Source organism: Mirounga angustirostris, unplaced genomic scaffold, assembly GCF_029215605.1.
Source record: "Mirounga angustirostris isolate CCGP_5_RB_7025 unplaced genomic scaffold, mMirAng1.0.hap1 SCAF_3, whole genome shotgun sequence".
In the NCBI taxonomy this organism is placed as follows: domain Eukaryota; kingdom Metazoa; phylum Chordata; class Mammalia; order Carnivora; family Phocidae; genus Mirounga; species Mirounga angustirostris.
In genome coordinates this window covers 140,377,880-140,622,852 of record NW_026991711.1, presented here as the reverse complement: position 1 = coordinate 140,622,852, position 244,973 = coordinate 140,377,880, and the positions used below count along the sequence as shown (strand labels likewise).

Here is a 244,973-nt window from a genome sequence, read left to right as displayed (position 1 = left end):
TCCCCCTGCTTGTGTTCACTCTCTCGCTGTGTCTCTCTGTCAAATAAATAAATAAAATCTTAAAATACATATATATATATCATGTTCCTTTGACTCCGAAAATTCCTTGATGAGTAATAAATGAATGTTACAAGTAGCTATGAAAAAAACATACAGAGCCTCCCCGTTTCAAAATAAATATCCAGGGTCTCTAGCCAAAGCAGCAGTTGCTATTTTTAATACATGTGCCTTATTACAACACAACAAAACAGTGTTTATACAATACACTCTCTTTCCTCTCTTCTTATAAAAGTAGTGTGTTGATGTTGGAAGAAACTTTAGAAATCAAGGTCACTCATGCAATCATTCATTCTTTTAACAAATACTTATCAAGTACACCCATGTAGGACAAAGTAAAAAGCAGTAGGATAAGAGGATGAGTAACACAGTTTCTGGCCCTTGAGAAACCTGCCTAAGCTTACTCCTTTATTTTTATTTTAAAGAATCTTAGGTCTCTTGAGTTCAGACCAGTACTTCTTTTGATTATGCCACACATTTAGTTATGAAAATAACTAAATCTAAGGAATGGCAATTGCCTATTATTACTTCAGTGTTTTTCACGTAGTAATTTTTTGGTTTTGGATTATCATTTCAGAGGATCTCACTGCTCTTCATCTTCACAAGTAACTTTACATACATTATGACAGCTTCACAAAACTTTGATTTCACAGATGAGGAAACTGATATCAATGAGATTAATCAACTTTCCCTGCATCACACAGCTAGTAAGTAAGTGAACCCAGTTCTGTCTGTTGCTAGTGCTTATATTCCTTCTACCATGGTACCCAGCGGAATTCGTCAAAATGTAAGCTTTAGAAGTTGTAATTAGTGTTACTACTTTAAGAGTACATGGTTGTCATTTTGATTGTTAAATATTCTGCAGCTTCACAGAGACTTTCTGAGAGAAAAGCACACTGTAACTGTAAACAATGTATTTCTGAGCACCTTAATGTCAGTTCAAGAAGACCATGAAATGACACTGGATAACTATTCATTTTGGTCACCTTAATACTCTGCATTAAAATGATCAATGATTAAATGAAGTTAGTGTTTTTTCCAAAATTATAGTCCTTTACCTTTTTATCCTCAAACCCTATAACCCTATCTTTTGTTTATTTGAACTGCTTTGCTCTATGTCTTTTGAATGTCCATATCAAATCTACTATATTTTAAAGTTACTATAATATTTTTATATTTATTATTATGATGTTTTTAAAAAGGTACCTGGTTTTTCTTCTTTTAGCCACATTAGTGTGACTCTCCTCCTAACATACACGCTCTTCTACTTTTAAGCCTTCCAAGGAGCAAGACAATCGCTTTACAGTGAATTATTGATGAATAGCTTCCTCGGAGCAGGGTTTGGATTTTTGCAATCATGAAGGTGATCTATAGTAAAAGATAATCTGGGGAAAGTCCTGTGATTGAATCTGCCACTGGTTGTCAGTTAGCTTTAAAGACCTTGGACCTTGGAATCAGACCATAAAATCTGAATTGTGTTCCTTAGAGTGATATTCTTCAAATTCACCTGTGAGCGACCAGCAATCACATACAAGTTTCTAGGGGCCCTTGTAATTTCTTTCTTTTTTTTAATGTATTTACAGATTTAGATCATTAGGAGAGGGTTGGTAAGCAGCAATCAAGAAAGACAAAAATGTGGAAATCTTGAATTTCAACATAAAAATTATAGTACAGCGTATATAGGTTTATTATATCCCAATAGCATGAAATTATGCTATACCCTTCGAAGTATATCATACACTTCCATGAGGTCCATGGCAAAAATTATGGTATAAATCACAGTCCCTATGTTGTTAATTTATTCACAAATACTTAATTTATTGTGAATAAATTATTGTAAATCATAATTGGGTGGTATCTTGGGACCTAGGTTGGCCTAGTGAAAAGCAAAGGTTTTGGAATGAGCTAAACCTAGGATTTCACATGAACTCTGCCATGGAAGCTTGACCAAGTTATTGAATCGAGTTGTGTGACCTTAGCCAAGTTACTATACCGGATTGAACGAAGCCTTATCACTTGTAAAATGATTGTTGTGAGGATTAGTAATGACTGTCAGTACAGGCTCTTACATAGTAGGTGCTCGATAAAGTCAAGTCTCACATGGGATACTTCACAAAGTATACACAATGATTTTTTATTAAATTGAATTGATTAAAAGGAAATTAAGTGTTGGTGTTATATGACCTTCCTCCTGGAATGGACAATTGAAAGGACATATTTCCTGCTGATAATACAGTACTTACTTCCCCAGGAGACTAAAACAGACCAACTTTAGGGCGCCTGGGTGGCTCAGTTGGTTAAGCGACTGCCTTCGGCTCAGGTCATGATCCTGGAGTCCCTGGATCGAGTCCCGCATCGGGCTCCCTGCTCGGCAGGGAGTCTGCTTCTCCCTCTCCCACTCCCCCTGCTTGTGTTCCCTCTCTCGCTGTGTCTTTCTCTGTCAAATAAATAAATAAAATCTTTAAAAAAAAAAAAATAAATAAAACAGACCAACTTTAGCAAGAAATGTCTCCATAGGGGGGCCCAGGTGGCTCAGATGGTTAAGCATCTGCCTTCGGCTCAGGTCATGATCTCAGGGTCCCGGGATCAAGTCCCGCAACGGGCTCCTTGCTTAGCAGGGAGCCTGCCACTCCTCCTGCTTGTACTCTCCCTCTCTGGCAAATAAATAAATAAAATCTTTAAAAAAAGAAAAGAAATGTCTCCATAATGTTCCTTTATGGAGAAGTCTATAGTACACACAAAAATGTCCTCTGTCTTATAAATAAGTATTGTCACAAAATATCTATTTATTCAGTGTTTAGGTCTTTGTTGTTATCGTTGTTAATAAATCTTCAGTGACCTTGTCAGGGTAGTTAATAGATGATTTTAACTAATTTGGTTTAAATTATTTATGGTAACAACTAGGGTTTCAAAGAGAAAGGAGTCAAGGAGGTAAAAGAAACAGGTAATAGTTGCTGCTTCTCAACACAGTTCAGGAAGCCTGAGTAAGTAGGTCCATCAATGCATGGTGCATGGAAGAAATTCTGAGATACCAGTAGAAAGTAAAAGCTTAGTATTTTGTAGTTTCTTTCTTTACAACCTCAAATTTGCATTAAGATGCATATTTTATATTTTCTGGAATTTTTATGCCATTTAAATCAATAGTTAATGTTATTTTCTTCCCAAAATTCCTCTTTGATTATCTAACAGCAAAGTTTCTTTATTTTTATTTTTTTCTAGAGGGAGGGGGGAGGGGCAGAAGGCGAGGGAGAAAGAGAAGTTTAAGCAGGCTCCACGCCCAGCATAGAGCTGGGTCCACACATGGTGTGACTCGATCTCACAACCTTGAGATCACGACCTGAGCCGAAACCAAGAGTCAGTTGCTCAACAGACTAAGCCATCCAGGCACCCCCTAAAGCTGTTTTAGGGGGGGGAAAAGTATTGTGTCAATTTTTCATAAGAACGAAGAGACAACCCTGACTCTGTGCCATTAGGCTAGCTAGACCCACTGCCTCTTTCTGCGGTATCCGCCACTTCCTGGCTGCGAGCAATGGTCATGTTTTCTTACTGGACCTTAAGGACCTTGAGGGTAGAATCCATGTTTAATTCATCTGGGTCTTCCCTCAACCCCCTGGCATGGTAACCCTCTCAATGGTTATATTTTAAATGAATAAATTGCCTGGATACCTTTTAGGAAAACATTTCAGAAAACAGTTCTACCCAAATTCCCTAATTAACAATTTTTTTTTTTACATCCAAGGGAAGCAGCAAATCTTCATGCTTAAGGACTTCAGTGCCAAAGTGACTTGCTCAGCTACTTACTGCTTGGCCAAAGATAAAAAATAGCCACTCCATGCTTCTGTTTCCTCATTTTTAGAGGAGGTAATAATATACCTATGTCGGGGCGCCTGGGTGGCTCAGTCAGTTTAGCGTCTGCCTTTGGCTCAGGTCATGGTCCTGGGGTCCTGGGATGGAGCCCCACATCGGGCTCCTTGTTCAGCAGGAAGCCTGCTTCTCCCTCTGCCTGCCACTCTGCCTACTTGTGTTCATGCTCTCTCTCTCTCTCTCTCTGTCAAATAAATAAATAAAATCTTTAAAAAAAAATAATATACCTATGTCATTGGTTTCTGAGAGGATTAAATAAAATGATCCATGTAAAGTGCATGGCCCATAGTCAAAACTCAACTTTATTTTATTCTCTTTTTAAGATTTCATTTATTTATTTGAGAGAGAGACAGAGAGAGCACAAGCTGGGGAGGGACAAAAGGAGAGGGACAAGCAGACTCACTGCTGAGCAGGAAGCCTGATGTAGGACTCAATCTCAGGACCCCAGGATCATGACCTGAGCTGAACTTAACTGACTGAGCCATCGAGAGGCCCCCCAAAACTCAGTATTTAAAAGGCAAGTGAATTCATACATTTACCATCACAAACGTTTTAAAGTTTATGAACCTCAAAGACTGAAATATTTTATCTTTCTATAGGAGAAAAAAATGTGATGGGGGCACCTGGATGGCTCAGTTGGTTAAGCATCTGACTCTTGATTTCAGCTCAGGTCATGATCTGAGGGTCATGGGAGTGAGCCCCACATCGGGCTCCATGCTCAGTGTGGAGTCTGCTTGAGAGTCTCTCTCTCCCTCTCCCTCTCTCCATCCCTCTGCTCTCTCTCTCTCTCTCTAATAAATAAATAAATAAATAAATAAGTAAATAAAATCTTTAAAACACAAACAACAACAAAAAGGAAGGAAGGAAGGAAAGAAGGAAGGAAGGAAGGAAGGAAGGGAAAAAGAAATGTGATGAACAGTTACTTAAACCTTACCAGGAAAGATAGCTTTAAACTGGCAGCAAAGTTACTGCATGTTAGGTTTTTCAGAAGCACACAACCAGAGGAATTTAATTTATTGGAAGAAGTGCAAGGATTATAATAGTTTATATTCTTGTCAGTACATTTTATACCAATGTTCTCAGACCTTTTCATTAAAACAGAAAAATAAAAACCCTACCATTAGGTAGAGGGGTTGAAGTTGCAAACAGTCCATTCAGTTTTCTCCTGCCCTTCACTTTGAGGTTCTTACATATAGAAATCCTGTTCTCATATTTGTTTGCAAGTTTTCTCTCTAGTGAAAAATACTTTATCATTCTGTCTATGGGGAATTAATTAAACAGAATGTGGAAAAATGTAATCTCCAAGGAGCCTTGCTGTCAGTACTCTCAGTAAATACAGCACAGCCAAGAGACTCTACAGAGACCTGACCTAGAGTGGACTGAGACTGGCTTTAGAATTGGCCAGCTTCATACCCTACGACCCAGCAATTGCACTACTGGATATTTACCCCAAAGATACAAATGTAGGGATCCGAAGGGGTACATGCACCCCGATGTTTATAGCAGCAATGTCCACAATAGCCAAACTGTGGAAAGAGCCAAGATGTCCATCGGCAGATGAATGGATAAAGAAGATGTGGTATATATATATATATATATATATATATATATATATATATACACACACACACACAATGGAATACTATGCAGCCATCAAAAGGAATGAGCTCTTGCTGTTTCGCAACGACATGGATGGAACTGAAGGGTGTTATGCTGAGAGAAATAAGTCAATCAGAGAAAGACATGTATCATATGACCTCGCTGATTTGAGGAATTCTTAATCTCAGGAAACAAACTGAGGGTTGCTGGAGTGGTGGGGGGTGGGAAGGATGGGGTGGCTGGGTGATAGACATTGGGGAGGGTATGTGCTATGGTGAGCACTGTGAATTGTGCAAGACTGTTGAATCACAGATCTGTACCTCTGAAACAAATAATACAACATATGTTAAAAAAAAAAAAAGAAGATAGCAGGAGGGGAAGAATGAAGGGGGGGAAATCGGAGGGGGAGACGAACCATGAGAGACGATGGACTGAAAAACAAACAGGGTTCTAGAGGGGAGGGGGGCGGGCGGATGGGTTAGCCTGGTGATGGGTATTAAAGAGGGCATGTTCTGCATGGAGCACTGGGTGTTATATGCAAACAATGAATCATGGAACACTACATCAAAAACTAATGATGTAATGTATGGTGATTAACATAACAATAAAAATTTAAAAAAAGAATTGGTCAGCTTCAGAGAATAATTTTCTTGAGTTTTGAGCAACTCACATCATTGTTTTGTAGCCCTCTGATTTGTAATATTGGGTCTAATCACGTCTCCATGATTTGTAGGGAATATTTTTTAAATACATGAAATAATTATCATCATTAATAAACTGAGTTATTAATCTCCTCCAAAAATAAGGTGCTGGCATGTAAATAAAATTTACCACTGACCCTTTAGGGCTGGTCCAGTATTAAATTGGCCTTCAAAAGTCCTAGTCAGGGGTACCTGGGTGGCTCGGTTGGTTAAGCATCTGCCTTCAGCTCAGGTCATGAACCCAGGGTCCTGGGATCAAGTCCCGCATTGGGCTCCCTGCTCAGTGGGGAGCCTGTTCTCCCTCTTCTGCTCCCCCCTATTTGTGCTCTCTATCAAATAAGTAAATAAAATCTTTTTTTAAATTAAAAAAAAAAGAAAAATAAATAAACAAATAAATAAAATCTTTAAAAAAAAAAAGGAAAAAAAGTCCTAGTCAATTTGTTGCATGGGAAGAACACACTACCAGGATCAGGAAATGTTATTCTACTCCTGGCTCTGCCAATAACTAGTTCTGTGATCACTGGTAACCACTTCACCCCTCAGTTTCCTCAAATGTAGAAGTAGAGAGTTGGACAAGATCAGGGAGGAAAAACACCTAATATGTGCCACTACTCCTGCAATTCTGTGTCCAGGGCAGACATTATTAATCAATCACTGAAATTTTTCTACCAAATTGGGAAGCTGCTTCTGAATTCTCAGCATTATAGAGTTGGCAGTCAAAGTAAACCGTACTTGCCACCTTTGGGCCAGAAGATCTTTAAAGTTTCTTTTAATTCTAATATTACTCAAAGGCCAAAATGAGAATCTATGAAATAGCAAATGCCAAAAGACAAATACCTAGGAAAATCTTACTTCTCTTTTTCACATTCCAATCTCTGAGAGTGTTAAAGACTTTGTCTGAAAGGCCTGTCCATGAGGATACTTTGCTCTTCCATGATTGCATTCAGCTTTTTGTTTGTCCAAAATGAACAGTTTCATTTTTTCCCCTAATTCTTAAAAATGCTTACTGTAAAAATTTGAACAGTGTAGAAAAGTACAAAATAAAAGTGAAAATTATCTGATACCCAACCCCCTTATTACTATTTGGTAACTGGTCTTGCAAACATAGCTCTAGGTATAAGTGTTTTTCTGTACTCCATTTATTTTTTTAATATGGCAATGTTATGTGTGAGGAACTTTGAGTATCATTCCAAAGCTATGGTTTTTAGTCTCAACTCAATGTACTCACAAAATTCTATCTTTGTCTGGGGGCTCCCCTTCTAAGTGAAACTTTGCAAATATAGCAGTAGACTGAAAGAGCAAGGGACCTTTAGACCCTTACCACAACCGCACTTAAAGATGTGGTCAAATTCTCCAGGCTCCACTCTAGTAGATACAGAAAGGAAAGATTTGCAAAGCTTGTGGTTAAAATTCAATTTGGAAATGAAATGGACCCAGTGGCTTGGGAGAAAAGCAAGTGTTCCTCCTTTACCCCATAACCCACCCCCACTTTTCCTGCTTATTATTGTAAAAGTAATATGTGTTTATTTAGGAAAATACAGACAGGCAAAAATGAAAAAAATAAAATCATAAGTAATCTAATCAGAATATTTATGATTGGGGCGCCTGGGTGGCTCAGTTGGGTAAGCATCTGCCTTTGGCTCAGGTCATGATCCCAGGGGCTCAACCTGATCCCAGGGTCCCGGGATAGAGCCCAAGCAGGGAGCCTGCTTCTCCCTCCCCCTTCGCCCTCCCCCATGCTCTCTCTCTCTCAAATAGATAAAATCTTTTTTTAAAAAAAAGAATATTATGACTAACATTTTGGAGCATATATGTTCAGTCTTTTTTTTTTCTATGCATATATATTTATATAAGTATCAATACATAATTCAAAAGCGCTCTTTAAGCTGGGGTTTTCTCTTCACTCACTGCACTGCCATTCTTGCACAGCACTGTTTCTATTATCAGCAGGAAACTATACAAGTTAAAACTGGCTTTGGAGATACAGAGTTCTTTGCATCAGTAGTTTGCATACCAGGTTATGCACACCAAGGAACCAAGGTTATGGGTATGTTTTGAAATTAATACACCAATTACTCTGAATACTGCTGTACGGGAGTTCAGTTTATCCACTGGGCAAGCTGCTCCTGAAGTTCAAATTCCCTCAGCCGATATTCAGCAAGTATCTTACATAACTGGTATAAACGAGGTCATGTCAGGGCCAGAATTTCTAGACGCATTTCTATCTCCATCTATTTAATTGATGAAATGTCTGTGGTCCTTAAGTGTTCTCGTAAGAATATCTCATCATCCACCATCATCTATCTAATGGTATGATACAGACATATGCTGTGAGAAGGGGACTTACTTTGTATGTAGCAACAAGTATACATTATAGGAAAGATCTCTTTCTCACTCACAGGGAAGTCAATTTGCTTCTAAGGGTTTGAGACTCTATTAAATTGCAAAATACCATCCCTATATGTGTTCCCAATGATGGTTAACAAAGAAAAAGCAGCCAGGAGAAACCTTGCCTTTGATATTTAATATATGCTGCTTTGTTATCTATTGCTGAGAAACAAGCCACCCCCAAAATTTAGTGGCTGAAAACAATTGATTATAATCTCTTGCAATTCTCTGGGCTGCTAAGGCACAGCCAGGCAGTCTTCTACGGGTCTTGCTTGGAGTCTCTCATTGACGATGTCAGATAGCAGCTGGGGCTGGAGTTCACTGGGGGCCTAAGTGGGCCGGAAGGTTCCAAGATGGTTTCTTCACTCACAGGTCTGGTGCTTTGGTTCACATAGCCTCCCTTTCCACCTGGAGTCTCAACCCCAGGGTTTTCTCCGTGGCCTCTCTTCCCACGAAGATAGACTTCTTCCATGATGTCTGACTTGTAAGTATAAAATTAAAAGCTTTCAGGAGTTTTTAAGGCTTGGGCAGAGACCTGGCATAGTATCAGTTTCAGCCTCTTTCCATAAGTTAAAGCAACTCAGGGCGCCTGGGTGGCTCAGATGGTTAAGCGTCTGCCTTCGGCTCAGGTCATGATCCCAGGGTCCTGAGATCGAGTCCCACATCGGGCTCCCGGCTCAGCGGGGAGCCTGCTTCTCCCTCTGACCCTCTCCCCTCTCATGCTATTTCTCTCTCGCTCGCTCTCTAAAAAATAAATTTAAAAAATCTTAAAAAAAAAAAAAGTTAAAGCAACTCAGAGCCAGCCTTGATTCAATGTTGCGGCGCGGGAGTGGGGGTGGGGGTGCTATACAAACACATCAGTATGAGGAGAGGTGGTTCACTGGGTGCCATTTTTGGGAAACTAGTTACCCAGTATTCTCCAACTGTACGCTGGACAAAGTTAGAATTTCGACTATAATTTCAAAAGAGTCTGGATATTTTCTGGCTCAAAGACAGAGTACAATTAAAAAGAAAGTGACTAAAAAAAAAAAAAAAAAAAAAAACAACAGTGAAAAGAAGAGGGAAGGAGCCTCAAGGTGATGAAGGATTTTGAAGCAACAGGTGCTTTAATAACCTTGCAAACTTGGCAGATTAGATCACAGAGAAGAAGTTGAAATAAGTGGGTCATTGCATCGCCACTATCCAAACTTTGTGTACTCAGAAAACTTAACTGATGATGCTTATTTTTGATAACTCTAGAACAAAATATTATAATTCTGAAACATGTGAAGCATATATGGAGGGCTGTCTTTCCAAAGACAGCGGAGATTTCAGACATCAATGGAAATGTGCAAGGGTTAGTAGCATTTGAAACAAATTGGGGGAAAAAATTAGTAGTTAGGGGAGCAGGCAGTAAAGATTCCCACGGCACCAGGACAGGAGAAGAAAACCTGCATCCTCTTTCCTATTCCTCTGGAGCTTCTCAAAATGCATGCTAACCGTGTCCCCACAGCACAATAGGTAAGTTTACAGGGCAAGGAAGGGCCCAGGTTCTCACATAAAGACAGTGTCATTTCAGTGTCTGCAAAGACTGGGAACCTCTTTGACATGGATGGTCTGAGACTAGGATTCCCTTTTCTGGTGCGGAACAACCATTTAACACCAAGCAGCTTTTCATTAATGTTTATTTTCTTTAACATGTTTAGACTGTTATCATTCTCCTCCCTTTGAAAATATGTACTCTGGAGGTGCCTAAAATAATACTCTCCCAGCAGTGGCAGTTTTGAAAAATAAAGGTTATTTCATTCATTAAACTCAATGGAAATTTGTTGCTTAACAAGGAAATACCGAACACTTTATAAACTCCTTGAGGGCAGCAACCGTGTCATATATGACTTTGGTATCTCTTACCTCCTGGGTTCATTGTCTACTTTCTCCCATGTAGTAGTTTTAATAAGTAAACCAGAATTGTTAAACAATATACTCCTGTGCCCTTCTTTGACGCAGAAATGTCTTTTCATTATGTCTCTGCATGTTTTATGTCAGGCTCATTGTAAATAATTGCTCCTAAGCTTGTTTTCAGTGTGCAGATCATTTTGCAGGCTTTTCAAAGAACAGCTGAAAAGGTTTAATTCAAGTTGAAGAAGTTTGCCTCAATTACAAGCAATTAATTCAGGCTTCACTTACCTCAAGGAATATTTGAACCTATAAATTTACAGATAAATCCTGGGAGTGTCAAATTATGCAACCAAGAGCGGGTAACTTCTTTGCAGTTTTTCTGGGCGTTGATCTGCAATAATCAGGCTTTTTTTTTCCCGTCGGATTTTTGAATGAAATAGTAAAACTTCTGCCAACACTGTCTACTTCACCTGGCTTTGCATAATTCCAAGAAACTAGAAACTAAAAACAAGGATTCTTAAAGAGTCAGAAAGATTGTCAATGCATAAGAGAAAACAAAACAGAACAAAACCATTTATCTCTTCTCTCTTAAGAAAGATTTCACAATATTCCTGTTTTCAAGTACTTGAAGTTTTTTGTGGACACTTTTTAAATAATCGCTTTTAATGTAAAACGTAATACATGTTCATTGTAGATTTAAAATTTACTTAAAGTAACAACGAGAAAGATAAAAATCATTCGTGATGTTACAACTACGATTTTGGGTAACAACTTTTCATTTTTTCCCCTAGACACCACATGTTTTTACAAGACGGGTCCATACAACTCAAACTATTTTATAATTTGGTCTTTTTTATCCTTAATTTTTAAAATTATACGCGTGGTACGTGAAAAGAAACTTGTACAGATTATGGCATGTTGTAGTACTGCAGTGTTAAAAGACGCCCTCTGTGGTGTGGTGTGTGCGCTCTGGTGGGAAGAGAAAACTCTTGCTGGGCCAGCCTGACCACTCCCCGACCAGAAGAGACCTCCGCGTTCGCCCTTGGCGATCTGGGCCTAGCGGGAGCGCCAGCGCGGGGGAGTAAGCGCAGGGCGTTCAGGGTGACTGCGAGCACGAGCTCCCCGCGCGGTCCACATCTGCCCTGGGCAAGTCCCGCTGGCCCCGGCCCCGGAGGGGACGCAGGGCGAGAGGGCAGTTCGCGTTGCGCAGGGCCTGGGTCCAAACCTTTAGCCCCCGCCCCCAGGGCTGGCGCCACTCTCGACCGGTGGAGTGAGATAAAGCCGGGCAAGGTTCTGCAACTCCAAATCAGGGAGGCGCAGCTCCGATACCCGGTCTCCAGACGTGTTTGTTCCAACTGTTTAAACTGTTTCAAAGCGCCCGAACCCCAGCGACCTTCGGCAAACAACTCTTAATCTCGCGGGCCGAGAGCGTAGGTTTTATTTGCCGGGGGAGGGGGGGGGCGGTGAGCGCCGGGAGCAGGGAGCTAATGCAGCCCTCTTCCGGGCACCCCGCCCGCCCGCTCGCGGCCACCCACGGCCGCCCACAGGGACCCCCGCCCGCGGCCAGCGAGCTTCTTGCGTCAGCTGGAGCGGGGGTGGGGGATTTTCAGAAGCTCGGCCCGCGCCGCCAGCCCGGGAAGGAAGGCCCCGGCGCTTGCCCCGCCCTCGGGGGGCGGGAGGCGGAGTGGGGCAGGAGCCCGGCTGGCCACTCGGGCCGTGTCGCGGCGTAGCGAGTGCCGGGGAGTCTCGTGGAGCCGCCGCTGCCGCCGGGTCCGCGCCGCGCCTCGGCAGCTGGGACAGGGCCGCCGTCGGGGAGCGCCAGAGCACGGTCCCCAGCTCATCATGATGGACTTGGAGCTGCCGCCGCCCGGACAGCCGTCCCAGCAGGTGCTGCCCGCGACCCTTGGAGCCCCGCGGTGGTGCCCGGACTGGGGCAGGGGCGCGAGGGAGCCGCGGACCCGGCGGGGACAGCCGCAGCCGACTTCTCCCGTCTACGGCCGGAGTCCGGACTGCAGCGGCCGCACACTGGAGCCGCTGCGCTTGCGCCGGGCCCGGGCGGGAAGGGGGAGCGAGAACTCCGTGGGCCGCGAGGACCCAAGGGGCAGCGAGGGGCGTGGGGGGTGCGGCCCCCGAGGGCGATTGGGTGGAGGTCTGGAGGCTACGTTCGCGTGCGTGGGGCGAAGGGGCCTCTCTAGCCGCGTCCCCAGCTTCCGGAGCTGGGACTCGGGAGCCCCAGCTGGCCCCCGGAGTTTGAGCTGCCCAGAGGTGGCAGGGCTGAAGGAGGGGGCGGACGCTGCCGGTCTGGGGCGGACGCTGGCGGTCTGAGCCGGCGCGGCCCGGCCCTTCCGGGGCTGCGCTGCTCCTCCGCCTCGGAGCCGGCAAAAATGTGCCTAGTCACGGGGCCGCTCTCGGGGGAGTTGAGGTCTCCTCCGGACTGGGACCCGGCGCCCCTGCTCTGCCACCGCCCCCATCCACGGCCTCCGTGGGCGCGGACTGTGGCGCTATGCGCCCACGCCGCTGGGCCGTCTAAGGGCGCTCCCTTGCAAAGTAATCAGTCCATCCGTCGATCGCTGGTAGGCAGCTCGGCGAGAAAGCCCAGCCCCCAGGGTGGGGGAGGGACGAGGTCACGAAGTGCCCAGCGCGCTCCGATGCCCCGACGTGCGGCGGCCGAAGCGGGCTTGCGCGCTCGCTCGCGTAGTGGGAAAGGCTCGGAGATCCGAGGTCAGCCTCTGGCAACCCGCAGGTAAGTGCGGGCGAGCCAGCGGACTGAAGTCGGACGCCGCCGTGCCCCGGTCGGTCCCCGCGCGGTGCCTCTCAGTGGCGCACGCCGCGTGCGTGGATTCGGCCTCCATGACAGTGGCCGGTTGGCTGTCACGGCGGCCCTTGCTTGGCCCTTTCCGGCTTTATAGCGTGCAAACCTTGCCGCGCCGGGGCCAAGGGACAAGTTGGAGCTGTTGGTCTGTTGCGCAATTGTTATTTTCCCCAGGGCGGCTTTGTCTTTGGATTTAACGTTTCAGAATTGCAGTTCCAAAATGTGTAAAGCAGGGTACTCCGTTCTGTGCTGTCAAGGGTAAGAGTTTCTCGAGTGTAGATTAGAATTTCTATTGATTTTAGGCTGTTGCCGAATTTTCTGCCATCATACACTATTTCTTCCTTGGATGCTTTATACAGTTTTTCTCTTCTATTTAAGAATTTGCCTCGATTTCTTAGCATGTTGCTTCTTTCGCTAGGGCAGAGGGAGGGACACTTGTGTTTCATAACGCTTTGCAAACAAGTTTTGTAAGTTGTTATAAAAGTGAAAACAGGTTTCTATTCATAGTTTGTAGGGATTTTTAAAGGAGTAGATACTTGTATTTCCAACTTTTTTGGTAATTGGGTTCTTAGGAAAAAATATTTGGTTCAAGGAAATGTGTAACGTAATAGATACAGTAAGAGCATATGTTTATATTCTTAAATGTGAAGTTTTAGACTAATCTTCAAGATTTAAAGTAAGATTTTAAGTTATTGATAATTTATTAATTGCGCTTTTTTGTTTTTTAAAGCTGTTTGCCTGGAACTTTCTCCCAGTTATGATTAGGATCGTATTCTCCCAGTTCGCACTGGTATGAAGTAAATTGTGCTTTCCAATTTAGCCGCTATTCAACAGTAACTCATATAGCCATTTATATAGTAATCTTTGTGATCAAAGGCTATGAGGCTAATGGACTTTTGCTTTTCTAAATTGTAGCCTAGAGCCCTCTCTCATTTTTAAATAATAAGGGCAAAGAACTGTAATTTAATATTCCATACATACAAAAGCTCATAAAACAGGTGTACTGCTTTCTCTTTTAAAAGTGAATTTTCAGTTTCATTTGATAAGGTAACTACTTTTCCACCTTTAATCAGACACAATTTCATATCTGAAGACTATGCAGAAAGAAAATGGAGTAAAATTTGGAATCCGTTTCATGTCTGTAACTGTGATTCATCCTAAATAATTGTTGGTATTCTGGAAAGATTTCATCAGAGTCAAAAATGGATTCTGACCTCTGTCAAAGAAATTCCAGGTGTGAGGTGGTACTAGGATACAGTTTTTCATCCTGTGTGTGGAGGGGATGTTGATAAACAGGGTAGCAAGGAGAGCCTTAGGTTCTGTATTTCCGTTAAGTGGAAGAAACCAACCATTACCCTTTCCAAGGGTGTCTTGGAGAGATAAAGTACTTTTATATAAGAAGGGATGAAGTTGATCTTGGACTAGACTGATAAGATTATTTTTAAAAAGAAAAATAGGACAGGCCTCTCATCTGAATGAATGTTGAGCAAAGAACAACTTGACTTTTTAGATACGACTTTTTAGACTTTTGAGAGATTGTGGAAGCTGCATGTCAGAGAATAAATTCACAATTCACAATAGTCTTTCTGCATTAAAAATAACTTGGACCATTTTGGACTCTTTCTTTCTCATTAATTTGTGTTTTTATAAGCAATGCCAGAAAAAAGAACTGTCTTTCTTTAAGACTACCAGAATGAATTGAAAGCCAAATACACTATTTTTCTTAATATTTCTTTTTATTCAGGATGAAATATCCTTCAGAGCTACATAGAAAAGGAACCCTCTTTGGACTGTAAGCACATTTTTCTGGGAATTGCCTACCTACTGGCTGAACATAATTTAAAGGGGGTTTTGCATAAATAATATTTTCTCTTTAATTTTTCCTTGATCTGGGGTTAATTTTTCAGGCGAACTCTTGGGTGCAGGAAGAATTTGGCACTAAGATGATAATAGATGAGTTATTGGGCACTTCTTGCGTGCCGGGCACTGCAATAATTGCTTCACATGCATAATTGCACACCAGCCCCATGGGAAGTACTATTCTCTTAAGTTTCCGGGGGGGGGGGTCGGGAGAAAAGAGGCCAAGAGTCCTGCTTAAACTGCCCCAACTAGTTTTTTAATTAATTCATCTATTTATCTAAATAATCCCTGCACCCAATGTGGGGCTCAAACTCATGATCCCGAAATCAAGAGTTACAAGAGCCAGCCAGGCACCTGAGATGCCCCAGCTGTTGAGTGGTAGAAATGGGAATCAAACCACCGTAGTCAGACTCCAGTGGCTTTTACTCGCCACTTCCAAGCTAGCCCAGGACTACTTAAACTTTAAACAGAAGGAAAAGCTCATACTTTATTTAAAAAGTGGATTAACTGAGAAAAACTCAGGGAAGGAGAGGCAGGAGTTAAAAAGATTGATCTCTTCACCTTTTCCATTTAACAAGAAGTTCACTAACTATGTGTGTATTGGGGGAGGTGGACCTTCTTAAATACAGTGAGAGTAAATACAACCTGTCAAAGGGGCCTTTTAAGGAAGACACAGATCTGGAAGGGTTTAATTGAGAGAGGCAGGACCTTTTTTTAATATTTTATTTTTAAGTAATCACACTCACTCAGCGTGGGGTCAAACTCACAACCCTGAGATTGAGAGTCGCATGCTCTACTGACTTGACTGAACCAGCCAGGCACCCCGGGACCATTTCTTAATATCATAGTACTTTAAAAAATCCCTGGGATTTCAGCAGTGTTCCAGATTAGGGTTAGAGTTAGGTTAGGGTTGGGGTTAGGGCATCACATTTTTCAGGGACCATTTTCCTTTTTCTTAACTAAATCTGTTAGCTACTGGAATCTTTGTTTACCTTTATTTGCCTTGTTAGTTGGTACATTCTCCTGTTCCATTGGCTTTTTTTTTGTTTTGAAGTAGTAGTCAAAAATAAATTTGATTGTGAAGATACATAATATGGCAAAGAGTGGGAGAGACTGGGTTAAGCCACGTTGAAGGTCAGTGGGTAGAATGGGGAGAATTTGAGTGGAAAATGGCTAGGAGAAACCTGTTGGCTCAAATTAAACACTAATCTCTTGTTTGGGGCATTTCTGAATTGAAGCAAGTGTAAGAGCTCAAATCAATCTCGGTGAAGCCTACTTAGGGTTTTGAGCACAGTACATTTCAAAATTAAATATATTATTTCTTAGTCTTTATTGTTAAACAAGTCACTTTCAGAATTGTCTTATTTGTCTGATTAAGGCTGCTGCCATCCAGTGGATGATTTGCCTGAAAGTTAGTCTGGGTAAACCCAGGGCATTTAAATGCCTGGTCCAGCCACTTTGAAAGTTTGCTGGAATCTGTTGCACACCAAGGTATAGGAAGATAGGTTTACTAAATGCAGTATTTGGCCTGCCTCCGTTACCTTTGGCTGTATGTCTGTTTTAAATTTACTGTAACATGGAGAAAAGAATTTATATTTGGTAATACAATTTCTGGGAGTTACTAAAATTTCATTGCCACCTGCTTTTAAATATGCTTCAAGAAACGTTTATTTAAAAGGCTCTAAGATGGGGCGACTGGGTGGCTCAGCCAGTTGTGTCTGCCTCTGGCTCAGGTCATGATCCCAGAGTCCTGGGATCGAGCCCCACGTCGGGCTCCCTGCTCAGTGTGGAGCCTGCTTCTCCCTCTCCCACTCCCCCTGCTTGTGTTCCCTCTCTTGCTGTGTCTTTCTCTGTCAAATAAATAAAATCTTCAAAAATAAAAAATAAAAGGCTCTAAGATACAGGCCAAGGCTTTTTCAATTGCTCAGTTGATAATGGTGGGTTTTCTAGAAGCAAAAGCAAAAATACACTCAAGTTTACAATATTTACATTCCCAAACAGTATTAGGGGGAAAAAAATGGTGTTCTTACACTAACCTCCCACACACACAGACACCCCCCTCAAAAACCAAGACTGCTAAACAAAATTCTGTTCTGCCTAAAGTTGGGAGTTTTCTGTGTGTCAGCCCCTGCCACAATAAACACTTTTCAGCTATTAAGAATTTTAGGAATAGGGCACCCGGCTGGCTCAGTTGGTAGAGCATACAACTCTGGATCTCAGGGTCATGCGTTTGAGCCCCATGTTGGGTATAGAGATTACTTTAAAAAAAGATTAAGAATTTTAGGAACTCTGGCGTAGGACATACTTTTAACCAATCATCTTCACTGCACATGGCCTAAAATACCTGGGTGTCATAAAGCCTCATATATGAGAGTTCTTTTGTGTGTAAGCACGTACATTTATTTGGCCTAAACTCTGGTGGTAAAGACAAATCCAGGATATAAGAAGAATTAGAGCACCAAGTCCATCTTTCAATGGCCCTGTTAACTGACTCTTGCGACTCATTATAATCCCATCAAGAGCCTGTGTTCTGGAGGATTAAAAAAAAATTCCTTGGCAATGCTAAGTTGTCATTCCTTTCTCACAAGCTCGGAAATTGAGACTTTGGGGTCTGTAGTAACAGCATACCAGCCAGATCTGAGCTCTCCATAGCTTTTTAAATAAAAGAAGAACAGTTGTGTAAGAAAGAAAATCGGATCATTGAAGTCTTCTTTTGAACTTAAAAGAGTTTTTGTTTTCCATATTAGCAAGTCTATTAAATCGCCTTTTAAAATCTCTGATAATTTGTCTTGACTGTGTATCTTTTTTTCCCTGTACAACTAGATTGTAAATTTGTTGAAAGCTGGACATAAAATTTATATTTCTGTCCTTTTTTTAAAAGCTTTATGAGATGGAATTCACATACCGTATATTCCACCCATTTAAGACAGAAGTTCAGTGACTTAGTGTATTCAGAGTTGTGCAGCCATCACCACAATCCATTTTAAAACATTTTCATTACCCCAAAAAGTACTTATTAGCAGTAACTCCCCATTTCCCTTCAGCTCCCTTAGTCCCTAGTAACCACTTAACCATTCTCAGTCTCTGTGGAGTTGTCTGTTCTGGATATTTCATATAAGTGAAATCATGCCATATGCGATTTTGTGTGATTGGCTTCTCTCATTTGATGTAGTGTTTATAAGGTTTAAACTTGGGGTGGCACATTCTACCGTATGGATATACACCCCATTTAATTTATCTTCTCATCAGTTGATGGGCATTTGGGTGGTTTCTACTTTACATATTTCTTTTTTGTTCCCTGCAGCAAAGGTTCTTAAACTTTGTTGTCTAGTAGAATCACCATTAGTATTTTAAAATCCTGACATCCAGGCCATATCCCTCATTAAATCAAAGTCTGTGGTGGTGGGACCCAGGCATCAGTATTTTTTTTTTAAGGCATCTGAAAAGGCACTCCAGTTTGCAGTCATGTTTATGAACAAGTGCCCTAGAGCACCTGGCTCAGTGCTTGGTACCCATCGAAGGTATGGTATTAGGATGTCTGTCTTAAATAATGAAGAGAAGTGTTTTTGTGTTTGGTCACTGACCTTCATAACCTAAGGTTGACACAAATCTGGGAACTGTTTTAAGGTCCTGGCACAATGTTTGAAATTCAGTACATATAACTTGAGCTCTTTAAGCTCTTTAAGTTGATTTGGGTGATAATTTTGTTATCAAAACATTTTGTCCAAGTGGGTCAGAATTTTTCTGTTTGGTCAGGAACGTGACCTGTGAGAACGTGCAGTCTGGATTCTTTGAGACTAGCATAGAAGAGGCCTTGAGGACAAAGTGCTTGGGCTAGGTGTTGGAGAGCCTGGAGCCCAGGACAGACTTTGCCTTACTCTAGGAAGTGCTCTGCATTCCTTGGCCTCATTATCCTATTTAAAAAGAACAAAAACCTTAAATCTACAAGGCAACTTTTAGCAGTTCATTTTTTGACTGCCTGTAATCTGCCTGGTGAAGTCTACTTTATATTCTGACCTCAGTGGCTGCCATTTGTACTTAGCTGAGTGGCTTTCTGGTGTACATCTTTGGAAACTGAGGCTAATTTCTGAATCATTGGCGAGCGTGGTACAGCACAGCAGTACCCTCAGGAGACCTGAAGGTGTGGTTCAGGGCTCCTGAAGCTGGCTTAGCCCCACCTTGCGGACAGGGTGGGAACAGGCCCAGAGGGGAGCAGGCACCCCGCTCCTGCCTCGGCCTCTCTACAGTGTGGCCTGGCCGAGCCGAACTTTTGCAGCCCATCTCCAGCCCTTCCCCACCATCTGTCATTGGAGGGGTACCGTTGAAGTCACCTCTTGGGAAGCTGCTGCTTTTTTCACTCTAGTCAGTAGTTCAGAATTTTTTTAACCCGTTCTTCCTCTTAAGATTTAAAAAACAGTATCTTACTCTTTCATTTGTTCTTAAGAGTTTTGTGCTAAGTGGTGGATGTAATATATGTTTAAAGTACCTTAAAACAGAAGGATTTCAGCGTTAATATTTAGGGTTATATGCAACGCATACTTGTACTTCAGAGAATTACTTCTCCCATTAAATGTCCTTTTCCATCTTTGCAGGAATGTAGCTGTCATTCAGGGTAGGGTAGTTCCCATCTACCCCCGCCCCCATGTCTGTGTAAGAGGTGGGGACAGACTGTCCGTGTGGGTGGCCTAGTGAGAATGGGGATGGAATTTTGCTTTACTCCAGACTTGACAGCCTTTTGTCTGCTCTGCTTCAGCACAAAATAATAATGCACATGCATGTAGAACCCAGCCTTTTCCAGTCTGAGGGATTAGAATCCAGGGGAAAATGATTATGGTGTTCTGTTGCTTTCTGTGAACAGAATTGAAACAGAGGTATGACAAACGGAACTACGCTGTTGCTTCTTTAGGAGCTTGAGGGTTGACTAAAGAACCTGTCCTTTTTGCCGCTTTGTTTTATAGTATTGGACCTGGGGAGTCTTCTGCTATGTCTAGAGAGTGTTGAAGAGCCCTGACTTTTTTGATACCGCAAAAAAAATAAAAAAATTTATTAACATTAAAATCCTGGTAATGAAAACCACCAAAAATAAAACCTGTATTTTTTAATTGCAGTAGGAAAAATTGCCAATTTTTGAAGAAGTTGTTTTGTTCTTGGTAATTCTCAGTGAAACTTAATTAAAATATACATTGAGAAAACAGCCCCAAAGGACAGGAACAGGGCTGGTTCACTTTGTGCCAGCTGTGGTCCCTGGCCTGTATGTTCTTCTGCTGGTTCCCAGGCTGAGACCAGGACCAAGAATAAGAACCATTCTGTGAATTCAGGCTCTTTTCTTCTCCAGAGACAGAGGCTCACCCTCTGCTGGAAAATTCTTTACCAGGCTGCATGTTTGGGAGAATTCTTGGGGCAGTGGATTGAGAGTAGGATGATGAATGACTCTGTGAAGGAAAATTCCAGGTTCTATTTGACTTGGGAAAAAGGTTCTATCATGAAAGGGAGAGAGATTGGGAGGAAAAAGAAAACTAGCTTAAGGGATTTTTTTAAATGAACCCAGGAGGAATACAGACCTTTTGGACTCTTCCTGAGGAAAGCTTCAGATGGACCTGGAATTTTTACCTGAAGATCTCCTAAATCTTTAATCCTTAGATTTACTCTTCAGCATGCAGCTTGCACTTAGATTCTCCATGTGAGGAAAGGGAAAGCGTTTTCAAGTACTTACTTGTGCTGTTTATACTCATTACCTTTATTTATTTATTTTTTATTCTTATGTTAATCCCCATACATTACATCATTAGTTCTAGATGAAGTGTTCCATGATTCATTGTGCATAACACCCAGTGCTCCATGCAGAATGTGCCCTCCTCAATACCCACCACCAGGCTAACCCATCCTCCCACCCCCCTCCCCTCTAGAACCCTCAGTTTGTTTTTCAGAGTCCATCGTCTCTCATGGTTCGTCCACCCCTCCGATTTCCCCCGCTTCATTCTTCCCCTCCCGCTACCTTCTTCTTTTTTTTTTCTTAACATATATTGCATTATTTGTTTCAGAGGTACAGATCTGAGATTCAACAGTCTTGCACAATACACAGCGCTTACCAGAGCACATACCCTCCCCAGTGTCTATCACCCAGTCATCCCATCCCTCCCACCCCACCCCCCATACTCATTACCTTTAGTTCTTGTCACAACCCTGTTAATAGAGGTTTGGTCGTTCTTGAGAAAAGTCTTTGGAAAGCTTAAGAAAGAGTCCAGAGTTGAGTTTAGGAAACCAGAAACCGCAGGAGATATTTCAAGCAGGGAATTTAATATAGGAAATTAATTCTATAGGTGATGGACAGACAACCCAGAGATGAGCAGCCTCAGGAGGCCACTACCCTCTGGAAGCTGGTACTGCATCAGGAGCTGGCAACCCTGAAAGCAGGGCTCTCCCTCCCACCCTCCAGCACCCCTCCTGTGCCCCTTCTACTGCACTGAGTGCACATATGTGACCAGTGGGCAATTCAGTCATAATGTAATCTTAGAAACTCCTATGGGGACAGATGCAGTCTCCATTAGGGGAGTTCCCAGTTGGGGGGAGTATTCCCATTGTTGGTAGGTCGTGTGCCTCCCTTCCCCTGTGAGGTGTCCCTGGGATGCCAGGGCAGGATTGATTCCATGTAGGGATGTTTCTGGTGTTGCTGAAGGACTTGGGCCTCTGGGTCCTGAACTTGGGGAAAAGTTCAAAAGGAGGGAAAGTATCTTAAGAGCTGGGGAACCTCACATCTTTTCTCATTGATCCTGATAAATAAAGCCTTTTCTCAAACTCCAGAGGGATGGCAGTAGAAATGACTCCCCTGGATAGCTCATCCATCTCCCTTTCTTCAGCACTTGTGTGTGTGCTGATGAAGACAGTAATGGAGACCGGGGCGGGGGGGTGGGGGGAGGGAATTAGTCTTTCTGTGCAGTTCACCTTTTACCAACTCACTTCCAATTTGTGAAAAGAATCAGCCTTTTGATGTTACAAGGCATTTGAATACAGACAACTAGCAATTTCATAGGGAAGGAAAGGAAAAAAGCGAACAACACCTGCTAGTACTGTAGTATGTCTTGGACATGTTTTCTTACTTGATCTTGACAATAAATCTATGGTCATAAGGGTCATTACCTCCATTTTACAGACAAGGAAACCTGTTCAGAGAGGTTAAGTAACTTGTCCAGGGCCATGTCCCTCTCAAGGGCAGAACAGGGATTTAGAATGCCCATAATCCCTGTTCTCCCTTCCCTCTTTTCCTCCTTCCTTCCATTTCTTCTTTTCTTGTCTAATGAGCGACTCCTTTACAAAGAGTAATTAGGGCAGTGTCCCTACCTCACGGAGCTTGCTTCTTGTTTATCAGAAGGAGTGCTCCTGGGCTTCTCTTTGGGGTGGAGGATGTTCCCACATTCCAGGATATTCAGCACCATTGTGACCACTAGAAAATCCGTCCCCCGTCCCCATCCAATATCAGTTGCTCGTTGGTGGTGGTGCCAGCCCCAGCAGAACCACTGTGATCCACTGACTTCCAGAGGTAGTTTGAAGCTAGGACATTACCGTTTCCAGGAAATCACAGTAATCCCCCCATTATCCGTGGGGATCAGTTCTAAGACCCCCAGTGGAAGCCTGAAGCCAAGATAGTACTAAACCCTATATATGCTGTGTTTTTTCCTATACCTACACACCTAGGACAAAGTTTAATTCAGCAGTTAGGCACAGTAAGAGATTATAACAACAGCATGATAAAATAGAACAGTGATAACAATGTAATGTAGTAAAAGTTACGAACATGGTCTCTCAAAATACTATGCTGTACTCTTCTCGTGATGATGTGAGAAGATAAAGTGCCTGTGTGATGAGGTGATGTGAGTGACGTAGGCCTTGCTGTGGCTGCTGTTGAGCCTCTGATGATGCATCAAGAGAGGGTCGTCTGCTTCTGGACCTTGGTTGAGTGCAGGTCCCTGAAACTGGTGGAAGACAAAACCGCGGATCGGGGGTGCTCCGTGGGTACTTCCCTTGTTCTTCGTAGGGAAGCCCACCATCTCCTCAGATGGCAGCCTAGTCACACCTTTTATTCTAAACTAGAAGGGAGCGATAGAGAAAGATGAAAGCTCCAGAAACCAGAGGGGCCCAGTACATTTCATTTATTCCGGTAGTGTGTCTGGTCCAGTTCACTTAACTGATCCCTGGATCAGTGTCGTTTGATACGGTAATACTGTCACTGCTGGTATTTACCATTTCTCAGGCCTACAGCTGCAAGGAACCTGTCCTCCCAAGGCAAGCATCATTTTAAATTTTCAAGATGAAGTTAAAAGTCATATACCATATCTCTCTGAGTCTTTACTGCTTTTTCTACTGGGTACTTTGTGAAGAAGTCTGAGTACTGAGTATAGAATAGTTGAAGAGGTTAAGATATTGTGGTAATAGATTGATGCTTTGAAAAAAAGTCTAGAATATGGGGGCAAAGTGAGGTTGCCATGTTTGACCATCAGTCTGAGGGACATTAGTGTTGGCCTCTAAGAACATACACTTAGCATTTATGTTGACTGATTGATGTCTTACTCAGGTTCCAAGATTCTTTGATGGATATTTGAAGATACTGTCATGTTGATTCCCTCAAAAATTCAATTTTATTGTTAACCTGAAGGGGTAGGTGTTTATAGTTTTTAAGGTGTAATACGTTGTTTTTAGTAAAGCACCAAGGAATAATTTGAAGTATTGGTAACTATGAAATAAGTCTAATAATTAAATTTTGGGGCACCTGGGTGGCTCAGTCATTGAGCGTCTGCCTTCGGCTCAGGTCATGATCTCAGGGTCCTGGGATCGAGCTCTGCATCAGGCTCCCTGCTCAGCAGAAGCCTGCTTCTCCCTCTCCCACTCCCCCTGCTTGTGTTCCCTCTCTTGCTGTGTCTCTCTCTGTCAAATAAATAATAAATAAAATCTTTAAAAAAATAAATAAATTTTCTATGACTAGTAGGTCATAACTGATATCAAACATGGTATCTTTGTTATTTAAGTAATTAGAATTCTTTGATGCCAGATACCTTAGGTATACAATTAAAATACTGAATCCTGAGCCTAAATGTGTACTTACTCATTCCACAAATATTTATTAGGTGTTTACACTCCCTAGGAACTTTCAGGGCATGAAGTTGTTACTCTCCCAAGGTAATTCAGCAAATACATTGTCTTCCTTGAAGGACATTGGCTTTTCAAATGGCCCCTCCTCCTAATCAATCCCTTTGTTCTTTGTACACCTGGATTATATATGTTTCATATCAGTGAGCAAAAATTACTTTACATCTCTGTCCGCTCTGCTTAAGGTATGACTTCCTCTAGGGCAGGGATTAAAATGTATTTTATTCATTTTTATAACTCTGGTGTCCGGCATCGTGCCTAGTGTTTACGTAATAGTAGTCGTTCAGTAAAGTGAGGGTGGGCCTGTTACTGCCCTCTACGAGCTTGGTACTTCTACAAGCTCATGGGTGCTGTGTGACGGTCCAGAGGAGAAAATGTCATTTCCACCTGGGGTGCTCAGAGAGGACATCCTGGAGGAGGTAGCATTTTAACTAGATTTTTTTTTTTTTTTTTAAGTCAGTAAGATTTCTTTGGCTCAAGCTTCCGTTGGAAGCCTGAGGAAGGGTGCAGGCAGGAGCTGGGCTCTGGCAACAGATTGGGTCACTAGGGATGAAAAGGTTAATTTGGGGCTGACTGTAGAGAGCCCTGCAGTGCCCACGTGTGGCGTTTCAGGTTTTATGTATGTAGCTCAGAATCACAGAAGGCTTTGGAAAGGGCAAGACACATGAGCTGGACGTGGACAGGAAGTTATTGTGGCCCATGAATCAGAAGAGGGATGGGCTGGAGGCAGAGAGAAGGATGGCGGGGAAGAGGGGTCTGGGGGTGGCTTAGCTGACTTGGCCTCAGCACATGTACTGAGGATCTGTATTGGTAACTCGAATCTGTACCACCTTTGTTAGCCATTTAAGCGGACTTTCTTCAGCCCCCTTTTCAAAGGAGGGGAGATTTCCTCTTCCTGTTGGTCCTGTCATGATAGCACTGGTGCTCAAGCACCCTGCGGTTCCTGTGTGCTGAGAGAAAGCATCCGCCACTGTATTCGTGCCCCTGATGGAAGGGGAGGGAAAATGAGCCAGAAATTGCGCTTTGCTGGAGGGACGGATTGTTTTCTTGTCCAAGGTAGCACAGAGGGAGTTTGTCTCTTCGTGCCCTCTGAGATCAATTCACTCTTACTGCCTTTATTCGACTGTTAAATCTCATCCTTGGCTTCCAAGCCCAGTGATTAGCAGTATTCACCCCAGAGAAGAAAGCATAGACAATATCCTCTCTTTTTCTCTCCCCTGCGTGCTTTGCTTGTAAGCCCCAGGTGAACAGAGGTGGGCATCTGACGCTATCCCTGGTGGCCGCTGCGGTCTCTCGGGCTCTTCCCGGTGCTGGCCAGCATGCTCATGCTTCAGCATACTGATCTCGTCCTGTGCGCTCCTGATTCTGCCCTGTGAGGTGGACCTGATCCCTGTTTTGTAGGCAGAGAACCGAGGCCCAGAGAGGCTAAGCTGATTTATATTCCAGTGGGATGTGCTTCGTTTTCATCATCATTAGAATGTGGAGGACCCCACCATGGCGCTCTTGCAGTTAAGCCAGAAAAGAACTGGGCCCGAGACCGAGCAGACTGTGCACATTCAACAAACAGTGGCTGTGCTTATTGTTCTCATGATTGTGTCTCTTCTCCGTCAGGGATGTTTGATGTGGGGGGCTGAGATTTCTTTGGCACACTTGAAAAAAACCCCTCCTTGAATTCTAGCTGTGTAGTGGCATAAACATTCATGCCCTTTTTTGCTCTTTGCTGTAAACTTATTCTCCTGTGCTCTTCCCTATGCATGTCCCTCACATTGAGCGCTGAAGTTCCCAGAGACAGAAAACCAGTCTGTGGTGACCACAGAGGGGCTGCCTGCTGCCCCGGGTCTCCCCTTCGGGACCCTGCAGCCTATCTGCTGGATTCCCTGTACTGATGCGGATTGATAAGCCATCTCATTGAACTCCTTCCCAGACAGACTCCTTCACTCGTGGCAGAATTTCTTACTCTGGGGTTCTGGGCCTAGGAAAGGAGCAGTGTCCACAGGCAAGTTGAAGGAATAGAGTTTGGGGAATAGAAGTATATTAGTAGAAGGCCAAATCCAAATAGGAACTGAGCTGACTCTGCGACCTTGTCCTCTTCCCAATCGTACCCCTTCTTTTAGTCTTTCAGGACTGAAATGTTCCTTTTGTAACAGCTACCCCCGCGTTAACGCTGGCTTAAAAAAAAAGGGGGTGGGGGTTAGGGTGGTGAAGGGAAAGAAGACATCTAGAAAACCCTCAAGGGGAGATGACACAGCTGAAAACTTCTTATGTTCACTTACCCTTTGATGTTGCCATGCAGATGTCTGTACGTAAATAAATTATGACCTCACCTTCTATTTTTTATATAGTAGTTAGACCCAGAAGCCTAAAAATTAGATGCTTCTTGTGTTCGTTTGACATTGCAACAGAAGTTGAGTTTATTAGCAGTTTTAATACCTCACCCCTGATTGCCCTTTATATTTTTAAGGGGCATTACATACTTTTTTTTCCTATGGAAAACAGCTCTGTGAGGCTAGCCTTAGTGTCCTGGTTATTCCTGATAGGCGTGGCACAGTGAGGCCAGGTGGCAAGGTCCAAGCCTCACAGCAGAGGCCTAACTGGTACCACACTGGGCAGTCTCCCTGAAGAGATCCTAGGTTATTCTGAAGAAAAGCCTGTGTTTTTATTTTTATTTTTTTTTAAGATTTTATTTATTTATTTGAGACAGAGAGAATGAGATAGAGAGAGCACATGAGAGGGGGGAGGGTCAGAGGCAGAAGCAGGCACCCTGCCGAGCAGGGAGCCCGATGTGGGACTCGATCCAGGGACTCCAGGATCATGACCTGAGCCGAAGGCAGTCGCTTAACCAACTGAGCCACCCAGGCGCCCAGCCTGTGTTATTTTTGAGTGCTCCTGTGACATACACCTGCGTTGGATCTCATTGTCATTTAGTAGTGGGGGTCTTCAGGCAAAATGACTTAACCTCTTCGTGCTTTGGTTTCCTCGCCCCAAAGGGCGATGGTTATAATACTGCCTACCTTGCAGATTGGTGTGCGTAAATGAGATAAGAGACACAAGTACTTGTGGAAATGTTGAGCACATTGAAAGTGCACAATAAATGGTAGCCATCATCATTAGTATTACTTAAATTATGTCATACCTCTCTTTATCTGGATTCAGAATCCTGTGGCACTGTGATCTTTCATTCTCAAATCTTAATGTGAAGGCTCACCAGGTAACCCTTGTCTTTACATATTCATTTAGCAAGTTAATTGAAAAGATTTGCATTAAGGAAAATAAAAGATTTCTGTACTGGTCTTAAGAGCATGAAATACGGTAGATACACTAATTACAGTTCTTCTGTAAGAGGTCCAGATTGCTGCCTGGCGGTTGGCAACAACAGTGGGTATTGTGCATCTTCAAACCTATGCATCTGAAAGTAGCTCAAATATAATTTCCAAACTCAGCTTAATTCATATCCTTAGTTGAAACAGATAGTGCTTTCCCATCACCTAAGCCGCCTTTTCTCCCCATTCTTCAGATGACCTTTGCAATAGTCTGGTAATTGTGTGGTGTCTGGACTAGACAAGTGCTGAGTAAGGACCATCAAGGTCCCGTCAGTCATTAAGAGCCCCTTTAGGCATTCAGATTCACCCTAGCACTTGCTGGTCACTGTAGTAGCTTTTTACAAATAATTGCTAGCAGTGTAAATACTACCTAGTGAGGTTTGGAAGACTTGATGTTCCCAGTGTATCCTCAGGAAGTAATTTGCAAAACAGAAGAGATTGGTGCACTAGAATTCCCCCCATAGGAGTGCGGGGGGCTGACTTTGCAAGCTTCTGCCGGAGCTGCACTGTCATTAACCACCTTGTCACTTTTGAGCACTTGAAATGGGGCTAGTGCAGCTGAGAAACTGAATTTTTAATTTCAGTGAATTTTGATTTAAATTTAAAAACAGTAAAACAAAATTAAAAAGAGTGTTAAGATTTATTTTTTTGTTAAATATAATTTTATTCTGGGAGCACACTACATTTCATGTCATATCCATGAGATTTGTTGTAGTGTATATTAAGTGTATTCACCACTTCTGATACCTCATTGATAATTCTGAATTGTTGGTTACGTGTTAAAGTAATTTTTTGATATATTGGATTAAATATATTATTAGAATTAAATTCACTTGTTTATTTTTTGGTCTTATTACTAAGGCTACTAAAAATTTTTAAATGATACATGTGGCTTACATTATATTTCTATTGGACGGTACTGCTTTAGAGCATCTGTTACAGGTAGCTAAAATTAGCTTGTCGTCAAATTCAAAATTAGATGTCAGACTTACATTTTGGACATCGTAGAATCAGAGGTATTTAGAGGAAGGGATCTTAGGAGTTACCTAACCCAGCCGTGTCCTTTGGCAGAGGAAGAACCCGAGGCTGAAAAATACTGTAAGATGGCAAGACTAGATGGGGACTGGAAGCTGGTGTTCTTAATAGCCTACTGCCTTGGGTCTGAAGTTTGCTTGGCCTCGGAAAGTTGGTGGACCTCAGGGCTGCGAGGAACTTAAACTTCCCCCAGATCCAGACTGAAGAAAAGGCCTTTCGGAAGAAATTATTTTAGGTGGTAAGGAAAAATAATTTTTTTGCTTCACCTACCAGTGGACAGGATGGTGGATTCCGTGTTCGACACGTGTTTTTGTTGGGCTGTATAATGATACAATCACGGGGAATAGTAATAAGGTAATAAAAATAATTCCCATGCTTTGTGTGAACATTTACTTTGGGAACCTCCACACATCTGGTTTTCATACTTAAAAGTCATTTTCCCAAAGCCCGAAGATTTTAAACCAGACCCACAGCTTTTGTCCTTAAGAAAATGACTGAGAGCTTGACTTCATGTGTTTATTATTTAGGTAGGTTGTCTTAGGTCATTTGGTAAAAGTCTAGGCCTGTTTTATGGTTCTGTTTTCCTACAAGGGCAGCAAAACTGATTTAAAGAAAGAAGCCACCAGCAAACTACTAGGAACGCTCAGAGCAAACCCGAACTTTATTTGTATTTTGAGGTGTGGAAGAAGAAAGGGAGACATTACGATTTACCAAATGGTGATTTGATTTATGAGTATGTCCCTCAGATTAGAGGAGGCTACTTCTGCTTAAATTGCAGGTGACAAGTGTGTGACCTTTGACATTTAGCCTTTCTCAACTTCAGTTTCTTCATCCCACTGATCTTCGCACAGAGTAGTGTGAGGATTAAATGACGTAAGAATACACATGAGGGGCGCCTGGGTGACTCAGTTGGTTAAGTGTCCGACTCTTGATTTCCACTCTGGTCATGATCTCGGGGTTGTGAGATTGAGAGTCCCGCGTTGGGCTCTGCCCTGGCAGTGGAGTCGTTTAAGATTCTCTGTCTCCCTCTCCCTACCCCTCTGCCCCTCGCTGGTGTGCACGTGTGCTCGCTCGCTCTCTCCCTCTCTTAAGAAAAAAAAAAAAAAAAGCTTGTGAAAGTGTTTTCTGATCTTAAAGCACTATAAATGTATGGGCTGCAGTCTTCAAGGGCTTGCTTTCTCCAAGACAGTGTAGAACCATCTCTTGGATCACACTTGTTCTCAGCGAACCCTTGGATGATTCCGTCAAGTTTGGAATGTGCATTTAGTAGGTACTTGGCCTTGTCTCTGGGATTTGGGGATTTGGTGGGGGGGCCCACGTTGATTCTGAGTTGCTTTTGTTGTGGTAGCAGAGGTGATCTGTCTGAAGGGGTTTAGTTCTGTTGTGTTGAGCAGGGGCGCAGTCTTCAGGAAACTATTTAGAGCTTGGGGGTGGCAGAAGGAAAGTTCTGCACAGAAAAATGCATGTTAGACATTGATCAAATAACATGGTTTTATAGGCCACTAATTTGGCCGCAGGGTTCAGTGCCACACAGCAGTTTTGTGAAGGTCTGTTTTCAGAGTAATTCCCAATATTTCATGAGTCCTAAGTAATGGATGTTGTAATAGCAAGTCTACCTTAAAATCTTAATTTGTGTTAGGTTGAACCTCCTTGGTTCTGCTTCATCATAGGAGACCTAGGGACAGTTACTCATTTAGCATCTCGTGGCCTCAGGAACCTCATTTATAAACCTGGGGTTTGGACTGTGGTCTCCCACGATCACGGTCAGCTTTCCTTAGTCCGTTGTGTACTCTAAATGTAATTGAGTGACCAAGAAACATCTGTTCCTGAGAGACCCATCCCTAGAAAGAATGCTTTCTCCTGGTCTTTAAGAACTTGGGACAGGGGTCAGCTAGGCTGGACTAGCTATTTTCCTTTGGCATTTGCCTTGTCTATGAGAAAGGCAGAGGTTTCTGGTTCTCCCTGGCCTGCTGTGGTGTTTCCGCGGGTGAGACCTTGGCCAGCCTCTGTCCTACCTGTGGTACCACAGCCTCTCCGTTTGTCGCTCCAGCACGTGTGCCGCTAGCTCCAGAGGCACCAACCAAGGTCAAGTTGGCAGGAGCAAGGCTGGACGTAGGCTGGTGGTTGAAGAAGTGCTGCTTGCGAGCCAACCGACTGTAATGCTTATTCTCACCGTAGAGGGAAGGGCTGGTTTTGAAATGATTCTGGAATTAATAGAGGAGACCTCGTGCAGCTAATACGTGTTTATCGTACGGGGACCATGTGCCACTGTGATGCCAGCTGTGCAGGACACACGAGTGGGAAGCGGGCACGCACACACACTGCTGGTGGGGGGTAAAAGGCACAGCCACTGTGTAGAGCTGTTCAGCAGTATCTGTCACAAGTGCAAATGCAGGTGCAGTTAACCCTTGAACAACACAGGTTTGAACTGTACTGTCCGGGTCCGCTTACACACAGATGGTTTGGGCCACATGTATTTTCTCTTTCTTCTGATTTTTTTTTTTGTTAAGATTTTTATTTATTTAACAGAGAGCGAGAGCACAAGTAGGCAGAGCGGCAGGGAGAGGGAGAAGCAGGCTGTCCGCCGAGCAGGGAGCCCAATGCGGGGCTCGATCCCAGGACGCTGGGACCTGCCCTGAGCCGAAGGCAGCCGTCTAACCGACTGAGCCACCAGGCGCCCCTGTTTCTTCTGATTTTAATATTTTCTTTTCTCTAGCTTACTTTATTGCAAGAATGTAATATATAATGCATAGAACATACAAAATATGTGTTAATCTACTCTTTGTTACCGGTGAGGCTTCTGGTCAAAAGTTACGCCCAGGTTTTTGACCGTGTGGGGGGTTGGTGCCACAAAGCCCATGGCGTTCAAGGGTCAGCTGTACCGTTTGACCCAGAAGCTCCACTTATAATTCTTTATTCCACGGATGTCTTCACACACTTTTATGGAATGAAAGGATATTCATTATAGCATTATTTGTAATAGCAGAAGATCCAAAATAACTTAAAAACCCAAGGAGGGACTAATTAAATCGTTATGTTATCAAATAATATATTATTCTAGTGCATCTTTATGATGAAATACTGCTCAGCCATTAAAAATAATGTAACAGGAGCCTGGCCTCAGCGGTGAAGTGTGTGACTCGATCTCAAGGTTGTAAATTCGAGCTGCTCTTTGGGTGTAGAGATTACTTAAAAATAAAATCTTTAAAAATAATAATAATATTAGAACATCTCTATGCCCTGATTTAAAACTGTCTCTAAAATACATTAGTAAGTGTGGAACACAATGATGATATGCTATTTTGTTTGTATTTAATAGAATATCTTCCTAAGAAAACACAAAAATTTGATGCCGGCAGTTGCCTTGGGGAAGGGTAACTGGGAGGTTACTTTTGCATCTTTTCAATTCTGTACCACATATGCATGTGTTACCTATTTTAAAAAGACACTGGGGCGCCTGGGTGGCTCAGTCAGTTAAGCGTCTGCGTTCGGCTCAGGTCATGATCCCAGGTCCTGGGATCGAGCCCCACATCGGGCTCCCTGCTCAGCGGGGGGTCTGCTTCTCCCTCTCCCACTCCCCCTGCTTGTGTTCCCTCTCTTGCTGTTATCTCTCTTGGTCAAATAAATAAATAAAATCTTTAAAAAAAAAAAAAAGACATAACGAAGTATGGGGAAACTACTGGCCTTATGGGAAGGTAGATTGATTGATTGATTGATTTTTAAAGATTTTATTTATTTGACAGAGGGAACACAAGTGGGGGAGTGGGAGAGGGAGAAGCAGGCTTCCCGTGGAGCAGGGAGCTCAGTGCTTGGCTCAATCCCAGCGTCCCGGGATCATGACCTGAGCCGAAGGCAGACGCCCAATGAGCCACCCAGGCGCCCAGGAAGGTAGATTTAAATGCAAACGTCTCCTGGCGCAGCTAAGTGGACCTGACTTACCAGTAGTCATCAGGGCAGGCAGGCCCTCATGTAAAGAGGGACGGCTTCCAAGTCTGCCTGTCCTGCCTGGGGAGAGGGCATTGGGGCTAAAGCAGTTTCCAAGACCTTGTCCTGTTGGGGTGTGAGTGCTGGGGAGCGGCCCCACGGCTTGGGAAGAGCCTGGCAGGCCCAGAGGCCGTTCTGGGTTGGAGTCCTGGCTCTGCCACTTGCCAAACATGTGATTTGGGGCAGGGTTGCTCAGTGCCCAAAGCCGAAATGTGTTCATCCCTAAGTGAAGATAAAGCAGCTCCCTTGGGCACTGCAGTGAGACTGGAATGAGAACTGCCCGCGGATGCCCCTGTAAACCATGAGTGCTTGGCAGATGCCAGCCACAGCGCAAGCCTGAACGCTGGCAAGTTAGAGCCAGAGAGGGTCATTTAAAAATTAAGGTGGAGCAAAAATGTATCAGTGTATCTCTTCCTCTCTGCCAAATAACTTAGAAGAGTTGTAGAGAGGTTGGTGGTTTTGGAATCCTTGACCTCTGACCTTGGGGCAAGTCATTTCATCCTCCGGCCTGTTTCCTGTTTGAAAAATGAAAGGGGGGCGCCTGGGTGGCTCAGATGGTTAAGCGTCTGCCTTTGGCTCAGGTCATGATCCCAGGGTCCTGGGATTGAGCCCGCATCGGGCTCTCTGCTCAGCGGGGAGCCTGCTTCTCCTTCTCCCTCTGCCTCTCTCCCTGCTCATGCTTTCTCTCTCTCTCTCTCTCTCTGTATCTGTGTGTCTCAAATGAATAAATAAAATCTTTAAAAAAAAAAAAGAAAGGGGCCGTCTGTGTGAGTCCTGTGGTCCCTTCAATTGTAGCATTCCGGGACAGTGTGTCATTAGCCATAATACCCAGCTCAGCTGACGTGAGTCGTGCTGACGGAGAAGTCCATGTGTGTGGGGAGGAAGCCTCTGGGTCTGAGAATCGTCCTTGTGCTGGGGAGTCTGAGCCTCTGTGGGGAGAGGAGGTGACACAGTACTGCCTCGAAGAGGGGAGGCCAGGACTGCATAAAGTGAGTGGTCATGTGTTCATGGTTCGCTCGTCTCTCCACCTCCATAACCTCCTTTGCTTTCAAATGTTTCCTTGGATTAGACCTTTGGAAACCAGGTGTAACACCCTGGGTTATTAAGTGGACATTCACATTCACACAGTTGTGACTTGGTCGGTTGTGACCTCTGTGCAGTTTAGTGATACTTGCCTTGGGGCTGCCTTGGCTCCTATATGCTTCTCATCGTGTCCAAACTAAGATCAGAGACTGTCTCATTTTTTTCCCCGGGCACCTTGCACAGTTCCTGGCACCTGAGAGGTGATCTGTACATACGTATTAGATGGGGAGATGGAGTGATGATCCATTTAGGGTAGTTACATACACTAATCTTGTTGATCTTGACCCACCACCTTTATTATAACTACCACCATCCCAGTAAAATGAAGTTTTAGTGAGGAGTGGCTCATTATTTCAAGAAAGATTTCATACTCGGGGCGCCTGGGTGGCTTAATCATCAGGCGTCTGCCTTCGGCTCAGGTCATGATTCCGGGGTCCTGGGATCGAGCCCCGCATCGGGTTCCCTGCTCTGCGGGAAGCCTGCTTCTCCCTCCCCCACTCCTCTTGCTTGTGTTCCCTCTCTCGCTGTCTCTCTCCTCTGTGTCAAATAAATAAATAAAATCTTTAAAAAAAAAAAAATTTCATTCTCAAAAGAGAGCATGCTAAAAAAATAAAACAGGGCGCCTGGGTGGCTCAGTCGGTTAAGCGACTGCCTTCGGCTCAGGTCATGATCCTGGAGTCCCGGGATCGAGTCCCGCATCGGGCTCCCTGCTCGGCAGGGAGCCTGCTTCTCCCTCTGACCCTCCCCCCTCTCATGCTCTCTGTCTCTCATTCTCTCTCTCGCAAATAAATAAAATCTTAAAAAAAATAAAATAAATAAAATAAAATAAAAAAATAAAACAGACCCCTTAGAATGTATTTTAACAGTCTACAGTAAAAAAAACAAAAAACAGTGTTTTAGATAGTTTATATGTATTACCACATTTAATATATCTGTATCTAATATTCAGCACCCACCCCACTGTGGCAAACAAGGTCTCTGGCTAGCGGTGGTCAACCAGCATATAGTACTTACTGAGCCTCCAAGCCTGGGTGACTCTCCTGATTCTTTTTAAAGCTAATGGCGGGCAGTTAAATCTGAAAAGGAGCTTTAAGATTGAAATAAATAGAAAATAAAGAAAAGAAAATAATTTCTTCTTACAAATGCAGGACCTAGGGACGCCTGGGTGGCTCAGTCGGTTAAGCGTCTGCCTTCTGCTCAGGTCATGATCTCCAGGTCCTGAGATTGAGTTCTGCATCAGGCTCCCTGCTCAGTGGGGAACCTGCTTCTCCCTTTGCCTGCTGCTCCCCCTGCTTGTGCGCTGTCTGACAAAATCTTAAAAAAAAAAAAAAAAGCAGGACCCAAAGAGGCTAAAGATGACACAGGGTATTTAGAAGTAGCAGAAGTGGCTGTAAAGAGTGCCAGCAGTTGAGGTGTCCTGGAGCACTGCTCTCCCTCCTGGTAGCTGCCCCGTAAGAGGAAGGCACACCAGGATGGGCACACAGGGCTGTTTGACCTCAGTGTGGATAGCCGAGCCATGTGGTGAGTCCACGCCCAGTGAATTTCAGTGAACCTTAGGTAAAGTAGGTAGAAGGAGTTAGATCCAGTGCTCCTGAAGGTTCTTGGAGGGGTGGGGGGGTTATTTCCCAGTAGGATCATTCTTTTTTTTTTTTTTTTAAGATTTTCTTTATTTGTCAGAGAGCAGGGGAAGCGGCAGGCAGAGGGAGAAGCCATACACAGGACTTGATCCCAGGACCCCAGGATCATGACCTGAGCAGAAGACAGCCAGCCACTTAACTGACTGAGCCACCCAGGCGTCCCCCAGTAGAATCATTCTACTAGGGTTGGGAGACCTACTCACAGAATTCCTTTCGTGTGTGGAGGACAGTGTCCAGAACTGAATGTGATGTGAAAGAGATTAGAAAAACATATCCTGAAGTTTGCTTATCAAACCAAGCCATTCTCCTGCAAACTCAAGATAAACCTTCCCAGAAGCCCTCACAGGCCTGGCGGCAGCATCCACCCAAATACAAACCACCAAGTAAGGAGTCTGTTAGGGTGCAGGTGTGAGACTTCTTTAGATGGGCTGGATCCGTGTACTTTTTGTAGCAGGTGGGATCACCTACCTTTTTGGAAATTCAGTGTCCTTTCTGACTTCTTTTTGGCTAAACACATATGTACCTCCTGAGAAAACCAGCAATCCAAGTTCCTATTCTCTTCACTCTCCAGTTTTGCTTTATCTTTGCATCGTGTTTGCAGCTTGCAGACAAGCATAATGGGTGAGAGTTCCAGTAAACTGGCTGGATCATATTTCTTAGATTGAGTCATTGCTGAGAAACTTGTTTGTGAACAGGAAGCAGCCCATGAAAATGTCTGTACATAGTAACATGCCAGACTCAGGAAACTGGACTGTTTTCTAGTTGAAAGACAAAAGGGTGGAAGGATGATTGCACTCCTCAGGGAAGAACAAACTCATGATCTAGGGTTTTAACTTGTTGAATAATTGATCTCTCGGTGTATGTGTGAGAATTTTTATTGTTAGAAATCACTGGGGGCGCCTGGGTGGCTCAGTTGGTTAAGCGACTGCCTTCGGCTCAGGTCATGATCCTGGAGTCCGGGGATTGAGTCCCGCGTCGGGCTCGCTGCTCAGCGGGGAGTCTGCTTCTCCCTCTGACTCTCCTCCCTCTCATGCTCTCTGTCTCTCATTCTCTCGCAAATAAATAAAATCTTAAAAAAAAAAAAAAAGAAATCGCTGATTGTTGAAGATTGGAGAAATAATCCTTAGAAAGGTTTCTCTAAAAGGAAAACCTGGACTAGTGGTAACTATTACTACCTACTAGGAGTCTCTGCTGACAGAACATTTTGCTAGGCCAGTTATTTTTAAAAATGGAGCTGTAGTTACACAGAAGTTAACTCGGTGACATTTATACTTGGCCTAGACAGCTAAGAGGCCCTTTCCACGCCTAACATTCTGTGGTTTTACATATGTATATACATACACAAACTTTGTGACTCTTACTACTTCACAATTACTGTAGCAACTATATTTAGACATTAGCACATCAGTGCAGAACCAAAAGTGCAAGAATAACCTGTTATCTGCCTTCTCTAGAATGCTCACTGAAAAAACAATTGGCATTGTCTTGTGTATCTTCTTTTTTTTTTCCTTTTAATTTATTTGTCAGCACGAGCAGGGGAAGCTGCAGGCAGAGGGAGAGGGAGAAGCAGACTCCCTGCTGAGCAAGGAGCCCGATGTGGGGCTCGATCCCAGGACCCTGGGATCATGACCTGAGCTGAAGGCAGATGCTTAACGACTGAGCCACCCAGGCGTCCCTGTTGTGTATTTTCTTGTAATGACGCCATGGGAGAGAAGCTAAGGGAAGTAAATGGGCAGATAAATATTTATGAAATGTAATAGTCATCAGTGAGATGACTGCAGTTGCAGAACCTTCAGGAGCACTGGATATAACTCCTCTACCTACTTTACCTAAGGTTCACTGAAATTCACTGGGCGTGGACTCACCACATGGCTCGGCTATCCACACTGAGGTCAAACAGCCCTGTCTGCAGTCCCAAGGAGAGAATCAAGGAGAGATTTGTTGTTTTATCAGTTCTTCAGAATTTGAGCATGCCCTCGGTTCTGTTGTAGCCAGCTATGGCCCTTCGTGTCAGACGGCGGGGTAGGCTATCATGTTCCATTGGGCTTTGCTCAAAAATATTGGAGCAGCTTCTGTGGAAAAAAATATATATATTTTAAAGATTTTATTTATTTATTTGACAGCGAAGAGGGAACACAAGCAGGGGGAGTGGGAGAGGGACAAGCAGGCTCTCCGCTGAGCGGGGAGCCCGATGCGGGGCTCGATCCCAGGACCCTGGGACCATGACCTGAGCTGAAGGCAGCACTTAACAACTGAGCCACCCAGGCGCCCCTTCTATGGAAAAAATATTAAACCAGATTTCATTTTCAGGTGAATAATATAACCACCTGGGCATAATCTAAAGACTGACATGGATGGGGAAAAAAATTACTGAAAAAAATAACTTAAGACTCTGAATGCCAATAATTAATATTTGAATGAAGGAGAGATCTCAGAATAAACTTTAAAAGACTTATTCTTAATGGAAATACATGATTTTAAGGAGTAGCTGGAGACATGGTTTCATGCTTACACAGTAAAATTGAAAGTTAGTAGCAGTTTTCATTTTCTGTTTACAAGCTTAGTAATCTGTGCAGTTAATTTTTTTTTTTTTAAGTTTATTGGTGAAATTTATTTTTAGAAGCAAACCTCCCACCACCTTCCCATCCTCAAGACAAAATAAAGGATGGAAGGGGGGGGCAGGGCAGTGGGTTGAGAGGTGCAAGCCTCATTTACATGTGTTGGATATATTATAGAAGTCATTTTATCTTTCATTTCAGATACTTTCCCAAAGCCTCGGTTTACAGAATTACTTAATTTAAGAGGAGATGGTGCTATCTTGCCTTATCTTTTCTAATTTTTTTGGTTCATCTGAGTATGAAAAATGCTGATTTGTTCAAGGCCTTTCTCCTTTCTTTATCCTGGAACAAAAATGTTTGTTTCAAAGTGGTAGGAGTTAATAATCCAACTTCAGATTCCCCATAAAACATGTAATAGATTAAACAGAAGGCAAATGATGATATATACATTTTAAATATGAAGATTTCCTTTGGACCAGATGGTGATTTAATGCAAATTGCCAAACATTTATGTTTCTTATTAAATTGTCATCTTTTGTGTAAGCCAAGCTAGCAGCATAATCTGCAACACATTCAGGAATCACTAAAGGACAACAACAAAAAATGCAGATACCAGGTGGCTCCATATGGCATGTGAAGGCTCACAGTCAGCTTTTTCCCTAGTCCTAAAGAAATACCTGTTGGAATGCTGTAGAAACCATTCCCCTGCTTTCCTCTCCTTCCCCAGACTCTACTGACTTGCCAATTAACGTGGCGGCCTTCCTCTTTAGGGGCTTGGAGGGGTTAAGAAGCTATTCTTTCTCAGGGCCTGGGATTTATATGCCTTAGAGCAGTTTTAGCTTTTCCTTAGGCATTTCCCTTCCCCACTGTCTGGTGTCCTGTTTTTGTTTGTTGATGGGCTGCGCCCAGACTCCTTCCTCTTAGATGGTGCACGTGCGGGGATAGGTCATTTGTGGAAGAAGTCATGTGCCCCGTCACAGGGCCTCTTGCAGGAAGTGCCCCCTGCCTGGGAGGGTAGCACAGAACAGTCCCGAGGCCGTGGGGCTCGCCAACAGCAAGTCTTGGGTGGACACAGTTCTCATTTTCAGCATAAAGCTTTGAAGATTGCATACTACAGTATCAAATCCCTGAAGGTGTTTTCTTCTGAAAATGATGTGAAAATGTGGGTAAGACAGAGGATAATATATGAAGGCCATGACAAGAAACCCATTGTTGCTTCATTCTAAATTTGATCAGAACCTCTGTTTTAAGGAATTCAGGGTAGTTAAGACCACCCTTGCTTTTATTTTTAAGCAGAAGTTTTCTTTTAGAGACTTCCCATAGCAATAAACACTACATAAAAATAAACGTTAAAACACAGAGGAAAACCTTTGAGGACACTTTGAAACCTGTTTTGGTCCCACTATGATATGGAAGGCTGCCCAGTCTGCCTTAAGAACAAATAGATGTTGGGGCGCCTGGGTGGCTCAGATGGTTAAGCATCTGCCTTCGGCTCAGGTCATGATCCCAGGGTCCTGGGATCAAGTTCCATGTCAGGCTCCCTGCTCAGCGGGGATTCTGCTTCTCCCTCTCCCTCTACTGCTTCCCCTGCTTATGCCCTCTCACTCTTTTTGTCAAATAGATAAAATATTAAAAAAAAAACAAAAAACCAAGTAGATGTTGTCACTTGAAACATCTTTTGGTAGCATTCCTGGTGGAGACAGTAAGCTTGGGCTGTAGGAGATGATCCGCCTCCCTGGGCCCAGCTTTGTTTCAGATCACAGGAGAACAGGATGCTTAAGAGCTGATCCAAGTGATGCTTTGTAATCTCTTTTTCCTGTTTGTTGATAAAGATCCATCAAGGCGTTCTTTTCTGAGTATGTTAGGGGAAATTTTAAAAAATTGAATCAGTTTGGCTGTGCATTGAAGGGTAGTCCTATCAGGAATTGAACAACAGTTGAATGGGTGTATGTGTATACATAAAAGTAAACAGGAAAGTGTATGTTATGTGTTTTTGTTTTCAATACATGTTGCACAAGCCCAGTAGTCCATTTCAGACCCTCCCTGAGGAGCAACCAAGTAGCTTCATTGCTGAATGTTATTGCAGGCTCCCACTACACTTAGGTCCACAGCTTCATGATCATCCATTGGCCTTGCGTTTGATCTTGCTTATATTACAACAAGTTCTAGAACCATCACTGTCAGCATGCACAGCAACATTTGCATAGACTTTACATTTATGGAGAGATTTCTTTCACATCTCACTTGATCCACCAACATCTGTATGATAGGGGTGGGATAGAACAGTTATATACTGAATGTATAGCTAAACCATCTGAACCCACTCAAGACAGCTCATCTGGTGGGGGGAAAGGGGAGGAAAGGAAAGAATAGAGTTGTATCAACTCTTGGTGTGGCCGCCACTGATAATTTTAGAGTAAATTACAGTAGAAATTTTCTTCCAGCCCATAGAGCTGGTTTCTGGGGATACTCTGGAAGTCTGGTTTGTGAGCAGGTATTTGCAGCATAAACTGCTTCAGTGTTCTTTCAGTTCTTTTATGAAAAAATCAAAACTGGATGATGCTTTTTATCCTGGGATCTCTTAACAAGGAGAGAAGCCCCCGCCGAGGCATTCTGGGCAAGTGAGGAAGGGATGCACCAGAGGGACCCCAGGTGCCAGGACACGTGTTTGCATTTCTCTTCTGTTGATCTGAAGAGGTCAGCGCACTGTCTGCATCAGTTCTTGAGAGGGACTGGAGTTCAACTGAGACTATGTGATCATGCATTCTTTTAATTTTTAGTGCTGGCTTTCAGTGGATGTGAATAGTCTGAAGACCTCCTTAATACCTTGCTCCCTTTGCTCCAGCTTGGAGAACAGCCTAGTTAGGATTCTCTGCTGTATCTAAATTCACTAAGAAGATATGACCTACCAAATCAGAATTTTAAAGTAGGTTTCTCTCTGCCTTGGACCTTTGTCTTTCACATGACCTTTGGATAAATGTGTCCATTAAAATGGTGGAAACACATCATTTTTAAACTGGAAATGATTTTCATGCTCAGTGTTAGTGGGGAGCTGTCTGAGGAGAGAGCCATGTATGAATAAATGCTCTATGGTTGCTATGCTCTTGTGGCCAGGAAGACGATCTGTGAGGCTCAAGACAACCTTCTGTAAACTGGCCAGTTTTTCACACCACCAAGATGTGAAAGCAAAGTATATATATGACAGTGGATTTTATATCCTGCCCAATTTTTTTTTTTAAAGATTTTATTTATTTATTTGACAGAGAGATAGCACAAGTAGGCAGAGAGAGAGGGAGAAGCAGACTCCCTGCTGAGCAGGGAGCCTGACGCGGGGCTCGATCCCAGGACCCCGGGATCATGACCTGAGCCGAAGGCAGCCACTTAACTGACTGAGCCACCCAGGCGCCCCATATCCTGCCCAATTTAAGAACCACTGGTCAGTGATCAGATTTTATATTTTTTAGTGTAACTTGGGGTTTAAGACAGCACGAGTCCAAGATTGAGGCTGCCCAGGACATATCCCTGTACACTTTCCAGCAGTATCCCTTTTTTCTAAACCTCAGTATTTTCGTCTGTAAAATAAGAATGCTATCTTTATATGGTTGTCTTGTGGATTCATTTGTATATATGGGAAAGTACTTCGAACAATGTTTGGCATGTAGAAAGCCTGCAGTAGATGTCAGCTGTAGTTCTGAAGAGCTACAGATGCCGTCCTAACTATACCTACTGTGTGTGCCGGATACTCTTCAACCCTGCTCCGGGCGAGAATACTGATAAACAGCATTATGATTCTACCACCAGGGCTTAGAGGTGGCCTCTGCTACCCATGCAGCTGTGCTGCCCTTAGGCTGGGTGGCCTGCTCCTCCTCTGTTGGGTAGAAATAGCCTAACTGCTCAGTGAAGCAACAGCCATGTTATTTTTGTCCTTGGAGGCAGAAAGTAGTAGAGTCTCGACACACCAGGCCACCCAGTGCCGCCAGCCGTCATCAGAACCGAAATGCATCTGTGATGGTTGTGCGCACTGTGTCCACCTGCCTTCAGGCTCCAGCTCCCTTCCCCCCATGTCTTGATTTTTCTAGTCTCAGTTCATTATATTATTTTCAGAATAGATGATGTCTTAAGTGGAAAGTGATTTAAATTTCCTACCTGTGTGGACTTTTCCAAAAACTAAAGTTATAAATCAGAAAAACTGCTTTTAACACGTGGTTAGGAAAATCTGGACATGGTACCAAGGCCTAGCTTTGTTACAGAGATCAAAATAACCATTCCCTCATTGTAAGATTCTCCCCATATCTTAAAACTTCTAGTAACTTCCGGGACGCCTGGGTGGCTCAGTCGGTTAAGCATCTGTCTTGGGCTCTGGTAATGATCCCAGGGTCCTGGGATCAAGTCTCGCATCCGGCTCCTTGCTCAGCAGGGAATCTTCTCCCTCTGCCCCTCCCCCTGCTCGTGCTCTGACAAATAGACAAAATCTTAAAAAAAGGGGGGGGGGGGAAGAAAACTAGATGAATCAGACATTATAAAAAAAAAAATAGAAATAATAAACTTTTAGTAACTTCCTTCCTTCCCTGGAGCCATGTCTTTTGTTTCTTTGTTTTTAATTTTGTGCGTTTTTTTAAGAGGGTTATTTGTGATTTCTCAGAAGTGAAACTAGTGAGCACTACCTCTTTCTCAAGGCAGCCTCTTGCTGCATCCCTGGGTCACAAGATTAGGACTGTTCTTTACGGATTTGTTCATGCCTCAGGAGCTAAAACTCAAGTCAAGAGGAAATTGTTTCAATAAATGAGCCACGGGGACAAGAATAGCAAGAAATGATGGGGGAAGGTAATTCAGTGTAGGAAATACCAAAAGAATGGTGATATTTCACAATGGCTAGATTGACATTTAACAAGGGTTCTCCCCCTCTGTAAAATGGATATTTGCTGAGGTTTAGAAAAAATTCCACGTATTTGATTATGTTTTCCAAACTCCATTTGTCATAAGAAACCAGTGGCTTGGAGTGCCTGCTCTAATTTCTATATTCCATTAAACAAGTGTGGGATTTCTTTTAATTCAAGAGCTTTAATGTGCAGCATGTTACTTTGCTCTTTAGTGACCTCTACTATCACCCAGTTGTTAATAATCCAATAAGTGATTAGAATGGATGGCTGTGTTTGTAGGCTGTTGTTTCTTTTAATGAATAGATTCATTGAATGGAATTAACTATGCCCTTCCAGAACACTGGATCTGTGTTACCATTCAGATTGTCATCTCCCTACCCCCGACCATCAACAATGGCATAATGTAAATTATAGGATATCTGCCATTTAAAAAACCATATTAACCGTGGTCTCTTTCCTCTTTTTTTTTAAACACAGGACATGGATTTGATTGACATACTTTGGAGGCAAGATATAGATCTTGGGGTAAGTCGAGAAGTATTTGACTTCAGTCAACGACGGAAGGAGCATGAACTGGAAAAACAGAAAAAACTTGAAAAGGAAAGACAAGAACAACTCCAAAAGGAGCAAGAGAAAGCCTTTTTTGCTCAATTACAACTAGATGAAGAAACAGGTGAATTCCTCCCAATTCAGCCAGCCCAGCACGTCCCATCAGAAACCAGTGGATCTGCCAACTACTCCCAGGTACAGAAAACTCAGTTCTTGGGAAGGTGTCAGGGTTTAAGGAACAAATACTGGCCCAAGAGTTAAAACATCTGGATTTGAGTTCCAGCTTTGCCTTTTACTATGTCTTCATTTCCATATCAAGTCAACTTCCCAACCTCCTGATGAGTTCAACACCTAACTTACCTCACAGAGTTGTAAGGATTGCGAAGGGCATAAGTTACATGACAGTGCTTTGTAAGCTGTGGAAATATTACGTAAGGATCTAGCAGCAGTAAAACTAGTAGTACAGATTACTAGTGTTTTGTTCACAGATGAGCAGTTGAAGCTCAGAGACTCAGGAACTTGCCCAGAGCACTCAAGAAATTGGGGAAGCCAAGAATGGAACCCAGATAGTCTGGTTTGTTTGATTCTGTGCTCTATACTACACTAAACTGATTTCTGAAAGAAGATAAATGTTTGATTAACTAAATGATAAACCTTGTATGACACTGAACAATCTTTTTCTTCTTTTCTGTCTTTCCTTTTATCTAGGTTGCCCACATTCCCAAACCAGATGCTTTGTACTTTGATGACTGCATGCAGCTTTTGGCAGAGACATTCCCGTTTGTAGATGACAATGAGGTACAACATTTGGCTAACAGTGAAACTCCCCAGCTATATCTAATATATCCTATAAGTGTGTCTCTATTAAAAAAATATGTTAGGAGGAAATTTTGTCAAAAAAACCTTAGCCTGTAGATAACTTTACAATTAAAAAAAAAAAAGACCCTTACACAATACAAAACCAAAACCACTTATCCCTGCATACTCAGAAGCATGGATCTGCATAACCATGGAAACAAATAACTCATTGGTTATAGGTACTTAGAAATAAATTGGGCGGGGGGGGGCCTGGGTGGCTCAGTTGTTAAGCATGTCTGCCTTCAGCTCGGGTCATGATCCCAGGTCCTGAGATCGAGCCCTGCATCGAGCTCCCTGCTCGGCGGGAAGCCTGCTTCTCCTTCTCCCACTCCCCCTGCTTGTGTTCCCTCTCTCGCTGTGTCTCTCTCTGTCAAATAAATAAGTAAAATTTAAAAAAAAATTTTTTTGGTGAGTGAGAAGCAAGCTGGGTAATAAAAAGACTTGCTCAATTAACAATTTTAAATTTATTGTGTTTGAAGCACTATAATAGGTATTTTTACCAAGAGATACAAATTAAATCCTAAAGATTGTTACTTATTTTGAAATTCACCTTCAAATGCAAGGGATAGAACAATTAAGCTAGTAAATGAGTCAATTTAGAGTCAGTTGGGCAGGGGGAAAAAGATTTGTTTCATTATATAGAACTAGGGGTTATAAGTGGTTATAACTAGAGAAATACAGAACTGTTAGCCAGTTCCAGTTTAAGGTGGTGTGATGGTGCCTGGGAATGTACTTCCCCACTGTTGCTGGCAGACTCATGTAGAGAAATGCTGTCGATTTTAGGTTTCTTCAGCTGCGTTTCAGTCACTTGTTCCTGATATTCCCAGCCAAATCGAGAATCCAGTCTTCATTGCTCCTAATCAGGCTCAGTCACCTCAAACTCTCGTCGTTCAGTCAGTCATTGCTGATCTAGACAATATGCAGCAGGACATCGAGCAAGTTTGGGAGGAGCTGTTATCCATTCCAGAATTGCAGGTAACTAAGATCTAATATCAATAAATGCCAAAGATACTTTTATATTCAGTGCCTTTAAATTAATTACTCCAGTTATTTACATGCCACCTACTTAATGGAAGGATTGGAGGGTGCTTTTAAATTAGTCATGAGAGGGGCACCTGGGTGGCTCAGTCGTTAAGCGTCTGCCTTCAGCTGGGGTCATGATCCCAGGGTCTTGGGATGGAGTCCTGCATCGGGCTCCCTGCTCTGTGGGGAAGCCTGCTTCTCCCTCTCCCACTCCCCCTGCTTGTGTTCCCTCTCTCGCTGTGTCTCTGTCAAATGAATAAATAAAATCTTAAAAAGAAAAAAATTAGTCATGAGAGGGCTGCCAGGTGGCTCAGTCATAAGAGCATGCGACTCTTTCGGGGTTTTGAGTTTGAGCCCCACGTTGGCTGTAGAGATTACTTAAATAAATAAACTTCAGTCACGAGAGCTGCCTGTGCTCACTTTTATTAGTTAAATGGACTGGATGTCTTGAGGAAAGATCTGGTCTTTGTAGACCAGAAGTCTGATCTAGGAACTGTGAAAATAATACATATGCTTAGACCTAAATATCTGTTAGAAATGGGAATTATCTGAATTACAGAAGAGCCTGGAAAGAATTGGGGTGGGGAAAGAGTTTACCATCAGATACAGACTATCAGCTATTAAAAATATTTGCCATCAGGGGCACCTGGCTGGCTCATTCAGTGGAGCACGTGAATCTTTACCATGGGGTTGTGAGTTCAAGCCCCATATTGGGTGTAGAGATTACTTCAAAATCTTTAAAAATAAATATTTGCCATGAGATATATATATAATCAGCTATGAAAATATTTAACCTTGATTTACATTTAGTCAAAATTTCTTTTCCACACAGTGTCTTAATATTCAAAATGACAAGTTGGTTGAGACTAGCACGGTTCCAAGTCCAGAAACCAAAATGACAGAAATTGACAACAGTTACCATTTCTTCCCATCAATGCCCTCGTTGGAAAAAGAAGTAGGTAACTGCAGTCCACATTTTCTCAGTGCTTTCGAGGATTCCTTCAGCAGCATTCTCTCCACAGAAGATTCCAGCCAGCTGACCGTGAACTCATTAAATTCAGATGCCACAATTAACACAGATTTTGGTGATGAATTTTATTCTGCTTTCATAGCAGAACCCAGTAGTAGCAACAGCATGCCCTCCTCTGCTACTTTAAGCCAGTCACTCTCTGAACTTCTTAATGGGCCCATTGATGTTTCTGAGCTATCACTTTGTAAAGCCTTCAACCAAAATCATCCTGAAAGCACAGAATTCAATGATTCTGACTCTGGCATTTCACTCAACACAAGTCCTGGCATGGCATCACCAGAACACTCGGTGGAATCTTCTGTCTATGGAGACACACCACTTGGCTTCAGTGATTCTGAAATGGAAGAGATAGATAGTGCTCCTGGAAGTGTCAAACAGAATGGTCCTAAAACACCGCCAGTACAGTCTGCTGGAGATACAGTCCAACCCCTGTCACCATCTCCAGGGCACAGCGCTCCAGCGCGGGATGCCCAGTGCGAAAACACACCAAAGAAAGAATTGCCTGTAAGCCCTGGTCATCGAAAAACCCCATTCACAAAAGACAAACATTCAAGCCGCTTGGAGGCTCATCTCACAAGAGATGAGCTAAGGGCAAAAGCTCTCCATATCCCATTCCCTGTTGAAAAAATCATTAACCTCCCTGTTGATGACTTCAATGAAATGATGTCCAAGGAGCAGTTCAGTGAGGCTCAACTGGCATTAATTCGAGATATACGCAGGAGGGGTAAGAATAAAGTGGCTGCTCAGAATTGCAGAAAAAGAAAACTGGAAAATATAGTGGAACTGGAACAAGATTTGGATCATTTAAAAGATGAAAAAGAAAAATTGCTTAGAGAAAAAGGGGAGAATGACAAAAGCCTCCATCTACTGAAAAAACAACTCAGCACCTTGTATCTCGAAGTCTTCAGCATGCTCCGTGATGAAGATGGAAAACCTTACTCTCCTAGTGAATACTCCCTGCAGCAAACAAGAGATGGCAATGTATTCCTTGTGCCCAAAAGTAAGAAGCCAGATACTAAGAAAAACTAGATTTGGGAAGATCTGACCTTTTTCTGAGCTAGTGGGTTGTTTGTTTTGGGGATTGTTTTTTGTTTTTTTGTACTGTTATACTAAAAGCTCCTACTGTGATGTGAAATGCAAAAATATACTTTATAAGTAATTCTATGCAAAATTATAGTCAAAACTAGTATAGAAGATAATATAAACTTTAAAAAGCATTAAAATAAGTCATCAGTATGCTGAATCAGTAGTTTCACTTTAACTGCAAACTTAATTTCTTAGAACACCATTTGGGCTAGTTTCTGTATAAGTGTAAATACTACAAAAACTTATTTATACTGTTCTTATCTCATTTGTTACGTTCATTTATATGGTATCTGGCTAAGAGCAAATTGTTGCAAAACTAACCACTATGTACTTTTTTATAAATACTGTATGAACAAAAAAGGCATTTTTTTATATTAAATTGTTTAGCTCTGGCAAAAACCAATTTAGTTAAAAAGCTGGTACTAATAAAGGAGTATTATGATTGTTATTTCTTTGGAATTCATTTGAGTTTATTCACACTATCTTCCATAACAGTAACACACTTAACATATTTAAGTATTTTGCATTTTCAGAATGTTTGCATCCACTGAAAATATGAAAAGCATTTTGTACTAAACTTCTGGTCCCAGAGATACCAAGTATATCAAGAAGATATTCTCTCTCTTCAATAGCAAGTATATCTCAACCAAGGAAAATACTGTATGTTGACATGAAAACATTGATTCAGTTTACTCACATCAGTACATGTATGCCTACCATGTGCTAGATATTTTTTAAAGTACAAAGGACACAGTGGAAATCCCTGTCCTCCTGGAATTGAAGACACCAAACCTTACACATGCCAGGATTGGCAAGGCCAGTAGAAAGGAAGCATTGCAATTTAAAATAGGGTTCCCGGGGCACCTGGGTGGCTCAGTCGATAAGCGTCAGACGCTATTTTGGCTCAGGTCATGATCTCAGGGTCATGAGATAAAGCCCCATGTCAGGCTCTGCACTGGGCGTGGAGCCTACTTAAGATTCTCTCTCCCTCTGCCCCCATGCTATAATAAATAAGGTTGCAAATAGGAAAAGCCTTATTGAGATGGCAACATCTGAAGATGTGGGAGACCCATTCTATTACCTAAAAAGAGTATTGCAGACAAGACACAGAAGTCCAAAGGCTCTGAAGTCTATTTGAGACAGAACAAGAACTACATGGCTGAAAACGGAGGGGGGGAAACTGAGGGCAGGTAGAGTGGAACATGGCACAGAACCCTGTTACACATTCCTGACGGCTTTGGCTTTTACCTAGCAAAATGGGGAGCTATAGGTGTTAAGTAGTAACATCTGATTTTTAAATTTCCTTAGCCTTGTGTGTTGAAAATAGTCTAGAGGGTTAAGATGGGAGTGCAGTCAGACGAATGGGGAAGCTCTGAAATACATGGGAGGGATAGTGTTGTCTTGGTTTAGGGTGGTGATAGGAATAAGGCACTGGATTCTACAGGCTTCAAAGGTAAAACTAAAATAATTTTCTGACAGAATGGATGTTGGGTGAAGGTGGAGTCAAGGACTTAAACATCCATTAAGAATTGAGTTGCCCGGGCGCCTGGGTGGCTCAGATGGTTGGGCGTCTGCCTTCGGCTCAGGTCATGATCCCGGGGTCCTGGGATCGAGTCCCGCATCGGGCTCCCTGCTCCTTGGGAGCCTGCTTCTCCCTCTGCCTCTCTCTCTCTGTCTCTCATGAATAAATAAATAAAATCTTTAAAAAAAAAAAAAAAAAAAAAAAAAAAAAAAGAATTGAGTTGCCCTGAGATGAAGACTGGTGAGAAGGGAAGTCTAGGTGGGAAAGTCCGTTCACTTTAGGACACACTGAGAGATTAAACATAAAAAATTAAGGCCCCACAAAACTCTGAAAATCTGCAGGCTGTCCAATAGACCGCTCACAGCATTGATTCACTATTTCTTCATCTAATCAGTTTGTCTTTTAAAGTAGGGAAATGGAGATTTATCTTGAGAATTACATTTAGATTAATTTACATGTGGATTATTCACGGAGTCGTATTAATCCATTAAGAGCAATACAGTGCAAAGGTCCACAGGCCCTAAAACCAGATTGGCTGGGCTTGCTATTTTCCTAGAATGACCTCCAGTAACTCAAAGCACTCAGGCTCATTTCCTTCTCTGTAAGGCAAGAAGTTTTGAGTTACTACACAAAAAGTACTGTGCCTAGCTCATTAAGCACTCTATAAATGGGTGTTTTCTCATTGTCCTTATTAGCCTTGTTATTAGGATCACTTTTAGTTGCTAGTGAAAGACACTAAAGTCAGATAAAGAGAATTTGACTTGAATGACAAAGCTCAGGGTTGAAAATGAATTCAAGAACTAATGGGAGTAGGGGCGCCTGCCTTCGGCTCAGGTCATGATCCTGGGGTCCTGGGATCGAGCCCCGCATTGGGCTCCCTGCTCCACGGGAAGCCTGCTTCTCCCTCTCCCACTCCCCCTGCTTGTGTTCCCTCTCGCTGTCTCTGTCAAATAAAGTCTTTAAAAAAAAAAAAACTTTAATGGGTGTATGTTAATAGGCATTGAGATTCTGCCTCAGGCCTATTTCATGCAGTTCATGTATCTTCTCCTGTAAGTGGTTGATGGTGAGATCCCTAGAGACATTTTTCCAACCTCAAGGAAAAAAATCTCGGATCTTGACTGAAGTGCCCCACCCTTAGACAAAATTATAGGGGGGGGGGGTGTTGGGGGTGTGGCATGAATTTGAAACCAGCAGCACCACCTGGAATTGGCTGGCACTGGCAAGGGGTGAAAAACAATGCCGGCGGATTGGAACAGACTTCTAGCCGGCTAGCACGTGAGTTATTTAAGTAACCATAGTTCTTTACAGTACCTGAAAAAATTACTTTGGAGTACTAACCATACTGCACTATGCAGAATTAGAAACCAAATTTTCAAATATAGCAAATCCTAACCTCATGACAAAAAAACGAAGCCAAGTTTTCATCTCTTGATCTGGACTTCAGTTAGAGCTTTTTACTGTCCTCAGGTTAAATTTGGCTATCCAATTGTTAAACATCAAACTCAAGTTTCTAGTTTTAAAATGTGTACCTATGCCTTTTACACTAATGTATACCAAGCATTCTTAGAAATCTTAACGATACTGCATTTGTTAATGTAAAGAAACATTTTCTTGCTGAGATTTCTCAAGCCCAGGATTTTTAGGGAATGGGTGGCTGCTCAACTTACACTACTTCTCTTACCATACTTGTTTAAGCCTCAGAACACAGACAAAATACTTCTCATTCCTAGTTTAAAGATACTTATCAGGGGGCGCCTGGGTGGCTCAGTTGTTAAGTATCTGCCTTCGGCTCAGGTCATGATCCCAGGGTCCTGGGATCGAGTGCCGCATCGGGCTCCCTGCTCAGCGGGAAGCCTGCTTCTCCCTCTCCCACTCCCCCTGCTTGTGTTCCCTCTCTGTGTCTCTGTCAAATAAATAATAAAAATCTTAAAAAAATAAAAAAAGATACCAGGACAGGTTCAGTTTTCAGTTATTTTTTATACTTTTTGAGAGCTGGAGAAAAAACTTAAAAGACCTCACTTTCATTGTATGTGGAGAAGAAAACTCAAGACATTGGCATAAGGGGCCCCTGGGTGCCTCAGTCAAGGTTAAGCATCTGCCTTTGGCTCTGGTCATGATCCCAGGGTGCTGGGATGGAGCCCTGAGTGGGGCTCCCTGCTCAGTGGGGAGTCTGCTTCTCCCTCTCCTCCCCCACTTGTGTTCTCTCGCTATCTCGTGCTCTCTCAAATGAATCTTTTAAAAAAAGACCTTGGCATAATTACCTTGGTCACCCATTAAAATTTTAACTATGCCTGAAGATACTAAGATGGTACCCATAATTATTACCAAAAATATCTTTAGGGACCAGGCAACAGATTTAAGTTTGTCTTCTTTTTTAAGATTTTGACAGACACAGACATAGCAAGAGAGGGAATACAAGCAGGCGGAGCTGGAGAGGGAGAAGCAGGCTTCCCGCGGAGCAAGGAGCCGGATGTGGGGCTCAATCCCAGGACGCTAGGATCATAACCTGAGTCGAAGGCAGACGCTTAATGACTGAGCCACCCAGGCACCCCCAGATTAAGTTCTTTAAGCCCATTATCAGATTTAAACTTCAGACTTAATGAGGGTAGGTGTATCTCCATTTTACAAAAAAGGAATTAGGTAAAAACAGCTACTCTGGATAGAATTTCAGAATTTTGAACTGAGTTACTTAAAACATTTAATGAAACTTAACATTTCCTTCAATATTAGAGACAAATCACAATGGTATTCAGTGCTTAAACTATTAAAAATCCCTACAGATTCCTGTTATTTCAAAATACAATTTATGCATCACAACCTCAAAATCCGAAGTCAGACCCACTAGCCTCATTTAATACTTGAAGCATGTGTTATTAAACCAAACTTAATATATTTTGATTACTGTTTTTTGAGAAAAGGAGGGGGAGAGAATCTTAAGCAGGCTCCAAGCCCAGCACAGAGCCCAACATGGGGCTCTCACAACCGGGGCTTAAATCAGTCGGATGCCCAACCAACTGAGCCACCCAGGTGCCCCTTGATTACTATTTTCAATGTAATGCTTAATTCTACATATTTAATGTATATGAAACCAACATTCTTAGGAGCCTACTGGCACCACCAAACTGCCGAAGTGTAGCATGCATAAAAAAGAAACCCCAAGTAACTTGCCCAAGCTCACAAAACAACTTAAGTTCTGTATTTAAGTATTTTACTGATAAACTTGATACTAAGAAACAAAAACCTAATTGCATTTTCCAATACCTATTAAGGATGTAAGAGTAGGAGACAAATGAGAATAAATCCAAACAGACCACCTATCAGTTCTTTTCATAGGTACGTATTTTAAAGGACAAAAGTTTATTCAACATTTCTGTCAACGCACAGATTAACGATGTATTTTAACTTCAGGCGTAACTAGTTAACATGAGATTCATCTTTGTGATTACAGTAGGCCCTTGTAACCATTATAATGGCTATATACATGGATGTGGTGACACTTAACCATTTCATGTATTTTAAGATTTATTCGACAGAGACACAACAAGAGAGCGAACACAAGCAGGGGGAGTGGGAGAGGGAGAAGCAGGCATCCCACAGAGCAGGGAGCCCGACAGGGTACTCCATCCCAGGACCCTGGGATTATGATCTGAGCCGAAGGCAGACGCTTAACGACTGAGCCACCCAGGTGCCCTTAACCATTTCATGTCTTAAGTTAAGCTGCCAGCACCCTTGTACTTATATTTATCCACACTTACCAATAAATTGAGTATCTTGAGCAAATTCCTATTTCCTAGCTAGCTTTCAGTAGGATGTCCACTTAACCTTTATCACTTAAAAGGCAGTTCGACGACATCACCAATCTTTGAAAAAAATCAAGCAAAAATGGCGTATTTTACTTATTCTTTACCCCTTCTCAATCCTTGGTACTTTCTATACAATCCTAACTTAAATTAACCATAACAAGGTCCAATTTTTGTAAAACACTCATCTCCCAAGACTATGGTCTATGAACACATGGAAGATTCCAATCTTCCGGTGCCTGAACATTTTCATTCTGAAAAAAAGCAAATATACTCTTACCAACTTACTTTGGAACTCAAATATTAAACTAGGATTATAAGGTACTTAAAGCTGCACATGTGAAACCACTGCATATACTGTGCTGTAATCAAGCAAAATGTGTTGCAATCCTAACAGCTAAAATTCCTCACATGGCTTCAACTCCCAAGTATTTAACATGCTAACAGTTCTTAATGCCAAGAATCTGAATACTTGTATATTGTAAAGTCTTCCTAAAAACCACAATTTCTCAAAGCCCTACCTTACAAATTGATCACTTTGAAATTATCACATTTGGGCTAAAATGCAGCACTGCAGTTAGACTAAATTTCATGCTTTTTCCTCCCAGCCCACCCTCACCCCAGACTCAACCAATCCACTCTGGGGGGGAGGGGAATTCATCCACCACCCGAAGCCCTACTACTATCTTTCTTCCCAACTTTCACTGGCCTATCATAATCTTAACTGTATTTTCCCTCAAAAGCTCAGATTCCTCACTTGTCACCCAGCACCTCACCTATTGGTATTCAAGACTTCCATCCTTAACAGGCTTTCCCTTTATTTTTGTACCTAGTTCTAGTGCCATGTATTTGTTTTCCACTGAATAGAATCTATAATCTTTAAAATTAACTATGTAAAGGATCATTCCAATTTTCCCGTTATTTTACTAATGTAATATTCCCCTAGTGTTTAAATCACATGAACACTGTGAAGCAACAAACAACACACACATTTCTAAAAATATTTTAATGAAAAAGTTATCTTTCTGTAAACATTTCATTATACTACAAATGAAACATTTGAATCCATTACAGACCACCTCTTAAGTCTTAAAAATCAGGGTAGAACATCGAAATTTAAAGGTAATCTTGAATATTATATAGGCTAACAATCCTTAATACATCACCCCTGCATTAACTTGCGAATTATTCAACTACTTCAGACATCAATTATTGGAACTCCGAGATACTGTCCTTAACTAAGAAATGTTTCAAGTTGTGACTTCCATAGTGGAACTCTTCAAGACAAGCTTATTTCAGTTGTTCAGATCCTTAATAAATGATTATTACCCAATTTCCTTCAAGATTTCAATGTGTATCAGGTTTTTTTTGAAAAAATATGTAGCGTGGGAAGCGGTAACACGTGAGATGGCTTGACAAGATCAGTTGAAAAGTTTGCCTCAACCATTTCCCCCTCCTTAGAACTTTTTTTTTTTTTACTGGTGCTATGACTGAAGAGCACATTTTTCAGGAACGACAGTGGAACTACATTTAAATAAAATCACTTTATTTCTTAAGAAAGAAGATGGACTGTAAAGAACGCCTTTTAAAAAAGTTTCCTAATTTCACACTAAAACCACTTTTGTAAAGAAAATTAAAAGGCTATTACCTTCAACACTTCATTCTGTATAGAAATTCAGTCCTAATCTGATTAGGTACAGAAACAGAGCCAACCATTTTCTGAGAATAAACTCTGGCAAACTAAATCTATCGAATGAACTTTATCATTTAGACACTGTTTTAAGCCTGTCCAAGTGTTTGCCCAATGTGGTGCTTGAACTCATAAACCCCAGCAAGAGTTGCATGCTCTACCAACGGAGGCAGCCAGGTACCCCTCAAATCTCAATTTTTAATAGGCCCTTTTTGGGGCAGCAATAGCCCTTATGAATGATCACCAATGGATACTAAAAGCAACTGAGTATTATTTTAGTTATTCTTTGGGAAATCTTCTAAAAAGGGAACATTAGCATAATTAGGCCCCTACTACTTCTGGCTAACTGGTTAAAAAGAACCAAAAATGTATCCTATTAGTTCAAATTCTTCCCTGAATTTATATGCAAGAGAATTTATGAGGCCACTTGAATGAAGACCATTTTTTCTGTCTGTAACACCTGACAATTTTGAAGGTTCATCTAAGGTGTTTTCCAAAGAATGAATGGCAGCTTAATGCTTCTGTTACAAGTGTCATACTTACTACCTTACTCCTCTTATCAAAATTCAACTTTACCCTAAAGACACCAAGAATGAATTGTATACATGGAGCCACATCTGACTCAAGATCCTCATGGTTGTTGCAGGGCCTAAAACTGTTTAAAATGTGTTGGATGTGCTTCTCGAAGTGTTCAGCTGAATAATTTTGCCAATGTACCTAATAGTTTGAAAATATGTAATACGTATTTTGTAGGGAAACAAATGGTGTCATCAGCTTTTACTGTGAGCTACAAACCTTACCCAGCCAGAAACCTTCGTATTTAAGATGGTAGGAAAGACATTCCTCATTTAGGCAAGTAGGGTTCTCATTCAACCTGCAAATCAAAAAGATTACTCTTACCTTGCTTTACAAAAAATTACTCTTTAATTAGTGAAAAAATTCAAATTCAAGCCTTACCTAATGCTTATTGCCCTTCCTTGCAGGTCTAAATGCTAGACCTAGTGACTGTGGCAACTATCTCTCATTGATGTTCCAATAGGCGAAGAGCTCCTTCCTGCTAGACTTTCTTCGATATTTCAGTTGTAATAAGCAGATTTAACTAGCTTTTGGAAAGTTGCTCACTATCACCATAGTATCTTATGCCTTCACTTCTCTGTAGTTGAAGCTCTTGCTGCTGCCTTGTCATTCTTTATTTATGCTGACTTGTCCATACTCAAAAGGCTGCTGAAGTCCTGTCTTAGTGAGTCTCCTTTGATCCAGACTGTGCTTAAAATGCACATCTTAGGTCCTTTAAAGCTGGTTAAATCGCTCTCCTCATGGCTTACTTTTCCACACTGTTCACAAGAACTAAGCTAATACAACTTATAAACAGGTCACATACACAGATTTCACCTGCTTATAGGTTGCAAACATCAACTTACTGAAAATATTTTCACTATTAAACTAGTTCCAGAACATAAAAAGTTTGTTAACAGCACAATTAACCTCATATGCCATTAAAGGATACTGTCAAGGTTGTGTCAAACAATTCCACAAACATAGAAACAGGAAATGTTAATCTCCCCCATTCCTTCAACCTTTATTATATGAATAAAAGAACTTGAGACAATTTAGCTCAATTTTAATGTTTCCCAAGCAGTACTTTGACCAGGTACCCAGGTTTAAGTTATGAACATTGACAGTGTCCATTTATATAACCACATTTGAAGTTGTTAAAGACTTAACCATTTTCTAATTATTAGCCTATTTTCTATGCTGCTTATTCACATATGTCCATTAACAAATGGAATGTTGTCTGTTACATTTATTGGTTTGTGAGTGTTTTCTGGAAAACTGCAGTATCTGTGAAGACCGATTTCCATGCTGGCATTGCATGCATCCAGATATTAATAATGCACAGAGGCACAGAATTAGAGCAACAAGAGAGCATATTCAAACACTAGCACGCCCCATTCCCCTTTTTATTGCTTGTTTTGCTTAGTACTTCTGAAAACAAAAATAATCTCGAATTCAACGTTCAACTGCCAAAGAAAGAACAACAGCAGAGCACATAACTTAGGGCTTGAATGAAATTGTAAGCACTAGCTGGCGCAGAACAGTAGACATTGGTGTTTATATATATGACCTTATCTGAAACTCTTCTCAACCAAGTTCTTCCAAACCAAACTGTTAACTCATACCAACATGATTTAGGTTCAAGCATACACATGGAATCACAGTGTGTTCTCTTGGATTTTGAGTGAGCAAGAACTCAGACTATTCAAATTTGAGTTGAGGTCTCTGGGAAGTGAGAAGCTTGTACTAAGCAACTGTACTACACTTCTACTGCAGTAAGGTCATTTGGGATTTTATCTAGACTGTCCTTGGTTTTATCCAATAAAACAGAGAGGGTACAAAACAGGAAAGCATGCCAGCCAGTTAAGGGTTCAACAATGCATGATTTTTATTCTCTTGCTTCTGAAAGCTGGTATCAAAAAAATATATATATTAAACCAAGGAAAATAACTGAAGACTTATGGGCCTCTTGTGCTTTGTAAAGAAAAAAAAAAAAAAGGATAGCCACTAATTTGCTCAAACACAACAGGCTTAGTGGTCCTGTACTTTGAAGTTTTTAAGGAAAAGGGATAACATCCACTACCCCTTTCCAGAATTTAAACAGAGGGCAGTAGACATTTTTTACACCCAAATAAAACTATGGCAGTTCACATGTGACCAAGGTGAATGTAGAATGGAGATGTTCTAAACACGGCTAGGACTCTCAGCAAAACTAACACACTAAAATCATATGATTACATTTTGAAAGAAAATGCACAAAAACCAAATAGGAATTTTGAGATTTTTTCATTTGAAGGTAAATCTTAATGCTATTAAATTCACAAATATGCTAATTTAAATACCCAATTCTATTTATCTAAAACACACATTGCAAACATACAAGTATCTATTCTCTCCACATGTCAGAGCCCATTCATTTCATGGTTTGGAAATGCGGAGAATAGATTCCCCTTAAACTGCAAGTCAGCAGGTGTTTCTTTACAGTTAACTTTAGCAAAATTCATACAAAATAGTAATTAACAATGATCTTCTTTACTTGTTAACTCACAAGGAAACACCTTCAAAACTGCATTTTGTTAAAGTTTCTGTACTAAAATGTAGAAAAACTGAACTACACAAATATTGAAAAGTTAAAAATTCCTTAATTTTTTATTCCTGGTACCACTACCACAATTTACAGGGCAATATACCTGATGTAATGAAAAGAAAAAGAAAAAGACAAAGCTACAACAGATAAAAGACCTCAGGAATGTACATCTAATTGACACTACATTGCATTAATCAATAGCTGCACTTTTTGCAAACTGTGGCTATGACAGTCCTGAACAAGAAGGGTTTCCTGTTTAAGCTGCAGTAACTTTTCTGACTATGGATCATCGTTCCTTCTGTGGCAGATTTTTACAGTTCCTCTAATGCATTTGGGACGACTGTCTCAAAGTAACCTGCAGCTTTCCTGACAACTCCTCGCTCTCTCTCCTGCTAAGAACTGTAGCCTGTTGAATAATACAGGATAAAAAAATTATTACACTCAGTGAACAGTTCCACATATTCTTTATCATCACGATAAAATTTTAAAGATACCTACCCTTTTCTTCTGAATTTTTTTTAGAACCTTCTGCTACCATATCCACCACTTCCACCACCAGATCCATAACCACCTAGAAATACACAAGGTTTTTTTTTTAAGTATGTTTAAGTTTTTAAATTAAGAAACCCATGAAAATTTTTAACCAAAAGGGGGAAGGGGAGGAGTACTTACCACCATAGGGACTGCCCGAGCTTCTTCCACCAAAACTGCCCCCCTTCATGGGTCCATAATTTGATTGCTGTTGTCCACTATAATTTCCAAAATCATTATAGTTCCCACCACCACCATAGTTACCTGAAATTACAAGTTTTATTTGTGGTTAACCTACACAATTATTTTCCTCTTTTAATATATGTGACTATAATCTTTCCACAATCACGACAACACACTCTAGGAACACTTACACTGCAACCCTTCAAAAAACATATATAGCTACTGACTCCGCAAGAGGCCTACTAGCAGACTTCAGGCATTAAGAGAAGGAAAATAATGAAGATGGTCCAGAAGAGCATGTATTTAGATGTGGGCAAAAGATGGCACCTATCAGATGCCAACACCCTAGCACACATTTGCCTTCATATCACTATCAGCTGTGCTTGATTCACTCTAATTCGGACATAGCACAACTTTTAAGTCAATGACAAAGAAGGTATCTAAAGTGGCTGGTCAAAAAAATTTTCTAGGGGTGCCTGTCTGGTTCAGTGGGTAGAGCATGCAACTCTTGATTTTGGGGTTGCAAGTTTGATCCCCACGTTGGGCAGAGCTTAAAATAAATTTAAAAATAAAAAAAAAACCAAACCTAAAAACCGAAAGTTGAAACATTAATGCACCCCAACAAAATTCAGTGCATTTGTTTATAACAAAGCTCTTTATTTGTAGTTATCATGGAATAATGATGCAAACTTATTGTCTGAAATGTACCTAGGACATTAAAATTCCAAGTACTTCTGTCCCCTGAACTCCAGACCACACCCTATTCATTTCAATGTGTCTGCCTTCAATTTGCAGTTCCCATTTGTCCAATTTAAAAGTGCCCAGAATTAGCACTAAATACTAGCAAAATACATTACTGAAAAACGTCCATTTCAATTACATAAAAAGTGAACATGCTTTACCATTTGCTAAATAGCCAGCAAAGCAAGAAAATTCAGTTCAATCATTCATCATTTGAGTATTTTCTAATATTATTATTTGACCAAATGCTACATTTTAACATTTTTGAAGTTAAAACAATTTTGAATATTTAGAACAAGTGAAAGCTTACCACCTCCAAAATTTCCTCCTTCATTGTAACCATCATATCCTCCACCACCACCTCCATATCCGCCTCCTTGGTTTCCATATCCTGGTCCACCACCACCATAGCCTCCTCTACTACTATATCCAGGACCACCACCATAGTTGCCACCTTAAAAAAAAAAAAAAGGGGGGGGGAGTCACAAAAACATAAACGTATAAAGTCAAGTTATTGAACTCTATATTACAACTCGTCAACTTGAAAATAAACCAATGACTTAACATTCTAAAGACTGGCACTACCCTCATTAACAAAGCATCAAAAACCTGGGCTAGAGACACCTGGGTGGCTCAGTCGGTTAAGCGTCTGCCTTCCACTCAGGTAATGATCCCAGGGTCCTGGGACTGAGCCCTACATCAGGCTCCCTGCTCAGTGGGGAACCTGCTTCTCCTTCTCCCTCTGCCATTCCCTCCCAACCTGCCTGCCTTGTGTTCTGTCAAAATAATTAAAGTTAAAAAAACAAAAACAAAAATCCTGACCTAGTGAGGATTAAGATGAATGCTTAAATATCTTTTCATACTAAAAAAAATTGTTGTTTTTAGACATTAAAGTTCACTAAATAAAATAGTAAACAGTCTCCTGAGACAGACAATTCAGCTCAAATGCTAGCACAACGTTTCTGACCAAAAAAGGAACTAGCTAGGGGCCCCTGGGTGGCTCAATCGTTAAGCATCTGCCTTCGGCTCAGGTCATGATCCCAGGGTCCTGGGATCGTGCCCCGCATCAGGCTCCCTGCTCAGCCAGAGTCTGCTTCTCCCTTTCCCACTCCCCTGCTTGTGTTCTCTCTCTCGCTGTGTCTCTGTCAAATAAATAAAATGTTAAAAAAAAAAAAAAAGGGAACTAACTAATGTTACAAATTTATTGGGGGGGTGCGAGAGTCTAGTCTTCCATGGTATTAGTTCAGAATCAATTTGAATGTAGTCAAGCCATGCAAGTTATAACTAAAATTAAAAATATAAACAAATATGTAACTTTCCAAAAAGTATAGAAACAAAATTAAAATGTCAAACATCCGTTAAAAACTTACCATCACCTCCAAATCCATTATATCCACCATCACCTCCTCCATAACTACCTCTGCTGCCACCACCTCCGCCACCATAGCCTCCTGAGAAAAAGACAGGAATTAAAAATATACAACTTACCAATAAATTTCAGGAAAACAATCAAAGATAATCCTCTTACCTCTTCCACCGAAGTTTCCACCACGGCCAAAGTTACCACCACCTCCAAAGTTTCCTCCGCGACCCATGAAGTTGCCAGATCCACCTCCACGACCTTTAACATGGGCAAGGGAGAGCTTTAAAAACTTTACAAATGCCACTCACACCTATTTTATGTATATATATTGTACTACTCACCTCTTTGTGATCCAGCAGACTGCATTTCTTGTTTAGAAAGGGCTTTTTTCACTTCACAATTATGCCCATTAATAGTGTGGTATTTCTGAACTAAAAATTTTTTTTAATCAAACAAACAAACAAATTATTCGAGGTTTGGAAAAGCACATATAAACGATAACCTCTATCACTACATAACAAAGTATCATCAAGAAAGTAGTGACTTTGGGCGTCTGGGTGGCTCAGTTGGTTAAGCAACTGCCTTCAGCTCAGGTCATGATCCTGGAGTCACAGGAATGAGTCCCGCATCGGGCTCCCTGCTCGGCAAGGAGTCTGCTTCTCCCTTTGACCCTCCCCCCTCTCATGCTCGCTCTCTCTCAAATCAATAAATAAAATCTTAAAAAAAAAAAAAAAAAGTAGTGACTTTGAGTGGGAATCAGTGTTCTAAAATGTCATTTATGAAAACTGAACCACATGCTTTATAGGCTATTAAATGCAATACAAAATGAGCAATTTGGCAAATCTAACATAGCACAAAGGGACCTTTTCTTTTCTCATTCAAGTCCCAATAAATTTCTACTTACCAACAATTTTGTCAACTGTATCATGATCATCAAAAGTTACAAAAGCAAATCCTCTCTTTTTTCCACTCTGCCTGTCTTCCATAACTTCTATGGTTTCAATCTTGCCATACTTTTCAAAGTAGTCTCTCAAATTATATTCTTCTGTATCTTCTTTAATACCACCAACAAAAATTTTCTTCACTGTTAGATGGGCACCAGGCTTTACAGAATCCTACAAATAAAAAAAAAGTCAAAAACCAAATTCTCCAACAATCTCACATATTACACAGCATTAATATCATCAAAATACCTCTCTAGAAACAGCTCTCTTTGGTTCCACTACACGCCCATCAACCTTGTGTGGTCGGGCACACATTGCTGCATCCACCTCTTCAACACAAGAGTAAGTCACAAAACCAAAACCCCTGGAACGTTTTGTTTGGGGGTCTCTCATCACCTACAAAACAAAAATTTTTAAGTACTGAAATATATCTGTACAGGTCCTACACCCCTTAACAACCTTTTTTGTTCCATTAGTAACTCACCACACAATCTGTAAGTGTACCCCATTTTTCAAAATGTTCTCTTAAACTATCATCTGTAGTTTCAAAGCTCAAACCACCAATAAACAGTTTTCTCAACTGCTCTGGTTCCTTTGGATCATGGCCCTGAGGAAAGAAATACGTTTTAATTATTTCTTTTAGCAGGTGAATTGCTGAGAGGCACAAGTCTTTAATCTGCTACAAATAATAAACCCAGCATCAAATTCCTGTACCATTAACACTTTGTCCAATTAAAAACTGGAGTAAGATCACATGTCAACTGATTAAATCTATACAGCCTTTCAAATGCCAACATCACTTTAACTAAATGTCCCGAAAATTCCAGAATCAAAAGTCCTTTAACTTTAGACTACAACTAAAAGCATCTGGGGACAAATTATTTTACAAGTTGCTACTAACGAACTGCTCTTCAAGAAACCAAAGTGCTGTAAAAGTAGTGTTCCATCCATGCCATTTTTCACGTCTTCCCTCATCAGTCTACACTTCAAACATTTAATGTTGAACTACAAAACTGTTCAGTATGTAACTTAAAGGTTCTGAGGGCCAAAGTTTAAAAAACTCAACAGTTTCAAGCAAAGCAAGGTTAAAATAGGTATTCCTCAATTAAAGGCTGAACCATCACCCCCCCCCCCAAAATTACAAAAAGAAACCGACCATTACCTTGATAGCTTTCTGTAACCAATTTACGTTTTAGGTTATATACTGTAAAGTTACCTATTTGCACTTGTATCACAGGGCAGAAACTTCAAAAACATCTTATAGGGTCACAAAAAAGGCAAGTTGCACTTCTATTAAATGTAGTATATACTTTTTGACAATGGAGCACAACAGAAACAGATTTTAAAAAAATTAAGATACAGCCTGAATTGTTTCGCAATTCAACTAGCTCCTCAGTAAATTACATGAACTGCCATTTAATGCATGCATTAAGTATAGTTCATCCAAATTCCTTAAATAAAGGGGCTCACATTTACATTCTAATGTCTTCGTGTCTTCCAAAGTAGAGATGTTAAGGCATTTAATATGAAAAGACTGTCACATGCTAGAAAAAAATGTTAAATGATTAATAGCCTAAAGCATCAATTCAGTTGGTATCATCTTTTCAAATCGTGGTTAACTGTATTTAATCGATAGAACACAGATGGAAAAAACAATTATAATCCACATAAAATTATCTCAAACACATGAAAAATTCAACTGTGGTTGCAGTCCTCTCAAACAAAAATCCAAAAAAACTACAACGAGTCGACCCACATGGCGCTAAAATACGTATAAGTACTTTAGCAAGAATACCAGATCAGGGAGTATTTTAAAGCAGCAAACTTTTTAAAAAAAATTTCGTATTATCAACTGGGTACTGCGAAGAAAAAAACAGGAGAATTAAATTCTCGTCGCCTTAAGAGATCTGAAAGGACTAGAAACGCCCCGGCATTAACTTCAGCGAAAGCAGTAGGCCGCAAGATCCGAGGCCATTTGTGGCATTTTCTGCCGGGCCGCCTCCTCCCTCTTCCTTCCAATCCCGCGCTCTTTCCCGGCGGCGGAGCGAGCCGGCGGCCATTGCGGCTCAATGCGCCATTTCGTAACGCGGCAGCCGATCAATGTCAATGTGGCCGCCGCCCGCCTGCTCGCTCGCTCGCCCGGATGTGACTGCTCGTCCCCTCCCCCACCGTCTCCTCCCAACCGCTCCCGCCGGGGCCCGCCATGCCGCCCTCGGCCTCGAATCAGAGGCCGCGCGGCCGGCAGGCCGGGTCCCCTCCCGAGGTCTCCCCAGCCACGCAGCGCCTCCGAGGGGCCACTTGTGCAGCCGAAGGAGAAGGCGAGGAGGGCGAGGGGCCCCAAGAAAGCCTCTGAGGCCCGCTCCCCTCCCCCCCCCCACCGCCCGTCTCAACGCAGAGCGCGGGACGGCCGATCCGGTCCACCCGGCCTCCCCGCTCCCACCGAGCTAGGCCCCCCACGCCGGCCACTACCCATCAACCCCCCGCTCTCCCCCTAATACCTCCTCCCCCCGGCGGCGGCGGCGACGGCCGGAGTCGGGCTGGGGGCGACCGGGCGGCGGTTTTACCTCCATTTTGAGACCGGACTCGCCTCTTCCAACTCGAGTTCAATATGGGACCGAGAGGAAGAGGCGGGGCTAGTAATCACGTGACGCGCTTTCCGCGCGCCGCCGTGCTGGTGGGGGAGGGGCGAGTTGGGAAGGGGGCGTGGCCAACTGGGCGCGAAGAGAGAATGGACGAGCGGGTTGGCCGGCGGGGAGCGGGGGCGGGCCGGGCTGCGGGAGCGCGCGGGCCTAGCCAACTTCCAGTGCGGTGCCGCCCTTTCCGCCGTTCGCGCCTGGGTTGCTGCGGTGACGCCAGCTCGGACTCAGCCAATGGCGAGCGTCCACGTCGGGAGAACGCCTTGTGACCGCTCGTCACCGGAGGAAAAAAAGCCTTTCTCTTTCTTCTCGCGTTTCTTTCCCCTCCCCCACGTAGGCCTCCCGGTGTTCATTTACGAATTCATTTCTTTCCCGTGCCTGAATAAAACCCCACTTTTCTCTCTTGTACTTAAAGGTTGCAAGAAAGCCCTCTGGGCCCCTCGGCGTCTCCTCACACGTTTCCGGATGCCGGAGACCAAGTTCTGTGACTGCGACGCCCACTGTGAGGGCCCGCACAGAACATTTCTGCGACCCCGACTGACATGAATCATGGGCACCTTGGAAAGGCCTCAAAAATGCGCCTGATATAGTGAAATTTCACCCTTAATGAGCTGAGGCAGAACTGGTCGAGGTCAGTTCATTAAGTACTCACCGAACTCAAGAAATCTGTCGCCACTGTTTACTAACTTCTGGTTACTGTGGAAAGAGCTGAAGCAGCTGTTCTCGCGGATTTAATTTAAGAAATGATTTACAAGATTTCTAAAAGGATGGCCAGATAGGCTTCCTATGTGCGAGTGATTTTTACCTTAATGTTTCCAACTCGGTCTCGAAATAAAACGCACGAGATAAAAGAGTTAAAAACCAGAGATCTAATAATCCTTTCTTGATCTAGCCAAGTAATTTTAAATCATTCGACCTTACTGAGCTTTAGTTTTTTTAATGAAACTGGGGGTGTAATTAGGTGATCTCCAACACCTGTGAGAGCTGTACATAATCTACGGATCCATATTTAAACAGAGGTACTGATAAAAGTGACCACAATTTACGAGTCTCCCTGACCTGCTTAGAAATGCCCTGTATTTTAATGTAGCAGTCCTTAAGAGCAGCTCCTTTAGGAATTGATCAAGCCCTCCCTTGGAAAGATTAGAAATCAAAGCAAATATATTATAAATTGCTTGAAAAACAGTTTGTGTTAACAAATGGGGAATGGGGGCGCCTGGGTGGCTCAGTTGGTTGAGCGACTGCCTTCGGCTCAGGTCATGATCCTGGAGTCCCGGGATCGAGTCCCGCATCGGGCTCCCTGATGAGCAGGGAGTCTGCTTCTCCCTCTGACCCTCCCCCCTCTCATGTGCTCTCTCTCTCTCATTCTCTCTCTCAAATAAATAAATAAACAAATGGGGAATGGTCGGTTTGGAGTTTGGAAAAGGGAACACAGAGTAATAAGAATTTGTTGATATTTATCTACCACTGCCAAGCAGAACAGGTGTTTTATTTGGGAGACGTGAACAAGAAGTACTCTATTCTGCGGCAGAAACCAGTCACCAGGCCTTAATATAACTTGGATGAAATAACTCTCCAAACCAGCCTCCTCCTGTTACTATGATCGTATATCACAAGCAAACCATTACCTATTCTTATCAGGTACGCCTGATAGCCAACAATAGTAGTTAAGACGTTCAGAAAATGTATACCCTTAGTGTTTTGTTTATACATCAAGGCTTTGTGAGTTTGATTATTGTGATTACTGTGGAATAGTCATGCATAACTTCATCAATTCTGAGTACTTAGAAGAACACAAAGTTAAAGACCTTAGCAAGATGGTATCCACATCAAGGTACCTAAGAGGTGCTTCAAGGGTGATCAAGAAGACTGATCACTTGGCTTCACTATAGGGGATGTTTCCTAACCAAGTTATTTCTAATCAATAATAATCATAATTTGCTATTATTCTTTCTTTTTGAATTGTATTAAATTTATTTATTTATTTATTTATTTTTTTTATTAGAGAAAGAGCAGAAGGAGAAGCAGACTCTCCGCTGAGCAGGGATCCCGCTATGAGGTTCAATCCCAGGACCCTGGGATCATGACCTGAGCCGAAGGCAGACGCTTAACCGACTGAGCCACCCAGGCGTCCCTGAATTGTATTAAATTCTTATATTCATATGAGAAACGATGGGAGATGCGATACCAAGTACTTCATCCAGGAGCATGGTATGTCAGTCCATTTATTCTCATCTTTTGTCCTTCAGTAAATGTAGATTCCTCTCTTTGGATTTGTCAAGGTTTGTTGTTCATCCAGACTCTGTGATTTTTAGACATTAGCTATTTTTTATGCTTTTGTCTAAGCTTGCCCTCCAGCCCTGCAGCCACATGGTATCTCAAAGAAATATCCATGCTGGAGTTCTTGACCCTGTTGGATACAGACTTGAACCTTGGCCGCTATCTACCCCTGTAGCCCTGGCTCTCTTTGAAATGTGAGAGATAGGGGCGCCTGGGTGGCTCAGTCGTTAAGCATCTGCCTTTGGCTCAGGTCATGATCCAGGGTCCTGGTCTCGAGCCCCACATCGGGCTCCCTGCTTGGCCGGGAGCCTGCTTCTCCCTCTCCCACTCCCCCTGCTTGTTTCTGTCTCTCTCTCTGTCAAATAAATAAATAAAATCTTAAAAAAGAAAAAAAAATGTGAGAGATAGAGAAAGAGAGTATATGGGGTGGGAGGCAGGGGACAAGGGTCCTAGGGTGAGATGAGGTGGCAGACACACTTTATAAATAATATCAGGGCCTCTCAACTTCTTTCATATCACAGCACATACAGAAAATGATAATTTTTGCACAGCACACTAGGTTACATAAACAAGATTTGGAAGCATCGAAACTATGGTAAAAAAAATTCATAGCATTGTCTTTATGTAATGATAAAATAAATTACAATGTGTTAGAGAAGATATTAAAAATTGCATTTGAATAAATCAAATTTTTCCACATTTTTTAATGATCAACTTGGAACTTGTTTCTATGAATATATTTTGATACTAGGTTTTATAGTTGAAGTGACTTTATGCAGTTTCTGATCTAAATTTTTTTTTAAAGATTTTATTTATCTATTTGAGAGAGAGAGTGAGAGAGAGAATACAAGTGGGGGGGACGTGGTCGGGGGAGAGGCAGAAGGAGAAGCAGGCACCCTGCTGAGCAGGGAGCCCGATGTGGGGCTTGACCCCGGGACCCTGGGATCACCACCGAGCCAAAGGCAGAACCTCAACCAACTGAGCCACCCAGGCGCCCTGATCTAAATTTCTTAATGATAAACTTTTCATATTCCGAATAGTAATTATCAGTGAGGGACTCTGATCACATAAGTGGGTGATAAAATATTTAAAACCATTGTATACAACCATTCAGAATTTAGTTATACTTATATGTAAAGAGTAACTACTCTTCCTTTTCTTTTACTGACAGATGTAATATTGCAATTTCATAAGATAATGCAAATGGGTTTGGAACCCAATAGTATATTTTTATATCTGGATTTCCACATTGAAACTCTAGCTTTCAGAACATGCGTGCATTGTCAACAGCTAGCCTGGGCATCAAAAAAAGAGTGCATTGCTACAAAGGGTAGAAATAGCCACTACATGTTAAGAAAAATATTAAGGGCATTGCCTGGAGTTGAGCCCACCGGAAACCCCACTCTGCCCAGACTCCTCTTTCACCCTCTAACAGACTGCCCTTGAGACTGTGTGCTCTGTCCCTTGGATATCTGGATCACAAGCTTGAGCATTGGCTCCAACATCTCTCTGGTCCATTATGGACAGTGAAGTGCTTTGCATATGGATGCCCATGTGATAGGCATCTCCTTGGCCATGCATACTCAGCAGGACTGTAACTGCTGGTTATTGTCCACAGTGCTTGCTGCTGCTTTGGCATACATCCCAGACTGCTCTGCACAGGCTGCTCTAAGGAGACCTGAACAAGGTGGCTCGGGGCCAGAGGTACTGACCCAGGGAGCTCTGGCTCTCCCTGACCCCTCTCAACTGCCCCATTGCAGGAGAGGTCAGTTCCTTAATCCACATTCAGGACACCGGCAAGCCAAAGTTCAGTAGTTGTGAAGCACTACCTAGATTGTGTGCCTCATTTTATGAATGAGAAAGTTGTTCTGCAGATCAAGGAGTTAATTTTTTCTAAGATGAATAGCAAATTATGGCAGAGTCAGAACAAAAAGAGAATGGAAATAGATTGAAAATATTTTGGAAGAGGAAGGTAATTCTTTTTTTTTTTTTTTTTAAGATTTTATTTGTTTATTTGAGAGAGAGAGAATGAGAGAGAGCACATGAGAGGGAGGAGGGTCAGAGGGAGAAGCAGACTCCCTGCCGAGCAGGGAGCCCGATGCGGGACTCGATCCCATGACTCCAGGATCATGACCTGAGCCGAAGGCAGTCACTTAACCAACTGAGCCACCCAGGCGCCCGAGGAAGGTAATTCTTAGAAAGGAGGAATTGTAATATACTATAAGCTTTGTTACCCACCACTATATTCAGAATATAATAATAGCTTTATTTTCCTAAAATCTTGGTTTTTTTTTTTAATCGATTTTATTTATTTATTTGACAGACACAGCGAGAGAGGGAACACAAGCAGGGGGAGTGGGAGAGGGAGAAGCAGCCCCCCGCCACCACCACCAAGCAGGGATCCCGATGCGGGGCTCGATCCCAGGACCCAGGGATCATGACCTGAGCCAAAGACAGACGATTAACTGACTGAGCCACCCAGGTGCCCCTAAAATCTTGGTTTGTTTTTTTTTTAAATCTTAGTTTTTAAATAAGGAATGTATAAAGTAAAACAAAACAAAATTCCACTTATGTTTTCTTCTATACCTAATGAATACATTAAAAATACATGAATGTATATGGGATGCCCAGGTGGCTCAGTCAGTTAAATGCCTGCCTTCAGCTCAGGACACAGTTTCAGGGTCCTAGGATAGAGCCCCACTTGGGGCTCCCTGCTCAGCAGGAGTCTGCTTCTCCTTCTTCTTCTACCCTCCCCTTGCTCCTGTGTGTGCGCGCACTCTCTCTCAAATAAATAAATATATGAATATATATATGTAACCGTAACTGTTTCATTTATACAAAAATATTTCAAACTATCCAGATTGATCTGAAGTTTTCATTTTACCCCCACTTAATAAGCCAGTCATTTATTGAACTCTAACTATGTGCCAGGCACAGCTAAGTACTGGAAATTCATTATAGTCACATTTTTTTAAAAGATTTTATTTATTTATTAGAGTGGGTGTGCACATGCTTGCACAGGCAGGGGAGGGGCAGAGGGAGTGAGAGAAGCAGACTCCCTGCTGAGCAGGGATCTCACGCTGTCAGAGGCAGGGGCCTCATACCAGGACCCTGAGATCAGGATCTGAGCTGAAGGCAGAGGCTTAACCAGCTGAGCCACCCAGGCGCCCCTATAGTCACATTTTTGAACATGCACCATATACCGGGCACTGTTCTAAGCACCTTCTATTCCTGATCTCATTTAATTTGCTTAACAACCTTAGGAGTAGGTCCTATTATTGCCATTTTTTAGGTGAGTAAACTAGGACTTAGGAAGTTGAATAAATTGATCAGGGTCAAATAGGCCCTACAGCTGAGGAGTTGAGGTGGAATGTTATGTCATAGCTGTTTGTACATTTTAATATTCTTGAAAGTAACAACTTTTTCTTAAAAGATTTTCTGTCATGGGCGCCTGGGTGGCTCAGTTGGTTAAGTGACTGCCTTCGGCTCAGGTCATGATCCTGGAGTCCCTGGATCGAGTCCCGCATCGGGCTCCCTGCTCGGCGGGGAGTCTGCTTCTCCCTCTGACCCTCCCCCCTCTCATGTGCTCTCTCTCAAATAAATAAATAAAATCTTTAAAAAAAAAAAAAAAAAGGGCGCCTGGGTGGCTCAGTTGGTTAAGCGACTGCCTTCGGCTCAGGTCATGATCCTGGAGTCCCTGGATCGAGTCCCGCATCGGGCTCCCTCCTCGGCAGGGAGTCTGCTTCGTCCTCTGACCCTGTCCCCTCTCATGTGTTCTCTCTCTCTCATTCTCTCTCTCTCAAATAAATAAAATCTTTAAAAAAAAAAAAAAAGATTTTCTGTCATGTATCTGTCACGTTCACTACTTCTTTCATCATGTCACCAAAAACTACAAGAGTGGGTAACTCATAGTAGGCAATTCATTTGTTGTTGAATAAAAAAGTGAATGAGGGGTGCCCAGGTGGCTCAGTTTGGCATCTGCTTTTGGCTCAGGCCATGATCTCAGGGTCCTGGGATCGAGCCCCACATCGGGCTCCCTGCCCTGTGGGGAGCCTGCTTCTAACCTCTCCCTCTGCCTGCAGCTCCCCCTGCTTGTGCTCGCTCTCTTTCTCTGTCAAATAAATTAAAAAAAAAATCTTTAAAAATAAATAAGTGAATGGGGCGCCTGGGTGGCTCAGTTGGTTAAGTGACTGCCTTCGGCTCAGGTCATGATCCTGGAGTCACGGGATCGAGTCCCGCATCGGGCTCCCTGCTCAGCGGGGAGCCTGCTTCTCCCTCTGACCCTCCCCCCTCTCACGTGCTCTCTCATTCTCTCTCTCTCTCAAATAAATAAATAAAATCTTTAAAAATAAATAAATAAATAAATAAATAAGTGAATGAACAATGAATGAAATATTTTGGGTCCCTTTCAGGAGTACCTATTGCATAATTTGTGGGCCTAGTGCAAAATGAAAATGCAGGGCCCCTTGTTCAAAAATTAGTAAGAATTTCAAGACTGTGACATCAGAGCATCAAGCTAAACCAGGACTCTCCAGAGCCTAGCACCCTGTGTGGAATGTCCTGTCATACACCCATGAGGCTGACCCTGGTGCCTAGCCGTAGTGCTTCGTCTAGAGTAGGCTCTTAATCTCTTAAGCAATTTGTTCACTTTTCATTTTGTGATGTATTTACACTTCCTCATCAGCCACTCATTTCTTAAGTGTTCATAATCTAGTTTGTGCCTCAGGCTTTGGAAATTCTTTCTTCAAAGTCATAAATGATTATCTAATCATCAAATTAATTTTTCTATTCTCAGTGTTAATCCTTTTGACTTAGTTCAGGCTGCTTTAACAAAATACCACAGATTGGGTAAATTTAAAAACATTTATTTTTTTTACAGTTTTAGACTGGGAAGTCTATCAAGGGTGCCAGTATAGTTGGGTTCTCGTGAGAGCCCTCTTACTCACTGCAGATGGCTGCCTTCTTGCTGTGTCCTTACATGGAAGAGAGAGAGAAAGACAGAAAGCTAGTTCTTGTGTTTCTTCTTTATAAGGACACTAATCCCATCATGAGGACTCCACCTTAATGACTTGTCTCCTAAAGGCCTCATATCCAAGTACCAACATATTGGGGATTAGGGTTCCAACATGAATTTTGGGGCAACACAAATATTCAATCCATAGCATACCTCCCTAACCTGGGGATTGACAATACTGCCTATCCCTCCTTTTTGGTGTTCCCCTACCTTGTCTTTATTAAGGACATTGATTCTCCCCTTCACTGTTCTCTCTGCTCCCCTCTGGATCCTTCCCTCCATTTCCTTCTCCCTCTGTTTCCATGAGATTTGTAACACTGAGAATCCTCAGGGATCTGTACATGCTTCCCAGGAGGTTAAAGTAGTGGTCAGTTCTGGTAAGTGTGTTGAAATGATGGGATAGATCACAACATTCTCCTCCCCAACCCACACAACGCACACCCCACAGGTGGGTGATTTAAAGGATGAGGTAATTTGATACTAGAAGTATTGATGAATGCACACCGATTATGCTCTCTCAGACAGGTCCCAGCTTGGAAGTTTGAAAAGGCTAAAAATCTTTGTAATAAGTCTTTTACAAATGACTTCCCTGTGTTTCCTTTGTCATATCTTGTGGACTGAACATCTGTGATTTCACCTGTCTAGCATCTAGTTTCCTTCTAGTAATCACACTCTGGTTTTCTTATGGAACTACCCACTTCTCATTCTTAGACTATAGGGTTCAGGGGGAGCTAACTGATGCCACCCCTGACCACAGAAGCCCCATTTGACTTAGGCCTGGCCAGTTGGAACATTGTATCCCTTTGTAACTGAACTAAGGAGTTTGCTCCTTGGTGAGTTACAAGTAAAGGACTACACCAAATGGAATTATCACACAAAGGGACCTTTATTTGCAGCAAATAAGGAGATCACAAGAAATAACTTCTAAAGCTGTGACTCCCCAAGCAGGGGTGAGTGGGTTCTTTTTATTTAGGGTTAGGGTAAATATTCAGAAAGGGGAGTTTTATCATCATATGTAGAGGTAATAATAAGGTCATGCATGCATATTTAGGAACCATGCCTATACATGCAGTGTATGTTATGTTAATGACGTTTGTACTCCTCCTTGGGTGGAGATTTTAACATAATTAGGTAGAGGTAACTGTCCAACACTCCAGGGCCCACCTGCAGAGGTCCATTTGTGCAGGTGTGTGTCAGTGGTTGAGTTCAAACTGGTCTAGACCAGCAGGAGCTCTTCCTGTTGTTTGCCTCTAAAAGATAAGGTTAACATTCTTGTGAAGAAGGGGGTTGTTGGGGGTCTTGCTGGTGGCACCTCTAAGCTATAGTAATTGGTTCAAGATTGGGCAAGTGACTTATCATTCATTGATTCATTTATTCACTCAACAAATATTTATTGAGCACCAGCCATGTGCCTGAAAATGTTTTAGGTGCAAGGGATACATCACAGGAAAAAAAAAAAAGATAAAAGACAACATTCATGGAGCTTACATACAAACTGAGGGAGGCAGACAATAAACTAAATAAATTATATAGGAATAGAAAATAGCAAGTGCAGAGACCCTTGTTAAAAAGCAAAATTCAGGGCGCCTGGGTGGCTCAGTTGGTTAAGCGACTGCCTTCGGCTCAGGTCATGATCCTGGGGTCCCTGGATCGAGTCCCGCATCGGGCTCCCTGCTCGGCAGGGAGTCTGCTTCTCCCTCTGACCCTCCCCCCTCTCATGTGCTTGCTCTCTCTCATTCTCTCTCTCAAATAAATAAATAAAATCTTTAAAAAAAAAAAAAAAAAAAAAAAAAAAAAAAAAAAAAAAAAAAAAAAAAGCAAAATTCAACTGAGTAAATTTTAAAGGTCGAATTGGCTTTATTAAGCAATTCGTGAATTAGGGAACATCCCACCTAGCAAGTAGAGGGGCCTCCTGTGAGGAGTTGTACAAAATGGAAGGCTTTTATAGAAAGAAGGGTAGGACAAGAAGTTATTTGCAAAAGGAAAGAAAGGATTGTTTTAGGCAAGGTCTTTTCCCTAGGGGGAAGAATTCAGGGAAAGGTGTCTTATTAGGTAGATTACCTCATCTTCCTTTAGGGTGGGTGGAAAGGGCCTAGGTGACAGATTACCTCAGTGGTGCCTACCAGAAAATTCCAGATTTTGGCTTAAGATTCCACTCCTGTAGAAGTTTTGAAACTGCAATTAAGTCTTGATTTGCTGTGGTGGGGCAAGTGACTCCATCTTGGGCCTGTGGCTTTCTTTTTAACATCCTGAAGCTGGGTGTTGTCGGAACTATTTGAGCTGGGAAGCTCATTTGGTAGAAGCAGAGTGAGTGAGGGGGTAGAGAACTAGAGTAAGATCAAAGATAATAAGAGATGTGATCATGTAGGACTTGTAGGACATTGTAAGAATTTTGGTTTTTCCTGTGATAGGAGAAACCATTGGATAGTTTTGTTTTGTTTTTTTTTAAAGATTTTATTTATTTATTTGACAGAGAGAGACACAGTGAGAGAGGGAACACAAACAGGGGGAGTGGGAGAGGGAGAAGCAGGCCTCCCGCTGAGCAGGGAGCCCGATGCGGGGCTCGATCCCAGGACCCTGGGATCATGACCTGAGCTGAAGGCAGACGCTTAACGACTGAGCCACCCAGGCACCCCACCATTGGATAGTTTTGAGGCTTCAATTTTTACAGGATTGCTCTGAACTCTATCAGGTAAAGCACCTATCTTTGCTCATTAAGGTCTGTTTCTGGGGTTTTATCTTGTTCTCTTTTTTGGGGAACACATTTCTCTGTTTCTTCATTTTCTTTTTCCTTTTTTTTTTTAAAAGATTTTATTTATTGAGTGTGTGTGAGAGAGAGAGCGAGCAAGCATGAGCAGTGGGGGAGGGGCAGAGGGAGAAGGAGAAGCAGACTCCCCACTGAGCAGAGAGCCCCATGTGGGACTCGATCCCAGACCCCGGGATCATGACCTAAGCTGAAGGCAGATGCTTAACCAACTGAGCCACCCAGGCCACCTGTTTCTTCATTTTCCTTAAGTCTCTGTCACCTCTCCCAGTCTTGAGGGAATAGTCTTGTATAGGAGATGAACTTTATCGTTCCCTGCCCTGGCTCTTGATCGTCTTTCAAGTTTTTGTGATTGTCCAAATGGGAGCCAAATGTTAGAGTCAGGGAAATGTGAAACCAGAATGTTAGGTTAGTTAGACATGGACACTGGATTTATCCCTGATGACAATAGGACTGGAGTAGAGAAGGAAACTGTGCTAGAAACAAGAGCCAGGTGTTAGTGATATAGTTTTTGAATATAGGTGAACTTTGGTGGGGTCTGGAGCTGATGGCCAAGAAAGACTGAGATGTCTTCAGTGCATCTTAAATTAACATAGGGAAGTGAGAAAACATCTTGGCTAGAGATAAAAATATATGGAGAAAATAAGATGACTTTTTGTTGGAGTTGATGCTAGGTAGTTGAAAGAAGATGAAAGGTAAACTTTTGAGTCAGCAGAGCTAGCTTCTAATACTTAGTAGCTATGAAAATAGTGATATATTCTTTAAAGAGTTAACTGAGATAATCTGCACGAGTGTATCTACAATGCAACACAGTGCCTACTTGGTATTTCCTAGATGGGAGGGATTTGGAAAGCCTCAGGTCCTCAAAGGACACAACAACCCAGTACAGTGTTGGTATTAATCTTAGACCAATGCAATTCAAATCCCACTCAGCGTGCATGGTAGGTAGAACTGAAATGACTGGGGCTAGAGGGACTCAGAACTGGTGAAGTTGAGGGTGAACTGTCATCTCCAGCCCTCAGAGCCAAGGACAGACTTTTGAATGAGTCTGAGATGAGTTGAGCATGAAATAAGAGCCAGGTGTTAGTGATGTCGTTTTTGAATATAGGTGAGGTTTGGTGGGGTCCGGGAGCAGATGGCCAAGAAAGAATTCTTGAGACGTCTTTGGTGCAAAATGGTGTTTTTTTGTTTTTAAAGATTTTATTGGGTGCCTGGGTGGCTCAGATGGTTAAGCGTCTGCCTTCAGCTCAGGTCATGATCTCAGGGTCCTGGGATCGAGTCCCGCATCGGGCTTCCTGCTCCTTGGGAGCCTGCTTCCCCCTCTGCCTCTCTCTCTCTCTGTCTCTCATGAATAAATAAATAAAATCTTAAAAAAAAAAAAGATTTTATTTATTTGACAGAGAGAGACAAAGTGAGAGAAGGAACACAGCAGGGGGAGTGGGAGAGGGAGAAGCAGGCTTCCTGCCGAGCAGGGAACCCGACTCGGGGCTCGATCCCAGGACCCTGGGACCATGACCTGAGCCGAAATCAGATGCTTAATGACTGAGCCACCCAGGTGCCCCCAAAATGGTGGTTTTATTAAAGCACGGGGACAGGGCCCGTGGGCAGAATGAGCTGCTGCTGCCACCCCTGCTCCTGGCTGCCCCAGGATTGTGGGGAGCAACTGATTATTATACTTTGGGTGGGGAGGAAGTAAAGATGGGGGAAGTACCAAAAGGATTTTCATATGCTAAAAGAAGGCTCCTAAAGCCTAAAGCCTTGCTATTATTGTCAAGCCAAGGTTGTTTTTCCCTCTAGCAAAGCATTAACATTAAGACAGTTGGGAGCTTCTTGGAGGAACATTATATTGTTTTTTTTTTTTTAAGATTTTTATTTATTTATTTATGAGAGACAGAGAGAGAGGGAGGCAGAGGGAGAAGCAGGCTCCCAAGGAGCAGAGAGCCCGATGCGGGACTCGATCCCAGGACCCTGGGATCATGACCTGAGCCGAAGGCAGATGCTTAACCATCTGAGCCACCCAGGCGCCCAGGAACATTATATTCTGCCTGCTTCAGGTATTTGTCCATGGGCTGCAGGTTATAAGAACATTTAGTTTTAGGGCACCTGGGTGGCTCAGTGTTAAGCGTCTGCCTTCGGCTCAGGTCATAATCCCGGGTCCTGGGATCAAGCCCCGCATCGGACTCCATACTCCGCGGGAAGCCTTCTTCTCCCTCTCCCACTCCCCCTGCTTGTGTTCCTTCTCTCGCTGTGTCTCTTTCTGTCAAATAAGTAAAATCTTAAAAAAAAAAAAAAAAATTTACTTTTATCTACATTTCCTTCTGCCTTTGTTTCCCACTTCATTAGGAGGGAGCCAGGCAGATGAAGTAAGAGGAAGGAGATGAAGTCCTAGAAAGGGGATTGACTTAATTTTGGTGGACAGTTTCCCCAGCTCAGGATTACTTCCCTCCGACTGGGAGTACTTTATGTGACCACCTCGATGCGGCATTTCTTACTGTGGTATCTTGGTAGCTCTCCGTAGCCAGCCCTCAGTTTTATATTAATTTCTCAACTTCAGTTTTCTACCACCAGCACCACTACTGTTACCATCACCCTAATTTTGATTTACTTTTATTAATTTTAACATCATGTACCAACCTGGCTTCTTTGTGGATGAGAAATATCAGTGTACATACTGAATGAAAATAGTATGAAGTTTAAGACTGTGAAGAAAAATTTGGGTGGGAGTTGCTGTCAGTACAGTTGGTCTCAGCTATTGTTTGGAAGAAAGTAATCCGATTGAAAAAATGAGATTAACATCCAAATTGACTGACAGACCTTTAATTCTCTCAGGGCTAAGATTTTTTATTTACATTACTACGTGAATGTTTCACTTGTTTGTAAATTAAGAACTTCCTATATATCTGTGTAGGAAGAGTCAAGATAACATGGCCCACGAAAAGAGGGAGGTTCCTGATTGGCTTAGTCAGTAGAACATGCAACTCCTGAACTCGTTGGGGTGCTGCATTCGAGCCCCACACTGGATGTAGAGATTACTTAAATAAATAAATAAACACTAATTTAAAAAAATTTAAAGGGAAATACTCATCAGTAGCAATATGGGACCTTAAATGAGGAAAGCACATAGTTAAAAATAAGACAATAGGTCCAAAATGGATTCATTTAGGCTAAATCCTACATCACTAATCCAAGACTTAATCACAGTTTCACTCATTCAGAAGTGGACTCCTAAACCAGTCAGTCAGGAATCACCAGATCAGCACTATTTATAGGTCCTATGCCTGAGAGGCCCCAGCCATCCACTAAAGGAAAGTAATCTTGTGATAACCAACCGGCTCTTTTGCCCAGCATAACTTCCTCCTGTCTGCTCCCTCCTGTCTATAGAAGTCTTTGATTTTGTACAGCTCCTTGAAATGCTGTTCTGTCTGCTAGATCGGATGCTGCCCGATTTGAATCTATTTTGCTCAAATAAACTCAAAATTTTTAATATGCCTGTATATCTTTTAACACATGTTAATGTGTATAGTGATGAGAGACTTCTGACGGAGAGAGCACACCTTTGAGGCCGTCCACACACAGACACCTGGTTGCCCCACACTTTGCTCCTTCATGGCCTTCTGAGCTCACATGGACAACAAATCCCACAGCTTTGCATTATCTTAGCTATCCCAAGGGAGAGCCGTGCCTTAAGAAATTTTCTTGTGGGGCACCTGGGTGGCTCAGTTGTTGGGCATCTGCCTTAGGCTCAGGTCATGATCCCAGGGTCCTGGGATCGAGCCCCGTGTTGGGGCTTGATTTTTTATTTTTAAGTAATCTCCACATTCTCAGCCTGCTTCTCCCTCTCCCACTCCCCCTGCTCGTGTTCCCTCTCTCTCTCTCTGTCAAGTAAATAAATAAAATCTTTAAAAAAAAAAAAGAAAGAAAGAAAGAAAGAAAATTTCTTGTGACTGTAATACCTTAACCCAAAGCAAACATTTTCAAAGAGTGGGAATGGAGTCACTGAGACAAGTGAGTGGACAAGTTTGATTTTGGACAGAGGCTCTTTTCATAAGTCACACCATCATAGCTACTTCCTATTCTGCTACCTATCTTTGGCCCTGCCTACAATCTTATCACTATATGGCTGTGAACAGGCAGAAGGTAGAGAAGATTAAATTACCCTGAGTTATGCAGTCTCCTTTCTTATAGAAGGAAGGACAAATGCTTTCACGTTGCTGCGAATATAGTAATGCTCGAGACATATTTGATGTAGGAAATTTAAATAACTCTCTGTGAAGACTGGAAGAGACACTTAAGACTGCCAGTCTTTTCACTAATCCCCCAACCTCTTTTCATTCTATTTACTTAGATCCCCACATAGATTTTAAATACTTGTGCTTTATGTGCTGATTTTCATTTCCCTGTGTTTCCCTTCCTTCTGGTTCATCTGATCCTTTTACTGTCATTGCCTTAGTTAATATCCTGGGATCTAGTGTCATGTGCTTCCCATCAAGAATGTTTTTATACTTCAGTTTTCCTAACAAGGAGCTTTGGGATTTCTTGATTTAGTTAAATATTTCCTGGAAACAATATGAAGGGGATTCTGCTAATCCTACACACTATATAAAATTATGCACAATCTTAGAGGACAAGTAATTTGTAAGTTAAACAAGGATGTAGATTTGATAGGCTTACATGTAATTCAGGTGTCCCCTCTCTGCTTTGCTACATGGAGTAGCTAAACCATCTCAGGTTCTCTTTCACCCTAGAGCTCTGCTCAAAGTTTCTCTCTCAAAGGAATCCTGGTATGGGCTGCTAAGAAGTTACTTCTCCTGCCTCCGTATCATTAAATATATAAACCATGTACTAAGAAAAGTACTTTTATTTACAATTATTCACCTAAGCAAACAAAATATGCTGGTTACCATGGCAGCATATCTTATACACATTCCTTAGCCTCCAGAAGTGTACATAAAAATTAGAAAATAGAGGGGCACCTGGGTGATTGAGGGCCCAACTTTTGGTTTCAGCTCAGGTCCTGATCTCAGGGTGGTGAGATCAAGCCCCGTGTCGGGCTCCAAGCTCAGCGTGAAGTCTGCTTGAGAGGCTCTCTCCTTCTCCCTCTGCCTCTCCCACTTGTGCTCTCTCTCTCAAATAAATAAATGAATCTTTAAAAAAAATCAGAAAATAGAATAAAAAGAAGTAGGTGTAAGAAGAGGCAGATTATTATAAGGCTTGAAGGGTGGGCATCATTCTCTTTATTCCCTTAATAGACATTTTTCTCTGGCATTTTATTTATTTTCACTGTGGTAAAATATATATAACATAAAATATATCATTTTAGCCAATTTTTTTTTTAAAGATTTTATTTATTTATTTGAGAGTGAGAGAGAGAAAGAGCACAAGAGGGGGGAGCGGGAGAGGGAGAAGCAGACTCCCTGCTGAGCAGGGAGCCCGATGCGGGACTCGATCCCGGGACTCCAGGATCATGACCTGAGCCGAAGGCAGTCGCTTAACCAACTGAGCCACCCAGGCGCCCTCATTTTAGCCAATTTTAAGTGTACAATTCAGTGACATTACATTCACAATGTTGTGTAACGATCACTGCTGTTTACAAAATTTGTCTATTACTGCAACCAGACACTCTGTACCCACTAAGTCAAAACTTCCCATTCTCCCTTCCTCCCATCCCTGGTAACCTCAAATTTACTTTCTGTCTCTATGAACTTGTCTGTCATTTTTAAGGTTGTTTTTTTTGTTTTTTTTTGTTTTTTTAAGATTTTATTTATTTATATGAGAGAGAGAGGAATAGCAGGGGAAGGTGCAGAGGGAGAAGCAGACTCCCAGCTGAGCAGGGAGCCCTATCTGGGGCTTGATCCCAGGACCCCGGGATCACGACCTGAGCTGAAAACAGATGCTTTTTTTTTTTTTTTTTTGACAGAGAGAGACACAGTGAGAGAGGGAACACAAGCAGGGGGAGTGGGAGAGGGAGAAGCATGCTTCCCACAGATCAGGGAGCCCAACGAGGGGTTCAATCCCAGGACCCTGGGACCATGACCTGAGCCAAAGGCAGATGCTTAACAACTGAGCCACCCAGGCGCCCCGGGAAAGCAGATGCTTAACAAACTGAGCCACTCAGGCACTCCTTATCTGTCATTTTTAAAAGGTGAACTTTGGTGGCTATGTGGATAGGAAATGGCTTAAGGAATGCAGAGAAACAAGACTTAACTCTTTTCTTTCTGGTAACTCGAAGGGATTAACTTGGAAAACCATTATAGTGTCCTTCTCTTTTGCTTTTCTCAAAATGCAGTATTTGCTCTCATTAGCAGAAGTGTTGATCTAGGGGGCCGAACTGGGAAATTAGGATTTGAGATGGAAAGGACACAAAAAGAAAAATCTACATGATATTCAGCTTTGGAAAGCAAAATAATATTATGCATGTCAATAGGCTTGCAGGCTGAATTTTTATCTTGAGAGGATATTTTCTAAATCCTTTTATTATTCACTGGTTGAAGCAGGAGGGACCAGCTCATAAAATTCTGTGGTATAAAGAGAGGATACTCATCTGTTTATATTAATAAAACCACAAGTCTTGCTGCTCAATAGCAGAAAGGGGGAGTACTTAGGTTAAGGTTGCCTGCAAGTAACAAAAATACTCCAGGTAAGAGTAAACAAGGTAGAAGTTTGTTTCTCCATCATATTCCAGAAGTCTTTTTTTTAGTTCACAAGGTTGTACAAATCTGGCATGGCATTCAATAAGACTTGGAGACTTAGACTCCTTCAGTCTTCCTATCTACTATATTTCACACTAGAAATTTAATCTACATTGCAGCCAGTAAGCAGAATGAAACAGGGAATGAAGGGTACATCACCTTCCTTTAAGGACGTTTGCTGCAAACTGCATATACAATGTGTGTTCTTATCCCATTGGACAAAACTTTGTCACATGGCCATAACTGACTGCAAGGGAGCCCGGAAATAGGAGCTGTCATTATGGGAGAAGGGACGTACAGTTATTGGGGAATAACTAGCACTTTCTGCAACAAAAGAGAGGTAATCTGAAGAATGAGACTTCCAAGGTAGAGGGCAGTACTGAGTGGAAGGCCATGAGCAGGGCTCTGGGCAGCCCAAAGGCAACCCTGTAGGAGGGAATTGAGTGTCAGGAATAGGTTAGTTCTGAATATGTCAAGAGGCTGGGGAGTGGGTTTTGTTAGCTGAGAAAGTAGCAAATGTTCTTTATCTTATCATTTTGGCTACGACTAGTCCTGTTCTGTCTTTACTACAAATTGTGTGTGAAAAGACTGCTTAAGAAAATGAGTCCCAGGAGGGAAGGGAGCCTGATGGGTATCTCTCTTCATCAGCTGGGCCTAAAGAGCCTGAAGGTAGGGTTAAGGCTAGTAGGAAAGACCTTAACCAGAACCTCGAAGCCTGGGCCTGGACCTCTGGCCTGCTGCGGGAGCTGGCTCTGGTGAGCAACAGCAAGTGAAGGTGTATACTTTGGGATGCACACAGCTCGGATACCTTCAGTTTGAGAGGGGACTGCTTTGCTCTGGCATTTACTTTATGCCACATGGGCACAGAGGCCACATATACAGTGATTTACAGCAAGGATTTGGGAGCCAGACTGTGTAGTTTTGAACCCCAGCACTCCCCCTTGCTATCTGTAACTTCCCTACATGAAAGGAGGTACTAAATACAAACACCTTCCTCGTACTATATGATTACAGGATGTAAACAAGACCAAAGATATATTATCATTGTAAAGTTCCATATGGTTGGTCCTGCCAAATTGAGATTATTTACCTGTATCTATAAACAACATCATTTGAGATTCTACTTTGTTCTACAGCTCTGTTAGTGTCTCTCCTATTATGTCAGAGTTCTTACAAGTGGTACTATTTGGGTTTTTTACAAGGTTTTTGTAAGTTTCTTGTAAGGATTAATTTAATTAAAATATGATATATGGGGGGGGGGGAGCGCCTGGATGGCTCAGTCGTTAAGCGTCTGCCTTCAGCTCAGGTCATGATCCCAGGGTCCTGGGATCGAGCCCTGCATCAGGCTCCCTGCTCTGCAGGAAGCCTACATTTCCCTCTCCCACTCCCCCTGCTTGTGTTCCCTCTCTCGCTGTGTCTCTCTGTGCCAAATAAATAAATAAAATCTTAAAAAAAAACCAAAACATGATATATAGAAAAACTCAAAATAAAGTTAGCTATTGTGTATTAATATTATTATGTCTCAGAACAAAATGGAGAAAAATGGCTGAAAAAAATGGAAGTTTTTAATTTATTTTTTAAGATTTTATTTATTTATTTGTCAGAGAGAGAGAGAGAGCAGGGGGAGTGGCAGAGGGAGAGGGAGAAGCAGGCTCCCCGCTGAGCAGAGAGCCTGATGCAGGACTCCATCCCAGGACCCTGAGATCATGACCCAAGCCCAAGGCAGAGGCTTAACCAACTGAGCCTCCAGGCATCCCCAAAATGGAATTTTTTAAAAAAGGAGTTTACTTAGGCTCCGGATATAGGTATTTATTGATTTTCATCATATTGATGTAGGGTGATGTAGATGGTGATAACCTATAATCCTTGCAAAAGTTAGTGGATGAATAAATATGCTTTCAGTTGCATCATCAATTCATGCAACAGAAATTACCTTAAATCCATAAGATATGATAAACACAAGTGGGGTGAAGACTGCATTAATGAATTATTCTTACAGTTGAGCAACATAAAATCAATGTTATTCTGCTGTTTATATCACAGATGTGTGCTTTCAGTTGGTCCCTTGTAGCAATTATGACAATCCAAAACTGCAAGTAGAAAACAAAGTGCAGGGGCACCTGGGTGGCTCAGTTGGTTAAGCATCTGCCTTCTGCTCAGGTCATGATCCCAGGGTCCTGGAATCGATTCCTGCATCGGCTCCCTGCTCTGTGGGGAGCCTGCTTCTCCCCCTCCCTCTGCCTGCCGCCCCACTCCGCTTGTTCTCTCTCTCTCTAATAAATTAATAAAAATCTTAAAAAAAAAGAAAAGAAAAAGTGCAATTCAGATTGTTCTCAGGAGTAGATGTAAGAGAACAAAGCAGGACCCCTAGTACAAAATTGGACATTATAGGAAATACACTATAAAGTTTATAGGGACAAAGTAAATACAACCCTGAATGTCTTCTTTTTCCCCTCCTTTCCTTTTTACAAGATATAAGCAAACTCCATTTGGTAGGACTAACCATGTTGAACTTCTAATGATAATACATCTCTGGATTTGTTTATATCCTATAGCTTATTCACAGAGCATGCTGACCAGCATATTCTGTGTATTTACTTCAAGCTTACAATATCAATGGTGAATTCTGTTCCGTCCAAATACTACCATGGTTTTTTAAAGTTGTAGTTGTAGGGGTGCCTGGGTGGCTCAGTCGTTAAGCATCTGCCTTCGGCTCAGGTCATGATCCCAGGGTCCTGGGATCGAGCCCCACATCGGGCTCCCTGCTCGGCGGGAAGCCTGCTTCTCCCTCTCCCACTCCCCTGCTTGTGTTCCCTCTCTCACTGTGTCTCTCTCTGTCAAATAAATAAATAAAATCTTTAAAAAAAATAAATAAAGTTGTAGTTGTATTATTCTAAATACTATTAGATGTATTAGGAAAGCCAGATTATTTTCAGTCTATATCTCAGATTTCTTCAATTTTTATTATTTTAATTATCTGTATGTTGTAATTACATTTCGACTATACTTTTTTTTCAGTAGGTTAATTATGTCTTGGTGAAATGTCCCTTAAATCAGATGATATCATATGAACCATATAAAAAGAATAATTATAATATTCTAATATGCAGTGATTTAGATTTAAAGCAGTTTTAATAAGTTCTAGAAATAAAATTTATGTATCACTTCATTAATATTGTTTTAAATTTGGATTCCTCTTAAGCATTAACTACTTCTATTAGGAATAAGGCAATTTGAAAAGCAGAAACTTATTAAATAATAGAGCAATAAAAATGTGTTTTTTTTGTGGGGGGAGAGAAGGTTCAAAACACCTAAGCAGGGGCGCCTGGGTGGCTCAGTTGTTTAAGCGACTGCCTTCGGGGGCGCCTGGGGGGCTCAGTCATTAAGCATCTGCCTTCAGCTCGGGTCATGATCCTGGGGTCCTGGGATTGAGCCCTGCATTGGGCTTCCTCCTCGGCAGGAAGCCTGCTCTCCCTCTCCCACTCCCCCTGCTTGTGTTCCTGCTCTCGCTGTCTCTGTTTCTGTCAGATACATAAATAAATTCTTTATAACAACAACAAAAAAATAAGCGACTGCCTTCGGCTCAGGTCATGATTGTAGAGTCCTGGGATCGAGTCCCACGTCGGGCTCCCTGCTCAGCAAGGATTCTGCTTCTCCCTCTGACTCTCCCCCCTCTCATGCTCTCTCTCTATCATTCTCTCTCTCAATAAATTTTTAAAAAATCCAAAAACAACAAAACAAAAAGACATCTAGTAATGACCCAAACAGCTTAATAAATCATTTAGCATGAAGCACCTCAAAATGTGCTAACATGTTCAGAACACTTAATTCTGTGTATCTGAGGGGGAATTTCACATATTTTGATGCCCCGATTTGAAATGATTCTGAGTTTTTTCTCTTTTTGGCTAAAAAAATGACCTTGATTTCTCAATTTTGGAATTACACATTCCTTAGTCTAGACCTTATAATAAGTAATGTAGACAAACTGGTCACATATTGGTGTAACTGCTAAAGTTAAAACTGTCAGTAATCAAAGTTAAATCTCTAAGAAGTAGAAAACTGACTCCCCTTCAGTGAATACTGCTATTTACTGAAAGGTAGAATATTGTAACATGGTGTAGCTGATGGAGGTGGGTAAGCTCGCCTCCAGCTGGTTGGGTGCTCCTTGCTTCCCCAGTCTCCCTGGGTCTCCCAATCTGCCTTCAGGAAGCGCTTCGGGTAGGTTAATTCCAGGCCAGGCACTCATATCATTGTTCCCGGTAAACTAGCAGTATAAAACATTGTAAACCAAGACCTCAGATGGTCCATGAAGTCCTTTCAAGTGCTGCTTCCTATTTAAGTCTACCACAGGTCAAGCCAGCCCTACAGGCAGTCACTGGGGGTATATCCCCAGTTGTCTTAGCTTCTTCTCTTTTTGGAAGTAAGGAACAGAAATCTAATTAATTCAAATAAAAGGGGTGGGGACATGTGATAGCAAAGATCTCACAAAATCAAACATAGTCAGACGTCATGGGAAATAAGGCTGTAAACTGAAGCTATCAGGAACCAAGGAATCTATATTCTTCCTTTTTCTGTCTCACTGGGGCCAACTGGTGTCCCCTCTTCCTTTCTCTTAGCACATCTCTTCCACTTTCCTCTTTCATGTAGCTGACACATTAACGCACCTGTTCCCGAAATGGCAGGCAGTCTCCAAGTCTGACCTATCAGTATAGCTACCTTCAGGCTTTCCGTGTCTGTTCAAAATATTTGAAAGGGATAGCAGTGAGGGGAAAGAGACAGAATATGATCTGATTTGGGAAGCCAGTGGATGGACTAGTTTTACCTCAGATAGCTGTCTTTGAGCCACCAACCTTGGTTGTAGGACTCCTGGATGTTAAAGATCAGTCTTGGGGCGCCTGGGTGTCTCAGTCGTTAAGCGTCTGCCTTCGGCTCAGGTCATGATCCCAGGGTCCTGGGATCAAGCCCCGCATCGGGCTCCCTGCTCAGCTGGGAGTCTGCTTCTCCCTCTCCCTCTCCCCCTGCTTGTGTTCCCTCTTTCGCTGTGTCTCTCTCTGTCAAATAAATAAATTTAAAAAAATTAAAAAATATATATATATATATATATTAAAAAAAGATCAATCTTATCACAGCAAAAAAAATGGGAGATGAAATGCGAAGCCAACTGGAAGATCAATGACATTTGAGAATAGTAACAATTACTACATTTGCATCCTCCTTGATATTGTCTCTTAGTATGCTAGCTAGATTTTATGATATTCAGTTGGTTAGAGCTTAAACACTTTGTAGGAGCAATATTGACACAAGAGAGATGATCTCTATTTCTCTGCCAGGTGAGGATACAGCAATATTGCTGTCATCCGCAAACCAGGAAGAGGGCTCTCACCAGACACCAGATCTGCTGTACCTGGATCTTGGACTTCCTAGCCTCCAGAACCATAAGAAATGAATGTCTTTTGTTTAAGTCACCTACTCTGTAGTATTTGTTGTAGTAGCCCAAACTAAGATAGGCAAATAAGATCTAATAAAGTTATTTAAAGGTTTTTCTCTTGATACTTGATAATTTTAACAAACGTGCACTGGATTGACACGTTAACTGTGAGTGTGTTGCTTATGCTCTAGGGACTTCAGTTCTTCGGAGTTACTATAATTCACTTCATAATAATGAAGTTCCAGATATATTCAACACATCAAGAAAGCATTGCCTGATTGGATTGCAGAAAGGATTTTACACCTCAGGTATTTCAGTTCATTGTTTCTATGATGCTATTATTCACCTCTAACTTTCTTTATATTTATGAAATTTGATTATAATAAATCTTAGAATATTAGACCTGGAAGAAATATTAGAAATTATGGAGTCCAATTCCCTCATTAATTAATACCATATTTTATCCTTCTAATTATTGGTATACCATATTGAGGTAGCAAAAAGGAATAAGAAAAATCTGGAACTACATCAGATGAAGTGCTTTTTGGAAAGGAAACAAAACTCAAATGAGGCCTTATCTTTATCAATAAAGCTTTACTCATTTACCCCATAATTATTACCTGATAGATTTTTTTTTAAAAGATTTTATTTATTTATTCGACAGAGAGAGAGAGAACACAAGAAGGCAGAGTGGCAGGCAGAGGGAGAGGGAGAAGCAGGCTCTCCACTGAGCAGGGAGCCCGATGTGGGACTCGATCCCAGGACCCTGGGATCATGACCTGAGCTGAAGGCAGACGCTTAATGACTGAGCCACCCAGGCACCCCGACCTGATAGATTTTTAAAATTTGGAATAATCATAGTATTCACAGATATGAAATAAGGTGGCCATGTTTATGGTTTCTGTTACAGAAAAGAAAACCAAATTTTAGGTGATTCTCCTACATTCGTAATTAGTTGAGTCTCAAATATACACAGACGTTATATGAATCACTGATGTTGAGATTTTTCTATGTAGACAAATTTGAAAAACTTACTTTAGTCTTACAATAAGTTTTGAACAGTATGCTGTTTGATAAAGGAAAGCTTATTTCTATACTATTAATATTTGTAGTGCCCTGATGGACAAGGCACCATCTCAGCTGTAAGAAGTATGTGTTCTGAATTCCTCAAGCTAAAGTCGTCAGGCTCAAACATTTCAGTTTTGTTCGTGTTTTAGTGACCACACACCTTTGAGAACTGAAAGGAGTCTTTCAGCATAGCCATGGAAAGGACAGACAGCAGGCTATTTTTAGTTGCCAAGGACATCACATTCTAGCCAATACATTTTTTTACATGATAGTGTCAGCCAAGTCGAGGGTGTCATTAAAGTATCCCTTAAAGTGTGGAGCAAAGATTGTTTCTAAAAAGTGTTCATAAAGTCAAACTCCTAAGTAGTTAAAAAAAATTAAAAAGATATCTAAAATTTAAAAAAAATCTTGCTTATTCCTTTGAGAACTTTGCTTCGCTAGATTTAAATAAGTCTCAGGTAAGAACAGTACAGTCATTTCCCCCATCCCTGGCTCTCTGTCAATTTCGACACTAGATTTTGTGCTATTTCCTGCGCTGTGATCTTGACTTTCTAGGCAATAAAGATAACAAGGTAGGAACAGTGTGGCTCCTCCTTTCCACCTATATTTAAAAGATATGAGGTAGCTGGAAACTTACACATAAAGAGCCCACTAGTGGGGCGCCTGGGTAGCTCAGTCAATTAAGTCTGTCTTCAGCTCAGGTCATGATCCTGGAGTCCCAGGATCAGACCCCACATCAGGCTCCCCACTCAGTGGGGAGTCTGCTTCTCCCTCTTCCTCTGTCCCTCCCCCTGCTCCTCTCTCTTGCTCGTTTTCTCTCTCAAATAAATGAATAAAATCTTAAAAAAAAAAAAAAGAGCCCTCTAATTGCCAAAAGTGTGTGCAAATTGTTTCAATGAATCCTTTTATTGGCCATAGGTAGGTCAATTATCTCCCTTTTAGACAGTAGGACACTATAGGTCAGAGATGCTAAGTAATTTGCCTAAGGTCATATGGTGAATAGAAGTGACAGGGAGAGAACACTGTCTGAGCAGAAACAGAGATAGCGTGAGATGAACTTCTCACTTGGTAAGCCACGCACCCTCATCTCTCTTCACCGCCCTTCCACACGGACAGTAGAAGCAATAATAGCCTTGGCTGCCCTGGGCCTCTGAGCAGGATGAAGGCAACTGCCATCCCGTAGAAGCTTTAAGTTCTGAAATAAAGGCCATAACCTGCCAAGTATATTTGTAGTAAGATGCCATAAAAATGGAAGGTATAATATTGAATTGCTTCTTTTATTAACAGTTTTGTAGTGAAAATTCTCCATAAGGAGTCTGTATAGCTCATCATACAGGCTGACATACAGGTGTCCCAGAGCTTTCTCTTCTGACGACCTCAAATAAATTGTACAGGCTTGTTTTTGTGCTTTCAAATCTTTCCTCCTTTGAGTCTTTCAATTTATGGGCAATTCATTTCTTAAGACTCAGAATTGGCTTTCAGTAAAGGTCTTTTTTTCTTTCCAAAGTGGTGTGAGATATATTTGCTAATTGTTCTGTTCGTTTAATTAGATGTGTGAGGGGCGCCTGGGTGGCTCAGTCGTTAAGCATCTGCCTTGAGCTCAGGTCATGATTCCAGGGTCCTGGGATCGAGCCCCACGTCGGGCTCCCTGCTCGGCGGGAGGCCTGCTTCTCCCTCTCCCACTCTCACTGCTTGTATTCCCTCTCTCACTGTGTCTCTCTCTGTCAAATAAATAAAATAAAAATAAAATCTTAAAAAAAAATTAGATTTGTGAGTTAAGGGGTATAAAATAAGCAACTAACTACCTTCTCACCAGATACAATAAATTGCTCAGATTAAAGAACAAAATGGCATAAATTGTAATCAAAATAGTGTATGATATCGGGGTGCCTGGCTGCCTCAGTTGGTAGAGCATGAGACTCTTGATCTTGGGATCGTGAGTTTGAGCCCCATGTTGGGTGTAGAGTCACTTAAAAAATAATAGTGTATGATATCATTTCATGCAAGAAAAATGAATGATTTCCAAGAACTCTTCCCGAGAAATTAGGTTGAGAGACTGGCTAAATCCTCAAATCCTCCCTACCTCCTCATCCACAAGAGAAACAAAGCAGGTATTTTGCAACACACAATTTAAAGTGAAGCTATAATTATCACCTCCCTCGTAATCTCTCATCATCCAGTTCCTAACATCTTCACACCATTCTGCTTTAGCAATTCTCTGCTAAAAATAAACCCTGCAGTATAAACTGTTGAATGTCAATAATCAATTCCTTGGCTAGATTTACATAATAGAATAACAAAACAAAAAATTGCTGCATAACAAACAAAGCCTTCAATCTCTCCTAGCCACTCACACCAAAGGCCAGTATACCATCTGCAGATAACGAACAGTGCAGCCACCGCTGACATGAAGCACTTGGGAAGGCCTCCAGGCCTAAATCGAGCAGATCCAGTCTACTGCACTCAACTACCTACAAAAGACATGCTCTTTTGTGGTTTTCTTGGGACAGCCCCCCCTTCTGGAACATGCTTTGGCTTCCTGGGACCCCCAAATTCCTTGCCCAAACAGCCTGGAGCATGCATCAGAACCTGCAGTGTCCCCTCTAGGTTCTTTGGTTGGTCTAATAATTAAATTGAGGGGGGCCTGGGTGGCTCAGTCATTGGGCATCTGCCTTCGGCTCAGGTCATGATCCCAGGGTGCTGGGATTGAGCCCCGTGTCAGGCTCCCTGCTCCACGGGAAGCCTGCTTCTCCCTCTCCCACTCCCCCTGCTTGTGTTCCCCCTCTCTGTGTCTCTCTCTGTCAAATAAATAAATAAAAAATCTTAAAAAAAAATTAAATTGACATAAGACAGATAAACAGAAAACAAATTTAATTTCAAACATAAGGGAGCCAATAAAAATATGAGCCTCCCTGAAGTGACCAAAGCAGGCAGCCTTTATACCTTTTAAACAAATAAACAATTATTTGTGAAGAACTGACAAAAGGTTTTGGGTTTGGGGCAGCAAATAAATGAAGAAGTAACCAAGTTTGTTTATGTGGCCTTCTTGGCCCTGAATTCCCTATCTGTGGTGGTAAGGATGCTTTCTACCTTCCAGGTGCAGGGAAGGTAGCCTTCACATGGGGAATTTATTTCCTGCTTTCAGGGGGACAAAAGGGCCTTCTTGTACCAGCTGTTTCTTAGGTAACTTTAATTCAAAATAATCAATATGTCAAAGTGACATATTTTGGGGTGACCCGCCCTGAACCACATTGTTCCCTTTCATTGGCTGACTACCTTGTGGCACAGCTTTCCCATACAGCCTACCTGTGCATTGCTTCCCATTCTTCTCTGCTTCTCCTCCCTCTCACTGCCCTGGGTTTACACCTACCACATAAAAGCAAGAACACTCAATCTCCCCTACACTTTGTTGTTTAGTAAATTGGGCTAAAACATAGGCCCACTATATGAATTAGAAAAAATAAAATTCTGAGAGTATGTGCAAGCAAGTGGTCTTTTTTTTAAGATGTATTTTTTAAAAATATACTTCATTTATTCATTTGAGAGGGAGAGAGAGAGAGCACAAGCAGGGGGAGAGGCAGAGGGAGAGGGAGAAGCAGACTCCCCGCTGAGCAGGGAGCCTGCGCCTGGGGCTCCATCCCAGGACCTGGAGATCATGACCTGAACCGAAGGCAGATGCTTAACTATCTGAGCTACCCAGGCGCCCCGAGGTACATTCTTTTTTCTAAATTTTAATTACTTAATTAATTTTTAAAAAGATTTTATTTATTTGACAGAAACACAGCGAGAGAGGGAACACAAGCAGGGGGAGTGGGAGAGGGAGAAGCAGGCTTCCCGCCGAGCAGGGAGCCTGACATGGGGCTCGATCCCAGGACCCTGGGACCGTGACCTGAGCCAAAGGCAGATGCTTAACGACTGAGCCACCGAGGCGCCCCTCATTCTTTTTTTTTTTAAATATTTTATTTATTTATTTATTTTTAGAGAGAGAGAGGGAGAGGGAGAAAATCTTAAGCAGGCTTCAGGCTCAGCGCAGAGCCCAACGTGGTGCTGTCTAACAACCCTGACATCATGACCTGAGCTGAAATCTAGAGTCAGATGCTTAACCGACTGACCCACCCAGGTACCCCCAAAACAAGTGGTCTTAGGACTAACTGATAAAAACCTATTTTTATACCAATATCTTCAAATTGCATTCGTAATAAGTAATTGTTTCAGTATGAATTTGGAGACACTCTAGTGCTTGGATAGACACTCTAGTGCTCGTTTCTTTTCCCTCAGACTCCTAAGACTCTTATATTCTAATTAATCAATAATTTGGGGAATCAAGTAGCACTATGTAAATCCTTGGAAATGCTGAAAAGGGCTTCTTTGTCCTCATAATATAGGTAGACAATATAGACAATATAGAAATACTAACTTGTGGGGCGCCTGGGTGGCTTAGTCGTTAAGCATCTGCCTTCGGTTCAGGTCATGATCCCAGGGTCCTGGGATCGAGCCCCGCATCGGGCTCCCTGCTCCGCGGGAAGCCTGCTTCTCCCTCTCCCACTCCCCCTGCTTGTGTTTCCTCTCTCACTGTGTCTCTCTCTGTCAAATAAATAAAATCTTTAAAAAAAAAAAAAAAAAAAGAAATACTAACTTGTGTGGTCTACACTGAAGTGCCTCAGGGAAGTGGGGAAATTATTGATGGTCTCAAAGATCTTGGAAGGTTTCATGATGGAGAGATAGGAGTTCTGCCTCCAATTCCAACTTGGAATGGGGGGTTTCCCCCACACCAATCAGCGATTCTGGGGCACCAGCTGTCCTACAGTTCAACCCAGTGTTGACACTATCTGCCTTGAGATAGCATCAGATTCCACAGGTTAAAGGCTCAGTCCTGCAAGACTGCCTCCCACCCGCTTCAGACCCCAATTGCGGGCTGCAGTTATCAGCTGTGCTTCTGATAGACCGGCTATAGATCAGAGGTTCCAGAGCCCAGGGAAACATGTTGCTCACTAGATTACTGGTTTATTGTAAAATGCTGTAACTCAGGAGCAGCCGGATGGAAGAGATGCCTAGGGCAAGGTGTGGGGAGAGGGGAAAGGGCGCGGAGCTTCCATGCCCTCTCTGGGTATGCTGCTTTCCCAGCATCTCCATGTTTTCACCAACGTGAAGCTCTCTAAACCCCATCTTTTTGGGGTTTTATGGAGGCTTTATTAGGCATGATTGGTTATATCATTGGCCATCCACTCACTCTCCAGCCCCCCTCCCCTCCACAGAGGTGGGGTGGGGGGAGAAGTTCCAACACTGTAATCACAAGGTTGGTTCTCCTGGCAACCCGCCCCCACCCTTTGGTGCTTTCCAAAAGTCACCTCATTAACAGAAGAGAAGATATCATTATTGCTCTCATCACATAGGAAATTCCCAGGGTTTGGGGAGCTATGTGCCAGAAACAGGGATGAAGACCAAATATATGTCTCTAATGATAAATCACAACATCACAAAATGAAACTTTTTTTTTTTAAGATTTTATTTGTTTATTTAACAGAGAGACAGGGAGGGAACACAAGCAGGGGGAGTGGGAGAGGGAGAAGCAGGCTTCCCGGCGAGCAGGGAGCCCGATGCGGGCTCGATCCCAGGACCCTGGGATCATGACCTGAGCCGAAGGCAGATGCTTAACAACTGAGCCACCCAAGTGCCCCCAAAATGAAACTTTTGAATGGCATTTTTAAGGATGGATAAGAACTGAATTGATAGGAGACAGAACTGTGCTCCTGGTAAGAGTTTCAAACCCTGAATGAAGGCCTGGAGATTGGATTCAGTACTTTGGAAGGATTCACTATTCTTGTACTCCTTTTATTTTGTTTATTTTATTTTTTATTTTTTTGTGGAAATAATGCAAACATTTATTTTCTATATCAGACAAGAACACAGCTAAGTAATCCAATTCTACTGCAGCATTATAAAAATCATCGCTTCACCACAGTGTAAGATTTAAATGCATCTGCACAAGGGTGCACAATATATAAAAGGAGTAAGGTTGCTGCTGCCCTGCCAAGCACTTCCGGTCCCTACCCAGGTCCTACTCTTGCAGTCCTTTTTTTTTTTTTTTTTTTTTTTAAGATTTTATTTATTTATTTGAGAGAGAGAGAATGAGAGACAGAGAGCATGAGAGGGAGGAGGGTCAGAGGGAGAAGCAGACTCCCCGCTGAGCAGGGAGCCCAATGCGGGACTCGATCCTGGGACTCCAGGATCATGACCTGAGCCGAAGGCAGTCGCTTAACCAACTGAGCCACCCAGGCGCCCTAAACTTTTTCTTTTAAGATTTTATTTATGTATTTGACAGAGAGAGAGAGAGCACATGCAAGGGGAGCGGCAGGCAGAAGGAGAAGCAGAGGGAGCCTGATGCGGGACTCAATCCCAAGACCCTGGGATGATGACCTGAGCTGAAGGCTGCTGCTTAACTGACTGAGCCACCCAGGCACCCCTGAATCTAAACTTCAGATCTGGGTCTTCAAACAAATTGTCAAAAGGGCCCTCTCAATTTTGTTAATAAAAATAAACACTTCTGATGAAAGGTCCCTTATTGATAACTTAGATGCTTAACAGTAGTCACAGATAGTAACTATACTTATTGTGGTGAGCATGAGTCTTATATATGTATATAAAGGTTGAATCACTGTGTTGCATACCTGAATCTAACATATAGTATGTCAACTATACTTCAATTAAAAATTTAAAAGGGGGGCGCCTGGGTGTCTCAGTCGTTAAGCATCTGCCTTCGGCTCAGGTCATGATCCCAGAGTCCTGGGATCGAGCCCCGCATCGGGCTCCCTGCTCTGCGGGAGGCCTGCTTCTCCCTCTCCCACTCCCCCTGCTTGTGTTCCCTCTCTCGCTGTGTCTCTCTCTGTCAAATAAATAAATAAAATCTTAAAAAAAAAAAAAATTTAAAAGGGACGCCTGTGTGGCTCAGTTGGTTAAGCGACTGCCTTCGGCTCAGGTCATGATCCTGGAGTCCTGGGATTGAGTTCCGCCATCGGGCTCCCTGGTCAGTGGGGAGTCTGCTTTGCCCTCTGACCCTGCCCCCTCTCATTCTCTCTCTCTCACATAAATAAATAAATAAAATCTTTTAAAAATTTTTTAAAAATTAATGCATATTAAATAGAATCGTCAGAATATAGGATTATTTACATAAGAGTGAAAACATAATAATTCACTTTAGAATAATATTGAATCATGGAATGTCCTGGAAATGAGTGAATTAATCTCATTGACAAATGATCATCTAGGTCCTTATTTAACATTCAAGTATGTGACCTGTAAATTTTTGTTGATATGGGAGTAAAATTCAAGAATTTAATTTTACCTGAGGACAGTTTATTAGTTGAGAACTCACAGTTCAGCATAAAAACTCCTACTTGAATTTAAATAATTGAATTCAATACAACTGTTAAAGAGTAATTTATGAAGGAAAGGAAGATAGAAAATTAGGAAAAATTCCTAAAGACTATGAAAACCTCTTGTTAAGGGGGCAGAGTATGTTCTCAGACTATCAGCTACAAATTTCTTCTCTTTCTTTGAGTGAAACTAAAATTTCAAAAATTCAGTACATGAAGTATATACCGGTGAGCCAATAAGATGAAAGAATTTGCTTCAAAATATTCCAGGAGGAACAAAGTTGGGAGGGGAGCAGATAGGAGGAGCAGTGAGAGGTGATAGGTCATGAAGTTTCATTATTCCTTCTCTCTTGTACATATTTGAAATTTTTGTTTTGTTTTATTTATTTTCTTTCTTTTTAATTTTGTTGGTTTTTTCCTTCTTTTTATATATATATTTGAAATTGTTATAATATGAATTTTTTATAAAATCCCATGTATTTTCAGTAGATGACAATTGATGAATCAAATCTAAATTTTCTTCATTCTCTTCAAGGGGTTTATAAATATACATTTGTCAAAAAGAAAACCACAAGCCCAGAATGGAGTCATTTATACTAGGCCACATCAACAAACTGGGGATTGATATTTATCCTAATTGCAACCTTCCTCAGAAATGTATTCTTAACCAGTCAGTCAGGAATTTTCTGATCCGCACCAATGAGGTAATCTGTCACATGGGCCCTCTCCATTCCCCCACCCCCAAAGGAAGGTGAGGTAATCTGTATAAGACCCCCTGCCTTTCCCCCTCAGGAAAAGTGACCTTGCCTGAAACAATGTTTTCTTTTCTTTTGCTAATACTTCCTTGCCCCACCCTCCTTCCATTTTGTACAACTCTTCAGAGTTCCTTTCTTCTTTTTTTTTTTTTTAAGATTTTTATTTATTTATTTGACAGAGAGAGACAGAGCGAGAGAGGGAACACAAGCAGGGGGAGTGGGAGAGGGAGAAGTGGGCATCCCGCGGAGCAGGGAGCCAGATGCGGGGCTTGAACCCAGGACCCTGGGGTCATGACCTGAGCCAAAGGCAGACGCTTAATGACCGAGCCACCCAGGCACCCCCAGAGTTCCTTTCTTCTTGCTAGATGGGATGCTGCCTGATTCATGAATCACTTAAGAAAGCCACTTAGATCTTCAAATTTACTCAGTTGAATTTTTGTTTTTAATACATCGATTATTTCATCTAACTGTATTGTTATTGGGGTGAATGAGGCAGAGGAGGGGACAGACTAGTCAGGGGTTATGGGCCTGAGTTATTGGATGTATATAAGGAAAACAAACAGTTCTAAGGAAGTTTACAAGAGTTAGTAATTGCTTAAATAAAGTAGGAGTTGAAGTTTCTTCAACTGAGTGGATGATGGTCCAACTAACTCCTGAGACTTAAGGTAGGACTCAGGAGGGATGAAGAAAGACGTAAAGAGCATGGTTTGGCTGGGCTGATTTTGAGGCACATAAAAGATATTCCCCATCTCCTTTCCTTCTCCCTCCCTCCTTTCTTTCCTTCCTTCTTTCTTTCTTTCTCTTCTTTCTTTCTTTCTTTCCCTTTCCTTCCCTTCCCTTCCCTTTCCTTTCCTTTCTTTTCTTGTCTTTCCGTTTTATTTATTTATTCCAGAGAAAGAGAAGAGGACAAGAGGAGGAGCAGAGGGAGAGGGACAAGCATGGGGCTCCATCTCAGGGGCTTGATCTCAGGACCTTGAGATCATGACCTGAGCCAAAACCAAAAGTCAGATGCTTAACCGACTGAACCATCCAGGCTCCCCTCTTTTTTTTTTTAAGTATAGGCCCCACACCGAAGGTAGAGTCCAACACGGGGCTTGAACTCATGACCCTGAGATCAAGAGGCAGACACTTAACTGACTGAGCCATTCAGGCACCCCACCAGGAACATGTTTCAATTTTTTACCTTGAAATAAAATACCACAATCCTTTTTATAGGAACTATACGTTGATATTTTCAGAGGTGTTCTTCCTTTAAATGGGTTTGTCTGCATAGTCTCTATGGGCAGCTTCAGGAAGGTTCTGGAACCTCTCTGGCTAGCATCATGTCTCTGAAAAAATGTTTTCAGGATTGAGAAATTAAAGTTAGTTTACATTTAATTGCAAAAACAAACATAAGAACTACCAAATCTTGATCACACTGGTATTTAGTAGTGGGGTACTTTACAATGATTTATTATCATTTACTCCTGGCTCAGTCAAAATTGCTGTCTCCTCATTGTGAGTTGAGTGATTTGACCGAAGTCTAATTGCTAAACACAAGCAAAGTGCAAATAAAACTCCATGTTTTTATTCCTTGTTCTTTTGCTTTATCTTTAAAAAAAAATCTCCACAGCATTTATAAAATGGTAAAAACAGATTCATGAAAGAACCAGTAGCATGTTCTTGCAGGTAGTGTTTCTCAGCTGAGCTCCAACTAACAAACCTGAACCAGAGCGCCCTCCCTTTCCTATTGCACCTTCACGGCTTCTTCCAGTAACAGAGTATCTTCTCAGTTTATTTTCCTTCAGTTCATTGGCCCATTGCTTCCAGGTTAAACAGAAATTTCAGTAGATCCTTTTTATATTTGTATTTATGTATGGTAGCTTCCTCTTCACTGCATGCCAGGACAACTTTCCACCACTAACCAGGCAGATTTTTCTGGCTTGTTATTATTAGATAAAACACAAAATGTGTCTTCAGATTAATTTCCTTTTTTAGTCTTTATCCAGTTTTCCACAAACTACTTCACTCCTAACCTAAAGGGATCACTCCTCAAATAGTTTTCATTTTTTTTATTTTTTTAACTTTTGCATTTGTTTTGCCTCAGGTACTTTTGAGAATGCTGGCTAAGAGTTCAATTAAGGAAGATAAGATTCTTTTGAGGTTGGACAATTCTGTTCTCAAACTTGCTTTGAGATCTTATCATCTGATTGGCTACATGAAAGGATAGAATGAGAAAAGAGACAGCCAGGAATCTGAATCAGGCTACCAGTTGATCTAGTGTCACCTGAAAGAGAGAGGTGAGCATGACCTTTAACACACGGTAAATCTGCCCAAGGGTCAACTTGGCCTAATTTGATGTGTTGGGCTCAGACCAATCAACATTTCCCTTTGGGGACTGGTTTAGGCAAAAGTGAGAAAGGAAATTAGAAGAAAGGAGCAGAGACCTCAGCTTTCATAAACCTAAGGAAACAAAATTCGTGTGTGACTCTTGATCTAGGGATTGTGAGTTCAAGCCCCATGTTGGGTATAGAGATTACTAAAAAACAATGAATAGAAACTTAGTATTCACAATATGTGTGAAAGGACAGGTTTTACATTATAGTTATCTGCGTAAATATTTTCACTTTCCAAATTGTGAAAGGAAGGAGTTTCTTGTTTGTTCCATAGCTTATATTTTGAGAACTGCGTCTCTCCTGCTCTGAGTGATTATGATTGGCCATCACAACAACCCACTTCTCCGGAAATAGAGGCTGGTCTAAGATTGAGCTTGTGACCTGTCTAAGCAGGACCAACCCTGTTTTGGGAGATTGATATGAATTCTCAGAGAGGGAGAGGTATCTGAATTACCAGGGCCCATATTCCCCAGCACATGCAGAAACCCTACCTGAGAATAAACCTAGTAAGGAAAGGGACAGAAAGAGAGACAGAGACAGGGACAGAGGGAGACAAACCAGAGAATACCGTTTGAGTATCTGGATGTACTGAAGCCAGCCAAGAACTGGAACTTTATAGTTTTGTGAGCAAAAATATTCTCTTTATTTGTTTAAAATAAATGGAGTGGGGTTTCTATCACCATCAAAAAGTTCTGACAATATACATGTGAATACATAGTCTTAGCCGTCATAAAAAAATAACTGGTTTCGGGGCGCCTGGGTGGCTCAGTCGTTAAGTGTCTGCCTTCGGCTCGGGTCATGATCCCAGAGTCCTGGGATCGAGCCCCGCATCGGGCTCCCTGCTCCGCGGGAAGCCTGCTTCTCCCTCTCCCACTCCCCCTGCTTGTGTTCCCTCTCTCACTGTGTCTCTCTCTGTCAAATAAATAAATAAAATCTTAAAAAAAAAAAAAAAACTGGTTTCAATGCAAAGATCTATTTACAGCAAGAGTAATAAATGTTGTCAAAACAGAAGAGGTTCCATACTAGGATTTGTGAAATGCTCTTTATTTTACTCCCATATTTGCCTTTCCTCTCTCTCCCTTCCTTTTATTCTCCTTCCATGTTTATTCTCACTAAACAAACATTGATTGATCATCTACCATGTGCTCACCACAGAGCAAAGTGCTGAATATACGGTGGTGAATAAAACACACTGGGTCCCTGCCTTCTTGGAGCTGATGCCACAGACTTCCTTTTTCTTGCATTGTGTAACATTGTATAGGACAGCATTGGTGTTGTAGTGTTCTTCTATGTTCTGTTTTCAGGCATATATGGAATTAATATGCAAATACTATTAAAAAATCTTGTATGATCCTGAGATATTACAAAAATGACTATGTAGATATTGAACAGTCTAAATCCAATAATTAGAAGCCTTTGAAAGTGACAAATGCTCTATGACACAATATAACCTGTTGACTTGTTTGCTTTTGAAATATACATCACTTAAGTTGTCCTTGTTTATTTGTTTTTTTAGGTTTTATTTATTTAAGTAATCTCTACACCCAACATGGGGCTTGAATTCACCACACTGAGATCAAGAGTCACATGCTCTGCATACTGAGCCAGTTGGGTGCCCCAAGTTGTACTTGTTTTTTGACTAGACACCAAATATTTTCCATATATAAATCAGTACAATAGAAATACAATCAGTGCACAGGTACTGTATATCTGGTAAGTGGAAATAAGTAAAATAAATTTATTTTAATTAATTAATTAATTTTAGAGGGGTGGGGAGGGGGAGAGGGGGAGAGAGAATCTTAAGCAGGCTCCACACCCAGCTCAGAGCCCAATATGGGGCTCAGTCTCACAACCCTGAGATGATGATCTGAACTGAAATCAAGAGTCAGATGCTTAACCAGCTGAGCCACTCAGGCACCCCTAAAATAAATGTATTTATGGAAGAAGATTCTCCCAAGTTTTTTGTATTTGCCCCTAGCACAATGTAGAATTCTTTCAAAATGTTTTGACTAAAATAAAATAAAAGGTGTTGGGCGCCTGGGTGGCTCAGTTGGTTAAGCGACTGCCTTCGGCTCAGGTCATGATCCCAGGGTCCTGGGATCGAGTCCCGCATCGGGCTCTCTGCTCCTTGGGAGCCTGCTTCTCCCTCTGCCTCTCTCTCTCTGTCTCTCGTGAATAAATAAATAAAATCTTAAAAAAAATAAATAAATAAAATGAAAGGTGTTAACTTCCCCTATTAAAACTTATGTAATATTTTTAGAACGAAATATAAAAGCATAGGAATAAAATGATGATAAATATATTTGGAAGAAGCAAACTTTGGAACAAAATCCATCACAGAAAAGTTGTTTTCTCATGGGACGCCTGGGTGGCTCAGTCGTTAAGCGTCTGCCTTCGGCTCAGGTCATGATCCCAGGGTCCTAGGATCGAGTCCCGCATCGGGTTCCTTGCTCAGTGAGGAGCCTGCTTCTCTCTCTCCCTCTGCTGCTCCCCCAGCTTGTGCTCTCTCTCTCTCTCTGACAAATAAATAAATAAAAATTTTTTAAAAAAAGAAAAGTTTTCTCAGAAGTAAAGGTAGACGACTTCTCCTCCTATACAAGAGTGCGGCAGCATTTAGAGCAAGTTTGGCTTTCCTGCCAGGAATTTGGCCTTCCAAAAGTGCTAAGGGTTACAGCTTCTCGGCTTTTTCCAGGCAGGATCCATGTACAGTGATAGCAGACACACATGGGGAGGAGGGTTTGGGGGGTGGTTCTGCCTTCCTAGAAACTGACTTTCCTCATCATGTCAGGAGAAGAATGGTGGTTCTTATACCTGGGCTTAGCAGGGCAACAGAAGTGCATCACTCTGCTGTGTGCCCTGTTGCCATGTTCCCTCTGGAAGAGATGACCATAAAAGCTGTCCTCTAAAGGGTCAATGGGGTATAGTCTAGATTCTTATCCATGGGTGGCCAGGAATTCGGGGGCTGTCCTGTCTAGACACAACACACTATTTTTATTTTTTAATTATTTTTTAATTTTAATTTTTTTTTAAAGGTTTTATTGATCTATTTGACGGAGAGAGATAGCGAGAGCAGGAACACAAGCAGGGGAAGTAGGAGAGGAAGAAGCAGGCTTCCCTTGGAGCAGGGAGCCTGATGCGGGGCTTGATCCCAGAACCCTGAGATCACGACCTGAGCCGAAGGCAGAAGCTTAACGACTGAGCCACCCAGGTGCCACACTAATTATTTTTAAATAGTTAGATGAAAGCCAGTCACACCTTATGTTTCAAACCTCACAGTGATGATGATTTTCAACACTGACTGCACATTAGAATCAGATGGGAAACTTTGGAAAATTAAGTCTTGATGTCCAGGCTGTACTCCAGCCCAATTCTTTGGTGGTCGAACCTAGGCATCAAGAGTTTTAAAAATTCCCTAGATGATTCCAATCATCAAAGTGGTAACAGCTAACTCTTCTTTTTTAAGCCCATAGGCTTTGATTACTTTAGGAGATACTCTTGTGACCAATGAAATAAAGCCTGTTACAGAGTGGCACTTGCTTATAGGATCCCAGAGAGAAGGACAATCATGGGGATCCTCATGAAGATTTCATTATATCATTTTTATTCCTCTTTTCTTGTTACTACATTGGTCCTGTATTATTTTCCCTTTTCACTCTTAGGACATGCTTTCATAGGGCCGCTAGATCACTGTGTCTGTGTGTGTAAACAGAACAAATTAATTTTGAGGATGGTACTACCTTTACTTACTTACCTTGGGTTGCTTTGTATTTCTACCAAAACAGGAATAAATGGGGGGTCCAAAATTGAACTGGGACCACAGCTGTTTTCAATGAGTCAAGCTTTTCCACCACCCCCTGAGGGAAGAGAGTGTTTAGATCAGCTTGCCACCAGGAGCTTTCTAACAGAAATGCAGAGTAGTTTAAGTCACTAAAGGGACTTTATTCTACCCCCTACACTAGGAATTAGGTGAAGTTTCTCACCACATCTTAAGGCTGCCCTGAAAATGCCATTATCCTCAAACACCCTCAAAAGAGGAGCTAATTAAAGGCTAAGTATTTATCATCATTAAACTAAAGATATTTCCTATAAAATTTCTACTTCAGAACAAGCAGGCCTTTAATCCAACATTCCCCTGCTTTCAAATCCACTCCCTGTCCAATACACACGGGTTTTACAAAAAATCCACGTATTCAAACTAAACATTTGTGATTATGGTTTAGAAAGTTCACAGAGGTTCAGTTAACTATCACGGATTTTCATTCTTTTTTTTTTTTTTTAAAGATTTTATTTATTTATTTGACAGAGGGAGAGGGAGGTAGGGAGGGGGAGAGAGAAAGAGCACAAGCAGGGGGAGCAGCAGGCAGAGGGAGACAGAGGGAGAAACAGGCTCCCTGCTGAGCAGAGAGCCCGATGGGGTCGTGGGGCTCAATGCCAAGATCCTGGGATCATGACCTGAGCCGAAGGCAGATGCTTAACCGACTCAGCCACCCAGGCGTCCCACTAACTTTCATTCTTTTCATGGGACTTTTTTTTTAAGTTTATTTATTTCTTTTTAGTAATCTCAAACTCACAATCCCAGGGTCAAGAGACTGAGCTAGCCAGGCGTCCCTTCATGGGACTTCTTTATTTCAGTGTAGAGTCAAAGAGGGAACCTAGATTTTCGTATCAGAGAAGTTTAGATTTGAATCTCTGCCTCTTATTCTGTGACTATGGCCAATTTATTTAACTTTTCAGTGCCTCAGTTTCTTTGTATGATAGGTAGAGTTAATGTGGGAATAGAGCAATTATGTGTGAAGTTTTTGGTACATGATATGGAATCAGTATTTAATATTAAAGTTTTAATTATTATTATTATTTTTAAGATTTTATTTATTGACTTGACACAGAGAGACACAGCGAGAGAGGGGACACAAGCAGGGGGAGTGGGAGAGGGAGAAGCAGGCCTCTCGCGGAGCAGGGAGCCCGATGCGGGGCTCGAACCCAGGACCCTGGGATCATGACCTGAGTGGAAGGCAGACGCTTAACGACTGAGCCACCCAGGAGCCCTAAAGTTTTAATTATTTTTTAAGTGATCTCTGCACCCACTGTGGGGCTCAAACTCACCACCCTGAGATCAAGAGTCAGTTGCTCTACTTACTGAGCCAGCCAGGCACCCCCAATCCTTTTTTTTTTTAAAACCTTTTTCTCTATCTTGCTTTCTCCAGTAATAACCTATGACCACTGAGTTCCCACACTTGGCTGTAAACGCCACGAAAGCAGGAACTCCTATGATTTAGTCTATTGCCTGGGATAGAGGGGTGATCAGTAAATATTTGCTGAATGCATGTCTCTTGTACAATGTGCTCAGAACATCATGTGGACAAATACCTTTACTATGACATAAAAGAATTTTGGGACACAGTCTAGTGATGAATGAAGTTCTAAAAACCCCATTTCAAGGTTACTCATTTGAAAACATGAATTTGTTGTTCCCAGTTTTGTTCTGTTGCTCTTTTTTAGTGCTCTAGCATAGGATTGAGGGTGCGGGTTCTGCAACCACAGAACAACGCTACCTGTTTTTGAATCCAGACTATATTACTTATTAGCTATGCAGAAATAAACATTCTATTTCTCAATTTTTTCAGGTGTAGAATGGGTATAATAATAACACCGATCTCACAGAACTATTGTTGATGGTTAAATGAGCTAAAATATATGTAAGTGCTTAGAATGGTGCTTGGCACACACTATGAATGTTAGTTTGTCTAGCTCCTTCCCTGGGCCAGCCTATGCTGGTTATCCTATCATTCTTTTATTCCCAGGTTTAGGATGAATTGTCTCTTTCAGCCTTCTGGTTTCTGAAGAAGTGGGCTAAGTCCTGACTTTGCTCTCGTTCACCAGATTTGCCCTCCAGTATTGACTCTGTTCTTTCCGTAGCCATGTGACTGGCGCATGGGCTGCACATCCTGAACTCTGGGTGCTGGAATCTCTCCGGTATTTCCTGGTTATGAGGGTTTCCCCTCTGAGCAGTTTCCCCATAGTGAGCTTCCCATCAGGAGGTATTCTCTCTGTCTTCTGCCTTGCTCCTTCCTGGAGCTCTTCTCTCCTAAATTCGTATATTCTAGATCCTCTCCTGTGATTTCTCTTGAAAGTTTTTCGCCTTTCACAAACCTCTCTCCCCAAGTCCTCAAGCTGCCTAGCCTGATCCAGAGGACCTTCACTTTCCTTTCCCCAGTTACTGCCCCTCCCTCCCTGGCTTGGCCGCAGAAGTTCCTCTGGGAGCTGTTTGCTTAGAGTCTCAGATAAGTCTGTGGGTGTATGCAAGGCATTTAAATATCTCCTAGAATGAGAATAGATCACTCAGCTCCCTGACTCCACCAAAAAACAACGATAATAATAACATGAGGGCAACCTGGGGCTCTTGAATAGCAGAACTGATTTCCAGAGCTCCACACCTAGTAAGTGCGTAGCACATAGTAGGAGCTTCATAAACGTGTGTGGAATATTGAACTGACCCCCCCTTCCAGCCAAGCTACAGTCTGGGAAGGACAGTCTTCGAGGGCTCCTGACTTTACTTAATTCTGGGAATCAGGCTCCGCCCCTTTTTTTGTTTGGTTAACTTGACCTGCCTATGAAAAACTGCAAAGATTTCACTGTAGCTTCCTACCATATCTGAGGAAATGTTTATTTCTTGTTGGCTGATAGCATAAAACAACAGTATTTAAAAAAATAAGGTGGCCAGAGAGAGCCATGAAAAGAAGAAAAAATGGAGTTGGTTATTTGCTAACAAGAGAGCAAACACATCAAAAGAGGGGAGAAAAATGTAGGTATTGCTAAGAAGTGACACAAGCAGGGATCCCTAACCAGTTCCTCCTTTCATGCTTCTGTCCATAGGCCACTGTCTCTCCTGACATTCCCTAACTGGGCGTCTCTCTCATGTGACAATGGCTGATGGTTGTGACTCCCTGGGCTCTCAGAGACAGAATCACCAGGAGGGTTATTTGCTTCTGGCCTTCTCTCTAGACTCCCCCAAATCAAAAGACCCGCATTCTTCAGGGCTAAGGCTGGGAGGGTAGGGGATTGAAATGTGCTCTGCTTCTGTACGAATTCCTCATTCAACCAGGCCGACCAGCTCCACATGTACAACTTTTGGAAAGAGATAGTGAAGGAGAGGGAGGAGGGGGGCGGCTTGAGAGGCTTTGAGAGAAAAAGATAAGGAAAAGGAGAGAGAGGGAAAGTGGGAGGCAGATAACATCTGTCCCTCTGACTTTTAGAATTTTAAGAGCAAATTTTTGTGTGTCCTCTTTGAGACAAAACGCATATAAAGTGTATACTGGGAATATCCTACAATGAAGGTTAACGGTTATTAAAATGAGGGAGGGAGTTGTCTTTTGGGGGTTAGAAATCTCTACTGTGTATTTTTAGAGCTCTCATTGAATTGTAAGATAAGGCGAGGAAAACAGGATTTCTAAGTATTGCCAAGCAGCAATTTAGCAATCTTTGGGATAACCATCAAAAAGTTTCCTTTTTTTTTTTTTAAAGATTTTATTTATTTATTTGAAAGAGAGAGAGAGGGAGAGAGCACAGGGGGAGAGGGAGGAGCAGACTCCCCGCTGAGCAGGGAGCCCGATGTGGGGCTTGATCCCAGGAGCCTGAGATGATGACCTGAGCCGAAGGCAGACGCTTAACCGACTGAGCCACCCAGGCGCCCCAAAAAGTTTCCTTGTACAAAGTTATCTCACTAAGAGTTTTCAAACTGTGCCCTTGGGTGTTAAGGGAGAGGGGACTGAGTGGCGGGGGTGGGGGGCTGGCTCAGGGGTGTCTGAGGCGCCTAGGTGCAGATTCTGTATATCTCTTCCAAGTCTTCATTCGGTGATGGCCAAGGTGGGAGCATTTATACCACAGAAAGCAGCGAACCTCCAAATCAGGGTTTCTTAGAGAGCTCCTTGTTAAACATTTACCAGCACACCCCTGGAGCAGATCTGCTTTTATCTGTATTTATGTAGGTAATGTCTGTGTCAAATACAGCTTTTGAAAAAGTTTTGTGGCCATGAGGAACTTTGAACACCATGCCTCAGTTGGATTTTTTTTCTTCCTTTCTGAGTAAAATGCATAGTGAATATTATCCAGATCTTCCTCAACTTATGATGGGGTTAAGTCCTGATAAACCCATCAGAAGTGAAGAATGCATTTACTGCACTTTATCTACTGGGCATCACAGCTTAACCTCGCCTACCTTAAGCCTGCTCAGAACACTTAGACTGGCCTACAGTTGGGCAACATCCTCTAACACGAAGCCTATTTCATAAGAGTGTTGAATGTCTCGTGATTTATTGAATACTGTGCTGAAAGGAAAAACAGAATAGTTGTATGGGTACAGAAAGATTTTGTAAGGGTGTTTTCACCCCCCCCAACCCCCCACCGTGATGGCTGACCTGACTAGGGGCTGCTGCTGACTGGGAGCCAGGGCTGCCTGGGGGCTGGGGCTGCCCAGCATCGCAAGGGAGTATAGTACTGCATGTTACTAGCCCCAGAATAGATCAAAATCAAAATCGGAAGTTTGGTTTCTACTGAACGTGTATCACTTTTGCACCATTGTAAAGTAAAAAAAATAGTAAGTCAAACCACCGTAAGTCGAGGGCCATCTGTAATTTGAAGAACTATGAATCATTTTAATTTTATTATTTACTAAAACTATAGCAGTTACATTACATTTCATAAGCTTTCTAATAAATCTACATAAAATGCCTGCATCAAGTACTTTAAAATGCTTTAAAATACATCAAAAGAAAAAAAAAAACCCTTAGTTGTAGGCTTGGAGTTTAGTAAACGTAGACTTTATTGGATTAGTCACCTAAGTAATTACAGAAATGGATGCGTTCCAGGAAATTGCCACTCCTCTATGTTTTAATACTGCCAGGGAGCAGAATTAATATTTCTTTAAGTTCTGATTAACATTTTTGTTCTTTTTTGGATTATGGTATTGAAATACTGTATTGATTTTTCCCTCATTACTTTTGGCTTCCCAATTGTTTTCCTCACATTTTTTGTAGCAGCTCCTTAAACTTGCCCTTTGAGAACTATGATGGTCAAGCCCATGACCAGGAAGCATTGGTGATTTAAAGCCTTAGATCACTCTCCCCAGCTCTCCCCTGCCTCTCCTCTGACTGCTCCTTTCTCAGGCTTTGTTAGGTCAGATTTCAGGTCACCATTTGGGCTATTTTTTACTTTGGTCTCTTATCCCATGAGGCTAGCTGGCTTGAGGGATGGAAGATGCCAAGATGTAAGATGGGCTTGAGGGAAAGGAGAGAACTCATTTTGAGTTAGGCCTAAACCATGTGCTTGGCCTAGCATCAGAGAGCTCTGCATTGGGGTTTTAGGTGTATGGTTCTTTGATTTCCATTTCTCATTGCTTCTAAATATCTTTCCTGGGGCCTATGCGGAGGAGAGGAGGAGAGCTGGGTACTTTGGAGTCCTTTGGCTTAGTAGCATGCTCATCGTTCCCATCAGGGCCTCCATGTGTGGTTGTGGGGTTTTGAACTGCAGGTACCAGCCCCAGCCTCTCCCTTGGCCAGGTTCTGAGGCAGGGCATCTTTTTCTGATGAATACGAAGGCACCCATAAGCCTTGTTTTCTGATCTGATAGCAAATCCTGCTGAATCCTGCAACAGTGATATTCCCATTGGGTATACAAGATTCTGACCCTGTGTCCCAATTTCCTAGGACTCAAAAACAATCATCAGAGTTATTTTGAGGGCTCGTTTTGGCAGCACGCACACTAAAATTGGACTGATACAGAGAAGGTTAGCATGATTGGTGCCTGCCAGTGGCCAGGGTGGGGGTGGGTTTAATGGGTAAAGGGGGTCAAAAAGTATAAACTTCCAGTTATAAAATAAAAGTCATGGGGACATAATGTGTAGCATGGTGACTGTAGTTAATAATACTGTATTGCATATTTGAAAGTTGTTAACAGTAAACCTTAAAAAATTCTCATCATAAGAAAAAAAATCTATAAATCTATAACTATGTATGGTGATGGATGTCAACCAGACTTATTATGTGATCATTTTGCAGTATATACAAATATCCAATCATTATGTTGTACACTGGAAACTAATATAATGTTGAATGTCAATTATACCTTAATCATCATTAAAAAAAAAGAATTATTTTGAGAGGGGAAGATTAAGTCAGCCCTTGCTCATGCGAATAAGACTCGCTCTACCCTGAAAATGGAGTTTTTCTGTTGGGAAACTTGTGCATCTCACACAGACGCCCTTCTCCTACCCCTACTCATTTGCCAGACTTGTCTGGATGTGTTTGAATTTAAGTAGCAGACCCAGTTTGAGTTCATTGCCAGAGGCCCCTCAGGCTTCTCCAAGGCCTGCCCCACCAGTTTGACAAACATGCTCAGGCATACTGGAACTCCACCAGTTAACAGTAGATTTCCCACTGTACAAATAAGGCCAGGAAGCAGGAAGAGAAGTGGAGGTCAAGAAAGGAGAGTGAAAAGAAGGTGTGACTTGCCACACTTGGTGCCGTTGCCTGCCCCAGGCCCACTGTGGATTTGCATTTGGGTGACTAATTCAGCAGTACCCACCTGTCTGCCTTGCTTCTCTCCACATCTTAGACCATAAATCCTTTGGGGGTCAGGCTCCCCCCTGGCTGAGCTGTAGTGTTGATCAAAAATGCTTTGGAAACATTTTGGACAATTAAAAAAATTTTTTTGCCAGGGGCAGGGGGGCGCCTGGGTGGCTCAGTCGTTAGGCGTCTGCCTTGGGCTCAGGTCGTTATCCCAGGGTCCTGGGATCGAGCCCCGCATCGGGCTCCCTGCTCAGCGGGAAGCCTGCTTCTCCCTCTCCCACTCCCCCTGCTTGTGTTCCCTCTCTCACTATGTCTCTATCAAATAGATAAATAAAATCTTTAAAAATAAGTAAATAAATAAATAATTTTTTTCTACACAAGGAGGGGTGACCAAAAATGAACTTAGATGTGAAACTAAAGCTGACAAAAAGGCTTTTCACTTTGCTTTGAACTGAATACTTTGTTAAAAGAACAAGGCTTTTTCTGCATTGTGATATAGGTCCAATGTGGCCAGTTTCACCCGATCTGTCCAACGGGGGTTTTGGGGACTGGGTCAGTTGTGGTGTGCATATAAGATAGCATCACTAATTCCTGCTGCCAGCTTCAGCTCAGACACAATAGGGAAACAACTCCCTGACGTTGGAATTGATCACATTGATTTTTCTTTAGTTCTGGTCTTTGCAAAAAACAATGAAGGTACAGCCAAACTCACTATCCCTGTTTCTTGTATTTCTGGGACTGGTAGTGAGATATCATAGCAGATAATATAAACTTGATTTTTGTGATTTTTTTTTTAAAAATATTTTATTTTTAAGTAAACTCTACACTCAATGTGGGGCCTGAACTGGTACTGAGATTAAGAGTCGCATTCTCCACTGACTGAGCCAGCTAGGCACCCTTGGTGTTCTCTAAGTAAATAAATGAAATCTTTTTTTTTTTTTTAAGATTTTATTTATTTATTTGACAGAGAGAGAGAGATAGTGAGAGCAGGAACACAAGCAGGGGGAGTGGGAGAGGGAGAAGCAGGCTTCCTGCAGAGCGGAGAGCCCAATGCAGGGCACGATCCCAGGACGCTGGAATCATGACCTGAGCCGAAGGCAGACGCTTAACAACTGAGCCACCCAGGTACCCCCATAAATGAAATCTTTTAAAAATATATAAAATAAAAGTAGCCAGATGAACAAGTACATGGAATTAATACAAACAGTCTCATTTCAAATCCTGTTGAAGGTTATAAATGAGGATTCTTGTCTCAGAATTTCTTACCAACACAGATGTTGGGGAAGAAAAGAACCTCTCCCCAGCAACAAAATAAATTCAGGTGGCCTCAATCTCTCATCATCCATATTGACCAATATTCTAATTACTTCTGCATTTTTATAAAAGATGGTTGTGATGGGGGCTGTGCAATCCTACCACCAGCATCTATTTACAAAAGGACTTTTTTAGGGGCGCCTGAGTGGCTCAGTCATTAAGCGTCTGCCTTCGGTTCAGGTCATGATCCCAGGGTCCTGGGATCAAGCCCCCCATTGGGCTCCCTGCTTGGCGGGAAGCCTGCTTCTCCCTCTCCCACCCCCTCTGCTTGTGTTCCCTCTCTCCCTGTGTCTCTCTCTGTCAAATAAATAAATAAAATCTTAAAAAAAAAAAGACTTAAAAAAAGATTTTATTTATCTGTCAGAGAGAGAGCACAAGCAGGGGCAGCGGCAGAGGGAGAGGGAGAAGCAGACTCCCCGTTGAGCAGGGAACCCGATGCGGGACTGGATCCCAGGACCCTGGGATCATGACCTGAGCCCAAGGCAGACGCTCAACTGACAGAGCCACCCAGTGCCCAACAGAAGGACTTTTTGAGAGTCAGAGCAGAGTGGCAGCACCGTTCCTCTCACATAGTAAAACAGTCCACAAGTTTTGGCTGAGCCTCAGCTAGCTTTCATCTATCCCCCTTCCCTTGCAGCTCTAGAGGTAGCCATGCAACCAAGTCCTGGCCAGGGGCATCTGAGTGGAGCTTCCTGCTGCTTGGAATTTTAGAACAAGAGCACGTGGCTATGCTCCCCTGAACAGCCAGACAGAGGAGCTTGGGTTCCTAAAACCATGGATCACTATGTCAGTTCTGGCCCTTCCACCCCGACTGTTATGTGAGAATGAAATTTAATCTGTGGCTTAACACAACAAAAGTTTATTTCTTGATCCCACCATTTGTCCAGCGCTGGTCAGCAGGGGAATCTGCTCATCGAGGGAACTGAGAGACCTGGGCTGAAGCATTCTATCTCAATCAGTGCTCCCACTACTGTCCAGACAGGCAAAGGGAATGTAGTCAATCGTATACTCTTAAAGCTTCCGCCTGAAAGACCTGTGTTTTCACACATGTGAAAACACATGTGTCCCTTCATTGGCTAATGTAAATCACATCAAAATGCCTAACCTCAAAGAGGGTAGGGAAGTACATCCTTCCATGTGCCCCAATGGGAGAAGAACCAGAATATGTGAACTATCCTAATGAGTATGAGAATTTCTGTCTTGTTTAAGCCACTGTTATTTTGGGTTTTCCTCTACTTGAGCTTCACTGAATCCCAACCAATACAGGAATGATGGCATCAATGCTGTAATCAGTAGGAAGTGTTTGTTGAAATCTCGGGAATTCCCAGGATAACAATAGTAGATAAAAGCAAATCATAGGTTTAGAAAACACAGTAGAACCTTAGTATTTGAGTAGTTTAGGAATGTATTCTGATCTGCTATAGGTAAAATCAGGTCTGTCTGCCCCTGCCCCCCAACGTAGAAACCATCTGTGCGGAAGGCTGGCAGATATTTCTTTCTTTCAACCAGACCTGTTGTGCAACACATCCATTAAATCTGTAATCCAGAGCGTTTATTTACTGTGTGTAGGTGTCACCTAGAAGCAGGCACAGTTCATTAAAAAAACAAAGGAAAAAATCAGGTTAGTCTTATGGAAAAAATTCTGTAGACTATGGACAGAGGTCTTTTCTGTTAGTGGAGAGTGAGCTCATGCACAGAATGGACCACTCTTGCTCTCTTGTAGTCTCATTCTTGAGCAGGAAAGCAGAGCTGTATCAGATATGAATCTGAAGGACAGAAGCAGCTCTGGAGACACCAAGCAATAGTCTATGTTACAGGTTTAGCACACTCCTTTAATTTCATTGGAAAAAATAATGAAACTGGAGAAAAGTATTTATGGAACTGGAGGAGAGCATATTTTGCTGGTTTTACTTTATGTTTGAAGTTTTGGGTATAGCTCTGCCCATAAATACTGAAATGCCTAGCATAAAGAAAGCAGCCTGGGGCATACCCCATAAAACTTACAGTGCAATTAAATGAGCAATTTCCACTGGAAATAAAACGGGCATGTTGAGTGGAATATGAATTAAACTATGCATAAGACTCGGGCTTGCACTAGGAACCTGCTGGGTTCAGTAGCAACTGATGCAGTCCATCTATAGGTCAAGGCCAGTAAGTAACAAAAGACAACTGCAGTTAGCATGAAGATCAAGGCATTCCAAATTGTGGTTAATGTATTTCCCCTGTCATTATGTCTCCTGGAAAGGCCCAGCAAAATCAGGACTGATAACAAAAGAGTAAATCTGACCCTCCATGACACTGCAGACGCACTGAGCTGCTCCATTGTGTTTGCTCTGCAGAATTTTTTACAGTCTCAAAACTTTATTATCACCTTCTGAATATTCCCTCCTTCATCAAAGTCACCTAGGTGTCATTAGGTGTTTGTAAAGATTTCAAGGGGCATACTGAAAAGCCACCAAAACAAACATCAGTTGGTACAGCACCCCACACTCTGTCCCGGTTCATTTCTGGGACCTTATTTGGAGAGGAAAGGACATGACTCACTGATATGCCAAGGGAAAACTCAGCTCAGGAAAGGTTTAGAACTGCAAGTCTGAGGCACCACATGTATACTTTGGCTCAGAGAGGGACTGGCTTCTAAGTACAGAAAACACATTTATCTCATTTGTCCTGGAGGTGAAGCAAATCCGACCAAGATAAAGCTTAGCATTCATTCTTTGAGGAATTAGCGTAAGGGTGAGTGAAGGAAAGCTTGATGTTTTTCTGCCCCGAAAGCCAGGGGAAGGCTGGTTTCGAGAAACCAGTTCTTTCCTCCCCAGTCCCACGTGGTCCACCTTCACTGTCCTGGAGGACACGAGGGGGCAGAGTGGGTAATAGGTACGTGATTCGAATGGGTATTACCAGCCATTTAGACCATTCATAAGTTAAACTAAAAAGTATTGCTTCAGAAAATTATGATATTTCACTGTAGTTTTGTCTAAATTCTCCTCTTGCCAAAATAATCGGTGTCTGCCATTTTTCTAATTGTAAAAATGTATTACATATATATGAAGTTTGCTCAAATGAAAACCAGTATTTTTTTTTAATTTTATTTTATTATGTAATGTTAGTCACCATACATCATTAGTTTTTGATGTAGTGTTCCATGATTCATTGTTTGTATATAATACCCAGTGCTCCATTCAATACGTGCCCTCCTTAATACCCATCACCGGGCTAACCCATCCCCCCACCCCCCTCTAAAACCCTCAGTTTGTTTCTCAGAGTCCATAGTCTCTCATGGTTCATCTCCCTCTCCGATTCCCGGCTTCATTTTCCCCTTCCTACTATCTTCTTTTTTTTTTTTTTTTTTAAACATAAAATGTATTATTTGTTTCAGGGGTACAGGTCTGTGATTCATCAGTCTTACACAATTCACAGTGCTCTCCATAGCACATACCCTCCCCAGTGTCCATCACCCAGTCACCCCATCCCTCCCACCCCCCACCACTCCAGCAACCCTGTTTGTTTCCTGAGAATAAGGATTCCTCATATTAGTGAGATCATATGATACTTGTCTTTCTCTGATTGACTTATTTCGCTTAGCATAATACCCTCTAGTTCCATCCACGTCATTGCAAATGGCAAGATTTCGTTGTTTTTTTTTTTGATGGCTGCGTAATATTCCATTGTATGTGTATACACACATATACATACATATATATACACACATACACACATATATATATACACCACATCTTCTTTATCCATTCATCTGTTGATGGACATCTCTTGGCTCTTTCCATAGTTTGGCTATTGTGGACATTGCTGCTATAAACATTGCGGGGCACGTACCCCTTCGGATCACTATGTTGGTATCTTTGGGGTAAATATCCAGTAGTGCAATTGCTGGGTCGCACGGTAGCTCTATTTTCAACTTTTTGATGAACCTCCATACTGGAAAACCAGTATTTTCCGTGGCAGCAAAGGCTTTGAGTTTTTCGCATATGATTTTGTTCTAGTCACACCTCTATCTCAGTATATCTACTTGCATAACGATAATTTATGTCATGAACCAAAAGTGCTGTTTCCTCTCTTTTGTCCAGGAGCCATCTTTCCCTAAAATGAGCAATTATGTGCATTTGGCTGCCATTCCTGGCCACAGAGTTGCAGCCATGGTGGTGTCTGGAAGGGCGGTGTTCTGCTTACACGAGAGGAGGCAAGGGCAGGATGAGAGAAAGCTGGTCTTGCAGAGCAGGCATGCTAGCAAAGCTGAAGCTAGTTACAAGGAAGGAGGGTATAACAGTGAATTAGGAGTTAAGGCAGTAAAGTTGCTTTTCATGTGTGACCCTCCTATGTTGGACATTTCTGCCTTAGACAAAAGGCATAATAAAAAAAGGGCACTTTATTATTTAGGTTAACAGAGCATTATATAACCAGAATTTTTACAGTTTTATATGTATAGTGAATAGTTGGTGGAGGAAAAAAGGGCTTCTCCTAGGTTTATTATTTAGATAAGAAAAAAAACCCCTTCAGATTCTTTAATGATGCTTTTCTCTTCCTTCCTTCCGTCCGTCCTTCCTTTCCTTTCTTCTTTCCTTCGACAAAAGCTTGGAGGCATAAAATGGGGTTATTTTAATCGAAATGGCAGCCTCTGTGGTGCTGCTTTACTACGTGTTCACAGTGAAAATCATTTCATGTTTTCCTCGGATAACTGCGGTCAGTTTGAAAACAGCCTTGTTAATTAGCAGGCTGTGACGCAATATATCACTGCATCTTTAGAGCTCTGGCGCCAGCTAGTGGTAGGAGAGGGGAGCCGCGTGGTTGCTCTCAAATCCGGCGAGACGGCTCTCATCATGTTGCCTCCCCTTAGCCCTCGTCCTTCCCCATTTTTTCCCCCATCAGTATCATGGGGGATCATTGCCGCGTGCCTAGAGAGGGGCAGGCGGAATTGCAGGTCAAAGTAGAGAAAAATGGTGGGCAGGGGCGGACAGAGGAAAGGCCAGACAAATGCATTCCATTCTTCCAATGGATTTGAGAAGAGATCATTTATTTGAAATATTCCTGCCATGTTGATGGAGCAGCTCAATCTTTTGCGAGTGAATGCTTAACTTTTTGTTTTTCATTTGTAGAGATATTTGAATATATACTAGGACATGTAATAACTATGGAACTTCACCACAAACACAGCACTGAAGACAGGCATGTTGTAAGTCTAAATTTGTGTTCATTTTTAAGTAGCAAATATTTCTACTGTGAACAGGCTCTGCTACCTTCTCACTGGTACAACTCTAGATGAATAACTCTCAGATGGTTAATAAAACAGAAACCTCTTAAGATGATATTTGGAGCTGATACGTTCTGAAAAAACTATATAAAAATTTCGGGCAAAAGACACTTTGTTGGGGATGTATGAAGTAAATCTAGGCTTGGAGCCCAATCTGTCCTCAAGTTGAAATAGGTTATAAGGATTTGCAGGAAAACTTCAAACATACAGTATGTATTTTAAGAACAAAGAATTTTTGGCAGACCATTTTTCTCATTTAAGCTATAGCTGATCTTACTAGGGTTATGGAGGGACTTCAAATGCTAATAAATAAAACGTGAAGCTGAGACATTTCTTTCATTAAATAGCAGGAGTGTTTATAACTATTACTTATTGCTAAAATCAATTATTAGTACTAATATTCGATGTGGAATTTCTAATGAAAACAAGCTGAAGCTTGTAAAGAACTTTTTAAAAAAATGTCATTTGTTATTGAGCACTGGGTGTTATATGCAACTGACGAATCACTGAATTCTACACCTGAAACTAATAATACAGTATATGCTAACTAAATTGCATTTAAATAAAGAATTTATTATTAAAAGAAAGATCATTTGTATATCTCTATGTCAGTTCTAGAGAATAAGGATAATCTGAACTAAAATTCTTGTAATAATATTTTTAGAAGGCAGATCTAATTTAAGAGAAGGTTTCAGGCAGGAATTATTGTAACAGTCTTCCCGGGCAGCCTAAAGTGTTACTCTGCTGTTGAGGAAACACATTTAAAATCTCTATGGGAGACGTCAGATGGTAAAATAGCCAGCAGCTCCCGGGGCCGCTGTGTGAGATTTACGTAAACTGGAACTTTGAACTTACTTTGCACTTTTGCTAAAAGCTGCATATTTCATATTAAAAATTCACCTAACCTCCTTGTCAACCAACTGAGCCACCCAGGCACCCTGAATATGAGTTTTAAGGAGTATTTTTTTCTTTTTTGGAAAAAGAAAATTAATTTTAACAAGGCTCTTTCAATGACAGTAGATTAATTGAAACTGAAATGAATGATAGAGTGGAATTGTCATAAAATTTTGGGAATTACAGCAAGATAAAATAATTTATGCTCTTTTAAAACATTTTTGTAGTATGTAGCTACTTATTTTAAATGCTGAGTTTGTGATTAGGTCTATTTTTTTTTTTTAAAGATTTTATTTGACAGAGACACAGAGAGAGAGGGAATACAAGCAGGGGGAGTGGGAGAGGGGGAAGCAGGCTTCCTGCAGAGCAAGGAGCCCGATGTGGGGCTCGATGTGGGGCTCGATGTGGGGCTCGATGTGGGGCTCAATGTGGGGCTCAATGTGGGGCTCGATCCCAGGACCCTGGGATCATGACATCTGAGCCGAAGGCAGAGGCTTAACAACTGAGCCACCCAGGGGCCCCAATTAAGTCTTTCTTTAAAACTGTTTAGTGGTCGCCTTAAAATATTTTGATGCCTACTATAATCCTTATGTAATTTCCCATATGCTGCCAGGTAAATGCTTTGAAATGTCATTCCGTCATAATTTGAAATTTACTCATAAAGATTTTAAGATTTATCATTTGGGTTTGATTTCTTATTACTTTTTGATATTATAAAGTTAGAAATTAACTCTACATTGCAAAATAAACACATTTGAAGGAAGGAAGGAAAATACACCTGAGTGTCTCTCTATATATTTTTCCTTTTTGGCGATGTCTCTGATGACTTTGAAATAGTGATAGCAAATAACCGGTTTACTCAATTTGGATTCTCCTTTTATTTGAAATAGTCTATAACATTTTTACAAAAGAAATAAACATAGGATATAATTTTTACTCGTGGGTGTCCCTGAATTTGGCAGCATAAAAACAAACTTATAAATACAGTCACACATTACGGTGTTCACACTGGAAAAGACAAGGCAATCTAAAATGCATATGTACAAATAATCAAATACTGGTCTGGCCTCTAGATCACATGGTTCCTAAATAGCATAATCTTCCCTTGCAGAGTGATCCCGAAGCCCTCTACAGACCTCCTCATTAGGAGACTCTGGCACAGTATGAGGAGGGGACGCATCTGCCAATAAAGTGCTACAGATGGTTTCCCTCATTAGCCTACCGAACTCCAAGCAACCATCACGGAGGAGGCCTGGGATCTCACTTGGATAAGATGTTAAGCTAGCCTCCTGTTCACTGTCATTAGGACTTCTCCAAAATAATCTCCTTAGTGTACCCTGTTGGGCTTGGGCTTGTCTCCATGTCCTGCTTGTAGAGAGCCGAGATGGCGGCCCTGTGTCCAACTTGCCAAGGGGCATTAGATGATTTTCAGATTTGACGAAGTTCCCTAGCAAGTCAGACTTATAAACTTCTTTATCTAAATGCAGTGGCAGGACAGTCTTGATGCTCCCCAGAAGCTCATTAGCACAGCTTTTGGAATTCCAGGCAATGCTCACCTTCGTGTACGTGCTTCCTTATTACGACAATCTCATTTCTCCTTTCCCCCTCGACCTACTGATTTATTGATATAATGGCATTTTACTATTGTTTTGTTTACCCTTTGTTTATGAATCAACCTTAAAATCAGGGCACCAAGCCCTGGCAACCGGAAATGTTAGTTAAGTTTAGCAGTAGAGAGGCGCCTGGGTGGCTCAGTCGGTTAAGCGTCTGCCTTCGGCTCAGGTCATGACCCCAGGGTCCTGGGATCGAGCCCCGCATCGGGCTCCCTGCTCTGTGGGGAGCCTGCTTCTCCCTCTCCCTCTGCCTGCCTCTCTGCCTACTTGTACTCACTCTCTCTAATAAATAAATAAAAATCTTAAAAAAAAAAAAAAAAAGTTTAGCAGTAGAGACAGCAGGGGGAGCCCATACTGTTTTATGCTCTGCAGTTTCTCTGACTGGCTGATTATTATAGTAATTATTATAGTTGTTGTTTTACAGTTATAACAGAGATGTTTACAATCTATGTACATTTATAACATGGATGTTTAGAATTCAGATAATCCCCATGTGCTAGACTATTATAATTTTAAGTCACAGAGGGTCAATTTTTATTCTTTAATTATATGAAATTATTAGGATAGCACTAAGAATAATTGATAGGTAACAATTTGGCAGTAAGAATTTTCTTCCCTGTCTTTTAACCCAGGGAAAAACTTGTTCTGAATCTTATTTCTCAGAAAATGAAATCAGCTAAAATCCCTATATAATTTCTTGTGCCTGTTCTTTGGCATTTACACTTTATACCTTTTTTTCACCCCTTGAAATAAAGTGTAAAAATTAAAATATACCAACTGATGTATTTTTGAGACTGTGATAGTGAGGGGAGGTCCCACCACAATTGCTTGGTGTTCTAATATGACCCAGACTTAATTTTCCATTTTGAAGTTAATAAAATGCAAAAGCCCAGTGGCCTTTAATATTGTTTTCTTATTCTTGATGAGATCCTTGGGTCAGTAGGTTTTCACTACCATAAAATAATTCAGAATATCTGAATGACTTTTTGCTCTCTAAATAAGCCATTGTAATGTCTCTAGGCATACATTCTATATATTGGAGCCCATCCTAGATTATTCTGTTCTATTGGAGGGGAAGGAATTCTAGAGTGATACTCACATACCTGCATTGGTGATTTTGCCCATAATATCAGAAAAGCCACCTCACAGCGTGACGTTTCATTGTGATATTAAAAAGGGGTTTGTAAATTGAAACATTTCTATTGAATAATTTTTGAATTTCTTAAGAAATAGCTTAAAACAAAGCATCAACTGTATATTGACTGGGACACTGACTGTTGGTACAACACATGCAATTTTAACAAAATAAAGAATTAATATTTTTCTTTTTTGCCAAAAGACTGTAAGATTTAAAATTCTATGATGGATCCACAATTCTGTGGATCCGCTGGCTTCCTCCATGCTGAAACTAAAAAAAAGAAAAAGCAATCTCAGAGTGATCAGAAAAGTTTAGGAGGAGTAGCATTTGAGCAGAGCTTTGAAGGTTGGGAAGAACTTTATGGGGATGATGGTGGGGCTGTAGTATGTAGTTGTGGTGCGAGGGAAAGACACTCCAGGCAAAAAGAAGGTCATAAACAAAGGGTCACAGACCAGAGCATAGGAACCTTGGCTACCTACAAGGAGTGGGGCATTATCATGAAGTTTTGATGTGCAGCTAAGCAGTTAGAACTTTATTCTGGAGGCAGAGGGAGCCAGGGAGGATTTTAGAGGGAGACATACTCATAGGAATAATATTCCAGGGAGATTGATCTGGTGACAGGGAACAGGATCCTTGAAGATTTAATCAAATTGATATAGCATCAGCATTAGAAAGCAAAAATAAGTTATAATTTAAAGTCGTGGTTTTGGGCACCTGGGTGGCTCAGTCGGTTAAGCACCTGTTTTTGGCTCAGGTCATGATCCCAGGGTCCTGGGATGGAGCCCCGAGTTGGGCTCCCTGCCCAGCGGGGAGCCTGCTTCTCCCTCTCCCTTTGCCCCTCTCCCTGCTTGTGCTTGCTCACTCTCAAGTAAATAAAATCTTAAAAAAAAAAATAAAGTCGCTGTTCACATAATTTTAGAATATGATTTAAAGTGTTTTTATAAAAAAAAATAAAGTGTTTTTATATCATCTTCCTTGATTATTATAGTCAATGCTAAAATCCAGGAGAACAAGTCTGAGTAGAGCTGTGTGTGGATATTTTCTTCCCATGAATATTAATAATAGTACCTTGCATTTGGGGAGCATGTTTTATTATTCCAAATATCAACATATTGTTTTATTCTTTTATCAACCTGGTAAGGTTAATGGATACTTATAAAAATAACAGGTGTTACATGCCCAACCCTTCGCCCCCACATTATCTTTTGGTTGCATATGTAAATGTCGATCGAGAGATTAGAATGAAGCTTATGGTTGTGTCAGTTTCTCTGTGAAGAGTTGACAATATTATTCTATGGTTATTATTATTTTTTTAAATTTTTTTTTTTTTTTTGAGAGAGAGAGAATGAGCAGGGGGAGGGCAGAGGGAGAGGGAGAAGCAGACTCCCTCCTGTGACGGGAGCCCTACACAGGCTTGATCCCAGCACCCCGAGATCATGACCTGAGCTGAAATCAAAAGTTGGATGCTTAACCGACACTGAGCCACCCAGGTGCCCCTCTATGGCTATTTGTTTCAAAGAAGCTTTGAATTTCATTTTGTAGGTGTCTTACACTGTGGTACTATCATTGCTTCAATTATATACTCAAAGCAAACACGTTTTGGAGGGAAATAGAGTGTCATCCAGTTATATATGTTGTTTGGTATATCTTTTTTTTTCTCTGAAAAAATTTACAATTTATATATATATATACTATACTGGTATTGATATTAATACTGTCTTTTATTTGATCCAGAAAGAAAGAGAAAGGTACGGTAACATGAAAAAAGCAAAAGGGAGTCCTAACTATACACAGAGAAGAGATTTTTTTAAGATTTTTAAAATTTTAATAAAGTGTGATATTTTTTAAAAATTTGAAGCAAATACTGTTTATATAAAAATGTGAAGAAAGTACAGTTTTAAATAAATAAACAGTTTCAATAAATTTAAAAGCCATTTACTATACTTTTAAAAAATACCAGAATATATTGGCCGGGGGAGCCCAGTAAGACAATCATGTTTTTCTAAACTACCTGACCCAAAGTGGGAACTTAGATGAGATTGGGTGTGTTCAGGGTGGTAAAAAAGTGGAAACTTAGAATAGTTAGCTGCTCAGTGTTCAAACTCTTTTAATGCAGTGCATATGTTTGTCTGTTGAACTAATAGTTCCAGATTCCTGCAACACATCATTTGTGGCTTATGTGGCCGTAATTATTAACTTTGACTTCTATGTCAATGCTTGGTTCCATCTAACTTTATAAAAATACATAGGGCTCTTTAGACCCTGTGTTTGGCATTATCACAATTTTTGCTTGGCTCAGACAGGGCAGGTTGATTATCATTAAAGTGTTATTTATTTCTATTTTATTAAGCCCCTTTTACATTCATGTTACAGGTTAATTTATACTTTTATTTCATGCACTACTTGGCTTTACTGATTAATATGCCCCATGGCATTCAATAAAGTCAGGCAGTGGAGGAAATAAGAGTGGTATTAATTTCTAACATTGCTATAAATTTGCCTTAATAAAACTAGCTCAGTACCATTGCAGAATTAATACAATGGATGCTTCCAAATTGTTAACAAAGATGCAACTAAACAATTTTCCTTCCTGAATTTAACCTCCCCCAATTGCCTTTTCTTTCGAGTGTTGAAATGAAACCTGCCATATATTTTTTCCCTCTTTAAAAGGTAATCCGAGAGTTGGCATAATATGATAGTACACAGCCCTGCATTTGACTTATGCCAACACTTTACTCAGATTTAAGGTTATAAACTATGCAAATTAACACAGGCCTTGGGGGTGGGGGGGGATGACTTTGTTCATGTAAGAATTTTCATTAAGATTAAAATTATCTAAAAAAAAAAATGATGTCTCCAGCATCAGTTATTTGTCCTTCTTTAGTGTGTTAACGCTCAGTCCCAGTAATAAATATTATTACTGTGAAATCTGATAACATGAAGAGGCCGGTGAAAAATCTATGTGCTGGAATAATTTTTTTGTCAGATAACCCAACACTCCCACCTCAACTGCTTAACCAAATAAGGTTAGAATTAGGATTCATGGGGGGGTGCCTGGGTGGCTCATCATTAGGCGTCTGCCTTCGGCTCAGGTTATGGTTCCAGGGTCCTGGGATCCCCGAGCCCTGGATCGGGCTCCCTGCTCAACGGGAGGCCTGCTTCTCCCTCTCCCACTCCCCCTGCTTGTGTTCCCTCTCTTGCTGTGTCTCTCTCTGTCAAATAAATAAATAAAATCTTAAAAAAAAATAATTAGGATTCATAGGAATTTATGAAGATAAGGACACACTACCACCCACTGTTTTTTGGGTCACAAAATTTTGATGATAAGGAAAGTACTCCATTGATAAGCAACCAAATTCATATATTAAAAGACAACACATTCGGGAGCGCCTGGGTGGCTCAGTTGGTTAAGCGACTGCCTTCGGCTCAGGTCACGATCCTGGAGTCCCGGAATCGAGTCCCGCATCGGGCTCCCTGCTCGGCAGGGGGTCTGCTTCTCCCTCTGACCCTCTTCCCTCTCGTATCTCTGTCTCTCATTCTCTCTCTCTCAAATAAATAAATAAAATATTAAAAAAAAATAAAATAAAAGACAACACATTCTTTCCTTTTCATTTTATTAGACTGTAGCTAGGCTGGCCAAAAAAAAATTGTTAAAATCAGAAATTTGCCCTCGTTTCCATTATCCTGAAAGAATAAGTATACTTTATTCACTCTGAAGTTCCCCTTTTCTTGCCTTTCAACAATTTAAGTTCTAGCATTTATGGATTAGAAAGAAAATTGATTTAAAAAATACAGCAAATATTAAAAAATTCTCCATTGCATAAAAGTGTCAGGAAATGTGTTCATTCAACAGATAGATATTATTGATTAGCCTCTCTGCCAGGCACTAATCTCATCCTGGGGACAGAACTGAGATTATAGTCTCTGTCTCCTTAGAATATACAGACTTGCTCTTTTATTTACTTTAATAAAATGGTGGTGAAATTTCACACATTAGTAAGGAAGATATTTTGGGACAGAAAAAAATTCTTATTTGGGGTCTGTCTTTTGAATGGATGAGGAACTTCTAGATTCCTTAAAGTCCCCTCAAATCACACCAAAGTAACAGGCATCTTTGCTCATAAAACAGTTCAAGAAACAGTGGAAGAGTGAGTCATCCTACATCCATGCTGTGCTCAGGAGCATATTTCTTGGCTTTTACTAAATCAACCTAATGGAGTGATTCTGCCACCCCCTCCCCACCCCCCAGCTCAACTCCAGTGAATCCAAGTCTATTAGCAAGGCAGATTTGATCTTACTGTTTTCTCTTGCTTGTCTTTTGGTTAAAATCAACTTTCAGGTAATTCACATTTAAAAGATGTGTCTTTTCATGTTCGTGTATTTATGCAACCTCCAACTTTATGCAAAAATAAAAATCTCCTCTTTGCTGTTTCTATTACCAAGCGCAAAGTGATCCTCTTTGCTCATAAAAATGAGACTTTAAGAATAAGTATTTCGGGGCGCCTGGGTGGCTCAGTCGTTAAGCGTCTGCCTTCGGCGCAGGTCATGGTCCCAGGGTCCTGGGATCGAGCCCCGCATCGGGCTCTCTGCTCTGCCGGGAGCCTGCTTCTCCCTCTCCCACTCCCCCTGCTTGTGTTCCCTCTCTCGCTGTGTCTCTCTCTGTCAAATAAATAAATAAAATCTTAAAAAAAAAAAAAAAGAGTATTTCTTTTTTCTTTTTATTTATTTTCTTTCATTATTTTTAAAAGGTTTTATTTATTTCAGAGAGAGAGAGAGAGAGATTGTGTGTGCGCCGGAAGGGGTGCGGTGGGGTGGGGTGGTGGGAGAGGGGGCAAAGGGATAGGGAGAAGCAGACTCCTGCTGAGCAGGGAGCCCGATGCGGGGCTCGATCCCAGGGCCCTGGGAACATGACCTGAGCCGAAGGCAGACGCTTAACGACTGAACCACCCAGGCGCCCAAGAATAAGTATTTCTGGATTACTCCTCAAACCAGTTTTTAGTAAAAAGTTATTTTCAAGAGAATAATCTACATCTTGGATCCTGAGGAAGCTGATTCAAGAGCAAAGCAACAATTTTGGAGGCTCAGGAGTGTCCCATCGTAGAAAGTTAGTTTTAGCAAGTAAAGAACGGTTTGTTTCCAGAAACCAATGTATATCCAGACCCTGGAGAATAAGGGGCTTGCACTGGGTTAACAACCTTTCTGTAACCTTTACTCACAAACATGCTGACTCAATGAACTGCCTCAATCCACTGAGAGTCCCGTCCATTGGCTTCAGGAAATCTGGTTGTTAGCTACTTTGGGAAAACAGTTTAGAAAATTGACCCAAACTCATTAATTTTGATGTGTTTTGATGGATCTTATGAAGTGGACAGACACAGTCTAGTTTATTGTATTTCAGGATGGATTTAATAATGCCATTGACTGACCAGTAGCTGGTCAACACACAAAGGAACTTACACACACACACACACACACACCTAGCTATTAGGCTAAACTAAGACTAAAGTCTAGTTATTGTATTTCAGGATGGATTTAATAATGCCATTGATTGACCAGTAGCTGGTCAACACACAAAGGAACTTACACACACACACACACACACCCCTAGCTATTAGGCTAAACTAAGACTAAAGTTTTGCATTATAATCAAATGGAGAAATCTTATTTAGGTAAGAATAGGTAAATCTGACCTGTTGGTAAAATGAGTTAGGCAGAGGGGCTCAAGTCCGTTAAAGCGGCCGACTCTTGGTTTTGGCTCAGGTCATGATCTCCAGGTTGTGGGATTGAGACCCGCGTCGGGCTCCCCACTCAGTACAAGTCTGCTTGTCCCTCTCCCTCTGCTCCTCCCCACCACCCCCTCTAAAATAAATTTAAAATATCTTTCAAAAAAATGAGTTAGGCAGTGAATTGAAGCAGAATGTAAGGTTATGTTTTTAGCTAATAGGAAATTAAAATCTGTTTCCAACGCCTCAGGATTTTGAATCCATGTATAATTACATTTCTTGGAATTCCCCCCCCCATACTATCTAATTCAAAACAATAGTAAATAAAAACAAACAATGCCCCAAATGCTTTTTTTTTTTTAAAGATTTTATTTATTTATTTGACAGAGAGAGACACAGGGAGAGAGGGAATGGAAGCAGGGGGTGTGGGAGAGGGAGAAGCAGGCTTCCCGCCAAGCAGGGAGCCCGATGCGGGGCTCGAGCCCAGGACCCTGGGATCATGACCTGAGAGGAAGGCAGACGCTTAACGACTGAGCCACCCAGGCGCCCCGCCCCAAATGCTTTCATCTTAAATTCCTATTATATAAATTTAAAAGCTTTAGGAGTCTCTAAAAATGTATTTTAGTAAGTCATTCTTTGCAGAGCCTTCTGGGGTATAATGCTGAACAGAATGACCAATTGCAAAAATATTGGTGTAAAAATTGATGTATAAAGCAAAGAGAACTTATTTGGTGAGAACTAGAGAATATTGTTGCAACTTTAAATTTTAGATGGCCTCAACTGAAATCTTTAGTTAAGTCACATGATCAGAACTCAATAAAATATATACGAATGTGAGGTGAGGGGTGTCAAGATTTCCCCCTCTGTATTTATTTTTTAAACAAATCTGTTCAAGAATTACTACCCTTTGAGGATAAGGATATTATTTTCTTTTTGAAGGGCAACATTGTACTCTATAGTGTGACTGGTACTGTCTTTTGTGCCATTATTAATACATTTCCTGTTTAAGGAAATGACTTTTTTTTTTTAACATGATAGTTTAAACTTCAAAATAAGTGCTATTGAGTTTTAAAATGTCTTATCTTACCAATGTCATTCTGGGCATGAAGAATAAAGTATGGGAAATGCTTGTCATAATAATCCTATTGTCATGAGATTCTTCTTTTTGAATAAAGTGGCTCACGTTTGGTTTTCCTTTTTTGGGGGCAATTGGGAGAGAGAAAGTAAGTGTCATAGATAAAACAAACAGACCCTTCCCTTTTGGATGAGTGATTTTTAAAAATACAAATATATAATATCCCTCTAATATAAATAAAGATCAGGAATAAATTCCAAAGGTCTTGTCTTCATATTTCCAAAGGCCATGCAAGTCTCCTCATACGGTTCTAGCTAATGAATTTTGTTTCCCTTCATTTTTACTTTTCTTTTCTTACTGCATTCTTCAAAACCATCATTTAAAACGTAACCAGATTTGAATTGCAATATTAAGCACAGAAAAATAGCAATAGCAAAGGTTAAGTTTGTGGTATTGCATTTTTCATTTTATGTACTTAAAGCATATTTCGCCATTGAATAACATATGGTTAATGTGTATTTAATAAACGATGTTGATTCCACTGTGAAAATTCCAGCATTTACTGAATGGAATCTATTTATATTTTCATTGAACTTACCATAGTTCAGATATTTTTTCAGTTATAAAATAAGCAAGGTAGTAATATATATATATATCTCACATATATTAATTACTAATTATATTATATATATTATACAAGCATATGTTTTAGGGTTTTTTCATTTGATATGCATATATGTATATAACATTTTTCTTGTTATTAAGGCTTTCATCTTAAAACCAAGGTGACCCTCAGTTTTGAAAATACAGAGAGCACTATAATGAATGGTTAACAAATTATAGTTTGCAAAGGGCACAAGTGTCTTAATTGTGCATTAATAATAAAGATAATGCTTATTGCATACTTATTTGTTCTAAGCAATGTGCTAAGTGCTTTATGTGCAATGTAGTTCATTAGTCTCACAAGCCAGCAGGGGTGGGGTGGGGTGGGGGGAGATATTTTTACCCTCATTTTAGAGTGAAAAACAAACTTGGGATTGGATGACTTATTCAAGGTCCCACAGCTAGTTATTGGTAGAGCTAGGATTTTAACCCATGGCTATCCATTTATACCCACTGTACATTGAACAAGATCAGATAGCTTTAATTTACTTGTAAAGTTTTTGTTAAATATCAGGTGGAAAAATATAATAATTATGACAAGACCAAGAATGCTAGAAGGCAGGGTTTAAGGGCCAAGGTTATGGAACATTACCCTCTTCCCTTGTAGAAAGAGTGAGAGAGAGATTACAGTAGGCGCGATGGCAGAGCAGTCCTGTAACACTGTGAGGTGAGCATTGATTATTTGCCCAGTTCATTAATTCACTTAAGCAGGATTTTGTTGGTCACTCTGATGGGTGGTGGTGTACAAAGGTAAGAAACAGTGTCCACCTTTGAGGAGTGTACAGCCTTATGAGGATATAGACCATCACTCAAATAGTGCAGTAGCTTAAGAATGATTAGGAATTGTACTGACGACAAAAGAAGGTATGTAATCTAGAAAAGGTGGGTGGTAGGTAGACTTGCCCTGAGTTTTGAAGATTTACAAGTGAGGCAGACAATATGGTGAAGGGTGAGGCAGGAGGGTGGAGCTTTCCAGGCGGAGAGAGCAGGTGGAATAAAGGCCAGAAGGTCCAAAGGAGTTTGGGTGGGTTAGCATAGCAATAGATAAGCCTGAAGATGGACAGACAGACAGACCAGGTTCTCCAGGGCTGAGGATCATAGAGGTTCATATGAAGGCTCTAGGGGAGAGACATGATGAGATCTACTTGTTAGGATAAGCACTCTGGCTAAAGTGTGGGGAAAGGATTGGGGAGGGGTCACAATAGCGAGGACCATGTAGGCAGCTGGAGGAGGACAGGAGGGAAATGACAAGGGCCTGACAAGTGGCAGGGCTTCGGTGAGAAGAGGACAGCTCAGGGACAGTCCAACGATGTCAAGAAAATACATTTGTTGGGTTCCAAGAAGGTCCCTGGCGACTCTTCCTAGAGCCTCAGGTGAGCAGTTCTTGAAGCTGGTGGGGTTGAGGAGTCACCCAGGGATGAGTGGAAAGGAAATATAGTGAGTGCAGTCTCTGAGTTTTCTCCTTTTCTACTCCCTGTGGAGATTTCCTCTATCCCCAATCTCAGAGAAAGAAAGAAAGAAAGAAAAAAAAAACAAAACCACTTACCGGGCAATTAATGAAAACCAGTGCGTTGTAGGAGCCTCATAATGACCCTGTGATAGAGGCCCTACTGTGATTTTCATTTCATAGGTGAAGAGAGTGAAGAGTTTTGAGAGGCTTATACACCAGCCCAAGGCCCAGAGTTGGCAAGTAGCAGGCCTCTAGTTCAAATCCAAGTGTGTCTGCTTCTTGAGCTCACAATCCAACCACTGCCTTCTTCTAGAATTTAAAGTCTTCATGCCTGCTTTTTTCCCCTCTCCTTGCAAATCTGCATAAATGATGCATAAAGCTTAGTGTGTTCTTTTTCCTGATGCATTTTTGGACTGATCATTAGATGTGCTTATTCTACATTTTTTATTGTGAAATATAACTTTCAAATAGAAAAGTGAACATAACATGAGTGGACAGTTTGAGGAAGCATCACCAGACCTCCAGAAATTGCCTGTGTCTCCCTTCCTGTTTTTCCTTCTCCCCTGAGGCAGCCACTAGCCCAGCTTTGGTGGCATTATTACCTTATGTCTCTCCGTGGTTTCCCAATCTGAGTGATGCATCCCTAAACAATAGTTTAGTTTTGCCTGTTTGGGCACTTTATGTAGGTGGAATTGTGTGTATTTTTCTGTGTCTTGCTTCTTTTGCTCAAAATTATCTTTTGTGTTGGGGCACCTGACTGCCTCAGTTCGTAGAGCATGTGACTCTTAATCTTGGGGTCGTGAGTTCAAGCCCCATGTTGGGGATAGAGTTTACTTAAAAAAAAAACCCAGACTTTAAAAAATATAATTTTTTTTATTTTTTAAAAAGATTGTATTTATTTATTTGACAGAGAAAGACACAGCGAGAGAGGGAACACAGGCAGGGGGAGTGGGAGAGGGAGAAGCAGGCTTCCCGCCAAGCAGGGAGCCCGATGCGGGGCTTGATCCCAGGACCCTGGGATCAAGCTAAAGGCAGACACTTAACGACTGAGCCACTCAGGTGCCCCCCAAAATATAATGTGTATAAAAAATTATATTTTGTTTTTGTGTGGCATCAGTGCATTCATTTTCAATGCTGAATAATGTTTCATTGTATGAATTTACCATATTATCTGTTTTATTGTCTAGGGACATGTGGGTTATTTCCAGTTTTGAGCAATAATGACCAATGTTGTCCCTTTTTCGGTTAAGTCAAAGGCAGGATGCTCTAAGAATGCAATTTTAAATATCCTTAAACATTTTAGGGGGTGGGAGCTCTTTAATTTTCTTGAAATGAAAACCCACAGGTGGCTCCTGTTGGGTTCCTGATTTGCTTACTCATGAGGCCAAGCCTGAGGACTGTGAAGAGCATTTCTAAATTAAAATGTTTAAAGAGGTCAGGTGAACTGAAAAACAAAGAAAGAATTATTACCAGATCCCCCATTTCCCCTAGCTTTTCCACTTCATTGTTGCAATCTTAGCTAAATGCAGTCAGCTTGCATATTTTCCTACATCAGTCCTTTGATCAGCAAAGTAATTTCTTTTCCTTCCTCTGTACAAGTCTTTTAATTATAGTAGGCTCATTCTTTGAAGAACAAACATGGTAAAAAATATGAACAACTTGAATAATTTTAGCAGCTATCTAAAATAACTGGTTTTACATGGGATAAAATAATAACTATTTAGTTTGTGTAACATGAATCATTGAAATATAATACAACCAGTAATAAGATCAGAGTGTATCATATATTTAATAACAACATAGAAGGCAGACAAAGTGTAGCACGGTGGTTCTGAGTCCAGGCTCTGGAGACAGGCTGAAATCAGGTTCCTGCTCTACCTCTTACTACCCATGTCAGCTGGATGAATTTCTTAACCTTTCAGACTCGGCTCTCCTGAACTATACGATAAGGATGGTAGTAGTACTTATTTCATAAGGCTGTTGTGAGCACCCAATAAGAAAATTATGAGTACTTACAAGGCCTGCTTTAATAAGGCTCAATAAAGTTAGTTATTGTTGATATATTTAGCCCAACAGAAAGGGTAGAATAACGAGAGTATTTATTAACAGATCTGAACAGAGACAGTCATCTACTTAATGTCACGGCTATGTATTCAACATTTAATAGGCTCCTGGACTGTGGTAGAGTCTGTGGGTCATACAAAAGTACTGTTTGTGGAGATAAGCAATTAGGAAATCAAAGACAAGTGGCAACGGTTAAATAAGACGTGTTGGGAGGTCGTACACCTGAAACTAATGTAACATTGTATGTTAATTATGTTTCAATAAAAAAATTTAAAAAAGAACAGCGTAGGGAATGCAATCAATAATACTGTAATCACATATGGGGACAGATGGTGAGTACACTTACCGTGGTGAGCACCGCGTGATGTATAGAATTGTCTAATCACTATGTTGTACACCTAAAGCTAATATAACATTGTATGGCAATTATACTTCGATAAAAAAATAAAGACATGATTGGTAACATAAAGTAAAAAGTAATCGTGGATTAGCCAGGGGTACAGCTTTCCAGGAGTTGTATTTTGAATTTGATCTTGTACTGAGTAATTGACATAACGTGGCCAAGAAGAAAGTTGAAGTTCTTTCATCCAGAAGGTATGTGTATACAAAGAACAACTCTTTTGGGAGATGCTAGGAATAGATGGTATTCGGGTAAAGAAGGGAGAAATAGTTGGTGGAATATTTTATAAGCAGCATCTTTAAGCATATATTTATTAGATGTTAGGAAAAATAAGGATTCATTCCATTTGGATTGCCTTACTGAATCATAAACCCTTAAAGTTAACATGTAATCATACAGTATCCATTTTGGCAGATTATAGGAAAGAGAAAATGGTAATATTTTGGCAAAATAAACTTTTCATATTTTCCTTCTCATAATAAATATATAAATAATGAAGCACATTTGACATTTCAGAGACTTAAAAATTCATATTGAAAAACCAGTGGTGAAATTCCTTTAAGAGTCATTTGAGTTATATATATTCTTCTTTTCCTTTGTTTTTATTTATTTTTTTAAAGATTTTATTTATTTATTTATTTGGCAGAGAGACACAGCGAGAGAGGGAACACAAGCAGGGGGAGAGGGAGAGGGAGAAGCAGGCTTCCCGCCGAGCAGGGAGCCCAATGTGGGGCTCGATCCCAGGACCTGAGATCATGACCTGAGCCGAAGGCAGTCGCTTAACCAACTGAGCCACCCGGGCGCCCCTCTTTTTATTTTTTCAAAGATTTTATTTATTTGACAGAGTGAGAGAAAGCACAAGAGCAGAGGGAGAAGGAGAAGCAGGCTCCCCACTGAGCAGGGAGCCCAATGTGGGGCTCTATCCTAGGACCCTGGGGTCATGATCTGAGCCCAAGGCAGACCTCAACCGACTAAGCCACCCAGGTGCCCCTCCTTTGTTTTTAGATAAGCCTCCTTCCCCACTGCTTCGATCGTCGTTTGAGGCAAAACATTTTTTTACAAGTAGGCTGTAGGGATTATTCCCAGAATCTTAACACAACCCCCCAATCTCTTGCCCACTCCCCCAGATCCATGGTGTCCACTAGATGGCGCCCAGATCTACCGCGGCGTCTTGCCTCCGCGGGGCGCAGGTCCTGGGAACAGCGGTGGATTTTCTAAGAATGGCTGGAGAGATCAATAAGATCCGTGTGCAGCAGCTTCCTAAAGATCTGCTCCAAATGCTGTAAGCCAAAATGCTGTAAGCTCCTTCACACTGTTACTGTAATGGAATCACCAAATATGGGCAGCGATGTTGTGGTTTGAATCCGAGAATGCCTGCAATTTCGCCTCAAGAGACTTAGCCACAGGCAGCGGGCAGACAGGCATTTACTTAGCTGCAGTTCACAGCCTGTTCGCGGGCAAATTGCATGCTGGCGACTTAGAAGCTACATAGAAGCTACTCCTTAATGCCAAAATATTGATTTAGGCAACGACCCTGCTATTTGTGGAGAAGGGATAAAGGGACAAGAAGATGGACAAGAAAGAGGAAGAGATCTTAATATTAGCTTTTCATGTGTGCATAATCCTCTCATTCTGTCAGACAATTGAACACTGCTTGAGATGCAAAATCGAGGATATATTCTGATGTAGATTTCAGATAGTAGGGGATGAAGTGTTTTTTCTTTTGAATGGCACTGGGGAATTGCCTTTATTTCACAAATGAAACGCTGAAGGCTTTGTAAAATTATTTTATACTTTATTAATATTTTTCTAGAAAGGGACACATCTCTTCTTTCTAATTCAGAGTAGTGGATAATGACTTTGGCAGCATTTCCCTGCCTCTTTCAAGTTTATGGGAGCCCATTTCTCTTCATTAGGCTTAAGATGCAGATCAGAAAGAATGAACCTCATTCTGGAGCTTGTCACATTAGTGTTGCTTCTTAGGTGATTAAAAAGAAGCAGTGGAATCTTGGAGAAAACATCTGACAAAAGGTAATGGAAACACAATTCATAGATGAAAATCCGTGATGGGTTAGGCATAACCAGCTGGGAAAACCCTCTCTGCTACAGTACACGTGTGCATTTCCGCTCAAGAGCAGAAGTAAGACTTCTTCTGAGGCTCTTAAAAAACCTGACCTGCTCTGGCCCCACAAACTAAGGTTTATTTGAGCTCCTGAAGGTGATTATACTCAGAAGGAGGTGTTTTTTTCCTACAGTTAGTTTAGAAACTCAGCACCAGTCAAATGCTTCATGCAGCTGCTTGTTGGCAGGTTAAAAGTTTTGGAGCCTCTTTAGTTAAAAAATTGCAGGTTCATATTAATTTTGGTCAAAATAGATTTTGTTATTTTTAAAGTTCCTGTGGAACAAAACAGTACTCTTATTTCCTTTGCTGTACTTGCCCAGCTCTTATTCCGTCCCCACCTTCTGCTGCCATGATAATGCGAGGGTTCAGTAGAAAATTCTTAACATCTCCTCAGGCTTATAATTTGGGTTCAGGGCTATACAATAGTTCAAATAAACGTTTTTAGAAAAAAGGTAATATGGGGTATATGGAAATTGTGTAGCAGTCAACAGAACTATTTCTGAAAAAATGTTTTTGCTAATAATGTTGGTTAGGCTAGAAGTAGACGAGTGGGCTTTATATTCCATTCTGGAAAGTATTTTGCCTGGTGTTCAGTTGGTTTGCTTATTGTTTTTTTGGGGGGGCGGAATTGATATGCAATGTAATCCAGAAGGAAAGTACTTTTTCAAAACGAAGACATTTATTTTTCTTCATTAAATGATGGTATTTCAATATGTAACTGAGAAAAAATTATTTCTGGTACATTACTAGTAAAAAAAACCTGGAGGTGACAAAAAGGATGTCTGAAAACCAGACGATGGTTAACTATGTAAATCTCTGGAAGTAATATACTTTTCACCTCTGGGTGCCACTGTTCAACTGCTTCTTGTTTTTTATGACTGTTTGAAAGGCGGATGCTTCCTGTAGATGTATTCTTAAAAGAATCTGTTAAAGAGACATTTCCTCTGTCTCTAGTTATCTGCTAAATAACTTTTCAGCACATGGATGTAAATTGAGCATGGTTGTGATTTGCCATTTTAATTACCAAATGATGACCAAATAACATTGAAGGTTGTTTATATGGGCAATTGGCCAGGTTAAAAGCCTGATTTCATCTCCCGTGGAAATAAATCTTATACTTACCTTTTGGTAGGCATTTAACCAGAAAAAGCCATTAAGACAAAAGGGGGTTTTAGCTTAAATTTGTTGCCATCTGTAGACATTTTAATTCTGCGCAAATATTTCCATAGAAATCAATTTTATAAAGGGAAATACTTAGGTAGACATGAGGGGAATAATCAATTAAAATATAATTTTGAGAATCTAACATTGTTAACTGAGATATTATTTTTCCACTTACTTTTAAAGCTTAACTGCTTCAGTGTTTCCATTAAAAAAAAACCCTACAAAATATATTTCTGTATATTTTCAAAAGTCTTAATTCTCAGGCACGATTATTTTAATAACTAAAAATAAGAACCATATTTGTCATTTTGCAAAATGTATGAGTAATCTTTTCTTTTAACAAACCAAACAGTGAGTTAGTATTCTGTGCCAAGAGATGAATGCACGTTTGGTTGGTTTTTAAATCTCCAATTATTTATTTTAAACTTGGGGTTCATCTGAAATGCCAGAAGAAGGGGTTATAATGCCAAAGTTAATTTTGTTTTGTCATATACAAAGTAGTTAATCTAAAAATTATTGATTGATATTCTCCCTCTTTTAACTCTTTTAGGACTCAATATTTAAAGCAAAACTAATTTATCTAGGTGTTCTGCGGCACAAAATTAATTCTACTGGGACTGGGCCAGGCCAAGCCTCATTATGGAACCATTCCTCTTGCTGAACCAGCCTAAGCCTGGTTCTTACTAGAATACTTTCTCAAAATTATTCACAACACAGAACTTAACCCTTGAGATGCTATAGAATTGATCTTCAATATTACACTTATTAGGCCATTTGATGGCATCAGGGATCATTAAAATGAAAGTATGTTTTATCTCTGTTGGTGCTGAGACTGGGACTTTTAGATTAGGCAGCTGTATTTGAGTGTATTGGAGGGATTTTAGTTTTGTGATTCATATACCAGATTTGATGTATTCATTGAAAAAATTTACCCCTGCTCCTGTCTGTGTCCCCATGAACATATTGCTGACCCTGTCTTTTGTCATTTGTATGTAAAGTGGTGAGTTTCTCTGTCTGGGTGGCCAAATAGTTGTTTGGATCACCCAGATATTTGACTTTCTTTGCTCTGATCAAGTTGATTGGTTATTTTGGTGTTTTTTTTTTTTTTTTTTTTTTTTTTTTAAGATTTTATTGATTTATTTGACAGAGAGAGACACAGCGAGAGAGGGAACACAAGCAGGGGGAGTGGGAGAGGGAGAAGGAGAAGCAGGCTTCCCGCCGAACAGGGAGCCCGATGCGGGGCTCGATCCCAGGACCCTGGGATCATGACCTGAGCCGAAGGCAGACGCTTAACGACTGAGCCACCCAGGCGCCCCTATTTTGGTGTTTTTGTACATACATTGAGCCCAAGAGTGTAAACTGTTAAGCATCCGTTATTTGTTGCAGGTACGAAAGGAGTTTTCAGCATCATATACATTTTTTGTGTGTGTGTGTGGTTTTCATTTAATGTCTGTGCAAATATTATTGGCAAGTGGATTTTTTTTTTTTTTTAAGATTTTATTTATTTATCTGACAGAGACACAGCGAGAGAGGGAACACAAGCAGGGGGAGTGGGAGAGGGAGAAGCAGGCTTCCAGCTGAGCAGGGAGCCCGGTGCGGGGCTCGATCCCAGGAACCTGGGATCATGACCTGAGCCGAAGGCAGATGCTTAACGACTGAGCCACCCAGGTGCCCCGCAAGTGGATTTTTTTAAGTCAAAATTTTTATGTTGACTTTTTGCTTGTTGTGTAGTGGTTTGGGATGATTTTCCACTGGAGGATCTCTTGCATTTTAAGTTTCTCTGCTCAGTGTGGGATCTCACCACGTTTTTTCATAAAGTAGTTTTCCTCATTCAAATTGCCTCATTTTCCAATAGAATGTTACTAATTTGGCACGGTATATACATATATGTATATTTTTTTTATGTGTGTGTGTGTGTGTGTGTGGCTAGGAAGAAATATTTATTTGGTGGTAGTGATTTTGTGCCCAATCTACGAGTGGGGTCTCCCACAGAGAATCATATGGTGGTAACCTTGAGTGTGGTTAGATGTCTTTATGAAAGAAAAGCTATAATTTAGTCTTTAGGTGGTTTGCTTGATCTTTATGCTAATAACCGCCCCCCCCCCGCATGGATAAATTTCCATTAGATTAATAAATTGACTTTGTGCTTCAGTGTCACATAGAGACACCAACAGAAGTTGTTGCAGTTATGTTGTGAGGCCTAATTCATCTGCTTAAACTCATTTTATCTGAAATGCAGTTAACAATTGCTAAGTTTTCTAATGTAAAAATAGCCTAAGTCAATTATTCTAGGCTGTCATTAAACACTAACAGGATTAATAAGTAAACATTTAGGTAATTCAGTGGTGCTTGATAAGGAAACCCATTGGTTTACATAAAATTAAATTGTAAAAGTCCCCTATATAGGTCCTATTGTTTCAAATAAAGTAGGTTTTTTAAAAAAGCTTTGTAAAAACATAGACTGGCTAGTGAATTTAATTTCTCCATAAAATAGTAGTTTTAATAGAAACTGTTGCCTTGTGAAACCGAGTTCTCAATCTGTAACACACTTCTGTTATAAATCCATTATGAAAGGTATTTAAACTGCATAGAGTCCCCCCTCCTCCCTTATATTCTTGTTAGCTTAGATTCATTAAGAAAGAATAAGGCTCTAAGCTTTGTGGAAATTTAATAAACATTAATTTTTTATTAACAATTTAAATATAATCTCCAAATACATGCAGATCTATTTTAGTTCAAATCTGTTCACAATAAATAACAGGGTCCAGGAAACTTTGGTAAGGTTTATGATTCTCCATAAGAAAGTGTGCTTGGAGCTTGGCAGGGAATATTTTTCAATTTCTTTTTCCCTTGCACCTTCCCTCTGCGGAAATCAGTACTCCCAGTCAAAGGTGAAAGAAAAACTCCTCCCCCAAAAAGAACGCCCACTCCCCAGTTTCAATTTATTTTTTTATTTCAGTTGGAAAATCCCCACTGAATGAATTAAAAAAAAAATTGAATGTATCCTGGGAACATGCTGTTCAGGATTTTGGAATGGGAACTTCAAACGAAGTTGGTAAAGGAGTCAAATGCGTAAGTGGAAACTTTGAGGAAACTGGCAATGGGAGACTGGAAATCAGGCAGTCATTTACGTTTCACTCCGCCACCCTCGGCATGTGAGTACAAAGCAGGGAGCTGGCAGGGCTGTGAGTCAGAATTCTCCTCTCAGGAACTGAGCAGAGAGAGATTCCCAGCATCTGTTTCCTCCACTATCACCCAGAGGATACTGGTGGTAAATCACGGGGAATAAAAATAGCTTTGGAAGTCTAGTTCCAAACAAATGTTACACATGGTTGGCTATGTGATCGTGGCGTGGAGTCTCTTCTCTCCAAATTCTTCCTTAGCTAATTAACAGATACATTATTATTTTTACCTTGAGGAGTTATATTGCTTAAGTTGTTCATCAGAATGTTGAGCAAAATCTTGACATTTTTATTGATCTGAATTGAACTATTACCTAAATGACATGGTGTTTGGTATAAAAATCCGAACCACATAGTTATATGGAGGTTGGTCTATAATCAATAATCACAGATGTTAAAGCTTTGCTTCAGACAGCAGAAACATGTATTTCTGAAATAGAAACACTGCTGCACGCTTCTTACAATAGCGCCAATTGCCAGTAGACTCATAGGATCTCTCTGCATTTTGGCTGCAGGAAATTTTATGGCTAGAATCTTACAATTGAACACAACTTAAGATCCTTTAAGGTTATATTTCACATATAAAGAAATATTTCTTAGGTCTGGCTGGAATTGTTGTAATTTGATATTAAGTTACAGCTTCAGATTTTCAACAAAAACAGCAGCTTTAATAAATGAGATTAGCAAGTGGTGAAAAGTTCAAAGCATTTAATGGAATTGATCTACTAAATTAGCATTGACAATTTTTAGTGGCTATCTTAAATATACATTATTATCATGAAAGAATTAGTCCAATTAAGCCTTTACATTTGGAAGATGCCCAATCTGACCTTGTTCTACTCAATGTGAAAAGTGAGAGTGTCTCTGGGCTTATTTAAATTTGGTGCTAAATCAGTAGGTTTGGGGAACCCTTTCATTGTTATTTGGACAGGAGAAGAAATCCAAAGGTTCTTTATGGTGGCAGTTCTTTATGGTGGATTATTAGAACAGTTATGTATTGCAAATAAAAATAATGGCCAAAGAATAGAACAATATAATATTCAATAAATACATCAGATGAATCAACAAGAGTTAGGTTGTTTTCTCACAATTTCTCCCTACAACCATATATTACTGGGTATACTGAACACATTAGGTACAAAGGTCATGCATTTTAAAAAAAATTTTATTTATTTACTTATTTGAGAGAGAGAGAGAGAAACAGTATGAGAGGGGAGAGGGTCAGAGGGAGAAGCAGGCTCCCCGCCGAGCCGGGAGCCAGATGTGGGACTCGATCCCAGGACTCTGGGACCATGACCTGAGCCGAAGGCAGTCGCTTAACCAACTGAGCCACCCAGGCGCCCAGGTCATGCATTTTGAAACTGAAATAATTATATTCGATATCAGGTTTCATTTAGAGCATTCTGAATTACTAAATAACCAGCTAATTTTTAAAACAGAAATATATGCAAATATACATGAAGAGATAAGTATGGGGACTTTCCAGAAATCTACTTCCTGTCTACCCACAGTATATTTTATATTCTGTTGATATAGACCTCTATGATGCATTCAACATAAATATCATAAAAATAAAATTGGGTTTCGCATTTTCATGCAAGCCTTCTGATGATGTCTGATTATTCTTATTTATCATGAAATTGTGGGGCTCTGGCTCTGGAAGGGGCTTGCTTTTGAGAGGTTAGCTCCTTAATTGACAAGGGCTCACATACCACCCTCATCAGTGGAGCTGAGGAGCCGGCTCTTTTGTGAAAACATTTAGTAAAATGTATTTTAACTTTGTTGTTGTTGATGTTGTTAGTCTCCATTACAACATTTAATGGTCCATTTCTCTAATCTGGGCTTCTTACTCCTCCATTTGGGGACGTTTTTAGTAGAAAAAGATGTCTCCTTTGTCAGATTTCTTCAGAATTTGAGCATTGTAACTAATACAGTCCGGCTTTCTCTTCCATAAATTGAAGAATCCAGTTCTATAAACTGATAATCCTGTTCTCATTTACTGACCTCTCAGCATTTCTAAGTTCTCCCCTGAATGGTCAGAAAATTATTCATATCCATCTTTAAATATAGAGCCAAGAGTGAACTTAGTGCTTTATTGGGGTATCCTGAGGAAGATGGGAGGATGATCTCATTCATTCTTAAGGATTTATTGAAAGACTCCTCTTGCCAGGCTCTGCTAGGTACTGGGAATACAGCAAAGAAAAAAAAAAACAACTTGAGGGAGAGCAAGACTTGCCAACAAATAATGACAGCGCCGTGTGGTCAATGCTAATGTGGGTGTGTCCCACGTGCATTTGTATGTTACAGCCCTGATTCCATAGCCATGTCAGAACATTGTTCTCATGACTATTGCAATGCCTATTGGTAAGTCAGATTTCTATCCAAATCATTTCTAATTCTTTATCTCCCCCCATCAAGGTATGTTTCGAGCACATTTTTCTTACTAAGTTTAATTCTGAATTTTGTTTCTGGTGATTTATACTGTTTCATCTTAACTTGTCGTTTTCCCTTCTCAACACCCTTTTTGGCATATCTCTGTTGTTTGGTCTGATGTTACAAAACACTATTTGTGATCTCCTAAATTCGAGTGTTTTAGCTTACTGCTTCCCTATCAGGCTGTAGTTAGCTAGTGAAGAGTTGTCTGCTCCTGTTCATATTTTCCCAGCATGTCTTATAGGACGGGATCTAAAGCCTTCCTAAAGTCAGGCTAGGTTTTTATCAGCTTAAGTTCTGTGATCTACCAGGCCTGCTATTTTCCTGTGTTAGAAGCTGACTATATTGTCCCCAGACGCGACCAGTTCTTTGTGAAGTCCTACTGATGATTCATGGTCATATAATTGCGAACACACGAGTTCTGGTTATTTTGATCCTTTTTTCAGTTTGTAGACCTCTACTTAGTTCTCCGAATGTTACCCCAAAGTAGAGATGATAATTTTGTACCACTCATTCAATGTTGTCAGATGGAGAAAGTCAGAGCCCGGTATGTCAGAAAAGGCGGCAAGTCCTGTATCCTGGTCACAATCTATCACATGCCAACATTAGTTCCTTCATAGTCTGCCCTGATCATGGCATGATGCAAGCTTTTATTTGGTCACGATGGGCAGGTTTTCCCCATTTATTGATTGTAATACACCCTTTAGGTTTATTGTGGTAGGATAGGACATGATAGATAGCAAAATGATTGAAAAAAACAAACCTGTGGTTTCCCTATCTAGAGATACCATTTTAACATTTTGGCGTATACGTTTCTAAGGTATATGTGTTTATTAAACACACATATTATTTTGAAACTTGTTTTTTTTTGTTTTAAGGTTTTATTTGTTTATTTGACAGAGAAGGAGAGAGAGAGCACACGAGCAGAGGGAGAGGAAGAAGCAGACTCCCCACCGATCAGGGAGCCCAATGCGGAACTTGATCCCAGGACCCTGGGATCATGACCTGAGCTGAAGGCAGACGCCTAACGACTGAGCCACCCAGGTGCATCAAAACTTGTTTTTTTTTCACCTAAAACTGTACAGAGTTCATTTTCCTCAGGTAACACACATCATATAACCATACAAATTCAACTTTCCAATATCAAACCTCTGTTGTGTTTTTTTTGTTTGTTTGTTTAATGATACTTCCTTAACTCCCTGAGTAAAAAGAAAGCTTTCCTTCATACAAACCTTTCTGTGGCACTATCTCTTTTTTAATTCAAGTAGATTCTTTATTCTCTTAGTAACTGGTCTCTGAGAGTAGGATCTGTTTATGACTTATCCTTATGCTCCTTAAATTCTAGCTGCATAATAACTATTTATTGAATTAATGAACTTTAGTAATGGGAATTGAAATTCTGAACCTTTGTGTTTTGGTCTTAGTTCTGCTTCTGATTTTATTTTTTAAAAAGATTTTATTTATTTGTCAGAGAGAAAGAGAGAGAGCACAAGCAGGGGGAATGGGAGAGGGAGAAGCATGTTCCCCGCTGAGCCCAGAGCCCAGTGCAGGACTCAATCCCAGGACCCTGGGATCATGACCTGAGTCAAAGGCAGATGCTTAACCGACTGAGCCACCCAGGTGTCCCAAACTTTATTACTCTTTTTAGCAAGTGAAACATATTAAACAGTTAGAAAATATAAAAAAGAAAATAATTCTACTACCCAGAAATAAACCTTATTTTTATTTTGAGGTGTGTTTTTCCAACCTTTCCTTTTTATGTATTCCTATGCATATGATGTATGTTTTTCACTTAGATTTTTATCAAAATGGGACCATAACAAATTACTATTTATAACTGCTTTTTTCTCATTAATATAACATTTTTACATAATGGATATATGCCTTATCATCAGTGTTGATGGTTGTATAATATTCCATAATAGTGATATGCCATAATTTATTTACTGTCCTCCCCTTATGGGGTATTTAAATTATTGTCTACTTTATTTTTATTATTTTTTAATTATTTATTTGAGAGTGAGCAAGTGAGTGAGAGCGCGAGCATGAGTGGCAGGGAGGGGCAGGGGGAGAAGGAGAAGCAGACTCTCCACTGAGCAGGGAGCCTGATGTGGGGCTCAATCCCAGGACCCCGGGATCATGACCTGAGCTGAAGGTAGATGCTTAACGAAGGTAGATGCTTAACGACTGAGTCACCCAGGCACCCCTGTGGTCTATTTTACACATTATACAAATAACATTGTAACAGATACCCTGGTATCTGGATACTTGCCTATGAAAGGTTTTAAAATCCTCTTTTAAACTATTAAAAGTTGGGTGAGCTTATAATCCCTTTTCCTTTCATCCCCAAATTAAAACAAAATATAGCTTATTTGCATTTCTTTAGTGTATGAGATGGCCTAAGATTTAAAAAATTACTATTAAACCAGGGCATGTTACTCTGGTGGTGATAATGGAATTACTTTCTGTCTCAAATTTATTCTAGAAGACTTGTTTGGCTTCATTTGATCTTTTGTGACATACAAATTGGATTTTTTTTCCCTTGGAGTTAGTCCTATATATAGAAGAAATAAAAATTTAGATGTTTACATTTCCTGGAAGAAGTTGATAAATCTAGCTAAATCTTTGTGTCATTTCATAAAAGTGCAGGCTTATAGGGAGATTGGTTTCTGTGATCAGCTCTTCTCCAGCTTCCATTTTTGTAAGTAGGGATAGTACTAATCCTGCTTCTCACAGGACAGGAAGAGTAGCAACTAATGGGAACAACAGCAAAGTCACCATAAATTACTATGAAAATGTGGGCAGTATTACAGAAGTGCCTTCAATTAGAAAACTCTCTGCAAGTTGCATCCGTACCTGTGGAAGTCTCTCTTTTTCTTTTTTTATTAAAGATTTTATTTATTTGACAGAGAGAGAAACAGCGAGAGAGGGAACACAAGCAGGGGGAGCGGGAGAGGGAGAAGCAGGCTTCCTGTGGAGCAGGGAGCCGTATGTGGGGCTCGATCCCAGGACCCTGGGATCATGACCTGAGCCGAAGGCAGACGCTTAACTGACTGAGCCACTCAGGTGCCCCCTGGAAGTCTCTTTTTTTATTCTTGAGGAAAACACTTGCATTTGCCTCAGCTGTTGCTTTAATGCTAGGCAATGTTTATGGCAGATCGAAACATTTACTGGATCAAAACATTTGTAAGAAAGAAAATGGCAAAGTCAACTCACTGGTGTAGAGTAGGAAGACCAGGAATTCCAGCGCTCCCTGTGTTGTCATACCGGGTAAGTCACATAACCTCCCTGGCCTTAACTTCTTAATCTATATTTTTAAAAATCTAGTATTTGTCAAGCATTTACTAAAAGATAGGTTCTTCCTGAGTGTTCCTCCCAAATATATATCTATATAATTTTGTTTATTCTTCACAAAACGCATGAGGTAAATTTCATTATTACGCTGTTTTATAGAAGATAGAGTTATATAGAAGACAGTCTACTTGATCAACTTCATAGAATGGAAGATGACGGAGTCAAGATTTGAGCCCTGGCCATCAAAGTCCAAAACAAAGGTGCTTATCTTTTTTTTTTTTTTAAAGAAGGGTAGGACTATATGATCTTCATGGTCCGTTCTATCTGTAACTCATATAAAACTCTAGCTTCAAATATCTCTGTGAAAAATAAAAAACAAACCCATCTCTTGATGACTTATATACGCTCCCAAACATCGAGATATCTGATCTCTGCCGTTTTTTTTTAAATTTTGTTTTTTAAAGATTTATTTATTTATTTATCTGACAGAGAGAGACACAGCAGGAGAGGGAACACAAGCAGGGGGAGTGGGAGAGGGAGAAGCAGGCTTCCCGCTGAGCAGGGAGCCCGATGTGGGGCTTGATCCCAGGACCCTGGGATCATGACCTGAGCCGAAGGCAGACGCCTAGCGACTGAGCCACCCAGGTGCCCCTTTTTTTAAATCTTTTAAAGTAAGCTCTGGGGCGCCTGGGTGGCTCAGTTGGTTAAGCGACTGCCTTCGCTCAGGTCAGGATCCTGGAGTCCCTGGATCGAGTCCCGCATCGGGCTCCCTTCTCGGCAGGGAGTCTGCTTCGTCCTCTGACCCTGTCCCCTCTCATGTGTTCTCTCTCTCTCATTCTCTCTCTCTCAAATAAATAAATAAAATCTTAAAAAATAAATAAATAAATAAAGTAAGCTCTGTACCCAGTGTGGAGCCCAACCTGGAGCTTGAACTCATGACCCTGAGATCAAGATCTGAGCTGAGATCAAGAGGTGGACGCTTAACCGATTGAGTCACCCAGGTGCCCCAAGATGTCTGCCTTTTTACTTTTTAATCCTGATGCTTTACATTCTGTGTCCCCAACCTTTGAAGTCGGACTACCATGATTTTGTGTTTTAACACAAGTTAGGTCTAGGTGAAAAAATCGGAAACTGCAGGAGCTGACCACTTGGAAGTATCACAGTTCAAACTCTAGAAAGAAAATTAGTCATTACTAGAAAAGAACTTCGAAAATCAGGATTGCAGTGTTTACCCATTTTGATGGTATCTATCATGCTAGATTTTTAAAGAGCTTCAGCTATCTGATTTGGGGTAGCAGAAGCACTAAAGTAACATTTACAGTTTGGGAATGGGTGAGAAAATAAAAAGTTGCTACAGTTTTGCTTAAAATGAATCAGTGTTAATTGGAGATAGTGAGATTTTATAATTGGGAACTAGAGAATAAAGAGAGATTGCTATTTTTATTTTTAAATAAATCAATGCTATAAATTGAGATCTAGTCTTATTCAAAAACAGAGGGAAATAAGAGATTACTATTTAGTTTTGTCAAGTAACACCAAATAATATTAAATTTGGTTGATTAGAGATTTTTTCTCCCCTAAATAACCGACTAAGAGGAAGTGGCCCAGGTTGTAATGTCTTAGAATTAAAAAAAAAAAAAAAGAATTAAAAAACTTTACAAATCGGCAAAATTTCATCATGGTTTTAGTTAGTAAAATCGTTGTGTTAACAGAAATAAATCTACAAACACATCATGGACTTTCACACAGAAATTTGGAATATTCAGGTGAAAGTGGTCATCTGGCTGCCCAGCACTGCTCTCCAGCAGTTGAGCAGTTGTGTGCTTGTTGGCGTTAACCATCCCCGCATACCACAGAAGAATGATTTGCAAAGCCGATGCCGGAGAAGGGAAGAAAAGAACCATGGTTAACCATGGTTAACCATTGCAGCCTGAAGGGAAAGGTGAAAGACATCTGAGCCTTAGGCCAAAGAGTCAAGGTAAACTCAGCTCTTACAAAAAGGCATCGTGGGATCTTTAGGGCCCACAGAACTGACAGGACACTGCTTTATAGGTCTCACTGGGAGACGTTCATGTAGTAAGTGGTATGGGACTTGAATTTGAATTTACTTACTTTTTTTTTTAAAGATTTTATTTATTCATTTGACAGAGAGCGCACAAGCGCGGGGAGCAGTAGAGGGAGAGGGAGAAGCTGAGCAGGGAGCCTGATTCGGGGGCTTGATTCCAAGCCGCATGTGGGGCTCTATCCCAGGACTCCGGAATCATGACCTGAGCTGAAGGCAGACGCTTAATTGACTGAGCCACCCAGGTGCCCCTATTTTTTTTTTTCGTAAGTAGGTTCCATGTCCAGCATGGAGCCCAACATGGGGCCTGAACTCAGGACCCTGAGATCAAGACCTGAGCTAAGATCAAGAGTCCGGCACTTAACCGACTGAACCACCCAGGTGCCTCATGAATTTATCTATCTTAGAAGGAAGCTACTTGAGCCTTGCTTGCAAACCGATAGCTCCAGAGAGCCAGTGCCTAGCCGGATGAATTGTGGTGTACAGGAAGAAGCACAGGGTGGGGAATGGGTTGGCTGGATTCTAATGCTGGCTGTTTCGCCGGACAAGTCTCTTACCCAGTCTGTGCTCAGTTTACCCTTACATACAGCAAGAGTTTGATATTGGATCCTGGTACAATCATCACTCAGATCATTCCCAAGTTTTGGGCATCCTGGTCTCAGGGAGCCTGGGTCCTCAGGACTGGGAGTTTTGTGCTTTGGACGATTACAGTCACAGTGGCTAAAAGACAAACTTTGTCCTTTATGTCACCGTGATGCTCAAGGGGGATGCCTATTGACGTGAAGGTTGAGGTTTTTGTTTTGTTTTTAAAGATTTTATTTATTTATTTGACAGAGAGAGACACAGAGAGAGAGGGAACACAAGCAGGGGGAGTGGGAGAGGGAGAAGCAGCCTTCCCGCGGAGCAGGGAGCCCAATGTGGGGCTCTATCCCAGGACCCTGGGATCATGACCTGAGCCGAAGGCAGACGCTTAACGACTGAGCCACGCAGGCACCCCGGTTGAGGTTTTTTGTAAGCTTATTTTGATAAGTTGGTATATTCTTTCTCAAAGTCTTAAACTGGTCTCGTGTAGGTACAAGCAGCACATATTCCCTGTTTTGAAACTTCAGTAGAAAGAAATGCTGTCAGTCAATGTTAGGTCAATAAGGCATTTTGGTAAAAAGGAGTTACCTTTGTTCTTGATCTGACTCTAGAATTATCAAGAAACAAAGAAGGCTATGCCAACAGAATCGTCAGAAAACTACTTATAAATAAACTTCTTGAGAGATAATTTCATGAAATATGATTCCTAGCCACTTACCTTTATCCTCTACCTTTTCACCATTAGAATCCTCAAAAAATAGTATCCTTTCTATAATAAAATGATTAGTTATTTAAAATTTATTTAAATTTATTTATTTATTTATTTATTTATTTATTTATTTATTTATTTATTTATTTATCAGAGAGAGAGCACAAGCAGGGGGAGCAGCAGGCAGAGGGAGAAGCAGGATCTCCGCTGTGCAGGGAGGCCGATGCGAGACTTGATCCCAGGACCCCGAGATTATGACCTGAGCTGAAGGCAGACACTTAACGACTGAGCCACCCAGGTGCCCCCTATTCTTCCACTTTTGATTTCTTTTTCAAACATTAAACAAATGGAAAACTCATTCTTATCTTGTGAACCATGCAAAAACAGGCAGTGAGGTGGACTTGGCCTTCATGTGGTAACTTGCTGAACCTTGGTATAGAAAATTATTTGTGAGGAAATATTGGAAAGACACAACTGATAATTTGTGGCTGAGAGTGTTCTAAGTTCTAGCCAGTGGAATGTGAGCAGAAGTGATGTGTTGTTGCTTCCGGGCCTGGCCCATAAAAACCTCCCACGCATGCTCCTCTTTGTTCTTTTCCCATATGTTGGATATGGTGGGGACTCAAGATGGAAGGAGCCTGGTTCTCATTTTGGCTTTACATGAATAAGAAACAAATTTCTAGGGGCTCCTGGCTGGCTCAGTCAGTAGAGCATGTGACTCTTGATCTCAGGGTTGAGTTCAAGCCCCACTTTGGGCTTGGAGCCTACTTAAAAAGGAAATGAAAGGAAGGAAGGAAGGAAAAAAGAAAGAAACAAAGGAAGAAAGAAACTTCTATTCCCAAATTACCCCAATTCAGTTTTTTTTTTTTTTAAGATTTTATTTATTTATTTGAGAGAGAGAATGAGATAGAGAGAGACAGCATGAGAGGGGGGAGGGTCAGAGGGAGAAGCAGGGAGCCCGATGCGGGACTCGATCTCAGGACTCCAGGATCATGACCTGAGCTGAAGACAGTCACTTAACCGACTGAGCCACCCAGGCGCCCCTACCCCAATTCAGTGTTAAGCCGCTGAGATTTTCAGGGGTTTCTATGTCAGCAACTAGTGTTATCTTAACTAATATGTCGTTAATTCTTCCAGATGTTTTTGGTTTGACTCTTAAACTAAATTGAAGTCTCGAACGCTTTGCCCTTGGAAGGACTTCTTTTTTTGTTGTTGTTGTTAAAGATTTTATTTATTTATCTGACAGAGAGAGACACAGAGAGAGAGGGAACACAAGCAGGGGGAGTGGGAGAGGGAGGAGCAGGCTTCCCGCCGAGCAGGGAGCCCGATGTAGGGCTCAATCCCAGGACCCCGGGATCATGACCTGAGCCGAAGGCAGACGCTTAACAACTAAGCCACCCAGGCACCCCTTGGATAGACTTTTCTTTGGTATCTTCCTCTCTTCTTCATTTCCTCCTTCTCACATTTAACTGGCAGATCAGAGACAGGGTTACTTTCCATGTTTAAGAATAGTTTGGTGGCCATTAGCGTTTACAGAAATGTTACAAGAAATGAGACACATTGCTTTGAACACAGAAATGTCAGTGAAGGAACTGTCCCCTGTATGAAGCCCACCTGAGAAATTATTTTAGAACTCGGGGCCAGGAAAAGCTTATCTTCCCCTGAGGAACTTGTATGTTTTCTTATCAACAAAGAATATCGTTGACTGTGCCTGATTGTATTCCCTTTTCCCTTTTCCCTCTGGTTGCCAAGAAGCTCAGAGCCAAATTTTTGGCTCAACATTAATAATTTTATTGAACCCTGTGGCCTACATATCTGCATTCTTAGTTTCCTCCTGGTCTTGACCTTCTATTCTGCTGTGTGTTTTCCTTGTTCCTGATTTTTTGGTTATTTATATTTTTCGATTTTATTGCTTGTTTTCTTGTAAGCTTCCTCAGATCCTTTATGGAACAAGGTGGGGTAAATAAAAAATGGCTTCAGCTTATTAATAGAATATACCAAAAGCGTTCCTTAATCACCAATTTAGTTGTTTGGGAATTAGAATTTCAAATTTATTTATTTTCAGGTTCTCTCCTTAGTTATTGTGTCTCATAGTTTGAGGAAGGAATGATTTTACAATTATGAAAGCTGACGCCTTCACATTTCTCCATTCTACTTAAGGAAAAAAAAGAATGTTATTTTATCAAAAGTTCCTATTGTTTGCCATAGAAATTATAGAAAGGTCGTAGATACATTTGACTGACAGGTAATAGGCTGGGAAAAGATATTTTCAATGTTTAAAAGCAACAAAGAATTAATATAAAGAATTTGCAATGACCTACTGCAAATCAACATGAGGAAAATAAGAAACCCAATAGAGAAATGGTCAAAAGATATGAATAGATTATTTTCACAGGGGTATACTGGTAAATCTAGCAAAAATATATATGAACAGATGCTGGAACTTATCAGTAATCAGAGAACAGCAAATTTATACAAGTTACTGCTTCATACTCATCCAACTGGCAGAAATTAAAAGGTGGATAATAGCAAGTATTGGCAAGGATGTGGGCGGTGGGAGCCCCCAAGTACTGTTGATGGGAGTCTGGACTATATAGCCATTCTGGAAAGCAATGTGTCGGTATTTAGATAAAGTTTATACATAGCTTATGACCCCTCCTGCATATATATTCCAGATAAATTCTTCCATAAGTCCATTAGGGGATGCACAAAAAGTTCATCACAGTCTTGTTTGTGGTAGCAGGGTGTTTGAAGCATCCTATGTGTCCACCACAAAGAGCGAATGAATAAAGTGTAGTGGATGCATATCTTGCAGTAGTTAGTTGGGAACGATAGAGATTTACAGTAACATCTTATGATTTTAAAATATAGTGTTTAGTGGGGCGCCTGGGTGGCTCAGTTGGTTAAGCGACTGCCTTCGGCTCAGGTCATGATCCTGGAGTCCCGGGATCGAGTCCCACATCGGGCTCCCTGCTCAGCGGGGAGTCTGCTTCTCCCTCTGCCCCTCCCCCCCTCATGCTCTCTCTCTATCTCATTCTCTCTCTCAAATAAATAAATAAAATCTTTAAAAATATATATATAGTGTTTAGTGAAGAGTGTATGAGAGAGAGAGAAATTTAAAACAGCCACAAAGAAAATAACACAACACAATTTGAAAGGGCTCAGACTAACGTATCAAGCCCATTAGAGTATGTATGCATATAGTGGAGAGGAGTAGAAAGGACAGATGACCATCTACCCTCTCTGCGACAGCTTTGAATTTACCAGTGTTTTGCAGCAGCTAAAACATGAATACTTTGTAAAACTCATCGGAAAGATGGGGATAATCATGGTTCTTACTGCATAAGGTTGTTGTGAGGATTAAACAAGTTAATATTTTAAAGCCCTTGGAATGGTACTTGGTACATAGTAAGCATTATACAAGTACTTATTAAATAAATAAAGCCATTTAACAAATACTGGAGCACATAACATAGGCAAGCGCTATGCTGGATTCTGGGAATACATCTCAGAAAAGAGGACCTTTATTGCTGCTCTCATTCTATCCTGGACCTGGATTCCTGGATCTTAGTACTTGCTTCATGGCTTGTCCCCAGGCTCCATCTATTGCTGTGCCTGCGTCTTTGTTTTCTTCTCCCATGCTTGAATCTGTCTTTGTTCTCTGACAAATATCCTAATTACTGTAGGTTTGGGTACCTGGGGAGGTGCACTGGTGTTTGAGGACCCACTATAGGCACTAGACTCTTCTAGTGTTTAAATGCACACGTGATAACTACTCTTGCAGTTTCTACCTGGTGGTTCTACTTGCCTCTCCTCCTTTTGCTGAGTACTTGCCAGAACATCAGTAGGTCTGTCCAAAGAGTCTGTCTTTGTTGATCTTTCCATTAGAGTAAAAGTCCTTCCCAGAGGTTCCAGCCAGGTACCTAGGATTGATTCCTCCTTCTTTCTCTACCTAATCAAATCCATCAGCAAGTCTTGTTAATTCTACCTCTAAAATATCTCTTGAGGGCACCTGGGTGGCTCAGATGGTTAAGCGTCTGCCTTCGGCTCAGGTCATGATCCCAGGGTCCTGGGATCGAGTCCCGCATCGGGCTCTCTGCTCCTTGGGAGCCTGCTTCTCCCTCTGCCTCTCTCTCTCTCTCTCTCTGTCTCTCATGAATAAATAAATAAAATCTTTAAAAAAAAAATATCTCTTGAATCTGCTGTCATCACCCAAGTTCAACTTGTGACCTTCTTTTTTTTTTTTTTTTTTAAGATCTTATTTATTTGAGAGAGCGAGAATGAGAGAGAGCACATGATGGGGGGAGGGTCAGAGGGAGAAGCAGACTCCCCACTGAGCAGGGAGCCTGATGCGGGACTAGATCCCAGGACTCCAGGATCATGACCCGAGCCGAAGGCAGACGCCCAACCAACCGAGCCACCCAGGTGCCCCAACTTGTGACCTTGTTATGCTTGGACTCCTGCAGTAGCTTCTTAACTGATTTCTCTGCTTTCACTCCTTTTTTTTTTTTTTTAAGATTTTATTTATCTGTCAGAGAAAGAGAGAGAGAGAGAGATCACACAAGCAGGGGGAGAGGCAGGCAGGAGGGGAAGCAGGCTCCCTGCTGATATAAGTGATATCAAACAGTACTTGTCTTTCTCTATCTCAGTTAGCATAATGTACCCAAGGTCTATCCATGTTGTCACAAATGGGAGGGTATCTTCCTTTCTCATGGCTGAATAATATTCCATTGGGTATATATATCATATTTTTTTGTGGTAAGAGCAAGTTTTTTTATTAATTAAAAACATTTTTTTAAAGATTTTATTTATTTATTTGACAGAGAGAGACACACAGAGAGAGGGAACACAAGCAGGGGGAGTGGGGGAGGGAGAAGCAGGCTTCCCGCGGAGCAAGGAGCCTGATGCGGGGCTCGATCCCAGGACCCTGGGATCATGACCTGAGCTGAAGGCAGACACTTAAGACTGAGCCACCCAGGCGCCCCAAGTGCAAGTTTTAAATCAATGTTTTCTAACTCTTGGGTCAACCCCAGAGCTTTTAGCTATAAATTTTCAAAAGTAAAAAAAAGCACAGTCATAATATTTGTTTAATATTCTCTGTCATTAGGTATTTTGCTGACAGAATTAGTTGGCAAGGGAAGGGGGAGGCCTGAGGCATAGTTGCTGGCAGCCTCAGCTCCAAGAGGCTGGTTTCTACAATCTTTTTTTTTTTTAAGACTTTATTTTTAAGCAATCTCTATACCCAACGTGGGGCTTGAACTCACAACCCCAAGATTAAAAGCCGCATGCTCCACAGACTGAGCCAGCCAGCCACCCCTGGTTTCTGCAGTTTTTAAACAGGTTAGCATCCCTCTCTGGCTCCCCTAGTCTTCAGTTTTGGGGGGAAGGGTTTGTATTGTTTTTTCCTCAGAACCATGGCCCTGGGAAAGTCTCGTCTAGTTCTGATCAGAATCGGGATCCAGGACCAGCCTGGGGTCAGAAACAGGATGTGGGTGAACCAGCGGAAGGGCACTGAGCAGTCAGGGCAGGGCAGGAGACAGAGCCTGAAGCAAGGATAGATGGCGCTGGAATGAAGCCGACCGAGAGGGAGTGAAGGTGAAGGTCCCAGGCTAGAGTCCAGGCAGCTGGGTCAAGATCAGAGGAGTAGGAGTGAAGGACTGGTGTAGGCCCTCCCGGCTGAGGGGCGAACAGTGCAAGACCTAAAAACCTGATCGGGCTTCCTGGAATCCTTTCCTCAAGTTGCAGAGTAACTTCTTTTTTACTGACCCTGTTTCTTTTCCCGGTGAGCTGGGTCACCACACAGATCTTGTCCTAATTTAATGCTCTCTTTAAGCAGATGGGTCTCAATCTCATGAGAATTACCTGGGGAGATCTTGTAAAAAACTAGGATGCCAAGTTGTATCCACCTGAGACCAATAGAATAAGTCTCGGGGGGTGGGGCAGGGTGGCTTAGTGGGGGGTGGGCTGGGTTTAGGTGGGGTTGGGCCAGGCATGTGTGATTTTTTCTTAAAATTTTCCCTGGGATTCTGAGGCACAGTGAGGGTAGAGGATCACAGCTTTAAGCACTCTTGTTTTGAGCAAACAGGATCATTCACAACATTTGAAATAATTTTTTTTAAGTAATCTCTACACCCAACATGGGGCTCGAATCCACAACCCTGAGATCAGGTGGAGTGCTGAGTCTGTGCCAGGCCCCACGCTTAGTGCTCTGTAGTCACTGGATTCTCACAAGCCTGTGCCAGAGGTCCTGTTTTACAGATGGGAAGACTGAGCCCTGGCTAAGTTCAGCAACTTGCCCAGAATCGTCATGCTGGTAAGTAGCAGAACTGGAATCTGAATCTAAGCCGACAGTTTCGGAGGTGGTGAGCTTCACCACGGTGTAATACAATTTCAGTGGCAGGATGGGTCATTCAGGGACTTGGCCCCAAAGCTGTGTTTATAGAACATTATTGTTATAAGGTTGTGTATTTATTTGAGATGGTGCTGGAAGAGGGGGATAAAAATAGAGAGAGGCTAAAGACAGTATGACCAAACCTGTAAATACATCTATTCAGTTCTCCACTCAAATGGTTAGTAGTTCTCTACTCTCAGATGATGTGCTGGGGAAATGGAGATGAGTCAACAGGATTCCTCCCTCCCAGGAATTCACTTTCTTGTATCTGGGTGATAATAGTGCAATGTGTTGTGCTGGAATAGAGGTCTGCCCCAGGGAGCACAGGAGGGAAGAACTGTCAGGGAGGGCTTCACTAAGCTACACCCATGTCATACAGAACAATGGTGTCAGAGGGCAAGGGTAACATTTCAAATGGTACTGAAAGGACAGCTCTGGGCGCATGAGGTATGATGTGTTTGTGTATGGTTAAATCCATGAAGCATCATCCTGGAGTTTCACTAGAGACCCACTCTCAGGAAATCCCTAAAAGAAATAGTAAGTGGTATTTCAGAGGGTGTCTAACTGACAAACACATGGAAAAATCTGGTTTCATAGCTCTAAGTAACAGAAACAGTTTGCTATGCCAGCAGAGAGACCATGTTGGTTCTGGTTTGGTGTACTAGTCAGAATAGGCTAGTTGTGCTTGCAATAAAAATAACCCCAAACATCAGTGGCTAAGACAAGAAAGGTTTATTTCTTGATCACCCTTGATGTCCAGTGTGGATTGGTACATAGATGGGTGGCAAATTCTGCTACATTCTACATGTCCTAGAGAGATGGCAATTTCACCTTAAGATGTGACCTACCAGTACAATATTTCAGGGCTCCTCAAAGCAGGGAGGACAGGCATGGAGTCAAGAACTGCCAATTAACACTTTTTGCCTGGAAGTGATATATTCACTTCTGCCCTCATTTCATTGGTCACAAATAATTATGTGGCCATGTCTAAGTTCAAAGGGATGAGAGAGTTAGAATCTTTGTGTTTTCTGGATATCGGGGACTGTAACGATGTCTGCTAAAGCCAGCCTCCTCAGCTCCACCCATGTGTGTTGGAAATAGAAGGGTTGTGTTTTTCCCACATGAAGCACAAAATGACTTCATTACTATCAGTTATCATTCTTTTTATCTTTTAATATATGTGGGATTGTTGGCAATCAGATTTTTATTTAAAAGTAGTAGAAGATCAGTTTTCATCAATATTAAAACTGTTCTTTTAAATCTTTGAAATTAAACTACCACAGCTATTACTTGAGGCAACATGGATATGAATTCCAAATTCCAACCAGTATGAGGATTCTATGACAAAAATAATGCTAACATATAAAATATATTAATTTATATATAGAATAACATTAATAATATATAAAATAATAATAACTGAATAAATGTGCCCCTGCTGAACATCTAGGGGTTATAAGAGCAATGTCCATATGGAAGCTACCCCAGTGAGCTGCATACAAGAGGTATTCCCTGTTTTTGTTTTTTTTTAAAAGTTGCCTTCAAAAATCTCTCACACATTGCCACCTCTATCCTCCCCTGGGCTGAGGAAATATGGGAAAGATTTGAGGAGGAGGAAGGGTGGCACCTATGGGGGAAAAAGGGGGGGGCAATTTGGTGGGCCTAAACAAATGCTCTGAGAAATAGTGGATCGCCCTACGTCTTCCTTCTCTCCTTCTTGGTTGAAGGGAGCTGTTATTCCCCTCCTTAGCTCTGCCCTGTGGAGACTAGTGCTGTCCGACAGACCTTTCTATGTCTGTGCTGTCGAATGCGGTGGTCTCTAGGCACTGGGGGCTGCAGAGCGCTCTGAAGTGTGCCTAGTGCAAACAAGGAATGGAATTTGAATTTTATTGAATTTAACACATTTATTTATTTATTTTAAAGATTTTATTTATTTGTCAGAGAGTGAGAGAGAGCATGCATGGAGCAGCAGGCTTCCCGCCGAGCAGGGAGCCCGATGCGGGGCTCGATCCCAGGACCCTGGGATCATGACCTGAGCCGAAGGCAGATGCTCACCCGACTGAACCACCGAGGCGTCCGAATTTAACACATTTAAATAGCCACAAGAACCTGGGTGATAGGAGAGAGGGAGGTTGCTTTTATTCTTGCTTTCTTGGCATAGGCTTTTCTGCACATGCCAACTATTGAATCTCCCACACAAGGGATTGTTTTTTTTTTTTACTTTTTTTTTTTTTATTCTTATGTTAACCCCCATACATTACATCATTAGTTTTAGATGAAGTGTTCCATGATTCATTGTTTGTGCATAACACCCAGTGCTCCATGCAGAATGTGCCCTCCTCAATACCCACCACCAGGCTAACCCATCCTCCCACCCCCCTCCCCTCTAGAACCCTCAGTTTGTTTTTCAGAGTCCATCGTCTTTCATGGTTCGTCTACCCCTCCGATTTCCCCCGCTTCATTCTTCCCCTCCCGCTACCTTCTTCTTCTTTTTTTTTTTCTTAACATATATTGCATTATTTGTTTCAGAGGTACAGATCTGAGATTCAACAGTCTTGCACAATTCACAGCGCTTACCAGAGCACATACCCTCCCCAGTGTCTATCACCCAGCCACCCCATCCCTCCCACCCCACCCCCACTCCAGCAACCCTCAGTTTGTTTCCTGCAATTAAGAATTCCTCATATCAGTGAGATCATATGATACATGTCTTTCTCTATTTGACTTATTTCACTCAACATAGTACCCTCCAGTTCCATCCAGGTCGTTGCAAATAGCAAGATCTCCACACAAGGGATTGTTAAAGATGAGTTTGGCCAGTTTGAGAAAGGGTTGCAGAGACATGAGCCTGCAGCAATGCCTCCCTCCTTTGGCCCAGGCGGTCCAGGCTCCCGTCATGAACAACAGGGGCCAGGGGACTACATGATGCCCAAAGACTTGCAGACATAAAAACGGGGACTATCACATGCATCTCAGACTTTGTCCTTTTTATTTATTTAATTTATTTATTTAAAAAAGATTTTATATATTTATTTTAGGGGGTCGAGAGGGGCAGAGTAGGAGGGACAGGGACAAGCAGACTCCATGCTAAGCCCACGCTGGGCTCAATCTCACCACCCTGAGATCAGGACCCTGAGCCGAAACCAACAGTCAGGCCCTTAACCAGATGAACCACCCAGGTGCCCCATACCGTGTCCTTTTTAAAAGGAAGGCAATGGCTTTGGGCATGGGAAAAAGAGAAAGAGGCAAATGAAGTGATCGTTTACTGTAGCATTACATCTATTTCCTTATAATATATTTGGGTATAAAATCTTTATTGTGCTCAAAATTCTTATTAAAAATGCAATGAACTTCAGTTTGCACATTGGCAGCCTTTCATTCCTCAAAGCATTCTTTTGTAAGAAATGATTTTTTTTTAATTTTTTATTTGACAGAGAGAGACACAGCGAGAGAGGGAACACAAGCAGGGGGAGTGGGAGAGGGAGAAGCAGGCTTCCCACTGAGCAGGGAGCCTGATGTAGGGCTCGATCCCAGGACCCTGGGATCATGACCTGAGCCAAAGGCAGAGGCTTAACGACTGAGCCACCCAGGCGCCCCAAGAAATGATTTTTTTTTTTGATGGTAGGTGTTTAACGAATGACATGGGCAGTTACTGAAAGAAAGCTAATGCCATCAAGCACTCCCCAGGCGGCTCCTGTATGCTGATGCTTTGCTGAGAACGAATGGCACTTTGCAACACTATTTAATATGTTTTAGAAAAATGACTTCTTAGCTGTCAAGTCCCCATGAGTTGTTTTCTGGAATCCTATATACTTTTCTACTTTTGTCTACTGTCCGTTCTGGAAAACATTTGCTTTTATTACACAGTTGTAAAAGTTAGTGCTCATTCTAAACAATTTAATGAACTGAGATGCTTCAGACCTCACGTAGCCTGACTGGTCTCCCTTAGATCCTTGAGCAGAGGCCAATACAGAGTGTGTTGCCAAGATTTTATTCTTGGGACTTGATGTGAAGGCAAGAGAGTGAAGAGAGGTAGGAAAGCAAGTATGATTCTGAGACATTGTGATTGAAAGATAGAGGTGCCTGGCTGGCTCAGTCGGTAAAACGTGCAGCTCTTGAACTCAGGATCCTGAGTTCGAGCCCCATGTTGGGCATGGAGCCTACTTAAAAAAAAAAATAGAAATTCTTACTTTCTGAATTAAAACTATAATTCACCGTAAATAAACTTAGCGCAAAGGAAGTTCTTTTCAAAACATAATATCCAACTACATCAAATTTTTTTTTCCCACCAGAGCATATGTATAAACAGGAAAATTTTTTTTAGTGGAAGGTTAATTGTTGACATCACCATATTTACACTCAAGTGTAAGACCATTCCTAGTTCCATCCCCTGTAACATTCCAGAGCCTACCTGTATTTTACCTGACATTGTCCCAGCATAAAATTCTGATATGCTAATTACTTCTCCAGATCATACCCATGGTTCTGATGCTATAAGACAAGTGTTCAAGGTTTAGTTTTTGAGTTCAGAATAATTGGGTAATTGGCATCATCCTGTGACAAGTTTCCCCTTTTCCTGAGGTCTTTTGACTAATGGCTCTATTGTTATTGTTGGAGTGGGTTGAGTTCCATAGAGCCATGACGCAAAACTTGATCTTTGGTAGAAATACCTTACACATTTATTCCTTCCAGGAAACCAAAGGGCAACAAAGCCACATTCCATGTTGAGAACCTGGCCTTTTGCACCATGACCTAACCTGTTCCAGGTGAAAAATATTAGGTCAAAAATAGTTTCATAGGAAAACTTTTACCTGGGTTCTTGCAGTGGTCCTCATTCCTAGCTGCACATTAAACTTGGCTGGGGACTAAAAAAAGAAAAAAAGAAAAAAAATCGGCAGGGGAGATTAAAAAAATGACCATTTGGGCTGCATCGGAAACTTGTTAAAAAGACTGATTCAGGGGCCCCATCACATACCTACCTGAATTGAGACTCTTTGCAGGAGGGCCTTGGGTATCCGTATTTTAAACAAGACTCCCAGATGATCAGAGAAATTTGGCCGACCTGATTTAGGGTGTCAGTCTTGGGAAAGAGCACTTAATACCACATTTTTGAAATGAATTTAGTGGTCCTGAAGACAGTTCTCATGCCAGTGGCTTATTTGTCTTCCTTTACTTATTCACATATGAATACTATCAAAAAAGCGATATTTAACAGAAGAGGTTTACCATTTTAATCTCCAGTCAAACCAAGTCTCTGATCCTGGAGGGGAGATTGCAGGTAGTGAGGGGAAGATTTTCCTATGGCAGTTATCAGCAACACTGGTCAGTGTGCTATAGCTCAGAGCCCAGCGTAGTGGCTCTCAGCCTCTGCCCATTTTAAGAGGGAGCCTAATTTTTATTAATTTAAATTCAATTAATTAACATATAATGTATTATTAGTTTCAAAGGTAGAGGTCAGTAATTCAGCGGTCTTATATAAAACGCAGTGCTCATTACATCACGTAATGTCCATCCCCTAGGTCTCCCTTTCCCCCAACCCCCTGCCCTCCAGCAACCCTCAGTTTGTTTCCTATGGTTAAGAGTCTCTTATGATTTGTCGAGGGAGCTTAATATTAATGGGGGAGTGTCTTGGGTTCTTCTTATACTGTGAGATGAATATGTCAATCTCCAAATGAAATAGCAAGGAATTCATCAGTTCACCCATTGCTTCCATTCAGTAGATACTGTTTGAATGTCTACCATATGTCAGACTCTGTGTTAGGTGCTAGGGATAACCGAATACAAGAAATTGAGGCTCTTCTCGAGGAACTGGGAGACTAGAGTCGTGGTTCTCCAAGTGTGATCTTGGAGCAACAGCAGTAGCATTCCTGGGAACTTCTCAGGAAAGCAAATCCTCATGCCCCACCCCAGATGTACTGAATCAGAAAGTCTGGCGGTGGGGCTCAGCACTGTGTTTTAACAAGGCCTACGGTGACTTAGATAAAGTTTGATAACCACTGGTCTCTAGGAGGAACACCAGTTTAGCAGACTTTGGTAGGTACAGAGGGGATGGAGAGGGGGCTGGAGGCTTTAGGGCTGCTTCTAGGGGAAGGCAACTCTTAGAATATTTGGTGCAGAGTGAGAGGAGGTGCTCCTGCAGAGGTCAGCAGGGACCACACAAAGAAGTTGGCATTTTACTCTGAATGCAGCGTGGACTCTTCCTATATCTGTGTCATTTGTACTCGGTGTCATCTTTCGGCCCGTCTTTCAGCTGAGTGGTGCTGGGCTTGAGCCCTGTGCTTCACGTGCTCCCACAGAAATGAAAAGTTAGAGACATCTAGACATAAACAATTCCTCTTGCATTAAAACATTGAACACAGTAAGTGTTAAATAAACATTTGGTGAATGAACATGGAAAAATGGACGAAGCTAGGACTTTTGAACTCAAGGAAAATGTATAATGTGAACATAGCAGAGTAGGCATCGTTTCTGAGCTAATTGAAAACCCCATGGTTGGGCGCCTGGGTGGCTCAGTCGTTAAGTGTCGGCCTTCGGCTTGGGTCATGATCCCAGTGTCCTGGGATCCAGCCCCGCATCGGGCTCCCTGCTCCACGGGAAGCCTGCTTCTCCCTCTCCCACTCCCCCTGCTTGTGATCCCTCTCTCACTGTGTCTCTCTCTGTCAAATAAATAAATAAAAAATCTTAAAAAAAAAGAAAAGAAAGAAAAAGAAAATCCCATGGTTTTCAAAGATTACACAAAGCTTTACTGGTTTACTCGAAGGAGAGAGTATCTCTCCCATTCCTCAGAGGAAGCAGAATCACCATGTAGGAGGGAGATGGAGAGAGCAGCAAGCCTCACTGATTCTTTGCCTGCTCATCTCTAGTCCCCTGAGTTTGCCTCCAAATTCTCACAGTTCAGTGACGGAGCACCACCTTGTTCCGGGAAATGTACATGTATTTTTAACATATTCAACAATGCCTTCGGCCTGCATTTAGAAAGGAACTAAAAATCACAGGGTCCTGGAGTCCAAGGAAGAAAATGATTTATCCAGAGATCACTGGGAAGAACATTGCTCTGCACTCAGGATCAACTTGAGCTGAGGAAGCTGGGGTGGAAGGAGGGTAAGTGACTTGTTCAAAGTCAACGTGCTTGGAATGGAACAGCCGGGGATCCAAAACCAGGGCTGTGTAAAAGGGATTTGTCACACTGCTCCGTGGGACCAGAGGGAGACTGAGTGTCCTACTCCAGGAGATGGCCTGTTGAAGTCCAGACCTGCCAGGATGACTCATTGATTCTTCACTGGCTCTACAAGCCGCTTTCCTTTCCTGGCAAATTCAGTTTCCACAGCATGTGCCTCCCCATGACCACACATAGATCTAAACTCATGCAAAAGATACAAATTTTTTGTTTTCAAGTACAGTGAGTATTTGGATTTAACCTTTTACTGTATTATAGCTAGTGATTTATGGGATTTGTTTTTATAGTCTCTGTCCAAACAATAAATGATTGTTTTATATTTATAGCCACATAAGGAAAAATCTTCACAGATCTCAATTGCCAAATTTTTCATTTTATTGCCCCAGCATTATATGACTCTTTGTCTCTTCAAATGGCATGTAGCCTAGGCACAAAGTGGACTGACTTCTCATGACTAAGATATTTTTTTAAAGATTTTATTTTATTTATTTTTTTAAAGATTTTATTTATTTGACACAGAGAGAGAGCACAAGTAGGGGGGAGTGGCAGGCAGAGGGAGAAGCAGGATCCCGATGATGCGGGGCTCAATCCCAGGACCCTGAGATCATGACCTGAGCTGAAGGCAGACGCTTAACTGACTGAGCCACCCAGGTGTCCCTCATAACTAAGATTTTTATAAATTAAGTTCAGTGGTTGGGTTTAAGTCACTGCATAAATGCTGAAAAAGTATATACATACATATGTATGTACACACATGTATATGTGTGCATACCAAAAATCTATTTTACAGCATATTCTTGTACCTAGCATGAATAATGTACTGTATATTATAGGTTTTTGTCAAAACTGAAGAAGGGTAATAAATCACGTATTAAAAAAAAAGCCTCACCCATTCTGTGTTTTTTCCTTCCTATACTTACAATAGACAATGAAAGAGATTTTGGTTAAAAAAAAAAAGCTTTCTATAGTTTTGTTTCAAAGACTATTGGCAAAATTTTATAGAAGACACGTTTCCTAACTTCTCATTTCTGTGTTCTGGTTTATTAAAAAATATGACACGATACAACCTGAACAGTTAATCGTCACTTTCTATCATTTCAGTTGGACTGTAAGCTTCCCCCCCCAGACCATTGTAAATGTGTTTGTTTTTCTGTATTCTTCTACTACAGCAAATTGTGGGGGATATATTATATAATAAGAGACTCAGAGGAGGAGGAAATCAAGAAAAATAATACCTCTTCAAATATGGGAGCAGCCGTTTCTTGGATGTATGATGGAGTCTCCTGGGAACAAAGGAGAATTTGAGAAGGTCTGCCCCATCTCTACTGGCTCTTGTCATGATGGATAAACTAGAAATTGACTCAGTATAGCTTAAGAGAAGAGTTCCCTCTCCTTTCCTTATTTTCTTTGCCTTCTCTTAGTTAAAACCAGCAGATAGTAACTCAAATTAAAACCCACTATCTGGATATAAACAACAGTGCTGATTAAAAGGATCACTTTGCCAAGGGAGATTCGGCTGGAGTGCCCATTTTTCATTCAAATGTTCCAGCCTAGTAAAAGTAGCCTCCAGCTCTAAATATATTGAATCACTATTCTCCTACTGGAAAAATGGGAACACAAATACACACTTTCTTATTCGATGAACGTGGCAGGTTGTCTGATAATGCAAACAAACAGAAGAATTTATTTATAGCTCTCCAAGGGTCTTGACAGAATCCCTTCTGTCAGAGAAACACAATTCCCTTCTGTTTACAGCAGCCCACCTGGAATCTTGCGATGTGAATCCGTTGGAGTTTGGAGATGTGTGCTGATGTGTAATGGATATTGGTGAGTGCTCTATGAGGAGTAAATGTTCTAGGTCTTTGCCACCGACAGAATGGCCCAGGACCTGCAGCATCTAACATCTTTTGGGAGCTTGTTACAATCGCAGAATCTTGAGTTCCACTGTTCACCTTCTGAACTAGAATCTGAATTTTAAAAGCCCCCTGGGTGATTTGTATATATATTAAAATTTGATAAGCCCTGTTATAGCAATGGTTCTCAAACTTTAACCTGGATCAGAATCTTTTTGGAGGGTTTATTAAAACAAACTGTTGGGTTGTATCCCTAGAGATTCTGATTCAGTAAGTCTGGGGGGCTGAGAACTTAGATTTCTCGTGTTCGTTCCCAGGGTGCTGCCGATTGCTACTGATCCAGAGGCCACTCTGAGAACGTCCGCTCAAGGCAGTGCTGTCTGATAGAGTTATGATGTGGGCCACATATGTAATTTAAAATTTTCTAGTAGCCACATTTTAAGAGTAAAAAGTGAAATTATTATTATTATTATTATTTTTTAAAGATTTTATTTATTTATCTGAGACAGAGAGAATGAGAGAGACAGAGAGCACATGAGAGGGGGGAGGGTCAGAGGGAGAAGCAGGCTCCCCGCCGAGCAGGGAGCCCGATGCGGGACTCGATCCCGGGACTCCAGGATCATGACCTGAGCGGAAGGCAGTCGCTTAACCAACTGAGCCACCCAGGCGCCCAAAAGTGAAATTATTTTTAATATCTTTTATTTAAGGTAATGTATCCAAAATGTTGTCATTTCAACATCTGATCAATACAAAAAATTATTAACGAACTATTTTACATTCTTTTTTTGGTAGCAAGTCTTTAAAATCCAGTGTGTGTCTTATACTTACAGCACATCTAAATTCAGGGTAGCCATATTTCAAATGTTCACTAGCCACGTGTGGCTGCTTAGGCTACCTTACCAGACAGTGTACTAGGGCACTGGTTTTCCAATGTTACTTCAGGGACTGTCACTGTTTGTGAAACTTGCTTGGACCTTGGGAGAAATGAGAGACATAAGCTGAGTTTATGCCATTGATTGATTGATGTATTGATTTACTTTAGAGAGAGAGCATGTGCGAGCACACGCACGAGCAGGGGGAGGGGCAGAAGGAGAGGGAAAGGGAGAGAAGCAGACTCCCCACTGAGCTCAGAGCCCAGCACCAGCCGATCCCCCCCCACCGGGAGATCATGACTTCCGGTGAAATCAAGAGTCAGACACTCAACTCAACTGACTGAGCCACCCAGGTGCCCCTGAGTTTACTCAATTTAAATGATGCTCCTTTGGGGCGCCTGGGTGGCTCAGTCGGTTGAGCGGCTGCCTTCAGCTCGGGTCATGATCCTGGGGTCCTGGGATCGAACCCCGTGTCACGCTCCCTGATCAGCGGAGAGCCTACTTCTCCCTCTCCCTCTGCCTGCCCCTCCCCCTGCTTGTGCTCTCTCTCTGTTGAATAAATAAATAAAACCTTTAAAAAAAAAAAAGAGTAAATGATGCTCCTTTATCCTGAAACCTCAGGATATCCTGAAACCTCTTCCCTCATTTTGCTGTTGAAATGGCCTCTCTTTAATGCAGTACTTTTCAAAGTGTGGTTCCCCAGACCAGCAGTATCAGCATCACGTGGGAACTTGTTAGAAATGCAAATTCTTGGGCCCTATTTCAGTCCTATTGAACCCAACTCTGCAGGTGGTGCCCAGCAATCTATGTCTTCACAGCCCTCCAGGTGATTTGATGTATGCTGAAGTTTGAGAACCACTGCCTTAATGAAATGATGGTTATAAAATAAGGGGTAGGTTTTAATAATTTTTTTTTATAACCATAATTGGCAAAATAAGAAATTGGCAACATTACGCTAGTCCCTCAATTACTTGTACTTTTTGTTAGTTTATGAAATCTGAAAGTCAGAAAACCAATGTACTGGAGGTTTGTTAAATAATAATTTTGTGCTGCTGTGGATAATAAATAGTTCAAAAAATAGGAAAAGGCCAGGAAAATGAGTGTGTATATAAGCATACAAATGAATTCCAGAAAGTCAATGTTTGATTCTCATTAGCAACACCTTCATGCAATTACTGCTGGAAAATGAATATACTCACTAATCAACACTTACTAAGAAAATGCACATTTCCTATGCAAAATAGTGAAATTAGAAGAAAAATCCCATAAATATTGATGATCTCATTCCCTAGTTCTCTGGTAATTAGTCAGTATTTGGCTTTTATTGCTACAAAAGTTGTTCTACAAAAATTATAATATCTGATCCTTAAAAAATCAGGAAACAAAACCTTTTACGAATTGTATATTTCCTTTTAGAAACGTTACTAAATAAGGCATAGTGTTAGCATATTATATTTGGTTCCTGCAGCCAACTGAGGGCTGGAGTAATATTGAAATGGGATAGATTAGGTGAAATATGAAAGACAATAAAAGGAATTAAGCATGAAGGATTGACAAGTAGAACCAAAAGAAAATTTAAGAACCTTATGAAACAGGTAGGTATATATGCTCAGGAGACTCGTGAGACTCAGAATCTCAGTCCTGGGTTCAGTTTCTGTCTCCATATTTGATGTTAGCCATTCTATTCTAAGGCTCAATTTCCCTAAATATAAATGAATTGCAACGGCAGAATATGTCAAGACTGTTGATTAGTGAACCAATGTGTGTGTGTGTGTTTTTTTTTTTTTAGTGAACCAATGTTCTTAAAATTTTTTAGATCCCAGAGGAAAATAGGCTTAAGAAGTCCAAAGCATTATTATTTCCCTTTTACAAGAAGTTCCTGTTAGGCCCAATCCAGAGGAAATTCAGGGATATAAAGAGAAAAGATGTGATAAAAATGACCAGTTCTATTGTTCTTTGTGAATAAGGTACCTGCTTCTACTTAATGCCAAAATTAGAAATCTCCTTTGTAGTTTGGAGGTCTAATAGGCCTCTGGGTTTGGTGGTTGGGTCTCTATTTTTAATCTCTAAAGCTGAAGCCAAGTAGATCATTATTCCTTTGGAGACCAGAACACTGTGCTCTTGAATATGTAGTCATACGCCACGTGGGGCTGTCGAGCACTTGAAATGAGGCTAGTCCAGATGAGGACGTGCTGTTAAGTGTAAAATACACCCTGAATTTTGAAAATTTAGTATGAAAAAGAATGTAAAGCATCTCACTAATAACTTTAAATATATTGATCAGATGTTGAGGCTACTACAAGTTTAAAATTACATCTTTGGCTTATGCTGTATTTTTACTGGACAACATTGCTGTCGAGTGCTATTTCTTGAGTATTATGAATGCTGTTAAGAATTTAGGGGATATGACATAATTTTCTACCACGTTTTGAGTGACTGTGAAAACCTACACTGTTTAACTGAAACCTATTGCTAGATACACAGGGATTGTGCATAAAAGTACTTCTTTCCAATTTGATCACAGAGAAACCTTAAGTGCTGGGACTCCCTTTTATAAGTGTGAAAGAGGAAACTGAAATAATTATTCTTGTAATTCAGGAAGAAACAGTTTGGTCTGAAAAATTCAGATAAGGCAAATATCAAAATCCTTTAAATATATTTTTTACTACAAAATACAGTAGCATACAAAAAAATGTATGAAAATATATGTATGCAGTTTAAAGAAAAATAAAACAGATTCCTCTGTATCTAGTGCCCAGACTGAGAAACAGAACATTACCGTAACCCAGAAATTCCCTTTGTGTCCTTCTCCTTCTCCTCTGGGAATGTCTGCAATTCTGAACTTTGTTAATCCATTCCTCGCTTTTCTTTGTGGTCACCACTGCCTATTTATATGTTCCCTAAACATTGTATTGTTTAGTTTTAAAACTTTATATGAGTGAAAACATGCCGTACATATTCTTCTGTGACTTGTTTCTTTTAACATTTTATTTATTTTTGAGCTCCATTAATGTGGGCTTGTAGCTGTAGTAAGCTAATTTTTATTGTTGTATGGTATTTGATTATGAAAGTGTACCACAACTTATTGATCTAGTCTGTTGAAAGCATCGAGGTTGCTTTCCAGTTTTCACTGCAATAAACAATGTTGTTATCCATATCCTTCTGCATGTCTCCTGGTGCACATCTACAGATTTCTCTAGGACACACACTTAAGAGTGGGAACATATGGCATGCTTAACTTTACTAGGTAATGCCAAGCTGTTTTCCAAAAGTGTACCAATTTCCTTCCTCACCAGCAGAGCCTTAACATTCTCGTGCCCCCTCAGTCTTGTAAAAGACTGTATCACACTTCTTAAGTCTGGCAGCTTAGGAATGGTCTTCCATGGTTTGAAATTCCATGATTTGCGAGGAAGTTGAACATCTTGTCTTGTGTTTATGGGCCATTTGTGCTCCATTTTTCTATTTGGATATTTGTCATTCCTGCTGATTGGCATCATCATCTGCAAATGATGATGCTTGATGTGCTGCAATTATCTTCTCTCAGTTTGGGCTTGTCTTTTCACCTTTTATAATGCTTTTTGATCGACAGAAGACGTTAATTGCAATGCAGTAAATATTTTCCTTTATAATTTGAACTTTTTATGTCTGGTTTAAGACCTCTCCCTACTTTGAGACCATAAAGATGCTCGACTTACTGTCTTCTAAAAGTTTTGTAGAGTTACCTTCACATATAAGTTTTTTTTTTTTTTAAGATTTTACTTATTTATTTGAGAGAGAGAATGAGATAGAGAGAGCATGAGAGGGGGAGGGTCAGAGGGAGAAGCAGACTCCCCGCTGAGCAGGGAGCCCAATGCGGGACTCGATCCCGGGACTCCAGGATCATGACCTGAGCCGAAGGCAGTCGCTTAACCAACTGAGCCACCCAGGCGCCCCCACATATGTTTTTAATTGACCTGGAACTGATGTTTGTTTATTGTGTGAAGTAAGAGTTTAATTTTTTCACATTGAAAACAAATCGCTCCACCACTATTTATTGAAAACAATCCATCATTTCCCCATTGATCTGCATTAGCACCTTTGTGATATGTTAAATGGCAATTTATGTGTGGTTTGTTTCTGGACTCTTTATGCTGTTCCATTGGTTCAAGTTTCTACACCCCCCTCCCTTCTTAAAAATTATATGTCATATTGTATAGCTATTCATTCATTAAAGTCTTCTTTAATATCTGTCAATAAGGATGTATACTTTTCCCTTAAAGATCTTGCATATCCTTTGTTAGATTTATTTCTAAGCACATCATATTTTTGATGCTGTAAGAAATGACATCTTTAAAATTTTTTTCTGCTTATTACTGGTATATAGAAATACAATAGATTTTGCATAATGATTTTATATTTATCATGTTTACTGAACTTTTTATTTTTATAGTTTATATTTGTAGACAATCACATCATTTTAAAATAATGAAAGGTTTGCTTTTTCTTTCTGAATTCTTATACCATATTTCTTTTTCTTATTTTATTGGTCTGGTCTGGACCTCCAGTTTAATTTTGTGTAGAAGTGGGGATAGTAGGTAAACTTACCTTATTCCTGATCTTTAAATGGAATGCTTTGAAAACTTCAAAATTGAATATGTTGTTTGCTGTAACTTTTTGGGTAGATATCCTGTATCAGATTAAGGAAGTTCATTTTAATTCATGATTTACTAAGAATTTTTACTACTGGGGTGCCTGGGTGGCTCAGTCATTAAGTGTCTGCCTTCAGCTTAGGTCATGATCCCAGGGTCCCGGGATCGAGCCCCGCATCGGGCTCCCTGCTCGGTGGGAAGCCTGCTTCTCCTTCTCCCACTCCCCCTGCTTGTGTTCCCTCTCTGGCTGTCTCTCTCTCTCTGTCAAAATAAATAAATAAAATCTTTAATAAAAAATAAAAATAGGGCGCCTGGGTGGCTCAGTTGATTAAGCGACTGCCTTCGGCTCAGGTCATGATCCTGGAGTCCCGGGATCGAGTCCCGCATCGGGCTCCCTGCTCAATGGGGAGTCTGCTTCTCCCTCTGACCCTCCTCCCTCTCATGCTCTCTGTCTCTCATTCTCTCTCTCGCAAATAAATAAAATCTTAAAAATAAAAATATTAAAAAAAATAAAAATAAAATTTTTACTATTAAGGAATGTTGAATTTATCAAGTGCATTTGTTGAGATAGTCACAATTTTCTCATTCAGTACATTAATGTAGCCAATAACATTATTTATTTTTCCTCTTTAACTCATTTTTATTTCTGAATGAACCCACTTGCTCATTTGTGTGTGTGTGTGTGTGTGTATTTTTAATACTTGGAGAGGTTTGGTTTACTAGTGTTTTGTCTGGGACTTTTGCATTTATATTCACAAGTAAGATCTGTCTGTAAATACCTCTTTTTGAATATCATTGTTGAATTTTTGTATCAAGGTTATACTAGCGTCAAAAAGTGAATGGAGTAATGTCTTTTTTCCCCTCCATAATCTGAAATAGTTTGTGTAAAATGAAATTGTTTTTTGAATGATTATTACCAGTAGAGTCTCCTGGGTCATTTTCTTTGAGTGAAGATTTTAAACTGATGACTTAAATCTCTTTTTTTTTTTAAATTTTATTTAATTTTTTTATTAGAGAGAGAGAGAGAGCATGAGAAGGGGGAGGGTCAGAGAGAGAAGCAGACTCCCAGCAGAGCAGGGAGCCTGATATGGGACTCGATCCTGGGACTCCAGGATCATGACCTGAGTGGAAGGCAGTCGCTTAACCGACTGAGCCACCCAGGCGCCCTGACCTAAATCTCTTTAATAGTTATAAGACTAGGGACACCTGGGTGGCTCAATTGGGTGAGTGGCTGCCTTTGGCTCAGGTCATGATCCCAGGGTCTCGGGATAGAGTCCTACATTGGGCTCCTTGCTCAGCAGGGAACCTGCTTCTCCCTCTGCCTGCCGCTCCCCCTGCTTGTGCTCTCTCTCTGTCTCTCTGACAAATAAATAAATACAATCTTTAAAAAATATTTAAAAAAACAGTTATAGGACCATTCAGGTTTTTGCTTTCTTCTTAAGTCAGTTTTGATAAGTTATATTTTATAGGAGTCATTCAGCTATGTTTTCAAGTTTATTGGAATAATGCTCATATATCTCCTAATTATCTAATGTCTGTTGCATCCTAATATATGTCCCCTTTTTATTTCATATATATATAATATTTTCATGTTATATATGCATTATTTTAATTTGGGGGTCTTCTCTCTTGTTTCTTAATATTATCACAGGTTTGTAAATTTTACTAGCTTTTTCAGAGAACCAACTTTTAATTATTAAATCTTTCATTTTCTACTTAATTATTTTCTCCTAACTTTATTATTTCCTTTCTTATTTTTGGGCTTTTTTCTGTCCTTTTGTTAACTTTTTAAGATAGACATAGGTTTCTTTTTTTTTTAAGATTTAAAAAAATTTAAGTAATATTTATTTATTAAGATTTTATTTATTTGACAGAGAGAGACACGGCGAGAGAGGGAACACAAGCAGGGGGAGTGGGAGAGGGAGAAGCAGACTCCTGGCTGAGCAGGGAGCCCGACACGAGGCTCTATCCCAGGACCCTGGGATCATGACCTGAGCTGAAGGCAGACACTTAACAACTGAGCCACCCAGGCGCTCAAGTAATCTTTTTTTTTTTTTTTTTTTTATTTGAGAGAGTGAGAGAGAGAGAGACAGAGCAGGGAGAGGGACAGAGGGTGAGGGAGAAGCAGACTCCCCACTGAACAGGGAGCCAGATGTGGGACTCCATCCTGGAACTCCAGGATCATGACCTGAGCCAAAGGCAGACACTTAACCAACTGAGCCACCCAGGCGCCCCTTAAGTAATCTTTATCCCCAACATGGGACTCAAACTTACAACCCTGAGATCAAGGGTCACATGCTGTATGGACTGAGCCAGCCAGGTGCCCCAGTTTTCATTATTTTTTAGCTTTTCTTATTTTCTATTTTAAAATTAAAGCCGCATATTTTCCTATAAGTTCTTTAGCTCCATAATGTAGTATTTTATATGTTACATATGTTTTGATAGGTACTATTTTGTTTTTCAGTTCTAAATGTTTTCTGATGTCCATTATAGTTTCTTCTTTGATCCTTGAGTAATTTAAAAGGGTGTTTCTTAATTTCCAAACATATAGGAATTTTTCTAATTATGTGTTTTCGTTGCAAATCCATTGTGGTTGGAGAACTTCATCTGGGTGATACTATTTTTTGGGGTAGGGCTACATTTGTTGAAACTTCTTTGAAAACACCATTTGATTAAAGTGTTTCAAGAATGTTTGGAAAGAATGTACATTTTGAGCCAAATAGTGCAGTATTCAATATATGTTCATTAGTTTAAATTTATTCACTGTGTTTAAGTTTTCTATAAAACTACTGACTTTTATGTTATCTCAACAGTCAATTGCTGAGAAAGTGTGTTGAAATCTTTCAGTATGGTAGAGAATTTGTCAATTTTCTTTGCTTTGTGTATTTCAGGGCTTTAGGTATAGGCAACTTCAAAATGATATCTTCCAAATGAATTGAATTTCTAATCATTAGGTGATGATTATTTTTGTGTCTAATAAAGTTCATCTATAAAAGTATTTGTCTGTTGGAACTGGCTACACCAGGTTTCTTTCTTTCTTTCTTTCTTTCTTTCTTTCTTTCTTTCTTTCTTTCTTTCTTCTTTCTTTCTTTCTTTCTGATTCTATTTATTTGAGAGAGAGAGAGAGACCGAGAGAGAGCGCAAGCAGACAAGCAGACTCCCCACTGAGCAGGAAGCCCAGTGCTCCATCCCAGGACCCTGGGATCATAACCGGAGTCAAAGGCAGATGCATAACCCACTGAACCACCCAGTGCCCCTCTTTGGTATTTACCTTGTATATCCTTCTGTATCTTTTTACTTTTACATTCTTAGTCTGTGTTTTTAAGCTTTAGACATATCTCTTATAAATAACATAAAAAAAGATTTAAAAAACCCTCAGTTTAACATTTGTCTTTTAACTGAAGCAGTTAATCTACTTATATTTGTTGTAATTGCAAACATATTTAGGTTTATTTTTTATTGTCTTCTATGTTATCCATTTGTCCCACTTTTCCTATACTAATGTTCTGTATCTGGTAATTTAAGTATTTGAAGTATTTTGGGTCTGATGTGCTAACTTTTGCTTCTGCTGGCTCTTACTCATGGCTTTGAGTCCTTCTTTAGTAATTTTGAACCTTACATTGTTTAGTTTTCCTTGGAAAAGTATCCATTGAGATTCTTTGTATCTTAGAGTGAGACTATTTCCTACAGAGGATTTGCATTTGCTTCTGTTAGACACTTGGGGCTTACCAGTCCAGGAGCACTTTAAGTACAATTGACTTCAGGTTTTATTTAGGCTGATTCAAAAGTGAAAATCAGTTGTGCTAACTTGTGGAAGGGTAGCTTGTGGTTATAAATTCTCAGGGTATGATTTTCCCCCACTCTACTCACTGCCAAGTTTTGAGACTGCTAGTTTTCCATGCAGTCTTTTTTTGGGGGGATGGTGGAAATGGGTGGTTTATTTTAGTCCCCTCTTTCACTGAGTTTCTGTGTTTGGGACCCAGTTTTATGAGGGTTCTAATATAAGACACTCCAATGTGGGTGGTCCTGGGGTTTTGTTTTGTGTTTCCAGAGCACAGAATTTGTGTTCAAGTTCACTTGGTTCAGCAAATGCTCTGAGAGTAGAGCTGATTCAGTACTGCATTTCTAGGTATTCCTTACTCTTTTGCTTTCATTTGGGTGCATTCAAGACGTTTCTATATTATATCCAGCATTTTTAGTCATTTCCAGGAAAGGTTGGTGCTGATACTTAGTCTGCTATGTTGCTAGAAATTCAATTATCCAGATAAATCCTCACTTTTGATAAAGGTTTGTTTATCAATTATAGATTTGTGGAGGATCTTGTTGGTAGGTAGAATTTACATAATCATTGACTCCCTTCATTCCTTGAACTTTCAGGTATAGCTGGCAAGGGAAAGAAAGACAAGGGTAATTAAAAGAGACAATATATAATTCCGTAGAGTTTGAGAGCAAAGTGTGGAAAGGAAACTATGTATCAACCCTCTACTTAATAGATATTAAATCATTATGCTAGTCTTTCATCTGTTATCCCACTACAATACTCTTTTAAAGCAGACATAATTATGGATTATTTTACAGATGATATAGGAGCTAATTTAATGTTTACTGCTTGTTAGGTCATTGCCAAGTAATTTACATGCATTTTTTTTTCAATTAGCACCATCTTATAGATGAGGAGACAGAGATTTAGAGAGTGACTTTCTTAATGTCACTCAACCATGAACCAAATCCCTGGAGAGTGCTTTTAGATAATGGTATTTGTCCTCTTCAGAATCTCGCCGGCTTTGCCTCCTCCTGTCTTCAAGAGAATAGTTCTAAAGTATTAGCAACAACTAATGCCTATTATGTACCAGACACTTTTCTGACAGTTGTATGTGTGTTACTCATTTAATCCTAACAAGAAACCTATAAGGTGGGTCTTATTATCATGGTCTTCATTCTAAAAATAAGGAAATTGGAGTGTAGAGAGTTTAAGTAACTTGCCCAAGGTCATACAACTCATAAGTGAGGAAGCGGGATTTGAGCATGGGTGATCTGTGTCCATTGTCTGTGCTCTTGAATACTATGCTATACTGTGTCTCAAAACATGAATCAAGACTTTGAGAATAGAAAGGAGAGTCTGCCTTGGAACAGAATCAGGATTTCTTGCTCACAAGTAGCCAAAACATACTCATCAGAATCAGGGGGTGATTAAATAAGTGAGGGGATAAAGAGAAGGATGGTATCGTGTTTTAGAACTTTTGATCTTTAAGTGAACTATGGAATGGAAAGGCCATCTGCCATTGCCAAGAATGATAACCAGTGAGAAAACTATTGTGTTGGGGAGAACCAGTGCACAGAAGTGAAGAGATCAGCGGAGAAAAACAGTTCTCCTGACACCCACTGTCAATTTCTTCTTGTACTTGCATTTAGCTGGGTGAAAATTATCCAGTGAAACAGTGGAGAGTTACTGGAATTCTTGGGTATGTTACTAATTTTAGAAATAGCACTCATAAGCTATTCTTTCATTCCTTGAGAGTAATGGCCCAAAGGATTACCAATTGGTTAAAATATTTTGCAATCCATTTATGACACCATTAAATATAAGTGGTTCTGTTTGCCTGGCTTAACTCTGTGAGAGTGAGCACACGGGAATTTTAGGGTTCAAGTTTTAAATTATTTTGGTGAAATTTTATACCAAAGGAAGAAATATAGTGACTTGCTCTAAATAAAACATTTATTTCTCCCAAAATAATAAACCCCAAACTTGGACCACAGAGCCTTTCTCTAGAGGAAACTGAAAGAGTATTTTTCTCTTCCAAAGTTGACACTTCCATTTAGCCTTCCAGTAGGTGTGATTAATATATAGGGGGATCTCAGCTTGAGCTTGAGCTGGGGTTTGGCTATGTGTGGGTAAGCATGGTATGGCGCCTAAAGGATATATGAAAGGGGGGCTGGGGAGCTTTCACGGGGAGAACTCATTTTAAAGAAAGAAGGTGCCAGGCACGCCTGATACAGTGATAGAGCTCTGGATACTGTGGGGGAGCATGTTGCCTATAAAAGTCAAACCACAAACCAAACCTAAAATTCTTTTTTTTCCCCAAATTTCTCTTTATTTCTTTACATTATTAAGTTTTTACTTTAATTTCAGCATAGTTAACATACAGTGTTATAATAGTTGCAGGTGTACAATAGAGTGAAAAACCTAAAATTCTTTATGGTTCAGTCACATAAACACCACTATGTTGGACATATTGAATATTTTGTAACGTCAATACTTGTCACAATCGGGCAGATGTGGCATCATCCCCATCCCACTGCACGTCTCTGGTTCCTCCGGCGGCAGAAGGGCAGCAGTATGGTCTGGCAGAGCGTGCAAACCTGGTGACATGGAAGTGCCCAGCGGATGTCAGAGACAGCCACAGCAGATGCTCAGATTCTTTATGGGCACACCTGAATTCCAAAAGCACCTGACTTCAGAGAGAGCTTGTACTTCCAGAAGCACTTGAGAAATTTTATAGGTTGTTGAGGTCCTGCCAGGTGGATGCAAGGACCAACAGAATTTGAGTTCTAATTACTCTTGTGATTCTGCTTGTGTTCACAGGTTGAGGAGGCCTGGGGAAACTCAGGTTGCAGTCCTATTTCACAAGAAAATTTTCAGTACAGCTAGAGGCCACCAACAGGTACAATCATGCCGCCAAGCATATAGATGCCCAAGGATTTGGTATCCTTAAAGAACTTTCTAAAATGGGCAAAGGTGATCAAAAGGTACAGACTTCCAGTTAGAAGATAAAGAAGTTCTGGGATGTAATGTATAGCATAGTGACTATAACTAACAATATGGTATTATATATTTGAAAACTATTGTTTACTTAGAAGAAGAAGACACCTGGCTGGCTCAGTTGGTAGAGCATCGAACTCTTGATCTTGGGGTCATGAGTTTGAGCCCAATGTTGGGCATAGAGATTACTTAAAAAAAAAAAAGGAAAGTTGCTAAGAGAGTAGATCTTAAAAGTTCTCATAATAAGAGAAATAGGGAATCCTGGGTGGCTCAGTTGTTAAGCGTCTGCCTTCGGCTCAGGTCATGATCCCAGGGTCCTGGGATCGAGTCCCACATTGGGCTCCCTGCTCAGTGGGAAGCCTGCTTCTCCCTCTCCCACTCTCCCTGCTTGTGTTCTCTCTATCGCTGTCTCTCTCTCTCTGTCAAATAAATAAATAAATAAATCTTAAAAAAAATAAAATAAAATTCTTAAAAAAAAAAGAAAGAAAAAATATTTGTGGGGCGCCTGGGTGGCTCAGTTGTTAAGCATTTGCTTTCAGCTCAGGTCATGGAATTGAGCCCCGCGTCGTGCTCCCTGCTCAGCAGGAAGCCTGCTTCTCCCTCTCCCACTCTCCCTGCTTGTGTTCCCTCTCTTGCTGTCTCTCTCTCTGTCAAATAAATAAATAAAATATTAAAAAAAGGGAAAAAATATTTGTAACTATGTGCGGTGATAGATGTTAACTAAACTTATTGTGATAATTATTTTGTTATTTATAGATTTTATATATTTAGATTTTATATATTTTATATACATACATATATATGTATATACATATAATTTTATATATACGTATATATAAACATATACAATACATATATGTATATATATAAAATCGTATGTTGCATATATATATAAAATCATATGTTGCATACCTAAAACTAATACAATGTTATATGTCAATTATATCTCAGTAAAACTGGAAAAAAGAGCTAAGCATGCATTAATTGACATATCACTGTTTTGAAGTTTAGCATTGTTGTATATATTCTTAGGGTTTGAACTTGAAAATAGAATCAGACTATATGAGTAAATTAAAGACTTTATGTTAATGATCCTTTAGTATTTGGATTTTATTACTTTTCATCTCATATTGGGTAGAGAAGGCTTTGAGGAAGAATGGCTAATGGTCAATAGTCAGAAAAAGAATTAGTAGTTTTAAAATTTCCACTGGTGAAATATACCTATTTCACAGAGCAATTGGTTAATAAGTATTTGTTAAATAAATTTTAACAAATTTATTTTCTGATAAGGCCAATGGGCCTCAGGAAGCTTAATTTACCAGTTTTGGTACAACTAACAATGCCGAGGCTTAAAAACAAATTAAGAAGACTAAGTGTGAGATCAGAAAAAACCATGAACGTGTCAGAGCCTGCAAAAATGTACCATGAAAATATTTTGTTAATCTCTCTCCATATTCTTATTGTACATCCATTGCTACTAAGAAACAAATGCTCTATAGATGTGGTATAAACTTTTCTTAGTTATTATTTTTTATTAGTGAAATTAGAGTATGTCTGATTTCTATTTAATTTTATTTGATTTTATTTGAGCTCTACATAATTACCCAGGAACATTCTTGTTAGAGTGGACAGGAAGCTCTGGGTGGTCCAGAAGTGTCTATTTCTCCTGGGGGAAGTCAGGGGCAGGGAGGAAGGCCACAGTCAATTTTAATGAAGACTATGGGCAGGATTGGGTTAATCCTGGCCCCATCAGGCACTGTAAATTTTTATTTCATTACCATTTGGTTTAATGACTGAAATAATAGAAATAGAAATTTTATGGCAAAATGGAATTTACCTGTTGACTATTTTGGTGGAAAATGGAGAATAGACTGCTAATTTAGGAGTCTCTGTCTTCATTATTATAAATCATTATAGTAAGTTTATAGTCCTATTAGCATTTATGAATGATTAGAATGATAATTTGAGAACTTGTATAAGAAAAGGATGGGTCTGAACTCAGTGCCCTTCAAAAATGTCACAGCAATGCTGTGTAACTTTCCTCTTTATTGTTTTGCTTGTTTTGGACTAGTAATTGAAATTTTGAAATGTTCTTATTACCACACCAACAGTGCTGATTGAAAGCTATCTTGGAAATTTGGAGAAAGATTTGGTAGAGGGAATGTACTTTTCACTTTTCTACTTTATTCCACACAGATTCTTTGGGAAAAGCCCAAGAAAATTACCTACTTGAGTTTTTTAAATGTCTAAAGTGCCTATAATCCTCTTTGAAAAGTCGGTGAAATGTGTATACAACTTTAAGCTGTATTTTATCAAGCCTTTATATCCTGAATTAGAAGGTACTGCTGGATCTTTTTTGGTTTCTCTGTTCCTGCATTTCATAGTCTTAAGCACTTGCTCCTTTATTTAAATAAATAAACCCAGTTAAACAAACAAACAAACAAAATTTCCCCTAATTTTCAAAGTGATATATGCTTATTAGCATAACAGTGAGACACATCAGCCATAATGGCATTTCCAGCGATAACATGGCTAGGACTTTTGATTTCTTTCTTTCTAGATGGGTGTGGGATGTATAATTTTTGTTTTTTGTTTTTTTAGATTTTATTTATTTATTTGACAGAGAGAGACGCAGCGAGAGAGGGGACACAAGCACGGGGAGTTGGAGAGGGAGAAGCAGGCTTCCCACTGAGCAGGGAGCCCGATGCGGGGCTTGATCCCAGGACGCTGGGATCATGACCTGAGCCAAAGGCAGACGCTTAATGACTGAGCCACCCAGGCACCCCTTTTTGGGTTTGTTTTTAAATATTGGTATTGCAAGGGGTCCATTAGCAGGTGCTGGCTCCCCACGGGTTCAGTGTTATTATATTAGAAGTGAGTCTTACTTTTCATTGGCTTATTTACTTCTAAGTCCTATTCAGAGAAGTGGAGTCTAATTATTATCCTTTCTTACGCTTAGGAAGATAAACCTGAATTGGTCATAGGAATCGAAACATTCCTTTAGCCAAGCATTGTGATACATAAAAGTTTTCTCTAATTTATTTACTGAAAGCAGAGCATTATAAACTAAAACATGTTCATTATGACTAACGGTCTTTTCCTAAGGCAGAATAATCACAACAGTATTCTTAAGGAAATTCTCTATATAATTGGGGTCAAGCTCATATATAGTTTTGTGTCAGTGTTTTCACTCAACATTGCATTACCAGCATTTTTCATGTCACTAAGTGTTTTACAAAAACATTGTTTTTAATGGCTTCATGAAATTTCATTGAATTGGGGATGCCATCATTTACTTAACTACTTTCCTATTTTTGGCTATTTTGGTTGTTTCTTTGTTTAGAAACTTTTTTGCTTTTATAATACTGTGGTAAAAATACTTGTATATAAATATTTGACCTTATTTAAGACTATTTCCTTGAGAATATATACTTTAAGGATCTAGTAACTTCTTAATTGGTCTCCATAACTTCAGAGTCTATGTCCTGCCTATTGCTACAAGATGCATTTTCCTGAGACATCAGTCACATCATCTATCCCATGCTCATCGGCCCTCAATGACTTCTTACCGCCTCGAGAAAAAAACCTGTAGATTCTTCAGCTTGGAGATTGGAGTACTAGACAATCCTTTTCCTTCCAATTTCTATATAATCTATGTACCCTAAGTAACTAGGCTCTTTGAGATGGCTCTGCTCTCACCCAACACCCACCCTTGAGGACTTCCAATAATTATTTTTAACTCTCTCTCTCTCTCCCTCTCTGTCCCAAACCAAACATAAACTCCAACACTCCAATGATGTATGGGTTACATTGCCTGTCACAAAATATTTTAGTTCATCCTCAAACATCTCAGTTGTCTCCCCAAAGTTTCTTTTCTCCCAGTAAATCTCCTGCCTCCATCTCTAGCTTTTCTGAATATTTCAGGATGTGTGTGTGTGTGTGTGTGTGTAAATGCATTGTGAAAGGTCTGAAAGGATACGTGCCAAACTTTACCTGTGAGAAAGGGCTCTGGATAGAATTTGTAGAAAGGATTAAGGGAAACTTTCACTCTTTATTCTATGTACTTCCATATTGTTTTGAAAATTTTTACAAGTATTCATTCATTTTTAACTTAAAAACAATAAAATTGTATATATTTGTTAAAAAAAAAAAAACCTCGCAGGGTTGTAAGATATAATGGAGGTAGGGTAGGGGTCGGAGGGGCCTCCCTGCGACTGCGCCACGTTTGCAGGGGCTGCGGCCGCGCGGCTGACGGAGGCCACGGCCGGGGGGGGGCCGGGGCCGCGCGCGATGGCGGACTGGGCTCGGGCTCAGAGCCCCGCCGCTGTGGAGGAGATTCTAGACCGGGAGAATAAGCGATGGCCGACAGCTTGGCTTCCAAGGTCACCAGGCTCAAATCGCCGGCCCTGGACATCGATAGGGACGCAGAAGACCAGAACCGGTACCTGGACGGCATGGGCAAGGACATGAGCCACTAGCAGCTGACTTCTGTGGGTGCCTGGGGCAACCAGGGTCTTCCCCTGACTGGTGTCCTAGGCTCCAGAGGACCTACCTGCAAAATACTCCTTTGAAATGATGATCGTGGCTTAGGAATTTTCTTCCTCTGTGACTGGCGTTCATGGCTGCCTCTGACCGAGTGAGCTCGTATTGGCTGGTCCCATCTGTGTAAGGGTCTCTTTCCCTTGGGGAAACCAAGGCCCAGGTCCCTGTGCTACTCTGAGTACTAGAGGCTCTGGCAGAGCCAGGTGTGAGCAGAGCCTCTGGAAATCCTGGACATGGCTACCTGTGGCCAGCAGCCCTTCCCTTGTCCCTTGGGACTCTGACGTCTCAAGGCTCTGCCCCATCCATGTCTCTGGGTAAGGCCACCTCTGATTCCTGAGGTGCCTGGAGCTGACACAGGAAGGGGGTTTGGCTGTGAAGTTTGAGCACCATCTCCTCAGCTCAGAGATTGCGGCTACTCTTGGCTAGGGCTGCTGAGCATGGGCGGATCAGCCTCGCCTTCCCTCCAGACCCTCGGGGAAGGGCAGGGTATTGTGGATGAAGAAGTGGACCGCAACCTTGGCTGGAGGCACTGGGCCCTGATCCTTTTGGATCTCACAGTCTTGTATCCAGGAGCAGAAACTCTCATTTTTCTCAGGATTCAAGATGTAGCCAACACCAAAGATGTATTTCTGGGCGACCAGACCTCTAGAAGCAGTTCCATCTGGCGTTTCAGAGTCAGGCAGAGTGTGTGTTGGGGAGGCGCCTTCTGTGGGTCAAGACAGGAGGCTTCCCTACAAGGACTCTCTTCATAGGACCCATGGGTCACTTTTCGAGGGTCACCAGGCAGCTTCCCCTCCACCATGTGAGGCCCTTCAACAGTGAGTATTCCCTTACTAAGGGAACTCTTAGTCGTCCCCTCATCCCCAGCCTCTGCAGACTGCCCTCTGTGCCCGCCTCTTCCTGGGCCCTCACTGCCCACTTGGCCAGCCCCATGTTCACACAAACCAAAGCCCGGGCCCAGCTGGGCCAGCGGCTTCTCACCCCATGGTGAGGTGTCGGCACCCTCATCGTGCATAAATACATGGAAGAAACGATTCGTCAGCTGTGTCCTTCCCCATCCTTGTTCCTGTCTTCTGTCAGCCCAGTCACTCCCGCTTACTCCCAGAGGACTGTTGGCTCTGCCCCACACTGTGTGCCGTGCAGGCCACTGGCGTGACTCACACACGCTGACCGCACATCGGCTCCGGTCTCCGACTCTGGTCACCTCACCGTCAGCACTGCTGCTGTTCCCTGTTCTCCCTTCTGTGTCCCTTGTCTGTCCAGCAGGCCCGGCCCCTCCTCACATGGTCACCATAGCAGTCTTCTTGCATTGGACCTGCTGGGCTGCTCAGCCTCCTGGAGGAGGGGGACCCTACCTTCCTACTTCTGAGTGCTCTGTTCTGACTTGCCCCTACCCTTCCAGAGGCTAGTTTCTCATCCAGGGAGGTCAGCTTACCTGCCTCCCTGTCTGTGGGGCTTTGCTGTTTCCCCTGACTCCTTGACATTCCTTCTCAGGCCCCCATGGTCCTGCCTCCCTCCCCAGTCCCCACGCACTATGCCTTTGAGTTAGCTATCTCATGTTAAATCTTGCGACGGGGGCACGTCCACTGGTCACCAAGGTCCACTGCGACGGGGGCACGTCCACTCGTCCGCTTACTAGACCTGTGTAGTGTCTCCATCTGGTGGCATTGCAGATGGACCCACACCCTGCATCCTTCCTGGGCCTGTGGTGCTGACCTCTTCCTGAGAACATGGCTCAGTTGTGGGAGCTGCACCACACTGCGGATTCAGTGCAGGCTGGCTTAGATTTTGTGTTTCGGGTAGTCTTGATGAGTGCTTTCTGCTGTCCCCCTGAGACCTCAAGCCGCAATGTTCTCTCCTAAAGCCCCCATCTCTGCCTCCCCGCCTCTACTTCCATAGCTCTTTGGGGTCTGGGTTTTAGTTACTTTCTGGTTTACCATTTTGTTTCTCATTGCACTGGGATGGATTCCATGATGGGGGCATGGCAGCTGGGCTGCCGACCTGTCAGAGCCTTTGCCCTCCTCCTGCCCCGCCTCGGGCGCTCAGCACCTACTCCTGTGCGTAAGTGCAGTTTGCTGATGTTGGTCCCTGAAACCACTAAAACGAAAAGGACCTGGGGACCCAACCTGTGCCAAGTGAGGACATACTGCCAGGCTGTATCCCACAATTCAAGAACAAGGCATTTAACAATAAAGATTTGGAATAAACAGAAAAAAAAAAAAAAACGGAGGTAGGGTTTATGAAATTGCTTTCTTTCTTTTAAAAGATTAAAAAAAAAATCTATTCATTTGAGACAGAGAGAGACAGAGAGAGCATGAGCAGGGGAGAGAGGCAGAGGGAGAAGCAGGCTCCCTGCTGAGCAGGGAGCCCAACATGGGGCTCAATCCCAGGACCTGGAGATCATGACCTGAGCTGAATTCAGGCAGACACTTAACCGACTAAGCCTCCCAGGCACCCCTGGAAATAGTGTCTTTTAGAGGTAATCAAGTTACAATGAAATCATTGGGTGGACCCTAATCTACTATGACTGTTGTTCTTACCAAAAGAGGAAATTTGAATACAGAGACTTGCATAGAGGAAAGATGACGTGAAGAGACAGAGACATAGGGAGAAAACAGCCATCTGCCCTCCAAGGAAGAGATGCCCAGAACAGATCCTTCCCACACAGCCCTTAGAAGGAAACAACCCTGCTAACACCTTGATTTTGGACTTCTAGCCTCCAGAAAATGATGAAACTAATTTTTGTTATTTAAGCCATCAGAACTTGTGTGATGCTTTATTCCGGCAAGCCTGGCAAAGTGGTACGAGGCATCTTTTGTGTGGACTAGTCCTATAATAAGACAGGGTCCACAGTACTATTTTGGAGGGCCTGAGCAGACTCCTTATTTTTCTGGTAGGTAGAGAATAATCAAATATAAGTAACGGAGTTTATTTTTCAAGAATTTTGGACAAACTGAAAATAAAGGTAGTCTAAGGATTTAGGGTTAATGGTGTAAGCACCTTGACCTGCTAATTCATGGCAAGTAAGACTTGGTACATAGTAGAATTAAGTTGTCTTTTGTGCTTTTCAAATAAATGACTTCTTTAACATAAGACATTATTATCCAAAATGAATTTTCAACTCAATCCAAATACTTAATGATGGTTGTGATGATGGTAGAGTCATTTGTCCTTAAGGACAGCTGGACACCCTTGGGGCAGAAAGAAATTACACTGAGCTGAAGTGTTTTAATCACAATTAAAGATGTATCCAATGATACTTGATTCAGATTGCATCAGATGGAGAGTTATTTTGGCCTAAATAATTTAGTGGAAAATTTGGTAGGATAATAAAAAAAAGTTTTTTTTAATTTTTTCAGGCAGACAAATTTAAAAAATTTCTTTATAAGATAGACTTTTTGTTTGCTCATGTTATTTGCATATAAATAATTTATTTGCATACTAACAAAGGGAGTAATTTATTCTTCCTCAATTTCTCCTCCCTCTCCCACAGCACTGGACATCATGCTCACACTACTCTGTTAACAAAGTCAGTGTCATCTGTGTAACCACCTTCCTGACAGGGTGGCTGCCTAGACAGCTCACATGATCTCTTAGTGTTTCCTCAGAAGCCCTTACTTGGTATTTATTTAATTCTGCTAATCTAGAGGGGCTTCAGCAAGCAAAAGTTGTCCAGATCAACTGTTTTTTCCTTTGATGAATGCTTATTGTTTGGAAATACTATAAATGAAATTCACAGGTGAAAACAATTCCTGAAAAAAATTATATGCTATTATTACATATGCCTTCTTCAAAGGAAACCGGTGATCAGGAGGTATTTTTTCCTTGGTTGTGGCTTGAAAACACTGGTAGGATACATTTCATTATATTTTTGATAATTATATTTGACCAGGAAATAGTATACCAGAGATTTCATTGCATATGGTAAGTGTATCAGACATCTCTTTTGTGCCACCTCGGATTCTCTGGCCTTCGCCTGTCTTGCTGGAGCTCTGGATGTCTTCCACTGTAGTTGCTGGCTGGTAACTGACTTGGTATGGCTCCAGGATCTGATAGATGCAGGGCCTGGATAGATAATTTGTCTCTCTTCCACCCCTAGATGGGCTGTTCCGAGAGACAGCTTTCTGTACAGGTTATCCTAGGAGGCTTCTCTTTGTGAAGGGACTAATTTTGTAACACAGCATCTTGCATGTGCTCCCCAGTCTTACCTGCCTCAGTTCTCTTCTCCATCATCACACTGCCCTGGGATTACACTCCTAATGAAGCTTAGAATGTAAGCTTCAACCCAGGCTCAATTTTCAAGGGAATTTATTCCAGAACTATAAAAGTTCTATAATGTTTAGTACACTGGAATGAATAAAAACTAGAGTCTGGGCTAAACAGGGGCTTTTGTTCAGTCCTTTTTATCTTTCTCTGCTTCCGAAGAACTTGATCTGCACCTCCTGCCCCAGTCATCTTGTGGCTGCCTCTGGACTGGTAGGGCTGGTGCCTGGAAAAAAAACAACCAACAAATCAGACTCCATTTCACTGATAGTAAGGGGTCTACTAGATGAATCAAAGAGAAGATACATTTCTAAAAGCCTGGTTCACATTTTCACCTCAGCTGCAGCAATTTCTTGCTAGACACGTCTCCAAAGGCAAGGGAAACAAAAGCAAAAATGAACTATTGGGACTTAGTCAAGATAAAAAGCTTTTGAACAGCAAAGGAAATAGTCAACAAAACTAAAAGGCAGCCTACAGAATGGAAGAAGATATTTGTAAATGACACATCAGATAAAGGGCTAGTATCCAAGATCTATAAAGAACTTATGAAACTCAACACCCAAAAAACAAATAATCCAGTCAGTAAATGAGCAGAAGACATGAACAGACACTTCTCCAAAGAAGACATCCAAATGGCCACAGACATGAAAAAATGCTCCGTATCACTCAGCATCAGGGAAATACAAATTGAAACCACAATGAGATACCACCTCACACCAGTCAGAATGGCTAAAATTAACAAGACAGGAAACAACAAATGTTGGCAAGGATGCAGAGAAAGGGGAACCCTCTTACACTGTTAGTGGGAATGCGAGCTGGTACAGCCATTCTGGAAAACAGTATGGAAATTCCTCAAGAAGTTAAAAATAGAGGTACCCTTATGACCCAGCAATTGTACTACTACGTATTTACCCCAAAGATACAGATGTAGAGATCCAAAGGGGCAGGTGCACCCCAATGTTTATAGCAGCAATGTCCACAAGAGCCAAACTATGGAAAGAGCCAAGATATCCTTCAACGGATGAATGGATAGAGATGTGGTTCATATATATAATGGAATATTACTTAGCCATCAGAAAGGACGAATACTTAAGTTTACATCGACGTTGGTGGAACTGGAGGGTATTATGCTGAGCGAAATAAGTCAATCAGAGAAAGACAATTATATGGTTTCACTCAAATGTGGAATATAAGAAACAGGGCAGAGGATCATAGGGGAAGGGAGGGAAAACAGAATGGGAAGTCATCAGAGAGGGAGAGAAACCATGAGAGACTCTTAACTCTAGGAAAGAAACTGAGGGTTGCTGGAGGGGAGGTGGGTGGGGGGATGGGGCAACTGGCATGATGTGATGAGTACTGGGTGTTATATGCAACTGATAAATTATTGAACACTACATCTGAAACTAATGTACTGTATGTTGGCTAATTGAATTTAAATTAAAACAAAACGAAACAAAAAACCAAAAGGCTGGTTCAATAAGGGAAGATGAAGGGTGAATGATTCAGGGTGAGAAGAGAATAGTCCAGACTGGGGCCTGAAACCCGTCTTTCCTCAGAGACACAGCGTACTTCTAGATAAGTCACAGCTGTCTTCTCTCAGTGCCTTCCCTGTTAGAAAAGCCCCTATGTCAATTCTGCCTTTGTTCTTCCTTGAGAAGAAAACAGAAGTGTTTCTCTAATGTCTGGTCAATTTCACTGAATTTGTGATGTGTACATGAGACTTGAAAGGCTGAAAATGTGAGCTGCTCTGTTAAAAGAACAAAAGGAAAGAAGGATATTTAATTAATTAAAAAAATTTTTTTTATTCTTATGTTAATCCCCATACATTACTTAATTTTTTTTTTATACCACTCTCTTGCCTTTAGTAACTGGGAATAGTAACTAAAAGAAAATTGTTTAAGACATTCAAGATGTTAAAAAAAAAAGATTCACAGCATCTGTTATATATTTTAGTGCATGTTGGTACCCAGGACCAAGACCTTTGTGCTCTTGGGAAGAAATGTAGACATTATTATTACTTTTATTGCCATAAATGTTATTAATAATAAAGAAAAGAGTGTTACAGAAATGAAAGTAAGGAGGCACCAGCTATGCTGAACTGTATGAGACCTTTTGCAATTTAATGAGAAAAAGACAAGAGACAACATTTAGAGTATTACCTATTTTTTCGTGTGTATATGCAATTGGGGTCAAGTAACTGTATTTGCAGGTAACTTTTTTTTAAGGACTATGTAATCAATCAAATCCATAGTAAATGAGGAAAATTATAATTTTGTATAATCTGGCAACTGAGAAGTATGAAAAGGAAAGCCTTGGTAGGGGACTTTTAAAAAAATCCTGAAAGGTCTGCTTTTATCAAGATACATGTGGGGAAGGTTTATTATAAATCAACTGATCAGACTATGACTCATCTTCAGGGATGTTACTGGAAGTGGCCATTTGGATCTTACCATCACTGGAGGTAATGCTTGATCTTTTCACTGTCCATAAAGATGTTTCAAAAACAGTGACATAAGCCGCACTCAGTAGAGTCCAGCAAGGCCATTGAGCAGCAATGGATTTAAGTGTTTAGTCCAGCAAAGACATGATATTCATCTTGCCTTTACTTCTGCTGTAAGGGCAGACATGAAGAAACATTCATTTTGGCTAACATAAAGTCATTACAAATGAGGCAAGAGAGCAGTGGAGTGTAAAGCAAGTGTCAGTCCCTATCAGTGGGAAAATTAAGAGATGTTGTGGGTGCTTCATGTTGGTGGATGTGGAAAGAGCAGGATTCAGACGCACATCCATTGCTGCCATTTTTAGACTGGAAGGAGTCCTGGACTGACACACAGATTGTGCTCCCAAGTCGCCTCAGTGTGTGGAGCTCTAAAAGCCACGTGTGGGGTAAAGAAGGAGTGTAAACAATAGATAACACTAACAGGTTTCAGGTTCAGGCAGAGGAGAAAAAAAAAAAAGAGGTAATAAAACATAAAGGCTGATCATCCAACCCAGACACCTCTTCAGTGAAGAAATCCCTTTCGTTGTGTCCTGGAGAAAAGCATAGTCAACAGTGTAGCTCCGTGGGAGTCAGTCTGTGGATTGGCTGCATCAGAGTCTACTAGAGAGCTTTAGATATACACGTTCTAGAAGTTCTGCTTCACTAATCTGAAGTAGGACTTGGGATTCTGTATTTCAAAAAAATCTCTCCAAGGGTTCTTCTAGCCAGTCATGTTTGGGAATTCCTGAACTCTACTTAAGCATCAACAGTAACACTGAGCTCATTACTATTTTGTTCCTGGTTAGTTGATGTGATTACAAGTTGTTATCTTATTTCAAACCAAAATTTTCATCTTCAAGACACCCACCCATTTTTTTTTGTTTTTTGTTTTGGTTCTTTCTGGAATGTTTAGAGTAATTTAAAAGTCTTAGGTCAAGTTGGAGAATTTGAATTTGTGATGGACCCCATCATCATAGTTTTATGATCTTAACCAGCAGCAAGGTAATTTAGGAGCAGAGAATGAATGATGAAGGGACTCAGATCTGGGGGTTGGGAGATCAATGAATTGAAGAATTTTAAGATGCTGCGGAGGTTAAAGTTGAAATGACCGTCAATTGCTGGGGAGACAGTTGAGGCCTTCAGAGCAGGTGTGGACTGGAATACGGGGAACTCCAAAGGACTAAGAGGTCAAAGGGTGGGCTCGGCTGAGGGGGAAGATTCAGGCTGGGTTGGGCCGGTGGTTAGCTAGTCTTCCACTGATTTCCTAGGCCCAGGTGAAGTAGGTTCTCAATACGTGTGTTTTGACTGACTGACGATGGCAAACGGCAGGTTGAGTAGGTAAGTGGGGATGGAAGCAGAAAGTGAGGAGATTTTGTCAGCAAATAAAAACTGACTAGAAATCTTAGAGGTGAACAGTTCTTAGTGGTGGGAAAACCCAAGCTGGGGCTAAAGTGTGATGGAGTTGAAAGTGAGAGCAGTTGAGAAATTTTGTGGTCCTCATCATGGGTGATTCTGTTATTGAGGATTATGGCCAATGATTGGGGAGAGTAACTGTGTCTCAAGTATCTGAACAAAGTGTTTGGAGGTGACACAGACATGAAATAGAAATGGAAAAGAGGATGTAGGGAGCATGAAGTGTGAAGTCCTGGCTCTGTTTTAAGGGGCAGTCTGGGCAAGTCCCACATCCATTCTGGACCTCTGTATTCGAGTTAATAATGTTTTTCTACTTCCTTTTCAGAGTTGTTGGAAGCTTATATGAGATACAGTGATATGTATGTAAAAGTCACTTTGAAAGTTTAGATAATCTCTAAGGGCTGTCCTAGTTTTGAGATCATGCAACACAACTATTCTAGTTATTACAACATATCAATGTTGTAGAGATGTCATAAAATATCTACGTAGGATAAAGCCACAATTTCACTTGAAAGAAAAATACCTAAAACCAGTACTCTAGCACAAGTAGCCAAACAACCATTAAGCTAAATGACTTCTATCTCTGAAATTAATAGGTCAACTTTGGGCAAGATAATTCTAATATTTTTTTTTTCTTTCATAGAGCACATGTTGGCACCTTTTGAAAGATCCAGAAATCTGCATGTGGGACACAAATCTTGGGCTCTATTGCTGTAAATGCACCTTCCACAAATGGTTTTCTGTAATACCCATTTCTCAGGTAAAAATATGTTGTAACTAAATGCTCCTTTGATGCTGATATTTCATTTTTAAATTTGTTACAGTTATTTATAATTCCATAACTCTAACTTATAAGTTCTAGTGAACAGGTAATTTTCTCTAATGTTTCTTTACATCTCTCTCTCTTTTTAAAAAGTAAGCTCTATGCCCAACATGGGGCTTGAACTCACGACCCTGAGATCAAGAGTCACATGCTCTACCGACTGAACCAGCCAGGCGTCCCCACATATCTCTTGAACATGGCTGCTCTTTTTACTTTGGAATATTCAAAACTCAGCACCCAATCTAGGATGAAGATGCATTTGCAAAAATGAGTCTACCCATTTCTTACAGTGGGTAGACTTTCTACATTATTGCTTCTGCTCTGGAGTATAGTCTCAAAGTCTCACATATATCCAGAGTTGGATTCAGATATGATCTCTATGAATTGGTCTCTTGTCCCACATTTCTAATACAGAATTTGTAGGTAGCTAGTCCTTTAGGAGGTTCAGAATTTAAAATATGTTCTTTTGGTAAAGGAAGGAGATATTCTCAGATTCATAGTGTTCTTCCTTGAAGTGTACTTGAGAGAAACTGAAAGTCCATTTCCAGGGAGACTAGTCTTTGGCAGAGGCATTATTTATGGCCTAAGAGCATCATAAATACTGTAGGCTCTTTATTTAAACCTTTCCTGAATGTGTTGGTTCTAAGAAGCTAGAGGCCAAAGGTGGAGAGAGGAAAAACATTCTTCTGAGAAAGATGAGGTCAGGGTTCTAACATTTGGAAGGATTTTTGTCAGTTTACAACTAATGCAGGTCTAATGATAATTACCATGCACATGTATTACTCTTAGCAAAATAAGATACAAAGCAATTGGTTGTGAGTTATTCCAAGGTCTCTTGCTAAGGAGATAACAAATACAGAAAACTCAGGGGAATCTTGTACCTAACAGATGAACCTGTTTGAGAGCTAGATTTCCCAGAACAGATCTGTGGGGAAAGGTATCAAGTTGTTCTCTTTGCTTTGAATTACAGAGATTGAAAGTGGAACGACATGAATGGTAGCTTGCAGGAAAGGAGACTAAACAATGGAGAAGTGGGTTTAGAAAACTAGAATGGGAATCTTTTGTATTACTTTGGCATTTTTCCTGGGTCCACATTGCTGTAATATGACTGTACCATTTCCTTGCTCTGTTTTGCTCAAAGTTTTGCCTACTGTATATAATGGGTTACATAGTGTCTCCCAAAAAAGATCTGTTGAAGTCCTAACCCTTGGTACCTCAGAATAAGACTTTATTTGGAAGTAGGGTCTTTACAGAGGTGATTGAGTTAAAATGAGATCATTAGAATGGGCCCTAATCCAATATGACAAATGTCCCTATGTAAAAGAAATTTAGCCAATGCGATAGATATGCATGGAGGGAAGATGATGTAAACCCACACCAGGAGAATATGGCCATGTAGAGGTGGAGGCAGAAATTGGCGTTATGAAGCCATAAGCCAGGGAATGCCTGGAGCCACCAGAAACTAGGAGAGCCATGGAACAGATTCTTCCTCATAGCTCTTAGAAGGAACCAATCCTGCTGACACTTTGATTTTGGACTTTTAGCCTCCAGAGCTATAAGATGATAAGACACTCAGTTTATGGTACCTCATGATGGCAGCCCTAGGTAATTAAGAAACGGTACTTACTCTGAACTTAGGAACTTTCAATGTTTCCTCCAGTCCTTTGCTGTCTATTGAGAAGTAGAATTTCAGACCCTCTAAAAAGTCCTTAACTCTATTGTCCACCCAGTTTCCTCTGCATAGCTGTAGATGAATGGCAGGTAGAGTTCTTGTTGGGAGGATTCTCACTTGTTCAGAAAGGTTGAACTGTGTAAGTGACATGAATTGTGATGCAGATTACTTCATGTCAGGACCAGTAAAACCTTGGACCTTTAAGCATCTCCCAGATAAAGGAATATTGACAGATCTTAACTATGGAGAGGGTGTTGTGATAATAACCAATTCAAAGTAGACTATTGCTTTCTTCCAAGAAGATTCAAACAGGGAGTCAATAACACGAACCTTCACATCAGCCAGTCCAAGATGAAATATTAGCATAGGCATCGACTAATCAAGATTGTCTTGTCCCTTGTGTTCTTGTCTTGGGAAATAACTTTGTCCAGTATCTTTAAGATTTATTCACCTTGTATTTGCACTGATCGCATTCATTGAACTGCAGACTGGAGCCAAGAACTATATTTTGAAGCAGACTGGTGATAGGCAGACTGTCTCAGTCCTTGGAGTAAATCCAGCCATCTTAAATATTGAAGTGTTACTTTATGATGCTCTGGAGACATTTTCATCATGCTGTATTCTTTGTGATCTGCTGAGCCCAACCACTGCATTTGAATGCTTTTCTAAGACAGGGAGATTCTTCTTAGTAAAAATTACTTAAAATGCTGGTGTAAATGACTGACAGGAAAATATCCATGTGGACATTTAAGAAATAGAAATAAAATACAGCTGGTGAAAAGAAAAAAAGATTTTGACTAAACATATGCGTATGTATGTCCCATGCCCATATTCGTACACAGATTTTCTTTGAGTCCAGTTTATGTACCCACAGAGAAAGGATTGGAGCTTTTTTTTTTTTAAGATTTTATTTATTTATTTGACACAGAGAGACACAGCGAGAGAGGGAACACAAGCAGGGGGAGTGGGAGAGGGAGAAGCAGGCTTCCCGCAGAGCAGGGAGCCCAGTGCGGGGCTTGATCCCAGGACCCTGGGATCATGACCTGAGCCGAAGGCAGTCGCTTAACCAACTGAACCACCTAGGCGCCCAGGATTGGAGCTTTAAAAGCTCATTTGCACGTCATGAGTACTTTATGTCGTCATGGTCCTTTCCCAGTTAGAGATTGTTAACCGCCACTGTTCCTACTAGTAATGTTGCTCTTACTACTATAGTTAGCACTTAGTGGGTGTTTCCTGAGTACCAGGCAATGTGATAATTGCTCGGTCTGCACAGTCCCTTTTAATCCTGTTCACAACCCTATGAAGTATATCTCTTTGTCTCCATTTTACAGACTAGGAAGCTAAGGCTTTGTGATATTAAGTAGCTTGGACAAGATCACACAGTAAGTGAGGGAGCAGGGATTAGAGATCCAGATCTTTCTGCCCCCAAAGCTTGTATTCTTATCCATGTTGGACTCCAGTCTCAAGTGACTGTTGGGAGCACAAAATATCCTATTAGGATGGGTAAAGGCCTGAATCTGAGAGTTCACTTTCAACTGGCAGAGATCAATGAGGAACTGACGGACGTACAAGAAAGGAGCAAACTGCCTCAGGGACTGAGCAATGCAAATGCAGTGCCGATGGAGAAAGAAGCCATTCCTGGCACTAACCAGCAGCACTTTAAATAAAAGTAACGAAGACTCAGTCCCTTGTGTAAACCTCATGTAGCCATAGACAGTGGCTGAGAACCGTGTGTGACGAGGGCCCTGATTCAGGAGGTGAGCATCCAACACAACACTGCAGGGGACAGGAACGTGCAGAGTGTGCAGGACAGGTAGAAGAGGGCCCACCAACTTGGGTGACTTGAGAAGAGGAAATGGGGGTGGGATGGGAAGAGAAACAACTCTTGGCCAAGAAACGGAATAAAAAGAAACCCATATGTAACGGTTTTAAAACATGGCCATGAATCCTTCGATGCTCTTCTCATGGAGAGGCAGGGGTCTACATCTCCTCTGATGGCAGGCTTGTGGTTGCTTCAGCCAAAAGAATATTATGACAGTGATGCTATGTCCTTCTGAGGGTGGGCCACAAAAGACATGCTCTCCTTCCTCTGCCCAACACTTCTTCCTTTTAGGCTGTGGAAAATCTACTTGTAACAACAGAAAGCCATTGTCAAGTTGCACAGATGAGGAGAGTGCTCTGTGCCATTTTCTTCATCATTTTTGGCACGCAGTTCTTCCTCTATAATGTTTCTTTACTGTGTTTGGAGTGCTTAAAAAAAAACCAAAAAAAACACCCCAAAACATCCAGAATGCAGCTAGATGAAAAAGAGCCTTCTTATAATCTCTCTTTGTCTTTCACAAGTATTGAAGGGTTCTGTCTGCCCACATGTTCTGTAACTTGTGCAGCCCTCCCAGGGATTAGGGATAGATTCCTGTGGTTTGACTCAGTTGCTTACCTCTCTGCAGACGCAGCACGGCAGTGAGTGAGAACTGTCACTGGTCTCGCAAGATTTAGAGAGTATCTAAAGACTCCTCATCTCCAGAAGCTCTACCTCTGATTCTATCTGAAATTCCATTAGAAATCTATTTCTTGGAGGTATATGGTTTTTATTTATTTATTTATTTATTTTTATTTTTTTTTAAAGATTTTATTTATTTGAGAGAGAATGAGAGAGAGCACATGAGAGGGGGGAGGGTCAGAGGGAGAAGCAGACTCCCTGCCAAGCAGGGAGCCCGATGCGGGACTCGATCCAGGGACTCCAGGATCATGACCTGAGCCGAAGGCAGTCGCTTAACCAACTGAGCCACCCAGGCGCCCGGTATATGGTTTTTAGACTCCCTATTAAGATATCTGCAAAATTTCTTTAAACTGAAAGGAGGCAGTATAATGTAGTGGAAATGGGAACAAACTTTAAGCCATGCAGACCTGAGTTTAAATACCAGTCTTCCACTTTGTTGCCTTGGTTACATTGTGTAAGCTCTCTGAGCTTCAGGTGTTACATTCATAAAAGGCCTTAGACAGTTGCTGTAAGGCGTACAAATAATGTATGTGAAACAGTAGACAGTCCATGAATGGTGGTTGTTATTCGTGAGCCATTACTTCAGCTATCGAAAATACCATAGGGTGGGTGCTTGGGGAAGGAAGAGTCAACAGGAATAGTAAAGAGGGAGCAAAAAGGGAAGGTAGGCAGGTCTTCAAAATATTGCCTGAGTCACGGTTTGTTTAGAGCAGGGTATCCATGAATTGGAATAGGAAAATACACAAGTGTGTACTTTCACTAAGCTCTAACTATAATGTAACATTTCCTTTTATTATGTACATAGCCAACAAATCCCAGTAATACTGGCAGTATCTGTGAATTTGTCACCAACTTATATTTTTATAACATACTACAGTGGTTGCAGACATTTCAAAATATCATTTATACTAATTACTACTTCAAAATTATGATAGATATTATTCCTGAATAATATGCTGACCTTGCTATTTAATATGTTAATAAAAAACACATATATTACTATGCCACAAAATTGCTTTTAAAGATATTTTGATAACAGTATTTTAAGGTAATTATCTCCTTTTGCAATCTTACTCATTTGTTTTATGTATTCTGAGAAGGGGTCCATATAATCCCACTTCCCAAAGAATTGAAATCGGAATCCTAAAGAGATATTTGCACTCCCATGTTCATTGCAGCGCTATTCACAGTAGCCAAGATACGGAAATAACCAAAATGCTATCGATGGATGAATGGATAAAGAAAATGAGGTATATAGGGGCGCCTGGGTGGCTCAGTTGGTTAAGTGACTGCCTTCGGCTCAGGTCATGATCCTGGAGTCCCTGGATCGAGTCCCGCATCGGGCTCCCTGCTCGGCGGGGAGTCTGCTTCTCCCTCTGACCCTCCTCCCTCTCATGCTCTCTGTCTCTCACTCTCTCTCTCTCAAATAAATAAATAAAATCTTAAAAAAAAAAAAAAGAAAATGAGGTATATAAACACAATGGAATGTTATTCAGCCTTACAAAAGAAGCAAATCTTGCCATTTGGATTGAATGGATGGATGGATGGATCGGGAGGGCATTATGCTAAGTGAAATAAGCCAGACACAGAAAGGCAAACACTCTATAATCTCACTTACCTGAGGAATCTGAAATAGGTTCTTGGAAGCAGAGGGCAGAATGTTTGTTAACAGGGGCTGGCGGTGGAGGAGATGGAAATGGGGAAGTGGTGTTCAAAGGGCACCAGGTTTTGGTTATGCAAGATGAAAAAGTCCTTGACATCGACGGTACAGCACAATGTCTGTAGTTACAGCGTACATCAAAGTTCACTAAGAGGATAGGCCTTATGTTACATGTTCTTTTTAAGTGAATTGTACACTTAAAAATTTGTTAAAAGGGTATATCTCATGTTAAGGGTTACCACAATAAACAAAAAAGTGTACAGCCACTCTGGGGGAAAAAAAGGTTTATATAGGCTTTAAATGACCAAAGGGGGGCATGGCATGAAAATTTTATGAATTTTGTCTAGATCAAGAATCAGCTGGCTAGTATGGCTAATCAAAGTCATCAAATTTATGTCCTTTTCTGAGGTTTGTTGGTAAAGACTGAGATTCTCATCACTCTGGCCTTCTATCAACCAAGCAAAGGGAATGAGGGATATCTCTACTTCTACCTCTACAGCTATCTCTATCTGTATCTCTACATCTAAGTATTTTTTTCTCCTTATTTTCACATCCAGGAGTGGTCATTGTGGACAAAAGAAGAGAATTGGATCAATGGGAGGCATTACAAAGAGAAAGTTAAAAAGAAAGTTTGCACTTGGGAAAACAGTGTGGAGCCTCCTCAAAAGACTAAAAAATAGTAGCACCATAGGATCCAGTCATTCCACTTCTGGGTATTTCCTCAAAGAAACTGAAGACACCAATTTGAAAAGATACATGCACCCCCATGTTTATTGCAGCATTATTCCCAATAGCCAAGATACAAAAGCAACCTAAGTGTCCACCGATAGATAAATGGACAAAGAAGATGTGGTGTATTTCTCTGATGAAATATTATTCAGCCATAAAAAAGAATGAAATCTTGCCATGTAGGACAACATGGATGCAACTAGAGGGTACTATGTTAAGTGAAATAAGTCAGACAAAGACAAATACTGCCTCATCTCACTTATATGTGGACTCTAAAAAACAAAACAAATGGATAAACAAATACCAACAAACAAAAACAGACTTGTAAATACAGAGAACAAACTGGTGGTTGCCAGAGGGGAAGGGGGTGGGGGGGATGGACAAAATAGGTGAAGGGGATTAAGAGGTACAAACTTCCTGTTATAAAATAAATAAGTCATGAGGATGACAAGTCCAGCATAGGGAATATTGTCAATAATATTGTAAGAACTTTGCATGGTGGTTAGACTTATGGTGATCATTTTGAAATATATACAAATGTTGAACCACTGTGTTGTATACCTAAAACCAATATTAAATGTCAACTGAACTAACAACAACAACAAAAAAACCTAAAAGGAAAAGTTGCTACTTTGGCCTTGAATATCATATCTATTTCTTACGAGTGGGAAGGGAATATTAAATTAGCCCAGTGGGGAAACTGGGAGCATGTCATCCTTGCGCAGGGGCCATGCTAATCTTCTCTGTATCGTTCCAATTTTTAGTATATGTGCTGCCGAAGCGAGCACGAAACTGGGAGCAGAATGAGTTTATTATTTTTTCTGAAACAGTTGAGATATTCAGTCTGTTCATCCTAGTCTCCTCATCTGTAAGACGGTCAAAATATTTGGGGAGTGTTTTGGGGACTTTATGCCTGGCCTCCATAGATTCTCCCTCTACTTTTCTGGGTTTTTCAGGTGTGTTTTAATTTGTGGGAGCTGAAAGGGATACTGAACACTGGTAACCAAGGCCTCTCAAATGCCGTGACTGAGAAGGCAGTGGGGCAAGGTCGGGAGAGTGGGGTATAGAGCCGGGTGCAGAGAGAGGGAGAAAGAGAAGATACCAAGAAATTTTACGAGCACTCTGACCTGGAAAGAATCAGTTCGACTAGTAGTTTCAGTCTTTTTTTGCTCATGTACTCCATGAAAGAATTCTGAAAGATTCTTTTTGAGTTGACATCTAAACTTTTTTATCATAAATTTAAGTAGTTGCAAAGTATGTATTAGATGAAGTACTGAATATCATATCAATGATTAAAATATATTTTCATCAAAACTTTGGAGCTGCAGATTTAGCTCATTAAATTTATGGAGAGTGTCCATCATAGAAATTAATTGGCAAAGCTAGTCCTTATTGTCAACCCATTCTGCCAAATTGGACTTGCTTCATGTCAGAAAAAAAAAATCTCACTTCATTTTTTAATTCAGAGAAGTGTTAGCATGCAACCCTTTGAAATCTTCTTGCTCCTGAACTCTGACTCTTAAGAAGTGAAGGAAGGCGGTCTTACATTCATTACATCCTAAATAAACTAGACAGAATATAAAGTTAAAAAAAAAAAGTGAAGGAAGAAAAGAAGGAAGTGAGGGGAAGGAAGAAGGAACAAAAGAGGCTAACCATGAGTTTTTCACCTGCCTTCCATATTCCTTTCTGAAGCTCACTTGCTCTTCTCTCAAAGGACTGTCCTTCAGGAAGAATCCATGAAAGTTTTGACACCCCAGGACAATGCACCTGAGTAGGACCGAGGTGGGTGAAGGGTATGCATTTCTTGCAAAGTCGGAAAAGGACTACTGGAGATAGAAAGAGTCCTTGTGGCATGATCTTAGACAAATTAATTTCAGGAAAGAGGACATGCGGAAGCTGAAGATTTAGCGGTTGATTCCCAGGAGCTATCCCTTCCCTTGGAAAGCCCTTGGGAAGTCTTCATGCACCAGGGCACGTGTAGCTCTCGCCCAACTTAAAGACCCCCGAGCTAGTTCAGCAACATCATATTTATTGCAATTTGCCCCGGTTCACCTTGATACTACCGGTGGAGACCAGAACAATCTGTGGATCCTGAACTCTTTTGGCCACTACATCCCCCGAGGCCCCAGCATGGCTATCAGAATCGCGGTGGGGGGCTTGCAGCTTAGGGGATTGTTACATTTTTCTTTGTAAACTCCACATGGCTAACCAGCCTTTTTGGTTTCACAAAACACGAAACTCCTGACTTTCTTTCTTTCTGAAAAAAGGTTGCTTTTGTTCTCGCGGGCCCCCTGAGAAGGAGGGGAACATGACTTCTCATTTCCATGCAGTCCCTGTCATTGAGCAGCAGTGTGGAGCAAACACCCCTTTTGGAACCCAGGAGTCATTTATGTTTGGCACGCTCAGAGGGAGAAAAGCTGAACGGAGAGATCCTTTCCTTCAAGCCGTGCCTCCGCACCCCACTGCAGTGGGAAGGGGGTGTCCCATCAGTACCATTGTTGGGCCAATTGCATTTTCCCCCCCAGGCACGAATTTGCATGGAAATTGCTGCTTTGTGTTGGCAGGACTCTTCTAAACATTTCACCCGAAGAATTATGCCCAACATGGGAGTTTGCCCTCTGGGCTGTATCTCTGTTGGACCAGTAAAAGTGAAATTCCTCCATGAGAAAGGGCTCACCTCAGTCTTCAGCGGCAGGAATTAGCAGCCTCACATTCCAGCAGATTTCATCGGTCTCCTGCGCTGTCTGTGTCAATGGCCCGACGCTGGGCTGGTGTGGGAGTTCTGCGGGTGGAAGGGGAGTGAGGGCTAGAGTCTTGCCTTAATGACTGCAGGGAGGATGAAAATATTTCCCCAGATTCTCCCCTATGGGCGGGCAAAGGTCCCGACGGTGCTCCAGGGTTGTGCTCCAGGGTTGTGCTCCAGGGTTGGCGGAGGAGCAAAGAGGGAGCGAGGTAGGAGAGCCATTCGGTCAAAATAGTGCAATGACTGTCGGGCCCCTCCTCTCAGGTTCCTCGCCCTCTCCTGGGCGGGCCTCCCACGGACTTCATGGCCCCACGTCTTCCCCAGCTCCCCCCTTTGCTTTTCCAGGAAAATGCTTGACACCTGGTAGCTCCCCCTTGGGATGGACTGAAGCTTGCTGAAGCTTTTTCCGGGGCGCAGTCTCCCACCCTTCTGTGGTGGCGAGAAAAATTTGGCCTGGGGTTTCAGCCATCGTGAACAGGTGGGGAAGTTTTTAGTTTTTATTGTCTTTTTGACTAAAGCTCAGTATATAGGTAATTGCCTACTCTCTCTAGATGCAAGATTGGCTCTGTTTTTGACATCTTAGTTCTGTGAAACGACCGGATATTGGGACGAATCCAGGAAAAGTGGGATGAACATGGCTCCGTGTTGGCAGAAAGCCTTGTTGCTGAGGTGCCAGATAAATACCTGCAGAATTCCCTCAGAGAGCTCCCAGTCATGGCCACGGGTCCTCAAACAGGTCAGAACCCCCAGGAGGCCCAAGGGGGACAGTGGCACCACTGTCAGCTAACTCCAAAGACAGAGGTCTGAAATGTTAGCATGTTCACATTTGTGGAGAGGAGCTGGGGGGCCTTCGGGAAGCGATTGAACAGGAGAAGCTGACCCGACTCTTCACTTTAAGAATTTAAAGAGAAAAGACAGCCTAGGTATGAGGCAACATCAAATAGGAATAAAAAATAAATTCAAGTGTGAGCCTTTGAAATATTAATACATCTAAAGTGCCCTCAGGAAAAGCAGGAAAGTTGTTCTAGTGAGCATTAAAGGGATAGAGTTGTAGACACTTAGGAAAAGTCTTCAGAAGAGAGGTCCTCCTGCAATTGAGTTGGTCAAGGACTGCTGCCGATGTCTGCGGGTCTTGGAAGGCGAGGAGGACGCATCACAGGGGTTGTTGGGAAGCGAGGAAAATGTGTCATGACATCAGGGAGGGCCCATATGGACAGCAGTCATGAACTGCTGGACCCGCTTAAGATCAGAAGCTGGAAATGGTGATTTAGGGAAAGGAGTTTGCCAACTTAAACACAGATACTGAATTAATAATTTTTTTTTAAAGATTTTATTTTTATTTGACGGAGAGAGACACAGCGAGAGAGGGAACACAAGCAGGGGGAGTGGGAGAGGGAGAAGCAGGCTCCCCGCCGAGCAGAGAGCCTGATGTGGGGCTCAATCCCAGGACCCTGGGATCATGACCTGAGCCGAAGGCAGACGCTTAACGACTGAGCCACCCAGGCGCCCTGAATTAATAATTTTTATAATAAGTATTGTATTAAGGAAGCTGTGAGAAGAATAATTATTCTGAACTTTAAATAGTTCCAGAAGTGCTCTGAAAAGCAAATATGTAAATTATGTAGTATTCCAAGAACATAATGCATCTAAGAAACGGGTCTAAGAATACACGGATATGAGTGAGGTGAAAGCCCAGACGCACATGCCGTGTTTCCTGAGACATTTTATTCTCACATTCATGATGCTATGGATTCCATGCTTTGGAATTGCTATCTATCTGTTTATTGAGGTGTAGTTGACACAAATGTCACATTGGTTTCAGGACATTGTTACTGTTTTAAACGAACATCTTCCCGGTTCTCTGCCTAATAAGGTGCGTTGGCGTTCCCTTACAGCAGAGGCTCAGAGTGGGTCAGGAGGCCTGGCAGGTGCTGAGATTAGCCTGTCCAGGACACCCGAATTCAAATCCTGTCTTTGCAATTTACTAAGCTAATTTCTAAAATGAAGATAATAATCCATAATCCATTGGGCCACTGTGGAGATTAAAGATAAATAAATAAACAAACCACACAGTTTAATGTATGGGACCTAGTTAGTCTCAATAAATGCTGGTTTTCATTATAATGGTGACAATTTGCGCTGCTATTCTAGAAACTGCTTCGGGAAGGTCCCAGATTCTCTGGGTCAAACTAATTATGAGCCTTGCAAGCTGTGTAGCATCAGATGAATGAGACTATGGGCAACATACACACAGATGTGATTGCTGTCACCATTTTATTCTCTTTCAACATCATCTCACCTTTGCAAAGCATTCGTAAAACTTGTTTCCTGAAGAGCCCTAGTGGGTAAAAGTAGGGGAGGGAGAGGCTGAGATGGATAGTTAGCACCAGGTCTGTGATATCAAACAAGAAAGAAGAGAGAAGCTCTTAGCAGCTCTCAGGGTGTGCCTGGCCGAGAAGGAAGGCAGGGGGCAGCTGGGGTGCTGGGGCTCCTGCTGGGACCATGCTGGTTGTGCTGGGGGAGCGGCTGGCTTGAATGCTTTGCTCTGGTCTGACCTGCTACAGCCTAGAAGATAATGAGCTTCATTAAACAAGCAAGCAAACAACCACTTTAACTGGGGGAGCTGTAGGGAACCAGCTGGGGGGCGGAGCTTTAAAAGAAAGAGACCAGGGAAGTGGCAGTACATCATATTCTCTTCTCTGGCATCAGCAGTGACTGGGGAAGGGCAGCGGGAGGAAACACAGTGTGGTCAGTGGCATCATGCCCCCGCCCCCCTCCCCCGGCAGCAGCTCCAGTCCAGAGGGAGGGAGGGAGGGAGGGACGTGTGGAGGTGTGGTGTGTGCTGATGAGGGAGCCTTCCCTGGGCTCCTTTGAACAGAAATTTCTTCTAATGGTAGTGGATTTTCTTCTAATCAAACTTCTTTGTGATTCATGTGCCCAGTATGCTTGCAGGTGGGGGGAGTTGGAGAGGGGCTGCTTATTGGGCTGTCTAAATTTCCTCAGGTTTCTGAATGGCGCTTAGAACATGAATGCTGACCTGACCCACTAAATAAGGGGCCTTGAGAATCAAGTACAAGTATCAGAGTGGGCATGCTTTTGAGATTTGTGGGGCCCAGAGAGCTGTATTGGCGGGTCATGCCCATCTTGCTTTCCCCACCTCTACCTCTTCTGCCCCACTGTTTGTGCAGTTCAGACCCATGAGTTCAGACCAGCTCCAGTACCTGGGTCAAGCTGGGGGGAAAAAAAAAAGAATAGAAACTGAATCATTAGGATACTCCCTCCCACGTCTTCATCTCTGTGGGTTTGGAAGCAGGTCTACCTGCTCAGACTCACAGTTAGGGCCGCAAAGTGTGACTTCTGGGCTTGTGTATCCTTCACTCCCAGGGTTCTCGCTGTGCTGTATATTCTTAGTTTGCCGCAGCAAATTCACTATCCACGCTCGTGCCTCCTGCCCTGCGCTCAGAGGGGCTGTCTTGTGTCTCCCGCATCAGTCGCCCTCCTCCCGTGCCCTCTGTTGCATCTGACCAGGGAAGAGAAGACAAGAGAATGTGTCCGCGCCTGGGCTCCCTCCATGCCTGGCCTGTGTTGGCGGTGGCCGTGCTCCTCCTCAAGGGGGTGCAGCTTCTGTTTGGTGGGCCTCTCTTGCAGCCATGCTGACAACTCTCTAGGTCAAAACCCCTGAGAGACAGTTCCCAGAGGCTCCTCCCCGTAACCCACCAGGCCTCTGGTGGTAACTCCTTCCCTCACCCGCACTTGGGAGCACAATGGGCCCCCTCTAGGGTTTCTTTAACCCCGCCCCCTCCGTTGAAACCTGTCCCTTCATGAAATTCTCCCTTTCCTTTTTTTGTGTGCATCTCTTTCCTTCCAGAACCACACCTGATCCATCACCCAGGCCCTCCCTTAGCCACAGGGTTATCTGTCTCCGCCATCTCTAGCCAGTCCAGGGACCAGCATCTCGGGCTGCCTAGTTGCTCTTCCCTAAACCCAAGTCAGCCTGCCTGACCCCTGTGCAGTGCCCCCCCCCCCCCCCCGGGGTGCTGGCTGCTTGTGCTGGACTGTACAGAGAGATCTCCTATAGCTGCCACGGCAGCCCTCGGACCCCTAGCACTTGATTGCCTTCTGCTTCCCTAGAGGCTCCCTGCCCCGCAGATCTGATCGGGTCGTCTCATACCCACCTCAGTGCCCCCTTCATAAGGGCTGAGACCGCTGCACCCCATCCTCTGTTGCATGGTCCTCCCAGCCTAGTCTAGCTCCCAGTCTGTCTGCTTCCATCCCCTGGCCCTGGCCTCCTTTTCTTAGTGAGCCCGTGTCATCAAAAGAAAGAACCACCCCTTCCCTGTGTCGGCTGGAGCTGTGATGGAGAGCTGTCTTCCAGAGGCTTCCAACGGAATAACTCAGGCAGAGTAAGAGCGCTGATGTGGGAAAAGTGACCTCTGAAACTGCCCTCGAGTTTGGGATGAAAATTTAAGAGGCAGAGCTGAAGAGTTAAACTATCTTCCTCAAGAATCGGAAGCATTTGCCAGGGAGCACAAGCCTATCATATTTTACATCATCTTGATTTGGTATGATCCTATTTGTTTCTGAAATATTTTCCTAAAATGTGTAGAACCAAATAAAAATGTATAATAAATATGAATGTATAAATGCAGCTATATAGCAATCTACTAGAGTACACTGTTAACGTGTATTTGCTCCTTATCCAAGTGTGATTGTGTACTCTTAGTCAAGGAAAGCTATCCCGGCAAACTATACTGTAGCTTGTCCACTAAGGAGAATTATTAGCTCACCACACTGCCGTGCGGTGTATTCAGCAATGCTTGTGTTTTCTTTCTGCCACTTAATCTAAAGGATACTTATAATCCCTCACTGATGATGTAAAGCCGCTCATGGATAGTTCTGGACTTGCTGCAAAGAAACACAAGGAAAATAACAACCTGGGTGTTGGCAATTGGAGGAAATTTCAAGGAAGTGACTGGGGAAGAGCAGTACAGTAGGGGTGGCTGAGAGACCTCTGCCATCTTGAGGAACCTCAAAAACTTTCCTGTAGCCAGGGAGGGTCATCCCAAAATGGTAGGCATGGTAGCTGGAAGAAATAAGGTAGGAGGGACTTGAAGGGAGTTGAAGAGAACCAAGGGGGAGGGTCTGTCTGTGGATGTTGACTTCTGTATGTAACTCATCATTTTACAAAGAGACTATGCTCTAAGCCATCTGCCTATTTCCAGCATAGTACCCAACCTCCGTGCTAAAAGGACTCCAGGAGCCATTTCCTTTCTGCTCCTTGTAACAGTTACCCCAGTATGTTCTGATAAATGAAACAGAGGGAAAAAAAAGAATTTCTATCTAGAGCTAGCTACCACTATGCAAAAGAGGCCAGAATAAGCAGCTGTCATGCATTTATCAAATTCAGGACTCTCTCAAGTATTAAATCAATCCCATCAAAGCAGTTTTATTGCTGATGGATGAATGGATTGAAGTAGATGTATAGCTTTAGAAGGGCTTGCCATTTGGAGGAGGGAACGTTCTGTGAGCCTCAGTGGCTTGGTGCCATTCTTTCAGAGCCCAGGAGTATTTACTGAGTAGGTTCCAATTCTGTTGCTCCTGGGCTTACTTTGTTGAATTGTGCTATTTTAAGAGTATTCTATTTTCCAAGAAGTTCAGATCGAATTCAGAACATTTTCTTGATTCCAGTGGGTTGTAAAGAGCCGCGGTCATTCACTCAAAATCATTTAACATCTAAGCCAGTGCTTATTAGCCGAGTTTAGTTCTTTGGTGACTGTCGCAGAAGGAAGAGTATCTGGGTCTAACTGCATTATAATAAATTATCTTATTTTTTCTCTAATTAGCAAGTTGATTCTTTAAACATGGATGACATTAGAGCCTCTCATCTTAATTATTTGTTGCTGAAATTTAAGTGGAAGTGAGATAGCAAAACAGGCTCTGTTTTATGTAGAAAGACTAAGAACTTGGAAGTCGTGTTTATTTCCTGGAAGCAATGATGAGTTTACATTGATCTACTTATTTTCTTTTACCTGTCGTCATGCTGCGTAGTAAGTGGCTAGGGTTTGTGAATTCATCCGGGACCCAGAAGCTCAATGAAGTCCTGCAGCTTCAAAGAGCCGTGCTCTGTTCCCTTGATTGCTTGTGTCTCTAGGAGTATTTGTGTTTCCTTGGGACTGGCAGATGGAGTAGAGGGGAGCAACAAGAAGCCAACTGTCACCCATCTTTATGGCACAACTTCTCTTTAGACCACTGCAACTTTATCTTTAAAATGACATTCAATGTACTTTTCCAAGGAATTTTAATGTGGGACAGTTTGTGGGAATGAGCAGTACTCCCCAGTATGAGAAGAGGTCTCATTGCACCTTTGCCCATTACGGGAGTGTTTTTTTTTATTAGCTCAAAGAAACTAAAAGATTTGACTTCCCTCACATGCTAACCACAGAAGCGTGAGTTATTCTGAGTTGAAAATACTAGAAGATACTTTCCAGCTCCTTGAATATAGCCAGAAGTGAGTGAATTTAAGTGGAAAAAGACAAGGGACAGGGTTTTCTCATTGGAGAAATTGGTGGACATTGACATGAGCTACTTTGGAAGACTATGGAGTTTTTTTTTTTTTTTTTTGAAGATTTTACTTATTTATTTGGCAGAGAGAGACACAGCGAGAGGGGGAACACAAGCAGGGGGAGTGGGAGAGGGAGAAGCAGGCTCCCCGCAGAGCAGGGAGCCCGATGCGGGGCTCGATTCCAGGACCCTGGGACCATGACCTGAGCTGAAGGCAGACGCTTAACCGACTGAGCCACCTGGGTTTTTTGGTTCTAAAGACCTTTAAAAATAAGGATAGATCCCTATTGTTCTGTAGTGTATTTGATTTATAGACATAAAGGAATGGACTAGAGCAGGACTTTTCAATCTGCGCTCTGTGGGAGTTTTCTCAGGGTTGGGTGGGAGAGAGCCAAGTGGAGGCTGGGGTGCATTGGTGATATAGAGGCACGTGCCCCTCCTGTGGGGTGTGTGCTACTAAACCCAGAAAAGAGACACGCTCATCTTCGTCTAGTTACTTAGTTCCAAATTTTAAATTCAGGCAAGAGACGAGCAGGAAGCAAATATTAATGGCCAGAAAGCATTGAAAATTCACTTTGAAATGAGAGCATTTCTTTTTTAAATATCATGGCGAAGAGAACTCTCATTCAGCTTAAGTGCATGTGCCTTAGAGCTCTCATATAAAGAGGTCACTGTGTGGCTCATAGTAGGCACTCAGTAAATGTTGAATGAATGGGTGCAGAGGAGAGCAGAAGTAGCAAAACACATTTGGCTTATTTATTACTTGAATGTTCTTGGCAGAAGAAACACTGAAAATATTTGTTGTGTAGAGAAGGGGTCAGCATATTTTTTCTGGAAAGGACCAGGTAGTAAATACTCAATTTTTTTGGTCACATTATCAATGTTACAACTAATCAACTCTGCCACTGTAGCATGAAAACAGCCAGAGGTAATATGTAATTGAATAGACATGACTGTGTTCCAATAAAACTTTATTTGCAAAAATAGGCATCATGCCAGATTTGGGGGCGGGAGCATAATGCGTTGACCACTAGCGTGGAGCACAGGTATGATCAAACCTCTCAGCTTCACGGAATATTGGGGGTAAAAAATAAGTATAGTAGGTGTGAATATCATCACTAATGGTGGCTTATTGTTGGATTAACATTTTGTGTAAAGATGGTTCTAGACTTTTATTTCAGAATAGCTGAATAGAAATCAAGTGCATATATATGCCAACAACTGCTCATTTTATTTTGCTATCATTTCAGCACACTATTCCTTTCTCTTCTTTAAACTGCTGTAAGGTGCTTTTACATAATAAAATATTAGGAAAAATATATATTTATCTTTCAGAATGAGAAGTCTTATTTATGAAAAGTTTGTGTGCCATAGATACAGAATTTTTTTTTAAGATTTTATTTATTTATTTGACAGAGAGAGACACAGTGAGACAGGGAACACAAGCAGGGGGAGTGGGAGAGGGAGAAGCAGGCTTCCCCTTGAGGAGGGAGCCCGATGTGGGGCTCGATCCCAGGACCCTGGGATCACGACCCGAGCCGAAGGCAGACGCTTAACGACTGAGCCACCCAGGCACCCCTAGATACAGAATTTTTAATCTATGGAATTAATTTTCCTTTCCTTCTTAACACAGATAAAGCCTTCTTTCCTTACAAAGGACCCAGCAATAAAGGAACCAGATGAAGTCAGTCTATTAGTGGTAGGCAATCCAACGTGACCAAATGCAGGATGTTGAACACATTTCTGGCAGAAACAAAAATGGCTGACTCATAAATCAGCATGGATTTTGTAAATGTCTCATACTACAAAGCTACTCTCTTTATGAAAACCCTGACATATTTATTCTCATCCCCTCCCTGTCTCTATCTCTGTCTGACTTTTAGACAGAGATAGAGACAGGGAGGGGATGAGAATAAATATGATTCAGAATTTTGATTAATTACTGGCACTTTTAAAATATTTGATTTTATTATTATGGCATCCCAATACTTACATTGATTACAATAACTGTATTAGTTCAAATCATTCCAAATTTGAGCTACTTTATAAGAAGATTAAGACATTAATTGTTTTGGAATTAGAACAGTAAAAGGAAACAATCTTTATGCAGGGTGGGTTTATGGTATAATACTAATTATGTCATTAACCTTACCTATGGAACCATTAGCATGGTCAAAAAAAATCCGGGACAGTATAGCATTTCAGTGCACAACATTTGTTAGGAAAGCAATTTATAGCTAAGTTGGAACAAATTTCATTATGCAAATTCCTTTTTAAAAAAAGGCCTGATAAGTAGCAAGTAGCTAATTAATACAAACTTTCATGGTTGTGTCTAGAAAATATCTGGAAATGTAGCATATTTGGTCCTGGGATTTTGTGTGGCCCTAAGTAAATCTTTTAGCCTTTAGCTCAGTTTTTCCACTTGTAATTCAGGGTATCATTTTTAGAATCACAAATTTAAGATAACGAGAAATGGTCAGATGAATTTATTGGACAATATGCTTTTATATTTATTTTATGTTATTTTATTATTACTAATGATATTTCTTGACCTCAGATGAAGTGACTTGTTTGTGGTCTCATAGCTCATTGGAGCTTTAGGGGTGAAGAGGGTCCTTCTCGATGTCAGTTTGGCCTGACTTTCACAAGAACAGGGATTTCTTGGTGAAGGTGGGTGGTCCAAGCTGGGGCGGTGAGAGGCTCCCCCTGGCTCCACCATCCCCACAGTTCTGTCTAGATTCAGCCTTCTCTGGCAGAGCCAGAGTGACAGAGGGGAAGTTCTGTCTTGCCTGTTCCTGTGGGGCTGGTGCCCTGCTGTTCCTTGCTGGTCTTTCTCAACACCTCAGTCATCTCAGAGAAACAGAAGCCATTTCTAGCTGCTGTTCTGTAAAACAAGATGATGGTAAATAGGACATTCTGGGAAATGTGCTGTTACTCTGGGTTCTCACCATTGATACGGGCACTACACATTTCTAAAGGGTTAGGCAAGAGCACGTGAAAGTATATTCTGCTCTAAGATACTGCACTCTCTTGGAGTAAAATCACCACATTTTGGGTGAAGAGACCCAGCCCCAGCTGTGGTTTTTCTGTTCCCAGATCTGCTATTATTTGTAGGCTTGGGCTCATCAACTGGCCTCCGAGCCTCCCCTGTAAGGAGGACGGGATGCTCCAATCTACCTTAGGGCTACAGAGATAACAAAAGAGAAATCCCAGCTCCACTGTCTCTTAGTGGCTCGTGACCAAGGGGAAGTTACTCAGTGTCCTCATCTGTAAAATGAAGATAATAAAATGATATCCACCCCACAGGGTTGTTACGAAGATTGACGGACCACATGTGAAACACTTAGAGCAACGTCTCACACACAGTAAGCATTTAATACATGTTAGCTATTATAATTATAATATAACTTATAAAACTGTTATAAATATAATATAAAACTGCTTTGAATAAAAGAATTAAATTAGGGTAAAGAATTATGTATTAGTACCTAAATAAGAATTGGATTTAAATGCATTTCTCATGGTGTAGGAATCCATCGATACTTGGTAGAAAGGACTTGTTCAAATATTATGTCCTCTCCGGTTTCCTTTTTGTTTCTTTTTATTGTCACTGTTTTTTTTTTTTTTTTATCTTCTCCTTATTTTCTATTTCTCCTCCATTCTCTGGAAAATGAAAAGTGATCCTGAAGGAGGAGGATGAAATTCTTTCCACTCCTCGGAAAAAAGAGGCTATAAAACTGCAATATAATAATGTTAACCATAAAAATAATATGTAGTCAAATCTGCAAGCAGCAAAAACAAACTTAGCTCAGCTCTCTTTTTGGTGGGGCCAATGAAAGCCTACAAGTTTTTCAGTGATTTGTAGGATGCAAAGCCCAATTCAGGTTGCAAGGCAGTTCAGAAAAATTGTTGGTTTTTCAAATGTTTCTCTCCCATGTATTTGTAAGTTTGAAATGACACAGGTAAATAGATTAAAAGTGTGTTTAACTGTGAATGACATATTGGCTGGGATGAATACTGTGCACATAGACTATTGGGACCCTCTTGTAAACAGTGGGTGTTGTTGGGGTAGACAATGGTAAGGATGTGGTTTATGTGTTATTAAAGCTACTGGGTGGTGACCAGGAGACATTTGGATAGCTATCCCACCAGTTCCTCATGTGTGGCTTCTGTCTGATTTACACAGCTGGCTCCTTGGAGGAGGACTCGGCAGGACACTGCCAGCAGTCTGTAAATAATGAATGGTTCTATAGAGAGAAGAGGACTCTGAGATGACCAGATAGTAGTTGATATCCACGGCCACCTCTACCCCAATCTGTCTAGCTGTCTGTTTCTCTCTCTGTCTCATCTTTCTATCTCTGTCTATCCATTATCTATCCATCTGTCTATCATCGGGTATCTATCCATCCATCCATCTATCCATCCATCTTTTCATCTATGATCTCAGAATAAATTGAATTCAAGGAGACTGTTGCAGGAATTGTCAAGAATCCACACTAGGTGAGGGGATACTAAGTGCCTTAATCCATGTTAAGGACAAACTGTGAAATGGGTTTGGACAGTTAGTCTCGATGGACTGTGATATCTATAACCTAGTGGAGAAATCACTCATTTGCAAATTGAGAAAGTCCTCATTAAAGCGATGTGACTTAACTGATAAGAACAATTTCAGAGGGGCGCCTGGGTGGCTCAACTGGATAAGCGACTGCCTTCGGCTCAGGTCATGATCCTGGAGTCCCGGGATCTAGTCCCGCATCGGGCTCCCTGCAGGGAGTCTGCTTCTCCCTCTGACCCTCCTCCCTCTCATGCTCTCTGTCTCTCATTCTCTCTCTCTCAAATAAATAAATAAAATCTTAAAAAAAAGAGAGAACAATTTCAGAAATTATACTGAGTTGGAGCAATAGTATACATATTTAAATCCCCCCAAGAACGTGTTTATGCAGGGAAGAGCAGCAATGGCCTATTGTACCCATAATCTGTGCATTAAAGAGCCCCACGGTGCCCATTTACACAGCAGACCGTGGCCTGACTTCAGTGGCAATGAGCTGTGGACTGAACACTCATTGAGAGCTACCAGGCACTTTCCCTTACTTGGTAGTAATAGCTCCAGTGGAACCCTTATACATACTTAGGATCCTAGTGTAATAAGCAGGATGAAATGAATGCATTTCTGCCTTTACTTCTACAAAGTTGTTGTTGTTTTTTTTCCTTTAAAGGCTCATTTCTACTGGCATTAACTAAATGCAAGAATTCCCAGAAATCTAACTTGAAAATGAGAGTTGAAATCTAAACTAACAATGTTATTCAGAATTGAGTCATGTTATAATATACTATATATCATATATTGTCAAATATTGCTTTGGTCTGCAGACATAATTAATATAAGCTAGCCATTAATAGTATGATATATGGTCCAGGGACCTTAAATATAACAAAATGCAACTAGTATTTATCTCTAATGTGCTATAATCTTTATTCACATCACAAAGCATTAACAAAGGGTGTATTCTTCAATGTTACAATCCCAAGGGTTTATTTGAACTTTTTTTCTGGTTTAATTAGCTTATTCATTTTAATTAGAGTACAGTGCAACATTTACATGGTGTTTAATCTGAAAGCTAATCCTGTTTTCTTAAAAGATTAAGTACAGTAATAAATATAAAATAATGGTGGCTGTATCTCATAGGACTGGTACTTTGGCTACATGAACAACTTCTGCTGGAAATAGCAGAAACATAGATTTTCTCTAGTATCCTTTTGTTAAGACATAAATACCACAAGAATGGTTTTCTGACTAATTAAGAGCTTCCACAAAAACCACATTCCTGCCCTACCCCCTGACACTCATGGATGGTCATATCTTTTGTATTTGAGAGGAAGCCCAAAACTTGCTGCAGTCATCCTACGGCCTGTATCCATGTGTTTATGCTCCACCTCACACCCCCTGCTAGAATTCTCCCCTCTCAAGCCCAGTTCATCCCAATGAGGGAATCTGACCTTTTGCTAGAGAAGAGCCTGTTTGGCACTGGTGTTCTTCTGTAGCCCAGCTCTTGCCTTTGCCTTTGGCAAGTCCATCGTCTATGTGGACAACCTGCACAGTGAGCACCTTGTCCCTCAGTTCCTTGACCTCCACATCAATAACGACTTTCTCTTCCACTCTGACGTAGTCACCCACTTCTATGGTCAGGCTCTAGACTTGTCATTGCCCAAGACGGCACTGCTTTGAAATCACTTATTCGAACATGCTACTCTTCAACCCCTACTTCCTCTCCTTCCTGCCTCCATGACAGCTGCACTTCACTAAGACTTCTGGTCCGTTAACCTCTCCATCTCTCCTATCTTTACTCTATTTCCAATTTGCTTAAATTGCATGGCCATTTCAACCTCTTTCTTGCAAATACCCTTGGTCCCCTTGCCCAACTCATTCCATGATAAAACTCCTATATTGGACGAACCCAATTGTGCATTCCCCTTCCCGGTGTCCATTTCCAAATGGAATCTTTTCCATCATTATTCAAACATGCTTCTTCTTCTTTTTTGTCCAGAGAGAGAGAGAGAGAGAGAAAGTGTGAGTGCACGGGGGAGAGGCAGAAGGAGAGAGAGAATCCTAAGCAGGCTCCTTGCCCATGTGAAGCCCAATGCAAGGCTCGGTCCCACAACCCCAAGATCATGACCTGAGCCGAAATCAAGAGTCAGACACTCAACTGACTGAGCCACCCAGGACCCCCTCAAATGTGCTTTTGTATCCCCTACTGAAAAGAGTTCTCCCTTAGCTTTACCTTCTCATCAATTGTCTCTTTCATACTCAAGATTCTAAGACTTATGCATACATAATTACTTAACTTCCTCATTTATTTGCTCTTTGTCCAGTTCCAATTTGGTTTTCACCTTTACCTCTCCACCAAAATTCATCTTACTGAAATTGTCAATCACTTTCATGTTATCAAATTTAATGGACACTTTTCAGGGCACAGCCCACCCTACCTCACAGCATCATTTGTCAGAACTGTCGATTACTGCCATTTTGAAATATTTTTTCTCCTGGTTTCAACAATACCACATTTCACTGGTTTTCTTCTACTTCTCTCTCCTTTCTTATCAACTCTGTCTTGGGGGCTTCTCCTCTTCTGTCCAGACCCTACATAGAATAACCCTCAGAGCGTGGTCCTGGGCTCTCTTCTTTTCTCAAATTCTTGAGAAGTTTCATTCAAAAGATTCTAAAGATTAAAAATCCATCTATATGGAAAACACAAGTCCACATAAAGACTTGTACATAAATGTTCATAGCAGCTTCATTCACAATAGCCCCAAACTGGAAACAACCCAAAAGTCCATCGATGGGTAAATGTATAAACAAAATGTGTTATCTATACATTGGAATACTACTCAGGAACAAAAAAGAATGAAAAACTGCTACACACAACCATGGATGAATCTCAAATGCATTATGCTAGCTGAAAGAAGACTGGCATACAGTGTATGTACTAGATGATTCCATTTATTTAACATTCTAGAAAATGCAAGCTAATCTATAGTGACAAAAAGCCAATCAGCATCATAGGGGAAGGGAGGAAAAAATGAAACGACGAAACCAGAGAGGGAGACAAACCCTAAGAGACTCTTAATCTTAGGAAACAAACTGAGGGTTGCTGGAAGGGAAGGGGGGTGGGAGGATGGGGTAACTGGGTGATGGACATTGGGGAGGGTATGTGTTGTAATGAGCACTGGGTATTATATAAGACTGATGAATCACAGACCTGTACCCCTGAAACAAATAATACATTATGTTATAATTAACATTCAATTAATATTGAATTAAAAAAAGCCAATCAGCATTGCCCAAGGCCAGGGGCAGAGGGAGGAATGGACTGCAAAAGAGCACAGGGAAACCTTTTGGGGTGATAGAAATGTTCTGTATCTTTATTGTGCAGTGGTTTCTTAGGGATATACAGTAGTCAAAACTCAGCTTAAGATGGATCTGAGACAGTAAGGTCTCACCACATCCATTGAGGGCAAGAGAAGACATTGCTTGGAAGGATGTGTTGCCATTGGGGAGCAATGGTCTTGAAAATCCTTAGAGGGGATAGACAGACAGTCCTCTGGCCCAGTGGGTTTGAGATGTCTTTTATCCCCCGCTCCTTGGTGCAGGCCCTGGGATGCAGGCTGCTTTCCTCTACTTGAAAAGGCAGCCACCAGCCACCTTTTGCCTTGCTGTTCTTTTCCCCAGAAGATAGCTATAGAGTGAGATACAGTGTTCTCACCCAACTGACTCCCAGCTGACTTTGAAGATAAGCATCCTGTCCCTTTAAAGGGAAAGGTAAGGGATAACAAGAGGAAGTTGTAAGCTTCCAGAAAAAGGTGGCTGGAAGTTCTCATGGTCATGATTCCTAGGCTAGATACTGTTCCTTTAGAGTAGTGTAACTAGAAGTACTTTCAGACTCTTCACTCTTAATTTTAATTTCTAAAATTACTTACTCTTATATTTCTAACGGTGAAGTTTCTCAAATCATTCTGAACATAGAAACCTTTATTAGCTCCTTATGGAAGTACTGTCCAGGCCAGGCCAACAAGTCTGGGCAGAATCAAAGTTGTTGTCTTATCTCTGGAGAACAATGTGTAGTTCTGAAGCCCATCACACCACCTCTCATCACTTTCTATTGGATGGCGGCCTCATACAGTTTATTTTTTATTTTTTTGTTTAAAAATTTTTAATTCCAATATAGTTAACATACAGTGTTATCTTAGTTTCAGGTGTACAATATAGTGATTCAACAATTCCATACATCACCCAGTGCTCATCACAAGTGCACTCCTTAGTCCCCGACACCTATTTCACCCATCCCCCCACCCGCCTCCCCTCTGTTAGATGTCAATGCAACAAGACTGATGAAATCTATCATCTGTTACATATTATAGTGATTATTGCATGGTACCTCACAGCATCATCATGGGAGAATGATGACTTTCTCCATTTTAAAGATGAGCAAAAGGAGATGCAGAAAGATTAAATAATTTTCCGAAGTGTATTTGACTCCAAAGAACTCAGTGTTTCTAGCTCAGTTGTTCTCTCAAAGGGAAGGAATAAAACACAGTTATGCATCTTACTCTGATGCCACCAGAGAAACTGGTTTGGAGAAATTTTGACTAGCCAGTGCCAAATTTCTGTCTCATAGGCTACTTGTTCTTGGAGGTTGTGAGCTGCAAGAGGAAATATACCTCTTTAGGAGATTAAGCTAGACACAGCCTGGCCGTCTGCTCTCTTGGCAGGGGCTGACACAGGCTGCCTTTATGGATAAGGGAGATAGAGCAGGGCATGTCACCGGCCAGCAGTGCTGTTGGCAGTGAGGTATGGAGGCAGACAGACTCCTAGGCCGCTGCCTGCTGTCAACATCTTAGCGTCCATGGAGGAGACCTAGTGAAAATTGTATGTCTTGAAGGAAAGGGATGAAGAGGAGTGTTGATAGCAGTACAGCTCCAGTGATGGAAGGAGACCCCACTTTGGCCGAACAACTCTGCTAGGTATCATGCTAGGTGCTGGGGCTAGAGCAATAAACAAGAGTATAGTGGGATAGAAAGACATTAAGTATATATTCATGCACATGATTATTTAATTACAATTGTGATAAACTCTATGATGAAAAAGTAGAGTGCTTTTTTAAAAAAAGACTTACTGGGGCTCCTGGGTGGCTCAGTTGGTTAAGCGACTGCCTTTGGCTCAGGTCATGATCCTGGAGTCCTGGGATCGAGTCCTGCATCGGGCTCCCTGCTCAGTGGGGAGTCTGCTTCTCCCTCTGACCCGCCTCCTCTCATGCGCTCTCTCTATCTCATTCTCTCTCTCAAATAAATAAAAAAAAATCTAAAAAAAAAAAAAGATTTATTTGAGAGAGAGAGAGAAAGAGCAAGTAAGCATGAGTGGGAGGGGCAGAAGAAGAGGGAGAGAGAATCCTAAGCCACTTCTCGCTGAGTGTAGAGCCCCACACGGGGCTCAATCCCACAACACTGAGATCACAATCTGAGCCGAAACCAAGAGTCAGATGTTTAACCGACTATGCCACCCAGGTGCCCCAGTAGAGTGTTCTTTGATAGCTTATAGTGGGGAGGTCTGAGTCTGGGTGTGGGGTAGGTTTCTGGGACATCTTTCCTTGAGAAAACGACATCTGTAACAAACCTGAAGGGTTGTTTGTAACACACCCTATAGATTGTTTCCCAAACACCCAATTTCCCTTTCCTCTTCTTTCCTTTGAGGACTACCATCCTCCATTTTAATTTTTATGTATCCAACTTCCTTTATCTAGCCATGTTCTTCAGGGAAAGTGGCCCCAGAATATAGGTCTTGATTGATTTGAGTTAATAATGATAGTCTTAGCGGTTTTGCCATTGATTGGCTTAGGTATGTGTTAAGTTAGAGCATGTGATTAGTTAGCACATGTGTTACAATTTCGGCTATTGAGACCAAAGAGAAGTCTGCTAGAGGACTTTTGAAAATGGTTCCCTTACTCTTTACAAGGAAGAGGTGACTCTTTCTGCCTCTGAATGTTGTCATGTCTGGTGACCTTGAGTGGAACTCACTTGAGGACAAATCCCACTCACCAAAGGAAGAGCAAGAAGATGGAAAGATTCTTGGTGCTTATTAGCTTTCTTAAGTTGATAAATCAACTGCAGAGCACCCCTAGCTTTGGATTTTTTGATATGTTTCTTATAATGTGAGCCAGTTGAGTTTGAGTTTCTGTTATTTCCACCTCAAAAGATACCAAGAGTTATCCAGGTAATGAGTGTGATGAGGACCACTCCAGACAGAAAAACAATGCATGTGCAGTCCTGAAGTGGAATTAGAAGGTAGTTTCATGTGGCTGAAGAGCAGTGAGTGAGGAGGATTGGAGTAAGATGAAGCTGGAGAGTTGGCAGAGGCCAGAACGTGCTACTGTCATCTTTGGACATTAGCTAATAAAATTTATATTTGAACTCCTTACAGGCATATCCAGGTTTATAATTCTTTTTTTTTTTTTTTTTGGATGACTCCAAAAGAATGCTGGATGAATTTTACTTTTACTTCCGAATAGTGGAGAATGGGAATACTTATGTATCTCAATGGTCTCCAATATGAATGAAATTCACTAGTAGTCACTCAGTTCTCTAACTTACTTGGCTTATGTAACTATAGCCTGAAGTGGTTTCTATTGTTGCTCCTGGGCTTGCTGTCTGGTGGGACTGCTTGAAGTTTACCCAGTCTCAGTGGGCTTGAATTGGGTCCTCAGCACATAAGCATTTTGGGTAATATTTCAGGGAATACTCTGGTTGTGCTTGTTATTATGAAGCTAGAGATCTTCAAATTCTTTGATCTAGGGATCTGAGGGAGAATCTGGGCATTCTATAAGGTTCTCATTCTATGAGGAGGAAGTCCATTAGTTCTTGCAGAACAGTTCCCTTGTGGTCTCAGCAGGTGGAAGAGGCCCAGGGGAGTAGTAGGTCCAAAATATATCCGCTGGGGGTGTGGTCTCTAATAAGCTAAATTAACTTACACAAGAAACTTGCCTGCTAGCTCAACCTTGCCCATTGTCTTTGGCTCTTCTTTGGCACTTGTAGGGTCTTTGCTTATTTTTTACCAGGCTCCTGTGCTGTCTGTGTCTGCTGGCAGGAGAGACTTCTCTGCATGTTAGCCTCTAAGATTTGGACCCTAAATTCCAAAAGCTCAGGCTTTGGAAGCAGATGCCACCTGACAGCTGTGTGAACTTGAGCACATTATGTTTACTCATCTATAAGATGTTAGTAATAATAGTACCTAACTCATAGAAATGTTGAAGATCAAAGGACGTAATCTATGAGGAGTGCTCGGTGCGGGGCAGATGTTCAGTCTATGATAGTCATTATTTAAAATCATTATTGCTCGTTGTCTCTACCATCAGTATTTGTGGGGTGGGTCCTGATCCTCCCATGAATGCAGTGTGGAGGACCTTATCACCTTGGCCATTGTCTTGGTTAATAGAGTAACATAACACAGCTGTTTACTGAGCTATGTCCCAGGCCCTGTAAAGCAACAACAACAACAAATTCAGCAGCTTTCAGAGTTTGCAAGCCAGAAAGAATACCTCAGCTTCCCCATTTATTTCTCACAGTAAGATCTAATCCAAGAATATGATTGTGATTGCTAGTCTGAATTTTAAAAATGATGACTGTAAAAATCTTTTTAAAAGTTTCCTTGTGAAAATATTTAATATTTTGATTCGTGCTGTTTGATAGATATGTTGAACCACCCAAATCTACAGATTCATGACAAGTGCCACTTCGTATTCAGAGGCAGTGATTTTTTTTTTTCCTGTATATGGACTCTTCTGGGATGTTTCCAGCACGAGTACAGCTCTGAGCAAACCATGCTTTTAAAGCCAGTTATTTGTTTTACTTCTGCCAGAATATTGAAAGTTTGCCTGGTGAACATTCCCTGAAATCAAAATGACTTATTATCAGGCTTCCTTTGCTTTTGATCCTGCTGCAGGATGGTGTGTTTTCCTAATGATGCAGAATCTCTCGTTAAGTTCAGGAAACAGGATATAAGGATAAGTCAATTGACTCAATTTATGGACATAATAAAACGGTCCCTATTACCTTCAGCAGTCAAGGCAAGACAAGGTGAAACACAGTGTTGTAAAGTTATTATGACAAAATAGTTTAGTATTTACCTGACCAAATAAAGTGAAAATACTGCATTTATTTCTGAAGCGGCATTTCAGACATTATGACCTAAAATTAATAGTGGTAGACGATCATTTATCCTGTCGCACTGGGATATTGCAGAGTTCACTCAAAGCCAGGAATATCTGCTATTAAATCATGGCAAACTAAAAAAATTTTTTGAAGTATTTCCTTGTGTCTGCTCTATGTCTACTGTTGGCCCCACCGAGCCAGTGTTAACAGCTAAGGCATTTCTTTTTCCATCTTGTAATATAATTAAAAACAAATTTAGAAGCAGAATAGATGTTTTGTATGTTAGAGCGCTGTTAGTTTTGGGGAAGGTATTGGCAATGCACACAGCTGTTCCTGACAATTATAAACTCAGAAAAGAAAAAAGGAGAGGACAGAAACCAAATTGACCAAATATGGTTGCTTTTGTCTTCCAGTGGGAAGCAAGTCTTTGGGGTGGCCATAGGAAAAATAGATGTAAATCAAATATTTTTAATCTGCTGCATTTTAAAAGAGAGGGACATAAGGCCTAAGGGGTATAGAAAGTTTCAAGTTGTTAAATATATCCAAGGGGTACTTATGATATTAGTAGCTTATGAAAATACTTGAGGTTTGGGCTGAATTTCAGTTTATTTCTGGTTTTTGGTTAATTTCTAGACTCTAGATTCTAAAGTAATTTTATGTTTCTGGATGAAAATGGGACTATGACTCTGAAGTAGGTAAGCAAGACTGTGGACACTGAGCAAACATGAAGAAGTCCTAAGTTTTGTTTTGAATATCTAATAATCTGTTTGCATATGTTGATTATGAGTTGCACAGTGACCAGCAAAAAGATCCTGCAGGTTTTTGCTGGCTATCACCCATATTAGGCCTATCCTTGACTCTGAAATGACATCTGGCCATGCTCCTTTCCCCCACTCCCACTCCAATCTGTCTTACCCTGCATGGCTTTTTTTTTTTTTAATTTTTTTATTTTTAATTGTTCTATCCCCTTCTAATATTCTGCATAATTTATTTTTTATGTTTAGTATTGTTTGCCTCTTCCTCCACCCCCCCCCCCCAATATAAGGCCTGGATTTTGGTTTGTTCACCAATTTACTTTGAGCATCCAGAGCAATGCCTGGCACATAGTAGGTGCTCAATATATATTTGTTGAATGAATGAATCATATCCTTTTTTGCCTAAAACATGATAATCATTTTCATTGGCTTTGTGATAAAGTGTAACTTATTTCTTTCTTTTTTTTTCTTTTGGGGGAGGAGGGGCTGAGGGAGAGGGAGAGAGAGAATCTTAAGCAAGCTCTACACCCAGCACAGAGCCCAGTGTGGGCCTCGATCTCACAACGCGGAGATCATAACCTGAGCCAAAATCAAGAGTTGGATGCTTAGCCAACTGAACCACCCAGGGACCCCATAAAGTATAACTTCTTTATGTGGCATGTATGAGCCCGATCCATTTTAAATATCCAGGTATATTTCTTTTCATTTTTCTCCCGAATGGTTCCCGCTCTACCAAACTATGGCCTTCTTGCTTGTGGGTTTTTGCACATGCTGATTCTTTTGTTGGATGTCTCTTTGTCCTCTTTCTTCTTGGATAACTCTAAGATTTTAGGACTCAGTTTAGATTTTTTTTTTTCCCAAGAAGCCTTGTCTGGCCTTCCAAGTCTGGGTTAGGAGCCTCTCCTGTATATTCTTTTTTTTTTTTTTTTAAAGATTTTATTTATTTATTTGACAGAGAGAGACACAGCGAGAGAGGGAACACAAGCAGGGGGAGTGGGAGAGGGAGAAGCAGGCTTCTGCTGAGCAGGGAGCCTGATGCAGGGCTCAATCCCAGGACCCCGGGATCATGACCTGAGCAGAAGGCAGATGCTCAACGACTGAGCCACCCAGGTGCCCCTCTCCTGTATATTCTAATGCATGTTATACTTCCCTTATTACAAGCTTTTATTATGTGGATTGCCATGGAACGACCATCTTTCTTTTTCTCCTTTAACTTGTCAACTCTGTGGGGGCAAGAACCAGGCTGCCTTGTTCATAGTTTTCTTCATGTCAAATGCATTGCTTAGCACCTTGTAGGAGGTTCATTATATTTGAATCCGTGAATCAATATGAAAGGAAGGGTGTGTAACTCAGACATCGGCTGTGATCATCCTGCCCAGTAAGATCTGGGGAAGTCTGGTTCAATGCCCTTGTCTGAGGCATTTTGACTATTTCTAGGGTCTTATCACTTCCAGCCCCAATTTCCTTTTGTCCCTTAATTTTGTATAGTACAGTGGTTAAGCATGTGGCCCTGGAACTCCATCATCTAAGTTCCTCCCAGATCTTCCCTGAGCTGATCATCCTCTCAAGCACAGAATAAAGATTAGCTCCGGAAATGTATCACATTGAAACAGAGTGAAAAAAATATATTAAAAAATTTCTCCTTGTTTGAAGGAATCCAGGGCATGCTTGGGTTATGTGGGAGGAAATCATGCTTGATCCAACTTCCTGAATGTATTTGTGTGTGGCTCCAGTCTATTCCAAACCAAATCTTGTTGACAGTAGAGAGGTATAGTCAGGGGTTCCTTGTTGTCAATCTAATGAGGGTGTTAAACATAAAAAAAAAAAAAAAAAAAAAAAAAAAATCCTCCATGTTACACCTGAACCGTGTATCGTTCTAAACCCTAAGTATCTTTCTAAACATGAACATTTCTCCATTGAAATTGTTTCTTTGTATTGTTAACAATGTATCAGAATTGGATCTTTTTTTCCTCATCTGAACATAAATAAACTTTAAAGAGTATTGTGATATCAAGCCCTTTAACATACATATCAGAGAAACTGATGTGAGTTTTAAAGGTTTTGGAGTACATTTAAATATGTCTTTTCATGTTTTGTTCTTTACGAATAGAACTGTGGGGTCGATCCAACAACAGCAACAACAACAAATCCCACCCTTGCCATTTACTGGCCTGTTAACTTCTCTCGGTCTCTGTTTCCTCGTTTGTAAAGCGGGAATGATTATGATAATTATAGCACCTACCTCATGATACCATGTAAAGAGTCAATTTGTACTTGTAACCTACAGAGTTTAAGTCATAATAGGTCTCAGCGAGCTTTTTTTTAAAAAAGATTTTCTTATTTATTTTATAGAGGGGGCGGGGAGGAAGGGAGAGCGAGCGAGAGCGAGAGCGAGCGAGAGCGCGGGAGCGCATGAGCAGGCGGGGCAGCGGGAGAGGGAGAGAGACTCTCAAGCCGACTCCTGCCCAGAGCCGAGCCTATCGCGTGCGTGCGGGGCTGGGTCTCGCGAGGCTCGGTCTCGCGGGGCTGGGTCTCGCGGGGCCAGAACTCACGCGCCGATCTCGCGGGGCTGAGATCACGACCTGAGCAGAAGCCGAGAGTCCGACTGCACTACCCCGGCGTCCCAGGTCTCCGTAAGTTTTAACTTTCCCGATCAACTACGTAAACAAGGCCGTTGCATTTAGCAGAATTTGCCCTGAAGGTTTGCAGGCCCCAAGGTTGTATCACAGCGGATAAATGAAGGCATCCCTGTTGGGCCAAGTCCTCTGGTCCATCCCACCATCAGGATTTCTCCCCGGTGCACCCCGCAGCTGCGCGTTCGGGCCTGCGGCTCTCTTGCCAGCCCTCTCTTCCTCTTCTGTGCCTGTGCTTTTCCAGTCCACACGCTCTGCACGTCTCTGCACCATGGCGGCTGGAAATGCCCAGTTCTTCCGTCTGTCTCTTTTGCAGCACACTTCAGCTCTTCTGCTTGAGGCGGACTTCCAAACTGGATCTACACCTGTCTTCATGTGCAGAAAGCTCAGTCCGATGACTGGGCCGTCTCCAGCTTTAGCAGATGCTCATCCTCCCTTTAGCATGGCCATTTTCCTTAGGAGAGCTGTGGTTTTAAAGGGCAAATTGCTTTTCTTCATTATAAGTAGTAGGAAAAAATAACGATAAATACCTTAACAGGTGTGTGTGTGTGTGTGTGTGTGACAAGTAATCACATTGTTTGTGAAGCAGAAAACACCAGGAGACAATGCAGTTCCCCTGTGTGTGAACAGGACTGGTGGAGGCTTCCTGCCCTAGAGAAGCATTCTTCTGCTTTCCTCTCAAAAGTCCTTGCCTAAGTGCTGTGTTGGAAGCAGCCACATTAGCGGGGCTGAGCTGCTGCAACACTGTAAATGCCAGCAAATAAAAGTGTCAGCAGCCTGGCTGTGGGAGGCTGGCAGGGCCCAGAGTTTAGTGCTGTTCTGTCCAGATCAGCCATTCTAAGGGGGCTGGTTCATATCCAGCCCACACGGGTAGTGACTCAAAGTTATTTCCTACTGATGGCTCTTCCTGACCCCAGGAAAAGGTGTTTGGAGTTCTCCAGCCGCAGCCCACCAGGAAGGAGGAGTGCCTACTCAACTTGAACTGCCTCTCTCTGCAACAGATGGCCTCATCCTAGTTAATGGATGGCATTTTGAGTTGTTGGTGGGAGATTCCCCACCCCCACCTATACCGATAACAGAATTTTTATATTACTTCTGATGGGACCCATAATCACAGGAAAAATATAAGCAGACTTGTTTTCTTTCCACCACTGGATGCATTTATTTACAAAGAGGAACTTTAAACAGCCAGAGACACATACACTTACTGGTAGTAAAACTCTACCCTGTGATTCACAGATTTCTCAGGCTGTGCTTCCTGCGGCATCGAGGGTCTATAATATCAGTGTCAGAAGGGAGCTTCAGCCATGTCTATCTTGAGCCACTGCACAGATGATTCCTGCATTTGGTGAGTTGGCAAAAGCAAATAGGGTTTTAGTCCTAAGGGTACATTTTACATTTGCATTTGAGAGGAAAATGCAGCTTTGGGCCTTGAAATTGACTATGTAGAAGAAAATGCTTGTTGTATGCAGTGAATATTCAGTAGTGTGGCCTTCAAAGCCTGTCCATCAACAGCAGGATCCTGGCTGTGTAGCCAGTAAGGTTTTTCCAAGGTGAGGTCTTTGGAGAGGAGGGAAACAGAGCTCCCTGTTGCTGAACGCTCTTGGTAACGGGCATGTTAAAGGCGTGGAAATCATAGACAGCCATTTCGAATATGTTTTCAAAGAGTTCTGAAGGCATGGGAAAATGCCACAGGTCATTAGTAAATGAAAGAAACAAGTAGGATGTCAAATATACACTGTGTGACCTAAGCTCTGTGAAACAATGGGTATTAAAGGACATACACCAAAATGCCCATGATTGGTGGCAAGCTTAGGAATCTATTTTAGTCTTGTGTCTCTTAATAATGTCCAGTGATTTCCAGGCTTCCCATAGTGAGCATATATCACTTTTTAAATCTGCATAAAACAGGTGTTTATTTAAAAAATAAAGTGGAATAATTTACTTCCATTAGTGATGATTTTATTTATTTATTTTTAAAGATTTTATTTATTTATTCATGAGAGAGAGAGAGAGAGAGAGGCAGAGGGAGAAGCAGGCTCCCCGCTGAGCAGGGAGCCCGAAGCAGACTTGATCCCAGGACCCTGGGATCATGACCCGAGCCGAAGGCAGACGCTTAACTGACTGAGCCACCCAGGTGCCCCATTAGTGATGATTTTAAAGGGTTTAATTTTTTACAATGAGGCAAAATCTGTTATTCCTTTTTATTATTCTCTGTTGGGAGGTAAAATGGCCCCAGACGACTTTATCCAGCTCTTGTGATTTGCTATGTATATTTTTGCCTTGAAAATAATGATGTTTTACATTTGCCCTGGGTTAGCACATTTGTGACAGATGCCAACTTTTTGGGGGCAAGTCAGGACCACTTGGTTTTAGCTTTGTTGCTAAAGCTTTCAAGTTTTCATCTTAGAGCAGTGTGATAAAATTCCATGACCAAAAATTGCAGCATATACACATACAGCACATATATTTACATATAAAAATTTGCTAGTGTTATTACTGTTATCATAAAATCTTATTTTAAAAAGTAATCAGGTGATTAGATATCCTAGGTTGCCAAGCTTTCATTTTATTTATTTTTCTGCCAAGCTTTGATTTTTGATATTTGACTGTTATGGGGAAAAAAAGCACATTCCTTTATTGGACAACTCCAAACTCCTTCCTCTCTTTATTAAAGTAACAGTGGCATATATGTTTTTAATGGGCAGTTTACAAGATACCTCCTTAGGTCATATCTGTTCTGCCTATTTTTTTTTTTATTAATTTTAATTTTTTTATTCTTATGTTAATCCCCATACATTACATCATTAGTTTTAGATGTAGTGTTCCATGATTCATTGTTTGTGCATAACACCCAGTGCTCCATGCAGAATGTGCCTTCCTCAATACCCATCACCAGGCTAACCCATCCTCCCACCCCCCTCCCCTCTAGAACCCTCAGTTTGTTTTTCAGAGTCCATCATCTCTCATGGTTCGTCTACCCCTCCGATTTCCCCCCCTTCATTCTTCCCCTCCTGCTACCTTCTTCTTTTTTTTTTTTCTTAACATATATTGCATTATTTGTTTCAGAGGTACAGATCTGAGATTCAACAGCCTTGCACAATTCACAGCGCTTACCAGAGCACATACCATCCCCAGTGTCTATTACCCAGTCACCCCCTCCCTCCCACCCACCCCCCACTCCAGCAACCCTCAGTTTGTTTCCTGAGATTAAGAATTCCTCATATCAGTGAGGTCATATGATACATGTCTTTCTCTGTTTGACTTATTTCGCTCAACATAATACCCTCCAGTTCCATCCACGTCGTTGCAAATGGCAAGATCTCATTCCTTTTGATGGCTGCATAATATTCCATTGTATATATATACCACTTCTTCTTTATCCATTCATCTGTCGATGGACATCTTGGCTCTTTCCACAGTTTGGCTATTGTGGACATTGCTGCTATAAACATCGGGGTGCATGTACTACTCTTTCGGATCCCTACTTTTGTATCTTTGGGGTAAATACCCAGTAGTGCAATTGCTGGATCATATGGTAGCTCTATTTTCAACTTTTTGAGGAACCTCCATACTGTTTTCCACAGTGGCTGCACCAGCTTGCATTCCCACCAACAGTGTAGGAGGGTTCCCCTTTCTCCGCATCCCCGTAAACATCTGTCGTTTCCTGACTTGTTAATTTTAGCCATTCTGACTGGTGTGAGGTGGTATCTCATTGAGGTTTTGATTTGGATTTCCCTGATGCCGAGCGATATTGAGCATCTTTTCATGTGTCTGTTGGCCATTTGGATGTCTTCTTTGGAAAAATGTCTGCTCATGTCTTCAGCCCATTTCTTGAAAAAAGACAGTCTCTTCAACAAATGGTGTTGGGAAAATTGGATAGCTACATGCAGAAGAATGAAACTGGACCATTTCCTTACACCACACACAAAAATAGACTCCAAATGGTTGAAAGACCTCAATGTGAGACAGGAGTCCATCAAAATCCTAAAGGAGAACACAGGCAGCAGCAACCTCTTTGACCTCAGCCGCAGCAACTTCTTCCTAGAAACATCACTAAAGGCAAGGGAAGCAAGGGCAAAAATGAACTATTGGGACTTCATCAAGATAAAAAGCTTTTGCAAAGCAAAGGAAACAGTCAACAAAACCAAAAGACAAGCGACAGAATGGGAGAAGATATTTGCAAATGACATATCAGATAAGTGACATATCAGACATATTCTCTAAAGAACTCATCAAACTCAACACTCAAAGAACAAAGAGTCCAATCAAGAAATGGGCAGAAGACATGTTCTGCCTATTCTTGTGCACCTTTTATATTTACATTTATGTTCTCAAATACAAATTCTAGGAGTGTATTTTGTGGAATAAATAGTTCCATGACATGTTTGTGGGGAAAAAAACCTGATTCTCTGCCCAAAAAGTTTTAGAAACACTATGTACTATGTCACTGTCCAGCTCTGTTCTCCATTCAGATACTCACATTAAATGTCCTGAAATGTTCTGTAGCAAAGAAATCCTTTAAACTCTGTTTAAACCCCTATTTCCCAAACGTATCCAACCAGGATTTTCATAAATACTACTTCGAAAGCGCTGCAAGAGCCCACACTGTCAAAGAAACATTAACTGACTTTGCTTTGCTGTACTGAAAAAAAGCAGGAGTGGAGACAAATAAAATGAGCAGAATTTTCTATAAAAATAATTCAAGAAGGGTTTTATGCTTAAGTTATAATCCTCTGCCCCAAGACCTTTGATTGACTGTAGAATCCCTCAGCTTCTCAAGTGATTGTAACAGCCATTGCTTAAATTCAGGTCACGGAAACACTAGAGATCAGAGTGCAGTTCTCCTTGGCCATCTCCAATAGTTTCGATTTATTCCCTAACTTCAGGGTAATGCTTGCAGTAGCTGCACGTTGATCTGTTTGGTATGGAATGTTAGCACCACCACCGCCCTGCCCCCACCCTCTCCCTAAACACCGTCCTTTCTGTCAGCTTCTTATCTTGTTTCTTGACCCCAAAGCGACTGTGTGAGTGCCGGAAGTTTCCTCTTGACACCTTTTGCTCTCCCAACTCTATCACTTGTGAGGGTTGGCCTCACAATAGAGTTAGATCTCTAGTCTGACAGGTCCATGCTTGGCCTGCAAAAGATGGCTTTTAGGCTTTTTAGCAGCAAAACTTTGAGGATATTGTGCCTTTGGGTAAGTGCATGGAGTCTTCTGAGCCTACTTTGTGATATTTATATTTTTCAAGGACTGTGGCTGTATTTGTTAGTGCAGTGCCTAATGTATCAGAATCTTCCATTATTATCTCTTGGTGCTTTTGAAATTAGGTTTTGCACTTACTGAAGGATGGGCAAATCTATAAACAAAGGGAAGTGGTTGGGATGTCATAGTTGTTTTATAAAAGGTATCCATGACAAGGCTAATTGATTCAGGGGACTTCGTTTTTCAGTAAAGGAACAGAGATTAGTTTACTGTCGATCTTAATTATTCCATCCATCAACCATTTGTTGCCCTGGGCAACTGGCATCATCTTTGCTGCTTGCTAATTTTAGCTCATTTTACTTAGTGAAGCACGTTTCTTTTGTTTGATTTTTGTGTATTTGGATGAGGGAAGAAGGACCTGACATTTCTGTGGGTGAAATTCTAAGCTGTGCTATGCTGAATTCACCAACAGAAACATTTATTTCTTTTTTGATGTGCTTGATTGAAATTCATAAACCATAGGTGTCTGTGGGTGTACGTGTAGATGTACAGATGGACCTGTAAATAAGCATAAATAACATGAACCTGTAAATGAACATAATCTAGCCTACTTGTGAACAAGCCAAAAGGAGTCGAAAGAAAATAATAATTACCATCGCCAGAGGATATTTGGTCAAGGTCTCAAAAGAGTACTGAAGTTCTGGCTCTTGGAATTCAACTATGCCCAGTGTCCTTTAGTCATAGTGCTTTTAAATTAGTTTTTGGTTTTGTTTTGCTGAACCCCAAGTACCATTCCACCTTCCTGCATGTCTCCCCAGTGCATTCTGTTCCTTTATGTGCCCTTGCTCCGTTTACCTCTGCATAGCACTCTCTTTCTGGACCACTTTGAATATATGCAATTTGGACAGAAGGGCGTTCTAACTGGAGCCATACCAGCAGGAGGAGAGGCCAAAGACAGGGATCTGCACAGATAAAACACAGTAAGATACTTTTAGAAAAGGAACAACTACATGGCTAAAAATGCGGGGCATATGTTTTGTGGATGGAATATCATAAAACTTGTTTGAATACTGCATTTAGATTTTCACTTGTCTGGAAGGTAACTTGACTTACTTGGAGTTTTGTGTTGGGGACAGAGGCACCTGCTCTCCCTCTTTGGCACCTGCTCTCCCTTCTTGTTTTCTATTTTCAACATACCAGTACCCTGGGTAAGTTTGATCATGCGTAAGTGGGATTTTCTCGTGTAACTGGATGAAATTCATAACAAGCTAAGCTAACACATTGAATTGATTTCCCTTTTTTGCAACATGGCAGTTAACATCATAGTCTCTAGGTCACATAAATGGCTCCTGTCTTTGTCAGATAACCTGATTGTTGCAAGGAACAGAAATTCACTTACGGAAGGAAGCTCAAGTCAAAGTAGTGCTGATGAAGACAGTATAGTGTTAATCTCTTGGAACCCAGTTATGGGAACTGTAGACAGGACTTTATGGGAACTAGAAAGCCATCAGGAAGCTACTCTTGACCTCTCTGGTTCTCTCTTTGGGCCTAGATGTTTTTGCATTTGTGCTTTTCTTCTGTAAATATACTCCGTTCTCTTCTGTGGTAGACAAGCTTTCTTTGTAAGATTCTTACATTTTGCTCCTTTAAAATTCACATGGGCCTGGGGTCTGGCCACCGCCTGCCATGATCTCACAGTTTCCTGCCTATGACCATCTAATGGACTCTCACTGGCTTTTTATTCTTCCCCTTCAAATGAGGGATTATTGTTGATCTGTCCCAGCAGACTAAAACTCCATAAGGCAGGAGTCACAACTGTCTGCTCTTCAATATATTCTCATTGCCTAGCACACTTCATGACATGTGGTAGGTAGGCAGTGAACTGGTGAGTAAATGATAACTCCAACAGCTGGATCTTCGGAGGTTTGTTTCTGTTGTCTCCTATATTTTCATCTCTTGGGTTGCTTAAATGGTCTATTGAGTGCTGAACATGGTACGTGAAAAATTGAAGAGATCATTTGAAGTTCTGGGTGATATTATCACCACCCAGAGAGGATATACTTTTGCTGCTGATGCTTGGACAAAGCTATTAGGGTAGAGGCTAATTACCTTAATCCAATCTGAGATTGGGCTAATTCAAATTTGTGTTTCGGTCTTTACAGAGATTGTTTATTTCTAGTTGTTGATTCGCAACCTCCTTGGAAGCTTCCCGGGTATAATCTGAAACCAGCCCCCTTATGCTGAGGGCAGGGAGAGGTGGAAGAAAGAGGCAGACCATTCCAGATTGGTAGGTGGCGGGTTTAATAAATAAGGGAACTTAGGAGGCTTGTCTCGGGTGGCCACAAGAGGAGTGCATCTCTGCACCTGCCTGCCAAATCGGAAAAGTTTATGCAGAGGCCTTAACTGGATTTGGTCACATATATCATCCAGATGGTCTCAATGCTACATCGCTATCTCAAAGCTATACCCTTGGGGCAGCTTCTGGAATGGGGAAGACAGCAGAGCACACATTCCAAGGACCGGGGTGGGGGTGGTAAGGAGCCTCTGATTGTCCAGGTCCAGCTCAGGGGACAAGTGGTAGTCACGTTTTCTCAGTGACCTCCCCTCGTACTAATGAGCCCTTATTCCTAGGGTGTAGCCCTCCAGCGATTCCAATGGAGACTTTAGGGGTGTCTCTAGGACTCTTTTTCTTGGTAGGCCCTGAACTCTGATTTTTTTTTTTTCTTTTTTTTTGGTCTCAGTAACAGAAAACTGAAAGCAGAAAGCCCTTCTCAGCTTTCCAGTCTCTCGGCCATTCTTTAAAATGCCTCAAGGAGAAAAGTGTTGCCAAATGTCAGGCTAATCTGTGTGTACTTTCCTTTCCTTCTCTCTAGGATCTTAGCTCTCAGGTCTTGCTACTTTGGTAGCTAATTTACTTTAATTTTTTTGGTTTGGTATTTTAACTCATCTCGTTCTTCTTGGCAAGAGGGTTCATTAGTCTGCTCTGTCAGAGCCAGAAGTGAAAAGCGACTGTTGAGTAAATGATTATCATATTCTAGAGAAGGAATCTGATGGGCCTGTCTTGGATTAGATGTTTCTATTCGTTTAATCAACTCTGGCCAGAGGGCAGGGATGACGTGTTACTCAGAGAGCTGCACTGTGACCAGCGGGCCAGCTAACCAAGGGAGGAGTGCACAGGGCTCTCATTGTCAAGGTGTCTGCCTCAACTACCCTCAGCAGCAGCAGCACTCCTACTAATGCCTCATTTTTTTTTATACTTTATGATTTCTAAAACTCTGCAATTAGGGTTTTCTCCTCTGGTTTCATCACTCTAGGATCTGTAATTGGTTTCTATGCTAACATTCGCTCTAATACCCTACACTGTTTATCTTCCCTCATTTTTACCACTGTCATCAACAACCCACACACCTAAAATATACATGTCCCGGATCTTATAATGACCAGTTTTGATTGTTCCCAACACTGTCTCTTTCCCCTGGCACCACCCACCCCCAAACCTCCCCAGGCCTAGGGCCAGAGTGGCCCTGTGTTTGGTCATTACACGGCTTCTCTCTCTGTCCCCTTCAACTCTTTCCACTCCTCATATGCTGAGTTCCTGAACAGCTAACATGTGTTTCTGTGCCTCAAGCCAAGTGTCCAGGAGGGACTGGGGAGCTTGAGGACAAAGTGTGGTGACCGAACAGAAGGGCGCAATGAAGGACCCGTGACAAAGTGAGTTTGAATATAATTTATTAAGAGGCACCACCAAATACCTCTATTACCTATAATGTAGGGCCTGGGATTCCCTGAACAAAGGCTTTAAATAAAAATACCTAGGTGAACTTATGAGTTGAGGAGAACATATCCATTCTTGCTTGGCTCCCAGTTTAGAAAAGCCAAGAACTACGGGGAGGAGGTGCTTCATTGGGGAAAAAAAAAAGAGGAAGGCAATGGGTGAAAAACCAAGGTTCTTCAGTTTTGCTTCATCCGTTTTGGTTTGGTTTATCCGAGTCTGGACGAATTGAAGCTATCCTCCACAATACTTTTTGTCCTATATGGCTACTTAAATTTGCCACTTAAATGTAACAATAACATTATCATTATCATAAGAACTAACACCTACTGAGTACTTATCATGTTTTCGATATGCATTATCATTTAATTCTTACTAAACTCTATGAGATAGGCATTATCACCATCACATTATCGATGATGAAACTGACGTTAGAAAGGATGAGTAATTTTTCCAAAGTTACATAAAACTTAGGAAGTGGCCAATATTTGAATTCTGGGGCCTGACAAAACCCTCACTTTGAAATTCCACACTATGCTGTACTATGTACATATCAATACAGATTAAAATGCTTATTTTTTTGAATTCCCACACAGTAAGAAGTATACCTGGGAAAGTATGATTTTCTGTAGGAAAGGGGGCTGTACAGTAGAAGGTTAAATTAATATTTCTATCTTTGGCTATTTACTAAATGGCTGTAACAAAGTCCAGTGCTCAGTCAAGATCTCTGTTGCATACAATAGCCTAGAGCAGGGCAGGGGTCCGGCTTCCTCCGGGATTGAGACTCTCCTCTCCTGTTGCTCCTATTTACCAAAGGTGTTGCTCATGTCTCCTTGGTTGAAGCTGGCTTCCTGTCCACATTCTAGCAATGGGAAGGGGACAGAGAAGAGTACCTACTCAGACTTCTTAAAACGCCAAGAGTTGGAAGTTGCACACATCACTTCTGCTCATGACCTGTTTAGGAGAACTTAGTCACGTGGCCATACCTAGCTGCAAGGGAAGCTGAGAGGTGGTCTTTATCTGGGCGGCTCTGTGCCTGGCCAGAACTTAGGAGGGCATTCTGTTTAAAGGGGAGAGGTTGCAGGTAAATACTGGGGGACAGTTAACGGTCTATGACTGATTTCCAAACTAAGAACACAAATGATAATATAGTTATGAGTTCAGAATTTTTAAAGTTAGCTGGCATTGGTTATAAGTGATTCTTTCCCTTATTTTAGATAAAACTGTCCTGTCTTGGATACAATCAAGATAATCAGAATAATACTCTAACTCAAAGCAAATTCCATAGTCTAAATTATATTAAAACCAGAAGAGATGATAGGCCATTGTTTCACTGCAAAAGAGATTATAAGTACCATTAAGATAAGCTTCACTTTATAACTCAAGGATATTTATGGATGCACTTGTATAGGGCAACTGACTAGATATTTGGAAACAGCTTACAGGGTTTAATTATAAACATGCTATCCCTTCTCTATTTGATTTGGAGGATAAGATTGATGGGTGTACACGGAGAACAAAAGGGGATTTAATAACAAAGATCAGCCTCACACCAAGTAGGCGGTCTGATTTAAAACAAACACAGCACATCAGCAAGCTCACGACTCTAAGCCTCTAGGCTTGATTAGCATCTTTGGGCAAATTAAGATTTCTTAAGCCCCCTGTGGGGGCCCATACAGAATGCAGTCACCTGAGTGCCTCACAGCCCAGGGAAGATGATGACATCTAGGACTGCAGTTTTTATTTCCAAGGAATGTTCGCTTTGGAAGTTTCTGCACATGGGTGTTGATGAAAATCTACAATTTTCATGTATCCCCAGTATCATGTAGATCAGAATGCCCTTTTGGGTGCAGTGAGCCTTAAGTTACTGCTGTTTGCCATTATTTGGTGGAGCTTGGTCTCTGAAGTCAGGACGTGTTTGTTTTGGTGATTGCAATTCTCTTTTTCTCACACAGCCTCACAGAATTGCTTGCTTGAAGCGATCGTTAGTTTTAGTTCATGGACCAGGAAGGAGCTTCTCCAGGGATGGGCACTCAAATCACAGAACACGAAGCTGTAAGTGTCTCCCACAGCACAGTCCACAGTGGATGGACAGATGAGAGAATCAAGCCCTGGGAAGTTAGGGGCGCCATTATGGTTTCCTGGCTTCCGCAGGACAGTTGGGTCTAGAACCTATGTCTCTAGACTCCTACTCCAGTGCTCTTTAAATGCTCACTGGCATTTATTAATTGCACCTATTAGGCAGTTTGGGAATTTAATAAAAGTTCTCTGAAGTCCTATCTTTTTGTTTAAAATTCATTTTAGAGTTTAAAAAATGTTTGGATTCTCCAGTGAATTAGGCATTTCCCAGCACAGGTAGAATCTGTCCCAAGGGCCAGGAAGGTCTCACCTTGACCTACTAAACGCTCTTTAGACTGGGACATTATTTCCAAGTGAGTTATCTATATTCAATCATTGTAACTGTGTATGTGTGTTCAGCACATTAATTTGTTAATGCTAAACATTTAAATACGCTCAATTTTTATAACTGTTTTGCATAATGTATTTTGTTTTAATAAAACAGGAGTCTAGACAACTGAATGCCACGAGGGTCTCATGATTTTTGAGAGATGTTTGGGGCGATGCCATGTGCAGGTACAGAGCTGAGATTGAATAAACACTTGTTGAACTGTGTTTTAATTAAACCTCTACTTAATTGCTTTGCTGTTGATTTCAGTCCTGGTGAAAATCAGCAGAGTATAGCAGAAAGGGCACAGGAGCTGATGTGAGGACATGAACTTGGAGTACTGACTCCACTTGTGAGTTATGTGGCCCTCAGGCAGGCATCTCCGCTTCCAGAGCTCAGTTTTCTCACCTGTGATATGGGGAGAAGGTCACGTGCTTCAGAGTAGGGCTGTGAGGCAGGGTTACATCTTCAAGTAAGATCATGTTTGTGAAAGTCTTTTAACTTGGGAGGCACCATTTGAATGTGAAGCACGTTGGTTTTTGTTATTGTTGTAGTAGCTTTATTACTATGTTAGTTCAGTTTTAGTTGATTTCCATTTTAGTGGCCTGTGTTCTAGTAAGTTAGGTTTTTGCAAGCTAGTTGAAAAAGGTGTCGAGCTGATAATAAGAAAGTGTTTGGCCCATGTATTCATAGGGTGATCTGAGAACCAGACATTCAGCAGTGCACCAGCAGATCCAGAATATCTTTGTCAATTGATGGGGTACCTTCTTTGGGTACCCCCCAACCTGCTGGGGGGAGGCCACTCAGCGGCTTCAGATCCCCCCAGGATAAGCAAGGATGAGCTCCATCTGACCACCAGCATATAGGATATTGGTTCTCTGCAAACCACCTTCATCTCTCCAAGTCTGTGTGGCCATAGTAAGGTGGCCAAGAAGACAAACACTGTCTCTGAGCCATCACAGGGACATCCCCTGTTCTCCGAGCATGCCTGACATTGACAGCCCGAAACCCTCATCCTCCCTTGGTTTGGTTTTGTTGTCTTATTCCTCCTCCTCCTCCTCCTCTTCCCCATCCCCTTCCCTCCCCCTCACCCCCTTCTTCTTCCTCTTCCTCTTTTCCTTCTCCTCCTCCTCCTTCTCCTCATCTTCCTTTTTCTCCTCGTCTTCCTTCTTTTTCTTCCTCTTCTGGTAATGAAATCCCGCAAACACAAAAATCTGGGAATGTTTGTTCCAGACATAAAATGCTGCCTCCCACAGTTATCCACTTCCTTCTTAGAGCTCTACCTTTGTCAGGGTTTTTATATTACTCCTGCTGATTAAGATGGGGAGAAATTCTTAGTAGAGGCCTGGCAAGGAAACAGTACGTGCGGAAGTTCAGAGGTTGTTAAGTCCTTGGAAATCAAGTACCTGAGGGATTCATTTGAAACAGGCTGGCCTTGGAAGCCCATGGCAGGAGTTTGCAGTTGTCCCTATGGGCAGTAGGGAACCACAAAAGTGTGTTAAGCAGGAGAATGGACAAGATCAGGTTTGCATTTGACCACTCTACTCCTTCTTAGAACCTTTGCTTGGAGGCACACAGAGCTTCTAGGTCTCTGCTTGTGGAAACCAGAGAAGTGAGGTCTGAAGCCTTATGTTCCAGGAGAATAGCCTAGTGGAGTGGAAGGGTGAGCGATTTCCTCGAAAGACAGAAGTAATAAAGAGGCAGGTGATTTTTGACTTTATGGCAGCAGAGAAGACTAAGTACTCTGAAGTCAGAAGCGCTTGTTGTCAGCGCCCAGCGTGAGGGGGAGGCCATGCCCACACGTCTTTCGGAGCCCTATCATGGTCGCTCGCTGCTCCCACCGCCTGGGGCCTACACACTGTTAGAGCAGGTTCACTGCCCATCAGCCCTGACCAGACCTGTCTCCAGCCAACCTGTACAGTTTCTGGTCTGGAAGGAACAGAGCGCAGCAAGCTAACTTACCTGGTAGCAAAGGAAACTATCCTAAGATGGTGTCGTCACCAGGAGAGTCCCTGTGTGATCCGAAGCTGTCCTGCATTGGAGGTAAACATTCTTGGCCTCTCAAGACAGACCCAGCTTTTGGCCCTGAATACGGTTTGCTGGTTCACATGAGGGCATGTTGGTAGTTCTAGAGCAAACCTGAGTCACTGAGGAGACGCATCCTGAGAATTATCATGTGAACAGGCATGAACTCCGCAAGAAATGGGGTGATTTGATCTACTCTTTGACAAACTTACTTAATAAAATTAGGATATATTAGCAAACAGTACTGTGAAGGACTTAACACCTTAATCTACAAATTGGAGAAGAAGTGGAAGGATCCAAAGACATCCTCGAATGATTTTATAGTTTTGCCTGGCTCTGGCCCTGGTCTCTTCTTCTATCCTGAGAACAGCTGGGAAGCAGCTTTCCTTTCGGAAAAGCAGACGTGAGGGGTGTGTGTGTGTGTGTCCGTGTGTCCCACTTCCTCCCTGACTGATTTTAGTGCAGAACACAGGGTCTGCTTTTGTCCCATGCAGTTCGTTCAAAACCAGAGCAGTGCATAGTGTGCAGGGGTGGGTGGCGTGGCTTGGCCATTGACGTGCAGTCGTCTCAAGAACTACTCTTCTGTTTCATTGCTTCAGAGAGCAGCCTCGGACCCAAAGTGAGAGCTACAGAGAGACGGGACTTCTCCCGTCGTAGGGGGTGTCCACTGGCAACAAAGCAACCCGCCTTTTGGGCAAATCAGCTAATGCTTTGACATGATAGGCTGGTATCTGGGAGGGATGCAGGGAGGGCATTCTGATCTTGATGGGGGATGAGCCGAGAAGACTTCTAAAGTCCCCTTTAATTGTAGGGCTCTGCACTCTGGAGAAAGGGCGGGAGAGGGGAGTGATGGAGGGAGAGAGGGGTGGTGGGGGGGAGGGAGAGGGAGAGAGAAACAGTTACTTCCTGTCCTAATTGTAAATATGTCAGCTGAAGTGTAGAGAGATTATCATTGCAACTATTGTGTGAAGACGAATTTAATTTCCTTTTGATTTTTTCTCTCCCCCCACCTCTGTTTTGTTCTTTTCTTCTCCAGTTTGCTGCTGCTACTGCTTCTCCTTTTACTTCCCATTCTCCTTTTAGAAGAAACTGGTAAATAGAAGTTTTGCCCAATCTACTACAGTGCTTTTGGGAAGAAAAAAAAAATCAAGAGTTTATTTTATCTGGGGATTTTGGAAACACGGACTCAGATAGAAACCACGAGAATGTGACGTGTGGTGGAACAGAATTGTAAAACACGCAGTCAGTTACACAAGTATTTTAAAACTGATGGTTCTGAGGGGTGATTTGATTAGGTAATTATCCTTGTTAAAAGAGTAACTTAATCTGTGACACACTCCCCCGGCAGAAAATTCATACTGCCCTTGTTTAAAATAATTTCTTCACAAATTGCACTTAAAAATAATTGGAAATTTTAAAAAAGCAAATCTAATTTTTCAATAAAAAATCAACTTTTAAAAATTCCTCCCTGGTGGTCCAGTATTATTAAATATTCTTCTGGATTTTTTTTTTATCTTGCTTTATTGGAAGGAGAAAAACAATTATCTGTAAACGTAATTTTTAATGCATGGTAATAAAAATAAATGGCATAGTTCTGTCGCAGTTCACCTAAATCTTCTTCCCTGGTGGTCTAGTGGTATTAAATAATTGGTACCACATGTATTCATCATTTGCTGACAGCAAAAGAAAAACTTTGGCATTTTATTGTCTAAAGAAACAGGCATGATGTTATTCAGGCTTCTGGGGCCACTTTGCTCATGGTCTGTGAAGAAAACATTTCCTTGCTGGTGGGGCTGTGCTTTTTGTTAATTTACATGGCAATTAGTATAGAACCAGAGACGGGCGCTCTTTACAAGGTTGATTTGAGTTCCTCTTGCAGGTTGCCCTAAGAATTTTCTAGCTTTTTTTCTGCATTAACTGAGGCAATGAAAATGTATTGTATATTGTTAACTCTGTGTTGGGTGGGAAACTTGCAGTCGGGTAGAGCCAGAAAATGGCTACTGAAGAAGTGTGGTTTTCTCTGTCCTGGTGTTGAAGGTGAATTGTTAGCAGTCTCAGGAGAACACCTCAACTTTGGTTCCTTGTGCCTACGCCCTTAACCTGGATGAGGCTGAATTTATTGCCACTTAATTGTATATAACAAGTTTCAGACTTGAAAATGGATTAATGTTTCTGCTGTGTGTATTACAAAGGATGCCTTGTTTCCTTTTGTGAAAAGAGACAGACTTATAAAAGCTTAAGTATGAAAGTAAAGTCAGTGCCCTTCCTGATGTACATACTAAATACAGTGGTTGTGTGGAGCACCAGGAAACACACTGGTTGTCTTAGTACACAGATGTGATCTGTGCGTCAGTCTTTAGAAGGTACAATGAAAAGCAAAGCAATCTCATTTGCACACATATTTATTTATATATATTTATTGTAAAAGCAATCAAGTTACTTCTCTCGTAGAAATACATGACTTATGTAGTTGAAGTGATTGGTAAAAAAGTAGAGGCATGATGATTATGAACATTGCTCTGTTTAATGAGGCGGTTTTGTCGCCTGATGAATCAGTAGAGAGAAAATGGAGGCCCCATGCCAGTGTGTCTCCTATTGTTGTTTCTGATGGGGTGGCACCATGTCATGGCAGTGAACTCCCAGGCAGTGTTGAGTTCAGGTCCTACCACCATCCCTTATTAGCTGTATTGAACAACATAACTAAACTGCCTGAGCCTTAATTTCTTCAATTATGAAATAAGAACATGTACCTTATTGGGTGCTCTAAGGATTGAATGAACACCTGCTACGTGTTCAGTATTTTCTAGCTTAAAAAAGAAAAAGAAATTTATAGAGTGAATTACCACTTTTTGTGTTGGGGGAGGGATTTGTTCCTGAGAATTAATGAAAATTCTTCTCCAAAATTACTCTAGTCTTGGGTCATTCCACAAAAATGAGAAGTTTTAAAAAAGGGAGCTAGTAGCCTTGTAAACTCATAAGCTTGGATACTCCAAATCTAGAAAGAGCAACACTCCCTGAGCCCGTTTTCCTTAGAAGTTCCCCAGACTGCCTTCAGAGCTACTTTATTTTGACCACCTTAAGCTCTAAGAAAGAGCAGAATGTGAATGTTCCATGTTGTCTCAAATGTCCAGAGGTTGCCTGTAAATAAGTACTTGTTAGATTGTTATGAGATGTAACTTTGATTTCACTATTTCAAGAAGGTGCTGTGACTCAAGGAGTTCAAAGCTGCAAAACAGATTGCACTTTACCAGAGTCTCAACGCTTTCCCCTCCTTGAATGGACATGGTGTGTGTGTGTGGGGGGCTGCATCTTCCTGAGAAGTTCAACTACGTGAACTGTGGACATTTTCTCTCCTAAAAGAGTTTCTCCCACGCCAGCAGTATAAAACAATTAATTTTGAGTCTGATAGAAATCTCCAGTTTGTAACTGAAAACACGTGTACTGGGATCGAGTGGAGCTGCTGCTGCCAAGCTGTGTGTGGCAGGAGTGAATCTCCACTGAGCTCCAGAGCATTCCTGATTTTATGGCGAGTCTCTCCATTGGAGTCCTTATTAGTAGGTTTTATGTAGGTGGCTTTTTAGCGATCCACTAGAGGGAAAAGCTTTTTCTGAAAAGTTCGAAAGCTACATTAAAGCCTTGGAGGGAACAGGTTTTAACTTTGTTGTGTTTTGATTTTAAATGATATTTGATGCTGTGGCTTTACCTTTAAACTTCTCCCCCCCATTGATGCTAGCTAGCAGCCTCCCTGTACTTGTGGGGGAAACTCCCTTACAGTGTAGCAATTACTGATTTATGTTCCAGTGATAAGAATGTGTTTTACTGTGGTCATAACATTTGTTCAATTTAACTACTATGTATTGGAAAGTAATCATAAAAACTTCTCTGATCAAATGTTATGAGCAAAGGATCATAAGCTGCTCTTGATCCATGCACTCTACTCCCACGGTACCTCTGTGCATGCCGCCATGGAGAGAGGACACTCGATGGTCCTGTACATTTCTATGTCCTTCTGCCCATATTTTAAAGTCAGTCCCCAATATAGGTTGTTTAAGCATTTCTGATGCTTTCTTGTCATCAGTTGGACTCCCTTTCAAGACTATCATCTATCCCTTTATAAAAAAGTTTAGAAAGACTCTTCAATTCTCATGGCCAGATCTCAGCTTCTCATCAGTTTTTCCCCAGTCTCTTTTGGAAGCTGTGAATCCCACTGAGTTTTGCTGTCAACATTTGAACCTGACTTAGGCTTCTGTATATTCTGTGATCATCGCTAAAGAAAAGGAAAAAAAAAAAAAAGACCCTTCTTATCTTTTATTTTGATCTATTATTATTAGGGGCCGTGGGGGACCTCCACTAAGTAGGCAGGGCTATTTCTCCAATGTTAGATAACAACACAAGTTCTAGGGAAAGGGCTTTTTATCTGTCTTCTATACTGCCACTGTCAGAGAGGTCTTCCCAGGTTGGTCTTCTCCGGCAGTTCTCCATAGCCTCCAGAGTCAAGTCTATACACCCTCAGTGATGTAGCCCCTGGTTAGGCTAGGCTCGTCTCCAGGACTGCCCCACCTCACCCTCACCCTCTGTTTTTTTTTTTTTTTTTTTAAGATTTTATTTATTTATTTATTTGACAGAGAGAGAGAGAAAGATAGTGAGAGCAGGAACACAAGCAGTGGGAGTGGGAGAGGGAGAAGCAGGCTTCCTGCGGAGCAGGGAGCCCGATGTGGGATTCGATCCCAGGACCCTGGGATCATGACCTGAGCCGAAGGCAGACACTTAACGACTGAGCCACCCAGGCACCCAAAGAGTGGAAACTATTTTAGTGTGTAGTTGTTGGATAACCCTTTGTTCCTTGTCCCCTGCAAAGGGTGGTGACTTGTGTGGTGGGTAATGGAGAATTCCTTCATCGTTCAGCCCTAGGTAAAGGGAGGAGCACGGATGCAGACAAGGATGGGATATGGCCAAAGGCTGGAGTTCTTTCTGGGGAATAATTTGTATTCATCTTTTGAGACTATGCAGGTATTTATATTCACAAATGAAAGAGTTTACAAATTTGACCCCTCTATAGATTTTAAATGCCATTTTTATTAAAATGCTAATAATTCATTACACTTTGAAGATTAATCATTGAACTTCTGATACCTTAATTTGTAATCATTAGGTCTGATGGTCATGGAGGGATTATGGAAGGGGGTAGGAAGATAGGTTGAGGCAGAGTGGCATTGTGGTAAATCAGTGGGCTCTGGAGACTTGCTTTTTCGCCCTAGGCAAGTTACTCGGTCCTGTCTGTGGCTCAGCTTTCTCATCTGTGAAAATGGGAGATAGTAAGAATACATACCTTTCAGAGTTGTTAGTGGGAGTCAATGTGTCAGTTGGTGTAACGTGCTCACGTTGGTGCTGACATATAGCTTCTATCTCCTGAGTACTTGCTATGATATTTTGGTCACTTCTTTTAAAATAGAAGTTGCTAGTTTTGAATACCTCTAAAGAAATACCAACCTAGTCTGTTTACTTGCCTTTCCTCCCCACTAGACTCTGAGTTCCTTTAGCCGTCTTTGTATCCCTAGCACTTAACCCTGTAGGAAACACCCATAATTAATTTTTGAATGAATTAATGAGCAAATGGTAGTGAACTACTGCTTCTTCCTTCTTTCTCCTTTATCACGGAAGAATGAAAAAGGAGTGTGAATTCTGCCACGGTGTATGATTACTCTCTGGGGGTTGTCTGACCACAGCAATTAAGAATTCACAAAGATGATTAATCTTACACAGCTGTGCTAGTAAAATAACTTTGATAGGCTCATTGAACGGGGATTTCCCTAAAGGGTCATAGAAGCCATCTCCCTGCTTTTGGGCAGGTGGTTCTAATATAATGTAGAAATGTTAGCTGTGTACTATTTCTAATAAATCTCCAAAAGAGAGAATTACTTATCTTCCTTGATGCTAATATATAATAATTTAGTGGCCTATATCTCTTATAGAGGAACTTCACTGGGTAGTTTTAAAGGCATTAAAGATTTAGGTGAGGTACAATGAAAATGGTTGTCAGACTTTGGAATGAATTCTCATTCAAGTGGCTGTTTTTCCTACTTTAGAGATTCTTTGAAAATAAAGTGGATAAGGATCAATATTATGTGACCTAATTGGAATTCTACCTAAGAAGAGGTCCATTGATACACCAAGCAATTTTCCTTCATGAGGTCTTTATTGAGTGCCTTTTGTGTACTAGGCATCTGCTCGGGGCTAGGATATGGTAGTGCATACTGTATGCATGGTCCCTGTCCTCTTGGAACTTGTAGTCAAGGGTAAAGTTAGAGTTTGAACAAGCAATTAAAAGGGCACTACGTGTTTTTAAAGAAGATCTTGGTCAAGGGAATCTTTCTGGGGGAGTGACCTTTAAAGAATAAAAAAGGGGAGAAATTCACTCAGGCAAGGTTGGAGAAGTAGGCAGGGGCTACTAGATCATGCCAGATCTTACAGGTCAGGTGTGGTGGCTTTAGACCTGTGCCCACTTACCTAAGCTGTATCATGTTTCCCAGAAATCTTTTCCTTGTATGGTTCTGGGTTAGTGTGGGTTATAAGAGACATTTTGTGGGAGACTTGGAAGGCAGAAGTGAAGCATCAGCCATACTTTTTGTGCTCTGAAGTTTGGTGCAGGGCTCCATGTGCTGTGGCAACTTGTGCATTGAGATCTGCCGGCTCATCTCACTGGTGTGGGGCAGCTCCTGGATCTACCACCCCCACTGGATCTCTTCCTTCAGCTTCCTCAAGCCCTGGCCTAAGTGCGCTTGCAGCTCCATGGCTAAAGTTGAGGGTGGAGGTGGTGAGTGACACATGCGTTCCAGTTTGTCCTCACAGTTTCCCATTGTCCTTGTAGATCCCCGGTCATCCTCAAAGGTTCCCGTGTGTTCTTGCTCTTGTCCACATCCAGCTGGCCTTCCAGTCACCAGTCTGGTTGATCTTTGATCTATGATAACTTCAGGCTCAGAACTAGAAGGCAGAGGCAATGGCTAACATAGACTCCTCCATCAGCTCCCGCAGCTGTGTGAGGTCTGCACCCTCTAACAAATCCCTTTCTTTATCATGGTGGTTCTTCTCGTTTGATCACATGCTGACTGATACACCATGAGAAGGATTTGGGTGTTTATCTTAAGAACAATGGTGGCCATTGAAAGGTTTGCAGCTGGAGAGTAATGTGATCAGAATTTTTTTCCATTCCGTCTGCAGCATGAAGACTGGCTTAGAGCAGGGATGGTTAGGACAAGGACAGATAGGAGGAGATCTGTGGGTAGAGAATGCTAATGCTAGCCAATAAACATGTTTTTTTCTTCCTGGCCCAGAGTTAGGTTACTTCTCCAGTTCTTTCACAGTTTGGTAAGGCCCCATAGCTGGGTCCTGGCCAAGGAATGAAAGTGGATGTGATGTTTGCCCCTCCCATGCTTGGCAACTCTTAATGCTCTCTCTCTTCCCTCATATGCTAGCCAGAAGCAGAGGACCCAGTAGAGGACTCAAAAGCCCAGAAGATCATGGAGCCATAGGAGAGGAAGAGGCTGGGTCCCTGGACAAAGTTTGCAATAGGGGCTCCAGCATCAACTGTCATTGCACTTTGCTGGGTAGAGAAAAATATTTTTATTGTGTTCAGTCACCTAGATTTTGAGCTTGTTTGTTAAAGTAGCAAGCATTATTTAACCTGAGTAATATAGAATGTGGGCAATAGATAATGATGGAATAAGGTACTGGCAATGGAAATAGAGATAGAAGGTAGAATCAGTAGTTTTTGATGGTTGATTAGATGGGGTGGTGGTAGAGAAGGACAAGTTAATCATGAGACAAGAATGAGTCCAGACTTCTAGATTGGATAACGGTGAATACTAGTGAACTGAGTGAACTTGATATTGGCTCTGACCAGTAGCTTGTAATGTCTCATGATCCATATGGCATTTCATGTTGTTTTTTTCCTTCTACTTCTTAAGATATCTCTAAGATTATCTTGCAAAGTCTTACCTCTATCAATTTCTAATTTTTAGATATAGGGGTCTGCCCACAAAGGAGGAAGGTGGTTATCATTGATCTTGCTAGGTCATCTTCCTCATCTTTGTCCTTATCTGGGTTGCTTTTTTTTTTTTTTTTTAAGATTTATTTATTTATTTTTAGAGTGAGTGCATGAGAGCACATGCATGAGTGTGGGGTGGGGCAGAGGGAGAGGGAGAGAGAGAATCCCAAGCAGACTCCCCCTGCTGAGCGGGAACCCAATGGGGGCTCGATCCCAGGACCCTCAGATCATGACTTGAACCGAGACCGAGAGTCAGACGCTCAACCAATTGAGCCATGCAGGGGCCCCTTCCCTGGGCCTCTTAATGAAGGACAAAAGGTGATGTAAAATGAACATCCTCAGGGGCATTTTTTGTTTGTGGATTGTAATTGTCAAGAGGTGCTGAGGCTGCCTCTAGAGGAAGGATTATTAGCCTCTGCTGTCCAACCAACCCTTTATGTCTTGGATAATATTGATAATTAAAATGGACAACAGTGATTTTTCATTTCCTCTGGCCTAGAAGTGGTATGAATACCCTTGACCAAACAGGAATTTATTGATACCAGTTTTTATAAGTCACCTACCAAGTTTGGATGCAAACCAGTAACCCAGATGTGGGAGACATAATATCCCATCGTTAATCTCTAGATCCATAGTCTTCATTTTCTCTGTTTGCCTTCCTTTCCTTCCTCTGGATGACAATGAATTGTCAGACTGGTTTAAGTGTGTTCATTTGTTCACTCATTCATTCAGCCAGTAATCTGTTCCTATTATATGCCAGGCAATGAACAGAGTGCTGGGGATGCAAAACCCAACAAGTTGGATTTCCTGTGTTACAGGAGCTTATATTTTAGTGAAATTATAGACAAATGATGAGGCAGTTGTAGTCCAGAGTGGTAAGTGCTATGGGAGCATGCACGAAGGTAATCTAACCCCATTTTAAGGAATCAGGAAGCTTACAGCAGACTGACAGAGAGAGCATGAACCGGTGCAGGGGTCAGGAGGGGAGGGAGGAGGGAAGGAAGCCCTTTTACTAAGGGAAAGCATGTTTGAAGGGAGCAGTTTTCTGATCTTACCCTGGTGATCTTTGTGAGGCACCACCAACCACACACAGGAGAGAGGATCGCTTAGAGCTGCCCCGCACCGCTCACAGAGGACTCTGTTCCAAGGCAACTGGGAAATAGGGGGTGTCTCCAGCTTGTTCCTCCTCTGGGGTTTGTTAGGGATGTGGGTCTTCCAATATTTTGAATCTAAATTTGTCTCTGGATATGTGTGGATATGTGTGTGCATGGGTGTGTGTACCCATCTTCCGATGAATTAGATTGGTTAAGATCCTGGGACTGGATTCAGACGTACATGGTTTTCATTCTTCTACAAGTGCCTCATTATGATGTAAGGGAGACAGTGGTTAAAAATGCAAAGGTAAATGGACCTACATTTTTAGGCACCAACATATTAGGGGCAAATGTACCTGGAAGTGATAATTCAAAAAACATGGCTCCTAAGGTATGTATGTGGTTGTGATTGGCAAGAACATGATGGAGATTCTTGTGTCAGGGTAGGAAAAAGCTGAGGTAACCTGGCGTAGACAACGTATGAAACGTCCCTGGGATTTCCAAGGAATGCTCAGGTGATTCAGCTGCAGAGGTCCACGGAGCACAATTTTAGAAAACGGTGCTCGCCAAAAAATCAGCTTAAAATGAGAGGTTTAATTTCTTTTTTCCAAAGCTCCATGGAATTCTTTTCCATTCGTTTTGGCTCTTCCTGAAGATGTTTCCACATGATGACATAGGGAGAGCAAATTTGCAAATCACATTCAGGGTGGTGAGAGATAATGAAATTGAAGTGTCAGCAGTTTGCAAAAGAAAGCTTTTTTTTTTCCTCCCAAGCCCTGTTGTTACCTTATTCAATTTGCACTTTATTTTGAAGCATATGTATAGAAATAAGCAAATTATTAATTCAAGCTTGTCTTCAATTTTGTGCTTGGCCTGCAAACCTCTAACATCTCTCCCCGTTCCCCAGCGGACTGCTGAAGGCTTGGTGATAGGCTGCAGCGGGCATATTCATTATTCAATATGAGCTGCAAGCAATTTGATATTTCATGTGAGCATGTGGCAGGGCTGAAAGGGGGGGAGAGTGTCATTCAGGGGAATATGGTCTAGGCTGCTACTACCATTTTCATGTTTAGCTGAAGGCTTAACATTAGCTGTGCTCACATGTTTCAAGGATAAGGATAATTCCATTGAGAATCATGGCTACAACCAGGTGTTTTTGTCTCTGTGACATGTCCTGTTTCTCTGTGCAGGGAGCACTTCTTGAGCCAGGCCATTTGCTCAGCATCACGGGGGCTTCATGTGTTCCGTCTGGAGCACTGGGAATAATGAGATCCTGAACAGCGAAGGGCAGAGTCTCTGGAAAGCAGCCATACTTGGTGGGGGTGGGGAATGCTCAAGGCTCCCAGCTCCCAAGGCCTGGGAAGCATTTCTATATGATGTCTGCATTGTCTTTCAATACCTCCATTCCACGGGTGGGTACCCACACTGCTGAAAAGAGTCCTGGGCCTTATTCCCTGTTAGAGGAGAAATGGGCCCTGTAGTCTTCCTTCTGCACACATCAAAAAATGTTTTTTTCTTCTGCTTATATATTTGTAGGTTGCCATCAGGCTTTAAGATCATGGAATTTTAGGGGCACCTGGGTGGCTCGGTCAGTTGAGCATCCAACTCTTGATTTCGGCTCAGGTCTTGATCTCAAGAGTCATGAGATCAAGCCTTGCACTGGGCTCCGTGCTCAGCGTGGAGTCTGCTTGTCCTTCTCCTTCTGCTCCTCCTTCTTCTCTCTCTCAGATAAATAAATAAAATCATTTAAAAAAAAAGATCGTAGAATTTTAGAATAGAAAGGTCATTAGAGTTTATTTGTTCTAATGTCCTCATTTTTACTTATGTGCCTGTGAGCATCTTGAGGTTAGAGAGGTTAGGTGATTTGTCTGGGGACACACAGCTAGTTAGATGCAGCCCACGGACCAGATCCTAGATGCTTGGATTCTCAGTTGAGTGCTCTTTCTACTAAGATAGCAAATACTTAGTGCCTGAACACAGAGAGAGCTCCATTTGTGTGTACCGAGATGAAAGTTCTTTGAAAACTGTAATATTCTCCTGAAATGTTTGGTCCAAGACACGTTTATTTTCAAAACCTTTCCACCATGTCAACAGAGGTTCGGAGAAATGCCTTCTTGGCTGTCTGAGAGAGCTTGTCTGTAGCTTTTGGAGTTCTGGAAAGTGAGTGCATAATCCCCCACCACCCAATCCCTCTTTCCTGGTGTCTTGTGGAGGGATGACTCAGGTCTGCCACGGCTGATCTGCTGACTAGGTACTATCATCCCAAAGTGACAGCAGTCGGTGTGTTGAGAATAACGGTGAGTAAACTGGTATTGGGTTATCAGGGAAAATAACAATGAAAAAGTCTGGGATGCCCTCACCCCATTTCGCCACTGAATGGTTTCCTTAAGCAGCAGATATGCAGCGGATGGTCTCGGCGGCTCCTCTGGCTCATTCTCCTTGTGGCAGACTAAAGTGCCTGACTAATTGCAGACAAGGACACTCAGGGCACAAACGGAGTGCGGCTGAGGAGTAGAGGAGATGACGAGGTTTTAGCTGAGCTGTTGGGCAGCTGAGCACAAGGCCCCGTTAGGGTACAAAGTAAAGTTAGAAACATGAAGACCGAGGGGCACCTGGGTGGCTCAGTTGTTAAGCGTCTGCCTTCGGCTCAGGTCATGATCCCAGGGTCCTGGGATCGAGCCCCACATCGGGCTCCCTGCTCGGCGGGAAGCCTGCTTCTCCCTCTCCCACTCCCCCTGCTTGTGTTCCCTCTCTCGCTGTGTCTCTCTCTCAAATAAAGAAATAAAAAAAATCTTAAAAAAAAAAAAAAGAAACATGAAGACCGAAACATCTATTTTCCTCAGAGTAACATTAAAGAGCTTCTGAAATCTCATTCTGTATTTGCACGCGCACGTGCACACACACACACAGAGTTGTATTTATTGTCACACTTCAGGTAGTGGTGACACTACAATAAAGTCGTGGTTTTCCCGTGTGATCTGAGGAAACCTAGTGGTCCTGAGACCTGTCAGGGAGTCTGTCAGATCAGAGCTATTTTCATCGTTATGTTAAGATGGTATCTTTCTTTCTCACTTTCATTCTGTCCTGGTGTACAGTGTTTTCCAGAATACACAACACGGGGCAGATTGAATGTGGGAGCAGGTGTGAGAATCTGGTCGTTTTCTCTGAGCCCAGACATTAGAGGGATTTGCAAAGATGTAAAACCATACCATTATTCTTACTAAATTTTGTTTTGTTCTGAAAATGCAGTCATTTTGTATAAAACTGCTATTTATATTAACATGTAGTGGGTTTATTATTTTTAAATGAATCGGCAAACGTTTTACACATTTCTCAGTTTTAATTTCTAATATGGTAAACATCAATAGCTAGAACTCATATAAATGAAAGTTCCTTGGAGTCCTTCATGATTTTAAAAGTATAGAGGAATTCTGGGCACCTGGGTGGCTCAGTTGGTTAAGCGACTGCCTTCAGCTCAGGTCATGATCCCGGAGTCCTGGGATCGAGCCCCGCATCGGGCTCCCTGCTCAGTGGGGGGGTCTGCTTCTCCCTCTGACCCTACCCCCTCTTGTGCTCTCTCTCTCTCAAATAAATAAAATAAAATCTTTAAAAAAAATTATAGAGGAATTCTGAGACCAAACATTTAAGAACTGCTACTTGAAAGCTATGAGACTTTCTCCCTCTCTCTCCCAAACAGATGCTGTAGCATGTAGTAAGTGAAGGTTTCTCCTTTTCAAATAGTCACTTTGAAATCCTATACTCCTAGTCTGGTGACGTCGTTTCTCAGTCTCCTTTGAATCTTCCCTTTGGAGCTCTCTTGTTGGCCAGTTGGCCAGAGCTTCCCAAAAAACCCAGTGTTATGATTTTATCTTTAAGCCTGTTTT

General features: G+C 41.5%; 2 protein-coding genes, 2 long non-coding RNA genes and 1 other non-coding gene across 21 annotated transcripts; 3 read left to right on the top strand and 2 right to left on the bottom strand.

Moving 5' to 3' along the window:
- The first annotated feature begins 12,173 nt into the window (after positions 1-12,173).
- Positions 12,174-47,791, top strand: NFE2L2 (NFE2 like bZIP transcription factor 2). 5 transcript variants are annotated; one of them, XM_045868460.3, is made up of 5 exons: positions 12,174-12,374; positions 43,275-43,541; positions 44,055-44,144; positions 44,988-45,179; positions 46,060-47,791. In XM_045868460.3, exons 1-5 carry the CDS (start codon positions 12,330-12,332, stop codon positions 47,284-47,286), a joined length of 1,821 nt encoding a protein of 606 aa, XP_045724416.1. In that variant the 5' UTR covers positions 12,174-12,329; the 3' UTR covers positions 47,287-47,791. The 5 variants fall into 5 exon arrangements, with proteins under 5 accessions (XP_045724416.1, XP_054362102.1, XP_045724418.1 ...); XM_054506127.2 differs by lacking the exon at positions 12,174-12,374 and adding an exon at positions 12,442-13,060; XM_045868462.3 differs by lacking the exon at positions 12,174-12,374 and adding an exon at positions 13,076-13,230.
- Positions 44,650-63,916, bottom strand: HNRNPA3 (heterogeneous nuclear ribonucleoprotein A3). Of its 12 annotated transcripts, none has more exons than XR_010410222.1 (12): positions 63,758-63,916; positions 61,744-61,866; positions 61,509-61,655; positions 61,220-61,430; positions 60,657-60,746; positions 60,481-60,573; positions 60,323-60,403; positions 59,263-59,406; positions 58,170-58,292; positions 57,996-58,068; positions 55,151-55,229; positions 44,650-45,190 (listed from the first exon to the last, which is right to left on the bottom strand). XR_010410222.1 is itself a non-coding variant. In XM_064586742.1 (11 exons), exons 1-10 carry the CDS (start codon positions 63,827-63,829, stop codon positions 58,016-58,018), a joined length of 1,137 nt encoding a protein of 378 aa, XP_064442812.1. In that variant the 5' UTR covers positions 63,830-63,916; the 3' UTR covers positions 44,650-45,190; positions 57,996-58,015. The 12 variants fall into 12 exon arrangements, 7 of the variants coding, with proteins under 7 accessions (XP_064442812.1, XP_064442811.1, XP_064442809.1 ...); XR_010410221.1 differs by having other exon boundaries at positions 55,156-55,229; XR_010410220.1 differs by lacking the exon at positions 44,650-45,190 and adding an exon at positions 45,314-46,591.
- Positions 63,917-64,036: 120 nt separating this feature from the next.
- Positions 64,037-122,539, top strand: LOC123841360 (uncharacterized). Of its 2 annotated transcripts, XR_010410223.1 has the most exons (5): positions 64,037-64,526; positions 65,901-66,106; positions 86,262-86,378; positions 114,629-114,705; positions 116,789-122,539. It is a non-coding gene; the product is annotated as an uncharacterized LOC123841360 (long non-coding RNA). The 2 variants fall into 2 exon arrangements; XR_010410224.1 differs by lacking the exons at positions 114,629-114,705; positions 116,789-122,539 and adding an exon at positions 89,485-89,781.
- A 62,972-nt stretch (positions 122,540-185,511) lies between these two features.
- LOC135363895 (uncharacterized) lies at positions 185,512-195,001 on the top strand. Its single transcript, XR_010410217.1, has 3 exons — positions 185,512-186,489; positions 192,942-193,823; positions 193,916-195,001. It is a non-coding gene; the product is annotated as an uncharacterized LOC135363895 (long non-coding RNA).
- Positions 193,794-193,901, bottom strand: LOC123840009 (U6 spliceosomal RNA). The gene has a single exon (XR_006789840.1). It is a non-coding gene; the product is annotated as a U6 spliceosomal RNA (small nuclear RNA).
- Positions 195,002-244,973: the final 49,972 nt, after the last annotated feature.

What these genes read in the sequence shown, in the direction of transcription:
- NFE2L2 (XM_054506127.2), top strand. Translation starts at nt 12,872, where the DNA reads ATGTGCCTAGTCACGGGGCCGCTCTCGGGGGAGTTGAGGTCTCCTCCG. An exon ending in CGTTTGTAGATGACAATGAG is followed by an intron (nt 44,145 to 44,987) that starts GTACAACATTTG and finishes TGTCGATTTTAG; the next exon opens with GTTTCTTCAGCTGCGTTTCA. An exon ending in TATCCATTCCAGAATTGCAG is followed by an intron (nt 45,180 to 46,059) that starts GTAACTAAGATC and finishes TTTTCCACACAG; the next exon opens with TGTCTTAATATTCAAAATGA.
- HNRNPA3 (XM_064586742.1), bottom strand. Translation starts at nt 63,829, where the DNA reads ATGGAGGTAAAACCGCCGCCCGGTCGCCCCCAGCCCGACTCCGGCCGT. An exon ending in TGGAAACTTCGGTGGAAGAG is followed by an intron (nt 60,404 to 60,480) that starts GTAAGAGGATTA and finishes TCTTTTTCTCAG; the next exon opens with GAGGCTATGGTGGCGGAGGT. An exon ending in TAATGGATTTGGAGGTGATG is followed by an intron (nt 59,407 to 60,322) that starts GTAAGTTTTTAA and finishes TTTTTTTTTAAG; the next exon opens with GTGGCAACTATGGTGGTGGT.